Source organism: Carex rostrata, chromosome 21 (assembly GCF_964058835.1).
Source record: "Carex rostrata chromosome 21, lpCarRost1.2, whole genome shotgun sequence".
NCBI lineage: Eukaryota > Viridiplantae > Streptophyta > Magnoliopsida > Poales > Cyperaceae > Carex > Carex rostrata.
Genome location: NC_135938.1, coordinates 3,704,716 through 3,993,073, shown reverse-complemented (window position 1 = coordinate 3,993,073; position 288,358 = coordinate 3,704,716). Strand labels below are relative to the sequence as shown.

General features: G+C 33.0%; 16 protein-coding genes, 1 long non-coding RNA gene, 2 other non-coding genes and 5 pseudogenes across 29 annotated transcripts in view; 11 read left to right on the top strand and 13 right to left on the bottom strand.

The window, feature by feature from the left end:
- The first annotated feature begins 7,776 nt into the window (after positions 1-7,776).
- WRKY49 (WRKY DNA-binding protein 49) lies at positions 7,777-11,301 on the top strand. Its single transcript, XM_078323295.1, has 3 exons — positions 7,777-8,139; positions 8,287-8,430; positions 10,586-11,301. The coding sequence occupies exons 1-3, from the start codon at positions 7,877-7,879 to the stop codon at positions 11,133-11,135; spliced, it is 957 nt and encodes a 318-aa protein (XP_078179421.1). The 5' UTR covers positions 7,777-7,876; the 3' UTR covers positions 11,136-11,301.
- A 506-nt stretch (positions 11,302-11,807) lies between these two features.
- Positions 11,808-15,461, top strand: LOC144573207 (protein FIZZY-RELATED 3-like). Its single transcript, XM_078322919.1, has 10 exons — positions 11,808-12,389; positions 12,605-12,727; positions 12,822-12,926; positions 13,363-13,542; positions 13,811-13,873; positions 13,974-14,171; positions 14,731-14,832; positions 14,919-14,981; positions 15,072-15,140; positions 15,241-15,461. The coding sequence occupies exons 1-10, from the start codon at positions 11,943-11,945 to the stop codon at positions 15,292-15,294; spliced, it is 1,404 nt and encodes a 467-aa protein (XP_078179045.1). The 5' UTR covers positions 11,808-11,942; the 3' UTR covers positions 15,295-15,461.
- A 30,386-nt stretch (positions 15,462-45,847) lies between these two features.
- LOC144573414 (uncharacterized protein C24B11.05-like) lies at positions 45,848-47,898 on the top strand. The gene is made up of 9 exons (XM_078323202.1): positions 45,848-46,003; positions 46,102-46,178; positions 46,296-46,361; positions 46,451-46,548; positions 46,664-46,701; positions 46,795-46,882; positions 46,985-47,260; positions 47,398-47,463; positions 47,547-47,898. Exons 2-9 carry the CDS (start codon positions 46,118-46,120, stop codon positions 47,709-47,711), a joined length of 858 nt encoding a protein of 285 aa, XP_078179328.1. The 5' UTR covers positions 45,848-46,003; positions 46,102-46,117; the 3' UTR covers positions 47,712-47,898.
- Positions 47,899-58,921: 11,023 nt separating this feature from the next.
- On the top strand, positions 58,922-61,586 carry LOC144573140 (NAD(P)-binding Rossmann-fold superfamily protein). The gene is made up of 6 exons (XM_078322840.1): positions 58,922-59,120; positions 59,991-60,262; positions 60,433-60,469; positions 60,559-60,718; positions 61,067-61,190; positions 61,288-61,586. The coding sequence occupies exons 1-6, from the start codon at positions 58,949-58,951 to the stop codon at positions 61,405-61,407; spliced, it is 885 nt and encodes a 294-aa protein (XP_078178966.1). The 5' UTR covers positions 58,922-58,948; the 3' UTR covers positions 61,408-61,586.
- Positions 59,990-61,138, bottom strand: LOC144573141 (uncharacterized). Its single transcript, XR_013517886.1, has 2 exons — positions 61,023-61,138; positions 59,990-60,750 (listed from the first exon to the last, which is right to left on the bottom strand). It is a non-coding gene; the product is annotated as an uncharacterized LOC144573141 (long non-coding RNA).
- Positions 61,587-62,838: 1,252 nt separating the features above from the next.
- Positions 62,839-65,211, top strand: LOC144573659 (uncharacterized). Its single transcript, XM_078323432.1, has 6 exons — positions 62,839-63,314; positions 63,906-64,054; positions 64,389-64,490; positions 64,606-64,911; positions 65,026-65,115; positions 65,206-65,211. The coding sequence occupies exons 2-6, from the start codon at positions 63,995-63,997 to the stop codon at positions 65,209-65,211; spliced, it is 564 nt and encodes a 187-aa protein (XP_078179558.1). The 5' UTR covers positions 62,839-63,314; positions 63,906-63,994.
- Positions 65,212-70,958: 5,747 nt separating this feature from the next.
- LOC144573436 (F-box/FBD/LRR-repeat protein At1g13570-like) lies at positions 70,959-74,407 on the bottom strand. The gene is made up of 4 exons (XM_078323222.1): positions 74,332-74,407; positions 71,664-72,510; positions 71,378-71,533; positions 70,959-71,272 (listed from the first exon to the last, which is right to left on the bottom strand). Exons 2-4 carry the CDS (start codon positions 72,489-72,491, stop codon positions 70,976-70,978), a joined length of 1,281 nt encoding a protein of 426 aa, XP_078179348.1. The 5' UTR covers positions 72,492-72,510; positions 74,332-74,407; the 3' UTR covers positions 70,959-70,975.
- Positions 74,408-77,275: 2,868 nt separating this feature from the next.
- On the top strand, positions 77,276-80,310 carry LOC144573425 (uncharacterized). The gene is made up of 2 exons (XM_078323214.1): positions 77,276-79,802; positions 79,911-80,310. Exons 1-2 carry the CDS (start codon positions 77,339-77,341, stop codon positions 80,189-80,191), a joined length of 2,745 nt encoding a protein of 914 aa, XP_078179340.1. The 5' UTR covers positions 77,276-77,338; the 3' UTR covers positions 80,192-80,310.
- An 8,284-nt stretch (positions 80,311-88,594) lies between these two features.
- Positions 88,595-93,586, bottom strand: LOC144573449 (uncharacterized). The gene is made up of 6 exons (XM_078323236.1): positions 93,410-93,586; positions 93,009-93,195; positions 92,764-92,901; positions 92,159-92,275; positions 90,096-90,744; positions 88,595-89,857 (listed from the first exon to the last, which is right to left on the bottom strand). Exons 2-6 carry the CDS (start codon positions 93,186-93,188, stop codon positions 88,749-88,751), a joined length of 2,193 nt encoding a protein of 730 aa, XP_078179362.1. The 5' UTR covers positions 93,189-93,195; positions 93,410-93,586; the 3' UTR covers positions 88,595-88,748.
- A 4,256-nt stretch (positions 93,587-97,842) lies between these two features.
- On the top strand, positions 97,843-98,061 carry LOC144573697 (small nucleolar RNA U3). Its single transcript, XR_013518068.1, has one exon. It is a non-coding gene; the product is annotated as a small nucleolar RNA U3 (small nucleolar RNA).
- Positions 98,062-98,084: 23 nt separating this feature from the next.
- On the top strand, positions 98,085-98,274 carry LOC144573698 (small nucleolar RNA U3). Its single transcript, XR_013518069.1, has one exon. It is a non-coding gene; the product is annotated as a small nucleolar RNA U3 (small nucleolar RNA).
- A 4,324-nt stretch (positions 98,275-102,598) lies between these two features.
- Positions 102,599-105,441, bottom strand: LOC144573311 (scarecrow-like protein 34 pseudogene; annotated as a pseudogene). The gene is made up of 2 exons (XR_013517925.1): positions 105,258-105,441; positions 102,599-104,907 (listed from the first exon to the last, which is right to left on the bottom strand). The product of XR_013517925.1 is annotated as a scarecrow-like protein 34 pseudogene (transcript).
- Positions 105,442-117,175: 11,734 nt separating this feature from the next.
- LOC144573163 (scarecrow-like protein 9 pseudogene) lies at positions 117,176-121,286 on the top strand (annotated as a pseudogene). The gene is made up of 2 exons (XR_013517887.1): positions 117,176-117,284; positions 119,002-121,286. The product of XR_013517887.1 is annotated as a scarecrow-like protein 9 pseudogene (transcript).
- A 3,607-nt stretch (positions 121,287-124,893) lies between these two features.
- On the top strand, positions 124,894-127,862 carry LOC144573164 (scarecrow-like protein 14). The gene is made up of 2 exons (XM_078322870.1): positions 124,894-124,984; positions 125,555-127,862. Exon 2 carries the CDS (start codon positions 125,590-125,592, stop codon positions 127,552-127,554), a length of 1,965 nt encoding a protein of 654 aa, XP_078178996.1. The 5' UTR covers positions 124,894-124,984; positions 125,555-125,589; the 3' UTR covers positions 127,555-127,862.
- A 13,579-nt stretch (positions 127,863-141,441) lies between these two features.
- LOC144573658 (scarecrow-like protein 33) lies at positions 141,442-143,995 on the top strand. Its single transcript, XM_078323431.1, has 3 exons — positions 141,442-143,260; positions 143,670-143,794; positions 143,942-143,995. The coding sequence occupies exons 1-3, from the start codon at positions 141,442-141,444 to the stop codon at positions 143,993-143,995; spliced, it is 1,998 nt and encodes a 665-aa protein (XP_078179557.1).
- Positions 143,996-153,831: 9,836 nt separating this feature from the next.
- On the bottom strand, positions 153,832-192,531 carry LOC144573561 (scarecrow-like protein 9). Its single transcript, XM_078323344.1, has 4 exons — positions 192,465-192,531; positions 179,051-179,992; positions 162,193-163,358; positions 153,832-153,863 (listed from the first exon to the last, which is right to left on the bottom strand). The coding sequence occupies exons 2-3, from the start codon at positions 179,937-179,939 to the stop codon at positions 162,196-162,198; spliced, it is 2,052 nt and encodes a 683-aa protein (XP_078179470.1). The 5' UTR covers positions 179,940-179,992; positions 192,465-192,531; the 3' UTR covers positions 153,832-153,863; positions 162,193-162,195.
- Positions 153,865-155,934, bottom strand: LOC144573657 (scarecrow-like protein 34). The gene has a single exon (XM_078323430.1). The coding sequence runs from the start codon at positions 155,932-155,934 to the stop codon at positions 153,865-153,867; it is 2,070 nt and encodes a 689-aa protein (XP_078179556.1).
- Positions 184,451-206,323, bottom strand: LOC144573563 (scarecrow-like protein 9 pseudogene; annotated as a pseudogene). The gene is made up of 2 exons (XR_013518034.1): positions 206,254-206,323; positions 184,451-186,743 (listed from the first exon to the last, which is right to left on the bottom strand). The product of XR_013518034.1 is annotated as a scarecrow-like protein 9 pseudogene (transcript).
- Positions 206,324-211,538: 5,215 nt separating this feature from the next.
- Positions 211,539-232,238, bottom strand: LOC144573562 (scarecrow-like protein 14 pseudogene; annotated as a pseudogene). The gene is made up of 2 exons (XR_013518033.1): positions 232,091-232,238; positions 211,539-213,899 (listed from the first exon to the last, which is right to left on the bottom strand). The product of XR_013518033.1 is annotated as a scarecrow-like protein 14 pseudogene (transcript).
- LOC144573559 (scarecrow-like protein 9 pseudogene) lies at positions 225,531-280,486 on the bottom strand (annotated as a pseudogene). 6 transcript variants are annotated; one of them, XR_013518029.1, is made up of 3 exons: positions 280,454-280,486; positions 269,162-269,171; positions 265,873-268,118 (listed from the first exon to the last, which is right to left on the bottom strand). The product of XR_013518029.1 is annotated as a scarecrow-like protein 9 pseudogene, transcript variant X3 (transcript). The 6 variants fall into 6 exon arrangements; XR_013518027.1 differs by lacking the exon at positions 280,454-280,486 and adding an exon at positions 269,631-269,699 and having other exon boundaries at positions 269,162-269,328; XR_013518028.1 differs by lacking the exon at positions 280,454-280,486 and adding an exon at positions 268,528-268,608 and having other exon boundaries at positions 269,162-269,686.
- On the bottom strand, positions 243,003-243,782 carry LOC144573656 (scarecrow-like protein 34). Its single transcript, XM_078323429.1, has one exon. It carries the CDS (start codon positions 243,780-243,782, stop codon positions 243,003-243,005), a length of 780 nt encoding a protein of 259 aa, XP_078179555.1.
- LOC144573655 (scarecrow-like protein 14) lies at positions 243,939-245,036 on the bottom strand. Its single transcript, XM_078323427.1, has one exon. It carries the CDS (start codon positions 245,034-245,036, stop codon positions 243,939-243,941), a length of 1,098 nt encoding a protein of 365 aa, XP_078179553.1.
- On the bottom strand, positions 275,719-280,575 carry LOC144573557 (scarecrow-like protein 9). Its single transcript, XM_078323341.1, has 2 exons — positions 280,438-280,575; positions 275,719-278,214 (listed from the first exon to the last, which is right to left on the bottom strand). The coding sequence occupies exon 2, from the start codon at positions 278,148-278,150 to the stop codon at positions 276,072-276,074; it is 2,079 nt and encodes a 692-aa protein (XP_078179467.1). The 5' UTR covers positions 278,151-278,214; positions 280,438-280,575; the 3' UTR covers positions 275,719-276,071.
- A 5,796-nt stretch (positions 280,576-286,371) lies between these two features.
- The window catches only part of LOC144573558 (scarecrow-like protein 9), a 3,822-nt gene continuing 1,835 nt past the window's right edge, over positions 286,372-288,358 (bottom strand). The window contains exon 2 of the mRNA XM_078323342.1: positions 286,372-288,358. This exon is cut by the window's right edge and continues 371 nt beyond it. Coding sequence (XP_078179468.1) covers positions 286,587-288,358 — 1,772 coding nt within the window. The 3' untranslated portion in view covers positions 286,372-286,586.

The window sequence follows — 288,358 nt, the reverse complement described above, 5'->3', positions numbered from 1 at the left end:
CATAATAAGTCATATTTCAATGCATAAGTATGAATATTTACGATTTTAGATATTAATATTTTTGTTAAAAGCGTGGGCGATTGTGTGGTGGTTACGCATCTTTTTTTGTGTTGATGGTCCTCGTAGCTGTTGTTTTTTCCCGTGTGGTCCCAGCTTCTTTCGCTTTCGAGCGACATTTATGGTCCCCCATATAGGTAGTGTCCCCACCATGTAATTAATGCTTGTAGCAAGTTTGGCGATTTCTCAGGAATACTTTACAACATAAAGATTCACACTTAATTGTGCAAGTATGAATACTTGATATTAATATTTTCAGACGTCATCCAGTGTCATATGAAAAAAAATGATAAAATATGTAAGGTACAAACACTTCAGACATTAATTATTTATACTTACATTACGAGGTATGAATACTTGTACAAGGAGATATGAATACTTGCTTGACCAGATATGAATACTTACACGACAAGATATTCATGACGATGTATGAATACTTGCATGATGAGGTATTAATACTTGCGCAATGAACAACCCAAAAGTATGTCATCATTGATCTCATTTGAAAGAGAAAATTGCGTAGAAGATGTTCATGGTTTTAAATTTGCAAATTTTCTCACAGATTGTTAGAAATATTGGCGAGATTGAACGGAGAAAAAAAATTCACCTCTAAAAACGTGTAAAAGATGAGTGTGTGATGTGTTCAGTTTTTTTTTTTCGAAATACTTGATATCTTAGGTATGAATACTTGATATATTATATATTAACACTTGCGCATATAGGTATCGTTATTTGTGTGTATCAATTGTAGAATATATCAAATATTATGTGGTCCCCCAAGTAATTAATGATGTCCAATTAATGAGCAGTCTCCACAGGTAATTATTGACTGAAGGATAAATGAGAGAAATTAAATAGGGGATAATTAGTCGATCCCATAAAGTTTACATGTATGATATGATTTAAATTTGCACCTATCTCTTTTCCAACTGACATTAATGAAATAATTTATTTCCAAATGAGATGGAGATACTCTAATCTACATTTCTATAACATATTTATAAAGTATTTTATGATTTTAAAATTTTGCACAATATTATAATGACAAGTCATTCCACACAGTGGAAAAAACGTATTGTGTTGTGTCATAATCAAGTTAATTTTTCACATGTCGTGTTATGACTAAAATATTAATGGGTGGTCACGGCATGCGAATTGTCACGTCGTATCCAAACGTATCTCACATGACTTGTGACCATTTAATCATAATTTAAGTTAGTTTATTCAAGACTCACCATTTAATCAATACCTAATGGTCCTTATTATAAGTGACTCCCGTGACTACGTTCCATGTCGTGCCTAGATCTTTCCCGTGCAGTGCCGTGACGTGTCAAAGTTTCAAAAGACAGTCATGGTACGCAAATGATCACGGCACAGGACACGCGAGTCACAGCACGTAACTGACACAAGTGCTATGCCGTTCCGTAATGGAGCTAACTCCGCCATGCCATGACGTTCCGTGATGGACCACATCTATCTAAACCTGGCGGGATCTCGTGCACCGGGTATTTGTGCACCAATAATAACAAAATAGTATCCAGTTTAAGGAGAATTAATGAAGATAAGACTTCAAAGGGATTTGCAAATGTCAAATTTTTTTTTTGAGGAGAAAACCCGTGGGTGCAAATGTCAAATTTGAATGTACTCGTTGACGTGCGCACAAATTCCATACATTGGCACGATGGGATCGATTCGTCCATTGCTTATTTGCTTGTAATCTTTTCTAGCTATGAAGATACTCTAGGTTGTACCATACATGCACAGTGCACACAGATCACTGATTCATTGGTCAGCAAAATCTTTCTTTACACTATACAGTCAGAGTTCCACAATTACAGGCTTTACAGCCGTCTAGAGGTTTCGATTTGCAACAATATTTGTCGGCAATCACATATATAATTTCGGCCACCTAGAGTTATTAGTTTATTATAAACTCAAGTCTGATTTTTTTAGAAATTAAAAATTCAAACTTCAAAAAAGTGATAGATTTTTTTTATGCAGTTTCATTAATTTATTTTTTTTAAATAAAAAAGAGGATTTGAATTTTTAATTTTTAAAAAAATGATTAAGTTTTGCCTTGCCATTTTAGAATGGCGTTTTCATCTTCTTGCAATTATAACAGTGTATTTAACTAAGCGCCTATCTTATTCAAAATATTGTCAGCATTAATTAGTGCAAGTACAAGTATACATTTTTTGAAGATCACTATTTTTTTTTTCGGAAAATAAGAATGGGATCAAAGTCCTTTATCTTATATTTATATTTTATGAATAAATTAAAATACTAGACAATCAAACGAATCAAAAAAGAAATTGTTCAATAAATATTGAGCAGAAAAATGAAATAAAAGTTACATATCTCGTAATACTTGACAAACAAATTAATAAATAAAATAAAAATGGCCTCTAAATATTTGATTACATTTCCCTCTCTGTTTTTTTCTTAATCATGATTGGGACTCGATCTATCATCCTTTAGGTTACCACAAGAATGGACGAGGGATACTATCGGTATACCGTATACCGTTGCGGATACTACTGTCGCTAATAGAAAAATCACCATTATGTCAGTATTTTACCCTCGTGGATACTCTCCCACTCTTGTATATAGTTTTAGAACTTTTTCTCATAGCCAACTATGCTATCATCTCATCTCAATTACATCTCCCTCTCTCCATAATATGAAGATAACAATCATAAAAACTCTCCGTATATTACTTATTTTGAAAACCGCTAAAAATTGTTATGGACATTTTTGTTCTGTATTAATTGGTCTACCAATTGCATGTAGTCACGTTGTTTTTTACACTAACATTTAATATTGTTAATGGTTGGTTACACTTTATGAACTTCGAAATTCATAGTAATTAATTAGTAGTTTCATTTTTATTCAGAAGTACTCTACGCAAATCATGATTCACATTTGAAAAAATAATATTGTTAATGCTGATTTTGGGAGAATAGCTTTAATTTTCATAAAAGAAAAATAATATTTTTAGTTTGTTTTCGATGTCTTGATAGTGCGGAATGAGGCCCTTTATCATCAGACTTAACAGAACTGGGCCTGGCAATAATACTGCGGGTGCACTATTTGAAATATGGGCCGAAGGCCCATTTTCTACACGATAAATCCAATGGGCCTCCAGGCAAAATGCAATTATATGGGCATGGCCGAGACCTACGCTTTAAGATACTCGCGTTGCATAGCTGATCCGATTATGTACAATCATATCGACCAGCAGAATTGACATTTGGTGTTGGTAATTTTTTCATAGGTCAGCTTCTCACAAAATTTGGTTGATGGTAAAATATATAATTACTGAATTTTATTTCTCCTTAAATAAGTTGTTGATCTTAACTTTATTTAACTAAGACTTCAGCATAATTTGTTTTTTAAAAAAAAAAATTGTTGCTAAAGCTATAAAGTCGTGGGGAGAAATCAAACTCTTGATCTTTAGATACAACAGTTCTAGAATTTTTTTCTAGTCAGTTATGCTACCTCCCCTTTCTCTTCAGCATAATTTGTTAACGTGAATATTTTTTTTTGCAAAAGTGCAAAAGTCCGATGTGAACCTTTTATCCGCTTATCCGATCTATTTTTTATTTTATAAATTTTTGAAAAAAAAAATACTATAGTTTCAACTAGGGTTGCAAACGAATAGAACTTACCCTAGTTTGAGTTTGGTTTGAGTTAATTTCGAACTAAGTTTGATTTGAATTAATTTCGAATCGAATTTTTTACGAACTTTTTTACGACAAGGAAGAGTGATCGTAGTTGCCAAAAGCGAGAGATGAAAGTAATCTAGGATTTTAGAACTGAGAGTGAGAGTTACAACTTACGAGTTATGACTTATGGCTGGGCGGTCTAATGTTTTAACTTTTAAGTCATCAGGGGAAATCAACGGTTCACATTACTTTGAATTTCGAACTAGAATAATTCGCGAACCTATTTTGAACGAACCAGGTCCAGTTTGAATTTGGTTTGAATTAATTACGAACTATTTCGAATCGAATTTTTTACGAACTTTTTTCGAATCAAACTCGAATCGAATCACGAACTATGAATTTTTTGTGCAGCCCTAGTTTCAACTTTTTTTATTTTATAAAATTTTGGAAAAAATACTATAGTTTCAACCTTGATTTATCCTCATATTATTTTTTAATTGCGTCAATTGTTAATCCTTATATTATATTTTTTTACCTCAATTTAAACGTTTAATATAACACTGACCCTCCAATGAAAAATTTATGCATCTGACAACAACACCTCACTGAGAAGTTTGCCTGCTGATGGTGTAAACAGTAATATTAGCATTTATAAGCACAGAGGTGCATTGCTCACACAACTCAGATACCTCTTGTATATAATTACCCCTTCAAATGGGGCCATTAGATCAGAGCGCTCCATCTCTGGGCCAGAATAAGGGCCCCACAAATTGTCAGGAAATATGCTCTCAATTATTTTTTTTCTCCATTTTCCCATCTTTGACCTTGTTAACACTAGTCAATGCTGACTCAATTCTTTCTTATCTCCATGTTTGACTAGAAATAAAAAGTATGATTAATTAATTAATAAATAACTCTTCCACCTATCTAGAAAATAAAAATTAAAAATTAAATACCTAACAACATTTGATATTAGCTATATATCAACTCCCATGAAATAAAAATATGTAAGTATACTTTACCATAAGTGGAGTAGGATTAATTAGTTAGAAGTCAAGTTGTTAAAAAACAAGAAATATTGGAAGTTTCTTGTATGGTGGGGTAATGAAGCCACACAAAAACACATACATGATGCATGCTTGATTAGAACATGATCATGCATCATGCGGTTTCATGAGATCTATGCATGTGACATGAATGGACAAACTTCTCATGCAAGTGCCACCTAAGGTTCTATAGCACGCTCTGCCCCACCCAAAGGTTGACCTTTTTAATTTATGTGTCTTATTATTTGTCATATCAGCATTTCTTTATGTAAATTGCCCCCCATGCTACAGCTAATTTTTATTATTTCGGTTCTGAACAGGGGAAATGGGCCTACCTAAATATGCAAATTGGAGATGATTTTACAGTTTCTCCACACCGCTTTGTGGTATCTGTGGCACTAATTGTGTGGCCAATCATACGATGGATTTTAAAATAAATTTGAGATTACGACTCGCATCTTCTTAATTAAAAAAAAAAAAAAACAGATTTATTTAAATTTTTTATTTTGGATGATATATAAAACATATATTTCCTTCGAAGCTAAAATAAGTATTTATTTCTAACAAACGATCAAAGAAACTTATTCCCAGTATATTTAGAATAAAGTAGAGATAAATATTTTTTTATAAGAACTAACATTTAAAAATTAACATTACAAAGTTAAAGGTACATTGCATAATCTGTATACTAATATTTTTGAGAAAATATGTATATTAACATTAATGTTCTCTTGCTGGGTCATGAGAACATAATTCAAAAAATCAGGTTAGTTATCAATTTTTTTTTAAATAATATCAAAATCAATCTTAGAAAATATTTTTTTTAAAGCTTGGGGGTTCCTTTTTTTAAATAAATGCGGTTTTTGTTTAAAATATATGAAATAGGGGGTATATTTGTAGAATTCTAGAATAAAATGAGGATCAACTAAACTCGATCTATTCTTGGGCATAGCGAACATTCTTGTTCATACATTATATATATATGCTGCTTCAATTGAGATTCGTTATAATTCAAATTTTAAAAATGGTTAAAAGTAAAAATTGCTTATTACATGCATAGTGACAAATGAATTATTCAAGTTCGGTTCGGCAATGTCAAAAATTCGTAATTCGAAAATAATTCGGGTATAATTCATAAATCTTGTGACTACAGCGAACATTCTTGTTCATACACACACACACATACTGTTTCAATTGAGATTCATTATAATTCAAATTTGAAAAATGGTTAAAAAGTAATAATTGCTTATATATTACATGTATTTATGTGCTGCTGCACATTATATCTGACAGATTTTTCCACATAAGAACCAGACTTGTCCATCCCCACACTCTCTCTGTCGGTCAACATTTTGTCACATTATATCCCTCCTAGCTTTAATTATTTCTTGTTCTCTTTCTAAATTTCTTTTTTACTTTAACCATTCTTAGTTACCCTGATTGTATTTCTCTCCAAAGTCAACTTCACAAAAAACATGAAAATATTGTAGCATTCTATGCTTTCGTCACGCCTATGCAATACCGTTTGGTTGTATGTTGAAGAAGATAGGATTCAGAAGGATAAACCTCAGCACCTCATTGTAGCAAAAATCAAAATGACTAAAATGCCCTCGGGTAATGCTTAACCTACTCCAAATCTTTAGTTGAACCCTTTTGGTTGTGTCTTTTAGTTAGAGAAAGAAATTTTGGGACTAGCTAGGGCTTGTAGTGGTATATTGAAATAGGTAGAGAAACTGTCTTCATGCTTTCATTATTTAGGGTTTTAATAGGAGCATTCCAGGATCTTCTTAGTAGAATAGGGTTCTGATTAGGTACGTAGGAAGGCTAAATTAAACAATAAGGCCAATTTTTCTGTTTTACCCTATTAAAATCTTGTAGGAACAGAAATATCATGCGCATAACCCCAATAATTAAATGAAATATTATATGGAAAACAATCTCTATACTAGAGACATATATATGTTGAAAGGATCCGAGTAGCTGGGAGGAGTTCGATGGGCATCGGATTAAATTCAGTCCGATGTATATACAGTCGGAGTCGTTCGATTAGTATAATGATTCGAACAGACAACTTTAAGATTTTGGTCTGATATCTAGTCAGTGCCGTATGATAGAAATCAAAATTCGTGCACACTTGATCCGCACGACTCTTGAAGTTGTCCACCCGAATCTTATGCTAATTGAACAACTCTGATCGTACATCAAAATGAATTTAATCTCTAATATGCACATCGATCATACCACTTCTGCGATTCCATGTTGAAAACAATTATAGATAGGCATAAAATTACTTTTTTCATATTGTGATTTCATATATGAGATGTAGATACTCTCATTTTTAATCAAACGGGTTTATATATATATATATATATATTTGCACGTATATATTATACAAAAATTTTATAGGGGCCTTGCAGAAAATTCATTAAATATATATATTCTATGTGATTGAGACCCTTTCTAGTTTGTACCTATGTTAGTGTGGTGGTTGATTAGAAAGAGACCCACATCCATTGCCTTAATCAATACTGTAGCTAAGGGAATGTTCCTTCAAATGGAACTTATCACTTAACCACACAACAATTTTTTTGTATTTTATGCCCTTCAATGTTTATTAAATTTGGTTGATAAGATGGGATTCTCAAACCATTAATAATCAAACAACACATTAAAAGCCCCATGCTTAAAAAGCTGCAAGTATTAGTTGAGAGAGGGTCCATCCAAATTATACTTTAGTTGTTGACAATTGCATTAGTTGAAATAATTTTGAATACCTTGGGATAGCTATACTGATATGGGTCAGGTGCTCTTAGTTCAACTTAAAAGGTAACATACATAGGGTTTTAGAAACCCTAGCTCAATAAAGAAAGTTAGAAACTGCAAGATTAATTTTCTTCAGTAGGGGAAAAACAATTTGCAATGAGGGGCATTTTGGTCTTTAAAAATGGTAAAAGTTATATTAGCCTTCAGCGCCCCCTTTAAAAGGGCATATAGTGCACAAGTCACATAGGCAATCTCCAAAAGCTTTCATCATAAGCAAATTCTATCTTCATATCCTATAATACCTTCTACTTCTAACGTAAACATTTTTTCTTTCGAAATCTCATCATGACCGCCGAATTGGACGGGAGAGATTCTAATTGGCATCAATACTTTGGGGAGGATCTCCTAAAGGAATTGCTAGAGAAATCACAACCAAAGTTCTTCCCTTCTCATTGTACAGATTCCGACCTAAACTCTCGCCAAGAATCAATGGTGAACAAGCTTATCTCAACTGTGTATTCAGGCCCGACAATCGGTGACATAGAGAGTGCTTTATCATTAACCGGTCGGATTAACGAAAATGAGAGATGGAACAATTCTAGACCAATGTACGTAGTTGCACCGCTCGTATATATCTTTCTCTCTAAATATATATATGTTGTTAATTTTATCAGTGAATTAAAGCTTGGTATGTAGCATATATACCTAACAATTGAGAATTTACTGTAATTATTAAATTTTTTTTGTTGGTGCAGCCTTTCTTTACCAGAGAAGGGATTGGGTAAAATAGAGAACAAGTATACAATAAAAATCAAGGCTTGTGGAAATGGGCTAACAGATGATGGCTACAAATGGAGGAAGTATGGGCAAAAGGCAATAAAAAATAGCCCCAATCCAAGGTTAAATTTAATTTACATATAGTACTTGACATTTTCTTTGTTATCTATTTAGAATATTATTGTACTTTTTTCTTTAAAGTGATGAGACAAGCGATATGGGGTTGTTTAGGCCTATAAGGAATAAGGTCAGCATTAATTAAATTTGTTGTCTCAATTCATTGATGACAATTCTCAACTTAGTAAGAGAGAAGCAAACGACGAAGCTTGGTGTATATATATAATTAATTAATTGGTTGTACAACTTTAAAATGTTGAAAGTTTATCATATATTAATATATACACACGTTGGATGTATGGGTTTATATAGATAAATGTAAAAAGTACATATGTTTTACTATAACAATTAAAGCAAGGTATTGTATTGTTATTATCATCATCACTATGTATAATCAGGAGCGGAGCCAGACATTCAAACTATGAAAGTTAAACGTGAATGAAAATCAATCATATAAAATTTTCATGCGCTGCGAATAAGAATCAATTTTACATTATTCATAATTTTACTCTGAACTATACATAAATTGTCTATAAATATATAATTTTTGAAATAAAGTGAGGGTCAGATGACCCCATTCATATAGTGTAACTCCGCCTCTACATAATGATCGTTATTTATTTATTTATTTATTTTGAAAGACAATGGTTAGTTTAATTATCACTATGACTAACTGCCATTATTGTTTCCATTTTACCATGGGAAACTTTCTAGAATCTCCACGAGATTGGTTAGTTTACATACTGTACGCAAGGGTACTGTATGGATATATATATATATATATATATATATATATATATATATATATATATATATATATATATATATATATATATATATATATATATATATATATATATATATATATATATATATATATATATATATATATATATATATATATATATATATATATATATATATATATATATATATATATATATATATAGAGTACGGCTAACGCGCTTCCTCTAGCATATGGGCCGAAATGCTTCCGGTGGAAATTTGAAATTTCAAAATCCAAAAAGTCGATCTGAACCGTTCATCTCTTTCTCCATATCAATATCTGCTTGGAGACCAAATTTTACATTTTTCTGAATTTTTTTACTATTTATTAAGCCACTTTGAAAATCGCTGATCCAACGGTGGCTTAACAAAACAGTAAAACCATTGGATCAGCGATTTTCAAAGTGGCTTAATAAATAGTAAAAAATTTCAGAAAAATGTAAAATTTGGTCTCCAAGCAGATATTAATATGGAGAAGAAGATGAACGGTTCAGATCGACTTTTTGGATTTTGAAATTTCAAATTTCCACCGGAAGCATTTCGGCCCATATGCTAGAGGAAGCGCGTTAGCCGTACTCTATATATATATATATATATATATATATATATAAGCACGCAAATTAATAAACTCCAATGTTTAAAAACTATTTTTTTTTTTTCATATATTCAAATACAAGGTATGCTCCTCCCCAGCCCAATACGTTAAAAATAGAAGAAGAAGAAGAAAAAATGGCCTAGAAACAATAAATTAACATCTTCTTAATTTGGCATGTTACCGCCATTTTTTTTCTCACATTTAAGGGCTCCAAAAAAAAGGATAAAGAAGATGTGAAAAACAGCAGTACTATTCCAATAATGCAAAGATTTTTGCTTTAGTGCAAATGTATTACCAAGGTTCTATTCCAATAGTGCAAAGATTTTTGTACAAGTGCAAATTTAATAAAGGGCACGTACTATTGATTCTATTTGGAATATTGGGCCCATTTCACCTCTTTCTCTCTCTAGAAATTAAGAACCTAGTTTTTGCATGGGTCAAATAAATGCCCCCACAACCCCCTTGAAACAGACTGCTTTCTTTTCCCAATTCCACTGTACTTTCCTTCTTATTATTAATTCCTTTCTCATAATAAAAAAATTGTTGTTTTTAGCTACAATTTTAGTTCCATAGTATTTATATACTTGGAAATAAAATAAGAATCAGTGTAGAATTGTAGATCCTCTAGTCCAAGTACCAAATAATTTTTTCCCTACTCCCCTGCTGACAAAGCAGACACAAAGACTTAAGTGGTTAAATTTGTATAATTCCTGTACACAAATGTGAATCAAATCAACAGGCTATCTAATAACCAAACTTTTTTTCTTAAAAAACTGTAGGAGTTACTACAGGTGCACAAATCCAAGGTGCAACGCAAAGAAGCATGTCGAGAAATCGATAGAAGATCCCGATACGTTGATTGTGACGTATGAAGGCCTTCATCTCCACTATACATACTCACACTTCCTTCTATCACGGCCCAACGATACGCCCACATCAGCCATGAATCAATCTAAAAAGCACAAAACTAACTCCGATGACCCCGAGCCGCAAACCTTAGAAAGCCCGATGCAAAGCCCATTAGCGACATCATATGACCCTTTTGAAGGAATTACAAACAATCAAGGAATGGATATTGGCAATCAGGACCAAGCTCAAGTTGGAGTCCAAGCCCAGGCACAAAATGGGCTTGTTGGAGATGAAGATAATAATGCACATGGACTTCTCGAAGACGTTGTACCGTTTCAAGTCAGAAGGCCGTGTAGCTCGGCGACCTCATCTTCATACGACCTTTATTCACCGGAAGTATCGTCGCCTTCAGATTCTATACTTTCTTGGGCTCCTCATGATTATACTACAGATATGAGTGTTCTCTCTAGTTTAATGTGAGTTGAAGAAGAAAATAGAAATTGTAGAGAGAGAGAGAGATGTAGTGCTAGTATGGATTGAATAGTACTAAAGTATTTTAATATTGTAAGGTATTACTATATTTTTATACATAAAAAAAATTAGCTGGGTCTTGTTACACAGCAAATATATTTTACCCTTTGCAAAATCGTTGTTCTCGCTGCACATACATACAATTACAATTTTACTTTTGGGCTTCGAAAAACAAAACAAAATATAAAAAGCCCTTGAAATTTTAAGGTATTGGCCTGTTTGTTTTCAAAGCAAATTAAAAAGTACAATTCACTTAAAATAGGCTGTAAGCCTATAATAGGCCTTTTCAAGCCCAACACGGAAATTGCATGTGCGGGCCCACAATTTCAAACCACGTCAAGCCCCAACGGCTACTCTGTGTCATGCTCCTGGTTCGACCCACCCCCGTCTCCTTTCCGCTTTCTATATCAACCCGGTGCACGGATGTGAATTTGAACCTCATATTTATGGAATCCGTTCTGATGCACCATTCAGACTCCAGGTTCAGCTAGCAAATTAGATACTTTCCTCTTTCGTTTAGTTGAGTTCCTCTTAATTCTTTTCGACCGTTGGAAATTCCTACTTCCTAGAATCCCAGTGCCGCTCCCTTTCTCTCTCTCTCTCTCTCTGAACGCAAAGAGAGAAATATCAGGTCTAGGTTTATTTATCTCAATCAAGCAAGGAAAACCTAGAAGCGAGGGAACTAAAGATTGGATTTTGTCTTTCTTTCTCGATTCAAGAAAAGCGGGGGAAAAGATTGACACACCTCCGATCAAAATGGATTCCACAAAGAAGACCAAATTAAACCTCCCAGTAGGCATGCAATCCAGCCTCCGTATCGACCCGGTTCCAATTCATTTCACGCCCCCACCCAAAATCACTTCTCCATCCAAAACAACATACAGCGACCGGTTCATCCCCTGTCGATCCAGTTCACGGCTTCAAAATTTCAATTTAGTGGAGAAACCCTCTCCGAAAAAAGAGGGAAGCAATGAGGCCTACTTGAGACTGTTACGGTCAGAGATGTTTGGGACCGAAGTAGGTACGGGTTCACCCTGTTCGCCAGTTAGCCCTAGTAAGATCTTCAGGTACAAGACAGAGCACCCTTCCCCTGCCTCTCCCTTAGCTGGTCTTGGGTCGGGACAGGATTTTGGAAGCAATGGGTTGGGAGAAGTGTCGACACCAACTAAGGCTCCCAGGAAGATACCCAAATCACCTCACAAAGTAATTTCAATATTCCAATCCCTTGTTTATTATTCTTTCACAACTTAATTATTTGCCATAATCCTGTGAAAATTAACCAATTGAGACCAGCATACAGCTACATACCATACTATGGTTCTATTCCAACAGTTGAGAAGTAGTGAGAATTGACCTGGGTTTTTTATATGAAATAAAATACGAGGTAATTAATGCAGTTATTTGTTAAAAAAATGTAGGTATTGGATGCACCATCTCTACAAGACGATTTCTACCTCAATTTGGTTGATTGGTCATCTCAGAATTTACTGGCCGTTGGATTGGGCACCAGTGTCTATTTATGGTCGGCATCCACCAGCAAGGTCTCTCTCTCTCTCTCTCTATCTCTGTGACACACACACACACAAATTTGCTCCTTGTTATGTAAGTATAATAATTTGTGGTTTCCTTTCTTAGGTTACAAAATTGTGTGATCTGGGCTCAAGAGATGGTGTTTGTGCAGTACAGTGGACAAGGGAGGGGTCATACCTTGCCATTGGTACAGGTCGTGGAGAAGTGCAGGTACATTAACACATGCACAACCAATGTTTAACCAGCGAACACTATCTGTTTGTTGAAATTCCTAACTGAAGCTCATATCTGTTTGCTGAAATGCGTGTCTTTGGCTTCAAATAAGTAAAACAGCCTGGCCATTGAACATTGATTCATAAAATTTGCATTTCAAGTTTTCATAATGAGAAACACCAACTGAAGCTTACATACTGTGCAATTTGCAAATATGCTGATCTAGTGCAGTTCTAGATAAGAACACAATTACAAATATCAATTCAAATTATTTGATATGAATTTGTGTCATAGGCCTTTTGATACTCGTGATGCACTGTTTCTATTACTTACAACGGTAATTGGTGAATGCACATGATATATTTGTTAAAAGCCCAACTGAATCCTTTATTATTAATGTGTACACACAACTGGTTGTTCATATGTCTGACAGATATGGGACAGCACAAAATGTAAGAGGATTAGAAATTTCTCAGGCCATCAGACTAGAGCAGGTGTGCTTGCTTGGAGCTCATGCATCTTATCTTCTGGAAGCAGAGACAAGAACATTTTGCAACATGACATACGCGTACCGACTGATTTCATAAGCACATTTGCTGGCCACAGATCTGAGGTAGGTGAAAACATGTGATGCCAGTCAACATTATAAATTTATAAAATACTTGTGTTATAATACAACTGCAGTACCTGTATTTGGCACATCTTTGGTGATACTATAATTTTGTACTGCTGTAATTATTGGCATCTGCTGCCATTACTATGACGCGCAGCTCTTTCATTCACCATCTGGTTTTGACCGTACAGTTGTTGTAAAAAAATGGCACATCTGCAAGCCTGGATATTTTTTTTCTTCTTATGAACAATATGAATATCTTGGTTAGGTGTGTGGACTGAAGTGGTCACATGACGACCGTGAATTGGCTTCAGGTGGAAATGATAACCAGGTATAGTAAAAAGTTCTTCTAAATCCTTATATCGTTTTGCCAACTAATTAAATTTGCTGCATTCAAAGAATTTTAATCATGTTTTAACCAATTGAAACAGCTATTAGTCTGGAATCAGAGGTCAACCCAGCAGCCGATCCTGCGTCTGACAGAACACACAGCAGCAGTAAAAGCCATTGCATGGTCACCACATCAGCATGGGCTTCTTGCATCAGGAGGTGGCACAGCAGATCGATGCATCCGATTTTGGAATACAGCTAATGGAAAAATGCTCAATTCAATTGACACTGGAAGCCAGGTTTGCTTTTTCTTCAAGTACCTAAAATCAATTATTTGACTTTTTTCCAGCATGCAAGATATAATAATAGCCAATATTGTTTTATCCTTGAGACAAGAATTTTTCTTTCCATATGTACTAATACAACTAAAATATTAGACAAGTGTGTGTGTGTGTGTTTTGGAGAACCAGACCAGAGATGGTCACAATTCAGGCCCTACATGTAATAATTCTTTCTTTATAATCCCTTAAATTAAACTAAAATAAGCCCGGTAGAATTGTGCATAGTGTGCCTGCTGGTAGGTCCTACAATATGAAGTGATTTGATTGCTAGAATACAAATTCTCATTGGCAAACTTAATATATTTTCTGATGGTTTGTTTAACATTAGTTTAAAAAACTTAAAGCAACATGCTTGTTGAGATATGTGAATAAACCAGAAAAAAATGCTCTTGTTGTTTGCAAATATGAGAAAATGTTGGGTGTTATTTCCAAATACAGTAAATGTGTAACTTTTCTTTGTTTTTAACAAAAATTTTACTGAAAACTTATTCTTAAGTGAAATTTGGCACATATTTAGGTGTGCAATCTGGCTTGGTGCAAGAATGCAAATGAGCTAGTTAGTACTCATGGATACTCTCAGAACCAAATCATGGTGTGGAAGTATCCTTCTATGTCAAAGGTATAGTTCATACCAAATTCTCAGAATGATCATTAAAAAAAAAGCATTTTTATGGAGAATCTAATTTTCTTTAAAAAAAAATTTAGATAGCAACTCTGACGGGTCACAGCTATCGGGTACTCTATCTTGCCGCATCTCCAGATGGCCAGGTACTAATTCTATCTCTGAGGACCCTTTTGCAAAAAATTCTACAGATGGATAAAAAAATAATCTGACAAATGTGTTTTATTTTTTTCTAGACTATAGTAACCGGTGCAGGAGATGAAACCCTAAGATTTTGGAACATATTTCCTACTGCCAAAACTTCAGTAAGATTTTTCTTTGTTTTATTGAGGTGTTGTGAATGCAAATTATACTATTTTTCTGTTGTATTTGTACTGAGAATTTCCCCACTGTTTATATTTTCAGACTCCAGTTCGTGATACTGGTATATTTTCCATGGGGCGGACCCACATACGCTGAGATAAATCTTACGTGGAAGATTTTTATGCACTAATTAATTAATTAACTAATAATTTGTGTGAGTTGATTGTTTTATTCATTTGTTGGATTGAATAGTGTAAATGATAGAAAAATGACAGGAAATTGGGAACATGTTGTGAATGGTATTTTACTAATTAAACTTTATGCGACATTTTTAGAATAGCGTTTAAACTCTGAGAATTTTTTTTTTTAATCATTGTTTTTTTTTAATTGGTTGTGCTATAATTGAGTAAGTTAAGCTATGCATAAGGCATATTGGTCCATAATATATATCAATATTTTCATTTTTTTTATGCGACATTTGCATACTAAATTTTGTGTTTTCTTTAAAAAAAAGAAGAAGTTACTATTTGTTTTAGATAGGTAAACAATTACAATCTATTGACAATGATTTATCTTGACAACTGATGACAACAACATTCCAAACTCTATTCCACGTGTACAGTTTTTGTTTGATTTACTAAGATATTGAACAATTTAAGAGGAGATTAAGACAAGAAGAGAGAAGATTAAAAAAAAAAAAAAAAAAAAAACATTTCATATATTATCAAGAGCTTAAAGAAGAGGATGACATGCCATCTCTTCTTATAAACAGAGAAAAATTAAAAATCCAACTTAGAAACTAACAACACATAATAATAATTATTTCTTGAAAACTCTAACATAATTAAAATGACATGAAAAATATAAATAATCAAACTTAACAAATAGTAATATAATAAGTCTCATAAAAAATATAACATAATTTAATAGGACAGTGATAATTAACCCCGCAAAACCAACCACGCAATTAACCCCGCACAAAATGCAAAAAAACTCCAGCTGTCATTTTTTTTTCATAAGGTATTAATACTTACGTACAGCAGTATTTATCTCGAAGAACGAAAATATTTATCCCTAAGCACGAAAGTATTTAGGGGACCATGCACATTTTTTTCATGGAGGGTGGGGGGAATCTCAAATCACATGGGGGACCATGCACATTTTTAGATGTGGGTTTTTTTTTTATCTCATTTCAATTTCGTCCATATTTCTCACGATCTATGAGAAATTTTGCGAATCTAAAACCACGAACGTTTTTTACGTAATTTTCTCTTTCAAATGAGATCCATGATGATATACTTTCGAGCAAGTCGTTACAAAAGTATTTATCCCTCATCGTGCAAGTATTTATACTTATACTTGAAAGTATTTTTTTGCATATAATACTTATTATAATACTTGATATTAATACTTTCATATGTCAGTATAAATACTTATAATACATGATATTAATACTTTCATATATCAGTATAAATACTTATAATACTTGATATTAATACTTTCATATATCAGTATAAATACTTATAATAATTGATAGTAATACTTTCATATGTCTGTGTAGGTATAAATACTTGCACGATGAGGGATAAATACTTCTGTAATAACTTGTCTGAAAGTATGTCATCATGAATCTCATTTGAAAGAGAAAATTACGTAGAAAATGTTCGTGATTTTAGATTCGCAAAATTTCTCATATATCGTGAAATATGTGAACGAGATTGAAATGAGATAAAAATAATTTGGAATGGGGGGATGGTGAGGGGATGGAATGGGGGTAGAGTAATATAATTGTTCAATTTAATATTGTAATTATTCATCATAAAAAATGATGAATAATGTTCAAAAAACAAGTAGAGGATATGATCGATTACACATCATAATCCAAAATAAGTTCTAGGTACGACCATTATGCAATATCATTGTCTATTTTGTTATTAAATAATGTTACTTGTAGGACCAGAATTTATTTTGAAATTTGTGAACATTCTTTGGACTTATTGATGGCTTTATACTTTATAGGAAAATGATTGGGAGATTAGTGTTAGTATAATAGGTTGTAGCAAGACCAATAACATATATACAGACAATTGCTATAAAACAATAATTTTAATCCTAATAATTTCCTCTTATCCTATCCTTATCCCTTCATCAATCATAATATCATATTGTTAATTAGATGCTAATCTCTTTCAATCATTTCCCGTTACGCTCCAACAAAAAAAAAAATATATTATTGAATATCTTATTTCAATTGTATTTAAGGTTCTATGATGCACTTGTTACTATTTCCCAAGATTTGGGTACATCAACTACAGTAGGTATTATTTTAATTGGAATTGAATTATTGAAGTTAGAAAACCGTCATGATTAATTCGCAGCAACAACAGCTATGATGATTAATGACAGGAAGAAACAAGGCAGCAAAATTTGAGGAAAAAACAAATACAGTCACATCAAGAGCAAACGAGCTAGGCCCATTTTTTTTATGAAAAAATTATTCATTTAATTACTAAAAATTATGAGTAATCCAATTAAACTAGATTGTTGCAAATAAAATTAGTTCCTTTTAGATCCATATTAGCATCAATAGGAAAAATCAAAAGGCCCTCAATAAGCATTAAAAATAATTTGATGTCTATTATAAATATAGAGATATGTTTTAAAATTCGTGTCAGGTTAAAATTGATGGCTCAGATTTCATTGTACTCAGTCAAATATTGCATTGGATCTGAATTCATCAAAGTCGGTTTGATATCAACTCGAAGCCATCTGATCTATATCATGATTTGTACGGACAATTTTAAGATTCACACAGATTAAATACTCATAAATTTTGATACGAATCAGACAGATCCAATTAGACATCATATCAAATTTTGTCATCCCCTCCACTCCTGATAGAAGGGATCTGTATCCTCCCAAGTACCTGACTCAACACAATTGAAACAGACGGTCCAGATTTACTCTCAGCCGGTGTGTGTTCGGGATAATGTAGGGGGCAATATTATTTGTGCTTTGAGATTTGTGCCAAAAAGAACAATTTTGGATCGTCCGATTCAATTCTACTCAGTCCGGTAATCTGAGGGGATGTGAATTCTGATAGAAGTGCACAATAACAAACTTTCTGGTAAGTATAGAGATGTCAACAGGTACAATATGATATGGATAGGAAGTATTTTTCATATTCATATCTATTAAAAAATAATTTATTCATACATTATCCGTACTTATTAAGAATTGACTCTTAATTATGTTACTAAAGTTTGTTTATTGAGAAATAATGAATATAATATAATAGTTAGTTTTATTATACTATTCAAATAAACTATCAAATTACTATTCATGTTTATAATTGAGAAAAAAACAACAAGAATAAAGAAGAAAAGAAATAACTATAAGATATCAGAATATTAAAAGTTTAAACGAATCTAATTTATTTCACTACTAGAATCTGGGTTTGTTGCATGGATAAAAATAATTGTTGCATGGTTAAGTAGTGTCCATGCAACAAGTATTGGCATTTCTGACACAATTAAATTTGTTGCATGGACAGTCCCATGCAACTGTTACTCATGCAACAAATGTGATAGTTAACCATGCAACTGTTTCTTATTTATCCATGCAACAAATATTTGATGACCCATGACCCATCAGCAGAAATAGAAAGTATATTTTAATGAATGTCCATGCAACAACTCATTTCATATCCATGCAACAAGTCTCCAAATTTAGACTAAACTGTTGCATGGGTAACCCATGCAACAATTATTTGAGAACTATTTGTTGCATGGACTTGTCCATGCAACAAATCTCTAAATTCTAGACTAAACAATTGCATGAGTAACTCATGCAACAAGTCTGAAGGATTATTTGCGAACTATTTGTTGCATGGATTATCCATGCAACAAGTTTTGACGATTTTTTGAACTATTTGTTGCATGGGCCTACCCATGCAACAATTATTAAATTTCTGGACAGTGACTTTTCTATATATATTTGATCTCCTTTCAAATTGAATATATTCTTATAAATTACAACAATTGATACATTACAGCAGTATATTAATTTCTTCACATCCTACTTAATATTGTTCAAATTTAGAAGGAAATTTGATCTCTCCTTTTAAATTGAATATATTTTGTAAATCATAGCAAAAAGAATTAGAGCAGTATATTACAAAAATAAAAGAGATACACAAATAATTCAGAAACTTAATTTGTAGAATCTTGAAATTTTGGTCTTGAGAGTAAACATTAGAAAGTTATTGAGATACATAATAATTCACCAAATTGCAAGACAACACATTACACAAGATTAACCAATTAATAGCCATCTTCATCAGATTCATCGTCGAGGGTAAACCAACCATTCAGTATAAAGTTCCTACAAATTGAATTTGCAATCCTTACAAAATATATATGACAGTTGCTATATAAAGATCATTCGCACATGTCTATGTATGGATGAAATTTCATCATTGAATTGGTCTATCATGTGGACCATGTTTGCTACTACAACAACATTCTCATACATGTAAATTTGATCTCAATGGTAATTGTTTATACAATGCTAATTTATCAAGGCCTGTGAAAATATAGTTCTTGCTACTATATACAAAACTGGTACCAGCCTAAACAAATGATAATATAGTATAAATAAATAAAAATTTACAGTTTGCCTTACCTTCCAATTGCCAACTCAATTTGTGCATCAACAACACATAAGTATACATAAGTATGCCTCAGGCAGCATGAAAAATTTGAATGAACTTGGTACCTTTGACTCAAGCGCATCAGCTCTCGTGATTGTTTCCTTGACTTGGTCAACTTTACCCAGCCTAAGAAGCATCTCAGCCCTAAATACCAGGATCTGAAATTAAGGATGTCGATCTGTGAAATTTTAAATTAAGGGATGTAATTTCTGACTTGGGAGGACCCTTCATTGCCTTGGAAATACAAACCCACATGGAAACCACATGGTTATAATAATGAATTATTTCTCAAATCTAAAGTAATTAAATTCAAACACAAAAAAATAACAGCAATTTTGTATTTAAACCCGATCCAGATCACTGCCGAAGAGTGGTACAGGTAAAAGTTCTAAGGTCAACGATCTCATCTTGAGATGACAACGGTTTTGTACTTGATTTCTAAGGTTAATGATCTCATCTTGAGATGATTGCCTCAAGTTTTTTTCATTCTCGAGCATGTTTCTCACCTCTAATAGCTCATTTGATTTTGTTTCTGTCTAAATTTGTAGAGAAGGACCCATGTAAGAATTGTATGAGCACTTCAGATTTTTGAACCTCAAAGGCAAAACAGAAGTTAACAATTAATACTAATCTCCCGTTTAGTTCGGGTTTTCTCAATAAATTGTTGGTTTAATTGAGCTTGCAATTTGTTGCTTTAATTGAAAGCATACAAAATATGAGCTTGCAATTTGTTGCTTTAATTGAAAGCATGAAGAAGGGGGAAAAAATATCCTACAAAGTATGCATCCAGAAATACTAAGTGAGCAAATGCCAAAAATAAAACAGTAATTATAACAGTTGGTGGTCCAGATCAATCACCGCCTCCATTGTCTTTTCTTCTGGATTTACCATCAATTATAGTTGGTGGTCCAGCATGGTTAACTGCAATATCAAAAGTTTAAATAATTAAATAACTAGCACCCAAATATAACATAGCCTGCAAGTTGTTCGAGTAAATGCCTCACTGAAAATTCATCTAACAAGAAAACTTGGATTGTTAATTAGTGAGATTAACTACCTCGAGAAGCTCAGAGTTGACGGAAAGCTGAATCGCACCAGAATTGCATAGCTGCGCACGGGTCTCGCCTTGAATCGCGTTGGCCGAGCTCGTAGGACTCCACCTCTTTTTGTAACGGAGAGTGTTTCTCAGAGACGTAGGGTTTTAGGGTAGTAGAGGGAATCAAAATTTAGGAGGGAAAAGAAAACTTTCTAGAGGGAAATGAAGGAGGGAAGTGAAATTTTCGTCTTAGAGATCTTTCAAGTGAAATTTCAGAAGAAAAAAAACGCCAAAGTCCAGAGAAGAAAGATGGAAGGGAGATCTGTCCACAATATACTCTAAGGTAACATAATATTTGTGTTTAAATCAGAACTGTTGATCATCATTATGCACGACTGTTAAAGAATCTAGTGTATCACCTAGGACCAAATATAAACAGAAATATTATGTTACTGCAGAGAATATAGACTCCCTTTTCCTAGGAGGAATCCTCTCTGGATGCCATAGGGGACAAAAAATATTGGCCAAGTGCATATTTTAACAGAGCAATTTTAGCTTCAAGAAGTTTGTTAAATATATTGGACGTTCTTCAAGTTATATAGGATGTGTGTTGCATACAATTAAAACTGCTCTGTTAATAAAATCGCTCAAATGAAGACATCAGGACTTTTAATTGTTTATCGGACGGTTGAGAGCTTGATATTTACTAATTAGATGATGCATGTACAATAAATAATATGAAAATAATTAAAAAAAATTGTTTACATCTTTTATGGACGAATCATACTTTAATTGTCAATTTTAAATAATTTCATGATTATTTGTCCCTTCGAATTTAGTAAATATTTGTGAACCGTTCATTTTCACGTGAGCGATCGACTATCGATCTGAAATGAAATGATTCCAAATTTATTTTGAAATGATCAAGGGAAAACGTTGAACGTAACCAACATAAAAGTTTTGAAGTTTTATTGTGTCCGAGCTTCGATCCAACATAAATCATTTATAGCCCTTCGATTTTAAATATTCCGTCGTCTCGATGGACATGTAAATAAAAAAGAAATTTTCGTTAGACTTTGATGCAAGAAAATAAATGTAATGCTCTTTAATTCTAACGGTTCCGATCGACAAACCGATGACATATTTCCGTTCGTCTTCATTGACTCACAAACTAGAGTTTATGTCTTATGAGACATAAACTCATAAACTCTAGTTTGTGAGTCAATGAAGACGAACGGAAATATGTCATCGGTTTGTCGATCGGAACCGTTAGAATTAAAGAGCATTACATTTATTTTCTTGCATCAAAGTCTAACGAAAATTTCTTTTTTATTTACATGTCCATCGAGACGACGGAATATTTAAAATCGAAGGGCTATAAATGATTTATGTTGGATCGAAGCTCGGACACAATAAAACTTCAAAACTTTTATGTTGGTTACGTTCAACGTTTTCCCTTGATCATTTCAAAATAAATTTGGAATCATTTCATTTCAGATCGATAGTCGATCGCTCACGTGAAAATGAACGGTTCACAAATATTTACTAAATTCGAAGGGACAAATAATCATGAAATTATTTAAAATTGACAATTATAAGTGTAATATGGTCATAAAAACTGCATCAAATTTAAATATATTTTTTTGAATTTTTTTTCATATTATTTTTTGTAAATTCATTAACGATTTGTAAATATGTAAATCTGATCCGTTCGATTGAAAATGTGTTGTCCTGATGTCTTCATTTAAGAGATTGTGGGCAGGGAGTCTCTATTCTCTGTGGTAGCATAATATTTTTGTTTAGATCCGAACATAGATGATGCACATGATCCTTTAATACTCATGTGTAATTATGATCAAACGGCTCCGATCAAAACATAAATATTATATTACCTCAGTGACCATGAATTGGTGGTTAAATCTCCTAGCACAATACGAAGCCCCTTCTCCTCTCAACCTCTCTGGACTTGGCATTTTTTTTTCATATGAACGAGCCTCCAATTATTTTTTCTCTTCCCGCTAATTTACGCCAAAACCCTAACTTTCTTTTTGTTCCCTCCCATTCTACACTACTCGCCCAAATTCCCTCATCCCACTAATTACCAAAAATCTCCCCTCCTATCCTCTCTCTTGTGGTCTCTCAGACCCGCCTCTCTCTCGCCCAAATCCAATCTGAGTCGCCATGGAGTCCTCCAGCCCTTTGCTTTGTTCCAAGAGAAACCCCTTGCTACCTTGTCAGCTCAATCGCTTTCACCTCTCTGACCTTGTGTAAGCGACTGGTGGCCGTTATAGGCGGTGGCGCCTCCTAGGACCCTGATTCTAGGTTTGAGATGGTCTTTATCGATTTTGTATTGCATATCTCAATAATTTTAACTTAGATTGGATATGTGAAATCGTTTAGACTTATTAATTAAATGCATGTGATCAATTTCAGGTTTCATTCAAAGTTTAGGGACACCTCTTGAATCAAACACTCCCGGTCACGGTTTAAGAGAGTCTTTTATCGATTCTTTAAAATTTAATTTGTTATTGTAGCTCAATCTCAATCTTTGATCTTGTTTTAAGTATGCTGATTGTATATGGGTATTCAATTTAATGTCAGGTCAAGTTTGGGCATGACTTTCTGTAACACAGCAAGTTTCAATTCATTTTGGTGGGTTAATGTTTGCCTTCCATCATGATCGAATTTAGGTAATAAGCATTTCACATCCCTATTGTTGTTCTTAAGTCCATTATGAGCATTTTTGGAAAAGCATATTTCAACTTAACATATGAATCCACTGTACCCAATTAATTATATGCTTTCAATTCAAATTATTAGAAATTTTGTGATTTCTTAGGCAACAAAGAAGCACCTTTATTTTGTCAATTCAAATAAAATCTGACTGTACCTTTATTTTCAAGGTTTCTGTATTTGATTCCATCTTTCTTGTTTTCTAAATGTTTATATTTTTCTAAGGAGACTGTATTTCTAATGATGCAGGCTTTTCTATAATCAAATGACAAGATGTAATTTTTTTATTTTGATGTAATGAGCAGCTACATAAAAATAATTACTTGTAGGTGTATATATGCATGAATGAAATCATGATGCACACTAGTACAAATTTACTTGTAAGTGTAAATTTTCTGCAATGGTTAAAATAGTTAATTGAATAAACTAAATATGGATTTCTAAACTAATCTTGATGCACTCTAGTATGAATTTATGTTCATGACTTGAAAATGTTTAATGTTCTCAGGTTGCTGGCAAGTTCAGAAACAGTGGCCAAACATGTGCATGTGCAAACAAAATTTTGGCACAAGAAGGTAATTTTACCAAGATCAATGGTAAATGGTAATAATTAAATAAGAATGATGTTATAATAGAAATGATCAATTAATATACTATGACACGTACTTTAGATTTTTAGGGAAGAAAACTAGATTGGAAACTTTTTGTAAACATCTATATATTAAAAGTCAATAACATGCTTCTTTAGTTGTTGGGTCATTGTATTTTATTTTGACTTGGTAAGCAAATTAAAATCTAATTTGACTTGGTAAGCAACATAGGTTTAGGTATAGGGTAATGCCAATTGAAGTGTAAGTGCTGGGTCACTGTATTTTAAGTAATTGCCATAAGTGCTGGGTTATATAAGTAATGCCAATTGAAGTAATTGTCATGTACATATAATTATCTTAGTCTTTATCCCCATGGCTGATACTGTAACAAAATTACTTTTAGTTGAGATGCCTTTGTTTGTACTTGTCTTTGTCTTAAGATTAGCAACATTGGCTAATCCATATGAGCCAATTAAATAAATCTTTCCTTCTAAGTTTTAGAATCAGTGAGGATATTCTTAGTTATTTATTAAAGCAAACTTTTAGTTCGGACCCTTGAAAATGATTATTTTGCAATTGATGCTTACTGGTAGTAATTGCAATATATGTTGTGAAATTTTATGTACAAGAAACTAGCACAGAGAGAGGAAAGGCATAGTTGCACTTCGAGGAAATCCTAAAGAGCAATATTGCAATATATGTTGTGAGTTATTTTATATGGTTATAGTTTCAACTAAGTTATGCTTAGGTAGGAGCTATGTATAATGTACCTGACCTGGTTGGTAGAAATAAACTTTGACAAGATGACCTAATTTGCTATGGTTATAGTTTATTTCTACCAACTAGTGAAGTAAATTAGGAGCATGCATCAGTTTAGTAGAAATATGTCTACAGTTCAAAATTTTATATGGTTATAGTTTTCAATTTATTAATTCACACATGTGGTGCTGTTATTATTTTTTGTACTTTTAAATTTTCTATGTTCTTAATTGCTTAACATCAATTGAAAATTCTCTTAATGCAGAGAACTTCATGACTGACCTTCAGATTTGTTCAGTCCAGTGTTAAATCATTTATTTTGGATATATGTACAAGTTTATTATATTAATGTGATTGTAATACTTTTTGGTTTTTGCTACAATGTATGCTTGATAACATTATGTTGATTAATTCTTATTGCAATGTGTTGTTATTAATGCTTATTTAAATTGAAATGTAAATTATTAATGCCAATGGGTTGGTACCAAATCGGTACAGGTACCAAATTGGTACGGGGTGAATTATAGAATTGGGCCTGAATTTTTTTTTTGGTAATGACAATTTTTTGCATCGCAAAATCTATACAAATATGGGGACCAGACAATATCTTAGCAAATAACCTGGTGGGGCCCACCTTCTTTGTCCATGCAACTAATAGGTTAATTATCCATGCAACAAACCATGTGGGGCCCACGACATTTAACCATGCAACTACTCACTCCCCTATCGTTGCAACTAATCCATGGGACCCACACACTTTATCCATGCAACAACTAACTCCCTTATCGTTGCAACTAATCCATGGGACCCACACACTTCATCCATGCAACTACTCAATGCTATATCGTTGCAACTACTCAATGCATCTGATTTGTTGCATGAGTACTTATTGCATGGACACACCGTTGCAACAAGTATTCCAGAAGTTATTGCATGGTAAAGCCATGCAACAAGTTCGAAATTGAGTAGTTGCAACGGGGGTTGTTGCAACGGTATTTTTTTGGGCTTGTTGCATGGGTAACCCATGCAACTGACATTTTTAGGGATTGTTGCAACGGTAAGCCGATGCAACAAACCAAATTTTATTCATGCAACAAACCGAGATTCTAGTAGTGTTTGTTAGTTTGCTTGTTCTCCAGTTTCTTATCTAGTCTCTCCTTTGGTACTACAAATAGTTAATGGGAAAAAAAAAAAAGAGATGCACAATTATGAGTAGAACTAGCGTGTTCTTAAGTTCACCAAGTATTTTAGTGAACTCAAATCTAAAATCTGTCAAATCGGTTTCGAATGACTAATTCGAACCGTTAAAATCCACCTATCTTACGAGTGATGCGTCTACATGTGAAAATTTTAAACATTCGAATTAATTTAGTATAAAGTAAAGTAGTCAAAATTAGAAGGTTAATAAATTAATTTTAATGCATTCATTTTTTGAACGTTTTTTGACCGCTTGACTTTAAACTAAATTGATTTGAATGTTTAAAATTTTTACATGTAGACGCATCACTCGTAAGGTATGTGGGTTTCAACAGTTTTGATTAGTCATTCGAAACCGATTTAATGGGTTTTAAACTTGAGTTCACCAAAGAGTTTTGTGAACTTAAGAACACCCTACTTCTACTCCACAATTATATAGAGGTGAAATCGCACATGTGCAATTAAAAATTTATTACGTGCGTTCAATGTTTTATATTATCCTTAATTAAATATGCATCTATATATAATTTTATTTTATAGATTAAATTATGGTTCAAATTTTTATTAATTAGAAAATTTTGATATTGATTTTTTTTTTAGTAAAGGTTGGAGGTCAAGCTACCCAACTATTTAATATTTACAAAAGATTATTTCTTCCGGATTTCAAACATGCAGCCTTGTACACAAAGAGCACTGCCTTTGATTACCACTAGATCAAAGACTGATTATCTTTATTTATTACTTTAATTGAAAATCATTACTATTGTAAATGAAAATATCAGTCCTTTACTTAATTACATTTTTTTTCCTCCTATTTAATTGTCAACATTGAAAAACAGAGCCAACGTTGAATTTCCAAAATTTTATTTTAATAAAATGAATATTAATATGTAAATAAAGAGTAACATTTATACGGTTCCTTTAAAAATCTTGAAAGAACATTTCCTTTTAATTTTTATTCATTCTTATAATCATGCCACAGAAAATTAAAGAAATTGTATCCAAGAGAATCATAGAAAAAAAAAGAGTTAATAGGCTTTAAAGGAACTCATTTAATTTTCAGTTTTTAGTGGCATAATTATATGAATGAATAAAAATTAAAGCAATCGTAGCATTGCCACGGTTCCTTAAAATATTTTTAAAATCATACTTGTTGTTTAAAATAAATAAACAAAATGCTGTATTTGGTCGATTCTTTCTGAGAGATAAATTTTCAGCAATCTAAGCCCTGAAAATATTTAATATTAGATTACTATGCTGAGTCACATTGAAGAAATTGCTCTGTGTATATATATCACGGGTTAGTCTGTAATATGGATCAATATTTTCGTTTTTAAAATTCTAATGGTCGATCCGAACCGTTCAACATAATTCCGTATGAATATATACTTGCATATCAAATTTTAGAATTTTTAGAATTTTTTTACTATTTTTCAAGATAGGTAGAAAATTCTAGACCATTAAAAAATAATGATTTTCTATCTATCTTTAAAAATAGTAAAAAAATTCTAAAAAAATATAAAATTCGATCTGCAAGTATATATTTATATGAAAATTATGTTGAACGGTTTCAGATCAACTATTAGAATATTAAAAACAAAAATAATAATCTGTATTACGAATCAAATCGTACTGTGCATAATACCATACAGTACCATAGACTCACTCATATATCTCCTCTGGTTTTTGGTAAAAGACGGGTGTTGTATGGATGTCTCTGGTTGTTGAGTTAACAATAATTGCTCTTTTGTTTTTGTTGCAAGAGAAGAGAAGCATAACACCTAGAAATTGACCCCTCGTGAATTTCTCAAAACTAGCAATGCGTATTGCTATACAGCAAATGCACAGCTAGTTTACATTATTGCATGTATAACAATAATTGCTGGTATTATTCGCCTTTAATCATTTGTGCTACTCTCTAATCTCAACTAGTAGGCTAGCTACTAGCCTAGTAGCCGATACGTCAATTTATCCAATTAGAAACATAGTCACAAATGAATTATTCGGATTCGGTTCGGCAAAGTGAAAAATTTGTGATTTGAGAATAATTCGGATCAATGACCTCAATCCTACAACTACAAGAGAGCAAAACAAAACAAAAAATATGTTCTGGAAAAAATTCGGAAGAAATTCACGAATAATTCGGAAAATTCGGAAAAAAAATCGTCAAATTTGCAAATTATTCGAGTTTAATTCAGTTAAAGTTCGATCAACCGAATAATTCGGTGTTCGGTTTGGCATCAACAAAAAAAAAACGAATTATCCGAATTTAATTCGCGAATCATGTGACTATGATTAGAAAGGCGCCATTTTTGCTATTGTCAGAGATATTTGAACTTATATGAAAAGTAATATATCGACATCATATGAAAGTAATATATCGGCACCATTCTTCCTAAATTTTTCTTTGTTATATTGGTCCTATTTTTCCATACTATAACACATTTAGATTTTGATAATATCTTTTGTAGGCCGTTTGCCTAAATTCCGAAAGTAAATCCAACTATATCCAGATACTAAAATGAAAATTAAGTAAATATATTTTGTAAGAATTATTTATGAGATTTTTGTTTCAAACTAATTTCCATCTATTCTGTATTGAGAATTAAAATTGGCTATTTTTCTTTATCTTATTCTATAGATCAACAAATAAAATGCTAAGTATAATTTTAACTTAAAAAATAAAGATGAATATATTTCCGTATTTTATAGATGTATAAATCAATGAGTGAGGCTATGGGACTCTACATAGCACATATTGGTTCGCACTATGGATCAATAGCTTTGTTTTTAAAGTCTAAATAGTTAATCTGAACCGTTCAACATAATTTTCATATGAAAATATACTTGTAATCTAAATTTTATGCTTTTTTTAGTTATGTTTCTGTTCATTTTATATATAAATTTCTAGTATTGAATGGTCCAAAACCTTTAAATCAAATGATTTTCTACCTACTTAAAAAAATAGTAAACAAATGTAAAATTTGATTTACATATACGTTTTCATATGGAGATTATGTTGAATGGTTTAGATTGATTGTTGGGCTTTCAATATAAATATATTAATGAGTCTAGTTAGTATGACATCGGTATCATATGACACTAACTTCAAAATCGGTTGAATAGACTTCAAACAACTAATCCAAACCATTCAAACCGATTTATTTTATTAATGATGCATTTACATGCAATTTTTTTTTTATATTTTTGAGTTATTTTAGTATCAAATCAAGCGGTAAAAATATTGAAAAATGAATGTATTAAAATTAACTTAAAAACTCACACAATTGATAGCTTGACTTGATACTAAAAAAATTCGAAAAATTATAAATTTTGATGTAAATGCACAACTAATGAAGTAGATCGGTTTGAACGGTTTAGATTCACCGCTTAAAGTTGATTCGATAGGTTTTGAAGTTTGTGTTATATAAACTAAAATGACATTAATGTTATACTAGACAGACTCTATATTAATTCATAATATGAACCAATATGCACTATGCATAGTACCCTATAGCCTCACTCTAAATCAATTATGATTTCATGTAATAGGCTAGTAGCATGAAGTGGGAAAGGAAGATGGCATTTCATACTACAATTCTTCGTCCATTATTGCTCCTCACTTCAACCAAACACAATAAAAAATGCTTCATGATAATCATGATAATCAAGCAATAATTGGGCGTGCTACACTTCTACTAAAGGAAAAGAGAATGACAATCCAAACAAGTCTAATTAACATTTAACAAGCGTGTGCTTTTACCAAATTGGCTATATTCAACTATTCAAGGGTGGAGAAAGGTTGCTAGTACTTGCCTTGGTTACTTGGTATCAATCTCCAATCTGGACTCCAGCTAGCACTGCTTAAACTAGCAAAACCTCAACCAATGATACCACATCAATTATTTGATTTTTGGCATTAACTTTTGGCTTTTAGAAGGGACAGACAGAGAGAGAAGAAAAAAAGGTGCTCTACCTCTAATTATTAGGTTGTAATTTTATTGGACCAAGAAAACAGGAGAAATTAATACAGATATTTTCTGATTGAAAAAAAAACAAGTGTATCCTTTTCTTTGTTTTATTGCTTTTCTATGTATCAACTATTCAAGTAATAGGGAACAGTTCAACAGTCACCATGACCTAAAAAGCTAAAATAAACAAACAAATGTTTTGACAAGTAAAGTCTAACCAAAGAAATATAGGTTTGATGTAAAATGTCAACTCTGGAGAATACATGTGCTATTTTCAAATTCTTTACTAGCACGTAATCAAATCTTTTTAGTAAAAAATGGACACAAAATGAGATATCAAAACTCAAAGACTTGAGAAAAAAAAAAAAACTTAAATTAATTGTTATATTTATTTTTAATTACTTTTCTTAATCTTGAACACATCTTAATTAACCTATCATGACACCTGTTTGGTCGCTTTGCAAGTTTGCATTTATTATAGGCCAACAGGATTCAGGGAATCTGGTACCACGTCCACGTGTCTTTAGGTTCTTTCGAAGTACAATCCGGAAGAATGGAGATTATTATGGAGTAGTGTTAGGCTGTGATTCAGAACCGGCGTTCGTAGAGGAAGAGAAAGGGACGGAGAGAAAGAGAAATGAAGATTTTTTGTTTTTTGAACAGTAAATCTTACATTCTGAATCGGAACAGATTTCGTCAAAAATACACATTGTGCCCCTCTCTCCTCCCTTCTGCTCCCCCTCCATTTCTCCTCTTGTAGAGTGGGTGAACGACGTGAGCAGTTCGTCGTTTTTGAGTTTTTTTCTTCATTCTCTTTAATAAAGATCTTCTATCCCTCTCTGAAGCACACCCTTAAAGAAATGTAAAAAAAAAAAATAATGTTGAAGAGTTAATATTTTTTGTTTCAAGTAATTAATATAATGTTAAAAATACATAGTTATTGGTAGGGATGTAAATTTGTGTTGTGTTCTAACTAATTATGATATGATTTGGAGTCACATGTTAATATTGTGATCAAGTAAGATTTTTTTTTATGTGTCGTGTTGTGACCAAATTCAGAGAGACGTTAGTCACACTGTGATTGATCATGTTTTCTTGTTAGTCACATTTCACTATTTTTTCGTACTTTTTAAGTTAGTTTATTGAAGATTCACTATTGACCGAGATCTAACAATTATGATCACACACTCATACGACCATGTATCATGTCATGCCGTGCTAATTTTTCAAAATATAGCCAAGTCACGCGAATGAACATGCAAATTACGACCCGTGATTATCACATGTGTCATGCCGAGTTATGACGTACCTAGTCATGTCATGACTTTTTTTACATCCCTAGTTATTGGTTTTTTTTTTTGTTACCATATGTAAGAAAAAAACTTAGTGTTAAATAAAACTAACTAATTGTTTACATGTACAATATATTGTTATAAAAAATTTAATCAAATACTAAAGTAGACATTTAAATCATAGACTCAACACGTTTCTCATCAATTAATGCCTTTGTATTTAAAAACTAGGTGCTGAGAATTACCTTTTTTAAAATAAATAAATTTCAAACCTTCTAATTTTAAATATATATCCACAAGATACTTATAAGTCGAATTTTAATGCAAAATTAAGAATTGAGAAGTTTAACTCCATCTTCATCTCATGAAACTTTTTTTTTTGTACTTTACCTTAATTAAATGAAATGAAGAACACTTAAATTGCAGTTTCAATGAGTAAAAGGATGTTCTCACAGCTTCTAGCGTGTTTATTATTGGAGAAATAATTTTTTTTATCTCTGAGCTACTGTACTGTACTTATTTGAATTATAAATGATTTTTTCAGTGACGGAGCTAGCTAGACTCTTCTATGAGACCGGATTCTCTACCCCTCTGGGAGTAGGAAATTCCTGTCTCTAAAGTCACTGTTGGTGGGTTCTCAGTTCAAAAATTAACAGTGACTGAGTTCTTGCACCCCGGGGGACAGGTGATCTCCTTCCCTCTTCTATGGACATACATTTACGGCACTGTTTGTAATTTATGAGATATGATCAGGATATGATTAGCATTTTTATCAAAGACGGAAAAAAATATTTATCAACATAACTAGATATTAGCAGGTTGTGAACTGTTGTGAATTAATTAATTCAGACTGTGAACTGTTCAGAAGTAGATAAAATTTTCTCTAAAATTAGACAACAATTTAATTATACATACATTTAGTTTTCAAAATTCAGAAATAAACAATTGCTTACCACTGATTCAATGCGGCTCCTCCACTAGATATGATCAGTGTTGTAAAAAAATGTCATACCTTTAACGTGCAAATATGATATTATTACATTATTATTCAATATGCAATTTTTTTACAAAACAATTATGTTTTCTATTCAAATAAAGAATTTCACTGTGTAGGTACCATCCAATAGTTTGAACAAATTAATAATGCATATTCTTTTTATTCCAGTAGGTACCATCTATTACAATTTCACTGTGTAGAGAACAAAAGAAAACATTCGGTGGGATAAATAATTAAATTTAAAAATGTTATATTAATGAGGAAGGTTATTTTATCAAACAAAGAATGCAAGAATTAATAATTTCTTTTTTTTTTTGGTGTCAAGAATGATCCTCATTGAACAATTCTATTCTAATAACAAGTTCGTGTTATGAACAGAAGCGGATCTAAGACTTAGTCAAAAATAATTAAATCACCCCAATAATTTTAAAATTTGAATCATGGGTATTGAAATTTAATTTAATTACCATTTGTTTAAGTTTTTATATATCATAATTCTCTCATAAAAATAATAAATATTTACTTGTAGCTTAGTGGTTAGAGTTCATGTGTTGTTTGTGAGGTCTTCAATTTAATTCCCAATAATCACTTCTTCTTTTTCCTTTTCACATATTATGTATTTTATAGTTTAGTCACTCTTATTCAAATTTTCTAGTTCTGTCTGCGGTTGTGAATGTTGATATATTAATACATTTTTGTAATTTATTAACGTTTAAAAAATAGAGATATAATGAAAACATACAAAATAAAGATATTTGAACTCTCCTTTTAAAATATATATTACTTGAAAAACAATAAAATTCAAAACCTGCTCGCTTATAATTTTTATAAAAAAAAAAAAAAAATTCATCGTCACAAGTCTCTGTTGCTAATTTGGCATATTTGATTGAAAAGATTAAATTTTCAATTTTAAACCGACTGGACGGTTTTGTTTTTGGTGGTCAACTATTTTTTAAGCTTGGCATGATATATGATATTGAAGCTAGCCGAAAAAACATTTTGTCGCATGTATTTTTCTTGGCATGATTACATTATTTTCTCATTGAATAATCCAAAAAGAGTATAGGAAAGAATATAAGCATCCTACAAAATCACACGGTTCAGATTAAATCAGATACGCTCAAATTTTTTAAAAAACATACGGTTATAAGCGTACACCCACTTCAGGATCAAAATAAATTTGCATGTAATTTGTTAAGGTAATATGGACCGTCCGATATAAGGTAATAATTTACATTGATTGTGGCGAAATTTTAAATAAACAATAACCCACTACGTTTTCTGAAAAATTCGAATTTTGACACGGCCGCACCTAGGGGATGCGGCCACTTTTCTAGGGGCCACATCTAAAAGGTGCGAACCATAAATGGGGAGCTGCATCCGCTAGATGCGGCCACCCTTTTTTTTTTTTCCCTTCTCCTGCGGCAGTTCAATCTAAAGGAAAAAAAAAAAGGGTGGCCGCATCTGCGGCCCTCCATTTATGGTCTGCATTCCCTAGATGCAGCTCCCCAGAAAAGTGGCCGCACCTAGGGGATGCAGCTGTGTCAAAATTTAATTTTTTTCAAAAAACGTGATTATTTGATTTTTTTTTTTTTTTTTTTTTTTGGAATATGGTATATTTAAAAATTACGGTTGATTGTGACTACATAATAATATAAAAAGAAGTTAGGATTTGCATTTATTTTCCATATCTTGATGGCAAGATTAAATTATTTTTTTCATGGAGTCATCCAGAAAAATTAAGAATTTTATAAACAAAACGGCTCAAATTAAATCGGATAGGTTAAAATTTAAAATAATATAATTATGGTAGATAGATACAAATACCTACTTTCCTAAAGGATATTATAACGAAAATATGTAAGTGTGTATTACATTTAACACAGTTAATTTTGAACATTATTTTATGTATAGAAGACCCATTCAAATGTAATACAGGCCAATAAAAATTACTGAAAATTCATAATTTCCGTCTCATGTTAAAAAATTTATGAAAGCAAAACTTATAAGAGTAGAGTTAAATTATTTTCATTGATTATGTGCTCCAATTATACGCCAATTCTTAAATCTTTATTTTTAAAGTTCAAACAGTTAATTCAAACCTTTCAACATAGTTTTTATATTAAAATATACTTGGAAACCAAACTTTATATTTTGAAAAGATATATAATTTTTATCAATAGATAGATCACTATTTTTCATAAGATTTTGGACCATACAAAAACAGTGATTTTGTACTTGCCTAAAAAAATAATAAACAAATCCTAAAAAAATATAAAATTTAATATCCAAATACAGTTTAATATAAAGATCATGTTAAGCGTTCGAATCAACTATTTAGAATTTGAAAACAGAGATAAAGAATGTGAGAGCATGATTGTAACATAAAATTTGGTTTCCAAACGCTGTCAAATTTTGCAACCCATTTTTTTTAAGAATTCAGATCCAGTAACCCAAAAGTTAGGTTTTAGATCGGGACCGTTTGATTCGAATCTGCGATAATTTATCCGAAGTGGTGCACACAAATCTCGAGCAACGAATCCAAATTTCGAGACAGTCTCAAACGACAGATTTGAATCGGACAGTCCCATCCGAAACCCAAAAGTTTAGTTACTTTAGGGGATCCGAACCCTTTTTTTAAGGCTGTCCAGTAAAACCTATTCCTCTCTTTCTTTTTAAAATTTTTTGCAGAAGCTGCAAAGCCGTGAGAGAAAATCGAACTCTCGACCTTTGGGTACAACAACTCTAGAACTTATTTCTAACCAATTATGCTACCTCCCCTTTCTCACCTATCCCTCTCTTTCAATTAGGAATCTTTAAAGCCTGACCTAATTAAGTTACCTTAAATTTGTTTTTTGTCGGTGTAAATGTGTAGTCTGGGCCACTTGGGCGGTTTAGATTTCTCTGAATCTGATCTGAAACTTTTTAAACATTTACAAATTTTTGGAATTATTAGACAATCGAATCACAATGTATATATAAATGTACATCAGTAACATCACAAATCATGTGTTGTTTGGTTTATTTTTCTTTACTAGCATCGGTCGCCGACCGCCGACCTCCAAATTTTAATTCTTAAATTAACAGAATAGTTTATTATTGTAACTTGTTAAGGGAGCATTTCAGACCGAATTTTTTATTTGTAGCACAAAAAAAAAGATAAATCAAAAGAGTTAGATTTGGAGGATTTTCATATTTATCTGGACTATACAGCTAATCTGTGACTAATTTATGGGGGGCTACAGATTGGCTTAGAGGTCCCCCAAAAGCACAAAAAATGCATTGTAATATTGAATATATTTACGTTTTGGGGACCTCTAAGCCAATTTGCTCCCCCCCCCCCATAAATAGACCGCAGATTGGCTGTGCGGCCCGGATAAATATGGAAATCCCCCAAATCTAGAGTCTTTTAGTTTATTTTTTTTTATTATGGTATTTAAAAAAAAATTCGGCATTTCAGACCGAGGTATACAATTATATACTAATTGAATAATTTTTAGATAGCATACATAATTGTTCACTAATTTACCAAAAACAAAGAAAAAAAATCTATATAGATAATGAACGGACAAGATGTCTTTAGCAAGAGTAAAAATGGACCAAGTCTCTCGATCTATAAATTAAAATGTGCAAATTTTGTCCATTAAATTTTATAATTTTGATACATATCAATATTTTTCAGCTTTCTATAAAATAAAATTATATTATACTAAATTTATCGGTTTCCATCTCAATTTTAGAGAGTTAATTTGAAAGTCAAGTAAGTGATGTCGAAACAGAGCATGATATAGAATCTGTATCCCTTTAGATACCTGAGGTTAAAAAACGGTCTGAATTTAATCTCAGTCGGACTAAGAAAATTTCGTGCCTATCGTAACCTTTGAAGAGTGCGGATCCTCATGATATATGGTTTTGGGATTTCTTTTTTGAAAACTTGTTTAGAAGTTGTGAAGTCGCGACGAGAGAGAATCAGACTCTCGATATTTGAATAACCAATAATTTTAGAATTTTTATTCTAATCGACTGTATTACCCCTTTCTCATATGGCCAAAATTTGTTTATATATCATAATAATAATAAAAAAATTAAAAAAAAACACCTCTATTTTGAAAGAATTTCACCTTTATCCAGGCCGCAGAGCCAATATGTGGCTCCATTTTGGGGAGACCGCAGAGCCAATCTGTGGCCCCACTTAACGAGCCGCATTGAGTATTTTGAGTTGTTGTAACATGCAAAGTGGGGTCATAGATTAGCTCTGCGGTCTCCCAAAATGGGACCGCAGAGCCAATCTGCGGCCGGATAAAGTTGGAATTCCCTCCAAATGGAGGTGTTTTGGTTTACTTTTTTTTATTATGGTATTTAAAAAAAATTCGGCTCATATGGCCTTGAGATTTCAATAAGATGATAACATGAAAAACATTGAAATTGGCATCATGCATTTTTCACATAAGAGTACGAATTATATGTTGAGATGTAGTCATGTAGATGATGTCAAATATAATTGCATTACAAAAATAATTGAATGTTTAGAATTATTGCATGTGGTTTTATGAAGATCATGCACCAATTGAAATCCAAATTTAAACATAATTATTTTAAAAAGTAAACGTTGGTACAATCACTGTTAATTGCATTATTGTTAATTTATTTTGTTATTTATTATTATTATTATTATTATTATTATTACTATTACTGTTCAAAATACTGGTTACTATATCTATTTTAGTTATAAAATTACTTAATTACTTCCTTTAATCTAGTTGCGTATGATCATAGGTAAATTTACATTGTAGCAAGAGAGATCAATTTAATGAAAATATCAGTGTTCTAAATAGTGTGCTATAGCGATGCAATAGTATTTTCGGACCTTAAACGCTACACTATGGGATAAAAGTGTGTTATTTCAGCTACGACCACTATAGTGGTAATAGCGGTCCTATCTGCGCTAAACGCTATGCGCTATAGCGCACGCTATGCTACAAAAACTTTTATATAAAGGTCCAAACTGAAAACTAATTTTAAAGATCAACTTTTTCAAGGTCCAGATTAATTTTGTTTCTAAGTAGAAAAATGATAGATAGTTTATTCCATGATGTCTATGTTGTTTTTTTTTATAGAAAAAATATATAGTTTATGTAGAGGTGAAAACGGAGCGGATAATGCTGATACCATATCCGCATCCGTCGGATAATGAGTGGATATGAATACGGATACAAATAGTAAACGGATATCAAAATTCAAAACCAAATCCGTCTTAAACGGATACGGATACGGAATGGATAGTCCACGAATACGAATATAAAACAAATAATGGTCGGATAATTAAGATATATGAACTTCTAAGATGCAAATATTAATTAAAAAAATTAAATATCAATATTAATGATAACTATAAGTTAAAGGAGAGGAGGAGATAATCAGAAAATATATTGACAAAACAAAGGAATAATAATATATACAAGGTTGATGTGGTGTAGTGATTCACACCTTAGTCACTATAGCTCTCTACATAGAGGTAAAGGGTTCGAATCCTGCTGGGAGCAAATTTAATTCTCCTTTTATCTATTGGGTTCCGGATAGTCTGGATATCCGCTCTGTTTAGGTATTATCATCCCTATCCGAATCTGAATCCGGATCTTTTATGGGGTATCCAATAATTATCCGAATTCGTTTATCTGAATCCGGATTGGAATCAGATTCGGAGCGGATATCCGCCGGATGATCCGGCTCCATTTTCACCCCTAAGTTTATGTCATGATGTTTGGGTTATTTTGTATGAAAAAAAGGTAGATAGTTTATGATATTATTAGGGATACTTTAAATAGTAATTTGAACTTTGTACTGGTTCAATATGAATATTTTAATTTCTTAATTAATTTTGTGTTACTTATTGTTCTATGAGACTTTAGATAATGTTGATAATTAGTAGAAATATAAAATATAATTTTTTAAATAAAAAACGATATGTAGGATAGCTTTTAATAGGTCTTTTTTAGTCTTTTCGCTATGATGCGATAGTCGCTATTTAAAACCTTAGAAAATATGATAAAAAGTAAATAATAAACAATAAAAAAAATTGAATCATGAACCAATTGAATAAAGCAGCTGAATTAGCTTCGTTAGAAATATCGAGTACATTTGGATTGTACAAGGATTAGTGAAATAATAGCGATTTTTGGATTAGTGGTTGAGAATAGTGCTAACTCGAATGGTTTGAGAATAGCACTAACTTTGAACTATTCAGGTTAGTAAAAATGTCGTTTGAATTGTATGTTTGAAATAGCTATGGAGAGAATAAATAAAATAGTGATTAAGCTAATCTAATATTTAAACTAATATTATATTAGATTTAATATCTAAACTAATATTTCATTTCATTTAATATTTAGACTAATATTATATTACATTTAAACTAATATTTTTTAATACTAATCTAATATTTTATTTAATACTAATCTAATTAAATATGATATTGCATTTATTTAATGCTAATTTAATATTTTATCTAATACTAATCTAATATTGAACTAATATTATATTATATTACATTTAACATTTAAATTAATATTATATTATTTTTAATACTCAACTAAAATTTAAACTAATATTATACTACATTTAATATTTAAGTAATATTATATTATATTTAATATTTAAATTAATATTATATTATATTAATATTTAAAGTAATGTTATTTTATATTTTAAAAAAATATTTTATCTAATACTAATCTAATATTTAAAATAATATTATATTACATTTAATACTAATTTAATATTTAAACTAATGTTATATTACATTAAATATTTAAATTAATATTATATTATATTTAATAGTAATCAGATGTTTTATTTAATATTAATTTAATATTTAAACTAACTCTAATTGAGAGAAATCAAATATTTTATTAATATCACTAACTCTACAAACTCTATTCTTGCTAATTCATCATTTCTATGGTTAGTAGAATAGAGTTATTTTTTAAATAATCTAATCTACTAATTTATATTTGAATCAATAAGAATTGAGAATAATGAAGCTAATTCAAAATTAAAAATCTATTAGATCACTGCACGGACCGTGATATTTAACGGCAAGTAAACGTGTAACATAGCATTCCAATTATTTCTCAATAATTTATACAATAAAAATGTTTTCATGGAATAATTGTGTGACACGCGGTGAGAGAACCACTTAAGGTCGCAGACATCACATGCTCAGAGTGATTGGACCAAGACATTTAATAATTTTTTAGTATTTACAATTTTCATTTTCATATTTTAATATGTAAGATTTTTCGTACGGAAGATGTCTTCATGAGTGATTGTTGGTCGTTGGATGCGTTTGGATATAATTTTAGAAATAATAAGGATAGTTTTAGTTAAGAGTTAGTGCTATTTTATTATTTGAATGGATAAGTAAGAATAACGTTAACTTCATAAATAGCTCTATGCAACTTTAAAAATAATAAAAATAGCCCTAACATGAAGTCGTCGCTATTCCATTATTTGAGAGTGTATTAGGATGGAGAAAGAATAACACTAACTCGAAAATAACATTATTCTTTTAAGCTATATGGTGTTTGAATGAAGAGCTATCTTCTTTGTTTGTCTTTTATAGGTTAGCTCACTATTCTACTAATCCAACTAAAAGTGAGGTTAGCGACTATTTTTTATTCTTGTGTTAGTCACTATTCTCACTAGCCCACCTCTCTATCGAAACACACTCTAGGAATAAATCTATTGCTTATAGAATGATCCAAACGTATCCGTGATCCAAATTAAAGTCGAATAGTGGAGAAAAATAGTCACTAACTCAAAAACAGTGCTAACTCTATGCTATTCTTGACGATTCAAAGGCAGCTTAAATTAACAAATGATTTTATTGATTATTATAAGTTTTTTTTTACATAAATATATACTTCTTTTTTTTATTGAGGAAGCATTTACCTCCATAGTTTGTTTATGTTTTTTTTTTTATCAAGTTTCGGTAATTAGTGTTAGTCTTTTAGACGGTCGAAAATTAATTTTTGATCTAGTAAAATAATATCTTTCTTAGTTATAAAATATATTGTTATTTATTATTATTATTACTATTACTATTTAATATACTTAGTTATAAAATTACTTAATTACTTCCTTTAATCTAGTGGTATCGGATGAATATATAATTAAGAATTTGCGTATGATCAAAGGTAAATTACATTGTAGCGAGAGACACTACAAAAGACAAACACTTTTCGTGAGGATAAAAAGTGACTTTTCGCGACGGAGTCCGTCATAAATGTGTTTTTTCTATTCGCGACGGTACTTTGTGCGATGGAATCCCGTCATAAATGTGTTTTTTCTCTCGCGAAAGTAAATAATAAACAATACAAAAAAAAAATTGAATCATGAACCAATTGAATAAAGCAGCTGAATTAGCTTCGTTAGAAATATCATGAACTAAGTTTAAATATCTATTAGATCAATGCACGGACCGTGATATTTAACGGCTAGTAAACGTGTAACAACATGGATAGCACTCCAATTATTTATCAATAATTTATACAGTCAAAATGTTTTCATGGAATAATTGCGTGACACGTGGTGAGACAAAAATAAGAGAACCACTTTGGTCGAAGATATCACATGTTCAGAGTGATTGGACCAAGACATTTAATATTTTATTCATATTTTAATATGTAAGATTTTCGGCAAGGAAGATGTTCTTCATGAGTGATTGGATGCGTTTGGATGAAGAATAGCTTTAATTAGGGAATTCAAATCAGCTGAAAGTGAACAGTATTTCTGAAATTTTTGGAATTTTGAATTCAGCCATTAAACTTTTTTTGTGCACGTATTTCGGAACAGCTGGTTTTTCTGTGCACGCCTCTCGTAATAGTTCAACGGTTGGATTCAGAATTTCAGGAATTTCAGAGTTACTGTTCATGCATATGGGATTTCAGCTGGTTTGAATCCTTAATTAGGAGGTGGTGATATTTTATTGTTTGAATGGGTTAGTAAGAACAATGTTAATTTTATAAATAGTTTTATGTAATTATGAAAATAGTAAAAATAGCGTTAATTTGAAGTTAGTGTTATTTCATTATCTGAGTGTGTTTGGATGGAGAAAGAATAACACTAATTCAAAAATAACATTATTCTTTTGAGCTATTCGGTGTTTGGATGAAGAGTTATCTACTATTCTTTGTTTGTCTTTTATAAGTTAGCTCACTATTACACTAATCCAACTAAAAATTGGATTAACAACTATTTTCACTAGCCCACCTCTCTATCAAAACGCACCTCAGGAATAACTCTATTGCTTATAGAGTGATTCAAACGTAGAATAGTAGAGAAGAATAGTCACTAACCCAAAAAACAGTGCTAATCTCATGCTATTTTTGACGATTCTAACGATTATGTAATCCAAACGTTAAATCAGTGTTTTAAAATGTGGTTTTGTTCATGCATGTGGAAGGCCACTGCATATCGCATATTCGACATGCGGCTGTATATGCGGATTTGTATGCGGATGTACATATGCAGTTTTATTATGCTTTTTTAAAGAAATATAGATAAAATAAAACTAATTTATATCTACATACTTGTTTAGTCTAGTAGTTTGTGCTCTTTACTATGTTATAAAGGTTATAGATTCTGATATATCCTCCACTGCAAAATAGTTTTTAAGTTTTTTTTTTTTAAGTCCGCATGGACCGTATATGTGTCCGTATATTCAAAACTGCATGAACTTGACTGCATGAGATTTTGTATGCGGAAGACCACTGTATAAGCATATGTGGTCCATGCGGCTGTATTTTAAAACACTGCGTAAAATAGTGGAGAAAATAGTCACTAAACTCCAAAACAATGCTAACTCTATGCTATTTTTAACGATCCAAATGCAACCCTAAATTAACGAATTATTTTATTTTCAAACCGTTATTTTTATAAATTATTTTTTTACATAAATATATATTTTTTTATTGAGGAAGCATTTACCTCCATAGTTTGTTTATGTTTTATTTTATTACTAAGTTTCGGTAATGAGTTTGTCTTTTAGATGGTCGAAAATTATTTTTTGATCTAGTAAAATAATATCTTTCGTGTATGAAGTTGTATATTTAAAATTCAGAAATTAAAATAATTTTTTTATGACTATTAAACTGTCACATAGTTTGACATCTTATCTTTACTTAAAAAAATATTTTACACATTCATTAACAGTCCTTAAACAATTGATATTTAACGGCATAGTTACACGCGTATTATATCTGAAAATATAGATAAGGGTGAGATTTTTTTTCGTTATCTTAGCATGTACGGATAATTCCGTTATCTTATTCATTTTCGTATAAGATAATTTAAAAAAAAATTATATATATAAGATATATACATGATACAATAATTTTTGTATTTTATTAAATTTTCATAAACCAAATTAGTTGTATTTATTATTATTTTTTTTAGAAAAATATTTTATTGAAAGTACAAATTTAAATATCAATGATAATTTGTTATCCGTGTACTGTATTTGAAAAAATAAGTATGAGTGAGATTTTTTTTTCATTAATATATTATATATGTATGAAAATATCTCCATTCCGACACCCCGGATAGCACTCCGATTATTTCTCAATTTTTTATATAATAAAAATGTTGTCATCGAATTTTCAGATCAGAGTGATTGGGACCAAGGTATTTAATATTTTTTTAATATTTACATAATTTTTTTTTCATATTTTAATATGCGAAAGATGTTATTTTTTATAACTAAATTAACGAATGATTTTATTTTCAAACTGTTATTGTTATAAATTATTTTTTGACACAGATATATAATTTTTTTATTGATAAAGCATTGACCTCCATAGTTTGTTTATGTTTTCTTTTACCAAGTTTCGGTAATTAGTTTTAGTCTTTTAGACGGTCAAAAATTAATTTTTGATCTAGTATAATAATATCTTTCGCTTAGGAAATTACATATTCAAAACTCAGAAATTCAAATAACTTTTTTTTATAAATATTAAACTGTTGGATGGTTTGACATCTTATCTTTACTTAAAAAAATTATTTTACACAGTCATTAACAGTTCTTAAACAATTTTAGTTTGGTTGGGATTTAAGTTCACATTTCCCACTGATTTTTATTAAAAATAATAACCATATGCTTTAAACCAGAGACTGAGTACCTTTCAAGGGTTGAAAAAATAATAAAAATTGGGACATCATTTCTCATGGCAATGCATAGAAATTACTAGATTAGACCATGTCTAATGAAAGCTAATTAATTAAAAAAAATAATTAATGTAAGGAGCAGGGCTTGTTAAAAAGCAATAGCTAGCGTGAAAGGCACAAGAAAAAGTGCATCATTAATAGGAAGCTACTACACAAACCAATGACGTATTGACAAGTTGACACCTTTTCACATTAGAATTCGTCTCCAGTTTGAAAATTAATGGAGACAATTTTTCGCCACGCTTGTTATCTGATTGAAGTACTAATGGTACACAACAGTGTTGTAAAAAAACGTCCGTTTAGACCGATTAATCGGCCGATTAGTCATTGACGGTGGTCAAATCGTTATAGATTTTTCTGATTAATCGGCCGATTATAGCCGATTATTTTTTATTAATCGCTTGGCGGTACTCTATCTGTCCAATGACCGTATACCGTTATTTACAATACTGGTACACATTGGAGTAAGGAAATTTATTCATAAGTATATTATAAATTAATATAGGAAAACATAAAAAAAAATACTTTTGAATTTATTATTCTGCTCTCATATGTAATGAATAAAAATTATCTTTTTATTTGTCAATTGACATACTTTCAAATGATAGCATAAGTATGGCACAAGGTGTCAATATTGAGAGAAGAATAGGGTTTGATATCCATGGAACCTAGTTTGGTTCGATGGGTTCAATCAGGGGCGGAGTCAAACTTTCTGACTATGGGGTCAATTATGAATGGGGTTAATCATATAAAATTTTCATCCTGTGAATGAGGGTCAATTTTATAGTACCCGTAATATTTTACTCCAAATTATATAAAAAATTGTGTACAAGTACAAAATTTTTGAAAGAAAATGGGAGTCAATTGACCCCCATTAGTTCTTACTCCCTCCGCCTCTTCGTTCAATCAACGTCTGATCGGCTTTAAAATGTGTGCATTCTGCTTTAAAATCCGTTTACATTTGTTTTAATTCCGTACACACAAATTTTAATGCGGATCAGATAATATTGAAACTCATTGAACTCAAAAGTAAGTCCGATATATTCTCGTCAATATTATCATATTTATAAGAGAAATTTATCGTTTCCTTAATTATAATATATTAAATCCTACACAACTTTATGTTTTATGTTTGAATTACTCGCATCAAATAAAAAAACAAATAAAAAAATATACAACTAGTTCAGAACTTGAAATTTGGCCACCTCTCTAACACTTTTACTTGCAAAGATATTAAATTCTTACCTCCATTTCATCTATAACAAAGATATAATTATAACTTTTTTTTAGTATTAATAAAATCAAATTCTTGCCTCCATTTCATATTAAATTTAAAATCATATAAACACCATATCATTAATTCATGAACTAAAATAATATATAATATGCTACACAAAAATATATAAATAAAGTACAATATAATAAATCATTTTCGAAGAACAAATTATTAATTAAAACTCAACAAATAAATAATAATTTTGCATGTACTATTTGACTCGTACAATAAGTAAAAAGCATACAGTACCTCTTTTTTTTTTTTAATAGAATGGAAAAATAAATAGTAAACTTGCATGTATTCCTCATTAACCACTCTTTATCCTGTTTTGAAATTTTGCTAAATTTAATATGATGTAGACTTTTTTATGAGATTAATCTTAGTATGACTAATTCAGTTAATTTATTGTGGACAGCATTTTATTACACAAGAAAAAACGGACATGTCCAGTTCATCAAGAATGGAGAGATTCTAATTTCACCATCATTTTTTTATCAGTTTTTGTTACTATCAAAGGGTAATACTCAAATTGCTAATTTGCTATCATCAACTTAATAATCTTGCTTTAAGAGGTAAATACATATCTTGACGCATGAACATAACATTAAAAAGTGTTGCCAGATTTGAAACAATATATATATATATATATATATTTTTTTTTTTTTTCAAAAAAAAATCCAAATTTGTTCGTCGACAACTGTATACAGCTTTGTTTGTTTGGACTTCTTACACTGGAATTTATTTTAAATTTTTTGTTTTGACTTGGTTGTCTCTTTGGTATAATCCTTTGTTGAGCTACTTTTGTGTGGTAATTACCAGCCCCTTTCCTTCCTAATTCAGTTTAATAACCTAATTAATACATATTTAATTGCTCCTAATTAGAGATCAAGCGTCTATATAAACCTGCTTTGCTTCTCCATTTCTCTTCCCCCACCACCTCTTCTCTCCATCCCTTCCTTCCTTCCTTCCTTCCTTCTCTGTCAAATTCCTTTTCAAATTCATATTCAATTGCTTTAATTTGTATTCTGAGTTCTTTCTCTTTTGAACTCTACCACATTGCTTTGCTAAGGTCTTTTCCAGGTACATATATATGAATCAAGCTAAGGAATTGTGATATACAAAATTGATTAATTTGAAGAACCAGTTCAATGCTGAATTTGAATTGTTTTAATTTGAAGGTTCTTTGTATCAAAAATGGAATTCGAGGACCGGTACAGACAGTCTCAAAGGCAGAAATTTGATTGCCTTCTTTTTGGTACACTATTTGTTATATCATTTTTTTTTCAAACTAATACATATATTTTGCAATAACTGGCTTGAATGGAATCCTAATCTTGATTTATTTTTGTTTTATTTATTGTTTGTAACTCAGACCTTGATGATACTTTGTATCCATATAGTTCTGGCATTGCAGCTGCATGCACAAAAAATATTCAAGGTAAATTTCTTTTAATTATACTTTGCTGGTAAGAAAGAAAAAAAGAATTGATTAAATTATTTTTCTAATATCCTTGTTTTATAATTTAGATTATATGATTGAGAAGCTTGGCATTGAGGAAAGCAAAATCTTAGAACTATCTAATCTGCTTTACAAGAACTATGGCACAACAATGGCTGGTTTAAAGGTATATTTCTAGTACCAATTTCAATTAATTTATTGATCCTTAATGAAAGCAACTAATCTTAAATTCAAGCTATTTTTCTAACAATTTTCATATATATTTTTGGCAACTCAAATAGGCTGTGGGTTACCAGTTTGATTATGATGACTACCACAGGTACCTGTCACATATTAGTCTTTTACTGTCTTTTAATTTTTCTATTAGCAAATTTTTGAATTAATTATAATGCTATTTTCTTGTTCAAAACAGCTTTGTTCATGGGAGATTACCATATGGGAATATTAAACCTGACCATGTTCTTAGAAGCATCCTTCTAAGCTTGCCGATTCGCAAATTAGTAAGATCTGATTCCCAAATTTAAATTTGAATTAATGTGATATTAGTTATTTTAAAGTTGCACAGGTAATTAACATCCAATTTTCTTCATATTATATGACAGATTTTCACCAATGGAGACAAGGAGCATGCCAGAAAAGCACTAAAGAGGCTTGGATTAGAGGATTGCTTTGAAGGAATTATATGTTTTGAAACTCTCAATCAACCCTTTTCTCCTACTGAAACTTGCAAAGAAACCCAAAAAATATTTGATATCGTAGGACACTTTTCACGGCCCGAACCCGGTGTGGAGTTACCTAAAACACCGGTTCTTTGCAAACCATCTGTGGAAGCCATGGAATTTGCTCTCAAAATTGCCAATATTAACCCTCAAAGAACCGTAAGAATTCATTCCTTTTTACTATATACATTCATTAATCCATGCTTGTAAATATTATAGAAGATTGGATTACATAAATTAAACCTATTTATTACTGAAACTAAGAGCTGAAAAATATGGTTACTTATTTTTTTCAGGTATTCTTTGAGGATAGTACACGCAATATTCTGGCAGGAAAGCAAGTTGGCCTCCACACAGTACTGGTAATTTACCAGTATACCAGTTATCACATAAATTAAAATAAATATTTAAGGGTTACACCTCTGACTTGTTATTTTGTACATAGGTTGGTACATCACACAGATCAAAAGGAGCTGATTATGCATTAGAATCTATACACAATATAAGAGAAGCAGTGCCTGAGCTCTGGGCTGAGGCTGAGGCTGAGGAAAGGAGAGCTCTCCAGTACCATTCTGGCAAGGTTGCAATGGAGACCTCCGTTAGTGCTTAATTAGCTGTGGCTTATGGCTTTGTATGGGGGGTTTACTTATTATTACTTTTATTAGGGTTGTATGTTCTAAATTTCCCTTTCTATATGGGGTTTACTTATGTAGCTTATTAGGCATGATATTATATTTATGTGTATGTAGTTTTATTAGGATGAGAAATAAAAAAATTCAATTCGGAATAAATTAAAATATATTTTGCATCTGAAGAAATTTAAAGTCATAAATTCCTAATGTGTTAAACACCTAAGCATATAAAATAAAATATTATCTTCTTTTACTTTTCCCTATTTTTTTTTCTGGATGGAATATTGTCTCTCTTGTATGGGACTCCTAGAATCATACAGTCATCATATTATTGATTCCCTTTCTAATTTATTTCTTAATTGCTATTTAAAAAAAAATATGAAGGAATGGTTTGAGGGTTTTCTTTTTTACAAACTTGAGTTCAAGTTTAATTTTGAACATACATCTTCTACTTAGAAGAAAATATTTTAGTCAGCTGTATAAGACAGACAGAATTTTTGGAACTCCAAATTTTGAAGAAAATGCACCACAATAATAAAATTAACCATAAAAAAAACCTTTAGATTATTATGTTCATTTAGAAATTTTTTGTACTTGGGGTTGCTTAATTCCTGAATAATTGCGTAAATTTGCAAAAGAAACCTTTAGATTATTATGTTCATTTAGAAATGAAAGTTTTGTTGGATTTCAAAATGTAAAAAATAAATAAAATTAACCATAAAAAATAAAATAAATAAAATATATGTTGTCTTTAAAAGATTATATTTTTTTGAGTAAAGATTGGTTTCAAGTCACTATCTTTGAGGTGTAAAGCTAGGGCCGAAAATTTTTAAATATACCATTATCCTAAAAAAGATAAATCAAACCACCACTTTCTCTCAAAATTTCAAATTTTGACATGGCCGCATTCCCAAAATGCGGCCACTTTTCTACGGGCCGCATTTAGGGGATGCGGCCACCTTTTTTTTTTTTCTCTTCTTCTTCTTCTTCTTCTTCTTCTTCTTCGTGTAGTTCAATCTGAACGGAAAAAAAAAGGGTGGCCGCACCTAGGGAATGCGGCCATGTCAAAAATCGAATTTTTCAGAAAACGTGGTTGTTTCGTTTATTTTTTTTGGAAGTATGGTATATTTAAAAATTTCGGAAGCTAGGGTGTGATGTGCTCACCAAGAGAGTTTGGTGAGCACAATTCCAAAAGTTCATCGGATCGACTTCAAACGGCAAATCAAAACCGTTGAAATCCATGTGCTTCATGAGTGATGCATGTGCATGCAAAATTTTGAAAGTTTTGTGTGTGATGTGCTCACCAAGAGAGTTTGGTGAGCACAACTCCAAAAATTAATCGGATCGACTTCAAATGGCAAATCAAAATCGTTGAAATCCATGTGCTTCACGAGTGATGCATGTGCATGCAAAATTTTGAAAGTTTTGTGTGTGATGTGCTCACCAAGAGAGTTTGGTGAGCACAACTCCAAAAATTAATCGGATCGACTTCAAACGGCAAATCAAAACCGTTGAAATCCATGTGCTTCATGAGTGATGCATGTGCATGCAAAATTTTAAAAGTTTTGAGTTTATTTGCTACACGGTCAAGCGGTCAAAGAAATAATAAAAATTGACTATATAAAACAACTTATAAATTAACTTGATAAAATGTTCATTTCTTTGACTGCTTGACCGTGTAGCAAATGAACTCGAAACTTTCAAAATTTTGCATGCACATGCATCACTCATGAAGCACATGGATTTCAACGGTTTGGATTCGGCGTTTGAAGTCGATCCGATGAACTTTTGAAGTTGTGCTCACTAAACTCTCTTGATGAGCACATCAGACCCTAGCTTTACTCATCTTTGAGATAATTATGGAGTTAAACCATCAAAATTTAAATATTTCCAAGAAATTTTCTATTTAGATTTTAAACTTGTAATTGATCACACGGAGAGTATTAAGTAAGTCATTAGACCAAAAATTGATTTTTAAAAGATGTTATATTAATAACCAATCTATTCGTCAACTACCGTTAAAACTTATCAAGATCAAAACAACAATATTACATGTGGATTTTTTTTTAAATTATTAGTAATTGTGAATTGATGATTTATTTATATATGAGAATTTGGCAATATAAAAAAAAAATGTGATATGAGAATTTCAAATTAGCTATATTTGACACAAGTCTATCTCAAATCATATAGATCATACCTATAATTTTATTTTATTCATTTTTTTTTTGTGGGTGTCACAATTGACAAATAAAATTAAAATGCATCCATCCATAGTTAAATGTACTTTTGTATTACTTATTGCTAATAGAGTTGAGAAGTTTCAGAGGATATCAGACATGAAATAGAGATGAAATTGTTCTATGGGACCAGTTTCAAAAGAAAACAAAAATGATTTTATCAAAGTTCAAAATGCTAGTTCATTGGTGGATCCAACCATATACAGACATAGTTGACTTGTACTGTTGTCTTGAAGGACTCCACAGTGCAATGTACCTTAAATTAGAGGTAGGAAATTTCTGGAATGTAAAGTAATATATTCCAGTGAGGAAATTAAACCAATCAATACCTTGGGGACCTGATTGACAAGCATGGTTTATTGGACTTAATTAAACAAATATATAGTCAATCACTCAATCCCTTATTTCCCTTGATCTTATTGACAAATACTACATGATTGTTTATAATCTTATTAAAATATTTATGTCAATATCAATTATCAAAGTAGTATAATTTTTGCTATGACCATTCTAGTCTGCTATAGTCTCAATTAAAAACTAACTATTACATGAGAAGGTTCAAGACTTCAAATAATTACAATTTTGATCTTCATTATGTCTTTATTTTTTAATTATTAAAATTTGAAATTATATGTAAGAAAACCATTAGATATGTAGATGTAAAAAATTATGATATTTCGAGATTGTTTTGATTTTATTGAAAACTTACAAAAATATACTGTGAATGATTTTTGAAATTTTTTTTTTGAATAAAGTTAGAAATTAAGCCACCTAATTATTTAATACCCTTGTTTTACAATAAAGGATTTTCTCCATCTGAATTTCGAACACATTACTTCTCACATAGAGACTGTCTTTGGTACTAGACCAAATGCTAGTTCTTAGACCAAAGGCTAGTTCTTTGATTTTTGAATGTTTATTTTTCAACTTAGTGATTCACATAAAAAACAACACATTAAATTGACAATTATATATGTATTTTTAATACAAGTTATATCTGACAGTTTTATTTTGACATTCAAGATTTATAATTTTTATTATAAGAAAGTTGAAAAATAGAAATATAACAAAGGCACTTAAATAAAGCATTTTAAACCTTCTCTTGTTACAAAATTATTTAAAGCATTATCTTCAATTTGCTTTATAGATTTTTTTTTTTTTTTAATGAAATGTGTTTCACACAGACATCCAAACCAATGAAAAAGACAAGACTTGTCGCGTCAAAGATCCCCCAAACTTCACCCTCAATTTGTTGCTTATAGCAAACTCTTTCAGAACAAAATATTCTACAAATGGTTCCTTTCATTTACATTTTTTTAGTTGATAAGGTAGCAATTTTCTTTTTTTTTTTTTTTTTGCTGAGTGCCCCATGAACTCGCTTTCCTCTTGCCAATCACCTTTCTCAATTAACCCCCCCAAAAAAAATAATGACACAAAAAAAAGAGAAAGGTGAATTTTCACCAAGCAATTGTTTCCACTTGGGCAAATGTTTGCCATTCTAGTTGTCTTATTATGTGCATGAATTTATTTTTATCAATTCAGTACGGTGCTTTTTGGTCGCCTGTGTCATTCGCCACCGAAATTTTTATTTATAGGAAAAAAAAAAAAAACTTTGAATTTGAGAGAATTTTAGGAATACTTAGGCTACAGAGTCAGTCTGCAGCTTCAATTAATAGCGTCCGCACATACAATTTGCAGCCCAAGACTTGAGGTCCGTAGAGTCAATTTGCGGTCCCAATCTTTTTTTTGTTTTTGTTTTTGTGAGTGGAGTCCGCACGTCTGATATAAAAGTTTTACTTTTTTTTCTCTCTCTTGAAATTCGCGTCTAAGATATCTCAAATCAAAAACATTATATTCTAAAACATGTCATAGAAACCATTTTTTTTGTTTTTTATTAATATAAATGTTCTGGTTTATTTTTTTATGCTATAAATAAAAATTTCGGTCTCTCCACGTTTTATTTTAATTTTTCATCCATTTTCTCAATTTTTAATTTTTGTGAGTCCGCTCTAAGTTTGCCTGATTCGTGATGGCTCAGTACTCTATTTAAATCCAAACCGTCCAATTAAAATGGTAAATGTATTATTTTATGAATAGTTGTTACTAAACTATTTTTTAAAATAAAAGACCAATTGTTGAGTCTCATCTGTTCGTGTGAATGTACGTGTGCATACGAATATCATTTATATTAAGCACTGCTAAGCGATTAATTGAGAATAATTGGATATAATCAGTATATTAGTTGAAAAAATATGTGACGATTCGATCACAGCTAATGATTAATCGGTCAATTAAGCAACATAAATGATCGTTTTTTACAACACTGATTATTAAGTATATAATACGCAGTTGATACCACATTGATTTTTTTTTTAATATAATTAAGACATCAGAGAAACAAATATACAATTTTTTTTCATTCACAATCAAAAGTTATACATAATTTGATTTATTGATTGTTCAAATCGCTCTTAGACTCTTAGTTAAGTTTTTCAGCGTAGTGTTTAATTCATATTTTTCAGGGGTGTAATTAAAAATATATAAGAAAACCGCAACCCCTGCGAAGTTTTCAAAAAAGAAAAAAAAAAAAGAAAACTAGGAAAAAAAGGCTTGTTAAGGAGGTTATTTATATGGTATACGATCCATAATAATAATAAAAAAATGTACTTTGTTTCTTTGCCGAGCATTTTACATGCATTGCATTTATCAGAAGTAGGGGTGTTCAAACGGTCGGTTCGGTTGAAACCGAACTAAAATAATCAAACCAAACTTTTTTCTTTTTTAAAAAATAGAACCGAACCGAACCGAACCAATTAAACTTATAAACCGATTAGGAACCGAATCGAACAAATCAAAGTAAATTTTGATTTATTCGGTTCAAACCGAAGTAAGCCTATTGGTGCCATTATTAACGAAAATTACACATGTTATTCAATTCCATACAAAATATGTAGATGTTCTAAAATATTTAAACTAAAATGAAAGGAAGGAAGCAATGATTGAACCAAAGAAAATACAAATCATACTTGAACCATTATAATTCGGTCGGTTCGGTTTAATCGGTTTTGAAAAGTCTAAACCGAATCAATCCATTTAAACAGAAATAATTCAAAATTTCAATTGAACTGATCCATTTAAACCGAAAACCGAACCATTTAAACTGAAATTTTTCAGTTCGGTTGAAAACCGAACAAACCGAACCGTTTGAGCACCCCTAATTAGAATCAGGATGTTTTTAAGCTTGCTAAGGAGCTTGGCTCACCAAGGAGTGAGTTTTTTGGTGAGCTTACCTCTAAAATCTATCAAATTAGTTTCAAAAGTCGAATTTTAAACTGTAAAAACCAATCTACTTTACGAGTAATACATTTACTTGCAAAATTTATAGATTTTGAATTAATTTAGTATAAAATAAAATTGGAAGAAAATAATGAAAAATAAACGTATTAAAATTAATTTTAAACTTATTTTTAACTGTATGACTTTATACTAAATTAATTCAAAATTTTATGAATTTAACATGTAAACGAATAATTTGTGAAATAAATCGATTTTAACGATTTGAAATTTTCAATTCAGTAGATTATAGAAGAACAACATGATACGCATAAATATTTTATTTACACAAATCACCGCCAAGCTTTTGGATTTTTTTAAAAATAAAACTGAATTTAATATTTTCAATTAAAATAGCACCATTGAATTGTCCATTTTATAAAAAAATAGTAGATCGGTGGAGACAAATGCATTTGTTCCACCGATCCACAGGATTGGTGTAGTCATTTGCTATTATTTTTCGTGATAGATCGGTGGAGCAAATGCATTTTTGTCTCCATTAAGCTTTTGAATTTATAAAAAACAATTCAATGATACTTATTTAGTTAAAAATATTAAATTTGATTCTATTAAAAAAAAAAAATCAAGGTTTTGCAAGAAGCACCAACAAGAGATGCCAACAGCATTTTGTTTCTTTGGATCCGTCTCAGTCATACAAAAAGCTAATGTTAAAGACATAAATATAGGTTGTAGGCATGCACCGACAATATCTCCATGATTTCTCTCAGAAGATAAGAAGTAATTAATTTGTATGAAAAAGTCTGAACCAATAAACTATTTACTTGTTACTTTCTAACTTAGTGGGGTGCAACCGTCCTAAAGTCACTTTGAACTGTATTTAATTATTGGAAACCTGAAATGTTCAAAGCAGTGTTTCTAAATGCGGCCGCATATGCCTATACAGTGATCTTTTGCATACAAAATTTTATCCAATCAAGTGCATGTGATTTTGAATATGCAGACACATTTGTGGTCTATACGGACTTGAAAAAAAATCTAAAAATTATTTTTCCATGGAAAATATTAGAATTTATAACCTTTATAATATGGTAGAGAGCACAAACCACTAAACTAGACAAGTTTTTAAATATAAATTAGTTTATTTTATCTATATTTCTTTAACAAAATATAATAAAATTGTATATATATTTCTGCATACAAATCTGCATATGCGGCCGCATGCCGCATATGCAGTAGATTATATAATTCTAAGATAACCCAATAGGGAGTATGGCTAATATAACATTAGTGTTATTTCAGTCTATATAACACTAACACCAAAACCTATCAAATCGAGTTCAAATGGTGAATCCAAACCGTTCAAACCAATTTACTTTATGAGTGATGCGTTTACATGCAAACTTTTTATATTTTCGAGTTATTTTAGTATCAAATCAAGCGCCAAAAAAATTGAAAAATAAATGTATTAAAATTAAGTTAAAAACTCACACATTTGACCGCTTGACTTGATACCAAATAAACTCAAAAACTTATAAATTTTACATGTAAACGCACAACTAATGAAGTAGATCAGTTTGAATGGTTTGGATTCACCATTTGAACTCAATTTGATAGGTTTTGAATTTGGTGTTATATAGAATGAAATGACACTGATGTTATATTAGCCATACTCTCCAATAGACATATAGCTCAATGATTTTTTTTTTTTTGTACAAATAAAAATCAAACTAAGATATGAAAATATAACTTGATTTATCCCAACCGCAATACAACTGAAAAAGATTTCTCGACCGTTCAATTATAATTTGCACGATTCTTAAAGCGGTTTTGTGCATTCTATTTCGGACTGGATTGATCCGGATTCTAATCGGACGACCGTGATCCAAACAAAATTATTCTGTTACCTTACCTCAGAGGATATGGATTCACTGAAAAAGGTTTAAAATCATAAGAAAACTGATTTCTGACTTACCTGAAAACCATTTTTTTTTTTTGAAATAATTTAATTTAATATTAATTTGAACCCCCGACTTAACATCACATGAAACTGAACTCTCGTTTTCAACCACCAAAAGTAGATCTAAGTGCTATTTAGGGGTTAGCCGCCCCTATAAACTAAAAGTTAACCTTTTTATCTTTTTATACCTTTTAGTCATGTTTATAAAAGAAAAGAGGATGGTTCCGATATTTTTTTGATGTCTTCGTCAGGTCTTTATTTTTAGAATAAAGTAACTTAAATGTTAAAAAATAAAATTGTTAAATATGATCAATATCATTTTCTCTATACAAACGTAAAAAATATCATGACATTTTGTATTTTATTTCGATTAGTATTGGGAGTTTGCAAAAATATGTTGATGTGGATAAATTATGGACGTTGATTTTTCAACTTATTGATTCATATAAAATCAAAATCTAAAAATCATAATTTATTTATGTAGACGTAGAGAAAAAATAATATAGATCACATCTAAAAGTTTTATTTTAATACTATAAATTATAGTTTTTTTTTGTTATTAGAAAATTAAAAAGTGAAGACATAACAAAGACACAAAAATTGAAGACATGAACCCTCCACAAAAGAAATATATTCAGTCTCCAACCTCAATTTTATAGTTTTGCCACTAACTATGGGCAGACCCAAGAAGGAATTAAGGTAGGCACTCGGGTAGGCAAGTGCCTACCCCTGAATTTGAATTTTTATTTTTGATCAAGTACTAATTGTTCAGTGTGTCTACTCCTGAAGCGATGTAGTGCCTACTTCTAGCCTGAGCTAGTATGATTCTTGAACCGATTCCTTCTGTGCTTTGCTCGATTTTGCATATTTTATTTTTTTATGACTTTGATGCTCTATTTTGTAAATATAATGAGGGAGAAGAAGAGAACAATAAATGTCTGACGGTGAAATCTATCATTAGAATTCTAAGGAAATGGGCTGACAAAACTTTTTGAACATTTTATTATTCAATACATATATTTTGATTAAATTTTTATCTAAGTTTTAACTTCGATTTTCTAATTTGTTAAGAACAGTTCCACTTTAAGTTGCCAAACAAATTTTTAATTAGCATAGAAAAAATATTTCAGTATGGTGTCAATCGATTTCATAATTATAAAATATTTTTAATAAATATAGTTATAAGAATTGAGTTGCAATTGTGTACCCAATAAGTTAATGGGTTTGAACTCTATTAGTTATTTAAATCCGACTAGTGTCCTATCATGATAGAAATTCTGGATCCGTCCTTGCCCCTAACAATCACTCTAGGATGTACCTTATTTGGGTGACAATAATCATTTCCTTTGCAAATTGTAATTTAACCATAATAATAAATATAATGATTAGTGGTAAGCTAACAAGGTCAGAAGCTTGCAATATTGTATGAATCGTCACTATCCTCGTGCATCTCATGCAAGACATGTGGCCCTTTGAAAAATAAGAAGAAAATCAAGAATCCTGAATCCACATACCATTTAGCATGTCTCGTACTCCACGCGACAATAATTCCATAAAGACACGGTCAGAAATGTAACACTCACTAATGCAACAAGAAATTATATTAATCAACCATTAAATAATTTCTTAAATCACTTTCATAAGTGACAATGCCACTTGATTTATGTCCACCTTTTTTTTTTTTTGGAGGTGAAGCCCTTAGGCATTATGTCCACCTTTTTAAAAAGCCCTCAGGCACCCAATAGAATGGAAAAGACTTGTTGTACCATGTCATGACTAAGTGAACAGTGATACGTGCTATGCTATGTTCAAAAATGTTGAGAGGTGGTTACAGCACATGAGTCACGCCGTGACTATTCGCGTGCCGTGTTCAACCGTAACTGGTTACGTTTCTCACGTTTAGCTATTTTTTTTAATAATTTAAGTTAGTTTATTCAAAATTTACTATTTGATTAAGACCTAACGGTCCTAATTACACATGACTCGCGTGATTATGTGCTGTGTCGTGACCATATCTTTTGCATGACGTGTCGTGCCAAATTTTCAAAAGATGATCACGGCATGTGAATAGTCACAACACGAGACATGCAAGTCATGGCACGGAATAGTCACACGTTCTGTGCCGTAACCGTGCCGTTCCGTGACGGAGCCGGCTCCGCGTGCCATTTTTCCCAGTCTACCTCAGGCACCCAATACTTTATATAATTACGATTTATAAGGAAAAATAGTATTATGAACTTGTGTTATTCCTTTCTATCTAATATTTATTTGTATTTGTTGAGCTAAGATACTCAAATGGGTAATTAAAATTTTGTAAAAAAAAAATTAATACTAAAAGTACTTGAAAGAGATAAGGAGGATAGTTTCCTTTTGTCAAAAAACACAAGAAAAAACAAGTTGTTGAGGAATCTAAATTAAATAAACAACACAATCTTGCAAAATGGTATCTGGAAGATCCTCCCTCGGATCCGAGATAAGGAAAAGGAATTATTGTAATGAGTTAGGTCAGATCAAGTTATATTTTACATTTTGGAAGTCTAAACAGTTGATAATCTATTCAATATAATTTTAATATGAAAATGAACTTCAAAATAAAAAAATTTCACTATTTTAATAGGTAGAAAATAACATGATCTAAAGATTTTAAACAATTAAAAAATAGTGATTTCCAATCTATCTAAAAAATATTAAAGTTATTTAAATGTAAAATTTGTTCTTGGAATACACTTTCATATAAAAATTATATTGAATGGTTCACATGTAGATTTTAATAACTCGTGAGCCGCTCATAACTCGCTCATTAAAAGCTCATCTAAACTCGCTCATTTATCCGCTCATTTAAACTCGCTCATAACTCGCTCATTAAGAATTTGCCACACCTAATCCCTGCCACATTTAATCCTATGTAATTCTGTATAACATCAACATTGCCTCATTAAAATTGATAGATAGTGAGCATAGTTTCATATTTAATTATGTGTAATATAATGAGTACAATGTAACATTTAATCCTGTGTAATATACTAATATTCATAGTTTCATATTCATTTTTTTTGTAAATCGGCAGAATCAAAACCTCCGCCAAAAGCCCAAAACAAGTAATAGTCATAACAACTCACTCATTTAAATGAATTATAACAATTTGTTGGATTTTATTACGATGACTTTTAACAAATTTTGTTATGCGTGGACACACTATATAATTTTGTTATGAGTCATAAGTCATAACTCGTGAGCCGCTCATAACTCGCTCATTAAAAGCTCGCTCATTTATAACTCGCTCATTTATCCGCTCATTTAAACTCGCTCATTAACAACTCGCTCATTTACTTAATGAGCGAGTATGAGCATACCCTAACTCGCTCATGCTCGCTCATTAGTGCATTACAAATTACATAGCCTCACTCTTATTATAATAACCTTATTAGCCATTTAGCCTTAGGCCTGTGGGTTGCTTGTAGTACTTTGATTTGCTTCTGGAAACCAATTTCAGGCCTAAATGGGCTTCCTACTTAACAAAATTTTAGGAAAAAAAGAAGAACATGATTTTTATGTTAGGCCCATTTAGTAATACTAGGTTGTAGGCCCACTGGATACAAGGCCCAAATAAAGAGATAAGGCGATGTCAGATCGTCGGTGCCAAGTGGCAAATCAAAATTACTTCGTACAAGTGGAATACTCTCTCCATTAACAAATTTCTCTCGGTGGCATTATATACAAACAGATGTGCTCCCTCAACATTTCCTTATTCTCAACCCCTCCTAGCTCCACTAGTTTCCTCAAAAAGCGGTGTGTTAGTTTGACAAGTGGGTCCCGCCGAGGTCTCTCTATCAAAGCCATGGCTACTGACGCGTCGCCTCTTACTGTACTTGTCACTGGTGCTGGTGGTAGAACAGGTAAAGATGCTCTAGTCTCTGAGTTTTCAAGAAGTTACAGAAAGGTCCCTCTGTTTTCAAAATTTGCACAACGGAACATAGCTTGTTATGGAATTCAGTATTCAGTCCGGATTTTTATTTGGTAATTTGCCTTGTCTAGTCCAGTAGTAACGTGATTAACTGCTACCAGTATGCAGAGATTGCTTTATGAAAGAACACCATTTGACTTTGCTTTTCCAGTGATCAACTTATGATATTTAATTTACGGTCATTGATGGTGTTTCAGCTAGGGGTGAAAACGGATCGGATAGTGGTAAAACCATATTCGTATCCCTTTTTTTTTCGGATACGGATACGAATCGGATATTAGACGGATACGGATCGGATATCGGATATCTGTAGATATATACATACATATTTTCATAATATATATTAAATTATATGGTGTATATCTACTATTCGGATACGGATAATTAAAATTCAAAACCATATTTGTACCATTATCCGCACGGAGATTCAGATATCGGATATCCGTATCTAATTTTCTAATACGGATCCGGATTCAGTCGGATAATATCCGATCCGTTTTCATCCCTAGTTTCAGCTGATTCTATATGAGTGGCAGTCAGGGCTATAATTTGAAAATTGTAACAAGTAGGAAGTTTCTGTAAACATGGGAAAGTAGGACTTTTTTTTAATTTTAATTTTTGTGATTTTTTTTCGACAAATCGGGGCCTTTTGTGTATCTTTCCTTGATTAAAAATTTGACCCTGCCATCTGGGCCTTAATTATTTGTAATTTGAGAGTTTCATGCTACAGCTGTATGAATGCCACTTTGTTCATAATATAATAACATAAATTAGTAACCCTTTTATTTTGAATAATTACCAGGCCAGATAGTTTACAAGAAATTAAAAGAAAGACCAGAGAAATTCACGGCCCGGGGCCTTGTCAGAACTGATGAAAGCAAGAATAAAGTCGGTGGTGCAGATGATGTTTTTGTTGGAGATATCAGAAATATTGAAAGTATTTCTCAGGCTTTTCAAGGGATAGATGCATTGATAATTCTGACAAGTGCAGTGCCAAAGATGAAACCGGGTTTTGACCCATCAAAGGGAGGCCGACCTGAGTTTTATTTTGAGGACGGGTCGTATCCTGAGCAGGTACGGTTAGATAACATTACATAAAATTGACCTAGGGAACATATTTTTTTTTTTTGGTTAAGATTGGGAACGGCACCATTATTACCGATACAGTTATGAAATGGGTATTTTTATTATGATGCATAAAACTTTTCATATTTCATCCTTGTCATTTTCCTATTTTTTGCTAGGTTGATTGGATTGGTCAGAAGAACCAGATTGATACAGGTGAGATGGCAAGCTTATTTTTTCATGATGATTTAATTTATCATGTGTACTGCAACATGATTGTATTATTTTAGTATTTATTTGTGCAGCCAGAGAGGGTGGTGTGAAGCAAATTGTGCTTGTTGGGTCAATGGGTGGAACCGATGTCAATCACCCTCTTAATAGCATTGGAAATGGGAATATTTTAGTATGGAAACGCAAGGCTGACCAGTATTTGGCTGATTCTGGCATTCCGTATACAATCATAAGGTATAATGTTTCTCATCCCCTAATATGACGAACTTTTTTTATAAACCATAATTAAAAAAAAAAAAAATTATGAAACCAACATGATTATTATTATTTTTTTTTTACAAAAACCATAAGAATTGAAATGTCATTTTGGTCCCGAAATTTTTTTTTGGGACCGAAATGGCAATTCGGTCCCAAAAAAAAAAGGACCGAAATGGCATCTCAGTTCTTATAATTTTTGTAAAAAACAAAGCAATTAAGTTGGTTTGATAAAATTTATTTTTTTATTTATGGTTTCTAAAAAAAATTCTAATATGACCACTCTTTATTTTTAATTTGTGCTGATATATTGTGTTTAATTTGCAGGGCTGGAGGATTACAGGATAAGGAGGGCGGTGTAAGAGAACTCCTAATTGGAAAAGATGATGAGCTCCTCAAGACGGAAACCCGAACAATTGCGAGGGCTGATGTGGCAGAAGTTTGCATTCAGGTGCTTTGGCCTTTTTTTTAATCATTTTGTTGGAAAATAACTTGGTTTCCAGGAGGCATTGCCAGATGAGCTCCACTAATAATATTTTCTTGTGCAGGCTTTGCAATATGAAGAGGCAAAAGAGAGAGCATTTGATCTAGCTTCAAAGCCTGAGGGAGAAGGAACTCCTACTGCTGACTTCAGGTCTCTCTTTTCTCAAGTTACTACCCGTTTTTGAAAATAGAATAGAGGAATGGATGTTAGTCCGTTTTTTCGAGTTTCTATTGTTGAGGAATATTCTGAAATCATCCTTTGTATTTATGTTTTATATAAACCTTGCCAAGATCTAGGGAGGACACAAATTTGTTTTTGATTATACCACGCATGCTTCTGATTACCTGTTGCTATTTTGTTCAATTGATGCCTTGTGTTGAATTATTTAATTTAATGTATAATGTATTGATAGGATATTACAAGTTCCTTCGGTGTAATATTTGTCAAAATTATAGACGGGCTTCTATACTTTACACGTCTTTTATGCGATTTTCTCAAAGAAAATTACAGAGATCTCCGTAATAGAAGTATTTGGTACAACATTAATTTGCCCTTAACGGTCAAGATTTCCCCCTTTATCTCTGACGGCTATCTTTCATTTCTTCGTGTCAGAGAAAGTTTCACTAATTGCCATTAAAATAAATTAATCCTTTTATAAATTAGAGTCATTAAATTGGACTCAATGAGTCTAATCCATAAATTTTTTATTTTTTGCAAATTTATTGTGCGGTTTTTTAAATGAAAAAAAAAATCTATAAATTAAACTCATTGAGTCTGTATATTTGATATAGACGGGTATTTTTCCCTATTTTTATATGTTCAAATTTTATAATTTCTATGAATAAATTTTTTTTGTTTCTTTTGGGAGGAGTAAAATGGAATTTTTTCAGTTTAAATGAATATAATCGAAAAGTAACAAAGAAAGCCATTGAAATAAGTTACTCTTAATCCTTATTGCAAATCAAACAAATTTGAAATAAGTTAGTCTAACGATTAATTCAAACCGTTCAATCTGATTTATTTTATGAGTGATGCATTTACATGCTTTTTTTTTTGAGTTATTTTAGTATCAAGGTAAGCATTAAAAAATATTAAAAAATGAATGCATTAAAATTAATTTAAATTTTTTTTACATTTGATCGCTTGATATACTACATAAATTCGAAAAATTATAAATTTTACATGTAAATGTATAACTAATGAGATAGATTGGATTGAACGATTTGTTTAAATTCATCGTTTAAAGTCAATTCTACATATTTTAAAATTAATGTTACGTAGACTGCAATAACACTGATAACGTACTAATCCAACTCTTTGATCCTTATTCAATTTTTTTATGGTTCATTATTCTTTAAATAAAAAATTTCTACTTAGTTCCCAAATTTTCTCCAGTGGAAACATGGCATGAGTCTCCAGTTTCGTCATTGTTGGTCCCGCCAGTCAGTTTAACAGAGTTGCAACTGTGTGCCACTGACATTCCTGGTCCCACCTGTCATAGAACCATTCACATTGTTTATACCCTGGCCCCGCGACGGTCGATCACCTTGGCCCAGTCCCCAGTGGCCAGACCTCTTTCTCCTCCTCCGTTTCGGCCAAGTCAAATCAAGGCTGTTAACGGCTATCCCAAATCAGAACTCTTCCCGCCTGACAAATCTTTGTTTACCTGAGAGAAAAGAGATGGCGATTGGCGCGCTCTTTCTCCTCCCTTCTCCCGCTACTCTCTCTACCCCTCGCAAAACACGGACCAATAGAGAGAAAAAAAAGGAAGTTACTTAAATCCTCAACTGATGTTCAATGTACCTCTGCAAAGGGATGCCACGTGTCATCCCGTCGCCAGCCCATGTGGACCCCACCTTCCTTTGCGTAACGCACAGGGGGTGGGGGTACAGCTGGATTGGGTGACGTGGCAGTGGCGACAAGTGATATACAACGCCCCCCGCCCACAACATTTCCGAGTCTTCTCCCCTGCCAGATTTCCTTACAGATCAAGTCTGAATCCAGTCTCTAGGTTGGCTCAGGCGGTGAGGAATCGAAGAAGGAAAAGGTTTTTGGATCTGATTTGAAGGATACAGGATTTAAGGTTGTCAGGTATTTTATTTTATTTATTTTTAATCTTCTTCCAGGTTAATCTACTTTTGGTAGAGTTATTCGTTCTTGTTAGTAAAATGAGGGGTCGATTGAGGTGAAGTTTTGAGCTTTGAGCTATCAAGCTCCATTGATTTAGTTGTGTTGATTTTTGTTAAGGATAGAAAAGGGTTATCGACTTAAAGCCTCTTTTATTACGATTTCTCTGTAATTTGTGCTGCAGTTGGAATAATCCAGTTTCTGATCGTAAAGAGGGTTTATCCAGCTTCAATGTAGGTTGTACCAGTTGTGTGTACGTGACTTCTACAGTAAATTCTACCATAACTTCACATCAGAATTATCACCAAAACTCTATTATATCGGACATAATACAGGGCAGAAATCCCTCCCCCCCCCCCCCCCCCCCCCCCCCCCCCCAACCACACACACACACACACACACTTTATAAGATAAGATTACATTTCTAATCAGTAACAGATGTGTGGTATTCATATATTGCACATAAGAGAACAAATCACTGTACCTAATAATTTTATGTTGATTACAAAATTAACAAGTTGTTAGTGTTTAAATTATTTATTTTCCTGTTTGTAGCTCTGAATATATTAAGGAGAGCCCTTCAGGCAACAACATCATTTGGAGCAACTCCATTCTGTGAGAAGAGCATCTATTCTTCCAGCAACATGCTAAACAGAGAAACTGAGGAGTCTTCGTTCCGTGCTAGGGCAATAGGGGATGACGGGGTAAGTGCTTTGATCTACTGCATTGATGCAGTATATGTGCAGTTCATAGTAGCATATCAAATTTGTTACTGATAAGTCTTTGGGTGAGTTTTCACATGGAAGTTGGTCAAAATCTTCACTTTAAAGCTTAAATAAAACCATTACTTCAGAAATAGATCCTTTAGTTTTAACAATAGTTTAAGGAAAAGTCACTTATAATCACTTGGCTAGGACAATCTGTGTGAAACTTCTATATTAAATTAGCATTCTTTTGTTGTATCACCTAGCAAAATTTTGCATGAATGTACATTTTAAATTCTTCTTATTTTCGTATTTATGATCCTTTTGTATGCAGCACTATTACGAATGCGAAGAGTGTCACATTGGTGGGGAACTGCTATGTTGTGACAGATGTCCCTGTACATATCACTTGGAATGTCTAAACCCATCGATTGAGGTGATGATCAAAACCTTAAAATTTTGTAATATTTCTGTTCTGTTTCTGTTTAGGTACTTTTTCTTCAATCTAATATGACTTGCCTTTTGAATGGTTTGTTTTCGTTCAACAAAAGATGGTGCCGGAGGGAGAATGGCTGTGTCCAGAATGTGCTAGAGCAAAATGCTTCACCCACCCCAACCGCACAAGGTCAAAAAGGGTTGTAAAGAAGACTGTTCCCACAAAGTCAACAGCGGAGGATATACAGGATTTTGACAAAAAGAAGTCATCCAATTTAAAGCTTAAGTTGGTTTTCCGTAACAAGTGGACGATTGAACCAGCAAGTTCGACTGCAGGTTGCAGTGTGTCCCCTCTTAGGAAGAGACAAAATAATCCAAGTGAATCGTCACAGAGTTTGAAGAAACAAAATAAGAATCAAGAGGTATGGCTATCATATTTATTTATTTACTTATTATTTGTTAAATCAATTGTTAATTTTCTGCACTTTTAGATGCATTTTTTTCAATTGCTGGAAGTAATTTGGACTCTTGTTTAGATGTTTGAAAAGTTTGCACCTCCATCAACAGAAGGGCTAGAAGAGCCTGGTTTGGGGGGAAGTGGAGCATTGTTCAATGATGTAATTCAGGTACTTATGTTGTTATCAGTGCTTATAATTAATATTATAAGGTTTATTAGAAGAGCTAGGTTGTGCCACTTATTATTTTATTTTTTTTAGGAATAGAAGATAGCATCACATATTACTTATTACTGTGTTTCTTTGTTCTGACACCTGTACAAACTTATTGATAATACAGAGTGGACAAACTTCTATGATGACAGTTTTCATATATACAAGTATTCAATTATGAAAATTCTAGCATCACATATTACTTATTACTGTGTTTCTTTGTTCTGACACTTGTACAAACTTATTGATAATACAGAGTGGACAAACTTCTATGATGGTAGTTTTCATATATACAAGTATTCAATTATGAAAATTCTAGTCAATTTTGTTTCCTAAAAAAACCGAAGCACACAACATTCCCTGGTGACAATTATCGATGAGGTTACCAGCCAACTAACCTAACATTATCACTTGCCTAACAGCGGTTTGGGTTGCTTCACATGCTTTTTTTTTTTTTTTTGGAGAAAACTTGGTAGAGGCTGCCAAGGGATGTTATGTTAATATGGGCTCAGGCCATTCCAGGGTCCTGGCAATCAATATATTAGGGAATCGTTACATGTAGAGCTATGTAGCAGTTAATTGTCTATTTGTCAGGTTAAGTTGGATTCGGGTCATTTGAGGGTCAAGGTACTTAATATGTTGGCGATGCTTGGTAATCTCAGTTTCAAATCTCCTTCGGAAATTGATTGTTTTTCTATTTACTGGCGTCAACTTAATTCCGGTATGAATTGTAGTGTCAATCCAATGAATTTTCCTTTATACGTAGAAAATACTGGTCCATTGGTTCATACATATATGATCTAGATAATTGATGAGCTCTGTGGTGTGATCTGTTGTCGGATTATGGATATGTAAAGCACAATGAAATAAAATTCACCATTTCTAAGTCGTAATCCTAACAGAGAAATCCATAAAGATGCTAAAAGCTACACCCCATTCCTACGTCTTGTTCCTAAATCATAACAGAAATTTCCATAAATTGTCAAGTAATTCTTCATTTTCCGGCTGACATTGCTGTGAAGCATGTTGTTATCACAAACTTTTTTTGCGAATAATTTCCAGTTCACGTTGCTGTGAAACATATTATTTTCGCAATCATTTTTACCGGCAACACTCAAAAGTACGGAATAATCTTTTAATTTTTCCTGTAAACTGTCTATATTCAATCTGAATTATGGCAAGCCGGACTTCGTACAAGTTGATGGGATTTTCTCTTTTGATCACCGCATCGATTAGTTTTCATAGGGCAGTATTTTATAATTCTTAATGTATTATATATCCTTCTTGATCATCAACACACTTCACAGTGTTGTGTGTTTACATTATTTATTCTTTTGTGATGTTGTCTGCATCTGAATGCCTTCAAATTTAGGTCCGGGGTTTTGGTCATGTGGTTTTTACTCGGTCAGTAAGTAATAATTTGTTCTGGATTATTTATGTGTGGGTACTTTTAAGTTCAGTCAACTCATGCTCATGTGCTTATTGTTGTATAAAAATGAACATAGACAGTTTGATTTTTCCAATCATATGAACTCCATGTCAAGCTAGGATGCCATGTTGACTGGGTAGATTGTCCTTGTTAGGTGTATTATGCCAGCTTTACTAAATGATCCATCCAAGTATTTTTGTAGCTATCAAAATCATTTTATTACTTTTTTGTTAGGTTGCCAATACACATGACAGTGTGTAATGCAAAGTGGAAGGCACTAATGAGGCTCAGTTTGGAAAACTTTCTGTAGATTATATGCACAAAATAAGAAAATTTTATACTCTGGATCGATAGATTGCAACATTTAAGTCAATTTATTGTTTGCATGTATCTAGTACAATTAATGCTCCATAGAATTGCTGTGATTAGTTTGTTGTGCAGGCTGTTTATTCACACCTTAGTCAATTTATTGGGCCGGTGTGCAACTGGTGATGATAAAAGTGGTACAATAAATAAGTGCAAATGTGGCAGGGGCATTTTATATAGGAAGTATAATTCACTATACCTATTCTGACAGACAGTTATGTATAGTATCGAATTATCGATATTGATATGTAATTTCTTTTTGTATGTTTTCAGGTACCTCTCCCGCTTGCAGATCCCTCCACAACTGGTCAAGTTGAGTCTAATACAAACAAGATGCTGAGAGAAAGAGTAAAGCCAGATGCTTGGTCAGAGGAGGAGCTGGACTGTCTCTGGATTGGAGTGTGACGGCATGGGCATGGGAACTGGGATACCATGCTTCGGGATCCCAAACTTACTTTTTCAAAGTTTAGAACCCCCGAGGACTTTACTGCAAAATGGCAAGAGGAACAGCTGAAATTTTTTGATGAGTCCAGTTCTAAGCTGTCAAAACCTGCTAGTAAACCAGGTTTGTCTGATGAGATGATAGCATGTACTTTAAACAGAACTGGGGTTTCTGGTCTTGAGGTGGAACCAACACGACCATATTTGCACAAAACATTTGTGTCAGGTGGCTCCACATCATGTGATGGTGGGCCCCAGGAATTGGCGAGTTCCATTCCCAGTGCTAGTAGCAACAAGGATCCAAGTGGCAATAATGGTGTTAATTTGTCAAAGTTGAACAAGCTTCCACATTGGTTGCGAGATGTTGTCAGTGTGGCCCCACCACCTCCGCACCCTATACCTGCAGGCCCCATGTTGCCTCCAGCCACATCAGACGTGCACGTGGCATGGTCTCGTAACTAATTGAATTCTCCATCGACCTTCTGCCAGGAATCCAGTTCAAAGGAAGAGCAAGATTAGTTTCAATTTTATGAAGAACTTTTTATTTTTCTTGTTTCCTATTTATGTTTTTCTCGATCAAATTGCTGCCAAAGACTTCGGACGTGAACTTGATAGGTAACAAAGTATTCAGGTGCTTCAAGGGCTTTCTTGGTTTAAGGAAGGCAATTTTATATTGGTATTTTGGTATAGGACTGTGTTATTGATGATGAAATATTATGCCAACTAGCTCTTTAGTTAATAATTATAATTAAATCCGGGTTTCAAGAATTTTACAATAGCAAGGAGTTTTATTACGGGTTCATATTTGAATTGCGAGATGGGCTGAAGAAAAGCATACAGTGTGCAAAAAATACAAATTGTATACACTGTATAAGTTAGGGTGCAAATGGATTGGATAATGGTAAAATCATATCTGTATCAGCTTTTATTTTTCGATTACTGATACAAATTGGATATTAGACGAATACAGATACAAATATCTACTTTTTTATAATAGTGAATAGCATAATTTTTTTCATAATATATATTAAACTATATATACTATTCAGGTAAGGATAATTAAAATTTAAAATTATATCCGTATCTGTATCTGCACGAATACACATTCGGATATAGTCGGATAATATCCAACCTATTTGCACCCCTAGCATAAGTACTAATCCACACTAAACTACCATTGCTACATTAGATCTCCCATCTCTTTTACCTTAATTTAGCCACTAATTTTTGTTGAAATTTATATAGAGGGTGAATGGATGTGTCGGAGGAATTTAAGATGAAACGGAGTATGGAAAAGAAAGAGAGGTGAGAAGAAAACAGAAATCTAGCAATGATGAATTGAATCCGACAGTCAATATACAAAAGCGAAGAGATGGACGGCTTGGATGGCGGGGTATAGATAGGGGTGTTCAAACGGTTCGGTTTAATCGGTTTTGGACCGAACCGAATTAGTTCGGTTTAAACGGTTCGGTTATTTCGGTTTATTGGATCGGTTCGGTTGGCTTTTCAAAACCGAATTATAACTTCGGTTCAGTTCTGTTTGAAAATTTTCAAAACCGAAATAACCGAACCGACCGAACTTTCATATAATATGAATTTGATCGGAATCACCCCAGTTTATTTTTTAATACTCCGATTTATTTCTTAATCAATTGCTTTAAATACTTGGTTTATTTCTAAATATCTTAGTTTATTTCTTAATACTCCGGTTTATTTCTTAATATACTCCGGTTTATTATAAATCAATTGTTTTAAATAAAAAAATTAATATATTTCGGTTTGAACCGAACAAACCGAAATAAAATTTTGGTTCGGTTCGGTTGCAATGCTAATTCGGTTCGGTTCTATTTTTAAAACCGAATTATAACTTTGGTTTGCCAAGTTCGGTTCGGTTTCAACCGAACCGAACCGATGAACACCCCTAGGTATAGACAAGAGGGCGGTGTGGATTTGACGAGGACTATGATGAGAGAATGAAGATCCGATTTTTTATTAATCAAAAGTAAAGATAAAAAGTATCGCCGGGATTATTTTGCTGGAAAATTAAAATCTAGAAAAAACGGAACGATTTATTCCGTCTCCCTAATTAGCAATTTAACTAAAAGAAAAAGAATACATAGACGAGATCGACCATTCTGTTTAGCACTGTAGCAATTTTTTTTCATTCTCTTCTATGAAATTAAACCCAAAAATAAAAAAATTTGCTACAGTGCTTGACAGGATAATGGATTTTTTTTTTCTGCTTAGCGAGATTAGCGGGACATTAATCTGGACGGAAATTTTTGTAGTCTGAGGGATGGGATAATCAATCTCATTTTTTTTCCTATATGTCAATTTTCCAGCAAAATAATCCCCTTCGTGATATTTTATTTTATTTTTTATTAATAAAAAAATCGGAATGAAGATGAATTTTTTTATAAAACCAACATGATAACTTTCTTTTTACAAAAATCATAAGAAGTGAAATGTCATTTTGATCCCAATTTTTTTTTTGGACCGAAATGACAATTCGGTCCGAGGTATTTTCATAATTTTGCAACATATTTTTTTTCTTGAAATCTATGAAAATAGCTGGGACCGAACTGACATCTCGGTTCTTATGATTTTGTAAAAAAAAAAAGCAATTAAGTTGGTTTTGTAAAATCTATTTTTTTATTTATGGTTTCTAAAAAAATCGGAATGAACCTAGCTAGCCCTGGACTGAGTGACAGATGATGGGCAATAGTATCAATGGGACTTGATTTGGAGCAATAAACCTCCGATATTTTTAATCATAGCATTAATTTTTTTTTTAAATTATAACATTATTTTTGTAAAATGTTCAAAACTAACAAGACGGTAATTATTCATTGTAATTTATGTACCACAATAATTCGTTACGATAATACAACTAAAATACAACATGTCAATTAAGCATTTGCCTTAAAATATTAATACATAGTTAAAAAAAAAAAAAGTAGGTTGAATCACCGGGATGCTTTGTATCTAATAATTAATTATATTAGGCCGAGTTTTCTAAGTGATAAGATGGAAAAAGAAAATAAATACTTACGATCTGAAATTGTAAATGACAGGAATAAAATAAAAATTAATTTGTTCGTCTATGTTCATTCTTCTCAGTAAAAAGAATGTATCTAAAACCCGCCACATTAAAAGAATTCTACTGGTACGCTAGCTTTTCTTAGAAAAAAAAAGTATTTCATCCATGTATTATTAATTTTCAAATTAAACACAATAATGTATATATCTAACTAAAAAATAATACATGAAACTATTCGTAGACTCAAATTGTTTTCAAATAGTCTTAACCTGTAGAGAGAAAAAAAAATGGAGCTCACTTTTAGATACCAGTGGTATATTTTAGATCACATTGTCTTGATTAAAACTGAGTTTTAATCATATATCAAGATAGAAAGATAAAGCTCCTTAATATTTGTTTAATTAGTAGGAATTTGCTTTGGCAGGCAATGAAATGAACAAGAAAAACCATAACTTTCTCCAACAGAACATATGCCAGTACAACTGGAGCGCTAATAAAAGTAATACAAAATAAAGTAGATTTTTTTATATCATAGGAAATCACTAAACAAAGTCTCTTTTGGCCATCTTGGATAACCTTGGAAAGCTTGATAGCTTCTTCATGAATGCCTTGCCATCATTTAAATAATCAATGTTGCTTGCTTGAATAACCAGCTTCTCTAACACAGGTGCAGTGCTTAGAACGAACTTCGCAACATTTAGAATCGACTCATCGGGACATTCAAAAAAACAAGTTATGTGCACAAGTTCAAGACAATTAAACAAGTCAGAGTCTATTCCTTTCCCTTCCCAAAAAGATTGAGCAAGTGATGATGGAGGGTCATCCTCCTCTTTGTAAAGCTGAAAAAAGAAAAGATAAAAACACAATGAAAAATGAGATTGAATTTGAATAGAAAGATAAATTTATTGTAGCAAACAAGCTAGTGATAAGTTTGTTGGACGCACCAATAAAGAAAGCGCCTTTAAGTTGGGAGCACTTTTGAACAAACAAAGAGCAGCTGCAACCTCTTTCTTGGATTGACAAGAAAGGTCGATAAAAAGATCTGTCAATCGGTAGAAGGGTACCGGGAGCGCTTCTGGTATAGGCCCCTTGGCTAAATACTAACAAGTCAAAGAATAGATTATCATTAACATGTAGACCAAACAAAAGGTATAGATAACTTAAAAGGTGTGAATTAATCACCTATTAAGGTAATTGATGGGAACTTTTCCCAGAGTATGGATCTCTTACCCCTAAACAATCACTGCATAGTTCAAGTTCTTCAATCGCAGAAAGGCTACCAAGAACTCGCAAAATATTACTCTTACAATCGTTGTTTGGCAAAGTGAAATTCATATAACATCCGAGATGACCCTCGAGATTAATGTCTACAAAACTCAACTTAGGGGTTTCCAAACAGAGATCACCAAACTCCCCTGTGATACTCAGCCATATGAGGTTCGGTGCATGAATGACGAAGCGGCCATACTCAACAAAACCAGATAGCTCCAAGCTCTCAAGTAAAGGACAACTTGAAATGAGCCGTTCTATAGTAATCCCGGTTAAATCAAACTCGAACAGCCTTAGGGTGCGAAGAAACTTAAAGCCTAGGAAAAATTCAGGAGCATGTATGGTGCTGCAACTGCAAGATATAAGCACGTGTTCTAATGCAAGACAAGAGAAGAAGCTTGACGGAATCATGCATTCTTCAGCAGAATCCAAGTTTATATAAAGATTCTTGATTCCATTTTGGGACAAGATAAGCATCCATCGAGCAATTGCCTCATTGCACGCATGCCTACTGATGAGTTTAAATTGTAGAATTGGACCACTATGCACAAATAACACTAGGTCAACAAGTTTAATTAGCTCTGACTGTGCACAGTCTTCGTTGAACACCAAATTTGGAATTGACCTCCACACATATTTCCATTTGGTCGATAGAAGGCTTGTCCTGATCGCCTCTTTAATTGGAAGTTTCATAAGAACTTCCTCTTTTATATTTTTGGGCAAGTTGCTGATATAATCTCGTTCTAAATCGAGATCAACACTTCCCGTTTGGGGCTGCAAAATGTTCATGGTGTATTATCTTCTAGACCTGTAAAAAGCAATATTGGTAAATGCCTTAGCAATTATTAAAAAATAGCAAAATAATAAGTTTAAAAAATAGCAAAAGCATTTGGTTTAGGTTATAGAATTGGTATTTTTAGCTTCCAAGTTCAGTGAAGCAACTTATAGTATATTGGAATACCAAAATAATTAATTTGCATTTTATAATTAGTACAAAAATTGCAACCATACCCCCCATCTTAATAGCTACTTTCTTAAAAATTTGGCTAGCCATTAATTTATAGCTTGCTTAGTTATTTTCAGGAAAATAACAAAGGGAAAAATGGACCTTAAATTTTATGCTCAACCATCACCACTGGGTCTGAAAATCTCTTGTACCTTGATAAATATTCTTGGCTTTTTCAATAGTTAATCAACGAACAATAAAAAGAGCGATGATCTCTGTTTGTTTTGTACTTCTCTTATAGAAGCAACTACATTCACCGGTGTTTGATTATTACTTAGTTACTGTAGGGAAGTCGATCGTCTTCCAGACTATTTATACAATATGTACAGTTCAATAAAAGTAATTGTGGGACAATTCGCAATTAGTACTTGCGGAACAATTCCGAAAGTATTGCCAGACAATTCGCAATTAGTATTTGCGGGACGATACAAGCAACATAACCTTTTGAAATATATTGACAGGTGAATAAAAATAGTTTAGATGGCTTTGCGCTCTTTTTAGTTTAGTTCATTATCCTTTTTGTTACCAATAAGAACTTGTAAGGAAAGTTTGGAACTTTGGTTTGAGTTGGGGTGCTGGAGACAACAAAACTTTAGATTCAAAAGTAAAGTTCCTATTAAAATTTAGAGTAAGGAGTAATAAAATAAAAGAATATCTACTTGGGCTTTACTTATTTAGACTGCAAATATGGAAATTTTCTATGCAACAGACTGGAGGATCTTGCTAAAATAACCATTTGACTTTGGAAATATTTTCAAAAATTAGAAGGATACATTTGACACAATCCAACATTTAGACAGGGGAGAAATCAAATACCGAAATTTTTATTAATATCCATAAATTTAAAAAACTATCTAGGTTTTCAACTTTTTTCGAAAACTACCCAAACCGCAAAAGATTTTACCTGTTTTAGCCCTAGTTACCGCAATAATTTTTTGCGGTTCAAAGGGATCCAAAACCGCAAAAAAAATTGTGGTAATGCCGAACTGCAAATCTTTTTTGCGGTTTGTCCCAAAACCCAAAACATAATGTTGTTTAATCTGTTCAATAGAAATGGTGCAAGTAAAAAAAAATAAAAATTGTCAGAATCAATGAAGAATAATATCTACTCATCTGATGGACAATGAGAAAAATACCATCTCCGGTACGTCAAAAGCTTTCTAACCGGGTCAAATTAGCAAATCAGTAAATAGAAAAATTTATTATACCCCGTCACAGGGGCCAGCAAGGTGACTTCATATCCTCTGCATCATTTTTGCGGTTTATTCCCTTTGAACAGCAAAAAAATATTGCGGAAGTAGGGCTGAAACTGCAAATAATTTTTGCGGTTTAGGTAGATTTCGAAAAAAGTTGAAAAACTGGTTAGGTTTTAAAATGTTATATGTTTTTTGGATATTAATAAAAATTTTGGAATCAAATATCTGAGAAAATCGGAACCATGAGAAAAAGATGAACCGAACCGTGATAAAATTCCTGAGAAGGAGAGGGGTCTCAAAAGAATCAAATAACTCGCTCTGAGGTGAATCATGATGAAAAGTTTTAGATCATTGTCATTAACTATTTCTAGGCTGATAGAGCTACTTAGGAAAAATAAATAAAGAAGATAAGAGGAATATAGCTCACCTTTTTGGCTCTCTTCTCGTCGAATTCTTTCATGGAGAACAATTATCACTTTATTTCTTTCTGCTCTCTTCTCGTCTAACAATTCAAAGAGAATAAACGATTAATTCTCTATCTAGAAAAATCCCTAATTTAAATTCAATTAATGATAAAACTTACCACCATCAACAGCATACGATCAGAATCAGCATTGAAACCAGCTATTGATAATTCTAAAAACACCGACCAGGAGAAGGGGAGAAGGGTTTTGTAACGGGAAAGTTTTAATGAGTACAGTGAATGTGCGCCACGGGGCACAGTAAGATGACAGGTGTCAGGTAGGGATGCCAGGTCCGGATTCCCTAAAGTAACTCAAATTTTGAGTTTATATCTGAACCGTCCGATTAGAATCTGGATCAATCCGGTCTGAGATAAATTACACGGGGCCCTTTAATACTTGTGTTAGATCAGATCGGACAGTCCGTATCTAAACTCATAATTTGAGTTACTTTCGGGGATTTGAATTCGGGATGCCAGCGCCAAGGGGTCACAACTCACAACTCACAAGGGATGCGGAAGAACCGAAGAAGCGCCTCAGGGGCAGGAATTCAAGATTAAATCGGACGGTCCAAGATTAGAAATTTTGACTTGGCACGAATCTCAAAGCACAAATTATACTGCCCCTTCATCATCCGAACAGGCACTGGCTGATATTTAATCTGGGCCGTCCGTTTCAATTTTTTTGAATCAGATACCTAGGAGAATACGGATCCCCTCAGGCAGGCTGATTTGATGGAGTCCGCATCGTTTGCATTAACTCAAAAGAGCATTTTTGAGTTAACCCATCTCGGTCGTCTGATTTTAAACGGAGTCAATCCGGTCACAGCTTATAATTCAGAATCCCTGTAATATTAGTGTGGATATAGTCAGCATGGATTTTAAAATAGATCGGACAATCCAGATTCATTAACTCAAAAGAATCTATTTTGAGTTAATGTAGAGGATACGAATTCGATTTGATCGGCCGCTCGCGCGCTCGCCAGTGTATGAAAAATTACGAAGTAATTAAAATGATAGACCACAGTTATGTTATGTAAATAGTCGTGGTGGTACACGTGGCGTCACCGATTATATTTAATTATTTTTAAAATTTTAACTTAGTTTATAGAAAATAATAATACAAATAATTAAAAATAAGAAATTATTATATGACGTTATGTGATATAATCAATTAATCATATCAATTTATGTAATATGACATGGTATAATTAACATAACAAAGAAAAATCACGAATAAACACTTCATTTTGTTGATATATGTAAGTACATGCATGGAGCATGGTTAATTCATAGACGACAGTTAGGTAATACCAGTGTACTATTTATTTTATATCCATGTCCCTATTCATAAAATAGAAACTTTGGAAATCCGGGCACTATTTTTCAATTAAGCATTTTTTTTTGGAATTTCCAATTTTGAATCACCATGCATTGGTTATTTATTGGAATCGTATCTGTATTCAGAGGTAATATTTTATGGAGTAATTGGATCCGAACCGTTATTTTAACTTTGCATGAATCTTAAAGCACAAATAATACTGCTCTCTATGTGATTTCTGAATAGGCACCGTTTTTGAGTTAATCTGAACTGTAAAGTAGTGGGCTCCACCCGTGCAGTCCTGCAAAGGATACTTGTCCTCATTTATTTAGCATGATACGTTGTGACAAAATGAAAGGCTGCTAAGAATAAAATTATAAGGTGTGCTGATTTTTTATGTGTAGCATTTAAAAAAAAATGATATCATTATTGAAAAATCTTTGAGAATTCCTAGGATGTTATGAAACAACTTCTACATTCATAGCGGCACAGTACTTAATGTTATATATATATATATTTCCAGACGCTACTGTTCATTGCGTCCCATTTTCTTAATTTTACTCGGTCGATACAAAATTACGAAAAAAAGTTAAAATAATTACTTTTTAATTATAACTGAAATACCAGTCACAAATAATTCGCAAATAACATTGTGATTTTAAAGTATTTATTCCTGAATTAAAAATAATAATTCTTTATGCAATTAATTTCACTTCTATTTTGAAAAAAATGTCTAATTCAAAAGTAATTATTTCTGAATTTAAAAAAAAAATTATTTATTTGCCGCTCCAAAACCTTCAAATTGTAAAAATACTATTCCGAAATTTGAAATTGTATAAATGTTATTCCAAATTTCATTAATTTGTAATTTTATCACTTTAAATAATTAATGACTAAAATATCATCTATTTTTCTTCTCCTCTTCTTCTTCTTCTCCTTCTCCTGCCTCCTCTTACTTAAGGTAAGACTTTTACATCTGGCGACATCGATCTGACCAACACAACGGGATTTTTACTAAATTTTATTGATCCAAAATCTGTCTACTCTCTTTCCAGAATAAAGAAAACATGAGCTGACAGGAAGCTTGACTACTCCCTAACCAGAATAACCCAAACCTGAAACCATATATCCTGCCTGATACAGCACCCCATTTTGCTCTCCCAAAATAACCCGTTCCCAAAATTTACTAGCCTTGTACAGAATTAGCTGCCTATCACAAAACTCAAGTGACCTAAAACTAATTTGACCCAAAACTCTTAAACAGATTTGCAGCATTGGTTTTTTTTTAAAGGTCATGTGCATGGTTGACGTGATGAATCATAGGAACACTTGTTTTGTCTAAATATTTATTTATAGGTGTTTGTTAATATTTCACTTTCTCCGCTGGTGGGCTGCGTTTATTACACAACTACTGCACTTATTATCGCCAGTACGTAGTTACTATTATGTACGTTATTGATGGTTGAATGTACTAGGAGTTGGGAAACACAAGTATCCTCTTTCGATATCAAATCCCTAATCATTTAATATCGTTTGTTGGCTCGATCTGTTTGAACCACGGAATTGCCTCACCACTGAGTTTATAAAGAGAGCCAGCTCTGATGCCTTGATAAGTAACCACAATCTGTAAGTTGAGCTTTTAGCATTTTAGCAATGAGGATCATTCTCATGTTCCTTGCCCTCTTTCTACTCCCTCTAGTTCAATCTTCTCTCACATCTCAAGCACAAGCTCTCCTCCATTGGAAATCCACTCTCCAGACTCAAGAACCGCTTTCATCTTGGAATCTGCATGTCCACCCATGCAATTGGACCAGAATCACTTGCCGTGACACAAACAAAGGAAGGCATGTCATTACTCAAATTTATCTTTATAATAAGAGTCTAGTTGGAAGATTAGATGCCCTTAATTTATCTGCTCTTCCATCCATTACAATTTTTAATCTCAGTACTAACAAACTCAGTGGAGTAATTCCTCCATCAATAGGTCTCCTCTCAAAACTCACAGATCTTGATCTCAGTTTCAATGTTCTTAGCGGTTTAATTCCGTCTAGCATTGGAAACTTGACAAACATAAAAGGCTTGTTTCTTTGGGGTAATAAGCTCTCCGGATCAATCCCTCCTGAAATTGGTAAACTTACACATTTGTCAGATTTAGACTTATCACATAACTCTCTGAGTGGAGAAATACCTGCTCATTTGGGAAACTTAACCAATCTTGCACATCTGGTTATTTCTGATAATAAGCTCTCCGGATCAATCCATCCTGAAATTGGTAAGCTTAGTCATTTGATAGTTTTGAGCGTATCCATGAACTCTCTGAGTGGAGAAATACCTACTAATTTAGGAAACTTAACCAATCTTGTCTCTCTGTATCTTTTTCGAAATAATCTCTCCGGAACAATCCCTCCTGAAATAGCTAAACTTACAAGTTTGACAAATTTACATTTATCAGGAAACTCTCTAAGTGGACAAATACCAACTAATTTGGAAAACTTAACTAATCTTGTCATTCTGCACCTTTGGGATAATTATCTCTATGGACAGATCCCTCCTGAAATTACTAAGCTTACTTATTTGACAAGTTTAAGCCTATCAATAAACTTTCTGGATGGAGAAGTACCTACTAATTTGGATAACTTAACAAATCTTGTCTATCTGATGCTTCTTGGTAATAAGCTCTCTGGACCAATCCCTCCTGAAATTGGTAAGCTTACACATTTGATAGGTTTAACCCTTTCAACAAACTCTCTGAGCGGAGAAATTCCTACAGCTCTAGGAAACATGAGTAAAATTAACAAACTTTATCTCTCATCAAATTCTCTATCGGGGATAATACCAGCAGAGCTCGGTAGATTAGAAAGATTGTTTGAACTAGAATTAAGTCACAACAATTTCATAGGAAATGTACCAAAAGAGTTGGGATTATTATCTGCTTTAACATATGTTGATATATCATCAAACCGACTGACAAGTGTGCCAGAAGAACTGGGCAATTGTGTTGATCTTAAATTATTAAAATTCAGCAACAATAAGTTGACTGGAAAAATTCCTTCTCAATTTGGAAAATTAGAACACTTAGTGGACCTTGATTTAAGCTCAAATTTTTTAAGCGGGGAAATACCAATATCGCTAGCGAAATTAATCATGTTACAAAATCTTAATATTTCTCACAACAATCTAACCGGTCAGATTCCGTCTTCATTGGGCAACATGTTAAGTTTGAAAACCATGGATTTGTCATACAATCAATTGGAGGGTCCAGTGCCTGATATAAAGATTTTTCGTGAAGCCCCAAAACAATGGTTTATACACAACACAAATCTTTGTGGAACTATTCAAGGTTTGCCCTCATGTGATGGATTTGTTAATGATAAGAATGGCTCAACCAGAAAACGAATGGTTAGGTTGATTTCAACTCTAACTTTTTGTGCTGCATTACTAACATCTTTCTTACTCTTGATACTTTACATACTTTACTCAAAAAAGAGAAAAGCAAAACCAGAACACATTGGCAATCCTAGTAGAGGAGAAATCTTTTCAGTGTGGAATTTTGATGGAAGAGATGCATATGAGGAGATTATAAAGGCCACAGAGAATTTCGATGAGAAATATTGCATTGGAAGTGGAGGCCATGCAAGAGTTTACAAAGCGGTTTTAGCCTCAGATAACCTCATAGTAGCTGTAAAGAAAATCCACGTAGCAGGTGATGAAACCTCAATAGATTTTGAAGCATTCCATAGAGAAATTAGCACTATAATCCAGATTCGACACCGCAACATTGCTAAATTATTTGGTTATTGTTCCTCACCACAAAATAAATTTATTGTATACAAGTATTATGAGAAGAGGGATTTACATAACATTCTCAATAGTGAGGAAGCAATAGAACTGGATTGGGCAAAGAGAAAGGTTATACTGAGAGATGTTGCTTGTGCTCTCTCACACTTGCATCATGGTTGCTATCCACCAATAGTACATCGGGATATAACTTCCAAAAACATCTTGCTCGATTCCGAGTTTACAGCAAGTATCTCGGATTTTGGTACTGCAAAATTTCTCAAACCGGAGTCTTCTAATTGGAGCATGCTTGCTGGAACCTGCGGTTACATAGCACCAGGTTCTGTATACTTAAACACCCTATTATGGTATTTTAATTTCCATCACTTACATGTATAAAAAATTGAAGTGCAAATAATAGCAATCTTAATTTTGTTTCTTTATCCAGAACTAGCATATACAATGAGGATGACTGAAAAATGTGACGTGTATAGCTTTGGAGTAATCATGTTGGAACTTCTTATGGGAAAGCACCCTGGTGATATGATCAATCTATCGGCTTCTGATGAAGACGAAATCATACTCGAAGATATCCTTGACCAACGCATTAAACCACCAACTGGACAAGTTATAAATGAAATGCTCAAATTGATTAAGATTTCTTATGAGTGTTTGAATAATAACCCATCACTCTGTCCATCAATGCAAGAGGTGGTGAATAATATCTAGATGTCAATAGCCAACTGCATCATAAATTCTGGTAATACGTACCTTCTGTGTTTGAAGATTAGTTTACTTGGCAGTTATAATTCAGTTTCAGAGCATTATACCTTATTTCTTATTTTGTATTTGAACGTTGTTATGGTTTATTAATATTCACTTATTCTATATATGAACGTGTGATGCGCAATATTCATCGTGCTTATAATATTATTGTAATATCTTTTGTATGTTCTGTGAGTTTACCATCAAATATCTTTTGTATGTTCTGTGAGTTTGAATGAATATCAATATTTAGTACATGCTTGTATTTATAGAGCACTAAGCTATCCTTACCAGAATGTTAATCTTCTAACAGAATGTTCTAACTGACTTTGCTAGTCATAACAACAATGCTAATCCTAACTAACTTCCTATTACAAGTACTAATCACATTTATACATCTCCATCGTCTATTAAATATTCATCATGCAATAATGATATTTAATTGCAACCTATAGGATAAGAATAATTTCCTATTTCAGATATCATCAAATATGTTGAATCTACTAATAAAGCATGCTGTAATGAAATTTAGCTATCTGCTTAATTAGTATCCCCACTAAACAAAATTGGGAGGGAGGACAAGATCACAGGTCAAGGAAAGAAAATAAGGCCACACGCAAAACTGATAAAGAGTTTAAAAAAATATATATATAAAAATTAATTTTGAACCTTGATTTACATTAAATTAATTACAAAATTTATATATTTGACATGTAAACACATTACTTGTAAAGTATAATAGTTTCAACAATTTGGATTCGTCGTTTGATGTCAATTATGTAGTTATTGGAGTTAAACTCACCAAAGGACTTGGTGAGCTTAGAATTTTTAATAAACCCGAAATTCTGCTTTTAAAATTTTTAATCAATAGGGTGACATAACCGAAATGTAGAATTTAATTGCATTTTAAAAGAATAAAAGTCGGCTAGCTTATTACGAGGGCATACTATTTCAAATTTGACTCGAGAACATAATAAATAGAAACCCATAAAAATGGCAAACAACAAGTTTAGAAAATGATCTTCATGAAACTTGTCAATAGAAAAAGTTGTGTTGCAATCTCAACCCAACCCCTTCATACAGATTAAGAATTGTGTTGCTGTCCACAGTCCAATGACGGTTTTAATTTCTTCTCTAGATACTGCAAGTAGGCTAGCTTAATTAATTTCACTAAGTAGACTTCAATTTTAATCTTAGATGGATACTGGTATTAAGCGGGGAAATTGTCAGAAAGAAGGGATGAGTTATTTTATTTTACTGTAATTGTAAAACTATTATTTTCAGTTAATGAAATATACCTAAACATTGTAAAGTGGAACGGGGGCATGGTTAATTCAAAGATGACAGCTAAGTAGCTGATAAAATTCAACCTTTTTTGACATCCAAATCCCTATTTATGTACTATGTTGCAGTCAATTTTAATTGGCAGGCAAAGCATGTCTGCCGGCTCTCTGTCTCAACTACAGTGTACAGAATTGATAAGTCCACTGTACATGTTCAGTAATTCGGGTATGTAATTGGCAGTCCAGCACATCTCTTGTCTGAGTTGGCTCAATGTGAATCAAAGGGATCCGGATGTGCTGAAATTCTAAAGAGAATTTCAGGTCCTGCAATTTCGAACTCTTCCTATCTCTCTCCTCTCTCTTCGTTCTCTCTCATCAAAGAGTTAATGAGAGAGAAAGAGGAGAGACAGAGAGAGTTTGGAATTGCAGGGACCCTGAAATTCTTTTTGGAATTTCAGCTGATCTGAATTCGAATCAAAGATACATAAGTCGAATTCGTCGCAATTTTTATTCATAAGATATAAAATAAATAAAATATTAAAAATAAGAAAAGTTGACTGGGAATTCTAAAAATAAGAAGGCGGTGCTACCATTTGGGACGCCAAATAATCCTGAATCCCCTGCCAAAACAAAAACAAAGAAAAAAAATATAAATGGGACTCCAAATGAGAACAAAATGCTAAAAAAAGTTTCCAAAAGTGGAACTCCAAATAAGACAAACAATAAAAAAATATAAATTTTTTTTAAAGTGGGACTCCAAATCTTATCAACGATCCGAATTTTCTTTTTTAAACTCGCATCGCTATCTCTATTTCTTTACTCGCTGCTCATTTTTATTCTTTACACGGCTGCTTCTCAAAAAATTCGGATTGTTGGTAGCATTTAGAGTCCCACTTTAGAATTTTATTGTTTATCTATTTGGTTATTTGTCTTATTTGGAGTCCCACTTTTAGAATTTTTTTTTGGATTTTGTTCTCGTTTGGAGTCCCACTTATTTTTTTTTTGGCAGGGGATTCGGGATTATTTGGCGTCTCGTAGGGACTCCAAATGGTAGCACTGTCTTCTTATTTTTAGAATTCCCAGCTAACATTTCTTATTTTTAATATTTTATTTATTTTACTTCTTATGAATAAAAATTGCGGTCGAATTTGTATCCGCTGCGCTAACTCAAAAATGAATCTTTTGAGTTAATACATCTAGACCGTCCGATCAGCTTTAAGATTCATGCGAATTAAATCTGCACTAATATTAAAGACCCCCCCATATTTTAGATGGAGGCTGAATAAGCTATGTTTACAATCAGACGACCAATATCTATTAGCTCAAATGATGCTCTTTTGAGTTAATGCAGACTTCTCATAAAAAAAATGGTTAATTTCTTAATTCAGACGATGCGGACTCCGATAAGTCCGCTGGACTTTGCCTCACTGGAGTCATTACTCATTACACTAACTACTTTTGTTACCCACACAAGTATACTCTTTTTTATATAAAAATTCCTATTCATTAAATGTTATAGATCTAGCGTTTTGGGGCAGCAGCCAACAAGAGAGGAAAATAGTTTGGGGTAATTTTCTGTGTATTCTCTTTCTAAAAAGTTTGAGTACAAAATGTGTATAAAAGAAAACTTAGAAATATAATCCTATAAAAATAGGAAATAATAAATGGTGAGATAAGAGACATTTACAACAATTTCTACTTTGGATCGAAATCTCACGTAAAAGAGAAAAACAAATAGACAACAAAACTAACAACCAACAAAAATTAAATTTGAACAATAGTTGCGCTTCATGGTCGGAATAGGCTTGGTCAGCATATCGGCTGGATTGTCGGTGGTGCCAATATTCTTTATCTCTACTATGTCCTTCGAGATAACCTACTGAACAAAATGATACTTGACATCAATGTGTTTGCTTCTTTCGTGATACACATGGTTCTTCGCCAAATGAATGACACTTTGACTATCACAAAAGATGGTAGTTGGACCACCATGTGGTGAAATCTCTTCAAGCAAGCCCTTAAGCCATATTGCCTCCTGAACGCTTTTAGTAATCCTCATGTACTTAGCTTTTGTGGTTGATAAGGTCATGGTGGATTGCAAATTAGCATTCCAACTAATTGCACATCCACCCAAAGTGAAAACATAATCGGTCAAAGACCGTCTCTCGGATGGTCACAGAACCGTGTGCGACTGCTAAGTTATCCAGAACCTAGATTAAACGAGTTTGAATGATAAAATGCCTGAATCTCTAGAAGCCTCATCTTCTAAACACTTAATCAACTACCACTTCACTGTTGTAACTGAACATTACAACTAAACAACCAAACCAACCTAAAAAAACCGATAATCTAGACTTGATTTGCAATTAGATTTCTTAATACACCATCTTTGCGGATTGACACCCCGATTTATACTATATGATATGATCATGCGCTTGTGAATCGATTGTAGAGTAGACAATTAGAGTTATAAATATTATTAGCTCTGATTTTGACCCATCAGGTTATGCCAAGGGGATCCACTATCGCCCATGCTCTTCAATTTAGCAGCCGATCCATTCTAAAGAATGATCTCAGCAACCAATTGTATCATCCAAGTCGGCATTACGAGAAAGGTTAAAGACTCATTGCTAGCGTTCCAATATGCGGATGATACGGCTGTCATTGCAGTGGCCAATGTCTCTTCACTAATTTCACTAAAACTTGTAACTCGAATCTTCGCTTCCATTCCGGATCTCAAGGTAAACTATGATAAGAGCTTGTTTATCCCGATAAATGTCCAGGAATTAGATTTGGCTTGGATAGGTGCAATTTTGGGCTACGCTAAAGGTCAATTCCGAACCCCTTACCTTGGGTTGCCTCTGACAATTCTCAACCCGTCTAAAGAACAGTTCATGACACTAGTGGAGCGCATAGAAAAGAAGTTGGGGGGTTGGAAATGAAAGTTTATTTCGAAAGGTGGTAGACTACAGTTGGTCAAGTCGGTTCTCTCTTCTATACCGATATACAACATGATGTGTTTTTGATTGCCCCAATGGATCATTATGAGGATAGACAAGGTGAGGCGCCAATTCTTATGGGGTAAACCGACTAATTTGTAATGTGGAATATTGCTCACAAACTGGACGTTGGTTTGCACTCCAAAAGTCTAGGGGTGGGGGGGGGGGGGGGGGGGGGGGGGGGGCTTTCCAATTTAAACATTGTTAACATAGCTCTTATGCTATGGTGATGGTGAAAGGGATATCATGAACCACTGTGTCTTTGGTCAATGACAGTCGAGATGTTACGACGAAAGGGAGCCACAACAGAGGACCCAAAATTTTGGTTAATTACAGGTTCTTTCTTTTGGGGTCAGCTGCGAAAAATGAAACAAGTGTTTGATTGGAACACATCCTGGACGATAGGTGATGGGACTTCAATTTCGTATTAGTTTGATACATGGCTAAGTAGGTCCCGTGTGATAGAATTGGGGCAGGTACATGCTGATGAACGAATCTCGCTTCGGGATGTGTATCAAGCATTGCCTACGATAGATCCTACCATAAATTTACAAACTGCAATCAGGTTTACAAATAGTAAGGATGCTATTTACTGGCTTTGGGAAAGTTCAGGGGTTTATTCTGCTAAATCGGCCTATGAAATGTTGTCAGGAGGAGGGATGATTAAATGCCAATTTTACTTTATATGGGTTTTAAAATTCCCTCCCCCTGTCAAATTATTTGCATATTTTTTGTTACAAGGCAAACTCCTAACAAGGGATAAATTGGCAAGGTGAGGAATGTTTTTCGGGTTACAATGCCCTCTGTGTCTAAACTGTCCTAGAGAATCAATTGTGCATATCATCTTCTTATGCTCATAGCAGTAGAGGTATGGTTTCACACTCAACTCCTGATGGGATACAAAATTTTTAAGCCATGTGGGGCAAGCCTCTTGGTCGCTAGCAAAAACAAGCTCCACCATATCAAAACAGGAATGGGCAATACGATTCACCTGTGTGGCGTGGCAGATCTGGAAGTTGCACAACTCGGTAATTTTCAGAGAAGAGAGGAGGCCTAGTAGAGTAATTGCTGAGTTTGCGATGCATGGGATGTCGATGTGGCTACAACATTGTCAGTTAAGTAGTTTTAAGTAGTTAAGTGCTTAAATAGTTAAGTTCTGTGTTTTGTATTTTAAATTTGAGATGTGGCGTTTTCTAGTACTGAAACGCTGTAACTATTTTTGTTTTAATCAATCACTGGCATCTGCTCCCAGCTTATCAAATAAAAAAACATTGGACTAGATTTGTAGATGTAATTAAATTTGCTAACCAATTATCTAATAAACATAGAATTGATTTTCTCTTAGTTTGCAGTGCAATATGCTGGACTATTTGGAAGCATCAGAACTTTGCTTTGAAGAAGGTAAACAGAAATCAATCAGACAACTAACTTTTCTAATCACCTCTCTTGTGCACTATTGGACAGGTTGGGTGACACAGCAGGTGGCTGCTTCTACAACACTTTGGCTACCCTCTGACATTGATGTTCTTCCACTAGCAAGCTGGCATCCAGATGATGCGGCTGACTTCTCCACAGTTGATGAAGACCTAGGGAATCAGATGGCGCTTTATGAAGAGTAAATGTCTCAGCATGACTCTGGCTTTCATGCCAAAATTTGTAGTTTAATTTACTTTCCTCAGCCCATTGGAGTGGGTTAGTTATATCCTTCTTTTGTGCTCTGGCTTTGGACCACAATCTAGCATAGTTATTAGACAGTTGCTGTCTGTTTTTAGTTCTCTATAATGCAGTGTTATCAGAACCGGACCGGACCGGTGGTTTAACTGAAAAAAAACGGAACCGGTCACATGTCCGGTTCGATTTTGCAATCAGATCGTTTCAGCTAATGAACCGGTCAAAAAAGATTAAACCGTCCGTTTTTATTAAAAATCGCTGATTTAAACCGTCCGCTTCAAAACAGGTTTTTTAGATCTCCTCCTCCGATATCATATGCTCCTTTCCTTTCTCAATCAAATCTCTCCATCCTCCGATTTCTTGACTTTTTGAAATAGATTTTTTTTAAATCTCCTTCAAATCTCTTCTCTGTAAAGATGGAAACCATTTTTTTTTAAATCTCCTTTTATTTCAATCTCCTCTCTGATAAATTGGCTGTGGATCAATTTCGTTTTCAACACTTTGTTTGAAAGATAATCACAAAAGAAGCTACTAAGATTAAGAACTGTAAGTAATTTTATGAATATTTTGTGTTAATTTTATTGAATAGACTCATGCATACAAGATGTTTGATGAAATGCTCAAATCAAAGAGCATGTTGGTTATGTCCCTGCCAAAGCTAGCTGGTACTAAGATAATCAGAAACTCAAACTGTTTTTGAAGTTACTTTGAAGTTCTAATATGTGTACTTGATCATGAGGAACAATTGCTGGTACATTTTTTTCTTTTATTTGAATTAATATTGAATTTATTTGATTTTCAGAAACTGTACTGGTACATCCTATTGCAATTTAGGGATCTTTATGCAAATTTCTAAACTAAAAGTGTTTATTATGTAAAACATGCGATCAAGGCTCTGTAGAATAATATTTTCAACTATTTTTCGAATGCCAGAAAGCATTACAGGTGTGGTCTAGGATGGTTTTTAAGCTGGGGGTGCAAATCATGCAAGCAGGTGAGACAGTGCAGCAAATCTTTATCAATTCAAGGCAACATGCATTAAGAAAGGGTATGAATAACAATGAATGGAGTGTATATATATTCTTCTCATCGACATGTTGGAGTTTGTGGAAGCAAAGGAGTAAGATCTTGTTTGAAGGGAAGATAGTTCCTGCTAATGTGCTAGAGAAATTAACAATTCAAGAGGCGTTTCTTTGGGAGAGATTTTGTTAAATAATTAATTTTTGCAAGGCCTACATCTTTGTGGTCTTTTGGATGTATTTTTTTATATTTTATTTTCTAGTAATCAACTTGACATCCACTGTCAATATTTTTAAAAATAATGTTTATTTTGTTAAATATGGCATTCTTTCTTGTAAGGACTTGGACGAATAATTTAAATAACTTGCTAGTATTTCAGGTGATTAGTTGTAATTGTATTAAAAAACCAGCAGTTGAACCGATTGATCCGCTGGTCCGACCAGTGAACCAATGACCCGAAGTTCTACCGGGTTGATGTCCGGTTCGGTTCTGATAACATTGCTATAATGGTTATGATTGTCTTGCAGTAGTATTACTACTTTTTGTGTTTTATAAGGGATTAATGTTGTGGAACTAGTTGCATGAAACTACTGTTGAAGGGTGTAAGTTAACTATTTTCTTCGTAGAAATGGGCTTCGGCCTTTTTAATCAAAAATATGTTATGTCGAAAATACTGATTTCAGAATTGGTGTAAAGATTTCAATAAAGACAATTGCAAAATTTTGTTTTTCACTGCTTGCAATGAATCTCAATAAATCGTAGACCGTGCCGGGGAGGGTGGTTTTCATTGTATGAGTCAGGTGACAAGTCAGATCTGGGTCCCATGCGTCAGAGATCGGATTGAGATAAGAACTCAGTATTACTATTATGACTCGCATAAGTGTGCGCTAACGTGATAAAAAGGGAGCACAGCACACTGGCACAGACAGACGCGCATGTGGGCGCCACATATTTCTTTTGTCTCAGTAGAATTCATTTGGACTTAGCTGTGTAGCTACTACATGGCATTCAAAACAAAAAAAAAAGAATTCATTTGTACTAACCTGTTATATTGGTTCAAAAAAATTACGATTTTGATATCCAAAAAAAAAGCATTTTCGTTTGATTTTACTAATCTACCAAAACATCAAAATGTTAATTAATTGAATGCAAGCCCAATGTGTGTTTGGACTTTGGATTTCGTTGAGCCCACGTAACAGATCTCAAGTCCGTAATATCAACTCCTTGTACCTGATCTGATCTGATCTGAACCCATATTTCACAGTGTGATGGATTCCAGCTTTCGAAATTAAGCATACACAGCAAACATACGCACCAAAAACAGCATAACTTGCATTGGTAATTAACACTTCGTGTACTACATACTTAATACTAGAGCATGGAGCAACGAAATAGAACAAGTTAACAAAATCATGACTATTACCACTAAGTCAACTTGTCCCATTTCCCACAAGTCCCTAAGCCAAAAGTACAAAAACGAGAGAGAGTGAGGATTCACTATATCTCTGTTGAAGCTAGTCTTCAAGTGCGATTAAAACCAATACCAACCTATTCAAGCGGTATAAAATCCTGGCCTGTTATCTCCATATGTTCAACTGTTTCTTTACTATTTTCATCATGTGACTCGAGAGCAATGTAGTCTTCAATTGTTTTGCTCTTTTGGCAAAACCAAGATGGATCCATTTCCAACTTATCAGCAACTAGGTTACTCTTTTCATTATGCAAACACAGGTTGTTATCTTGGATTTCAATTACAGGCTCCGTGTCAATAGGTTCTGGGTTGGATACGGATTTTTTTTCGTCAGTCTTCTCACCAAGTACTGGTAACTCTGGCTGACCTACAGAAAAGTTTGCAATTTGTAGAACCTTTTCTCCTTTATGATTACCTTGAAACCCCTCAAGTGGGGTATCCACTAATTCTACCTCAGTTTGAGTTTTTTCCCTGGACTTGCAAATGGAGCCCTGCACAAGTTCAGAATTTTTTTTACTATCCACTCTAGCATCTACATCCATGGTGGTATCAGTTATTACCATACTATCTCCATCTAAAGCAGATGCAGTACTAACCAAGGAAGGCCTGATTAACCTCCTTTTCTTCGCATCTCCTTTATTAGCTTCAACGCTTAACTTGTTACCCCCATTTCTCCTATTGAAATTCACAAAAGGTATTTGGGTTTCATCAGGCCCCAAAGTCGAATTTGATACTGAGGCAGCGGGGATCACCTCCTCCATTGTATCCACCACATCAAAATATGAGCCTGCCTCAGTGTCCGTATTTGTATTCATGGACTGGCTCGTGACTAACCTCCTTTTCTTTTTATCTCCTTTCAGTTCGATGCTCGATTTGCTACCCCGATTTCTTCTTTTGATATTTACAATACATATTTGCGTTTCACGTTCACCAGGACCCAGTGTTGAAACTGGTGCAGTAGGGCCCAACTCAACTCCATCCACCACCACAGCTGTATCTATATGGACAAACTCTTGACCTTGAACATCCTGTTTGTTGTAAACGGGTCTGGGCTGTCTGGCTTCTCTACTATGACCTGGCTGATTCTTGGCAGGGTACACACCTATCTGACAAGGTTCTGTCTCCCGTGCTGTTCTCTGCGGGTTTCGTGCTAGGCGCAAGAACACACTTTTTCTCCGTTGTACATCTGAAAAGAGACCAGGTTTAGGATTTGTGTTTCAGTTCAGGGACAGATTTGGATTCAGGCGAAGGTTTCGACTAAGGGTATAGTAGAAATTTCTTGGAGCTAGTTTCCCAATTTAAGAAAGAATGTTGACCATACTAAGGTTTTGATATGAAACAATTAACTGATTTCATGTCTAACAATAAGACCTGCTTTCTGACTTGTATTTAAATTATTGGAGAGACTTAATTGTAAATCTGACCTTCTAATTGTGATCTGCTATTGTAGACTTGATCACTTAATAGTGATCCACCATAAAAACCGGAACATGCGCAAGGAGGGTCTGGATCATAAAGTTGTGCACCTTGAGGAGAAGAAAGGTTCGGATGATTATAAGCCGACAGAGTAACTTGTTGGTTGTCTGGGTTAACCTGTAATCCACATCGGCTTTGTTGTAGTAAACTTGAATTGTAAGCCATATCTGGTACCAACTTCTCAGTGCACACCTCACAATTACCCATACTAGTACAATACCTAAACCATCCCTGCTGTTGGGCTGGTTCATATGTGGGCTGGCACAAATTAGCATTACCAGTATGGCAAATTTGGGTTTGGGTTCTTAACACATCTGTGTCAATTCGGTGATGCGGATTAATGTTTCTTGGAGTCGCTAAATTCATGTCCGAGTTCATGAAATGCATAGCCACTTCAGCACTAGGATTAGGGTTTCTGACGTGTCTATGTATGGTCTGGCTTAGGGTATTTGTATTAGACATGTCATCGTGCTGTTGATGTACATAATATCTTTTCAAAGGTGAGTCTGTCGTGGAGCTCAGATCCCATCTGTTAGTGATTAATTGAGGTAATCCCCTAACTTCCTTTTCTTCAAATAGAACTAGAAGCCTTTGAACCTGAAATTTAAATAGAGAGTTTAAAAAAAATTATAGTAAAATCTTAGTATGGTAAGAACTTGCCTTTGGTCTAGTGGCTAGGGGTATACAAAAATACTGTCGACCCACCCGACCCGTCTAACCCGTCCGACCCGACCCATATTTTACCGGGTTGAGATGTTACTGGGTCGGGTACGGGTTGAATTTTGACAAACCCGTTACTCTGGGTCGGGTCATGGGTTTGTTCTTAATAACCCGTTTATACCCGGACCCGGCCTCAAATAAATATTTTGTCTAGGTTTCTACCCAATCTGAGGTGGTCTCCTCGACGCCTTGATCTCCTAGACGGGAAAATCGGTACTAACATTAATTAGTCTTTAACTCTCTTCAAAACCCCAACATACTATCTCTGTTTCACCAGTATCCTTCTTTGTTCAACATACTCTCCCTGTTAAGTCTCCCTTCTATCTCCTCTCCAGTTGACAGGTTTAAGCTATTTCCAGTTTCTCTTAAGGTGCCTTGTTTAATTTCTTTTTTTGAAGGTTGCTAGCTATATTGACTAGTACAAATATATTTGTTCCAATTGGAAGGATAGCTCAGGATTCATTACGGGCAACTAAATATTGATCCCAACGTTTCAACTACCGCATTTATTTATTCTCTGCATTGAAACAGAAGAAAATTTGATTAATTAAATTATTTTCAATTTTTTATCTTTTCAACTTTCGCATTTACTCTTCTACGGTCAAATCAAGTCATTTTTGGCTCTCTGCATTCGAGTACCAGTGTACCACACAGCTTTGCTTTACTTTATATTTTCTTTTGTTAAACAACCTCTAATAACCTTGCTGTAGTCAGTTACCACTATATGAGAAACAGAGAGAAACCACCATGAATTCTATCCGATTTGGGAGATCTAAATATTTGAACACATCGTCTCTGGAGCAAAGGTCATGATATGAATGGCCACTTTTACAAAATTAACCCGTCTAACCCGCATAACCCGTAATAACCCGTATATAAAAAAATAGATGGGTTGGGTTGGATTATGGGTGGGTCAAGTAAAATTTTTTTTTAACCCGGTGTAATCGGGTTGGATTCAAATTTTAATAAAATATCATCGACCCGCCCGTTGTACACCCCTACTAGTGGCAAAGGCACATGGCTCCCATGTGGGACGTTATGGGTTCGAAACCCACAAGTGGGGAAATCTTCTATAATAATACATAGGAGTTTGAAAATGTGTTGGGTGGCTTGACTCCCAACCCATGATTTCAAAAAAAATCTTAGTATGATAATTCAGTGTCCATGTCAGGGAGGGTTTCCATACAACTGAGTATGCGCCAGCACTTCAATGTACTAGGCAAGCAATGTAGTCACAAAAAATGTTAAGAAAAATGGAGTATTACAGAAGGAATGGGTATAGTGGGGGAACCTGATCGAAGTTGAGATCAAATTTGAACTTTACTTTGGTAAAGTACTTCTCCAGGATTGCAGGCTTGAACTCAGGTTCTGTCAGTGGCTTGCACTTTCTTATAATTTCGAATGGCACCTGCAGAGGAGTGCTATTAAGGTCATATTTAGCTGGGACTAAAAGTTTGATTCAGGACCATCCGAAAACAGTGATTTTGTAGTAAAAAAAATTTCAAAAAATATTAAATTTGGTATCCAAGCACCTTTTAATTCCTAGATTCCAAATACGAAGAATCCAACAATAGAATCAAAAGTGGTGAGATAAACCAGGGCATAAAAGGTAACCATGAAGTTCCTCTAATTGGATCCACATCATACACACATAAGTTGTTCATCACCAAGCTTAGATTAATTCATATAAGGAAAAAAACCCACAGTGGTTACACTGTTAGAAAATATAAATAAAACATCCTTTGGATGAGAAATACAACGTTCACAACATGTCATTTTGTTAGAAAAAAAATTATATATATATATATGATTTACTAAGGCAGTTCAAATTAATACCCAAATGTAATGATGTTAAAAACATATAAAATAAATTGTTCCAGCTTTAATTTGTTGTACCTGAGCAGGATAGGTGGTGCCAGTGGAAGTGAATGCCTGAGGCGCAATGTTCATGGCACCATTAGAAGCAGCCTTGAAGACACCATACATCCTTCTATCATCAGTATCAAATAGAAAAAGAAGCATCTTGTCTGTTACCTGTTAAATTGCATGGTATTGATGGGGGTATGGTTGCAATAAATAAATCGAAGAGCTAAAAGCAAAATGTACTTACGAGTTTAGACATTTTTTTTTTGTAAAACTACCTGTCTCACAAAACGCTCTCTGCAAGCCGGAAGGCCAAATATTCTGCGACTGAAGCATTCTTTTCTAGTGTCATTGTTGCACATGAAGATAGCACCAGCTAGTTCTGGAATGAGTTTGTCTTGGCGCGGTTCTTGATCATGGCAGTGATAGTGTCGGCTGCCATGGTAACTGTTCCTCATTTTGCCCCTGTAAAGTGTATACCATGTATTATACATAGAGCTAGGATTAGTAAAATAAAATCAGATTGAATGAAATATATTTTTTTCTCCTAAGATTCTCACAAGATCAACAATAAAAACTAAACAAATTCAAGAAACCTGAAATTGCAATAACTAGTATATTAACACCAGAAGCTTCCCCCAAAACTAATGGATATAAGCTACAGAGAAAGAGTGGCAACCTTGAAAGGAAGTAGGAAGGGCGAAAGCGGATTTGCCTCCTTGCGTTCTAATCGAGTCAGTTGGTGTTCTTGATCGATCGAGGGGATTGCGATTTCGAATTACGATGTGGGGGGGGGGGGGGGGGACGAAAAGACGGGGGTGGGGGCGGGTTTTTTTAATCAAGGGTTTTGTGGAAGGAATTCGCATCCTCTGAGATATCTCATATTTTCCTTGACTTTTTGGAAAATCTTAACCGTTCAAAGACGTTCTACGCGAATCTCAAAGCTCAAACAATACTGGCCCCTGCGCTATCCCCGAATAGGCACCGGACACGTAGGTTACGCAAAATTTGAGATATCTCAGAGGATACGCACTCTTGTGGAAGATGGATCTAGAAGAAGGGGAAAAAAATACAAACGAGTTAGCGGCTGTGGATTTGGCGCGCTAAACCGTGTCATAGATAATTATTTCCAATCTTAATTTTTTTTTGTTAAGGTATCATTTTAAAATGAATTGAGGTGAGATATGTCTACTCATCAAAAAGCGGTTTGCGCAATTAATATCTCTGTATAGTGTATACACAGAGAAAGGTGAGACAGGCAGACAGCAAAAAGATCCGCAGCACTTTGATCAAAATATGAGGGATCCACTTCTAGGTTACAGTACCATATAATAATTTGATTTTATAATTTTTAAATATTTGATCCAACTTATTCAACATAATATTTATATTAAAACATATTTAAAGATCAAATTTCCTTTTTTTAAATATTTTATAAAATTATTGTTTTTTTAGTAGTTTAAAATTGTCTAAAAAAACAATTTTGTAAAATACTTAATAAATAATAAAAAATTCAAAAAGTGTAAAATTTAATCTCCAAAAACATTTTAATATAGATATCATGTGAACAGTTTGAACTTTGAAAATCACAAATCAAATTGTTGTAAGATGTTGTAACTTACAATTATTGCAAGTGGATCCCTACTCTCAAAATATTTACCAATTAAAATTTTATATTTTATATTAAAATATTTATTTAAACAACTCTGATTTTTATAATTTTTATAATTTTTCAAAATTCATTTTATTATTAGCTTAAAAAATTTATTATTTTTCAAAAATCCTTCGTGTGAAGTTAAGGTGATGCGGTAAAAATTGATTGAATGTAAAAATTATAAATGCATTACTCATAAGATAAATTGATTTGAACAATGTAGATTCGTTGATTCAGAATTTTCACCTTTTAAACAGAGCGCCACTGGGGAGAATTTTTAGTGATTCTAAAATCCTAGCGTAGGTGTCCAAGGCGAAACGCTATTCTCGCTATTCTCGCTATCCTCTATGGAGCTGTGCGGAGCTTTTAATCTGGTCCGTTCGTTTTGATTAGACGGACCAAATCAAATCTCAAAATTTGAGCCCCCTCTGATCTGGTCCGTCCGATCAAAACGAACAGACCAAATTAAAAGCTCCGCAGAGAATACTCTCGCGCCAACCCACACCCCCCCCCGCCCCCCCCCCCCCCCCCCCCCCCCCCCCCCCCACCCCCCCCCCCGCTCCTATCTGCTGCTCCTATCCTTGTAGGCCTCGTCCCGAAGAGAACAGTACCCTCCCTCTTTCTCGGCTCTACCTCTTTAATTTAATAAATATTTTAAATTATGTGTTTAAAGATTCATAACGAAAAATATCAATTATTAATAGGAATTTTTATGTTTGTAACAAGTGATTATTAATTAAAAATTAACGGACTTGCCGGTTTAGGGTTTAGTACGAAATAGATACTAGTAAAGTGTAAAGTGAAGAGATTATAAAAAGCCAATAGTTTATTTACTCAGCATTAAAATTAATTTCAAAAATATAATAATCGATGGACATAAATGGCAATGATAATTAAAACTGCCAAGCTCGATTATAATTTGTTTAACCAAAAATTTGATGTACAAACTTCTTCTTCTTTTTCTTTTTTTTACCTTGCATTTTTGTTGCAACCGGCAGTCTCCATATTTCAAGTGCTTATAAATTTTACATAAATAATTTGGTTTAAAAGCCAATAATAAAAATTAACTCGTGAAGTTGAATCGCAATGGTCGGGCTCGTAAGACTCCCTCCCTTCTTCCTTCTTCCTTCTTTCTGCAATCGTATAAACTAGTAGAAGGAAAGAGAACACTCAACAGAGAATGAAAGGTTGCAAGTGTATCGCTGAAATTAAAAAAAGATCGTCAGCTTTTTACGGAATAAATTCTCACCAAATCTCAACTATTTTCACGAGAAAATTTGGAGGCGAAAATTTCTCTTCAAATCGTCCAAAGTGAAGTCGATTTCTTTCCTCAAAAAAGGAAAGAAGCCGTTTTCTTTTCTATTGCTAATTGTGTTCCGATCATAGAATTTGAAACGACATCAATTCTATTTCGCGTTTTAATTAAGAAATTGATGATCCGAGCAGATCAGGGGCAGAAGCAGACATACAAACTATGGAGGTCAACCATAAATATGAGTCAATCATAAGAAAATTTTGTTCTATAAATGAGAGTCAATTTTACAGTATTCATAATATTTTACCTTAAAATGTATAGAAAATCACATATAAATATAAAAATTTAAAGATAAATGAAAATCAATTCACCTCTTTCCTCATGTGGCTCCGTCACTGAATCTGGCCCTTAAATCTTAGAAGAACTTTTTTTTTGAAAATTTGGTAGTAGCTACCAAGGTTCATGAGGAGGAATCGAACTCTCGACCTTTGTGCTACCTCCCCTTTCTCAAATCTTAGAAGAACTTTTAGGCCAAGTGATTGTGAAGTAGCGACAAATGAAATTCCCAAACATAACATAGGTCATGTTTGGTTTGGTTGTGGAGTAAGGGGTGGATTAAATTCCGTACTCCACACTTAATCCACCAAACAAGGAGTAAAATTGATGGAGTAAGTAAGAATAGGATTTGAATTAATCCGGTTTAGCTTACTCCACCAAACATAATTAACTTACTCCACCTTAACTTGGAATAAGTAATTTACTCCGGATTAAAATTACTCAACAAACCAAACATGACCATAGTCTTTATTCTAACAATATGAAAAAAATACTAACTTTGAGGGAAAAAGAAAAAACAAACTGGAGGAACACCATTTTGCTTGTCCTTGCAAATTGTATCCTCATTGTGTAGCAATCCATTCTGTTTTTTTCATTTTTTTTTATGAGCCTACAAGTACACACCAATACCAGACTTGTCAAATTCGTACTATTCCATTCAGAATTCCAGTTCTGTTTTATTCCAAAGGAAAAAAAAAAAGAGGGGGGGGGGGGGTGGGGGGGGGGGGGGGGGAACACAGATTATCCAATTCTGTATCATGTCAAATTTAAATCAATGAACAGAATGGACAAAACAATCTAAAATTCATGACATTTTATATTGGTATAATATGTTCTGACCTACTTTTTTAGCGTTAGTTATATTCTTGCTATATACCATATCCAAAATGATATTCATATTATAAAATAATATTCATGCTTGTTGGTTTAATTGTTAACTTGAAATTGGTTAGTTTTTATGATGTTTGTTGGTAGGTATTTTCTTAATATCTGTATGTGTCTTTGGTTGAAATTGATACTGGTACCATAGGTGATACCGGTTACAACTTTGTAATGCATATTTTGGTTTTCATATTAATGTAAATCGGTGGCATGGCCACTTATTTAAAAAAAAATGTTAACATGAAATATCTCCCAAAATATATATTACGCTGTTGGCCCATAATACTTTTTTCTTGTTCTTACATTAGCGGTTTTGCATGAAACACTTAAACATGCAAATTTTGATAATCTGAACTAAGTTGAATGGCATTACAGTTCATAGAGAATTTTCTTTTATAAACCATAATTAGAAAAAAAAAAAAAAAAAAGATTTTTATGAAACTAGCATGATTACTTTTTTTTTTTTACAAAAACTATAAAGACCAAAATTGCCATTTCAGCTCCCAAATTTTATTTTTTTTGGGACTGAAATGACAATTCGATTCCAGTTTTTACAATTTTTCAACGTATTTTTTTCTCAAAATATGTGAAAATGTCATTTTTGTCCCAAAAAAACACATTTTTTGTAAAAAAAAAAAAGTAATCGTGTTGGTTTCATAAAAATCTTTTTTTTCTAATTATGGTTTATAAAAGAAATTCGTTCATAGAGCCACAATAGACAGTCTAGATAATTGCGAGTTTACATGTAGGACAGTTTTTCTCTTTTATAAGAAAAAAAGGGGCTCAATTGATTAGATCTCTCTATTGGGCCGGGCTTTGAAACTCTTCCAATCAAACAAGACCTAAAACCGGTTCATCCGGCCCAGATGTTACAATCACAAATGAGTCACTCCGGTTTACTCCTAACGGTTTACATGTTAGTCCCACCATCAAAACTTAAATGAATAATGAAGCGTTAATATAGCGACGGTAGCACAAGATAATCACGACCTTACTTGAACAGGATCTGTTCTATAGGATCGTACTACTGTCTCCTTGAGAGTAAAGAAGACAGGCACCAAAGTCTGGTTGATGAACCACGATCACTGGATCAGAGCGTGATTAACGGTCCTGATTCTTCTGACTGAGGGATCCTGTGGCTGTAGATGATCGTTTCCAGCTGGCCTTGGTCTGTTGGGATGGTCCAGTGGTTGTCTGACAGACTCTTCCCATCCAATTTTTTTCTTTTCGATTGGAACCCGCTTCTTCTCGAGATTTATTACAACAGGCACCAAAGTCTGGTTGATGAACCACGATCACTGGATCAGAGCGTGATTAACGGTCCTGATTCTTCTGACTGAGGGATCCTGTGGCTGTAGATGATCGTTTCCAGCTGGCCTTGGTCTGTTGGGATGGTCCAGTGGTTGTCTGACAGACTCTTCCCATCCAATTTTTTTCTTTTCGATTGGAACCCGCTTCTTCTCGAGATTTATTACAAAATCAGGGTATGCATTGCTTAGCTAACAAGATATATTTATTATTCTTTAGTAATTATGGTCATCAGATAAGAGCTTTATACTATATGGAGATGATGAACCCATTCTTAGGCTTAGCTTTTTGGTATCTTTTCTTATTCGCAACTGTCAACTGTGCATATCCAACAAAAATTTTCACATTGCAAACGAACTGTTTGACGAAATGCCTGACAGAAGTCAGATATATTATTCGTTACTAACTATGGTCATCAGATAAGAGCTTCATACTAGATGATGAACCCATTCTTAGGTTTAGTCTTTTGGTATATTTTCCTGTTCACAACTGTGCATATCCTACCAATATTTTTCACATTGCAAACGAACTGTTTGACGAAATGCCTGACAGAAGTCAGATGTCCCTGTCTGTCATGGCTTGCAGCCTTCGATCTGATGATATACTAATTAAGTAATTAAATTTGGAAACCATGCCAGCACTATCATCCTATTCATTCTAGTATATGTTAAAGTGTGATAAATCCAAAATGAAGTACCTGTTTTTTTTTTTTTTTTTTGGTTCTTTCATGGCCCTGGAGCAGAAAATTCATGTCTCCATCAAATTCCACATTTTCAACCCCTGGAGCAGAAAATGGACAAGGTTGGGGAGACAGATTGAATAAATTCAATACCCACAACTCGAGAGGGTTTCAGAGACTCAGAAGAAATCGCAATTCTGAATTATCAAAGCTCTTGAGGATGGGGCACCCTGACAAAAGTAAAATTTGCACCAGACAACTCCAGCTTCATTGCACCATTCTAGGTTCGATCGTCGCCATATTGACATTTTAAACAGACCCAACTTCTCGATCTAATGATTGGCAAGTGAAAACAGTCAGGTAGGTTAGCAAGATGATTTTCAGACATACACAGAGTATAAGGATTGTGATGACTGCGTATATGATCGCATCCCTAGTGAAAGAAGACATTCAGCGGAGCGAAAAATTGGTAATAAAATTCTTGAATTTCTCATGGCCATCTCTACATGTTATTTTCTCTGATCCTGTGCCAAGCAAAATGCCAGCAATTAGGGATTTGATATAGAAGGTGCTACTGATTCTGGTATTAATTTAGCGCAAATTTCAGGACCATATTTTGAGAAACAATTCGTGCTTGGTTTACTGATTCTGGCTTAAAAGAATTAAATTCAGCAATTTATTTTTTTCTGACAGATTGTGATATTCAAGATGACATAATTACTCACATACTCGATGTTAATTTGCGAATTGTGACTACTCCAACTGTTAGGCTTGTATAACAGAAGTTGTAGAAAATTCTAAAAAATAATATTTGGACCATAAATAAATACCTTGGAATGGTTGATTATTTCATCGGATAATAACGGAAATTTTTATTTATAGAAATTATTAAATTCAAATGTACGACAATAGAAAGAGTGTCTCGTTTTCAATAAATATAGAAATATATAATTCATTGAGTCTAATCCAACAATGATCCATATCCAAATATTATGCTTTTCTGGGTTATGTGCAGATTAGAGGTTGATTCTTCTCTAATCGAACGATCCGAATCCAAACTAAAAAATGAAACATGGATTTGAATCATCAAGTCCAATTCATAATATTTTGATCGGACTCAATGAACCAGATTTTTCTATATTTATTGAAAAAAAAAGCACTCCTTCCCCTTTTATTTCTGTACTCTGATTTTATTTATTTCTACTGATAAAAAAAAAAAAAAAAAAAAACACTCCTTCCCCTTCTATTTCTATATTTGGATTGGAACAAGGCTCGGCTGGTCCATCATTCATGTGTCTTACTCTGAGAATTTCATGGCTGCTGCAACGCCATATGTTTTGCTGAGCAGTAGAGCGCAAAACCTTTTTACCGTTATAACTATGAAATTATATATAACAGAAAATTTAGTTGCGTCAATGCGTGTAGTTAGGTAGTAATAGTCCAAATTAAATCCCAAACATTTTTTTTTTTTTCCGAAAGACATTTTCCCGAAATTTTTGTTAATAGCATAACAAAAAAATAAATAAACCAAAACACTCTAGATTTGAGAGATTTTCATATTTACCCGGACCACACAGTCAATCTGCAGCTCATTTATGAGGGACCACATATTAGCTTAGAGGCCTCCAAAACTTAAATATATTCAATATTACAGTGCATTTTTTTTGTGTTTTTTGGGGACCTCTAAACTAATTTGTGGCTTCTCATAAATGAGTTGCAGATTAGCTGTGTGGCCCGAATAAATATGGAAATCTTCCAAATCTAGAGTATTTTTGTTTATTTTTATTTTTTTTTGTGCTAAAAAAAAATTTCGGGATATTTTTATATTGCATATATCGATGCAAATAAGTTCAATAATTAGAAGCTTATGACGCTACAAAATATAAAGAACTAACAATAGTAAATTACTAATTATGTTATGCTAAAAAATTTCCAGTACAAAATGATATAAAAAAACATTTTTAATAATATTGTTGACAAGACATTTGTTGAATGACCTTAGCATGCTATGACTTGAATTTCTTGACCCACCTCACTTCATCCCAGCCGACTATCATATAATATTGGAACACTCAACCCACAGGAATCAAACAGATTTTTTTATTTCTATTAAAAAAAATATATAAATTTAAAAAACTAACCCGATTGCCTGTTAATTTTCAAATCTACCCAAACCGGAAAAATTTTTTCCGATTTCAATACCAATTTCCGGAAATTGGATCCTAAATCCAGAATAATTTTTTCCGGATTTAGGATTTCTTTTTTTTTTTTTCCTAAATCCGAAATAATTTTTTCCAGAATTAGAATTTTTTTTTTTTAGGAAATTTTTTTTTAGGAAATTTTTTTTTTCATTTTTTAGTTTTTATTTATAATTTATTTATTTATTGTATTGAAGTATTACAAATATTTAATATATTTTTTAAAAAATAGATGGAATACTATATAATTTGATTTATTCGAAAGACTGCTACAAATAATCCGGATCAACATTTTTCATGCCGGATTTTTTATGGCCGTAAGAAAAAATAATATAATATAATATATGTATATGTATATGTAATATAATATATGTATATATATGTATATATAATATAAGAGGAGGGTTCCAATGCCTCATTTTTTTTCATAACTCATCATACCTCATATTTTATATTTTCGTTTTCAAAGTCCAAATTGTCGATCCGAACCGTTCAATAAAATATTTATACTAAAATATGTATGGAGATGAAATTTTATATTTTTTGGATTTTTTTTTGCTATTTTTTAAGATAGGTACAAAATCACTCTTTTTGAACCGTTCATAAAACAGTGATTTTCTACCCATCTTAAAAAATATATTATATTATATATACATATACATATATTATATGTATATTTTAAAATATGCATATTTTAGTATAAATATTTTAAAATAGCAAAAAAAAATCCAAAAAATATAAAATTTCATCTCCATGCATATTTTAGTATAAATATTTTATTGAACGGTTCGGATCGACAATTTGAACTTTGAAAACGAAAATATAAAATATGAGGTATGATGAGGTATGAAAAAAATGAGGCATTGGAACCCTCCTCTTATATTATATATACATATATATACATATATTATATTATATTATTTTTTCTTACGGCCGTAAAAAATCCGGCATGAAAAATATTGATCCGAATTATTTGTAGCAGTCGTTCGAATAAATCAAATTATATAGTTTTTCATCTAATTTTTAAAAAATATATTAAATATTTGTAATACTTCAATACAATAAATAAATAAATTATAAATAAAAACTGAAAAATGAAAAAAAAATTTCCTAAAAAAAAAAAATCCTAATTCCGGAAAAAATTATTCCGGATTTAGGAAAAAAAAAATCCTAAATCCGGAAAAAATTATTCCGAATTTAGGATCCAATTTCCGAAAAAAAAATTTCCGGTTTGGATAGATTTGGAAATTAACAGGCAGTTGGGTTAGTTTTTTAAATTTATATATTTTTTTTGATATAAATAAAAAAAATCGGGGAATCAAATGTCTACATTTCATGATAGCGAAAGCTAACAATCATGTGATGAATCACCAAAATATAAATTTACAACATGGCCAGTTGCAAATTTATAAACCAGATAAGAGATATCCAAAGTAGCTAGTACAGAATAATTAAGGCAAAAATTTTACATTCTAAATGCTACATAACACAAATTGAAAACACATTCTGAAAGAAAACAAATAGTTCAATAAATGAATAATTGCTGCATTTACACCTTTTCATGAATTGCTAGGTTTCCATGTAGACATGGCGTACACTATTCTTCCCTTCCAGCCTTGCAATAGCCATTTAGAATCCTCATCTATCACAAAATCTTTATGATGCAATACTTTCACCCTTTTCTTCACAAAATTAAACATTTCAGAGTCCAATGGTAATTGCTCAAATCCAGCTCGAAGGTTTCTAATCTGCCATTGCCTATAAGTTTCAGGTCTCTCCACCCGGTCTGCCCCTTCACATGCAATCACATTTATTATATCTCTTCCAAACATGCCCCTCTCTATCAACCCCCTCTGTTCATTGTCCCTCGGTACTGTTGTATCAAGCATGTCAAATAAAGATGAGTAGTGAAACAAGGCCTCCCGAAACCGAGTCACGAAGAAGGGGGCACCATAAGACCCGTTAATAATTGCGTGTATGAAGACACGTGGGTTAATTTGCCTGATGGTTTTTAAAACCCGATCCCTAGGGCTATCCATTGTCACGGTCTCATCAACAAGATTACGAAACCGGTACAAACAATTTACAATGACAACCTCATCCTGCCTTATTCTAAGATCTTCGACCCGAATCATGTCCCATTTTAAAGCAATGCCACGGTACTCAAACGGTACATTGAAGCTATTCGCATATTCTTTCAACCGTCGGCCTGTCTCGTCAACCTGCTCAGTTGGCCGAAACCCAGGTTTGGGCACATCTATACCAGTGATCCTTAGCCTAGGAGTGGGGCCCGGTCTCTTAGCCAAATGCTCAATCAGCGAAGGCCACTGAAACCCGAAATATATCCCAAAATCAACTATGTGTATCCTCGAAGCCCCCTTTATAGAGTTAAGAATTGTCTTATTAGAGAAGTAATAAGTTGCTCTCTTGAAAGGGCAAGCTAAAAGGTAAAGTCGGTATGCCTTGAGGTAATCAGTGGCAGTGGTCCTTCTCGCCATGAGCCGGTGGTACAACTGGCTTCCAGTTCCTGCCAGACGGGCCTCAAGCCCATCAGCTAAACAACTTGCCAGTCGTTGGGACCCATCACCATCAGGTGAAGCATGCTTTCGAATGCTCTTTAGGAGCTCATGTGCTTGACGCCAGTTGTCAGATGAAATTGCCTGAGCACAATTGATCAGGAGGGATCTCAAATCAACCTCACCTCCTTTGCTTTGTTTCTTGCTTCGTATCTTCCTTTTCTCTTGGTTGTCCTTGGAGCTCTTACTACCTTCGAGCTCCATTATTTCTCGTAAATGATTGATCTCATCATTGCAATGACTACCGTCGGAAAGAAGCACCTTGTCGAAATTGGCGTCTCTGACCGGCTCGTCAGAGCTGACAGCCGAGTGCTTAGAGAACCTCCCTTCAGAAAGTTCCAAATTTTCGTCAAACGGATTCTTCCTACCAACTGTACCAAATTTTGCAATTTGCCTCTCTTGATCTTGCAACTCTGATTTGACAATTCCAACCTGCTGAGCTTCCTTTTTTGGTTCAGAGCGTGCTGAAATCTGATTCACTTCCAAATTAATCACAAGATTGTTGATATTTGGAAGAAATTTCTTTGCCTCTTCAATGCCCTTTTCAAAATGCCAGAATGGTGACTCTTCAACTGTCAAACCTACTGTCGGACCTGCATTTACAGCAGTTTCTTCTGGAAAAGTTTTGACATTTACAGAGAAGTCTGAGGCGTTGAATTGGGTCCAGTTACTATCTGCCACCCCACTACTGTTATTGGTACTGCTACTGCTAACAGAGTTGCTGGTACTGCTATCACAAGGACTATTGAAGCTCTGATGGATGACAGGATCAGATCCACCGGGGGAAACACGGCCACTGGAGGAATGAGGGTATTCTTGTCCAAGAATATCATAAAATGGTTTTTCGGTTTCTCTGATCGCTGCCTCCTCACAGTATGAATGGATCTTCTCGTCTATGCCTTCTTCCAGAAGCATCTTGCTTATGTAGTCCAGAGATATGTTTGATGTAATCTCACAATATTCAGGACTCTCACCTCTTTTATCTACAGTAAAGTCTAAATTGATTTCTTTGAAGTCGGTGGTCAAGTCTGCTTGGGGCAAGTTGGAATGGAGATCTCCAGTTGGGTTGGTAACAGGGATTGTGCTAACAGTTGTGTTTGCTTGGGGCAAATTGCTGCTAAGGCCTTGGTCTAAAAAAGGCTGTGATTGGTTGAATGAATTGTACAAGGGATTATCGGGATTATCATCAAAGAAGAATGAATCATATGTTAATTCATTCATTGTACCAGAGGAATCTTGGTTACCAGAGCCAAAAACCATTGAATCATTAGCTTAAGAGAGAGATCAGCCTGTACAATTTACAAACAAACAAGAATAATTTCAGCATAAAAGACTCAGATTTGAATAAAGTGCTCAAATCAAACTAGGGGTAACTGGACCATGTGGGGCCCAATGTGAAGTGATCAAACACATACATATTTAACTCAAAATTTAGCAATTCTACAGCATGCAAGCATCCAAACTCTTCTAATCAATTCCACAAACAACATGTGGGCATTTTCAAATTACCAGAATAGAACTGAACTATTTAGGCTAGCAAATACACTCCTAAGTCCTAAGCATCAGAAGCAATTAACTGTCTAATAGTTGAGATAAAAAAGAAACAAATTGGGATCAGACGGGAGAAAAGAATTGGTACCTTTCCGAAACCCTAGCGCAAAAGAAGAAAGGATGCAGGAGCAAGAGAGCGAGAGAAGCAGCGATAGCAATCGTTTAGTACTATTTATGTTAATATTTCGGGATTTAATAACACGTGGGTAGAGTAAGGACTATTCTCTTGCTGGCTTCTGAAATTAAGAGGCATAAATGCAGAATCTTTTGAGAATTTGGTTTAGGGCCATGTTGAGGAGATTGCGATTCTCTATCTAACCGCATTTAATTTACGTTATTTTATTTTTTATATCGATTCCATGTATACATTTATGTACCAAGCCTTATAAAATTATGAATATGACCGGCTATAATTTAGAGGTGGCAAAAAAGCTCGTAGCTTGTGGCGATCATAACTCGTACCTGATTCGTTCACTCGTTATTGGACCGAGCTGTTATTGAGCTAGTTCGTCACTTGTTCGGTCCAGAATTAACGAGTTCAAGCTAGGCCTAGCTTGCTCGCTAGCTCGGCTAAGCATCAATTTGTGAATTTGCATGAATTTGTGTGCATTTTATACTGTCTAGTTCGGTGTAACTCAGTTCAGCTCGATCAAAAAAATTTGTATAATTTATTTTCTTCTTAAAACAAGATCTAACCAGACCCAGCGAGCCAACTCGTCATCTCGCGGGTTAGCTGGAGCTAACTTGTCATGAGTTCAAGCTTAAGTTTTAGCTCGGATGACTTAGGTTCGTCTCACTTGGCTATAGCTCGGTCCATAATTAACAAATCGAAATAGAGCTTAGCTCGAACCGAACCAGCTAGTTGCCGCCTAGCTCGAACCGAACCAGCTGGTTGCCGCCTAGCTATAAATAAACATATTAAAAAAATGGAACGACAGAACTATTTTGTCGGGTAGTTTGTATTTTTGTTGTGGGACAGGTACCCGAGAAATATGGCGTTGGATAGACCAGGTTCTCTGCTCTGCAAAGATGCCGCCGCCATCTTTTAATATTATGGATAATGTACCAGTAATTGTACTTTAATAGGATAATAAAATCAAGTGCTAATCAAGTTGTTGACTATCGGTATCAAATTGACTATCGGTATCAAATTCTTAATATATCTCCACTAATACCGTGTAGAGGGGCCTTGTAGCTCAAGTTACCTCATAAGAGTCATTCAGAAAATGAACCATTTGACGAAACTGGTCCTGATAGATAATATATGTATAGTAAATGAGTTTATAAAAAAAAATAAAAAATTTCATTTTCGGAAAAGAAAATTTTCGGTTTTGAAATAAAAAATCGGAAAAAAAAAATCTGGAATTGGAAATTGGAAATTTTTTTTCTAGTTTTGGGATTGAATTTCCAGAAAAAAAAAATTCGGTTCTTGATGTTGAAACTGGAAATTTTTTTTCCGGTTTCAATAGTTTTGGAAATACGGTCGGAGTTTGAATATTTTTTAAATTTTATTTATATTTTGGATATAAATAAAAAAATCGGTCTGAGATATCTCAGAGGATACGCACTCGATAGATAATTCATATCATCTGCATTAACTCAAAAAAGAATCTTTTGAGTTAATGCATCTGAACCATCTAATTAGCTTTAAGATTTATGCAAATTAAATTCCTACTAATATTAAAGATCCCTATATTTTAGACGAGGGTCGAATGAGCTTCATTTATAATCGGACGGCCAATATGTATTAACTCAAAAGATACTCTTTTGAGTTAATGCAGATGATTAAATTCCTACTAATATTAAAGATCCCTATATTTTAGACGGAGGTCGAATGAGCTTCATTTATAATCGGACGGCCGATATATATTAACTCAAAAGATACTCTTTTGAGTTAATGCAGACGATACGGACTCCCTGGTAGATTATTACTTGCATATCCCTACGTAGTTGTGAAAAATATTTAGAAATTTCTTGGATTCGTTAATAAATAATAAAGTCAAAATTGGAAGTTAGAGTAAAATAATGTCAAATTTAATTAAAATATGAAATGGCAATTTAATTAAAATAAGAAATTTCTTGAATTCACAAACATTTTAGTTATTGTAATAGCTTAATGACTCATAATTATTAAACAGAAAATTAATTACTAAATGAACTAACAAATACGTCAATATTATAACAACATATCGAACACGGTCAATAAATGCCATATTTTCTTGTCTACAGATCATAAACATTTATTCTATTGGTTTTGGAAACATATAATAACGTCTTTATATTTGGATAATATATGAGATTGCATTCTTAAATTGGAGATTTTTATTTATTTTTATTAGAAGAGGATTTAGAAAAAATTTCAAAAAAAAAAAATAGAAAAATCAAGACATTTATATGTTTGAAAAATCAAGAAATTTCGAGTAAATATCTAGATAAATTTAGACTTTTATACATAAAATAACATAAAAAAGATGTATATTTATAAAAGCCAATGACAATCAAATGTCATTAATTTTATAAATTTGATTTAAACACACCAAATTTAATTTATAGAATAGTGTTTTATTTATTTATTTATTTATTCTTGTAAGTAGATCACGTCTACCATTCTCTCAATGACAATTGGCTGTCGTAGTCAATAATTGCAGTAAATATGAATTCATATTTATCACTGACAACTTTATATTTCTTTTAAAATACAATATATGAATTGTCACAATTTATCATAACAAAACATCTAAAATTTATAGCACTTTAAGAGTTAAAAAAAATATATAAATTTAATATAAGACAAACACATCAAATATCTAAAAATTTCAAAACTCACTAGCTTTACGTCCTTTTCAAAATAGAAATAAACTGTTGTCTCGTATTCATATTCATTTTCAGAGGTGGAACTAGAAAATCTCGATAGGAGGAGCTAAACATAAAAATACAGAAATCATAACTAATGAGAATTGTACTCAAGCTTTCTGTAATCACTACATAAGCTTTTACCACTAGACTACAAGTAAACATGTGATAATTTACGAGAAGAGACTGAATTATATAAAATGTCTCAAAAGATAAAATTTAATTAAATTTTAGTATATATAATTAAAATTTTAAAATTATAAAAATAACTTAACCTCTAAATGACTTTAGATCCGCTCCTATCCATTTCTACTCATCATACAATAGAATAATTCCTAGGGCAATAATAGTATGGATGACAATGATAACACTTAATAAACTGTAAACCACCAACGCCGCGGAATATAATAATCTCACCATATCACGGTGCACGTAGAATAGGTCCATGGACATATTCATCATTGATCGCAATGTGAGAATATTTCCCAGGCTATTTTTTATTCCTTTATAATTGTTTTCTTTTTTTACTTCAATCCTTGTAATTATTATATTCGGACTTCCAGGCTTAGAACAATGTCACATCATAATTGTATAGGAACTAAACACCTCAATTGTACTTAAATAATTTATTTAGCCCGTTTCGTCGAATTTCACCATCTTAGATTTCTTATTTTTTGCTGCTATATATATATATATATATATATATAGAGAGAGAGAGTAAAACTAGGGTGTGATGTGCTCACCAAGAGAGATTGGTGAGTACACCTCCAAATGACTATCGGATTGATTCCGAACTACAAATCTAAACTGTTAAAATCCAAGTACTTCGTGAGTGATGCATGTACATAAAATATTATAAAGTTTTGAATTCATTAAGTACATGGTTAAGCAGTCAAAACAATGATGAAAAATTAATATATAAAACATTTAAAAAAAATAATTTATAAAATGTTTATTGTTTTTACCACTTGACCATGTGCTAAATGAATTCGAAACTTTAAAAATTTTGTATGTACATGCATCACTCACGAAGTACTTGGATTTCAACGGTTTAGATTCGTAGTTCGGAGTCAATCAAATAGTCATTTAGAGGTGTGCTCACCAACCCCTCTTGGTGAGCACATCACACCCTAGTTTTGCTCATAGAGAGAGTAGAACTAGGGTGTTCTTAAGTTCACCAAAGTGTTTGGTGAGCTTAACTTCAAAATCCATCAAATCGGTTTCAAATGACAAATCTGAACCGTTGGAACCCGCCTACCTTACGAGTGATGCGTCTATATATGAAAATTTTAAACATTTGAATTAATTTATCATAAAGTCAATCGGTCAAAATTAGAAGGTTAATAAATTAATTTTAGTGCATTCATTTTTTGAACGTTTTTTGACCGCTTGACTTTATACTAAATTAATTCAAATGTTTAAAATTCTCATATGTAAACACATCACCCGTAAGATAGGCGGGTTTCAACGGTTCGGATTCGTCATTTGAAACCGATTTGATGGCTTTTGGAGTTAAGCTCACCAAACACTTTGATGAGCTTAAGAACACCCTAGTTCTACTCTCTCTCTATATATATATATATTTTAATGTTAGTGGCAACTAACAATTTCATTGATAAGAAACGTATTTACAATGACTCAAATGATTGCAATTTTTAAATTTACTATTTTATATAAAATCTAATTTAGTATTCTAATCCTCAACTCACTCTACACGACTAGATCCGCTTCTTCGACTGTCACCGCGCTCCGACGACAACTAGATCTACTTGCCGTCGCACTCCAATCAAAATGTTGATCACCGTAATACTTTAATTGCAATCTCACTCCACGACCGGATTCGCTTCTTCGACCGCTGCTGCACTCCGATAATGACTGGATCTACTCATCGTCGCGCTTCAATCGAGATGTTGATCACCCGAACGCTATCTCGCTCCACAACAGGATCCGCTTCTTCGACGATTGCCACGCTCCGACGACAACCGAATTTATTCACCGTCGTGTTTCTATGGAGATATGAACACTACATACGCTCCGAGCTCTGATGATACTGCACTTTCGGCTCCGATTGGTTTGCTCGTCTTCGGTTCCTCTTCTCTCTCATTTTTCTCTCCGCTCGAGAAGATAGAATCGAGAGAGAAAAAATATTGTGTCAAAAATAAAGACTACAAGAAGTGGTGAAGTCATAAAGAGAGAAAAAAAAAAAAAAAAAGGAGATAATGAGGTGAGGCGGCTGTTTTCAAACCCTAGTAGATCGGCAAAATTCGTCTTATTTTGCTTTTCAGCGAAAGATCCAACAACCTCAAATTTAAGTTCACTTTCCGCATATGAAGCTCACTTTATCAACTTAAGATAATCATCATGCATGTCATGAAAGTACACTATCTCACGAAAATAATAATAATAATAAATTCTTAATTTTTTTCGGATTAAGCCTTTTGGAATTTGAAAATAAATAAATTTATTAATTGTTAAATTCATAAAAAAATATTATTTCGAGCATTGAACAAACAATAACTAATTACTTTTTCATTTTTAAATCTTTTGTACTATTTTTTTTTCACAAAATATATTTTCTAAAAGCTTATGAGAATCAATAAAACCGATTTATAGTTCTGATAATTAAAAAATACTGTGTTAATTTTTTTTTTTTAAACTCTTCAATGACTCAACTCGCATTGTAAATTAATTGAAGCTGATCCAAACAATAACTTGATTTATTATAAGTCTAATTAATCGAAATTACTGAGTTCATAGTAATTCGAATTTGAACTCAACACGCGCTAAAATGTTAGCTTTTTTTTGTTACGCTGACTTTTATATTATCATAAAACTATACTGTAAAATGTTCATGGTATATATTGTCTTTAAGAAAAAATTATGTAATTACCAGCTGTATCATAAAAATTACTGTGGTATGCAGTCACTGTCCTTAAGAAAATTTTATATAATTGTATCTTGATCTTAAAACAAGATCCGAAAGGGCACACTGGTCCGTACTATAGTTTAATATCTCTGTTTTTAAAGTTTAAACAGTCGATTCAAATTATTCAACATGATTTTAACATAAAAATGTATTAAGAACTCAAATTTTATATTTTTTAGAATTCTTTTACTATTTTTTTAAGATAGGTAGAAAGTTGGTTGGTCTAAAATTTTGGACCATTTGAAATTAGTAATTTTTTATCCATCTTAAAAAATAATAAAAATGTTCTAAAAAATATAAAATTTAGTTAAATTGTACATTTTTTATATAAAATTCATGTTGAACGGTTCTAATTGACCATTTGATCATTCAAAACAGAAGTTGTAATACAGACGGATCTGTGTTATGCACATAGTAACGTGATTCTAGAGGTTACCGAACCGAACACTGAATAAAAGATTGACCGAATTTTTACTGATTTATTCGCGAATAAAACGTGTATAATACATTTTTTTTACGAATTATTCGCGTTTTATTCTGAAAGTTCGTCGCGTCTTAGAAAGAGGCTGTCGCATTTTATTCTGAAAGTTAGTCGCGTTTTAGCGATTTCACACGACAAAACAACACGTGGGTTAAGCTGCTGTGGCACAGTTTGTTTTTTTTCTGAGGAACTGTGGCACAGTTTGTTGAGAGGAGTACGCATCGTCTGCATCAACTCAAAAGAGCATCTTTTGAGTTAATAGATATGAACCGTCCGATTGTAAACGTAGGGTCATCAATATTAGTGCGGTTTTAATTCGCACGAATCATAAAGCTAATCTGACGGTCCAGATGGATTAACTCAAAAGATTCTTTTTGAGTTAATGCAGAGGATACGAATTCTGTTTAGTGGTACAATTTTGAAGTTTGAAACTTGAAAGGACTAAGTGGGCCCTCCCCCCCACGTGACCACCATTCTTACATCAAAAGTTTAATTTATGCAGCTGATTTTGAATGTCAAATAAAGAGGCACAGCCTTTTTTTTTTTTCCTCCATTTTTTTTTAAATGTTGAAAATTAAAAAAATTAAAGTATATATACATTTCTTTTGGATTTTTTTTCTTCCTTATAAAACCAAATTATTTTTGAATTATATCCGAATCATGAACTTTTAACTCCGCCGAATCAAACCTGAATAATTAATTTGTCACTATAGTTATGCATAGTATCATAGCCTTACTTTTGTATGATATACTAAGAGTAAGGCTTAGGTGCTATGGATAACATAAGACCTTCCATGCAATAGCCTAAAAAATCTATCATAGAAACTTTAAACTTTGATCTAAGTAGCTCACTAAATTGATTATACAATGAAGTTGTAGAATACTAACTTTTACTATTTTTGAATTTTTATTTTTTATGATTTATGAAAGATAATAAAAAATAGTTTTAAAAAAATTTGCCAATATTTTAATCCATTTTTTACCATATTTCATAAATCATAAAAATAGTAAAAAAAATTTAAAAATAGTAAAAATTGATATTCTATAAGTCTACAACTTCATTATATTGTCAATTTACTGAGCTATTTCGATCGAATTTTAAAGTTTATATAATAAGTTTTTGATACCGTAACACAAATGACCTTATGCTATTCATAGCACCTAAGTCTTACCCATATACTAATTGTTAGATACTACATAACATAATCATACATGAAGCTATTTCATCTAATTTTTTAAATTATAATAACCTACCAAAATTTTAATTAAACGAGCTTAATTAGTTTGAAATAAAGTCGAATCAAATTATATATTTAACCAAATTTTTATTTTTTTTTATCTGTGACGCTATTTTTCATCTTTTTTGGAAGTATTGTGAGAATTAGTGGCGGTTTTGTTTATTATCCTAATACTACTTTTGAGATTTTTTTTTTTTTAGAAACCATAAATAAAAAAATAAATTTTATCAAACCAACTACATTACTTTGTATTTTACAAAAACCATAAAAACCGAGATGCCATTTTGGTCCCATCCATTTTCACATATTTCGAGAAAAAAATACGTTGAAAAATTGCGAAAATACCTGGGACCGAATTGCCATTTCGGTCCAAAAAAAAAAATTCGGGACCGAAATAGCATTTAAGTTCTTATGATTTTTATTTTAAAAAAATAATCATGTTAGTTTCATAAAAATATTTTTTTTAATTATGGTCTATAAAAAAAAAATTCTACTTTTGATCCCCGTTAAAAAAAAAAAAATCAATCTTGAACAAACTGTAAAAACATAACTTAACGCCCAAGTCTGGACCTCTTTGCCGGGTCCAAAGGGGACTGATGATAACGATGTGCTGCTATTAATTAGTCCTATTATTATTATTATTATTATTATTATTTTTTTTTTTTGAAAAAGGAATACGTCCCGTTTCATATAGCGACTCTTAGTATTAAATTAAACGGCTAATTTATTTAAAAATAAATAACCGTCTCCCTCTGGTTTTCTCTAAAAAATTAGTCATCATATTCATCTACATCATCTCATTGGAATATTTAATTGTTAATCAATAATTTACAGGTAATTAAGTTGACAGAGTGACAGAAACCTGTTATTATGTAAAATATTGGATCTCAATATTTAACCGTTCCTAAGGAATAACAGAAACCTGTTATTCTTAAATTAACCGTTTAGTTTTTTTTTTCATACACGAATCTGAGAGAAATATTTTTTTCATACACGAATTTCGATAAAATTAATTATTGAGATCGAAATAATAGGTTTATTTTATTCCTTGAAATAACAACATATTTATTTCCAATTAATACTATTTTGTCCATGTTCTTTCTTTAAGTTTGTCCGTGCTTTTATGGTTTTTTTTTTTTTTTTTAAAATTTTGAATAAAGTTGAGATCAAATTACCTGTTTTTATATCCAAAAAAAAATATTCAAATTTTAAACTTATAATTTTGAAAAAAAAAACATTATACTATTATACTAAAAACTATTTTTTTTCCCCATGTTTTATTGCTTGTCTGGTGAAGTCGTGAAGCCCGTAACTAGGGGTGTCAACAGGTTACGGGTACGATACGGGGTCAAGCAGAAGCATTTTCATACACGTACCTATCATGATAAAGAAAAATATATATATATATATATATACCCTTACATGTACACAATAAGTTATTGAAAAAAAAAATTACCTTTATCTATCTTTTCGAATACGGTACGGATCGGATAAATGAATAAAAAAATGTCCTTAACATCTCGATTTGTGATTTCAGTAAAATATTTTTTAATGCAAGAAAAAAGAAGAAAAAAAAAGTTAATAATGAATATAACTAATTTGTACTATGAAAATTTAGTAATGTACAAAACTTTATCGTATATCTATATATAATTTTTTTTTACAAAATTATCTTATATAATAACAGATAAGAAATAATCATTACTTGTATCCTTATTATTATGATAATGAAAAAAAAGTCTTTACTCTTATCCATATCATATAAGCTAATGAAAACATAATCTTATCTTATCTGTGACACCCCCACTCATAACGAGTCCGTGTCCCACCAGGTACCTGTGCAATTGAAACAAATAGATGACCCATATTACTTCCAGTCAAATCAAATTCAATCCGGTGTCTGTTGGGACTGTAGGGGCTGCTTTAAGATTCGTGCCAAGTAAAATGAACCGGCCGAATTAATCACTTGCTCATGTACCTGGGGTTAGTGGATTGATTTTACCCCAGTCGGGTATACCCGCCCGTACCCGCCGCCCGGGGTACCCGTGCCCGAGCTCGGGTATGGGTCGGGTACTCGGGTACGCGGGTACGGGCAAAAACCGGACCGGACCCGTTATTTTGGACCAATACCCGACCATACCCTACCCGAGTTTACCCGTACCCGACTACCCGAGTACCCGTACCCGTATACCCGACCACTGTTCATCCCATTTCAAAATACAAAAAATCTGATTTTTTCCCCCCCAAACCAACAAAAAAAACCAGAAAAAAATAGGAAAAAACCAGAAAAAAAACCAACAAAAAAAAAAACAAAAAAACAAGAAAAAAAAACAGCAAAAAAAAAAAAGCAAAAAAAAAAAAAAAAAAAAATACCCGTATCCGTCAAGGGTACACGGGTAAGGGTATAGGACGGGTAGGGTATGGGTTTTGAAAATTATACCCGCCATACCAGTACCCGAATATCCTTGTACCCGAGTATACCCGTACCCGAGACGGGTATACCCGGGGTACCCGTACCCGCCCGAGTTGCAAACCACTGCCTGGGGTGATACGGATTCACCCATAACCCTCAGCAATTCCTTGTTAAATGATGAATCAACCTCTGTCTAGTTTCACAAAAAAGGAAAAAAAAAGTATCAACATTTATGGCTTCTTGGTGTACATTTTAATTTTGACAAATCCTGAACTGGAAAATTTGTTTTTTTTTTTTTTTTTTTGGGAAAAGAAAAGCAAAAGCAAATTTAGAAGTTGAGAATTGAAATTGAAACTTTTTTAAAATAAGGTCAAGGTTTGAAGGTCCGATTTTTATTTCTGGGCTATGTATTTGCTTTGAACTTGTACCTATAGTTAAACTGGGCTGAAAAAAATTATGAACTGGACTTTAATAGGTTGGCTCAGAAATGTAGGCTGGATTTTAAGTTTTGTCCTCATTGTTTTCGATTTTTGTTGATTCAATCCTCTGCTAATTTTGGTATTGTTTTCTTTCCAAACACACAAATTTTCCTCATTGTTGTAAATAATGGCATGCAGTCGTCGGACGGATAGGCTATCACCAAGTTATTAATTAGGAATAATCGGAAATAATCAGTCGATTAGTGGAAAAAACCATGACGGTTTGATCACCGCCAACGACTAATCAGCCGATTAATCAGTCTAAACGAACGTTTTTTACAACACTAATTTTCCTCTAATTGGTGAACGCAATTGATTAAGCCTTTTCAAGCTGAGTATAAGTCTTTTCAAATTTTGTAGCTATGATAGATTATTTATATTTCCGTGTATTCAATTATATTTTTCTTTCTTCATTTACTCATGTATAATATTCATTTGCCGATGATGTATCTAAAAAATAATAAAACTCTTTGAATATTATTTGATCTACAGAAATAATGAACGTCAGAATTCATATCGCTCGCTGTGCTAAGAAAGTAGTACAAATCGATCTGACGACATGTCAGCAAAAGTCTAACCCTGCTCCACCATTATACAGTGGCTCACAAAATTACCGCCACAAAAGATCCTCACTTTAATAAGCGTCAGCAATAACCCATAATTATAATAAAATGCAATTTTTATAAGATATGCGGAATATCATTGCATATTGCATATATAGTATGTGGTTGCATATACGGATTCTAATAATGATATATATATGCAGATTTTAAAATAAAAACATGCAACAGTAATAGCTCATTTAACAAATTATGCGGCCATATATAAATATTTAATATGAAAAATTGCATATTAAATAAATTTAACATAGAAGCCCAACATCTATTCACATGAAGCCCATATTAAACCTCCCACCTTCTAAAATTACACAATCCTAGAGCTATTCCCTGGTGCTTTAAATTAATAATAAAATAATGTAAAAGATGAAACACGTGAATCGCTTGGCATCCGTCCGGTTTACTTGCTTAACTTAAGTCCCAACTCCAAAAATCAAAAGAAAGAAGACTTTTGAGGGCCTATAAAGGAAGTCTTATGGACTAGAGAAAATTATACTTGATTGGCCAAGTCCGGATGAGTATATAAGGGGTTTAAGATGTTGCTGCATATCGGATCCCCTTTATATTTTGAATTTTGAATTAATATTTAATTAATAAATATAAATAAATATTTGAGTGGTTGTATATGCAAACTACATATATAATTACATATTGATTTTCTATACAAAAATTAACTGCAAATGCATATGCGGTCATATAGACAGCATTTTATTATCATGATTACATCGAATCCGCATAGTCTGAGATATCTCATATTTTGCGTGACTTTGGAAAATCTTAACCGTTTAAATATGTTTTGCACGAATCTCAAAGCTAAAAATTATACTGGCCCCTGCGCTATCGGAGGACACAATTACATCACAATTAGTAACTGCTACTCTAACAAAAGTTTTTACTGAACTGACAGGTGGCAGTTGATCGAAAATTAATTTTGGAAAGACGAGTCCAATTTGGATACTGGATTGAGGAAAGATTTAATTGAAATTGAAACTTTACAAAGAACAAATACCAGATTTATTCGAAGCTGCGGAGCTGCCAGAGGCATATCTGTCTTCTTTTACCCCATCCAAATTCCAAACTAAGAAAGATCTCTTCTATATCTTTCGAGGTATGATACTTCTCCTGTTTTCTTTTGGTCTGAGTCTCTTTGATCGATCGAGTAGGTTTCTCTAAACAATAAACAACTTTCTTTTCCCATAATTAGCTGCTATCAGTTTTTTAGATAATCTCCCTTTTGTAAAAGGAGAGGCTTGAAAGGAGTTAGTAATATTTTTTTTTAGGAAAAATGAAGTTAAACACAATAATTCTGCAATTTCAATTTTTTTAGGTACAAGCCTACTGGTCCTACTATTAGTGTTTTAAATAATTAAATTTGAGGGAGTGTTTGAATAAACTTATTATTTGTCTAAATAACAAGAATTCCAGGTCTTGGACCATTACCATTTTGTCAACCATTTTTGAAAGTCATAAATTTGTTTGGCTGAACGATTATATGTAGAAAAATGCGCCAAAAGGTCAAATTATTTGAAAATTTGGTAATTATAGTCTTCTTTTGGGACTTATTATCTTCAATGAGTGAATTTGTCAAGAAATTCATTCTTCTAAAATATTAATTACCATAACAAAGCATCTATAACATCAGTTTTTTAATAAGGGGCAAATTTCATGTATACCCCTCAAAAACTTCAAAATTACGTGTTTCTCCACTGTAAAGTTCATAAGATCATATTTACCCTTCTAAATTTCATAAACTTACAAATTTACCCATTTTATTGCTTTTTTATTAATACTCATTTTAAATTTATAAAATTACCATTTTACCCTTTATTGAAGGAATTTTCCCCAGCAAGAATACCAGTTTCCATTCATCAAAAGCTAGCTTTAGTTGCCAGTACCAGTTTTATCCAGTAAAGGACCCTAAACAGTTAGCTTTAACACCAAAAGATCACTAAATCAATCTTATCCAGTAAAGGACCCTAACAGTGCAGCAACTAACTGGATTATTACAATTAAAACCACCTTAAATCCCCATAATTACAAAGGAGCCTTCCAAATTTTGACATATGTGACATGTGAGTGAGGAAACTATGATGTTAGTCGAAATATCCTCATACCTCTCTTGATTTTAATCCAAACCAACTTGGGAAGATAAGAAAGTAGAATAATTAGAACCAATTTGCTCAATACTGAACGAAGACATAACATTGGAACCGGACATCACCATTATTTAATCACATCAATACCAGCCCTGACCAAAACTTCAAATCTAAACCTGACCTAGACTTAAATGAGTTATACCCCAACCTATCCAAGGAAGCTAGAGAAAACCATTAATGTATCAGTTCAGGTTCTTTTGTACACTACAAATGTATACTGACATGAAAAATCATGCAAATAGTCCAGAAGACAAACACAAACATAACTGGTATAAATCTCAAGGAAATTTTACCGACCAGAAATTAATGTAATCCTGATCCATTATTTATTTGAGGCTGCGATTCCAGTTTGCAATTCAAAATCATATAGATAATGTTAAATATAAATGACTGCACAATTCAACATTTCCTTTTCCCTCAAAACAACTTGTCAAGCAGCTCAGAATTAGGGTAAAGAAGTTTCTTAGAGACGTTATTCTCGTACTATTTTTGTTACAATTAAAAGATAAAAAAAAAGTACTTTGCAATTTCTTTTTATAGCAAATTCACCCACCTCATATTTTGGCTATAAAACTTTGGGTATTTATCCTTTTACATTCTACTATTACCTTTGCAACTAACTGTTTTCTGCAATAAGAAATTAAGCAGTCAATTTGGTGTAAATTGCAGTTACTTGGCAGTTTGCAACTTGGAAAACACAAATTCTACTATCATAGCTTCATATGGCTTCAAAAGGGCTTTGGCATGCAAATTTCCAAGAAGAAGGGGATAATGTCCTAGATACACTGAGTGAACCACAAGCCATTTTTGAATGTTACGAGACAATACCACCAACTTTTTCGAGTGACGACCTAAACCAGAATGCCACACCTAATCCTTTGGTAGGCAATGGTACAGATAGCCAAGAGGTTTGTGATCTCACGTCCAATGCAGTAATCAACTACATAGGCCAAATTTTGTTAGAAGAAGATATAGATGATGACATAAGCATTTGTCAAGAAGAGGAAGCTATTCGAGAAACAGAGAAATCCTTCTATGATACCCTTGGAAAAGAGTACCCTCCTGCACCTACTTTGGTCCAATTCCATCCACCTCAAAACAGCAATGCTACAAATAGTGGTTCCAGTAATGCTATAAAAAGTGTTTCGGTGAATGATGAGCTACCATACAGTAAGTTGGAACCCGTCTTGATCAGTGATGACAGTATATCTACTTTAGTTATGGAGAACCTTCCGGTCACACCAGCACAAAAGGGTGCTGAAGAAGCAACGAAGTTTCTTCCAACCCTTGAAAAGTTGTTTGTTGGTTTAGAGCCAAATAGAATTGAGTTTCATGAGAAAACCAAGGAAAATGATATCAGTGAGAACAAAACAATATGTTACGAGATCTGTACTAAAAAGTGTGCAAGTAATGATAGAGAACCAGATCTATCAGAGGGGCAAGCTCGCAAGCAACGAGCAATTTCCTCAGATGAGCCGGCAAGAAATGAGAACTTAGATCAATTTCTCCTTTACCGTGGTAGAGAGTATGTGAAAGAGGTTATCTCAGTACGTGAAAGTATAAAACAAGATATGAAAAATGAGTTACTGGAGCATCAGGTGGATACAAGGAGTAAGAAGGCATTAGAAAAGAAGGAAACTGGAGATAGCTTAGCAAATGTTCATTCTCTTCTAATTAGTTGTTCTGAAGCAGTTTCTGCTGGCACGTACAGCAGGGCCTATGAACTAATCAAGCAAATAAGGAAACACGCATGCCCTATGGGAGATGGCGACCAGCGTTTGGCATATTATTTGGTGGATGCACTCGAAGCACGCTTGGCTGGTACGGGAAGTGACATCTACCATAAACTACTGTCAAGGCAAGGAACTGTGACCGACTTTTTGAAAGCATTCCGTGTTTATCATGCAATTTGCCCATTTCTGAAGGTGCAATATTACTTCTCAGTCCAAACAATCCTAAACATTGCAAAAAATGCCACAAAGGTTCATATAATTGACTTTGGAATCCACATGGGATTCTTGTGGCCATCATTCTTTGAACGTCTGTCAAACTTAGGAAGTACACCGCCTAAAATCCGTATAACTGGCATAGAATTTCCACAAAAGGGTTTCCGTCCAGGCAGACTAGTTGAAGAGACAGGAAGGCGGTTGTCAGAATATGCTCAGAGATTTAATATACCTCTCAAGTATCAAGGTATAGCATCAAAATGGGAAAACATTACGATAGAAGATCTTAAGATTGAAGAAGATGAGATTTTGGTAGTAAATTTCTTGAATCGATTTCAAAAACTTGCCGATGAGACAATTGCTATGAGCTGCCCTCGTGATAAAGTTCTAAGGATGATAAGGGAGATCAAACCACGTGTCTTTATTCATGGAATTCTGAATGGCTCATATAGTACGCCGTTCTATACAACCCGATTTAAGGAAGTTTTATCCAAATTCTCTTCAATTTTTGATATTTTCGAGTCAAATATGCCTCGAGAGAGTGAGGCGAGGTTCCATATAGAAAGGACCATTGTAAGTCCAATAGTAATTAATGCAATAGCTTGTGAGGGTTCAGAGAGAGTGGAAAGGCCTGAGACGTATAGGCAGTGGCAAGCCAGGAATCTTAGGGCCGGTTTTGTGCAGTTGCCCATGGATTCACAGATCAAGAAAAAGATAATGAGAACAGTGAGAGGACTTTACCACAAAGAGTTTGTAGTTGATGAAGATGACAAATGGCTTCTTTTGGGATGGAAAGGAACCATCTTATTTGGGTTGTCCACATGGAAACCGAATGAGCATGCATGAGAGTGCTAATTTCAAGACTAAATAGTAATAGGCCTGATAAACCTAGGTATATTTTGTGAATGTTTTCTATACATCATTTTTGTCATTTTCTTTATTTTTCGAATGGAGCTTGTATAAGTTTACATGAATTGTTACAAAGTTTCTGTATTGGTTTACTTTTAATTGATATCCATATTTTATTTAGTACTTTTTATATGGTCGTACAGGCATTACATCAAACAGCTTATGCGAACAACAAAAGGTAAACAAATTTTCAGATTAAAAGAAATGCAACGCAACATTTTTGTTTACGTAACCGAGGTTTCACTGTACCACCGCCATAATTCTGGATTGGTCAGGAGAAGAATATATAAGAGGATCTAAAAAAAAAAAAGGATACACAGCAAGGTTCGAACAACAAGATCATACTATTATCATGTCAAAAGCTCCAAAAGGAAATTTGGATGCGACAGTTGCTGCGATTGATTTTGACTTGGTTAGAATCGAAGAGGGTAGAAAGGACACGGAAAGTTTACTAAGAACATATGGGCTCAACGAATTTTTTTTAATCACTTACTTTTTTAACCGAAATCTTAGCATCTATTTATGAAAAAATATCCGAACTTACCATTCAAGCACTCTAAAGTTGCTCAGAGCTAAGGAGCTCCACGCAGCCTTACTGCACGGCTGCGCAAAGAGATTGCCTACTTGGCTCTGCGTAATTTTAGGGTGTTCATAGTTTTTTTTTTTTTTTTTAAAAGGGTTAGTTTTAGGTAGGGGTGGTAAAACAGCTCGTAGCTCATGGCTCTATTATGATTCGTATCTGATTTGCTCGCTAATATTTTGTTTGTTAATGGACCGAGTTGTTAACGAGCTAGCTCGCAAAATGAATTAACGAGTTCAAGCTGGAGCCTAGCTTGCTCGGCTAGGCATCAATTTGTGAATCTGTATGAATTTGTGTGCAATTTATACTATTTAACTCGGTCCAACTTGATTCAGTTCGATCTAAAAAAGTTTGAAATAATTTACTTTCTTCTTAAAACAAAGATTCAGTCAAACCCTCTGGTTGGCTTGTCATGATTTTAAGCTGAGGTTTTAGCTTGGATGCTCTAAATTTAGCTCGCTTGATTGTAACTCGGTCCAAAATTAACAAGCTGAGCTAGGACCTAACTCGAACCAAGCCAGCTCGTTGCCACTCTAGTTTTAGAGCAAAGTCAGTACACGACTACACAGTATAAAATATTAGCGTCGATCACATTCATATTCTGTATTGAAACATCGATATATCACTGCCAAGATTAATCATGATATAAAATATTGATGCATTATCGGTGTTTTGCAATAAACATGGATTCATTGTTTCCATCCTTTAAACGATAATAACTACTAATTGATAGGAAATACCAATTTGAACTTATAACTCCAATTATAAGACATAGCCCATAAAAGACAATGGAATTAGAATTGCAAAAATAAAAAAAAATAAATGCCAATTAATGTCTCAAAACTTCAGATGAAGTTTCTAATTATTCAGTAACAAATTTAATTTGACAATAATCAAAATTATAAAATTAAATACTAATATTTGGAGTTTTTTTTTTCTAATTTTTTCTGTCATTCTATACGGTGCCTTAGAATTAACTATTTTTTTTTTTTTTTAAATGGCCTCCCATTTTCTAAAAAAAAAAAAAAAACTCCACGCAGTCTAGACAGCGTAGATGGTAAGATCGGGGTTTTTCATAACACTACTAATTTTTTTTTTTTTGCCATTGGCTCTTTATCATCGGATGTGCTTCCTCATAGATGGTGTACGTCACGAGTGGTAGCGCTGTAATTACTTTAAACTTTTTACCAACTGTTGGGTTTAACTAACCGATGGTGTTGATAGCCCCCCTCCTTTGCCATCGGTTCATTTTGTTCAACATCATGCACTACACCATCGGTTGAGATAACCAACCGATGGTGTTGATGGATCCACCTTTGCCAACTGTTGATTATATGAGCAGTTAGTGTTGGATATATCAACACCAATCGTTTTATTGTATTGAACAGATAGTGGTGTTCTAAATTTCGAAATTTTTTGAATTTTAACCTAAGTCCTGACTTTTTATTTGCCTTGCTCCCTCTCTTCACTGCCCTCTCCTTGCGTCGCCCCAAATTTTTCAGATCTCCTCTCTCTCACTCTACTTGTTGCTTTTCTCTCTCTCTCACTCAATCTGCCACTCTAAATTTATAGGTCAACACTGCTCAATCCTCTCTTTTCCCAAGTGGTCACTTGGTCTCAGATCTCTCCCCTATCACCATTACTAGGTTTCAGTGTTGAGGTTTTTGCCTCGATTGGCCACAAAGGCTTCATTTTATGACATATCCTTGGTCGAATCTTATTCAGGATTCAGGATTTGCCTTATTGTCTTTTTCTTTGCAGGGAGGTACATACTCTGAGCTTGTTTTTTATTCATCATTTACCCTTATCTTTCTGTTTCTTCTTCACAGGGAGGTACAAAATCTGAGCTTTTTCTTTACATATTTTGTTGCAAACTGCTGATTTTTTAGTTGCTGAAAATTTGAGAGCAAAATTTTTATCTATTCTGTCCTCGTAAAATTATTGAACCATTCCAATATGGACTGATTTTTATATTGGTAAAAATTATTTTCTATATTGGTAAAATTATTTTCTTTCCCTATTCGGTTGAAAATGTTACTGATTTAACAAAGACTACTTATTTAAATGACACAATATGATTTTTTTTATCAACTATGGGTTAAAAAATTGATTTCAATTTTGCTAAAATTGTGATCTTGGTTAATCAATTTACACTATAGAACTCAAATTCTCTGATTGTTGTACTGAAATTATTTGTATGTTAATTATAGGAACAACAATCAAGTTCAAGTACACAAAATCATTTGATTAAATTTATGGGTGATGATGTTGTGGTGAATGTGGAGACCCCGAAAAGCCCTAAACCGGACGAACCAAAAAGAGATGCTGAGAAATCTGATCGAGGAAAAGAGAGTTTAGTTGCTCCAGTTGTAAAATCATCTGGGAACGAATCAGAGCCACTTATCGGCACCGCTGCGGAGTGCCGTATCTGTAAAGAGGAGGATCTGATAAAGAATTTTGGAGACACCTTGTTCATGCAATGGAAGTTTGAAGGTTTCATATTTTTTTAAATCAGAAAATTTATATTTTTAGCAACACATTTTATCTGATAAAGTATATATGATTGTTTTGATAATGTTTGATTTTTTTTTATAATATTTGATCTACAGAAATAATGAACGTCTGAATTCATATCGCTCGCCGTGCTCCACCATTATACAGTGGCTCACAAAATCACCGCCACAAAAGATCTCATTTTAATAAACGTCAGCAATACCCCGTATTCCGTTATCACATATTTTTCGTGACTTTGGAAAATCACAATCGTTCAAATATGTTCTGCAAGAATCTCAAAGCTAAAATTATACTGGCCCCTGCGCTGCCGCTATCCGATGACACAATTAATTTTGGAAAGACGGGTCCAATTTGGATTCTGGATTGAGGGAATTCGTATTCTCTGCATTAACTCAAAACATAATATTTTGAGTTAATGAATCGCAACCGTCCGATCTGTTTTAAGATTCGCGAGAATAGATCCGCACTATTATTAAAGTACCTCTATATTATAGACAGGCGCCGGATTGATTCCGTTTAAAATCAGACGGTTGTGATTCATTAGAATCTTTTGAGTAGATGCAGAGGATACGCATTCGGATTGAGGAAATATTTATTGAAATTTACAAAGAACAAATACCAGATTTATTCGAAGCTGCCAGAGGCATATCTGTCTTCTTTTACCCCATCCAAACTCAGAAATATCTCTTCTATATCTTTCGAGGTATGATACTTCTCCTGTTTCCTTTTTGTCTCAGTCTCTTTGATCGATCGAGTAGGTTTCTCTAAAGAATAAACAACTTTCTTTTCCCATAATTAGCGGCTATCAGTTTTTTAGATAATCTCCCTTTTGTAAAAGGAGAGGCTTGAAAGTAGTTAGTAATTTTTTTTTTTTTTTAGGAAATGAAGTTAAACACAATAATTCTGCAATTTCAATTTTTTTAGGGACAAGCCTACTGGTCCGACTACTAGTGTTTAAATAATTAAATTTGAGGGAGTGTTTGAATAAACTAATTTTTCTAAATAACTAGAATTCCAGGTCTTGGACCATTACCATTTTGTCAGCCATTTTGAAAGTCATAAATTTGTTTAGCTGAACGATTATATATAGAAAAATGCGCCAAAAGATCAAATTATTTGAAAATTTGGTAATTCTAGTCTTCTTTTGGCAAATACAGACCTACAATCCAACCATTTCGCTATAAGCTTTTGAGACCCCATTTTGTTAAGAGACCTTCTAAGTGATGCAGGGGTACAAATTCTGCACTAATTGATTCATTTATTATATTTATAGGTCAAATAGTTACTAAAAATTCAGAATTATTCATTATGGCCTTGCCCACAGAGAACTCACGATTAGAAGATACTGGTAGTCTTCTGAATGCTTCAGACAGTATGCCAGAACAAAACCCAAATTCTAATCTTATTTTGAACTCACATGAGAATTCTGAGATAATTTCAGATCCAATACTGTACAACATAAGCCAGCATCTATTGGAAGAAGATATAGATGAAAATATTGGTGAGTATCAAAAGGAGACGGATTTATTGGAAATGGAGAAACTGTTTTATGATGTCCTTGGGGAAAAATATCCAAAATTACCAGAAAACCAATTAATTCCGAGTCAACCGAAAGTAGACCGTAAGTCCAGTACTTATCTTTTGGAAGATCAAGCAACAGAGAAGATTTCAGCACAAAACTCTAGGATTGATGAGAATTTACTGGCCAGTGAATACCAGAGAGGGCTAAAAGAGGGAATGAAGTTCCTTCCAACAATCCACAAACTCACTGTAGATTTTCAACAGAGTAGGCTTTCAGATTCAGAGCAGAGAGCTAATAGAAGGATGGTAGAATTTAGGCCAGAAGAAGAAGAAGAAGAAGAAAATTTCAGATTTATAATTAGGTCCAAGGGTAACAAGAACAAAAGTAGCACGGACTTTGATTGGGAGGGGGTAAATCACAAAAAGCCAACGATTTATTACGAGGAAACAATAAGAGATGACATGTACGATAAAGTGCTCCTTAATAATGGAGAAAATTGTGAGAAAGAAGAAATTTCTGCTCTACGAGAAATCATGCAACAGAAGGCAAGCTCACATGTCAATAAGAAAATTCAAGAGCACATTGATCTCAATACGCTCCTTATCCACTGTTCAGAGGCGGTATATATCAATAATCGGCCGCTAGCTGAAGAACTTCTAATGAAGATAAGACAGGAATCTTCTAAAACCGGTGATGCAACTCAGAGACTTGCATATATCCTTGCTGATGGACTTGATGCTCGCTTGGCTGGTTCTGGTAGCGAGCTTTACCGCAAACTTGTAGCAAAAAGAATAAACAGCGCTGATATTTTAAGTAGTTATCATTTGTGTATCACGGCAGACCCTAATCATAGGGTTTCATACTGTTTTGCTAACAACAGTATTCTTAGGGAAATTAAGAATGCGCTGGAAGTTCATATAATTGATCTGGGTATTTGTTTCGGGTTCCAGTGGCCACCTCTCATCCAATCCCTGGCCACTAGAGAAGGTGGGCCCCCGAAACTTCGTATCACTGGAGTTGATTTTCCGCAGGGGGGTTTTCGTCCTGCAGAGAAATTAGAAGAGATAGGAAAAAGGTTGGAAGACTATGCCAGAAGCTTTAATGTTTCTTTCGAGTACCAGGGAATAGCATCAGAATGGGAGTCAATTTGTATAGAGGATCTAAATGTGAGAGAGGATGAAGTTTGCATTGTTAATTCGACCTCGATGTTTAAATTCAGCCGAGTGCGGGATGAAGCCTGTAACATGGACAGCCCAAGGAATCAAGTTCTCAATCTTATCCGGCAGATCAAACCACAGCTTTTCATCCAAGGGATATATAATGCAACATTTAGTTCCTTTTTCACATTGCGGTTTCAGCAGGTTTTGTTGCAATACTCCACGGAATTTGATATACGCCACTCGTTAATGCCACAAGACAGCGAGCAAAGGAAGTTGGCAGAAAGAGAAGCAATAGCCCCTATTATCATTAATCTTATAGCGTGTGAAGGCTCCGATTGGTTGGAGAGACCAGAAACCTACAAGAACTGGCAACGAAGAAATGTAAGAGCCGGTTTTGAACAACTGCCACTGGATCCAGACGTACTGAGCGAATGCAGGAAGAAGCTAAGAAATGGGTATGACAAGAGGTTCTTTATTGAAGAAGATAGTAACTGGATGCTTCAGGGGTGGAAGGGAAAAATAAGATATGCTTTTTCAACATGGAAACCAAAAGAAGTGATGGGAAATGATTGTGCTCATAAAAATTTGTAGATTTTAGTATGAAAATGGTTATGTAGATTAAATTTGTGTCAGAATCACTGTTTTACAACAATTTGTAACTTCAGAATTTTTTTAACTTAATTTGAATAAAGCCATTACTCCGGAATGGGATAGGGGTAGCAGCATGGCTTATTTGTAAAAGACAAGGGTTATATGCTCTGTATGTGTACACACACACACACACACACACACACACACATATTTACTTTTATATATGCTATATGTATTTACAATTCTAAAAAGTTTGTAATTTACTTTTATATATGCTATATTAACAAGCCATCGGCCATAGTTCTTCACTTCTTCTTAATGTTTATTTCAGTCATGTTTGTGAACTTACAGTCAAATTGAAAGGTGCAAAATGATTTGATAATCAAACTAGGAATATGATGTGTATAAATTCAGTTTAACAGCATGATTTAATTGAATTGATCAACCAATTACAATCAACTACTGCGCTCTATCCAAAAAAAAAAAAAAAAAACTATTGTGAGTCAGGTTATTTGTGCTTGGATGTAACATTCCAGAAATAGAAATTTGAATTTTGGTTTCTTAAAACGAACTTGCATTGGCTACTTGCAGTAATTTTTTTTTAGCAATGATGTTTGTCACAATTTCACAAGTTCACACGAATGAGCCTCAATTAAATTTTGTGAACAGTACAGCTGTGAAAAATTTAGGATTCTCAACACGGTCAGATGCGAGAATCAAATTTAAGTTTTGAGACGATCAGGATCTCAATCAACCTTGTGAAATTGTCAAATTGACTGAACTTGTTATTGGTTGGGAAGTTTTTTTGAGAAACTTTTTTTTTTTCTTTTTGTGAGGAAAAGTGGTTGAGAAGTTAAAATAGGAATATGTCTTCTGTTAACTTTTTGAAGCAACAGGACTGAAGTAACAAACTGTTGACGAGGGATATCTTGAGGAGAAGGGGATGTAATGTGATAGAGGGATGTGTGATGTGTGACAATAGTGAAATTAGAGAGACGGCATCACATCTGTTCTGGAATTGCAAATACACAAAAGAATTTTGGGAATAGTATGTTACCAGAATAAATGTGGGAGTGAGCATAGGGGGAGCAAGAAATCATATACAGCTATGGAAACAGCAACTGAGGGCATTAGATGCGGCTAACAAAAAAACATGGGAGATTGCATGGTCAGCAGAACTATGGGCATTATGGAGAGAAAAAAAATAAAAGAATCTTTAATGACAAGTCAAAGCCGGTACTTACCCTCACCAACGAGACAATAATGGATGTCAAACGGTGAGAGAATCACTGTTAGAAGATCAGTTAGGATAGCCACTTTGTAAAATACACAATGTATACTGTAGATAAATTAAACCTTATACAAGACCACTTGGGCGGCTGTAATTAAGATTTTTATTAATGAAAATGTAGGATGGCAAGTTGCCCCCTACCCTAAAAAAAAAATTATTTTTGCGGTCTTATCCCGATGAAAAAATATCAATTTATTTTTGGGCTTCTACGCGTCAAGTGTGAATTTTTTATCAACGAAACAATTCAAAGTCAACACCACTGAAATTCCAATCACATGAGTTCGGATCTTGTGAAGTAATTCAAAGACTCATTAAAAATTACTACTGTGTTAAAAGAATGTACTATTAAGACTGTAGTGAGTCGTTATGCTATCTCCAATACAACTCGTTACATAAACGTTAAGTTTCATCAAACTCAGAAAATAAGAAAATTCTGAGGTTATGTTATGCTACCTTGGAAATGAAGACTTGGAGTTGGGACTTGGGAGAAAGGCAAAACAGAGGAAAGATTAATTCATCAGCTCCATATTCAAGCCTCCTTATATACCTCTATGATCTCAAAATTTCCTCAGTTCCTCTCTGTGTCAATCCAACAAAGAACGATCTCTTCCCCCATCCTTTGAGGTATATTTATATATATATTTTTTGTTTCTTTTCATGTGATGAGTCTGTTTATTACGCTTGTATTTTTCTTCTCAAAAGATCTCTTCACAAATTTACTTTTGTGTCTCCTTGTGAACTTTTTGAATGTAATAATTAAAGGTTGATATTCCAGTACCAATATTTATTTTTTTAAAATACTTGGAAAAGGAAAAGATAATTTGTACTAATTTCTTTAATTAAGTCAGTCATCGAACAATTTGTTTGTCAAATATTCTAATTTATAAAACAAAATAAACGAAAAGTCATGGGAAGGTATACTTTTATTTTTCAAACTAATTACATGTCTAAAATCATTAGCTTCTAATTAGCTCTAGCATGTTAGCATGTGTTAAATTCAACAAGTTTCTATTTCGTTTGTCATTTTGCTGACTTTAATCAAGGAGGATGTCATTATCATAGAGCCGTTTTGTATGAAAATATTAATTCTCATCTTCCACCCTCATTTTTATCTTTAATTTTTCAATTCTTTAAAAGGAATTAATGTACGTATCTTTATCTCTATTCTATTATTAAGCACGTTGGGTGTCCGATTCCCCAACGGCTACGATTGAGAGATGAAACTTCGGATTTGATCTCAGCTCTCCAATTACATATTTTGTCTTTTTTTGATTAAATGCATCTGTTTTATGTATAGAAGTCTAAATTTAGTTAAAAACATACCCACCACATATGCTGCCACACGATACGTTACAATTAAAATTGAATAAATTCTGAAATTCAGCGATATATTTATCCATTTCCTTATTTTTTTTTGTTTCCATATTTCTCCTCTTCAATTGAGAAGACTCCACCTTCCATTTTTTTTATTTATTGTTTCCTTACTTCTTCGTTTCTATACAGATCACAATGGAAATCATTTTTTTTTTATTTCCTTATTTCTCTTTCTTTGTTTCTATACATATTGGTGTGAGCAATTTAGAATATATTTCCGATAAAATATATCAATATGTGTGTGTGTGTGTGTGTGTTCTAAATTGAAAACAAAGAAGAATATAAATTGGAACATGTGTGAATATATATTTTTCTTATAATATGTGTGTGTATATATATCCTACACATACACACGATAACACTTTTTATTTATGTTTTTTGATATCATATTATATGTTTATATTAAATTGTTGTATGATATTTGATATTATATTCGAATCAAGCTATTATTTGATATCATTGGTACTTAAAAATAAAAATTCATCACATCATCAAATTGTTATCAGAGATCACGATTAAAGTTAATTAAAAATACAGAATCATATAAATTTTCTATTAACATGTGTTTTAATTTTTAGATAATTATTATTTTCATTGATATATTTGTTTCTTATAATATGTCCCCGTTGCAACGCACGGGTATGATACTAGTATTTTTCTATGAGTGATGCGACGGTACTTTGCAAAGCACGGAGTCCGTGGTTAATGTCTTCGTTTTAAAATCCAAACAGTTGACCGTAATGCTCAACATAATTTATATAAAAATGTACTTTAGAAACCAAATTTTACATTTTTTATAATTTTTTATTATTTTTCTGCATAGGTAGAAAAACACTATTTTCGGATGACCCATAATTTATAGATCAAGTGATTTTCAATCTATTTAGAAAAATAGTAAAATTTCATCCACAATTATATATTTTTTTAAAAACATAATTAACGGTTCGAATCAATTATTTGAACATTATAAACGATTATATTGATCCATTCCATGGACCTTTACAAAGTACTGTAGCCTTGTACTTTTGTCATAACCTTGACCGTTTTATAAGCATGTAGTTGGGGGCAGGGTGGAGTCAAAAATTCATGGAATGGGGATAATTTTTTTTTTAATAAGAATGGTAAGTGGGCGAGATAATATAAAATAAGAAGTGTCATATCTGAGGTTTTAATTTTTTTTTAATTAAAAAAAGTTCTAAAATGCTACAAATCTCTCAAATTATATACAAATTATATTTTTTAAAGAATGGGGGTCAATAGTATAAAATTTTGAAAAAAATATGGGAGTCAATTTCTTGTACCTAACATTTTACTATAAATTATATAAAAGAATTATATTTTTAGTATTTATTTTTTGAAAAGTATATTTTTTAGCATTTTACTATAATTCAGGTCCACCAGGCCGCCCCTGTTTGGGAGCCTACTTTATAATTCTATGGTCAACAAAAACTTGCTTGTATTATTATTAATAATTCTATATATGGTCAGCAAAAGCTTGCTTGTATTATGGATTTGTGTTGGATACAATAGATTCTAACTTCATCCTCCGAGATATCTCAAGTTTTCAGTTCGGTGGCTATTCTGAATGCACGGAACCATTATTATTGTGCTTTGAGATTCGTGCAAAAATTGAACGGCTCAAATTTTCCTAAGGCTAGGTGATATGTCCAAAGGGTATGGTAAAAAGTTTCAGTACAATTAGATGTACCTTTTATACCTAAATACATTTTTTGGTTCAGATTGCAAGTATACAATCCTACCGTATAGTATATTGTCGGGTATCGATCCACAGAGAGTGTGCTTAATTACTATGGTTAAACTTTAGTAATAAATTTTAGAAAATAAAATAAAGTAAAGTGCAATAAAAGTAAATTGGGGGGTTTAGTTCTAAGTAAATCCGAAGTTGGGTTCAATACCCGAAGAAAGGAGTTTTAAAACAATAAAAGTAAATGAATGAAAGAAAAATTGGTTTGCTTTCAAGTAAAGGAGATCTAGGGGTATTCGGCCTACAATCACTTGCTAACTCTATCTATTCGGTATTTGTTTAAGTTCATGTATGATTTAATGAGGTTTCTAACCTAATATGTTATTAAGGGCCATTTTCGTAAATTAATAACGTGTCTAAGTAATTCGAACTTCACGATTAAGTCCTTCATCCTAGCTACCTAGACCATACGCTCTTGTTAGTCTCTCCTCTCCTCAAATATTGATATTTCACGATTAAGTCCATCATACCAATACCCGATTTGATTTGAAATGTCCTAATTAGGGTTTGGCTTCACGGTTAGGTCCTTCACCAAGTTCCTAATCTTAATTTCTATAGTTCCGGCTTAGATTACAAATTGGTTAGATCCTAATCCAAACCTAGGGTATTTGCATTCATAATTTGGTACTCTCCTCTCATCCTAACTTCTTTGGATCTTTTGCATAACAAAGAGATACCAAAGCGGGACTACTTCGATTTTAAGTACTAAACTATGTAATTAACACAAATGATAAATCATAGAAATTAACATCAAATCTCATAAAACAATCATAACAAAAACAAATAGCCAAATAAGATATAATTAAACAAATTCATGCATTGACCTAAACCCCTAGAGAGATATCTACTCCATCATGGAGAGATCCATTACAAAAAATTGGCAAAGTAAGAAGAAATGAAATAAAGAAATGATTACACCCTTTATTGAATCAAGAACCTCTATCTTGCCGAATCTTGCTCAGGAAACCCTTCTTCTCCTTGCTTGAAAACTTTTCTTACTTCAGAATTTATCGTTAAGTATTGTGTGTGTGGAGAGAGAGAATGAGATTGGATGATCTTTGCGAAGAGATGCCTTCAATGGATAATAAACCCCATTTTTTATAACTAAAGACCATGTCCAATTTAGAGGCTAGGAAGTGGAGTTAGTGGGTGCTATATTTGGATTGTTTTCCAGGATAGCTTGTCCAAGTTTAGCTGTAAAAATGTGTCTTTGGTGTGCCAAAAATAGAAACCGTGTTGAAAACGTGTAATTTTGGCTGTCTGCGAGTTTAGTGCGTCTGAATGACTCCAAATTTCCTTTTTTAGTTTTTCATGTTGTAGATCTTCTTTCTAGCTTTCCAAAAAGTTGTCGTATGTCCAAAACGGAGTTACAAGTCAAAAGTTATGGCTATTTTAAGTTGAGGTTGCAGTTATGCGTTCTGCTACAGTGCGGCCAGGCCACCCGCACTGGGCTGGGATTTTGCCTGTGCGTCCAGATTTCATCCGCATCAATATCCGTGCGTCCGCACGAATTTTGACGAACAGCTTATTATACCTTTTTAAAATTGGCGCGCATTCAGAAATCTAAGGACTTAGTGCGGCCGTATCGTAAAACGTGCGTCCGCACTAGACATTTTTCTTCGGTTTTTCTTCATTTTCTGCAAATTAAAACCAACCTAATTTTTTTTAAATTGGCGCGCGTTTAGAAATCCATCTAATCATGACCCCAACTTAATTTTTTTTATTCCGTGTCTGGCGTTGAAAAATATATGTGAGCATTTCAAAATCCGACCTTTCTATTTTTCAAAATTATACATCAGATTTTCTAAAAAGTTAGTTTGAGAATTAATTTTAACCAAGTAAATTATCGGGTTTTATTTTTATTAGAGTTAATAAGTTCTTCAAAATCTGCTCTGGTATTACTTAATGTAATATGATATATCTACCTAATTTGTTGGCAGATTAAACTGGTATTTACCTGACTATAAATGAGGATAACATCACAGAAGCAAACCTTAGATAACTCTTGTGATATTACATTGGATGCAACCTTGAGTTATATAAGCCAGATACTGTTGGAAGAAGATCTAGAGGGAAAGGATGCATTGTACCATGAAGAGTCGTCAGCTCTGTCTGAAATGGAAAAATCTTTTTATGATATCCTAGGCCAGAAATACCCATATACAGAGAATAAGGCAGAGATTCTGAATCCGCCTCGAACATATCCAACTTCCATAGATCAGGGATATCCACATCCACAAAATTCTGATAATTTCTTTACCGTACCAGTTTCTGAGTTCAACAAAGGAGTGGAAGAAGGCATGAAATTTCTCCCGAGTATTGATAAGTTGGTTCTGAATTTCCAAGCTAACAAGCTCTCATCTGCTTCGGCATTTGAGCAAGATGATGATTTATTTAGATTTGATTTCAATGGAGATGAGGAGGACAAAGATGAGGGTTTTAAGAGATTTGGGTCAAAGGGTAAGAAGAAATCAAATATTGCTTTGGATCAATTGGAGGGCCGAAACCGTAAAATATCCATGCCTTATTCCGAAGAAACAGCTCAAAGAAATGAAACTTTTGACAAAGTTCTTCTTGCGCATGATAACGACATGCAAGAAGTTCCCAATTTACGGGAAATCACTCTGAGTAATACAAGCAAATGCTCTGAAAATGATAAAGTGGAAGTTGTAGATGTTGAAAATCTTCTAATCCAATGTTCCCATGCGGTATATGCTAACGACCATCAATTGGCTGAACGTCTTATAATAGAGATAAGGAATCAATCTTCCCTCGATGGAGATGGGACCCAAAGGATGGCTTTTGCATTTGCTGATGCACTTGAAGCACGTTTGGCAGGAACCGGGAGTGAGGTTTGGCGCCAAATTGTGGAAAGACGGATTTCCACCTTTGAAGTTTTAAGAATCGCGCATTTGCACATTTCTGTTTGCCCCTTTGCTAGAATTTCATTATACTATGCTAACCAAACTATCCTGAATATGGCAAAGAAAGCATCAGTGCTGCATATAGTTGATTTAGGCATTGGATTTGGATTTCAGTGGCCATCTCTAATCCAAGACTTGTCTAATCAGAATATGAAGACCATAAAGCTTCGAATCACAGGGGTAGATTTCCCTCGCCCAGGATTTCGCCCGGCGGAACTAGTAGAAGAAACTGGTCGGAGGTTGGAAGATTACGCAAGAAGTTTTAATGTACCATTCGAATACCTTGGGATAACATCTAAAAACTGGGCTATTTCTCTGGATGATCTGAAAATTAAAAAAGACGAGGTGTTAATAGTAAATTGCTTGTATCGGCTCAGGGAGGTTGGTGATGAGGCAGTTTCCTTGGATTGTCCAAGGGACCGAGTTCTCAATCTGATATACAAAATGAGACCACATATTTTTATTGAAGGAGTTTTGAATATCAGGACTTTCAGTCCTTTTTTTATCACACGTTTTAGGCAGTGTTTGCCATTGTACTCGGCTTTGTTCAAACTACTCGACATTTTGATCCCGCGGGACAACAGATTGAGGCAAGTCATCGAAAGAGATTTCCTTGCCAGAGACATCCTCAATATTTTAGCATGTGAGGGTTCAGAGTGGACAATGAAACCAGAGTCCTACAGGCAGTGGCACCAAAGAAATTTGCGTGCTGGGTTTGAACAAATACCATTGAATCGTGATATCGTGGAAAAATGCCGTGAAATATTGAGCAAAAGTTACAAAAACAAGATATTCTTTGTCGAGGAAGACAGAAACTGGATGCTTCAAGGATGGAGTGGGAGGGCATTTGGTGCTCTGTCCATATGGAAACCGAAGATGGTTTGACCCGTCAAATTTCATTGACCCGCATTGTGCTTGAAACCTATGTCAATCATGTTTTTTCTTTAAAATATAATATGAAATTAAACAATCTCCGTTTTTTTGGTATGTATGAATTTAAGCTATGAGCATTTATTGTTTCATTTGCTTGCCTGAATGATCTGTGGATCTTAAAAATGCTATTTCTTGTCTGATTTCATGAATTTTGATTTAATAATTCTCCAGTGTTTAAGGATACTTGCTTTCATACAGCTTCATTACCTGGCGTATTAAGTATAAATGATATCAAATAAATGCTGCAGTGTTGTAATTATGTTGATTAGTGATTTTCATAAATGCAAATATTGGATTTGTTTTTGTTGTAATCCATGACATGAAAAGCATAAGCACTGCTATTTAGATCCAATTATGACGCGAAACAGACAGGTCAGATTCATATCACTGATGTCAAGAGATAGACAACCTATTCAGAGTATTCCCCACCACAGGAAAGAAAGACATTGTTGAAGTTTTCATTTCTTTGCAGTTCACCTTATAAAACTGTCTGTTGGTTGATAGATTTGGCTCTTTATTAAGAGAGTTCCTTTTTCAAGAAATATAAAATCTAGATTGGCATTTTTAGAATACCTGGATGAATTCAGCTAATGCGACCAAGCTACACAAGTTGGCTTTCTCTTAATTTACTGGTACAAAAGCAAGAAGTCAACGATCATATCTCACCCTCTGTTTCCTCTGCTTTCTCTCTCTTTTGCTGACAGTGTTTCTCTGTATGAGAAGACTTCTTTGATTCTCTAATCAATGGTATTTTGTACATAAGTCATTTCCTTTCAAGACTAATCATTTGATATCAAACAGCTAGTTACCTATTATATTTCTTTAGAAATCACAAATTCTGAAATAAAATGCATACATAGATGACTTATTTAAAGAAAGATAAATAAACTTATCTATAAAGTTTCAGACACAGTGCATCCCGGAGCAGAGGCAGAATTTTGAGTAATGAGATAAAAAATATACAAAACAAATGTTTTGATAACATAATTTCGTTTAACAAAGTAAATATTAATGATTTAAACATTTATATACTTGAAGTATAAAAGTTTGATAGTCCAAAATCATGTTTAATTTGATCTAAAATCACTTTATAAAATGCAAATCTAATTAACTGTTTTATTAATATGCATCATAATTTCCTATCTTCTTTGAAATCCGTATATAACAACATAAAAAAAAAAAAATCTAAGTCTACTATTTGAGTTCATCTTGATCCAAAAAAGTCTAATTCGATGTATTAATCCTCAAGTATTTTAGGATATATTCAAATCCCTTTTGTTACTCATTCGTAGAAAATGCAATAATTGAAATCAATAGGGACCTAATTGCAGTTTATGTGTACTTTTATGTTCTGACAGCCAACCCTCTTATAAATCTTAATCACCGTTCCCCAAATATCAGTCCGGTTGAATGATCATGCCCCTCTAAATGAAAGTCCAAGTTAGAGAATGAAGAAATTACCTCTCTTTCCTTGGCCCTTCAGAGATGAGAGTATTCTTCTTTAAAAAATTTCATTGCAAATTGGAGAAGGTCAAGAGAATTGAAATTATTTGGATTTGGGGCAATTTTCGGTGGGAGTTGATACTGTGTTGGATGAGAGAGAGAGAGAGAGAGAGAGAGAGAGAGAGTCAGAGAGACATGAGAATGTTGGATGATGTGGAAGCAGCGTAATGCAAGAATATTTTCAGATGAACGGATGCAGCCACAAATGCTAGCGGATAGAATTTGGCATGAATCTGTCTTATGGATGCAACACTGCTGATGGCCACCTTAAGGGCTGTAACAACAAAAGTTTCTTTTCTTATCTGATGTTTAGGTGCACTTTGATGTTTTTTCTCTTATTATTATAGCTGTTTACAAGGATATGAATGCAGTGGATGTAAATGCATCACGTAGTGCGATGCTGTAATATGTAAGATCTTTATATTAATAATATAATCACCTTGGCAGCCGCTGCCAAGTTTTTCAAAAAAAAAGAGAGACATGAGAAAAGAGTGGTGAACTTCTCAACTTTTGGAAAGAAAAAATCTATATAAAAATGTTACAAGTTTTCAAGTTGTACACACTGTAAAATTGTCAATTGTTTTCAAACCCTAGCTAAAAGAAAACAGAAAAATTACGTTTTGCACTGTCCTGTACGCGCTTTCTAAAAGTGTAAACTTAAATTCCTTCCCAATCAATAATTTGGTTACATGACTGCAATTCGATATTGTTCTTGTTGATCATTTTAAAATTCTCATTCTCAGTCAGTTCATATAATTTCATTCTAAACTGATCTAAACTTGACACAATATATATCCAAGTCAATGTGAAACCTACATCGATCTGAAACCAGGCTTGATCGAACCAAAAATCAGAAACCAGTGTTGATCGAAAGCCGAACAATCTCAAAATTGAACTTAATCAGCATACCAAATAGTTTTGAATTTAAATGCAGTGAATAAAATTTTGTATTTGTGACTAGAACTCATTTGTAGAAGTCATATTAATCTGAATCCCAAACAATCTAATACATGTGTAGATATTAAAATTGAATGATGGAAACTCAGTTCAGTCGGAATTCAAATTTGTTCTAACACAACTAATATCTTCTGAAGTATCAAATGATTCATCAATTTCTTAGTGCATAAGGATTTTAATATTTACGAGAGAAATATTTTCTTGCAAAACCTCGCCATCAAAAGCTACAAAAGTCATCTGATCTCTTGTATTATATATATATATAGTTACGTCTAAGAGCGCTCTGTTATTCAACCTTTTTGTCTATAAAAATTAAAATTTGTTATGGAATTCACACGTCATACAAGTATATAAAATTCACAAGAAGCAATTAATGACACTTCATATATGTCTATACATTTTCGTCTCTTTTCAATTCCTTTTTCTTTGTTTGCTGAATGGCCCTCAGAGGCGGATGTAGGATTTTTGCTAGAGAGGGGCAGGAATCGGATTCAAATATTTTATCGGATTCAAACCCATTAACTTATCGGATCGATTCAATGCTTTAAAATCTAATTTTTTAAAATTCACAAAAATAAGATTTGGATTTATTAATTGAAATAAAATCCATAGTAATGTTCTACGCGTTAAACCGAGAATTTCAATATGAAACACGCGAAAAACCTTCAAACGGTTGATTTTATATGGAATTTACAAGATTTAACGCAAATTTGGATGTAATTTGGATGTGTTAGATGGCAATCCGACCAGTGGGGCCCACTGTCATAGAGCCACCATTTGAATTAATTTGAACTCCTCATTTAATGAGACTTGTTCATTTTGAGTGCACCTATACCACATAAATCAAAACATGAAAAACATGAAAAAAATCATAGGCTCATTATAAATCAAGTCTATCCAAAAATTAAAATATAATAAGAGGCATTTTATTGGATCAATGACATGTGGACTACTTTGTAAGATTCTTCTCCCTTCTTTGAAATATGAAAATTGGTCTAAAGAAAATGAATTTTAGAACTACAAAATTCAAGAGAAAAAGTGACTTATTTTCACGGAGCACTCAAGAGAAAGAACTTGATCCGTTTTTTTTCATAGAGGAATAACCTAATTTTTAAGGAGGAGCAAAACTGAAATCAACCTATTTTTTCCGCTACTTTTGAAAATCCAAAGAAAGCAGCTGCCCCTGGACTCTGGGTCCGCCCCTGATGACCACCCTCGTTTTAAATTATATTTGCGCTCTTATCCCGACAAAAAAAATATCAATTTTTTTTTTGGCTTCTACGCGTAAAGTGTGAAATGCTCCAATTTTTGTCAACGAAACAATTCAAATTAAGCCAACACCACGTTGAAATCCTCCTTCAAAGTTCCCATCACATGAGTTCGAATCTTGTGAAGTAATTCAAAGTCTCATTAAAAATTACTACTGTGTTAAAAGAATGTACTATTAAGACTGTAGCGAGTCGTTATGCTATCACCAATACAACTCGTTACATAATCATTAAGAAAATTCTGAGGTTATGCTACCTTGAAGACTTAGAGTTGGACATGGGAGAAAGGCAAACAGAGGAAAGATTTATTCATCTCCTCCATATTCAAGCCTCCTTATATACCTCTATGATCTCAAAATTTCCTCAGCTCCTCTCTGTGTCAATCCAACAAAGAACGATCTCTTCCCCCATCCTTTGAGGTATATTTATATATATATATTCTTTCTGTTTCTTTTGATGCGATGAGTCTGTTTATTACGCTAGTATTTTTCTTCTCAAAAGATCTCTTCACTAATTTACTTTTGTGTCTCCTTGTGAACTTTTTGAATGTAATAATTAAAGGTTGATATTTCAGTACCAATATTTTTTTTTTTAAATACTTGGAAAAGGAAAAGATATTTTGTACTAATTTCTTTAATTAAGTCAGTCATCGACAATTTGTTTGTCAAATATTCTAATTTATAAACAAAATAAACGAAAAGTCATGGGAAAGGTATACTTTTATTTTTCTGACTTTAATCAAGGAGGATATCATTATCATAGAGCCGTTTTGTATGAAAATATTAATTCTCATCTTCAACCCTCATTTTTATCTTTAATTTTTCAATTCTTTAAAAGGAATGTATATTTTTATATGAGTGATGCTACGTTACTTTGCGAAGCACAGAGTCAGTGGTTAATGTCTTCGTTTTAAAGTCCAAACAGTCGATCTGTAACACTCAACATAATTTATATAAAAATGTACTTGTGAACCAAATTTTATAGTTTCCAAATTTTTTTTATTATTTTTTTAAATAGATAGAAAATCACTATTTTCGAATGACCCAGAATTTATAGATAAATCGAAAAGTAGTAAAAAAGATTTTAAAAATTGTTAAATTTGACCCAAAAGTATATTTTTTATGAAAAACATGATGAACATTATAAACGATTATATTGATCCATTCCACGGACCTTTACAAAGTACCGTAGCCTACTTTATAATTCTATGGTCAACAAAAACTTGCTTGTATTATGTATTAATAATTCTATGGTCAACAAAAGCTTGCTTGTATTATGGATTTGTATTGGATACAATAGAATATTCTAACTTCATCCTCCGAGATATCTCAAATTTTGGATTCAAGCATCCTCCTATTCTTCCATCCGAACTATTCAAAATCATCAATGACACAGCTGCAATTACATCTCATTCATTTTAATAGATTATATTGATGTAAAAGAAAAAAGTAATTAAAACCATGTGATTGATTTTGAACGGTTCGGATGGAAGAATAGTAAGGTGCTCATTAGATTTGAATCCTCAAATTTTCAGTTCGGTGGCTAATCCGAATGCACGGAACCATTATTATTGTGCTTTGAGATTTGTGCAGAAAAAATTGAATGGCTCGAATTTTCCCAAGGCTAGGACTTGTTAATCATGACCCCAACTTATTTTTTTTAATTTATTCCGTGTCTGGCGTTAAAAAATATATGCGAGCATTTCAAAATCTGACCTTTCGATCTATTTTTCAAAATTACACATCAGATTTTTTTAAAAGTTAGTTTGAGAATTAATTTTAACTAAGTAAATTATCGGGTTTTATTTTTATTAGAGTTAATATGTTCTACCTAATTTGTTGGCAGATTAAACTGGTATTTGCCTGACTATAAATGAAGATAACATCACAGAAACAAACCTTACTGAAGAAAAATACCCAATTAAACCTTGTCTCAGATGGCTCTTGTGATATTACATTGGATGCAACCTTGAGTTATATAAGCCAGATACTGTTGGAAGAAGATCTAGAGGGAAATGATGCATTGTACCATGAAGAGTCGTCAGCTCTGTCTGAAATGGAAAAACCTTTTTATGATATCCTAGGCCAGAAATACCCATATACAGAGAATAAGGCAGAGATTCTGAATCCGCCTCGAACATATCCAACTTCCATAGATCAGGGATATCCACATCCACAAAATTCTGATAATTTCTTTACCGTACCAGTTTCTGAGTTCAACAAAGGAGTGGAAGAAGGCATGAAATTTCTCCCGAGTATTGATAAGTTGGTTCTGAATTTCCAAGCTAACAAGCTCTCATCTGCTTCGGCATTTGAGCAAGATGATGATTTATTTAGATTTGATTTCAATGGAGATGAGGAGGACAAAGATGAGGGTTTTAAGAGATTTGGGTCAAAGGGTAAGAAGAAATCAAATATTGCTTTGGATCAATTGGAGGGCCGAAACCGGAAAATATCCATGCCTTATTCCGAAGAAACAGCTCAAAGAAATGAAACTTTTGACAAAGTTCTTCTTGCGCATGATAACGACATGCAAGAAGTTCCCAATTTACGGGAAATCACTCTGAGTAATACAAGCAAATGCTCTGAAAATGATAAAGTGGAAGTTGTAGATGTTGAAAATCTTCTAATCCAATGTTCCCATGCGGTATATGCTAACGACCATCAATTGGCTGAACGTCTTATAATAGAGATAAGGAATCAATCTTCCCTCGATGGAGATGGGACCCAAAGGATGGCTTTTGCATTTGCTGATGCACTTGAAGCACGTTTGGCAGGAACCGGGAGTGAGGTTTGGCGCCAAATTGAGAAAAAACGGATTTCCACCTTTGAAGTTTTAAGAATCGTGCATTTGCACATTTCCGCTTGCCCCTTTGCTAGAATTTCATTATACTATGCTAACCAAACTATCCTGAATATGGCAAAGAAAGCATCAGTGCTGCATATAGTTGATTTTGGCATTGGATTTGGATTTCAATGGCCATCTCTAATCCAAGCCTTGTCTAATCAGAATATGAAGACCATAAAGCTTCGAATCACAGGGGTAGATTTCCCTCGCCCAGGATTTCGCCCGGAGGAACTAGTAGAAGAAACTGGCCGGAGGTTGGAAGATTACGCAAGAAGTTTTAATGTGCCATTCGAATACCTTGGGATAACATCTAAAAACTGGGCTATTTCTCTGGATGATCTGAAAATTAAAAAAGAGGAGGTGTTAATAGTAAATTGCTTGTATCGGCTCAGGGAGGTTGGTGATGAGGCAGTTTCCTTGGATTGTCCAAGGGACCGAGTTCTCAATCTGATATACAAAATGAGACCACATATTTTTATTGAAGGAGTTTTGAATATCAGGACTTTCAGTCCTTTTTTTATCACACGCTTTAGGCAGTCTTTGCTATTGTACTCGGCTTTGTTCAATCTACTCGACATTTTGATCCCGCGGGACAACAGATTGAGGCAAGTCATCGAAAGAGATTTCCTTGCCAGAGACATCCTTAATATTTTAGCATGTGAGGGTTCAGAGTGGACAATGAAACCAGAGTCCTACAGGCAGTGGCACCAAAGAAACTTGCGTGCTGGTTTTGAACAAATACCATTGGATCGTTCTATCTTGAAAAAATGCCATGAAATGTTGAGCAAAAGTTACAAAAACAAGATATTCTTTGTCGAGGAAGATAGAAACTGGATGGTTCAAGGTTGGAGCGGGAGGGCAATTGATGCTCTGTCCATATGGAAACCGAAGATGGTTTGACCCGTCAAATTTCATTGACCGACATTGTGCTTGAAACCGATGTCAATCATGTTTTTTCTTTAAAATAGAATATGAAATTAAACAATCTCAGTTTTTTTTGTATGTATGAATTTAACCTATGAGCATTTATTGTTTCATTTGCTTGCCTGCATGATGTGGATCTTAAAATGCTATTTCTTGTCTGATTTCATTAATTTTGATTTAATAATTCTCCAGTGTTTAATGGATACTTGCTTGCATATATCTTCATTACCTAGCGTATTCAGTATAAATGATATGAAATAAATGCCCCAGTGTTGTAATTATTGTCAATTAGTGATTTTCATATCATTAAGAAAACAATGCAAATATAGTTCTACCAGACTCGGACTCACATGACAGATTCAGTTCTCTGTTGGATTTAGACGTGGACCCTTCTCTTGGTTTCGAAGGGTCGTCCCTTATGAGTGACAGGGCAGTATTTGATGCCATTGATGCGGTAGCTGGTTTACTCTCCTGTTTTGCCCTCTTCTTCTAGTATTAGTGATATTAGTGGCATTTGGTGGATTTTCTTGTGTTCTTTGCTCTTATGTTAGTATTGTATCTCGGGGATTTCTTTTATGTTCTTATGTTTTGTGGATGGTAGTTACTAGTGGTTGATGTTCCACCAGTGAGGTCTATATTTGATGCTTTGCACTAATTTTGTATGAACTATGTTGTCTCGTCATAATGAAATAGGTAGAATATTTTCACTTTTACCAAAAAAAAAAAAAAAAACAATGCAAAAATTGGATTTGTTTTTGTTGTCATTCATGACATGAAAAGCATAAACATTGATTGCTATTTAGATCCAATTATGGCGCGAAACAGACAGGTTAGATTCATATCACTGATGTCAAGAGATAGACAACCTATTCGGAGTATTCCCCACCACAGGAAAGAAAGACATTGTCAAAGTTCTCATTTCTTTACAGTTCACCTTATAAAACTGTCTGTTGCTTGTGAGCTAATCCTCTTAATAGATTTGGCTCTCTATTAAGAGAGTTCCATTTTTAAGAAAAAATAAAACTAGATTGGCATTTTTAGAATACCTGGATGAATTCAGCTAATGCGACCAAGCTACAAAAGTTGGCTTTCTCTTAATTTACTGGTACAAAAGGAAGAAGTCAACGATCATATCTCACCCTCTGTTTCCTCTGCTTTCTCTGCTTTCTCTCTCTTTTGCTAACAGTGTTTCTCTGTATGAGAAGACTTCTTTGATTCTCTAATCAACGGTAATTTGTACATAAGTCATTTCATTTCAAGAATAATCATTTGATATCAAACAGCTAGTTACCTATTACATTTGTTTAAAAATCACAAATTGTAAAATAAAATGCATACATAGACGACTTTTGTTAAGAAAGATAAATAAACTTATCTACAAAGTTTCAGACACAGTGCATCCCGGAGCGGAGGCAGAATTTTGAGTAATGAAGTAAAAAAATATACAAAAAAATGTTTTGATAACATAATTTTGTTTAACAAAGTAAATATTAATGATTTCAACATTTACATACTTGAAGTATAAAGGTTTGATAGTCCAAAAGCATGTTTAATTTGATCTAAAATCACTTTATAAAATGAAATGTAACTGTTTTATTAATATGCATCATAATTTCCTATCTTCTTTGAAATCCGTATATAACAACATAAAAAAAGAAAAATCTAAATCTACTATTTGAGTTCATCTTGATTTAGAAAAAAGACTAATTGGAAGTATTAATCCTCAAGTATTTTAAAATATTCAAATCCCTTTTGTTACTCATTCGTAGAAAATGCAATAATTGAAATCAATAGGGACCTAATTGCAGTTTTTGTGTGCTTTTATGTTGTGACAGCCAACCCTCTTATAAATCTTAATCACCGTGAATCAGTCCCCAATATGATCATACCACTCTAAATGAAAGTCCAAGTTAAAGAATGAAGAAAGTACCTCTCTTTCCATTGCCCTTCAGAGATGAGAGTTTACTTCTTTAAAATTTCCATTGCAAATTGGAGAAGGGCAAGAGAATTGAAATTATTTGGATTTGGGGCAATTTTCGGTGGGAGTTGAGAGTGTGTTGGATGAGAGAGAGAGAGAGTCAGAGAGACATGAAAAAGTGGTGAACTTCTCATCTTTTGAAAAGAAAAAAATATACATATATAAAATGTTATAAGTTTTCAAGTTGTACACATTATAAAATTATTTATTTTTTCTCTTGAAAATAAATAGAGAGGTCAACCAAAAAAAAATTTGCAAAAATTATGAGATAATTTTTTAAGATAGATATAACATTTTACTAAAAATATATAGTACAAAATACAAAAACATATATAATAATCACTTTTTGAAAAATGAATGGAGTTCAATTGACTCCATTTGATCTATGTCCATCCGTCATCGAGTGCATCAATATCAACGTATTATTGCAAAAAATTTAATGATATGTCAATGTTTGTATCATGGTGAATTCTAGCAACGGTGCATTGATGTTTCATTGCAAAAGCATTGATGATGTGCATACAAGGGCGAATCGAAAACTTAGTCAAAGACGGCCAAGCCACCTCTATGATTTTATTTTTTTAATTATGTATATTGAAATCTAATTAAAATTTATTTTTTGTTAAGCATTTATATAGCCAAGTCCTTCTCATAAAATATTAAATGTTCACTTGTAATCTAGAGGTTAGATCTCTATTTAGCAAGGTACTAAATAGTGATTATAGCGGCATAGTGGGGAGACAAAAAAGAACTATTGTGAATAGCGTAGCTATAGTGGAAGCTATTGTACATAACATTTTTTTATTTTTAAAATTTATATTCTATATTTCTACTAATTATCAATCATGTAAATAAGAAGAAAAAGAGATATATAAGGTAACATTATTTAATAGTTTATATTTCATAGTATTACATATTATAATAGACAAAAAAATAATTAATTATACAAGTGAAATGAAGTTAGTATGGTGTCAAAAAGAAGAAGAAATGTAGTCAGTATACCTATTTGACCATTTTATATATTATAATAATCAAAATCAAGTTTCAATGAAACAAACGACAATAATTTTACAAGTGAATACTAGACAAAGAGCAAGCAAAAAGAAGAACTAATATTTGAATATTTTCTGATATAGAATGAGAGACTAAATCACAAATAGGAACATAAGCACATAGTTCAGTTTAGCATACTTATCATAGCAGACCATATAGCATCAAAAATAGAAACAAAAGAACAGAAGCACAGAAGCCCATGTAAATCACAAAAAAAAAAAAAAACTCATGTAGCATAGCAGTAGCAATAGCGCATAGTGGTAATAGCGGACAACTATTACAGCTATAGTGGTTATAATTGAATTAGTATACTTTTATATATCTCATAGCTTAATTGTTATGGTTCGAAAAAACTATAATTAGCTATTTAGAATACTGCTATTTAGTGATAGTGGAGTCTTTGATTCAAATTCCACCAATCACATATTTTGTATACAAAATTTCAACTCATATCAAGATTTATAATTCCGCCCCTAGCGAACATGCTTAATTTCATAGAGAAGGACATCATGCAGGTGTTTTCTACGTGTCGGGTAACATTGAAATTTTCTCCAATTCGCTGAGAACTGTGTAATTTTAATAAGATGGTAAAAAAAAAGGTTAGAAAAAAATGATAGATCATTTGTTTATAACTACCACAAGCTTGGAATCTCAATTATATATCATGGATTCAAAATCTGCTGTTATTCTAAAGAAATAATTAGAATTAATCTGTTATTCCAATTCTAATTATTGATTTTTGTTGAGATTTGCAAATAAAAAAGTATTTTCTGTTAAGATTTGAAAACGAAAAAGTTCTTTCGTTGAGATTCACGCATAAAAATATTTGAACAGTAGGAATCGGAATAACAAATTCATGTTAATAACAGGTTCATGTTATTCCTTTATATTATTCCTTTAGAATAATAGCAGATTTTGATTCTATATTATGACCTTGATGAAGATCCTAACAAGAATCAGTGTAATTTGGAAAGAAATTTCTTAATTTTATGATTTAAGTGAAGCTCAAGAATAAATTTATGTAGTAAAATTGCAAGAACGAATGAAATTGAAATGTTGGTTTATAAAAACTGTCTTTACAATGGTTTCCGAACATATTTATAAGGAGTCTCGCTAGTATAATATCAGTGTCATTTTAGTCTATATAACACCAACTTCAAAACCTATTGGATCAACTTCAAACGGTAAATCCAAAGCGTTCAAACCGATCTACTTTATTAGTTGTGCGTTTCATGCAAAATTTATAATTTTTCGATATTTTTTAGTATCAAGTCAAGCGGTCAAATGTGTGAGTTTTTAAATTAATTTTAATACATTCATTTTTCAATATTTTTACTGATTGATTTGACACTAAAATAACTCAAAAATATAAAATATTACATGTAAACGCATCACTTATAAAGTAAATTAGGTTGAACGGTTTGGATTAGTTGTTTGAAGTCTATTCAATAAATTTTGAAGTAAGTGTAATATGACACCAATGTTATACTAGCTGGACTTATTTAGAGTCTGGCTAATATAACATCAGTGTCATTTGTCTATATAGCACCAACTTCAAAACCTATTGGATCGACTTCAAACGGTGAATCCAAACCGTTCAAACCAATTTACTTTATAAGCTCTTCACTACTATTATTGACTTTCGAATTTTCTGATATTTTACAAAGAGATAAATAAAAATCTGTCAAAATTAGTTTCAACAACCTAATTCATCTCCATTTGGTTTTGTGCCCTTTCCTTCATTTCACTCTGTTGGGGTCCCGCAGATCAGCAAACGAACTGTTTCACTGCCGTGAACACTAGATAGGGTCTGTCAAACGGGCCCCATTCATTAGTTCGATCCCCATTTAGATTCTGACCAGATCAAAATCGATCAGAGCAGTGGTCGCGCTCAAATTTGCGATTTGATTGTTCGAACTCGCTGTGCAAGAGACCCTCCTACATTCTTCTCGTAAACAATCTAGAAATCTCGGTAAGGCCAACACAACTGTTATACCTTGTTTCATTTCTTTTAACCGGAAGTTTGTTTAATTTATTTTGTGCACATAAGCTGTTTGATGTAATGTTTATGTGACCAAATAAAAATTACTAAATGAAAATATCGATATAAATTAAAGGGAGAGGGGGTGTCCGATAGGACCGAATCACCTGCCCCCTTATGGGCAGGAAAATCCTGCCCACACATAGATTTAACCATTGGATATGCTTTGAGATCCGTGCTGTGATGAACCGCTTGATGAAACAGAAAATTGAAATGCTCCTCCGTTAGCTCCTTTTCCTTCCAATACTCTCTCTCTCGTCTTGGCCTTCCGCCTCTGTGTTTCTCCTCTCCATCTCGCTCGCGCATCGCTTCTCGCTCTCCATCTTACTCTCCATCTTGCTTCCCGCTTGCCTAACATGTTTGGGTCTGTTATTTTAGTTTGGTCAAAGGTGTGTATCAATCCTTTGAAGAAGATTGGATCTGTTATTTTAGTTTCAATTTCATGGTTTTAGTTTACTTGTTTGTATTTCAACCCTGACATTTGTTTATGTCTTCTATCAATGTTTATAAATTTTCATGTATTTATTTTGATTTATTTTCAGTTCTATGTTCGGGGGTTGACGAAGTTTGACTTTGCTCTGATTTTTAGTGAACTGAGATAGAATAATTCATTTTGTTAACCCAAAATTATAAAATTTTATGCAATCATGCTTGTCCAACCATGCTTTATATATGCTATGAATTTCATGAATTATTTTTAACATAAACTTGACTTTACTAGTATGTAAGTTTAAAAAAATTTTACTGCTGCCATTGAAAAAAGAAATACATTGGTGAAACTACAAATAACAATGATTATAAGCTGGTTTACTACTCTCCTCTGAATCTGCTGGCTCCTCTTCTCATAATAACAATGATTAGTCTGTTTAGTGTATTCTATTCCTTAGCTTGACTGTTTTGTCATATTCAGTCTTTGATCCTTTTACTATCTATATCTTGCTTAGATATATCTGTTATACTAGGATTGTTTTCCTAGTTTAGTAAATCTTTTATATTATTGCAGGTTAATTTTTTGCTTAGAATTAGTGATCTGTATTGATTCACTATTTGTTTTGTAATCAGGCTATTCCAGTTTCATAATGAAACAGGTGGGTTCATCCACTTTTGTCAAAAAAAAAAAAAAAAGATTGATTATAAGCAAGTCCAATAGGATTCTCTTCTCCATTGGCTTGATTAATTATTTAAGTTGGATTAAGTGTCTCCATTCTCCAAATATGATCTTCTCAATGTCTGCATAAAAATAAAGTCAAATTAGAAACGTAGATTTATCGTTGAGAATAAGAAAAATATATATACGAAGTACCTTTGTTCCTCCAGTATACAAGTACTTCCCATCTTTAGGAAAAGAACCGGACAATTCAAAACATCAACAAGTCTAGTGCAAACGTATTGCTCTAAGCGTAAGCAGGAGCAAAGCAGATTGATGACACAGTGCGCCATACCATACTGGTACAGTGGTACCATTACCATACCATACTGGTACAGAGGTACCATCACCATTCCATACTGCGTAAAACTTCGAAATGCACACTTAAATTTTGAAAAATGCAAATTTTCAATTCTAGTCCAGACTTTATCCGAATTTCCAGATCAATCATACAAACAAACATGTTTATTCCAAGCATACCAAGTAGATGAAAAGCAAACAGTAAAACAAATATAACTTAATAAGCAAACATGTTTATTCTAAGTCTGTAAAAGTTACAAAAGAAAAAATAAGATAAACATCTAAAAACAAAAGTTACTAGTCTGTCCAACCTTAGATTAAATTGATGGTTGTGCAGGCCACTAATTGGTTGGATGCTAATTGAATCACAACGCCATTTAATGCTCTAGGAATAGAAAGATAAGACTCCAATTTATAATTTGTTTAGATAGCAAGAGAATTTCTAATCTCTTAACAAGAATCAGCACATGAAATTGACATAATAGTTATTTCTCAATCCAAGACTAAACACCACCATCCAGTCCAACAAAGCAAAAATGTATATCAAAGTTTTAGCAAAAATGACAAAGATTGACAAAAAATTCAAAAAATTGAGATAAAATAGAAATTTTTAGACTGAAAGAGTACTGCATACTTGAGGGGCACCAAGAAGAGTGTGAGGAGACAACTTGAGCGGAAAGAGGGTAAATTTGGTAAATTCATCGACTGTGCTAAGCCACGGCGAGGCAAGGCACGACTGGGAGAGCGCAGCGCGTCTGAGCGAGAAGCGGCACGAGTGGGAGAGAGAGAAGCGATGCGCGAGCGAGATGGAGAGGAGAAACGCAGAGGCGGAAGGCCAAGACGAGAGAGAGAGAATCGGAAGGAAAAGGAGCTAATGGAGGAGCTTTTCAATTTTCTGTTTCATCAAGCGGTTCATCACAGCGCGGATCTCAAAGCATATCCAACGGTTAAATCTATGTGTGGGCAGGTGATTCGGTCCCGTGTCCGATGCGCATCGGACCAGACTTGGTTCGATGACCTGTCTCTACCGTTCAATTCCATTCGATCTCTACCGTTCAATTCCATTTCTCAGACCCGCTTCGTTCTGTCTCTTTTCTTTCCTCGTATCTTCCTTCTCTCTTTCCCCCATTTTGCTTTTCTCCCGCCGAAAACAAAGTAGAATCGCACATCCGCACCGATCCTCCTCGATCCCACTGGCCGCGTCCTCCTCTCCGGGGTCTCCCTTCTCGACCTACTTCCGGCGTCATCTCTGTGCTCCCCCTCCTCAACCCCATCATCGTCAGCTCAAAGATGCCCATCACACCTCCCCCATTTTTCTCTATCTAACGCCCGTGCTTACTCTCACTGGCCTTGTATGACTCCCGTCAAGTGCTTTTTTGATTTTACAGCTTCACACTTGTCAATTTGGCTCATTTGTTGTCAATTCTACTTGATTACTTATTTCTTCTCTGGGTGCCACCAAAGCAAAACGACACTAACCCCTTTAAGATAACCATCACATACTGTGCACACATATAGAGATATAGACAGAGAGAGGTGTTAAGGCACATAAATTGGAATAATTTCATAAAATGCAGACTTTAATATGCAGCATGTTGGCTATGGTCTGTTATTAAAGTATAATAAAAAATAGTCTGTTACTACATATGAGGTTCATGCTCTTGCATGTGCTCCTTGTACTGCATATGTATAGGTGGCCACATATGTAGTCAATTTGGATGCGTTTTAAACACTGATTGGAGAAATGATCAATAAGAGGATGATAGTATGATGTCTATTTTGACAACATAAATTATTTTTCTGGTCTTGGTAAACTTGGATTAGCAGGAAATAGAATCCTACTTGATTCTTTAATTGGGCAAAAATTTATGAGCAGAGAAAAGCAATTTTATGAGCAGCACCTTTTCTGGTCCTAACAAACTTCAATACAGTTGCTTTACGTTTCTGTTCTTAATTTTTTTTTTGTTTGATAAAAAGGAAAAACTAATCCATTACTATACTCTTGTAATAGCAATTTGCCAAACATGCCCCAATTACTCTACGATTTGGAATGAATTATATCATAATACAAAATGAGCTACAAAATGATGAGGATGTTTTTTTGGGACCAAGAAGAAGATCTACGAGAATGGGAGGCGAGAAAGATGAAGATTCAACAGACGTCCATTTAGGAGACATGTTACAAACAACTATCAAAGATGCGTTGTGGGAAACATGCAAAACAGAAGAAGCCATAGGAATTAAAATTGTAATTTTTATTGTTCATTGCATTGTAAAAAAAGTTGATTATGCTTGTTGTATTTGTATGTTGAGCTTATTGTTAAGCATATAATATTATGTTTTGATTTAACAACTGAGCTACTGGCAGGCAAAGAAAAGTTGCAATATTATTACATAATTTTTCCAACCTAGTCTAACACTATAAAATTACCGAAAGCAGTTTTGTCATGACATAATTATTATCATATATCACAATAAGTATATACAAACAACACTGTCTCAGTAATGTATATACATCAAACAAAATAGAAAGCTGGAATTCAGTTCTGTGCAATACTGCAATTGATCCCTTCGGTAGAGCTGGTACCTTGGCCAAGTTAATTCCACAGCTGCAGACATTATTTCAGGTCTAAACAATAAACCGAATTGGCGAATATAATAAAGCAACCATATAAATATATCCTCTCCCAAATCCATTATGTACCGGGAATATATTGATATCATAAGCACCACTTGAATCAAAGATGAGACTAGTATCTAAAGCATCAGTAGCCAGTAGGTAACAAATCCACTTCCCATGTCAAAAAGAGTTGCTAGTAATAAAAGGATGGTGTAGCAGTGTTAAAAAAATTACTAGCAGTGATAAAAAATTAATTCATCAAAAAACAACAAATGGATGGTGTAGCAGTGATAAAATACCAGCCTATACTAGCAATAAAAAAAAATGATTGAAAGCTCTTAGACACAAAATTCATTAATCAAGAATATGCATCTCTTACAGCTAACAGATTAGAATTTGTAACTACTACTACCTAAAATATCTAACATGATAAATTTGCATGAAAAGAAAAACCTAACTACTATTACTGGAATTACTGGTACATGAGTACTACTATTACTGGTACATAAGTAAAAAGTTGAATTTAAAGCTTGCTGCTCGTTCCTTTGCTCCTTGTCAGCTTGAATCAGCAACTAAATTTAAAAGAAGTAAAAAAAATCTAACTACCCACCCTCTTCCCGTTTGCAAAAAGTGAAAAGGTGGATGGCCTATTTGTAACTTCACCTCAACTCTTCTGAAAACTCCATAGCCATTTACCAGTAAGCGAGAACGCCCCTGATTTCGTCACAGTGCTCCTGAATTTTTACCAGCAATTTTCTCTCCTTGCAATTTACCAACAATTATGCACTTATCATATACATAAAAAATGTTACAATAATCTCAGATAAAGACTAACATCAAAGAAGCAAGACTAACCAATACTTAATCAAGCGATGGATTGGAGTTGGTGTTTCCGGTCTATAAGATTGGGGTTGAGCGCACGAAGAGGGCGCGGCGCCAGCAGTGGGCCGAGGAGGGAGAGCATGATGAGATGGCGTGGCCGGAGGTCGAGGAGGGCCGGTGCTGTCTTTCGTTTCTCCTTTCGCGTGAAGAGAAAATTGGGGAGACGGAAAGACGAAATTAGATTTAGCGGGTTTAATTGGATTTTCATTAATGGATCCGTTAATCAAGCGATAGATCAGAAATTTCCAATCGACGTTAGAAACCGCCTATCGAACAGGATTTGGTCCGATGCCCATCGGACACCCCCCTCTCCCTAAATTAAAAGTAAACTCACACAGAAATTTTCTAACAATTTAGGTAGACTTATACAATAATATAAACTCAATTCTTCTTCAAATTATTAGTGAAAAGAAAGAAAATGCTCTAAAAGATGCATCAAAACCATTTACAAAATATAGCTAAGTTTATAATGCTCTTACTATTTAGTCTTGTAATTAACACTCTCATGCATGCTCATTCGGTTTCCACGTGGACAACCCAACTAAGATCGTTCCTTTCCATCCCAATAGAAGCCAATTGTTGTCTTCATCAACTAAAAAATCCTTGTGGTGGAGCTCTCTCACCCAATTCAGTATCTTTTTCTTGATCAGTGATTCCACTGGTAACTGCACAAAACCAGCCCGAAGATTCCTGGCCTGCCACTGCCTATACGTCTCAGGCCTTTCCACTCTCTCTGAACCCTCACATGCTATTGCATTAATTGCTATTGGACTTAGAATGTTCCTTTCCATATGGAACCTCGCCTCACTCTCTCGAGGCATATTTGACTGTAACATATCAAAAAATGAAGAGAACTTGGATAAAACTTCCTTAAATCGGGTTGTATAGAACGGCGTACTATATGAACCATTCAAAATTCCATGAATAAAGACATGTGGTTTGATCTCCCTTATCATGCTTAGAGCTTTATCACGGGGGCAGCTCATAGCAATTGTCTCATCGGCAAGCCTTCCAAGGTAATAGAAGCAATTTACTACTAAAATCTCATCTTTTTCAATATTAAGATCTTCTATTCTAATCTTCTCCCATTTAGATGCTATACCTTGATACTTGAGACGGATATTAAATCTCTGAGCATATTCTGACAACCGCCTTCCTGTCTCTTCAACTAGTCTGCCTGGATGGAAACCCTTTTGTGGAAATTCTATGCCAGTTATACGGATATTAGGCGGTGTACTTCTCAAGCTCGAGAGACGCTCAAAGAAAGATGGCCACGTGAATCCCATATGGATTCCAAAGTCAATTATATGGACCTTTTGGGCATTTTTTGAGACGTTAAGGATTGTTTGGTTAGCAAAATAATGTTGTGCCCTCCAAAATGGGCAAATTGCATCATAAACACGGAATGCCTTCAAAAATTCAGTCACATTTCCTTGACTTGACACTAGTTCGTGGTAGATGTCACTTCCCGCACCAACCAAGCGTGCCTCGAGTGCATTCACTAGATAATATGCCAAACGTTGGTCGCTGTCTCCCTTAGGGGATGAGTGTTTCCTTATTTGCTTGATGAGTTCAGATGCCCTGCAGTAGTTGTTGGCAGAAACTGCTTCAGAACAGTGAATTAGGAGAGAACGAAGATTCACCATGCCATCTTCAGTTTCCTTCTCTTCTAATGCCTTCTTACTCCTTGTGTCCACCTGATACTGCTGTGACTCATTTTTCATTTCTTGTTTTACAATTTCACGTATGGAGATAACCTCTTTCACATATTCCCTACCACGGAAAAGGAGATGCTGATCTAAGTTCTCATTTTTTGCCGGCTCATCTGAGGAAACTGCTTGTTGCTTGCGAGCTCGCCCCTCTAATAGATCTGGTTCTCTATCATTACAAGCAAACTTTTTAGCACTGGCCTTGTAACATATTGCCTTGTCCTCACCGGCGGCATAGTTTTTTTTGGGTTTTTCATCAAACTCAATTCTATTTGGCTCCAAGCCAACAAAAAACTTTTCAACAGCTGGAAGAAACTTCATTGCTTCTTCAGCACCCTTTTGGACTTGTGTGACCGGAAGATTCTTCATAAATAAAGAAGAAATCAGATCTGTACTGATCAAAAGGGGTTCAGAATTACTGTTTAATGGCACGTCGTTTTCTGAAACACTTTTAATAGTATTAGTGGAACCACTATTTGTAGTGTTATCGTTTTGAGGCTGTTGGATTTCAATCAAGGTAGGTGAAATAGGGTATTCTTTTTCAAGGATATCATAGAAGGATTTCTCAGTTTCTCGAATAGCTGCTTCTTCGTGATAAATGCTTATATCATCATCTATATCTTCTTCTAACATAATTTGGCCTATGTAGTTTATTACTGCATTGGACATGAGATCACAAACCTCTTGGTTATTTGTACCATTGCTTCTGAAAGGATTAGGTGTGGCATTCTGGTTTAGGTTGTCACTCGACAAAGTTGGGGAAATTGTCTGGTAACATTCAAAAATGGCTTGTGGTGCACTCGGTGTATCTAGGGCATTATTCCCTTCTTGGAGATTTCCAAGCCAAAGCCCTTTTGAAGCCATATGAAGCTATGTAGTTGAATGTGTGCTTTCCAAGTTGCAAACTACCCGTTAACTGTAATTTGCACCAAATTGACTTTTTAATTATGTTTAATTCCTTATTGCCGAAAAGACAGTTACAAAGGAAATAGTAAAATAAAAAGGAATATTTACCCAAAGTTTTCCTCTTTTACTTGTTACAAAAGAAAATAACAATAACAACCTCTAAGCAACTTACTGAATCGTGCAATCTTTTCTATTTTACAGTATCAATATCATTTGGCAGTTCAAACTGGCATGGCAGCCTCTAATAAATTTTTGGATAAGTATTACCTTCATTTCAGTTCAGTAAAATTTCCTTTAGATTTGTACCAGTTGGGTTCGGGTTGGGATCCTATGCTGTTTGCATGTTTTTTCTCATCAATTCACGTCATATGCTCGTAGTGTATACAAGAAACTGAATTTATACATTATGAAAAAAGAACGAAGAAGGAAACATGTTGTAGAGTTTTCTCTAGCTTCCTTGGATAAGTGAGGTTATAACTCATTCAGGTCTGTTTCAGGTTTAGATTTGAAGTTTTGGTCAGGGCTGGTATTGGTGTGACTAAACAATGTGGCTGTCAGATTTCAATGTTATTGGATTAATTTGTTTCTAATTATTGGATTCTCTTGCCATCCCAAGCCGATTCAGATTAAAAAATCAAGAGAGGCCAAGAGGATATTTCGACTCACATCAAAATTTAATCACTCAGGAACACAATAAATTTTACTAGGTTTTAGGGAATGTAATTATGACATTACAAGTCACATGTGCCAAAATTTGGAAGTTTCCATTCTATCTTTGAGGTTTAAGGCGGTCTGAATTGTAATAAATTAGTTAATTTCTGCACTGGTACTGTTTATGCCTTTTGGGTATTAAAGCTGACTGTTTTGTGGTGACTAGTACCGGTATTGGACCTAATAAGACTGGTACTGGGGAAAAAGGCTTTTGTGTGTATTGATGAGGGATACTTTACAAAGACCTCATTAGCAATAGTCTTTGGGAGAATGTTTCGTTTCTATTGCTTTCATAATTGTTTTGGTTGATGCATATGTATCTAATTGTATAAACTTGTTTCTACGAATGAATGGGAACATGTATCCTTGTTTAATTAACATCTTTTAATGTTAGTTGGCAAGGGGCCTATTAACAAATATATTAAAATCAGAAAAAGTTCAGTACATCACCACCACCTATTTACAAAGAATAGTGTTGAAAAGTGTTGAAATCCATACTAAAAAAGCTGATGCAAAATTCAACAAGCCTCCCAGTACCCACCCCCCTCTATAATATGGACTTAATTAACCTCTTTACAAAGAAAATCCATGTTATATATGCTTTGTTATGATAATTAATATGTCAGAAGAATTAATTTCTTGACAAATTTACCCTTGAAAATAATAATCTCCATGGACAAAGATTCTTTCAAATATACCAGGAAATTCATTAGATGAAGTGTAGAGACGAGGTTCATATATAAGGCACATACCTAACCGTTAGTCTCTGCTTGCTCTGCTTTCTCTGTTGTGAATACAGATAACACTTTCCTGTGGCTGTATGGAAAGACCTTTCTTCTTCTTCTTCTTCTTCTATCTACCTCTCTGCTATCTCTTTGCAAATGGTGGGAATGAAGTGTAGAAAATTCAACTCAGACACAAGGAGCTTTATAAAGGTAGTCATCATTTAATTACATTGACAACTCGGAAAAAAGGGGGAATTTCAGGTCTACCCCTCAAAAACTTTGAAATTACATATTTCCTCTAATATTCATAATATAAGATTTACCTTCTAAACTTCAAAACTCACAAATGTACCTATTTTATTGTCTTTTCTATTAAAATTCATTTTAAATTTATAAAATGTCCATTTTACCCTTTGTTAAAAAAAATGTAGTATGTTTGAAAAAAATGGTAGTCTTGTAATTGATATTGAATCAGTCTTCTACTTCCGACACTTACACAAATATGTACCTAAAATGTCAGTGGGTATGCGTTAGAAGTAGCGAAATGATCCATTTATACTAAAAAATCGACCAAACATTTTTATACAACACACTACATATCTATTTATTTTTTAATAAAGGGTAAAATGGGCTAAATGCGTTAGAAGTATGCATTAGCAGCCGCCCCCTCGGGATTTTGAGTTTTAGTAGTGATCTATCGGTACTGACCGACTTTGACCCCCTTTAGATGTTTGATTTGTAATTCGGGTTAAATTTAGTATTAAAATCAAAATAAATTTCTTGAATTATGAGTGATAATTAGAATTGTAAGTTAAAATATCAGAAATTATAAGTTAGTATTGGAAAATATAAGTCAAAGCATTGTTTTTTTATCGAGTATCAAATTAGTTAATGGATTTAAATCCAATTAGCTATTTAAACCCAATTCGTCCCGCACGAAAATTTTGGATCCGCCTATGTTTCTGAGCAGGATTTTTTCACCTCTCCGCCTTTAGAACCATCCAAAAACTTTCTAAGGACGTGTCTAAGGAGTGGATACACTTGTCTACTGCTAGAATTATTATAAAAAAGGGGTAGATTTTAAAGATTATTTTATATTTCTGCCACGATCTCTCAAAATAAAAACTCTGGGGTTTACACTTTCTTCTTACTCTTTATTTTTATACTATATTTTGTTTTAATTACCAGTTTTATTATGTCTATTAGAGGCTTAGTAGCTTTTTCTTAGAGTTTCAACTTTTAACTCGATGCTTTGTTGTTGTTTAATTGATTTATTTGGATTAAATTTTCACACGTCGTAGGAGGCATCACTTGACTTTCCAATGCGATATGTGGCATAGGATTGGCCAAAGGGACATTTTTTTGTCGTCTTATCAGGTTATTGGATGTCATCAGGAGATTGCTCCAGCCGTTTCTATTATTACATTTCACATACACTACAAATTAACGGATACCCATCTCATAGAATAAATAATAGCCATAAAATCTCCATCATCACAAAAATTATTTGATTAATATCTTTCGACTCACTCGTAACTTTTATATAACAGGGTTTATTTGATTTTATGATTTCCTATCAACAAAAAAATCGGAAATAGTTGGCTATCAATAAAACGAATTATTTAGGTTTAATTCGGGTTTAATTCACAAATCTTGTGACTATGATGCATGGTATCCATCCCTTCAAGGCATGAATTAATTTATATTCTTAAATGATTGGAGGGGATCTTAACGAAATAAAGTAAGGACTTTCAAGGCCAAATTCTTTATTTTCAGAAACTAGAGAAATTAAATATTGTGTTTTGTTGCAAGATATTTTGCGATAATCCAGAGATATGATTATTTTGTGAGAAATGGTGAAAATTGAATCTTGTATTATTCCGCTTCTAGATAATAATTGTTGAAAAAAAAAAACCCACATCAGGCAACTTACTTTGATTCTTGACTAGTGAATTTTGATGGTGATGTGATACTTTTATCAAGCTTGTGTTGGATTACCGTGATAAATAGAGGTGTCAACTGGTATTGTATGGGCCACACAGACACTTTCATACTCATGCTCTCTTAAAATTAGTCTTATCCATACTTTTGTATTTTATCCTTATCCATTAAGATAACAGGTAGGAAAATGAATAAATATAATTCATGAGTAAATGAATAGCATATATAATATAATATAATATAAAATGAGTGAGTCTATGGTACTATATATGCACATCACGGGTTGGTCCGTGCTACGGCTTAATATTCGAGTTTTCAAAATCCTAATGGTCGATCCGAACCGTTCATCTTGTTCTCCATATTAATATATGTTTGGAGACCAAATTTTACATTTTTTGAATTTTTTTACTATTTTTTTAGATATTTAGAAAATCACTTGATCTGAAAATTCTGGACCATCCAAAAACAGTGATTTTTAATAAATCTAAAAAATAGTAAAAAAATTTCAAAAAATGTAAAATTTGGTCTCCAAACACATATTAATATGGAGAACAAGATGAACGGTTCGGATCCACCGTTAGGATTTTGAAAAGTCAAATATTGAGCCGTATTACGGGCCAATCGTAATATGCATAGTACCATAGATTCACTCATATAAAATTATAACAAATAAATAAAAATATTAAATATTAAATGTACATAATATCACAAAATATAAATAAAAATTAGTCCGTAATTTATTTTGGATCCTATTATTTAAAAAAAAAATACAAATTATTAATTAAAGGAAAATGATAAAATATTATATAAATAATTTTGTCAAAAATTACTAAAATGTTAAATAAATAAATTTTATCATAAATTACAAAATAAAAATTATAGAAAATATAATATAAATCAATCTAATTATAATAATAAAATTATGCCATTTATGTATAAATAAAAAAAACTTATCATATGTAAATAGAGTAACGGTATGAAATAGCTCTTACCTATATCTTTACTAAAATAGCTAATGAATAATTTTTCTTATACTCATATCCATACCGGATAAGCTAACGAAAAAAATATAAAATAGCTCTTACCCATATCTTTATTAAAATAGCTCAAAATAATTTTTCTTATACTCATATGCATACTGGATAAGCTAACTAAAAAAAATCTTACACATATCCGTCTTATCAATTATGATATAGATATAGATCGGATAAATGGTTAATAAAGGATATCATTGACACCCAATGCCAAAGCAGGACCTGTACATTGTATGTCCAAACCCTATTCATTTAACTCAATAAATTAAACTTGTGAATTGTGATACAGGAGGTGGATACAAACTTTGAAAAGTAGAAACCAACTTGTAAATTTGAAAAATAAAAAGAAGTAAAAGGAATTCCTACATGTTCAGATGGTAGCATGTCCAATGATTATTACCAGAGAGATATTTTTTGTTAGCTGTGATTAATTATACTGTCAGTACAGTTTCCTCTTCGAATTGGATAATCAAAATGCATAAATTAAAATAAAGAGAGCTGACATAAATTTTTTTTTTCAGATGTTTAGCAGACCGCCCCCACAGTGGGGCGGCGGTTTGCTATAAATTTTGTGAAAACCGCCCCACTGTGGGGTGGTTAGGGTATTTGTGAATTTTTTTTCTTTTTTTTGGAGGATATTAATAAAAATCACGGTTTTCCAAAGAAGGTATTTTTTTTTTAACTCCTAAGTTTTTTATAGAGAGATTTTCACATATACCTCTCAACAACTCAAAATTATATAATTTATCTCTAAACTTTGAGCTTACGTATTTCTCTCTCGAAACTTACAAAATTCACATATTTACCCATTTTATTTTTGTATCAACAACAACAACAACAAACTGCTTGTAATCTCAATTGTACTTCATCACAAATATTAAAATGTACGCTATATAATTTTAGAGATTTATATAGATTTACACCTAATTTTTTTTTTTAAATATGACCTCATTGATTCAAAACAATAAAATTGTAATCAACATATATAACAAAACAAACTGTAACTTTTACACAAATAAAATAAAATGGTAGTTACCTACTTATTTTTCTGAAGAAATCACAAATCGTAAAGTAATATTCATACACAGACGACGTTTTTGTAAATTGTAATAAGCATTAAATAAACTTATCACTGTTTCACTTATTTGTACGAATCTCCAAACTGCGGATTTGCGCTTCAGAATCAACGGGCAGAATTGCGCATCTATATTCTTTTTACCGGAAACCGCAAAATTCTCCTTTCCATTCTCTTTGTTAGGATCTCGCAGATCAGCTTACACATTGTTTCACTGCCGTAGACCATAATTTTCAGTTCCCATGCCTTTGCTAAACAATTGAGAGAGATAGGTCAGTCAAACAGGCCCTTTCGTCAGTTCTCCCCTTCTTAGATTCTGACCAAGTCAAAAATCAATTGCAACACTGGTGGCGCCCAAATTTCTTTGACATGGTATGATGTAATCAGCAGGTTGTTTAAACCTTGCAATGTATTTTTTTTATCTTTTGTGAGACCTCATGTAATCTTCTCATAACCAATCCAGAATAATGGTAGTGCCAATTAGTGCACGTAAGCTGTTTGATTTAATGCTTGTGCGACCAAATAAAATTACTAAATGAAATATTGATATCAACTAAAAGTAAACCCAAGAAGAAACATTGTAACAATTCAGGTAGGTTTATACAATAATATAAGCTCCATTTTTCAAATTATTAGTGAAAACAAAATAAAGTGCTTAAAATGATACATTAAACCATTCAAAAAATATAACTATGTTTATCTCCCCTTACTATTTAGTCTTGCAATCAACACTCTAATGCTCATTCGGTTTCCAAGTTGACAACCCAAATAAGGTCTTTCCTTTCCATCCCAATAGAAGCCAATTGTTATCTTCATCAACTACAAACTCCTTGTGGTAAAGCTGTCTCACTGTTTGCTTTATCTTTTCCTTCATCAGTGAATTCACCGGCAACTGCACAAAGCCGGCCCGAAGATTCCTCGCCTGCCACTGCCTATACGTCTCAGGCCTCTCCACTCTCTCTGAACCCTCACAAGCTATTTCATTAATTGCTTTGGGAATTACAAAATACTTTTCTATATAGAGCCTCGCCTCACACTCTCGAGGCATAGTTGACTCAAAAATATCCAACTGTGTAGATAACTTGGACACAACTTCCTTAAATCGGGTTGTATAGAATGACGTACTATACGCACCATTAAGAATTCCATTAATAAAGACACGTGGTTTGATCTCCCTTATCAAGCATAGAACTTTATCTCGAGGGCAGCTCATGGCAATTGTCTCATCAGCAAGGTTATGAAGTCGATACAAGCAATTTACTACTACAATCTCATCTTTTTCAATCTTAAGATCTTCTAACCTAATGTTCTCCCATTTGGATGCTAAACCTTGATACTTGAAACGGATATTAAATCTCTTAGCATATTCTGACAACCGCCTTCCTGTCTCTTCAACTAGTTTGCATGGACGAAAACCCTTTTCCGGAAATTCTATTCCAGTTATGCGGATTTTAGGTGGTGTGCTACCTAAGCTAGAGAGACGTTCAAAGAAAGATGACCATAGGAATCCCATGTGGATTCCAAAGTCAATTATATGAACCTTTGCGGCACCTTTTGAGACGTAAAGGATTGTTTGGTTAGAGAAGTGATATGATGCCCTAAAAAATGGGACGGTTGCATGATAAACGCGGAATGCCTTTAAATAATCGGCTGCTGTTCCTCGACTTGACAGTAGTTCATGGTAAATGTCACTTCCCGTACCAGCCAAGCGTGCTTCAAGCGCATCCACCAAATAATATGCCATACGTTGGTCGCAATCTCCCTCAGGGGATGAGTGTTTTCTTATTTGCTTGATGAGTTCAAAGGCCCTGCTGTAGTTGTCAGCAGAAATTGCTTCAGAACAACTAATTAGGAGAGAATGGAGATTGACCACGCCATCTCCAATTTCCTTCTTTCCTGATGCCTTTATACCACTTATTTCCACCTGATGCCCCGGTGACTCACTGCTCATTTCTTCTTTTAAAATTTTACGTATGGAGGTAACCTCTTTTACATATTCGCTACCACGGGAAAGGAGAAATTGATCCAAGTTCTCATTTCTTGCCGGCTCATCTGAGGAAATTGCTTGTTGCTTGCGAGCTTGCCTCTCTGATAGATCTGGTTCTCTATCATTACGAGTAGCCTTTTTAGCTCTAGCCTCGTAACATATTGCTTTGTTCCCACTGGCATAGTTTTTTTTGGGTTTTTCATGAAACTCAATTCTATTTGGCTCTAAACCAACAAACAACTTCTCAATGGTTGGAAGAAACTTCATTGCGTCTTCAGCACCCTTTTGGACTTGTGTGGCAGGAAGGCTCTCCATAGATAAAGAAGATATACAGTCAGCACTGATCAAGAGGGGTTCATAATTACTGTGTAATGGCACATCATTTTCCAAAACACTTTCAATAGTATTACTGGAACCACTACCTGTAGTGTTATAATTTTGGGTTGGATGGAATTCGATCAAGTTAGGTGAAAAAGGGTACTCTTTTCCAAGGAGATCAGAGAATGATTTCTCAGTTTCTCGAATAGCTGCTTCTTCTTGATATATGTTTATATCATCATTTATATCTTCTTCTAACAGAATTTGGCTTATGTAGTTGATTACGGCATTGGACGTGAGATCACAAACCTCTTGGCTATTTGTACCATTGCTTATGAATGGATTGGGTGTGGCATTCTGGTGTAGTTTGTCACTCGACATAGTTGAGGAAATTGTCTGGTAAAATTAAAAAATGGCTTTTGGTGCACTCAGTGTATCTAGGACGTTATTCCCTTGTTGGAAATTTCCAAGCCAAAGTCCTTTTGAAGCTGTATGAAGCTATGTAGTAGAATTTGTGCTTTCCAAGTTGCAAAGTGCCCAGTAACTGCAATTTGCACCAAATTGACTCTTTAATTCTTTATTGCAGAAAAGACAGTTACAAACAAAATAGTAGAATAAAAAGGAATATATACCCAAAGTTTCAAGGTAAAATTATGAGATGATTGAATTGGTTATAAAAAAACTTGTACGGATTTTTCCTCTTTTACTTGTAACAAAAAAATATATATATATATATCGAGAATGACCACCTTTCCAAGCAGCTTACTACTTTATCCTAACCCCGACAGGTAATTTTAAGGGAAAATGAAATGATGAATTGTGCAGTATTTTCTATTTTAAAGTATCTATTTGACTATATAATTTGGAAATGCAAATAGGCACGGCAGCCTCCAATAAATTATGGATCAGGATTACGTTCATTCCAGGTCAGTAAAATTTCCTTTATATTTGTACCAAACTGGGTTTGGTTTGAGATCCTATGCTTCTTGCATGATTTTTCTCATCAATTAACGTTGCAGTGCATACAAGAAACTTAATTGACCCATTATGTAAAAAAAAGGAGGAAAAAAACTAGTTTAGAAGTTTTGTCTAGCTTACTTGGACAAGTGAGGGTATAACTCACTCAGGTCTGGTTCAAGTTTGGATTTGATGATTTGGTCAGTGCTGGTATTTGTGTGACTAAAGAATGTGGCTTTCAGATTCCAATGTTACATCATTCAGTATTGAGCAATTTGGTTCTGATTATTCTATTTCTTTACGTCCAAAGCTCATTCAGATTAAAATTATCAAGAGAGACCATGAGGATATTTCGACTCACATAAAAATTTAATCACTCAGGAACACAATAAATTTTACTAGGTTTTAGGGAATGTAATTATGACATTACAAGTCACGTGTGCCAAAATTTGGAAGGTTCCAATCTATCTTTGTGGTTTAAGGCAGTCTGAATTGTAATAAATTAGTTAATTTCTGCACTGGTACAGTTTATGCCTTTTGGGTGTTAAAGCTGACTGTTTTGTGGTGACTAGTACCAGTATTGGATCTCATAAGACTGGTACTGGAAAATAAGGCTTGTGTGGATTGATGTGGAATACTTTACAAAGGACCTCAGTAGCAACAGTCTTTGGGAGAACATTTCGTTTCTGCTGCTTTCATAATTGTTTTGGTTGATGCATGAGTATCTAATTGTATAAACTTGTTTCTACGAATATATGGGAACATGTATCCATGTTTAATAATCCTCTTTACAAAGAAAACCATGTTACATATGTTTTGTAATTGTAATTAATATGTCACAAATTAATTTCTTGACAAATTTACCCTTGAAAATAATGTTGTCTGTGGACAAAGGTTCTTTGAAATATATCAGGAGATTAATTAGAAGAAAAAAAGTTGAGCGAGGTCCATGTATAAAGCACGTACCTATCAGTAATCTCTGATTGCTCTGCTTTCTCTGTTCTGAATACAGAGAACACTTCCTTGTATGGAAGGACCTCTCTGCTTCTTCTATTGACCTCTCTGCTATTACCCTGCAAATGGTGGGAATGAACTGTAGTAAGATCAACTCAGACGTAAGGAGCTTTAATGCTTTATAAAGGTTGTCATCATTTAGTTACATTGACAACTTGGAGAAAATATCCTAGACTAGACATACCCAAAGAGTCAAAGATAATATGTGCTTGAATGCTCTACCGTCGTAGGATCTAAACGCATGGTACCGATCTCTCGGAGCATATTTTCTGTTTTCTTTAATTATTGGAGAGGATCTGAACCAAATAAACTGGGGAATTTCAAGGGAAACTTCTTTATTTATCTCTCGGAGTATATTCTCTTTTTTCTTTAATGAATGGAGAGGATCCGAACCAAATAAACTGGGGAATTTCTAACCAAAACATCATATATGTTTTTTTTATTGCAAGATAATTTGGGATAATCATGATATACGGTTCTGTGAGAAATGGTGATAATTTTAGCTTGTTTTATTCTTTATTCTTTTTTAAACCAGATATCACCTGAAAGAGATAATTGTTGAAAACCACATCAGGCCGCTAGTTTTGACTCTTGACTTGTGACTTTCTAGATGGGTGTGAGCAAACTTTATTCACGTAACTCGGTGAATTTTCTGACCCCATGGATACAAACTTTCAATAGTAGAAATTCACTTGTATTTTTTTTGCATTGAAAAGCCTTTGGGCTGTTACATTATCTTTCGTTCCTTACAAAAATCTGATAAAATCTCGTACCAGAAACTGGAAAAAAAAATGATATATAGTACAAAGAGTTTAATCCCTATCTGGGTACATGATAGGATATGTGTATCCTGTCCAGTTCCATTGCTCTGTTGCGCCTCTCTTCACAAGATATGCCAAGTCGTTTTGGCACATCAATATCCCCTATTTTCCTTGAAACTTTGCCACACCATATATATTTCATCAAATGCTCGCCAATTTGTCTGCATAGGAGACTGCTGGTCATTGCAAAATGTTGCCAGGTCATGATTATCTGTATAGAACACATAACTACTAATCCCTCTCTTCAGCATGTATTCCACCGCTTGCATCAACGCACTAGCCTCTGCCTGCATAGCACAACACATAACTACTAATACCTGATGTTTTATAGGACTAAGTACAATTGAATTGGACGGTCCAAAATTGGACAATTTAACTTGGCACAAATAATACTCCTGCGCCATCCCAAGCAGGCATCAGCTGAGATTAAATCTGAGCCGTCTGTTTCAATTGTGTTGAGTTAGGTACCTAGGAGGATACGGATCCCCTATCCATTCCCGTATCTAGCTAGGGGATCCGTATCCTCCCAGGTACCTGACTCAACACAATTGAAATGGACGGCCCAGATTGACTTTCAGCCCGTGGGTGATTGGAATGGCAAGAGGGGGCAGTATTATTTGTGCTTTGATATGCGTGCCAAGTTAAAAATTCTTTTTTCAGACCGTTCGATTCAATTCTACTCAGTCAAGTAACTTGAGGGGATACGAATTCGTATCCAGGACCCATCCAACCCTCCAAGTAGTTCGCTGAGACTAAAATTTGAAAAAATAAAATAAAAATAAAGGAGTAAATGGAAGTCCTGCATTTCCAGATGTAACTAATACCGGAAAATCCTTTTTCTAAGCTGTAATTAATTATACTGTAACAGATCCCTCTTTGAATCGGTGAATTATTATAGTCAAACACGACTAAAAACAAACGATAACTCTAGATGAGTAAAATAATTCTAGGAGTGTCACTTTATTGGAAGAAATTACACACTAATGTTTGAATAATTTAGTTGAGAAAGTCTAGAAACGATTACGGGGTTAGGTGGTATATAGAGTTACACTATTGAATGCACTAATATTGGCAATTCCTTTATTAGCTAAAGTAAACATGATTGTTCATTTTTTTTTTAAACAATCAAACATGACTAAAAAATAAATTCAAGAAATATAAAATTTGATTTCCAAACACATTTTAATACGAAAATCATGTTGAGATGTTCGAATCGACTGTTTGGATTCTTTTTTTAAGGTTAGAGTGTGACAATCTGCTAACGATTGTATTAAACAAAAAAAAATGTATTTACAAGAGACTATTTGGTATTTGGAATTTTGAAAATAGAGATAAAAATTTGAGACAAAAACGAAAATAAGAATGTGATTAATAAATAAAACACAAAAACAACTAGTCATTTTAACCGTCTTTGAATATTTATATTTTCCTTGTCAGATGTGCCAAGCAACAACGAAATCATAAGCATATGGTAAAAAAAATAAAAAGAGAGTAAAGCAACATGTTATTTGTCGCCTGCTTAATATTACTTATTATTCTCAGGACCTGAACCCATAAAGAGCAAAACATATAATTTAATTAGGCAAAGGCTTCTATGGACATAAGGACCTATTTGTAAAATGAACATATTTTTATTTCAAAGTTCAAACAGTCGATCCGAACCGTTCATCTTGTTCTCCATATTAATATGTGCTTGGAGACCAAATTTTACATTTTTCTGAATTTTTTTACCAAATTTTACAAAATTCAATGGTCTGAATTTGATATTTTTTGTACCCATCTTAATAAATAGTAAACAAATTCAAAAAAATGTAAAATTTGGTCTCCAAGCACATATTAATATGGAGAACAAGATGAACGGTTTGGATCGACTGTTTGAACTTTGAAAATAAAAAGAGTATTCATTTTACAAATAGGTCCTTATGTCCATATAAGCATCACTCATTTAATTAACCTACAAAAAGCTTGTTATATCCACTGCTCTCTTATCATTATGATGATTGGTGTGGTGGGTTTAACCGAATTAGTCGTAAGCATAGTGACAATTGAATTATTTGGGTTTGGTTCAACGAGGTCAAAAATTCATGATTCGGGAATAATTCGGATATAATTCCAGAATGATTCGCAATTATCCGGACCAATGATCTCATTCCTACATGAGAGCAAAAAAAAAATGTTCTGAGAAAAATTCGGAAAAAATTCGCAAATAATTCGGAAAAATTTTAAAATTTGAAAAAAATCATAAAATTCGAGAATTATTTGGATTTAATTCGGTTAAAGTTCGGTTACCTGGATAATTCGGCGTTCGATTCAGCATCACGAAAAATGAATTATTTGGATTTAATTCCCGAATCTTGTGACTATGGTCATAAGCCCATCATGGAATGGGAGAAGATTTCGTGACATGACTATTTAGCGTCAGAAACAAGTAAACAAAATCAGACGAAAAATAAATTTACCAAAATTTGTGGGCTTATATTTGTTTTTCATTAGATGCAAAATGCACTCCCATTTGGATATTTCACAGATTATAAATAACATTCAAAATTAACATAAACGCATTTTGAATTATATATATGTTGTCTCATAAATATTCAATACAGATCGACTGATTGTGGCAGAGTCATATTGAATCATGATAGACAGTTTGCACACTTTTTAATTTGAAAAACCGAATATAAATTTATATTTATATATATATATATATATATATAGAGAGAGAGAGAGAGAGATAGGCTAATGTGCTTCCATAAGCACTTGGCCTGAAGTGCTGCCACCCCATTTTCGATTTTTCAAAATCCAAACAGTCGATCCGAACCGTTCATCTTGTTCTCCATATTAATATATGCTTGGAGACCAAATTTTACATTTTTTGGAATTTTTTTTCTATTTATTAAGCCACTTTGAAAATCGCTGATCCAACGGTGGCTTGCCAAACAGTAAAATCAGGGGTTCACCGTTGGATCAGCGATTTTCAAAGTGGCTTAATAAATAGCAAAAAAATTCCAAAAAATGTAAAATTTGGTCTCCAAGCAGATATTAATATGGAGAACAAGATGAACGGTTCGGATCGACTGTTTGGATTTTGAAAAATTGAAAATGGGGTGGCAGCACTTCGGGCCAAGTGCTTATGGAAGCACATTAGCCTATCTCTATATATATATATATGAGGAGGGTTCAAATGCCTCCATTTTTTGTGCCTCCATCATGCTTCCATTTTTTAAAACTTTAATAACTCAAGATTTAAAACTTAAAAGTCAAAATAAAACCGTTAGATGTGATCTATGTTATTTTCTCTATGTGCTCATAAAAAATTATCACATTTCAATTTTGTTTTTATGTGAATCAATAAGTTCAAAAATCAACGTCTAGAAATCATCTAAATTAGTGCATTTTTTACAAGCTCTTGATGACAATCAAAATAAAATTGAAATGTCATAATTTTTTACATGTGCATAGATAAAATGATGTAGATCATATCCAACGGTTTTATTTTGATTTTTAAGTTTTAAATTTTGAATTATTAAAGTTTTAAAAAATGGAGACATGGTGGAGGCACAAAAAATGGAGGCATTTGAACTCTCCTCTATATATATATATAGAGATAGGCTAACGTGCTTCCATAAGCACTTGGCCCGAAGTGCTGCCACCCCATTTTTGATTTTTCAAAATCCAAACAGTCGATCCGAACCGTTCATCTTGTTCTCCATATTAATATCTGCTTGGAGACCAAATTTTACATTTTTTGGAATTTTTTTGCTATTTATTAAGCCACTTTGAAAATCGCTGATCCAACGGTGAACCCCTGATTTTACTGTTTGTCAAGCCACCGTTGGATCAACGATTTTCAAAGTGGCTTAATAAATAGCAAAAAAATTCCAAAAAATGTAAAATTTGGTCTCCAAGCAGATATTAATATAGAGAACAAGATGAACGGTTCGGATCGACTGTTTGGATTTTGAAAAATCGAAAATGGGGTGGCAGCACTTCGGGTCAAGTGCTTATGGAAGCACATTAGCCTATCTCTATATATATATATATATATATATATGAGGAGGGTTCAAATGCACCCAAATGCACCCTATCTTTCAAATCCTTTTTCTTCGTTTTCAAAGTCTAAATAGTCAATCCGAACCGTTAGATGCGATCTATATATTAAGATGTGCTTGGAGACCAAATTTTACATTTTTTGGAATTTTTTTACTATTTATTAAACCACTTTGAAAATCGCTGATCCAATGGTCCAAAAAATGTAAAATCAGCGATTTTCAAAGTGGCTTAATAAATAGTAAAAAAATTTCAAAAAATGTAAAATTTGGTCTCCAAGCACATCTTAATATATAGATCCAATCTAACGGTTCAGATTGACTATTCGGACTTTGAAAACGGAGAAAAAGGATTTGAAAGATAGGGTGCATTTGGGTGCACAAAATTTTGGGTGCATTTGAACCCTCCTCTCTCTCTCTCTCTATATATATATATATATATATATATATATAGAGGTAGTCTACGGTGAGTTGCGAAGTAAAACGTGTTTCTACTTCACGCTGTATTTTTATTTTGAAAGTCCAAATTGCCGATCCGAACCGTTAGATATTTAATCCATATTGAAATGTACTTGGAGACCAAATTTTACATTTTTTGGAATTTTTTTACTATTTATTAAGCATTTTTTAAAATTGATGTTTTGCTGTGAACAGTAAAAAACAGTAAAATTTTCTGGACCATCAGATCAGCGACTTTCAAAATTGCTTAATAAATAGTAAACAAATTCCAAAAAATGTAAAATTTGGTCTCCAAGAACATTTCAATATGAAGAACAAGATGAACGGTTCGGATCGATGTTTTGAACTTTAAAATCGCAAAATATGAGCGTGAAGTAAAATAGTCGCTTTACTTCGCAACTCACCGTAGCCTAGCTCTATATATATATATATATATATATATATATATATATGAAGTGGGTTCAAATGCATCATCATTTTGGTGCTCCAATATGCTCCACATGGACTACATCCTTTATCTCCATTTTCAAAGTCCGACCAGTCGATCCAAATTTTATATTTTTTAGAATTTTTTTACTATTTTTTAAGATAGACACAAAATCATTTTTTAAGGAGATTCTAGACCATCCGATCAAGTCATATTGTACCTATCTCAAAAAATAGTAAAAAAATTCTAAAAAATATAAAATTTGGTCTCCAACCTTATTTTATTATGAAGATCATGTTGAGCGGTTCAGATCGATTGTTCGGACTTTAAAAATGGAGATAAAGTACATGGAGCATATTGGAGCACCAAAATGACGATGCATTTGAACCCTCCTCTCTCTCTCTCTCTCTCTCTCTATATATATATATATATATATATATATATGAGATGAGCTACGTTGAGCCATGGAGTAAAACACGTTTGTACTCCACGTCATATTTTCATTTTGAAAATGCAAACAACCAATTCGAACCTTCCAACATGTTCTCCATATTGAAATGTGCTTGGAAACTAAATTTTACATTTTTTGGAATTTTTTTTACTATTTATTAAGCAATTTTGAAAATTGTTGTTTTGCTGTGAACAATAAAAACAGTAAAAATTAACCTTCAAAAAAAATAAAAACAGTAAAAATTTCTGGACCATCGGATCAGCGATTTTCAAAGTGGCTTAATAAATAGTAACAAAATTAAAAAAAAATGTAAAATTTGATCTCCAAGCACATTTTAATACAGAGATCGTGTTGAGCGTTTCGAATCGGTTGTTTGGATTTTCAAAATAAAAATATAGTGCCATGGAGTAAAAACTAGTTTTACTCCATGGCTCATTTTAGCCCATCTCTCTCTCTCTCTCTCTCTATATATATATATATATATATATATAGAGAAGGGATCAAGTTACAATAATTTTTGAGTTACAACAAGTTACAACAATCATTTTTTACATTTTCAAAGTCCAAATCGTCGATCCAAACTGTTAGATGTGATCTCTACAATAAAATGTGCTTGGAGACCAAATTTTACATTTTTTTGAATTGTTTTACTATTTATTAAGATGGGTACAAAAACTAGTCAAATTCAAACCATTGAATTTTGTACCCATCTTAATAAATAGTAAAAAAATTTCAAAAAATGTAAAATTTGGTATGGAAGCACATTTTATTGTGGAGATCACATCTAACGGTTTAGATCGACGATTTGGACTTTGAAAATGTAGAAAATGGTTGTTGTAACTTGATCCCTCCTCATATATATATATATATAGAGAGAGAGAGAATGGCTAAGCTCAAATCGTTTGTTCCTGGGCTCAGGAACAAACGATCGGGTTCTCCAATTTCCGAAGCTCAAACGGCCGATCCAAACCGTTAGATGTTTAATCTATATTAAAATGTGCTTGGAGACAAAATTTCATTTTTTTTGGAATTTTTTTACTATTTATTAAGAGGGTTTGAAAGTTGCTGTTTTTATTAAAATTCTGCACAATAAAAAAACAGCGACTTTCAAACCCTCTTAATAAATAGTAAAAAAATTTCAAAAAATATAAAATTTTATCTCCAAGCACATTTTAATATAGATTAAACATCTAACAGTTTGGATCGGCCGTTTGAATTTCGGAAATTGGAGAACCCAATCGTTTGTTCCTGAGCCCAGGAACGAACGATTTGAGCTTAGCCACTCTATATATATATATATATATATAGAGATGGGCTATGGTGCATTGCAATGCATAGGCCATGGTGTGCATTGGACCATAAATCACCGATTCAAAGTCCAAATGACCGATCCAAACCGTTCATCTTGTTCTCCATATTAATATGTGCTTGGAGATCAAATTTTACATTTTTTGGAATTTTTTTACTATTTATTAAGTCACTTTGAAAATCGCTGATCCAACGGTGGCTTCTGATTTTACTGTTCCAAACAGTCACCGTTGGATCAGCGATTTTCAAAGTGGCTTAATAAATAGTAAAAAAATTCCAAAAAATGTAAAATTTGGTCTCCAAGCACATATTAATATGGAGAACAAGATGAACGGTTTGGATCGGTCATTTGAACTTTGAATCGGTGATTTATGGTCCAATGCACACCATGGCCTATGCATTGCAATGCACCATAGCCCATCTCTCTCTCTCTCTCTCTCTATATATATATATATATATAGAGTTAGGCTGGGGTGCTATGGATAGCATAGTGGCCTCTATACTACGGCTCAATATTCGAGTTTTCAAAATCCAAACGGTCGATCCGAACCGTTCATCTTATTCTCCATATTAATATCTGCTTAGAGACCAAATTTTACATTTTTCTGAATTTTTTTACTATTTATTAAGTATTTTACAAAATTGTTGATCCAACGGTGGCTGCACAAAACAGTAAAATCGTTGGATTAGCGATTTTCAAAGTGGCTTAATAAATAGTAAAAAAATTCAGAAAATTATAAAATTTGGTCTCCAAGCAGATATTAATATGGAGAATAAGATGAACGGTTCGGATCGACCGTTTGGATTTTGAAAACTCGAATATTGAGCCGTAGCATAGAGGCCACTATGCTATCCATAGCACCCCAGCCTAACTCTATATATATATATATATAATTGGATTGTTGTCTACCTTTAGAAAAAAAATTGTTTACTTATGAATAAATTATAGTTTTAATTAGTTAATTCACAATAATTTACAACTCGCTAGTTCGTACTAATAAATTTTTTTTTTTACTGCTGCGCTCTGACAATGACCGGATTTACTCACCGTCGCGCTTCAATTGAAATGTTGATCACCCTAACACTATCTCGCTCCGTAACCGGATCCGCTTCTTCGACTACCACCACAGACTGCCTTATAATTGGAGTTATATGTTCAAATCGGTATTTCCTACCAATTAGTAGTTATTATCGTTTAAAGGATAGAAACAATGCATCAATGTTCATTGCAAACACATCGATAATGCATCAATATTTTATATCTTGAATAATCTCGGCAGCAATCTATCGATGTTTCAATACAAAATATAAATGTGACGCCAATATTTTATATTGTGTAGTCATGTATCCAGGGGCGGAACCAAGATTTGAGCATAGGGTGTGCTAAACAATATCTTTAAAAAAATACATTGGACAATCACGATGGAGAATGAAGGGACCTTGGACTTATATGGAGGTCGGATCGCAAGTGCCGCTCGGGTTAGGAGTTCATGTATTTTTGTTTTTTTAGGAAAAATCCGTAGGCATACATTACATGAGTTTTTCTAAGTTAAAGAAAACAAAAAGCAAAGTACTGCCATATAAAACATTTGGTACATAGCTGGTACCACTAAACAGTGATGTAAAATAAAAATAAAAGCTAAGCTAAATAAAATAAAACTACACTAATCTACTCTATTTGAAGTTGTCTGGGATTTGTGCTTGTTCCCTTTTTGCAGTTAGCTGAGCCTACACTTATCAGTCTTTACCTTGTTTTGGTAAATGGAAAAACGCCCTGTTAATTATTATTTTATTCCTTTTGCAGTTAGCTTTTTCGTTTTTATTGGATGGGGCACTATTTTATTCTTTCTTAGTATGAGCTTTCCAATCTGGAAAGGTTTCATTTCGTTTTTCACTGTGAACACACGGAAATCAAAGCGCCCAAATAGGCATGAAAGCCTAGTCCGTGATTTTGAGTTTTTAAGTTTACGTTCAAGCCCCTTTAAATTTATTAAATTATAATGGGGGGTGCTAATACACATAAAATAAAGAATTCAGTGAGACTTCCTATATACTTGATAATAAATTTTGAAAATCTTGGGGTGGCTTAGCACCCCCAGCTTCCACTATGATCCGCCCCTGCATGTACCGACTTTACCCTAAAACTAGGAGTGGCAACGAGCTGCCTCGGTCCGAGCTAGGCCCTAGCTCTATAGCCAAGCGAGCTAGATCTAGGGTATCCGAGTTAAAACCTCTGCTTGAAACCGTGACAAGCCAACCCAAGCCAACCCGAGCTAGATCTAGGGCCCTGGCTGAATCTTGTTTTAAGAAAAAAGTAAATTCTACAAACTTTTTTGGATCGAGCTGAACCAAGCTATACCGAGTTAAACAATATAAATTGCACACAAATTCATACAAATTAACAAATTGATGCCTAGCTGAGCTCAAGCTAGCTGGTGAGCAAGCTAAACCCCAGCTTGAACTTGTTAATTCTGAACTGAGCTAGTGATGAGCTGGCTCATTAACAACTCCGTCTAGTGACGATCGAGTAAGGTGCGAATCACGATCAGGTACGAGCTTTTTTGCCATCCCTACCTAAAAGTAACCATTTAAAAAAAAAAAATTGTAAACACCCTAAAATTACGCAGAGGCAAGTGGGCAATCTCTTTGCGCACCCGTGCAGTAAGGCTGCGTGGAGCTTCTTGGCTCTGCACAACTTTAGAGTGCGTTGCAATGATTGGAGGTCGATTTGGGGATGACCGTTAGCAAACGGGATTTAAATGAAGAAGAAGGAGAAATGGGGCAAACGGACAACAGCTGTGGGCAGATTTTGTTTAAGTTCCGTGACTCTGCTGATGGGTCCTCGGTTAAAGGAAGGGCAAGAGGGCTAGAGGCAGTGGCGTAGCTAGGATTTTCATTAGGGGTAGGCAAATTTAATTATTATTATATTAATAATTATTATTATTTTATTTAAATAATTAAATTATAAAATATTATTAAATAATTTTCATTGGAAGCAGAATCGGTAATTAACCATGAATTAAAATTGAGAAAATCGGTAGAAATCCATCGAATTAGATCGAAAACTCGATTTTTTTTTAAAGTTTACTTTGAAGCATAGTTCACAAGACTCTTCTATTAAAATTCAGCTCATTTTGAATAGTTAAACATAATAAAAATATTTTAATGCATTACATTAAATTTCAGTATATTACTTTATAAAACATTTTAGTCTATTCCTTTCACAAAAAATAACAAATTTATTGTGGTCCTACTATCATACCATTCTTATTAACCTTCTTCTTGTCGGAATATTTCAAAATAGATTAATGAAAGGCTATCAAAATTGTAACGACTCAGCCAGTTTCACTAATCAAGTGTTTTGACTTAGTCAGAAGTAGACAAAACTCAAATCTAGAGGTAGATAAAACCTAAATCCAAACCAACTATATACGAACTTGGTACCGTATTTCAAAATCCAGGGGTAGGCGGCTGCCTACCCCTGGATACAGGTGGCTCCGCCACTGGCTAGAGGCCTCTGACAAACAGGGACATGGATGATAGAACTGGAGACAAACTGGAATAAAGGAATGGAGGGAAAGGCTCAACCGTTCTCTGACATTTTTTAGGAGTTTGTTAGCGGGCTGTTATTCCAGTTCAGCTTTCTTTGCTGACCTGGCAATCTGAGATTTATTCTCTGTATTTCTACAATCAATTCATTTACTATCTTTTACAAATGTCATCGCCTATATAAGGCCAACTCTTATGTGGAGAGTTTTTCATGCTTGTAGTAAGAATTTAGGCGAATTGCTGTTGCAATCGACCTTGGCTGTGTTTAGCTATTTTCTGGTTTTCTATTAAAATTATCTCAAATTACTTGTCACTCTTTCTTCTTCTCTCTTGTTTCTATCTCTACTCTATCTCAACGATCTAAGATCGTTGCATGCGTGAATGGTAAGTTTGGATTTTTTTTTCATAAATAGATGCTAAGATGAAAATTATGAAATTTGAGAGCGGTAAGTAGAAAATTTTCGGTTGAAAAAATTTCGCTGACCCCATATGTTCTTACTTCTTAGTAAACTTTCCGTGTCCTTTCTACCCTCTTCCATTCTGAAACCAAGTTAAAATCAATCGCAGCCACGGTCGCGTCCAAATTCCCTCTTGGAGCTTTTGACATGATATAGTATGATCTTGTTGTTCGAACCTTGCTGTGTATCCTTTTTTTTTATTAGATTCTCTTATATATTCTTCTCCTGACGAATCCAGAATTATGGCGGTGGCAATAATTAGTACAGCGATCTTTTCTCGAGTAATGATAGCAAGAGGCACAGTGAAACCTCGGTTAGGTAAACAAAAATTTTGCGTTGCATTTCTTTTAATCTTAAAATTTGTTTTCCTTTTGTTGTGCGCATGAGTTGTTTGATGTAAAGCCTGTTCGACCATATAAAAGGTACTAAATAAAATATGGATATCAATTAAAAGTAAACCAACACAGAAACTTTGTAACAATTCATGTAAACTTATACAAGCTCCATTCGAAAAAGAAAGAAAATGACAAAAATGATATATAGAAAACATTCACAAAATATAGCTAGGTTTTAGGTTTATCATGCCTATTACTATTTAGTCTCATAATCAACACTCTCATTCCCATTTGGTTTCCACGTGGACAACCCAAATAAGATGGTTCCTTTCCATCCCAAAAGAAGCCATTTGTTATCTTCATCAACTACAAACTCTTTGTGGTAAAGTCCTCTCACTGTTCTCATTATCTTTTTCTTGATCTGTGAATCCACGGGCAACTGCACAAAACCGGCCCGAAGATTCCTGGCTTGCCACTGCCTATACGTCTCAGGCCTTTCCACTCTCTCTGAACCCTCACAAGCTATTGCATTAATTGCTATTGGACTTACAACGGTCCTTTCTATATGGAACCTCGCCTCACTCTCTCGAGGCATATTTGACTCGAAAACATCAAAAATTGAAGAGAACTTGGATAAAACTTCCTTAAATCGGGTTGTATAGAACGGTGTACTATATGAGCCATTCAGAATTCCATGAATGAAGACACGTGGTTTGATCTCCCTTATCATACTTAGAACTTTATCTCGAGGACAACTCATAGCAATTGTCTCATCGGCAAGTTCTTTAAGTCGATTCAAGCAATTTACGACTAAAATCTCATCTTCTTCAATCTTAAGATCTTCTATTGTAATGTTTTCCCATTTTGATGCTATACCTTGATACTTGAGACGGATATTAAATCTCTGAGCATATTCTGACAACCGCCTTCCTGTCTCTTCAACTAGTCTGCTTGGACGGAAACCCTTTTGTGGAAATTCTATGCCAGTTATACGGATTTTAGGCGGTGTGCTTCCTAAGTTTGAAAGACGTTCAAAGAAAGATGGCCACAAGAATCCCATGTGGATTCCAAAGTCAATTATATGAATCTTTGTGGCATTTTTTGCGATGTTTAGGATAGTTTGGACTGAGAAGTAATATCGCACCTTCAGAAATGGCGAAATTGCATGATAAACACGGAATGCTTTCAAAAAGTCAGTCACAGTTCCTTGCCTCAATAGTAGTTTATGGTAGATGTCACTTCCCGTACCAGCCAAGCGTGCCTCGAGTGCATCCACCAAATAATATGCCAAACGCTGGTTGCCATCTCCCATAGGGCATGCGTGTTTCCTTATTTGCTTGATTAGTTCATAGGCCCTGCTGTACATACCAGCAGAAACTGCTTCAGAACAACTAATTAGAAGAGAATGAAGATTTGCTAAGCTATCTCCAGTTTCCTTCTTTTCTAATGCCTTCTTACTCCTTGTATCCACCTGATGCTCCAGTGACTCATTTTTCATATCTTGTTTGATACTTTCACGTACTGAGATAACCTCTTTCACATACTCTCTACCACGGTAAAGGAGAAATTGATCTAAGTTCTCATTTCTTTCCGGCTCATCTGAGGAAATTGCTCGTTGCTTACGAGCTTGCCCCTCTGATAGATCTGGTTCTCTATCATTACTTGCACACTTTTTAGTACAGATCCCGTAACATATTGCTTTGTTCTCACTGATATCGTTTTCCTTGGGTTTCTCCTGAAACTCAATTCTATTTGGATCTAAACCAACAAACAACTTTTCAAGGGTTGGAAGAAACTTCATTGCATCTTTGGCACCCTTTTGCGTTGGTGTGACCGGAAGGTTCTCCATTGATAAAGCAGGTATATGGTCAGCACTAATCAAGGCGGGTTCCAACTTACTGTATGGTAGCACATCATTCACCGAAACACTTTTTATAGAATTACTGGAACCACTACTTGTCGCATTGCTGTTTTGAGGTGGACGGAATTGGACCAAGGTAGGTGCAAGAGGGTACTCTTTTCCAAGGGTATCATAGAAGGATTTCTCTGTTTCTCGAATAGCTTCCTCTTCTTGACAAATGCTTATGTCATCATCTATATCTTCTTCTAACAAAATTTGGCATATGTAGTTGATTACTGCATTGGACGTGAGATCACAAACCTCTTGGCTATCTGTCCCATTGCTTACCAAAGGATTAGGTGTGGCATTCTGGTTTAGGTTGTCACTCGAAAAAGTTGGTGGTATTTTCTGGTAACATTCAAAAATGGCTTGTGGTTCACTCAGTGTATCTAGGACATTATCCCCTTCTTCTTGAAAATTTGCATGCCAAAGACCTTTTGAAGCCATACGAAGCTATGATAGTAGAATTTGTGTTTTCCAAGTTGCAAATTGACAACTAACTGCAATTTACACCAAATTGACTGCTTAATTTCTTATTGCAGAAAACAGTTAGTTGCAAAGGTAATAGTAGAATGAAAAAAGGATAAATATCCAAAGTTTTATAGCCAAAATATGAGGTGAGTGAATTTGCTATAAAAAGAAATTGCATAGTACTTATTTTTTCTCCTTTAATTGTAACAAAAATAGTACGAGAATAACAAGTCTCTAAGAATCTTACGTCTCTAAGAAACTAATTTCTTTACCCTAATTCTGAGCTGCTTGGCAAGTAGTTTTGAGGGAAAAAGGAAATGTTGAATTGTGCAGTCATTTATATTTAAAATTATCTATATAATTTTGAATTGCAAACTGGCATCGCAGCCTCAAATAAATAATGGATCAGGATTACATTAATTTTAGGTCGGTAAAATTTGCTTGAGATTCATACCAGTTATGTTTGTGTTTGTCTTTTGGATTATTTGCATGATTTTTCATGTCAGTATACGTTGTAGTGTACAAAAGAAACTGAACTGATACATTAATGGTTTTCTCTAGCTTCCTTTAATAGGTTGGGGTATAACTCATTTAAGTCTAGGTCAGGTTTAGATTTGAACTTTTGGTCAGGGCTGGTATTGCTGTGATTAAATAAGGGTGATGTCCGGTTCCAATGTTATGTCTTTGTTCAGTATTGAGCAAATTGGTTCTGATTATTCGATTTTCTTCCCATCCCAAGTTGGTTCAGATTAAAATCAAAAGAGGTATGAGGATATTTCAACTAACATCATAGTTTCGTCCCTCACATATGCCAAAATCTGGAAAGCTACTTTGTAATTATGGGGATTTAAGGTGGTTTGAATTGTAATAACCCAGTTAGTTGTTGCACTGTTAGTCTCAGTGTATGGGATAATACTGGATAAGATTGATTTAGTGACCTTTTGGTGTTAAACCTAACTGTTTAGTGTCCTTTATTGGATAAGACTGGTACTGGCAACTAAGGCTAGCTTTTGATGAATGGAAGCTGTTGTTGGGGAAAACTCCTTCAATAAAGGGTAAAATGGGAATTCTATAAATTTAAAATGAGTATTAATAAAAAAACAATAAAATGGATAAATTTGTAAGTCTATGAACTTTAGAAGGGTAAATATGATTTTATGAACTTAAGAGGGGACAAATACGTAATTTTGAAGTTTTTAGGGGTATACATGAAATTTGCCCCTTATTAAAAAATTGATGTTATAGATGCTAGAAGAATGAATTTCTTGACAAAATTCACTCATTGAAGATAATAATTTTCCGTGGATAAAAGGCTCTTTCAAATATACCAGGAAATTCATTGGAAGAACAAAAGCCTAGGGATTAGGTCTATATGGAAATTAAGCCCGTACCTGCCCGTCGTCCTGCTGCAGATCTGCTTGCTCTGCTTTCTTTTTATGTTGTGAGTAGGGAAGATCTCTCTTCTTCTTCTACCTACCTACTAAAGCTACTCTGCTTTGTAATAGTAGGAATGAAGTGTGGAAAAATTAACACTGACCGAAGGGAATTCTTATATACATATATATATCTTAAGGAAATCTCAACCGTTGAAATGCGTTCTGCGCGAATCTCAAATCGCAAATAATACTGGCCCAGCGCAGTGGGACTGAAGTTTGGAAAAATCGACTCAGACACGGAGCTTGATGAAGGTAGTCATCATTTAGAATATGTAAAAAAAGGGGCAATTTCACGTGTACCCTCAAATACTTTAAAATTACATATTTTCCCCTCTAAAGTTCATAATATAATATTTACCTTCTAAACTTAAAAACTCACAAATATACCGTTGTCTTTTATATTAAAATTCATTTTAAATTTATAAAATGTCCATTTTTTACCCTTTGTTAAAAAAAAATGTAGTATGTTTGAAAAAAAAATATTAGTCTTGTAATTGATATTGAGTCATTTCTCTACTTCCGACACTTGCACAAATATGTACCTAAAATGTTAGTGGGTATGCATTAGAAGTAGCGAAATGACCCATTTATACTAAAAAAATTGACCAAACATTTTTAAACAACACACTACATATCCATGCCCGGTCCTGGGGTAGGGCACCCAGGGCGATGGCCCCGAGCTCCAGGATCCAGAGGGCCTCAAAAAAAATTTTAGTATGTATATATTACAAAAAAATTATTTGTATATATTAAAAATAAATAAAATATTAGAAATCAAATTTTGTATATATAAAAGCTCTAAATTTTTCTATAAATAGGAATGATCTATTGGCATATTAATAAAATAATATATGTATATAAAGGTAAGTGTATAAACGGTCGGATACAGATCGAATAGTGATCAAACCGTATCTTTATCCGTTATAATTTTTTGAATACGGATGCAAATATGGATAGTTTGGGATACGGATACGGATCAGATATTAAATGTATACGAATACGGATGAGATATCGGATGGATATGAATATAATTCGGATAATTAAAAAAAATACTAATATACATTCTAGTAAAGTATAATATCTAAATATAGTTTTTTTTTCATTCATTAATTAGATCTAATATTTTTCATAATAAATTTGTTGGATACAAAACATATATCATATTACCAAAATATTAGTCACTATTCATCTCCTAATATTATATTGTTAATCAAAAATATCAATTCAAAATCAATAATGTTTTTTTTTCTAAGCATACAGGACAAAAAAAAAACAAAGAGAGTCTTGAACCAGCTACATTAACGGTCATATATCAATACCATGCAACTAAAATATAAGTAATAAATCATTGGTATTTAACAAATCATTTCTTGTGGAGTAGAGGTGTAAATGGTCAGATAAAGATAGTTATGGATAGTTAATTATTAAACCGTATCCTTATCCGTTGTAACTTTTCGGATACGAATATGGATGCAGATACAATAGTTAATTATTAAACAGTATCCTTATCCGTTATAACTTTTCGGATATGGATAACAATATCGATAGCTTAAGATACGAATACAGATAAGATAATTTAAGTAATTTTCTTGATTCAGATCCGAATGAAATCGGATAATATCTGATTTATTTACACCCCTATATAAAGGACTCAAATTTTTATCCTGCCCCGGGCCCCAAAATCTTCAGGACTGGCCCTGTACATATCTATTAAAATTGACCAAACATTTTTAAACAACACACTACATATCTATTAAAATTGACCAAGCATTTTTTAATAAAGGGTAAAATTGGTACTTTATAATTAATTTTTTTTAATATAAAAGATAATAAAATGAATTTATTAGTGAGTTTTTGAATTTTAGAAGGGAAAATACATAATTTTAAATTTTTGAGGGGTATACATGAAATTCTTCCCGGAAAAAATATCCTAGACTAGATATACCAAAAGAGTCAAAGATTGTATGCGCTTGAATACTCTACATCTTAATGCATGGTACTTTAATGGATTGGATTGTATGGGTCACACATAAACACTTTCATACTCATGCTCTCTTAAAATTAGTCTTATTCATACTTTAGTGCTACTCATTAAACAACAATTTACTTATACTTTACCCTTACCCATTAAGGTAACGGCCAGCGAAACAAATAAATATAATTAATGAGTAAATTAATAGCATACATAATTTAACATAAAATTATAACAAATAAATATAATATTAAATATAAAATGTACCTAATATCACAAAATATAAAAAAATTATATTTTTTATTCCGTAATTTATTTTGGATCCTATTATTTAAAAAAAAATATAAATTATTAATTAAATGAAGTGATAAAATATTATATAAATAAATTTTGTCAAAATTTACAAAAATGTTAACTAAATTAATTTTATCAAAAATTATAGAAAATATAATATAAATCAATCTAATTATAATAATAAAATTATGCCGTTCGTGTATAAATAAAAAACTTATCATGTGTAATTTTATATTTATTAATTACACTATAGAGTAACGGTATGAAATAGCTCTTACATATATCTTTACTAAAATAGCTAATTAATAATTTTTCTTATACTCATATTCATACCGGATAAGCTAGCGAAAAATATAAAATAGCTCTTACCTGTATCTTTACTAAAATAGCTCAAAAATAATTTTCCTTATACTCATATCGATACCGGATAAGCTAACTAAAAAAAAAAATTATACAGACCCATCTTATAAATTATGATATAAATCGGATAAATGGTTAATAATTAAAGGATATCATTGACACCCAATGCCAAAGCAGGACCTGTACGTTGTATGCCCGAACCCTATTCATTTAACTCAGTAAATTAAACTTGTGAATTGTGATCCGAGACGTGCATACAAACTTTCAAAAGTAGAAACCAACTTGTAAATTTGAAAAATAAAAAAGAAGTAAATGGAATTCCTACATTTTCAGATGGTAGCATGTACAATGATTATTACCAAAAAGATATTTTTTGTTAGCTGTGGTTAATTATACTGTGAGTACAGTTTTCTCTTCGAATTGAATAATTAAAATCAAATAGGACTAATAAAGAAGAAACATTGTAACAATTCAGGTAGGTTTATACAATAATATAAGCTCCATTTTCCAAATTATTACTGAAAACAAAATAAAGTGGTTAAAATGACACATTGAAACCATTCAAAAAATATAGCTAAGTTTATCTCTCCTTACTATTTAGTCTTGCAATCAACACTCTAATGCTCATTCGGTTTCCAAGTTGACAACCCAAATAAGGTCTTTCCTTTCCATCCCAATAGAAGCCAATTGTTATCTTCATCAACTACAAACTCCTTGTGGTAAAGCTGTCTCACTGTTTGCTTTATATTTTCCTTGATCAGTGAATTCAACGGCAACTGCACAAAGCCGGCCCGAAGATACCTCGCGTGCCACTGCTTATACGTCTCAAGCCTCTCCACTCTCTCTGAACCCTCACAAGCTATTGCATTAATTGCTTCGGGAACTACAAGATACTTTTCTAAATAGAGCCTCGCCTCGCTCTCTCGAGGCATAGTTGACTCAAAAATATCCAAAAGTGTAGAGAACTTGGATACAACTTCCTTAAATCGGGTTGTATAGACGGGCGTACTAGACAAACCATTACGAATTCTATTAATAAAAACACATGGTTTGATCTCCTTTATCAAGCATAGAACTTTATCCCGAGGGCAGCTCATGGCAATTGTCTCATCGGCAAGGCTTTGAAGTCGATACATGCAATTTACTACTACAATCTCATCTTTTTCTAACCTAATGTTCTCCCATTTGGATGCTATACCTTGATACTTGAAACGGATATTAAATCTCTGAGCATATTCTGACAACCGCCTTCCTGTCTCTTCAACTAGTTTGCATGGACGAAAACCCTTTTCTGGAAAGTCTATTCCAGTTATGCGGATTTTAGGTGGTGTGCTACCTAAGCTCGAGAGACGTTCAAAGAAAGATGGCCATAGGAATCCCATTTGGATTCCAAAGTCAATTATATGAACCTTTGCGGCACCTTTTGAGACGTTAAGGATTGTTTGGTTAGAGAAGTGATATGATGCCCTCATAAATGGGCAACTTGCATGATGAACGTGGAATGCCTTCAAATAATCGGTCACTGTTCCTTGACTTGACAGTAGTTTATGGTAAATGTCACTTCCCGTACCAACCAAGCGTGCTTCAAGCGCATCCACCAAATAATATGCCATACGTTGGTCGCAGTCTCCCTTAGGGGATGAGTGTTTTCTTATTTGCTTGATGAGTTCAAAGGCCCTGCTGTAGTCGTCAACAGAAATTGCTTCAGAACAGCTAATTAGGACAGAACGAAGATTCACCACGCCATCTCCAGTTTCCTTCTTTCCTGAAGCCTTTATACCACTTATTTCCACCTGATGCCCCCGTGAGTCATTGGTCATTTCTTCTTTTACAATTTCACGTACGGAGATAACCTCTTTTACATATTCGCTACCACGGGAAAGGAGAAATTGATCCAAGTTCTCATTTGTTGCCGGCTCATCTGAGGAAACTGCTTGTTGCTTGCAAGCTCGCTCCTCTGATAGATCTGGTTCTCTATCATTACGAGCAGACTTTTTAGCACAAGCCTCATAACATATTGCTTTGTTCTCACTGGCATAGTTTTTTTTGGGTTTTTCATGAAACTCAATTCTATTTGGCTCTAAACCAACAAACAACTTTTCAATGGCTGGAAGAAACTTCATTGCTTCTTCAGCACCCTTTTGGACTTGTGTGGCAGGAAGGCTCTCCATAGATGAAGAAGCTATACAGTCAGCACTGATCACGAGGGGTTCATAATTACTGTACAATGGCACATCATTTTCCGAAACACTTTCAATAGTATTACTGGAACCACTACTTGTAGTGTTATAATTTTGGGTTGGATGGAATTCGATCAAGCTAGGTGAAAAAGGGTACTCTTTTCCAAGGAGATCAGAGAATGATTTTTCAGTTTCTCGAATAGCTTCTTCTTCTTGATATATATTTATATCATCATTTATATCTTCTTCTAACAGAATTTGGCTGATGTAGTTGATTACTGCATTGGACGTGAGATCACAAACCTCTTGGCTATTTGTACCATTGCTTATGAATGGATTGGGTGTGGCATTCTGGTGTAGTTTGTCACTCGACATAGTTGGGGAAATTGTCTGGTAAAATTTAAAAATGGCTATTGGTGCACTCAGTGTATCTAGGACGTTATTCCCTTGTTGGAAATTTCCAAGCCAAAGTCCTTTTGAAGCTGTATGAAGCTATGTAGTAGAATTTGTGCTTTCCAAGTTGCAAAGTGCCCAGTAACTGCAATTTGCACCAAATTGACTCTTTAATTCCTTATTGCAGAAAAGACAGTTACAAACAAAATAGTAGAATAAAAAGGAATATATACCCGAAGTTTCAAGGTAAAATTATGAGATGATTGAATTGGTTATAAAAAAACTGGCAAGTTACATATTTTTCCTCTTTTACTTGTATATATCATGGTTCTGAAACTCGGAATCGGAATCAGAATCGGATTTTTGATCGCCGAGTCAGAATCGGATGAATCGGCCGGAATCGGAAAAATCGGATTGGTAACTCGGATTTTTTTGGTAGAAGCCTTGTTTTGTAGCCAAAAAATACAAAAAAAATTGATAAAAATAATTTGTAAAAAAACTATGTTAATTAAGACAATATTACACTCAAATAATCCACTAATTATATAATTTGTGAATTTCAGGATATTAGTAAGCTAGATTACAGTGGCGTAGTCAGGATTTTAATCAGAGATAGACAAAAAAATATTATTAATTAATTATTATTTTATTATTTATATTTTTCTTATTAAATACTAAAATTGCTGACACACTCTTTCTTTAAAATGAAGATTCCTTTTATTTCCAAACAATTCGATGAAAGGTCAAGATAAAATCATGGTTTTAAAATCGGAATCACAAGTAGAATCGATAAGTTGACCATGAAATAGAAATCAAAATCTGATGAATTTTCACACATAATAGAAAAACAAATGAAAAAAATTATTGTATTAAAATTATAGGAAAAAATAGAAAAAAATAATTTGTTCAAATATATTGAGACAAAAGAATGTCACCTATGTAATCCACTAGTATAATTAAATACAAGCGTACAAAATATTATACTAATTAGTCGATAAGTAATATATAGCATATACATAATATTCTAAATTAAAGAAAAATTATAGGAAATAAAGAAGTCAGTGGACATATGTAAGAATCCACTAGTTTGTATTTTGTTTTGTATGGTGTGTTTTTATGACCACTAATGTGGCAGTTCTTGAAAATATATGAAATTGACCCGCTACGTTGGGAGCAGCTAAGCACCGTAGTTTAGAAATAGAATAGGAAAACAAATGTAGTCAGTTTATACAACCGAACCTGGTCTATTGTGAACCATGCAGCATATTTAGAAGTGTTGGAATAATAATATAGTGAAACAAGTCTACTCAAAAATCAAATGAACTATACCCATTTCCCAACAGCACGCCTTCTTCTTCTCCAAAAACACTTCGCTATTTTGTCCCAAATGGCTAAATTGTAAACCAACGATCTTCTAACTCGCACAGGTTAGTGAGAATCGGACAAAACTCAGCTGACTCGGCACTGTTCATCCGAGTTTTGCCGAAAAACTCGCACGGGCGCGAGAATCGGGTAAAACTCGGTCCGGACACCGCCGATTCCGAGTTGACTCGGCCGAGTCGACTCGGAATCGGCCGATTTTCGGAACCATGGTATATATATTGAGAATGACCACCTCTCCAAGCAACTTACTGTTGGTATAAATTTTCATAATATTCGGATAGTTAGAAATTAATTAAAATAAATCAAATTGAAATAGAGTTACCTGGATCGTGTACGAAACACTTTCCTTAGATGTATTCCATCTCATCATGCAAGATGGAACCGCAATCGAGATAATCCGCGATTGTTGCTCTTTAGACACGTCATAGAAGCAACTGATGATAACTTCGCAATATCTAACATAGATCAGATTTTGATTAATTGGAATAAAATGAAAATGGAGAGTAAATTCAAGATACTTCTGTGGGAGGAAATCAAAGAAAAGTTTTAAATTCCTTTTATTTTATTTTTTCTAATCCTGCCAACATAGAGTAAAAAAGAGAATGGGTTGCGCATATATATATATTCAAAGGTCAGAGAGAGAGAATTCAGGGTGCGCTAATTAAGAGATTTAATTAGAAGTAATGAAAGATTAAGGTGTGACTAAAGAATGTGGCTGTCAGATTCCAATGTTACGTCATTCAGTGCTGAGCAATTTGGTTCTGATTATACGATTTCTTTACATCCCAAGCTCATTCAGATTAAAAATATCAAGAAAGACCATGAGGATATCTCGACTCAGATCAAAGTTTTATCACTCAGGCTGTGCTCCAGACAGAGGGATGCGGAGGGAAGGAACGACAGCAAAGGTGAAAATTCTCAAAATCTGGTTAGCCCAGACCAACTCACCTGCTCCAGAAGAGGAGAATCGGAGAGGGAGCGCGCACTGTTTGGAGTGGAGAGACAAGGCAGATTAAAGAATGGTGATGTCCGGTTTGAATGTTATGTCTTCATTTAGTATTGAGAAAATTGGTTCTGATTATTCGACTTTCTTACCATCCCAAGTTGGTTCAGATTAAAATCAAGAGGGGTATGAGGAAATTTCGACTAACATCATAGTTTCCTCACTCACATATGCCAAAATTTTGAAGGCTCCTTTGTAATTATGGGGATTTACGGTGGTTTGAATTGTAATAACCCAGTTAGTTGCTACACTGTTAGTCGCGGTGTATGGGATAATACTGGATAAGATGAGCAGAACTAGGGTGCTCTTAAGCTTAACTCTAAAACTTATTAAATTAATTTCAAATGACGAATCCGAACCATTGAAACCCGCCTACCTTACGTGTGATACATCTACATGTGAAATTTTTAAACATTCGAATTAATTTAGTATAAAGTCAAGTGGTCAAAATTAGAAGTTTAATAAATTAATTTTAGTGCATTCATTTTTTGAACGTTTTTTATGAGCACCCTAGTTTTACTCGGATAAGATTGATTTAATAAATTAATTAGAAAGTTAATAAATTAATTTTAATGCATTCAAAATTAGAAGGTTAATAAATTAATTTTGGTGAGCTTAAGAGCACCCTAGTTTTACTCGGATAAGATTGATTTAATAAATTAATTAGAAAGTTAATAAATTAATTTTAATGCATTCAAAATTAGAAGGTTAATAAATTAATTTTGGTGAGCTTAAGAGCACCCTAGTTTTACTCGGATAAGATTGATTTAGTGACCTTTTGGTTTTAGAGTTACTCTTTTAGGGCCCTTTACTGGATAAAACTGGTACTGGCAACTAAGGCTAGCTTTTGATGAATGGAAACTGGTATTCTTGTTTGGAAAACTCCTTCAATAAAGGGTGAAATGGGAATGTTAAAAATTTAAAATGAGTATTAATTAAAAAAAAAGCAATAAAATGGGTAAATTTATAAGTTTTTGAAATTTAGAAGGGTAAATATGATCTTATAAATTTAAGAGGGGAGAAATACATAATTTTGAAGTTTTTTAGGGGTACACATGATAATTAATATATGCTCTGTTATGGTAATTAATATTTTAGAAGAATGAATTTCTTGACAAATTCACTCATTAAAGATAATAATTTCTGTGGATAAAAGGTTCTTTCAAATATACCGGGAAACTCATTGGGAAAACAAAAGCCTAGGGATAAGGTCTATATGGAAATTAAGCCCGTACCTATCCGTGGTTCCACTGCAGATCTGCTTGCTCTGCTTTCTTTATGTTGCGAGTACACAGTATGCTTCCTTGTATGGGAAAATCTCTCTTCTTCTTCTTCTTCTTCTTCTTCTTCTTCTTCTATCTACCTACTAAAGCTACTCTGCTTTGTAATGGTAGGAATGAAGTGTGGAAAATTAACACCCACGGAAGGAAATTCACATATAAATATATATTTCAAACTATCGACGAATACTCGAATAGGGCGCCCCTGACAATTCGGAGAAAAAAATACCAAAAGAGTCAAATATTGTATGCGACAGGTGTTTCCCACTACTAACTTTCTCAGCTCAATGCATGATAGGGTCAAGCTGTTGTCCATTGTAGAGGTGATATGTGGTTTCCACTAAATTTTTTGGAAACTTTAAAATGAAACGGTATTGATGTTTAAACTATGAGTGAGTCTATGGTACTATGCATATCACGGGTTGTTACCGTGCTACGGCTCTATATTCGAGTTTTCAAATCTTAACGGTCGATCCGAACCGTTCATCTTGTTCTCCATATTAATATGTGTTTGGAGACCAAATTTTACATTTTTTGAAATTTTTTTACTATCTATTTAGATATTTAGAAAATCACTTGATCTGAAAATTCTGGACCATCCAAAAACAGTGATTTTCAATAAACCTAAAAAAATAGTAAAAAAATTTTAAAAAATGTAAAATTTGGTCTCCAAACACATATTAATATGGAGAACAAGATGAACGATTCGGATCGACCGTTAGAATTTGAAAACTCGAATATAGAGCCGTAGCACGGTGCCAAATCGTAATATGCATATTACCATAGACTCACTCTTAAACTATTATGTATTGATCCAAAGTTTCAAACTCAAATGGCCCTAGAGCATTCACGTGGCAGCCTATGGTTGATACTAGTTTGAAATCTGGATCCCTAAAGTAACTCAAATTTTGAGTTTGGATCTGAATTTTTTTGTTATGTTGATGTCCGGTTGGAATGTTATGTCTTCGTTCAGTATTGAGCAAATTGGTTCTGATTATTCGACTTTCTTACCATCCCAAGTTGGTTCAGATTAAAATCAAGAGAGGTTTGAGGAAATTTCGACTAACATCATAGTTTCCTCACTCACATATGCCAAAATTTTGAAGGCTCCTTTGTAATTATGGGGATTTAAGGTGGTTTGAATTGTAATAACCCAGTTAGTTGCTGCACTGTTAGTTGCAGTGTATGGGATAATACTGGATAAGATTGATTTAGTGACCTTTTTGTGTTAAAGCTAACTGTTTAGTGTCCTTTACTGGATAAAACTGGTACTGGCAACTAAGGCTAGCTTTTGATGAATGGAAACTGGTATTCTTGTTGGGGAAAAAGCAATAAAATGGGTAAATACTCATAGTAGGAATTATCGGTCGACACCGATCCGATACTGACAGATTTTCTGTTTTTCGTCCAATTTCTGCTATTTTGGTCCGATTCTGTTCTGAAAACTTGAACCCGTGATTGATTTAATAGAGTATAAACTATGCACATGCTGAAAACTCATCACATTGATTAAATTGAGTATCAAGTATCAACTATGCTGAAATAGAGAAATATGAATCCATAATTAAAGTTGTTAATAATCTTTCATTTGGTTCTACAATATCTTTTTTTTTTTGTTCTGGACAACAATATCCCCATTTTTATCATAATACAGACGACGATGAAGTAATCCAGCTAGCACGACATAGTTTCTGGCAGTGAAAGAGTGTGTTTATAGTTTTAATGCTTGTATTATATTGTATTAGTGGATTATTTGATTGTAATAATTTATCTAAATATAAATTATTGACAAATTATTTTTTTATCAATTTTTTTCTATTTTTTTAGTGTAAAACAAGCTTCTGGCAAAAAAAGTTTGATACTCCGATCTGTATCGCCGGGACCGATCCCGATCCCGATACCGATAATTCCTACTATGGGTAAATTTGTATGTTTTTGAAATTTAGAAGGGTAAAAATGATCTTATGAACTTTAGACAGAAGAAAAATGTAATTTTGATGTTTTTTAGGGGTATAGATAAAATTTGCCCCTTATTAAAAATTTGATGTTATAGATGCTTTGTAATGGTAATTAATATTTTAGAAGAATGAATTTCTTGACAAATTCATTCATCGAAGATAATAATTTCTGTGGATAAAAGGTTCTTTCAAATGTACCAGGAAATTCATTGGAAGAACAAAAGCATATGGAAAGCCGGTACCTATCCGTGGTTCCGCTGCAGATCTGCTTGCTCTGCTTTCTTTATGTTGCGAGTACACAGAATGCTTCCTTGTATGCGAAGATCTCTCTTCTTCTTCTACCTACTACTGCTACTCTGCTTTCAAATGGTAGGAATGAAGTGTGGAAAAATTAACACACACGGAAGGGAATTCGCATATAAATATATATTTCAAAGTATCGACGAATACTCGAATAGGCACCGTACACGTTGTTCACCCAAAAATGGAGATATCAGGATTTCTTGACGGAAGGGGATTGATATAGGTGGTCATCATTTAGAGTCAAAAATTGTATGCGCTAGGACTTGGATGCTCTACGAAGGATCTAAACGCACGCTACAGCGCTACCCATCCCTTCTGGATTTCTGGGGATGAATTAACTTAAATATTCTTTTTTTCAGAAATTTATTTACATTTTACCGGGGTACCCGGCTTGCCCATGATTAACTTAAATATTCTTAAATGATTGGAGGGGATCTTAACGAAATAAAGTAAGGATCGACTTTCAATGCCAAATTCTTTATTTTCAGAACCTAGAGAAATTACATATTGTGTTTTGTTGCAAGATAATTTGGGATAATCCAGAGATATGATTATTTTGTGAGAAATGGTGAAAATTGAATCTTGTGTTATTCTGCTCTCAGATAATAATAGTTGTTCAAAAAAAAAAAAAAAAAAAAAACCACATCAGGCAACTGGCTTTGATTCTTGACTAGTGAATTTTGATGCTGATAATGTGATGCTTTTATCAAGCTTGTTTTGGGTTACCATGACAAATAGGGGTATCAACTGGTATTGTATCTGTATGTAGGGGTGTTCAAACAGTTCGGTTTGTTTGGTTTTCATATGAACCGAAATTTGTGGATCAAACAGTTTGGTTTTTCTGCTTAAATGGATCGGTTCGGTTGAATTTTTGAATTATGTCGATTTAAATGGTTCAGTTCGGTTTAGACTTTTCAAAACTGACTAATCCGAACTGACCAAATTATATTGGTTCAAGTATGGTTTATATTTTGTTTGATTCAATCATTACTTCATTTCTTTCATTAGTTTAAATATTTAAAAACATCTACATATTTTGTATGTAATTAAACAACTTAGGTATGAACATGTTTAATAATCATTAATAATGACACCAATAGGTTTACTTCGGTTTGAACTAAACAAACTGAAATTTACTTTGGTTTGTTTGGTTCGGTTTTTAATCGGTTCGGTTCGGTTCTATTTTTGAAAACTGAAGAAACACTTGGTTTGGTTATTTTAGTTTGGTTTCAACCGAACCGACCATTTGAAGACCCCTAATTGTATGGGTCACACATAAACACTTTCATACTCATACTCTCTTAAAATTAGTCGTACCCGTACTTTAGTGATACTCATTAAATATTAGCTTACTTATACTTTATCCTTGCCCATTCAGATAGCGGGTAGCAAAACGAATAAATATAATTAATGAGTAAATTAATAGCATATATAATTTAATATAAAATTATAACAAATAAATAAAAATATTAAATATAAAATGTACCTAATATCACAAAATATAAAAAAAAAATATTTTGTATTCCGTAATTTATTTTGGATCCTATTATTTTAAAAAATATAAATGATTAATTAAATGAAATGATAAAATATTATGTAAATAATTTTGTCAAAAATTACTAAAATATTAAATAAATTAATTTTATCATAAAGTACTAAACAAAAAAATTATAGAAAATCTAAAATAAATCATTCTAATTATAATAATAAAATTATGTTGTTTATGTATAAATAAAAAATATTATATGTAATTTTATATTTATTAATTACACTATAAAAGTATAAAGTAACGGTATGAAATAATTCTTACTCATATCTTTATTATTAAAATAGCTAACTAATAATTTTTCTTATGCTTATCCATATTAAATAAGCTAACAAAGAAAAAGGAATCTTATATATACCGGTCTTATTAATTACGATATGGATTGGATAAATTACGGATAAATGGTTAATAAAGGATATCATTGACACCCAATGCAAAAGGGGTTTGGATCCTCTAAAGTAATCTAATTTTTTGGTTTTGAATCTAGACCGGCCGATTCGAATCCATCGTTTGATATTATTGCTTTGCGATTCAAATTCATCTTTTGAAATAGATTATCACAGATTCGAATCGAACGGTCCTGATTCAAAATTCAAAGATTGGATTACTTCACTGTTTCTGAACTCATGCCAAAGTATGACCAGTATACCTAAACCCTATTCATTTAACTCAGTAAATTGAAATTGTGAATTGTGAATTGTGATCCATGACGTGCATACAAACTTTCAAAAGTAGAAACCAACTTGTAAATTTGATAAATAAAAAGAAGTAAAAGGAATTCCTACATTTTCAGATGGTAGCGTGTCCAATGATTTTTACCAGAAAGATATTTTTTGTTAGCTGTGGTTAATTATACTGTTAGTACAGTTTCCTCTTCGAATTGGATAATTATAATAGGGGAAATTTCATGTATACCCCTCCAAAACTTCGAAATTACGTATTTCCCCCTCTAAAATTCATAATTTCACATTTACCCTTCTAAATTTTCAAAACTCACAAATTTACCCAATTAATAAATAACTAAAACAAATTATGATTAATAAGCCCTTCATCCTTCATTCAGGCTTGATAGGCTTTAAGATTTGTGCTGATAGCTAAGATGTGCACTGGCCTCTTCAAAAGTCAACAATATGGAGGCGGCTATTCTCTTCGTCACTGTTGCTTGCCATTGATTTGTCTCTCTCTTTTCTTTGTCACTGTTTATTATTCTGATACGTAGCTTGCAATTCTCTTTTCTTTCCTTCATTAAATCCGTATTCTATTTGGGTTTTATATTTTCTTCGTTTCTAATTCTTCTTCTTCTTCTTTTTCTGTGGTCTCTAACTTCGACGGTCTTTTGAAAATTTATATATGAGAAGACCCTCTGATTGGTGCCCTTGTTGGCCATCAGAGGCTCGCCCAAGGTGCTGGAACAGGGTCACCCTGTTCGGTTGACCTGGGAACTGTTCTGACAATCGTTTTTAGTTGATTTTAAATTGTTTTATGTAAATTTGTTTGATTCCTTTCACATGGAGCATCGTAGTACTATTTAAAGTTGATTATTGGGATTAATTTTGGATTGATTACTGGGCACATGAAATCCACCTAGCGGTTCGTAAACCAATTGTTCATTAGATTGGTGTTTGTCAAAGAGAAAGGTGATGTTTTGATGAAATTAATATCAAGTGATGCAGTTAATGAGATGAGAACGCGAGAGAGAGAAAGAGACCTGTTTCATCGATCATGGCCACAGGAGCGATTCAATGGAAGGGGAGGATTAAGTGATTAATTATATTTTAGAGAATAATAAACATAATTAATTTTAGTTATTGATTAATTGAGTAAATTTGTGAGTTTTGATAATTTAGAAGGATAAATATGATATTATCAAATTTAGAGGGGGAAATACGTAATTTCAAAATAGGACTAATAAAGAAAGCTGTCCGCTCTATTCATTAATTACTGAACAGGTAAAGTAATATGTGCATTTATATATTTTTGACATCTTCAATTTACATCTAAAATGGAAATTCCACTATTACTTCTTCAAATTAATTTTGTGTACTAATTAATAAACTAGATAAATCAATTTTATCATAAATTTTTAAATGATAATATATTATATAAATCAATTTCATCATGATAATAAAAATTTATATAATTATATATACAGATACAATATTATAAGAGTGGGTTTAAAATGTTATTGGTTTTGTACCCAATCATACTCTACATCTTTTATTTCCGTTTTTGAAGTTTGCACAATCGATCCGAACCACTCAACATGATATTCATACTAAAATGTGCTTAAAGAACAAATTTTACATTTATTGAATTTTTTTCTTACTATATTTTTTAGGAAAGGTACAAAATCAGTGCTTCTGGACCATCCAAAATTAGTGATTTTGTATCTATCTAAAATAATTGCAAAAAAAACTCTAAAAAATATATATATAATTTGATCTCTAAATGCATTTTAATATAGATATTATGTTAAACGGTTCAGATCGACTATTTAAACTTTAAAAATGAAATAAAGATATGGAGTATAATGATGCACAAAATCAATAATACATTTTAACTCTACTCATATTATAATATATAATTTTATATTTATCAGTTATTCTACAAATAATAGATACAAAATAACTCTTATTCTTATTCGTACTCTTATTTCATAAGTTCTTATTAGATAAGTTAATGAAAATATTTTTTTTTACTCCTAGATAAGTGACTTATCGAAATTTGAAAACACTAGGAATCGGTTTAAACAATATCATTGATAACCTACTTATGTTGTCTATAGTCTTGAACGTTCCGTCAGGTCCATTCTTTTTATCTTTTTTAGGATTAGTGAAAAATTCCACAAAAATATATTGATAAAAAAAAAATATGTACAGAGATGCTACATGAATGCGTATCCTCTGTATTCACTTAAAATAATTATTTCTGAGTTAATAAACTTCAATCGTCTGATTTTAAACGGAGTCAATTCAGCTCCTGCCTAAAACATAGGAAGTTCTTTAACATTAGTGTGGATCTAATTTACACAAATTTTAAAACAGATCGGATGATCGAGATGCATTAATTAAAAAAAAAAAATTGAGTTAAAGCAGAGGATTCGAATTCGTGCTACAAGGACCAACTTATCCATGTGACAATTAGAAAAGATTAAACCGGATCTCAAATACTAACAAACTCAGCTAGTAAAACTGAAAATGAGTTCCAATAATAGCCAGACCACTTCTTTCCTCGTCGAAATCAATCGCAGCAACGGTCCCATCCAAATTTCCTTCTTACATGATACGGTGTGATCGATCTTGTCTTTCGAACCTTGCTTTTTTTTTTTTTTTTTTTTTTTTTCTATTAGATCCTCCTATATTCTTCTTATAACTTATCAAGAATTATGGTGGTGGCAATTAGTTCGGCGATCTTTCCTTGGGTGATGGTAAGAGGGACATTCGAACCTCGGTTAGGTAAACAAATATGTTGCGTTGTTACAATTCATTTAATCCGTAATTTTGTTTATTTTGTTTTGTGCGTTTAAGATGTTTATTTTATTTTATTTTTTTATTATTATTATAATAATAATAATTGAGTGAGGCTACTATTTATAACACATATCACACATATCGATATGTATTATGAATTCATATTTTTATTTTTAAAATTCAAATAGTCAATCTCAATCAAAATCACTTAATATGATCTCCATATGAAAATGTACATGAAGACCAAATATCATTTTTTTTTTTAGAATTTCTTTTACAATATTTAAATAAATAATTAACACACTTGATTTAAAGATTCTACACTATATTCTAAAATAAATAAAAATTTATTTGATTCAAAAATTCTACTTCTACCGATCTAAATAATTAGTACAAAATTATAAAAAATGCAAATGTGGCCACCAAGTATATTTTCATATATAGATCATGTACAACGGTTTGATATGAATGTTCGGAATTTGAAAATAGATCCATATTACGAACTGATGTGTACTATGCATAGTATCATAAAGTCACTCATAAAAATGATATACTTACTCTTACAAATAATTTTTTTATATATAAATTATCCATTATTTTGTATGATAATGAATACGAAATAGATTTTATCCATATTTTTGTCTGATAAGTTGAGAATTTTTTTTTTTCTTCTATGTACACTTATATATTAAATAAAGAAAAGAATTCTTATCGATATTTGCCTAAGCTGTTTGATTTAATGCTTGTGCGACCAAATAAAATTACAAAATGAAATATTGATATCAATTAAACGTAAACCCAAGCAGAAACCTTGTAACAATTAAGGTAGGTTTATACAATAATATAAGCTCCATTAATTCTTCTAATTATTAGTGAAAACAAAATAAAGTGCTTAAAAATGATACATTGAAACCATTCAAAAAATATAGCAAAGTTTATCTCTCCTTTCTATTTAGTCTTACAATCAATACTTAATGCTCATTCGGTTTCCACGTGGACAACCCAAATAAGATTGTTCCTTTCCATCCTAATAGAAGCCAATTGTTATCTTCATCAACTACAAACTCCTTGTGGTAAAGCTGTCTCACTGTTTGCTTTATATTTTCCTTGATCAGTGAATTCACCGGCAACTGCACAAGGCCGGCCCGAAGATTCCTCGCCTGCCACTGCCTATACGTCTCAGGCCTCTCCACTCTCTCTAAACCCTCACAAGCTATTGCATTAATTGCTCTGGGAAATGCGTAATACTTTTCTATATAGAGCCTCGCCTCACTCTCTCGAGGCATAGTTGACTCAAAAATATCCAAATATGTAGATAACTTGGACACAACTTCCTTAACTCGGGCTGTATAGAATGGTGTACTATATGCACCATTAATAATTCCATTAATAAAGACACGTGGTTTGATCTCCCTTATCAAGCATAGAACTTTATCTCGAGGGCAGCTCATGGCAATTGTCTCGTCGGCAAGGTAATGAAGTCGATACAAGCAATTTACTACTACAATCTCATCTTTTTCAATCTTAAGATCTTCTAACCTAATGTTCTCCCATTTGGATGCTATACCTTGATACTTGAAACGGATATTAAATCTCTGAGCATATTCTGACAACCGCCTTCCTGTCTCTTCAACTAGTTTACATGGACGAAAACCCTTTTCTGGAAATTCTATTCCAGTTATGCGGATTTTAGGTGGTGTGCTACCTAAGCTCGAGAGACGTTCAAAGAAAGATGACCATAGGAATCCCATTTGGATTCCAAAGTCAATTATATGAACCTTTGCGGCACCTTTTGAAACGTTAAGGATTGTTTGGTTAGAGAAGTGCATTGATGCCCTAAAAAACGGGGCGATTGCATGATAAAAGCGGAATGCTTTTAAATAATTGGCCACTGTTCCTCGACTTGACAGTAATTTATGGTAAATGTCACTTCCCGTACCAGCCAAGCGTGCTTCAAGCCCATCCACCAAATAATATGCCATACGTTGGTCGCAATCTCCCTCAGCGGATGAGTGTTTTCTTATTTGCTTGATGAGTTCAAAGGCCCTGCTGTAGTCGTCAGCAGAAATTGCTTCAGAACAACTAATTAGGAGAGAACGAAGATTCACCAAGCCATCTCCAGTTTCCTTCTTTCCTGATGCTTGTATATCACTTATTTCCACCTGATGCCCCGGTGACTCATTGCTCATTTCTTCTTTTAAAATTTTACGTATGGAGGTAACCTCTTTTACATATTCGCTACCACGGGAAAGGAGAAATTGATCCAAGTTCTCATTTCTTGCCGGCTCATCTGAGGAAACTGCTTGTTGCTTGCGAGCTTGCCTCTCTGATAGATCTGGTTCTCTATCATTACGAGTAGCCTTTTTAGCTCTAGCCTCGTAACATATTGCTTTGTTCCCACTGGCATAGTTTTTTTTGGGTTTTTCCTGAAACTCAATTCTATTTGGCTCTAAACCAACAAACAACTTCTCAATGGTTGGAAGAAACTTCATTGCTTCTTCAGCACCCTTTTGGACTTGTGTGGCAGGAAGGCTCTCCATAGATAAAGAAGATATACAGTCAGCACTGATCAAGAGGGGTTCATAATTACTGTATAATGGCACATCATTTTCTGAAACACTTTTAATAGTATTACTGGAACCACTTCTTGTAGTGTTATAATTTTGGGTTGGATGGAATTCGATCAAGCTAGGTGAAAAAGGGTACTCTTTTCTAAGGAGATCAGAGAATGATTTCTCAGTTTCTCGAATAGCTGCTTCTTCTTGATATATGTTTATATCATCATTTATATCTTCTTCTAACAGAATTTGGCTTATGTAGTTGATTACTGCATTGGAAGTGAGATCACAAACCTCTTGGTTATTTGTACCATTGCTTGTGAATGGATTGGGTGTGGCATTCTGGTGTAGTTTGTCACTCGACATAGTTGGGGAAATTGTCTGGTAAAATTTAAAATGGCTTTGGGTGCACTCAGTGTATCTAGGACATTATTCCCTCGTTGGAAATTTCCAAGCAAAGTCCTTTTGAAGCTGTATGAAGCTATGTAGTAGAATTTGTGCTTTCCAAGTTGCAAAGTGCCCAGTAACTGCAATTTGCACCAAATTGACTCTTTAATTTCTTATTGCAGAAAAAACAGTTACAAACAAAATAGTAGAATAAAAAGGAATATATACCCAAAGTTTCAAGGTAAAATTATGAGATGATTGAGTTGGTTATAAAAAAAACTTGCAAGTTACGTATTTTTCCTCTTTTACTTGTAACAAAAAAAAAATATATATATATGACCACCTCTCCAAGCAGCGCTAGCTTACTACTTTATCCTAACCCCGACAGGTAATTTTAAGGGAAAATGACATGATAAATTGTGCAGTACTTTCTATTCTACAGTATCAATTTGACTATATAATTTGGAAATGCAAACATGCACGGCAACCTCCAATAAATTATGGATCAGGATTACATTCATTTTAGGTCAGTAAAATTTCCTTTACATTTGTTATAACCCCAATTTATATAGCGAAAATCACTACTTGTTAGTATGAAAAATTATGGAAAAGCGTATGCAAAGTATCCATTTTTCTAAATTATTCACCGCAAACGTGCTTTTAGGCTATTTTGGCAGGTTTTTGAGAAAGTTGCGAATTTAGGCCAAAAACGGAGAAAAAATGTTATATTTAGGTAAATTATGAAGGAAACATCAAAATAGGACATCACATGGAGTATGTAAATACTTCACACGAAGTGCATAACATACAACATGGTGAAATTCACTGAAATTCGGTTAAGTATAGTGCCATGCGGTATAACTTATACTGTATACGGTATAAAACTAGTATCGCACGGGCACACAGATTGAATCCATGAACTGTCTAATTTGGATGAAATCTCAGTCGTTCAGCAACTTTCTAGAAGGACGAATCTACAGATGTGGCAAGCTTTGCTATGATTACAAGTCTATGTTTAGCGCTCCATTTTGGAAAGAATCTATGTTTAGAACCTCGAAATATGACATGGGAGGCTATAATTAGCACTCATGTTCTCTATGACTACACGCCTTAGGAATACTATATAAACCCCTCATGTAATAGGAATTAGTGTGCATGTTTTAGATGTGTAAGTACATAGTTTAGAGTAGAATATTGTGTGTAATTTCTGGAGTTGGAGAAGAAGAAGTGCTCAAAGTCTAAGGCAGAAGATGAAGGCATCATCTAAGGAAGAGGTTTTCTAAATTTTAGGTTATTTTGTCATGGCTTTCAGTAGCTAAGTTTCTCCTCTCTAGGGTTGGATGTAATGAATTATATATTATCTCTTTATTATATATATATATATATATATATATATATATATATATATATATATAGGACTTGGCTAATATGCTATGGGTAGCTAAGAGGCCTCCCGTGCTACGGCTCAATATTCGACTTTTCAAAATCCTAACGGTCGATCCGAACCGTTCATCTTGTTCTCCATATTAATATGTGCTTGGAGACCAAATTTTACATTTTTTGGAAATTGTTTACTATTTTTTTAGATTTATTGAATATCGCTGTTTTTTATGGTCCAGATTTGTCTGAAAAACAACGATTTTCAATAAATCTAAAAAAATAGTAAAAAATTTCCAAAAAATGTAAAATTTGGTCTCCAAGCACATATTAATATGGAGAACAAGATGAACAGTTCGGATCGACCGTTAGAATTTTGAAAAGTCGAATATTGAGTCGTAGCAGGGGAGGCCTCTTAGCTACCCATAGCACCGTAGCCAAGTCCATATATATATATATATATATGGACGTGGCTACGGTGCTATGGGTAGCTAAGAGGCCTCCGTGCTACGGCTCGGATTTCGAGTTTTCAAAATCCTAACGGTCGATCCGAACCGTTCATCTTGTTCTCCATATTAATATGTGCTTGGAGACCAAATTTTATATTTTTATGAATTTTTTTACTATTTATTAAGCTACTTTGAAAACCCCTGATCCAACGGTGGCTTAACCCAACAGTAAAACCAGAAACTACCGTTGGATTAGCGGTTTTCAAAGTGGCTTAATAAATAGTAAAAAAATTCATAAAAATGTAAAATTTGGTCTCCAAGCACATATTAATATGGAGAACAAGATGAACGGTTCGGATCGACCGTTAGGATTTTGAAATCTCGAAATCCGAGCCGTAGCACAGAGGCCTCTTAGCTACCCATAGCATATTAGCCAAAACCTATATATATATATATATATGAGGAGGGATCGAGTTACAACACTCTTGAGTTACAACAAAGTTACAACATCTATTTTTTTCATTTTCAAAGTCCAAATCATCGATTCAAACCGTTAGATATTCAATCTATATTAAAATGTGCTTGGAGACCAAATTTTATATTTTTTGGAATTTTTTTGCTATTTATTAAGATGGGTACAAAATTGCTGTTTTTATTAAAATTCTGCACCATTAAAAAACAGCGATTTTGTACCCATCTTAATATATAGTAAAAAAATTTCAAAAAATGTAAAATTTGGTCTCCAAGCACATTTTAATATAGATTGAATATCTAACGGTTTGGATCGATGATTTGGACTTTGAAAATGAAAAAAATAGATGTTGTAACTTTGTTGTAACTCAAGAGTGTTGTAACTCGATCCCTCCTCTATATATATATATATATATATATATATATATATATATATATATATATTTATATATAGGACTTGGCTACGGTGCTATGGGTAGCTAAGAGACCTCCTGTGCTACGGCTCAATATTCGACTTTTCAAAATTCTAACGGTCGATCCAAACCGTTCATCTTGTTCTCCATATTAATATGTGCTTGGAGACCAAATTTTACATTTTTTTGAAATTTTTTACTATTTTTTTAGATTTATTGAAAATCGCTGTTTTTCAGACAAATCTGGACCATAAAAAACAGCGATATTCAATAAATCTAAAAAAATAGTAAAAAATTTCCAAAAAATGTAAAATTTGGTCTCCAAACACATATTAATATGGAGAACAAGATGAACGGTTCGGATCGACCATTAGGATTTTGAAAAGTCGAATATTGAGCCGTAGCACGGGAGGCCTCTTAGCTACCCATAGCATATTAGCCAAATCCTATATATATATATATATATATATGAGGTAGTCTACGGTGAGTTGCGAAGTAAAACGTATTTCTACTTCATGCTGTATTTTTATTTTGAAAGTCCAAATTACCGATCCGAACCGTTAGATATTTAATCCATATTGAAATGTGCTTGGAGACCAAATTTTACATTTTTTGGAATTTTTTTACTATTTATTAAGCATTTTTAAAAATTGTTGTTTTGCTGTGAACAGTAAAAAACAGTAAAATTTTCTGGACCATCAGATCAGCAACTTTCAAAATTGCTTAATAAATAGTAAAAAACTTCCAAAAAATGTAAAATTTGGTCTCCAAGCACATTTCAATATGAAGAACAAGATGAACGGTTCGGATTGACGTTTTGAACTTTAAAATCGTAAAATATGAGCATGAAGTAAAATAGTCGTTTTACTTCGCAACTCACCGTAGCCTAGCTCTATATATATATATATATATATATATTTTATGTCTATTTGAGATTTCATTATTCTTTGAATGTTATTGAAATATATCATTGCATATATAGTTTTGTCTACTATATGCCAATGTCCTCCATATACCTATAGGTGTTAAGTCATTGTACCTCGGTGTGAGAGGGGATACAAGTAAATACTATAAACACTTCGGCTAACGAGACTTGACAGCAGTTCAAAGATTAGGGTTAGAACCCAGTGGGCTCCTTTAGTAGGATATAGATTAGATTACATATCGAATTATAATTAGGAATTTATTTGTTACTTGTAATGAGTAGGTTTAGGGTTATTACTTAGCGAGTAATAGGGAGATATAATTAATTAGATTGATGTTAGTAGTTTAATTACATTATACCCTATGATAATCTAAATTGTCTCCCACAAGCCGATCTTAGAGTCGGAGAACCTTTCAAATACGCATAGAACCGAACCCTGACATCCGTACGGAATAATAGTATCAGTATGCGGCTCTGTCTGCGGGGTGGTCTATACCACATACGGTAGTGACAAAAGGCCGTATGAAGCAGTAACATAAGGCCGTATATGGGTAGACATGAGAACCATAAATATGTATTGAGATAATTAGAGAGATTTCATCTAAAACCCTAGAGGCTCCCTATTCTTGGCTTACAGCAATTAGCATCTCCACCTATCAATCTGCCGGTGTAAACTATAAAATCAACCTGCACCTATTTTATTTATTAATTATTTAAGTATACACGCTACCAAACAAATCCGAAGAAACTAAACTAGTGTTACGTTGTTAAATAACTTAGGATATATCTATCACTGTGGATCGATACCCGACACTACTACATCGTATAATTATACACTTGTAATCCAATAGAGAAATTAGTGTAACTAAGTATATATTTTATATACTAAAAGTTAGTGGTACTTATTTAGAGTCATCATTACCAAACTGGGTTTGGTTTGGGATGTTTCTCATGAATTCACGTCGCAGTGCATCATTACCAAACTTCTAAACTTGCGTGATGTTTCTCATCATGAATTCACGTCGCATTGCATTAATACAAGAAACTGAATTGATCCATTATGTAAAAAAACAGGATGAAAAAAAACTAGTTTAGAAGTTTTGTCTAGCTTACTTGGACAAGTGAGGGTATAACTCATTCAGGTCAGGTTCAGGTATGGATTTGATGATTTGGTCAGAGGGCTGGTATTGGTGTGACTAAATAATGTGGCTGTCAGATTCCAATGTTACGTCATTCAGTATTGAGCAATTTGGTTCTGATTATTCGATTTCTTTACATCCCAAGCTCATTCAGATTAAAAAAATCAAGAGAGACCATGAGGATATCTTAACTCACATTAAAGTTTTATCACTAAGGAACACGTACAATAAACTTCCTAGGTATTATGGAATGTAATTTTGACATTACAAGCCACATGTGCCAAAATTTGTTAGGTTCGATTCTATTTTTGAGGTTTAAGGCGGTCTGAATTGTAATAAACTAGTTAATTGCTGCACTGGTAAAGTTTATGCCTTTCTGGTGTTAAAGCTGACTGTTTTGTGGTGACTAGTACCGGTATTGGACCTAATAAGACTGGTACTGGCAAATAAGGCTTTTGTGTGGATTGATGAGGGATACTTTACAATGGATCTCATTAGCAATAGTCTTTGGGAGAATGTTTCGTTTCTGTTGCTTTCATAATTGTTTTGGTTGATGCATATGTATCTAATTGTATAAACTTGTTTCTACGAATGAATGGGAACATGTATCCTTGTTTAATTAACATCTTTTAATGTTAGTTGGCAAGGGGCCTATTAACGGATATATTAAAATCAGAAAAAGTTCAGTACATCACCACCACCTATTTACAAATAATAGTGTTGAAAAGTGTTGAAATCCATACTAAAAAAACTGATGCAAAATTCAACAAGCCTCCCAGTACCCACCCCCCTCTATAATATGGACTTAATTAACCTCTTTACAAAGAAAATCCATGTTATATATGCTTTGTTATGATAATTAATATGTCAGAAGAATTAATTTCTTGACAAATTTACCCTTGAAAATAATAATCTCCATGGACAAAGATTCTTTCAAATATACCAGGAAATTCATTAGATGAAGTGTAGAGACGAGGTTCATATATAAAGCACATACCTAACCGTTAGTCTCTGCTTGCTCTGCTTTCTCTGTTGTGAATACAGATAACACTTTCCTGTGGCTGTATGGAAAGACCTTTTTTCTTCTTCTATCTACCTCTCTGCTATCTCTTTGCAAATGGTGGGAATGAAGTGTAGAAAATTCAACTCAGACACAAGGAGCTTTATAAAGGTAGTCATCATTTAATTACATTGACAACTCGGAAAAAAGGAGGAATTTCACGTATACCCCTCAAAAACTTTGAAATTACGTATTTCCTTCTTTAATGTTCATAATATAATATTTACCTTCTAAACTTTAAAACTCACAAATGTACCTATTTTATTGTCTTTTCTATTAAAATTCTTTTTAAATTTATAAAATGTCCATTTTACCCTTTGTTAAAAAAAACGTAGTATGTTTGAAAAAAATGTTAGTCTTGTAATTGATATTGAATCAGTCTTCTACTTCTGACACTTACAGAAATATGTACCTAAAATGGTAGTGGGTATGCGTTAGAAGTAGCAAAATGACCCATTTATACTAAAAAATCGACCAAACATTTTTATACAACACACTACATATCTATTTATTTTTTAATAAAGGGTAAAATGGGCTAAATGCATTAGAAGTATGCATTAGCAGCCCCCTCTAGATTTTGAGTTTTATTGGTGATCTATCGGCACTGACCGACTTTGACCCTTCTCTAGATATTTAATTTGTAATTCGGGTTAAATTTAGTGTTAAAATCAAAATAAATTTCTTGAATTATGAGTGATAATTAGAATTGTAAGTTAAAATATCAGAAATTATAAGTTAGTATTGGAAAATATAAGTCAAAGCATTGTTTTTTTATCGAGTATCAAATTAGTTAATGGATTTAAATCCAATTAGCTATTTAAACCCAATTCGTCCCGCAGGAAAATTTTGGATCCGCCTATGTTTCTGAGCAGGATTTTTTCACCTCTCCACCTTTAGAACCATCCAAAAACTTCCTAAGGACGTGTCTAAGGAGTGGATACACTTTTCTACTGCTAGAATTATTATAAAAAAGGGGTATTTTAAAGATTTTTTATTTTTGTGCCACGATCTCTCAAAATAAAAACTCTGGGGTTTACACTTTCTTCTTACTCTTTATTTTTATACTATATTTTGTTTTAATTACCAGTTTTATTATGTCTATTAGAGGCTTAGTAGCTTTTTCTTAGAGTTTCAACTTTTAACTCGATACTTTGTTGTTGTTTAATTGATTTATTTGGATTAAATTTTCACACGTCGTAGGAGGCATCACTTGACTTTCCAATGCGATATGTGGCATAGGATTAGCCAAAGGGACATTTTTTTGTCGTGTTATCAGGTTATTGGATGTCATCAGGAGATTGCTCCAGCCGTTTCTATTATTACATTTCACATACACTACAAATTAACGGATACCCATCTCATAGAATAAATAATAGCCATAAAATCTCCATCATCACAAAAATTATTTGATTAATATCTTTCAACTCACTCGTAACTTTTATATAACAGGGTTTATTTGATCTCATTTTTAATTATTTCATTTTATCATTTTCTATCAATAAAAAATTCGGAAATAGTTGGCTATCAATAAAACGAATTATTTAGGTTTAATTCGGGTTTAATTTGCGAATTTTGTGACTATGATGCACGGTATCCATCCCTTCAAGGCATGAATTAATTTATATTTTTAAATGATTGGAGGGGGTCTTAACGAAATAAAGTAAGGACTTTCAAGGCCAAATTCTTTATTTTCAGAAACTAGAGAAATTAAATATTGTGTTTTCTTGCAAGATAATTTGCGATAATCCAGAGATGTGATTATTTTGTGAGAAATGGTGAAAATTGAATCTTGTATTATTCCGCTTCTAGATAATAATTGTTGAAAAAAAAAACCACATCAGGCAACTTACTTTGATTCTTGACTAGTGAATTTTGATGGTGATGTGATACTTTTATCAAGCTTGTGTTGGGTTACCGTGACAAATAGAGGTGTCAACTGGTATTGTATGGGCCACACAGACACTTTCATACTCATGCTCTCTTAAAATTAGTCTTACCCATACTTTTGTACTTTATCCTTATCCATTAAGATAACGGGTAGGGAAATGAATAAATATAATTAATGAGTAAATTAATAGCATATATAATATAATATAAAATGAGTGAGTCTATGGTACTATGCATATCACGGGTTGGTCCGTGCTACGGCTTAATATTAGAGTTTTCAAAATCCTAATGGTCGATCCGAACCGTTCATCTTGTTCTCCATATTAATATGTGTTTGGAGACCAAATTTTACATTTTTTGAAATTTTTTTACTATTTTTTTAGATATTTAGAAAATCACTTGATCTGAAAATTCTGGACCATCCAAAAACAGTGATTTTCAATAAATCTAAAAAATAGTAAAAAAATTTCAAAAAATGTAAAATTTGGTCTCCAAACACATATTAATATGGAGAACAAGATGAATGGTTCGGATCGACCGTTAGGATTTTGAAAAGTCAAATATTGAGCCGTCTTACAGGCCAAATCGTAATATGCATAGTACCATAGACTCACTCGTATAAAATTATAACAAATAAATAAAAATATTAAATATAAAATGTACCTAATATCACAAAATATAAATAAAAATTATTCCGTAATTTATTCTGGATCCTATTATTTTTAAAAATATAAATTATTAATTAAAGGAAATGATAAAATATTATATAAATAATTTTGTCAAAAATTACTAAAATGTTAAATAAATAAATTTTATCAAAAATTACAAAAAAAAAATTATAGAAAATATAATATAAATCAATCTAATTATAATAATAAAATTATGCCATTTATGTATAAATAAAAACTTATCATATGTAATTTTATATTTATTAATTACACTATAGAGTAACTGTATGAAATAGCTCTTACCTATATCTTTACTAAAATAGCTAATGAATAATTTTTCTTATACTCATATCCATACCGGATAAGCTAACGGAAAAAAATATAAAATAGCTCTTACCCATATCTTTATTAAAATAGCTCAAAATAATTTTTCTTATACTCATATGCATACTGGATAATCTAACTAAAAAAATTTTACGCATATCCGTTTTATCAATTATGATATAGATCGGATAAATGGTTAATAAAGGATATCATTGACACCCAATGCCAAAGCAGGACCTGTACATTGTATGTTCAAACCCTATTCATTTAACTCAATAAATTAAACTTGTGAATTGTGATCCAGGACGTGCATACAAACTTTGAAAAGTAGAAACCAACTTGTAAATTTGAAAAATAAAAAGAAGTAAAAGGAATTCCTACATGTTCAGATGGTAGCATGTCCAATGATTATTACCAGAGAGATATTTTTTGTTAGCTGTGATTAATTATACTGTCAGTACAGTTTCTTCTTCGAATTGGATAATCAAAATGCATAAATTAAAATAAAGAGAGCTGACATAATTTTTTTTTTTCAGATGTTTAGCAGACCGCCCCCACAGTGGGGTGGCGGTTTGCTATAAATTTTGTGAAAACCGCCCCACTGTGGGGGTGGTTAGGGTATTTGTGAATTTTTTTTTTAATTTGAAGAGTAGATCTGATTTTGTTTTTCTTTTTTTTTGGAGGATATTAATAAAAATCACGGTTTTCCAAAGAAGGTATTTTTTTTTTAACTCCTAAGTTTTTTATAGAGAGATTTTCACATATACCTTTCAACAACTCAAAATTATATAATTTATCTCTAAACTTTGAGCTTACGTATTTCTCTCTCGAAACTTACAAAATTCACATATTTACCCATTTCATTTTTGTATCAACAACAACAACAACAAACTGCTTGTAATCTCAATTGTACTTCATCACAAATATTAAAATGTATGCTATATAATTTTAGAGATTTATATAGATTTACACCTAATTTTTTTTTAAAATATGACCTCATTGATTCAAAACAATAAAATTGTAATCAACATATATAACAAAACAAACTGTAACTTTTACATAAATAAAATGGTAGTTACCTACTTATTTTTCTGAAGAAATCACAAATCGTAAAGTAATATTCATACACAGACGACGTTTTTGTAAATTGTAATAAGCATTAAATAAACTTATCACTATTTCACTTATTTGTACGAATTAGGGGTGAGTAAATCGCTCATAACTCGTGAGCCGCTCATAACTCGCTCATTAAAAGCTCGCTTAAACTCGCTCATTTATCTGCTCATTTAAACTCGCTCATTAACAACTCGCTCATTTATCTGCTCATTTAAACTCGCTCATTAACAACTCGCTCATTTACTTAATGAGCGAGCATGAGCATGACCCAACTCGCTCATAACTCGCTCATTAAGAATTTGTCACATCTAATCCCTGCCACATTTAATCATATGTAATTATGTGTAACATCAACCTTGCCTCATTAAGATTGATAGATAGTGAGCATAGTTTCATATTTAATCCTGTGTAATATAGTGAGCACAATGTAACATTTAATCTTGTGTAATATACTAATATTCATAATTTCATATTCATTTTTTTTTTGTAAATCGACAGAACTAAAACCTCCGCCTAAAGCCCAAAACAAGTAATAGTCATAACAACTCGCTCATTTAAATGAATTATGACAATTTGTTGGATTTTGTTATGCATGGGCACACCATATAATTTTGTTATGAGTCATAATTCATAACTCGTGAGCCGCTCACAACTCGCTCATTAAAAGCTCGCTCATTTACAACTCGCTCATTTATCCGCTCATTTAAACTCGCTCATTAACAACTCGCTCATTTACTTAATGAGCGAGCATGAGCATACCCTAACTCGCTCATGCTCGCTCATTAATCACCCCTAGTACGAATCTTCAAACTGCGGATTTGCGCTTCAGAATCAACGGGCAGAATTGCGCATCTATATTCTTTTTACCGGAAACCGCAAAATTCTCCTTTCCATTCTCTTTGTTAGGATCTCACAGATCAGCTTACTCATTGTTTCACTGCCGTAGACCATAATTTTCAGTTCCCATGCCTTTGCTAAACAATTGAGAGAGATAGGTCAGTCAAACGGGCCCTTTCGTCAGTTCTCCCCTTCTTAGATTCTGACCAAGTCAAAAATCAATTGCAACACTGGTGGCGCCCAAATTTCTTCTTAGAGCTTCTGACATGGTATGATGTAATCAGCAGGTTGTTTAAACCTTGCAATGTATTTTTTTTATTTTTTGTGAGACCTCATGTAATCTTCTCATAACCAATCCAGAATAATGGTAGTGCCAATTAGTGCACGTAAGCTGTTTGATTTAATGCTTGTGCGACCAAATAAAATTACTAAATGAAATATTGATATCAACTAAAAGTAAACCCAAGAAGAAACATTGTAACAATTCAGGTAGGTTTATACAATAATATAAGCTCCATTTTTCAAATTATTAGTGAAAACAAAATAAAGTGCTTAAAATGATACATTGAAACCATTCAAAAAATATAACTATGTTTATCTCCCCTTACTATTTAGTCTTGCAATCAACACTCTAATGCTCATTCGGTTTCCAAGTTGACAACCCAAATAAGGTCTTTCCTTTCCATCCCAATAGAAGCCAATTGTTATCTTCATCAACTACAAACTCCTTGTGGTAAAGCTGTCTCACTGTTTGCTTTATCTTTTCCTTCATCAGTGAATTCACCGGCAACTGCACAAAGCCGGCCCGAAGATTCCTCGCCTGCCACTGCCTATACGTCTCAGGCCTCTCCACTCTCTCTGAACCCTCACAAGCTATTGCATTAATTGCTTTGGGAATTACAAAATACTTTTCTATATAGAGCCTCGCCTCACACTCTCGAGGCATAGTTGACTCAAAAATATCCAAATGTGTAGATAACTTGGACACAACTTCCTTAAATCGGGTTGTATAGAATGACGTACTATATGCACCATTAAGAATTCCATTAATAAAGACACGTGGTTTGATCTCCCTTATCAAGCATAGAACTTTATCTCGAGGGCAGCTCATGGCAATTGTCTCATCAGCAAGGTTATGAAGTCGATACAAGCAATTTACTACTACAATCTCATCTTTTTCAATCTTAAGATCTTCTAACCTAATGTTCTCCCATTTGGATGCTAAACCTTGATACTTGAAACGGATATTAAATCTCTTAGCATATTCTGACAACCGCCTTCCTGTCTCTTCAACTAGTTTGCATGGACGAAAACCCTTTTCCGGAAATTCTATTCCAGTTATGCGGATTTTAGGTGGTGTGCTACCTAAGCTAGAGAGACGTTCAAAGAAAGATGACCATAGGAATCCCATGTGGATTCCAAAGTCAATTATATGAACCTTTGCGGCACCTTTTGAGACGTAAAGGATTGTTTGGTTAGAGAAGTGATATGATGCCCTAAAAAATGGGACGGTTGCATGATAAACGCGGAATGCCTTTAAATAATCGGCTGCTGTTCCTCGACGTGACAGTAGTTCATGGTAAATGTCACTTCCCGTACCAGCCAAGCGTGCTTCAAGCGCATCCACCAAATAATATGCCATACGTTGGTCGCAATCTCCCTCAGGGGATGAGTGTTTTCTTATTTGCTTGATGAGTTCAAAGGCCCTGCTGTAGTTGTCAGAAGAAATTGCTTCAGAACAACTAATTAGGAGAGAATGGAGATTGACCACGCCATCTCCAGTTTCCTTCTTTCCTGATGCCTTTATACCACTTATTTCCACCTGATGCCCCGGTGACTCATTGCTCATTTCTTCTTTTAAAATTTTACGTATGGAGGTAACCTCTTTTACATATTCGCTACCACGGGAAAGGAGAAATTGATCCAAGTTCTCATTTCTTGCCGGCTCATCTGAGGAAACTGCTTGTTGCTTGCGAGCTTGCCTCTCTGATAGATCTGGTTCTCTATCATTACGAGTAGCCTTTTTAGCTCTAGCCTCGTAACATATTGCTTTGCTCCCACTGGCATAGTTTTTTTTGGGTTTTTCATGAAACTCAATTCTATTTGGCTCTAAACCAACAAACAACTTCTCAATGGTTGGAAGAAACTTCATTGCTTCTTCAGCACCCTTTTGGACTTGTGTGGCAGGAAGGCTCTCCATAGATAAAGAAGATATACAGTCAGCACTGATCAAGAGGGGTTCATAATTACTGTATAATGGCACATCATTTTCCAAAACACTTTCACTAGTATTACTGGAACCACTACCTGTAGTGTTATAATTTTGGGTTGGATGGAATTCGATCAAGTTAGGTGAAAAAGGGTACTCTTTTCCAAGGAGATCAGAGAATGATTTCTCAGTTTCTCGAATAGCTGCTTCTTCTTGATATATGTTTATATCATCATTTATATCTTCTTCTAACAGAATTTGGCTTATGTAGTTGATTACGGCATTGGACGTGAGATCACAAACCTCTTGGCTATTTGTACCATTGCTTATGAATGGATTGGGTGTGGCATTCTGGTGTAGTTTTTCACTCGACATAGTTGAGGAAATTGTCTGGTAAAATTAAAAAATGGCTTTTGGTGCACTCAGTGTATCTAGGACGTTATTCCCTTGTTGGAAATTTCCAAGCCAAAGTCCTTTTGAAGCTGTATGAAGCTATGTAGTAGAATTTGTGCTTTCCAAGTTGCAAAGTGCCCAGTAACTGCAATTTGCACCAAATTGACTCTTTAATTCCTTATTGCAGAAAAGACAGTTACAAACAAAATAGTAGAATAAAAAGGAATATATACCCGAAGTTTCAAGGTAAAATTATGAGATGATTGAATTGGTTATAAAAAAACTGGCAAGTTACATATTTTTCCTCTTTTACTTGTATATATCATGGTTCTGAAACTCGGAATCGGAATCAGAATCGGATTTTTGATCGCCGAGTCAGAATCGGATGAATCGGCCGGAATCGGAAAAATCAGATTGGTAACTCGGATTTTTTTGGTAGAAGCCTTGTTTTGTAGCCAAAAAATACAAAAAAAATTGATAAAAATAATTTGTAAAAAAACTATGTTAATTAAGACAATATTACACTCAAATAATCCACTAATTATATAATTTGTGAATTTCAGGATATTAGTAAGCTAGATTACAGTGGCGTAGTCAGGATTTTAATCAGAGATAGACAAAAAAATATTATTAATTAATTATTATTTTATTATTTATATTTTTCTTATTAAATACTAAAATTGCTGACACACTCTTTCTTTAAAATGAAGATTCCTTTTATTTCCAAACAATTCGATGAAAGGTCAAGATAAAATCATGGTTTTAAAATCGGAATCACAAGTAGAATCGATAAGTTGACCATGAAATAGAAATCAAAATCTGATGAATTTTCACACATAATAGAAAAACAAATGAAAAAAATTATTGTATTAAAATTATAGGAAAAAATAGAAAAAAATAATTTGTTCAAATATATTGAGACAAAAGAATGTCACCTATGTAATCCACTAGTATAATTAAATACAAGCGTACAAAATATTATACTAATTAGTCGATAAGTAATATATAGCATATACATAATATTCTAAATTAAAGAAAAATTATAGGAAATAAAGAAGTCAGTGGACATATGTAAGAATCCACTAGTTTGTATTTTGTTTTGTATGTTTTGTTTTTATGACCACTAATGTGGCAGTTCTTGAAAATATATGAAATTGACCCGCTACGTTGGGAGCAGCTAAGCACCGTAGTTTAGAAATAGAATAGGAAAACAAATGTAGTCAGTTTATACAACCGAACCTGGTCTATTGTGAACCATGCAGCATATTTAGAAGTGTTGGAATAATAATATAGTGAAACAAGTCTACTCAAAAATCAAATGAACTATACCCATTTCCCAACAGCACGCCTTCTTCTTCTCCAAAAACACTTCGCTATTTTGTCCCAAATGGCTAAATTGTAAACCAACGATCTTCTAACTCGCACAGGTTAGTGAGAATCGGACAAAACTCGGCTGACTCGGCACTGTTCATCCGAGTTTTGCCGAAAAACTCGCACGGGCGCGAGAATCGGGTAAAACTCGGTCCGGACACCGCCGATTCCGAGTTGACTCGGCCGAGTCGACTCGGCCGAGTCGACTCGGAATCGGCCGATTTTCGGAACCATGGTATATATATTGAGAATGACCACCTCTCCAAGCAACTTACTGTTGGTATAAATTTTCATAATATTCGGATAGTTAGAAATTAATTAAAATAAATCAAATTAAAATAGAGTTACCTGAATCGTGTACGAAACACTTTCCTTAGATGTATTCCATCTCATCATGCAAGATGGAACCGCAATCGAGATAATCCGCGATTGTTGCTCTTTAGACACGTCATAGAAGCAACTGATGATAACTTCGCAATATCTAACATAGATCAGATTTTGATTAATTGGAATAAAATGAAAATGGAGAGTAAATTCAAGATACTTCTGTGGGAGGAAATCAAAGAAAAATTTTAAATTCCTTTTATTTTATTTTTTCTAATCCTGCCAACATAGAGTAAAAAAGAGAAGGGGTTGCGCATATATATATATTCAAAGGTCAGAGAGAGAGAATTCAGGGTGCGCTAATTAAGAGATTTAATTAGAAGTAATGAAAGATTAAGGTGTGACTAAAGAATGTGGCTGTCAGATTCCAATGTTACGTCATTCAGTGCTGAGCAATTTGGTTCTGATTATACGATTTCTTTACATCCCAAGCTCATTCAGATTAAAAATATCAAGAAAGACCATGAGGATATCTCGACTCAGATCAAAGTTTTATCACTCAGGCTGTGCTCCAGACAGAGGGATGCGGAGGGAAGGAACGACAGCAAAGGAGAAAATTCTCAAAATCTGGTTAGCCCAGACCAACTCACTTGCTCCAGAAGAGGAGAATCGGAGAGGGAGCGCGCACTGTTTGGAGTGGAGAGACAAGGCAGATTAAAGAATGGTGATGTCCGGTTTGAATGTTATGTCTTCATTTAGTATTGAGAAAATTGGTTCTGATTATTCGACTTTCTTACCATCCCAAGTTGGTTCAGATTAAAATCAAGAGGGGTATGAGGAAATTTCGACTAACATCATAGTTTCCTCACTCACATATGCCAAAATTTTGAAGGCTCCTTTGTAATTATGGGGATTTACGGTGGTTTGAATTGTAATAACCCAGTTAGTTGCTACACTGTTAGTCGCGGTGTATGGGATAATACTGGATAAGATGAGCAGAACTAGGGTGCTCTTAAGCTTAACTCTAAAACTTATTAAATTGATTTCAAATGACGAATCCGAACCATTGAAACCCGCCTACCTTACGTGTGATGCATCTACATGTGAAATTTTTAAACATTCGAATTAATTTAGTATAAAGTCAAGTGGTCAAAATTAGAAGTTTAATAAATTAATTTTAGTGCATTCATTTTTTGAACGTTTTTTATGAGCACCCTAGTTTTACTCGGATAAGATTGATTTAATAAATTAATTAGAAAGTTAATAAATTAATTTTAATGCATTCAAAATTAGAAGGTTAATAAATTAATTTTGGTGAGCTTAAGAGCACCCTAGTTTTACTCGGATAAGATTGATTTAATAAATTAATTAGAAAGTTAATAAATTAATTTTAATGCATTCAAAATTAGAAGGTTAATAAATTAATTTTGGTGAGCTTAAGAGCACCCTAGTTTTACTCGGATAAGATTGATTTAGTGACCTTTTGGTTTTAGAGTTACTCTTTTAGGGCCCTTTACTGGATAAAACTAGTACTGGCAACTAAGGCTAGCTTTTGATGAATGGAAACTGGTATTCTTGTTTGGAAAACTCCTTCAATAAAGGGTGAAATGGGAATGTTAAAAATTTAAAATGAGTATTAATTAAAAAAAAAGCAATAAAATGGGTAAATTTATAAGTTTTTGAAATTTAGAAGGGTAAATATGATCTTATAAATTTAAGAGGGGAGAAATACATAATTTTGAAGTTTTTTAGGGGTACACATGATAATTAATATATGCTCTGTTATGGTAATTAATATTTTAGAAGAATGAATTTCTTGACAAATTCACTCATTAAAGATAATAATTTCTGTGGATAAAAGGTTCTTTCAAATATACCGGGAAACTCATTGGGAAAACAAAAGCCTAGGGATAAGGTCTATATGGAAATTAAGCCCGTACCTATCCGTGGTTCCACTGCAGATCTGCTTGCTCTGCTTTCTTTATGTTGCGAGTACACAGTATGCTTCCTTGTATGGGAAAATCTCTCTTCTTCTTCTTCTTCTTCTTCTTCTTCTATCTACCTACTAAAGCTACTCTGCTTTGTAATGGTAGGAATGAAGTGTGAAAAATTAACACCCACGGAAGGAAATTCACATATAAATATATATTTCAAACTATCGACGAATACTCGAATAGGGCGCCCCTGACAATTCGGAGAAAAAAATACCAAAAGAGTCAAATATTGTATGCGACAGGTGTTTCCCACTACTAACTTTCTCAGCTCAATGCATGATAGGGTCAAGCTGTTGTCCATTGTAGAGGTGACATGTGGTTTCCACTAAATTTTTTGGAAACTTTAAAATGAAACGGTATTGATGTTTAAACTATTATGTATTGATTCAAAGTTTCAAACTCAAATGGCTCTAGAGCATTCACGTGGCAGCCCATGGTTGATACTAGTTTGAAATCTGGATCCCTAAAGTAACTCAAATTTTGAGTTTGGATCTGAATTTTTTTGTTATGTTGATGTCCGGTTGGAATGTTATGTCTTCGTTCAGTATTGAGCAAATTGGTTCTGATTATTCGACTTTCTTACCATCCCAAGTTGGTTCAGATTAAAATCAAGAGAGGTTTGAGGAAATTTCGACTAACATCATAGTTTCCTCACTCACATATGCCAAAATTTTGAAGGCTCCTTTGTAATTATGGGGATTTAAGGTGGTTTGAATTGTAATAACCCAGTTAGTTGCTGCACTGTTAGTTGCAGTGTATGGGATAATACTGGATAAGATTGATGAGGAGGGTTCAAATGCCTCCGTGTTTTTGTGCCTCCATCATGCCTCCATCTCTCTCCATCATTTTCAAAGTTCAAACAGTCGATCCGAACCGCTCAATCTAACATCCATACTAAAATATGTTTGGAGACCAAATTTTATATTTTTAGGAATTTTTTTACTATTTTTTTAGATAGATACAAAATCAGTAAATCTGAACCATCTAAAAACAGTATTTTTGTACCTATCTAAAAAAATAGTAAAAAAATTCCTAAAAATATAAAATTTGGTCTCCAAACATATTTTAGTATGGAGGTTAGGTTGAGCGGTTCGGATTGACTGTTTAAACTTTGAAAATGATGGAGAAAGATGGAGGCACAAAAACATGGGGGCATTTGAACCCTTCTCAAGATTGATTTAGTGACCTTTTTGTGTTAAAGCTAACTGTTTAGTGTCCTTTACTGGATAAAACTGGTACTGGCAACTAAGGCTAGCTTTTGATGAATGGAAACTGGTATTCTTGTTGGGGAAAAAGCAATAAAATGGGTAAATACTCATAGTACGAATTATCGGCCGACACTGATCCGATACTGACAGATTTTCTGTTTTTCGTCCAATTTCTGCTATTTTGGTCCAATTCTGTTCTGAAAACTTGAACCCGTGATTGATTTAATAGAGTATAAACTATGCACATACTGAAAACTCATCACATTCATTGATTAAATTGAGTATCAAGTATCAACTATGCTGAAATAGAGAAATATGAATCCGTAATTAAAGTTGTTAATAATCTTTCATTTGGTTCTACAATATCTTTTTTTTTTTCTGGACAACAATATCCCCATTTTTATCATAATACAGACGACGATGAAGTAATCCAGCTAGCACGACATAGTTTCTGGCAGTGAAAGAGTGTGTTTATAGTTTTAATGCTTGTATTATATTGTATTAGTGGATTATTTGATTGTAATAATTTATCTAAACATAAATTATTGACAAATTATTTTTTTATCAATTTTTTTCTATTTTTTTAGTGTAAAATAAGCTTCTGGCAAAAAAAGTTCGATACTCCGATCTGTATCGCCGGGACCGATCCCGATCCCGATACCGATAATTCCTACTATGGGTAAATTTGTATGTTTTTGAAATTTAGAAGGGTAAAAATGATCTTATGAACTTTAGACAGAAGAAAAATGTAATTTTGATGTTTTTTAGGGGTATACATAAAATTTGCCCCTTATTAAAAATTTGATGTTATAGATGCTTTGTAATGGTAATTAATATTTTAGAAGAATGAATTTCTTGACAAATTCATTCATCGAAGATAATAATTTCTGTGGATAAAAGGTTCTTTCAAATGTACCAGGAAATTCATTGGAAGAACAAAAACATATGGAAAGCCGGTACCTATCCGTGGTTCCGCTGCAGATCTGCTTGCTCTCCTTTCTTTATGTTGCGAGTACACAGAATGCTTCCTTGTATGCGAAGATCTCTCTTCTTCTTCTACCTACTACTGCTACTCTGCTTTCAAATGGTAGGAATGAAGTGTGGAAAAATTAACACACACGGAAGGGAATTCGCATATAAATATATATTTCAAAGTATCGCCGAATACTCGAATAGGCACCGTACACGTTGTTCACGCAAAAATGGAGATATCAGGATTTCTTGACGGAAGGGGATTGATACAGGTGGTCATCATTTAGAGTCAAAAATTGTATGCGCTAGGACTTGGATGCTCTACGAAGGATCTAAACGCACGCTACGGCGCTACCCATCCCTTCTGGATTTCTGGGGATGAATTAACTTAAATATTCTTTTTTTTAAGAAATTTATTTACATTTTACCGGGGTACCCGACTTGCCCATGATTAACTTAAATATTCTTAAATGATTGGAGGGGATCTTAACGAAATAAAGTAAGGATCGACCTTTCAATGCCAAATTCTTTATTTTCAGAAACTAGAGAAATTACATATTGTGTTTTGTTGCAAGATAATTTGGGATAATCCGGAGATACGATTATTTTGTGAGAAATGGTGAAAATTGAATCTTGTGTTATTCTGCTCTCAGATAATAATAGTTGTTCAAAAAAAAAAAAAAAAAAAAAAACCACATCAGGCAACTGGCTTTGATTCTTGACTAGTGAATTTTGATGCTGATAATGTGATGCTTTTATCAAGCTTGTTTTGGGTTACCATGACAAATAGGGGTATCAACTGGTATTGTATCTGTATGTAGGGGTGTTCAAACAGTTCGGTTTGTTTGGTTTTCATATGAACCGAAATTTGTGGATCAAACAGTTCGGTTTTTCTGCTTAAATGGATCGGTTCGGTTGAATTTTTGAATTATGTCGATTTAAATGGTTCAGTTCGGTTTAGACTTTTCAAAACTGACTAATCCGAACTGACCAAATTATATTGGTTCAAGTATGGTTTATATTTTGTTTGATTCAATCATTACTTCATTTCTTTCATTAGTTTAAATATTTAAAAACATCTACATATTTTGTATGTAATTAATCAACTTAGGTATGAACATGTTTAATAATCATTAATAATGACACCAATAGGTTTACTTCGGTTTGAACTAAACAAACTGAAATTTACTTTGGTTTGTTTGGTTCGGTTTTTAATCGGTTCGGTTCGGTTCTATTTTTGAAAACTGAAGAAACACTTGGTTTGGTTATTTTAGTTTGGTTTCAACCGAACCGACCATTTGAAGACCCCTAATTGTATGGGTCACACATAAACACTTTCATACTCATACTCTCTTAAAATTAGTCGTACCCATACTTTAGTGATACTCATTAAATATTAGCTTACTTATACTTTATCCTTGCCCATTCAGATAGCGGGTAGCAAAACGAATAAATATAATTAATGAGTAAATTAATAGCATATATAATTTAATATAAAATTATAACAAATAAATAAAAATATTAAATATAAAATGTACCTAATATCACAAAATATAAAAAAAAAATATTTTGTATTCCGTAATTTATTTTGGATCCTATTATTTTAAAAAATATAAATGATTAATTAAATGAAATGATAAAATATTATGTAAATAATTTTGTCAAAAATTACTAAAATATTAAATAAATTAATTTTATCATAAAGTACTAAACAAAAAAATTATAGAAAATCTAAAATAAATCATTCTAATTATAATAATAAAATTATGTTGTTTATGTATAAATAAAAAATATTATATGTAATTTTATATTTATTAATTACACTATAAAAGTATAAAGTAACGGTATGAAATAATTCTTACTCATATCTTTATTATTAAAATAGCTAACTAATAATTTTTCTTATGCTTATCCATATTAAATAAGCTAACAAAGAAAAAGGAATCTTATATATACCGGTCTTATTAATTACGATATGGATTGGATAAATTACGGATAAATGGTTAATAAAGGATATCATTGACACCCAATGCAAAAGGGGTTTGGATCCTCTAAAGTAATCTAATTTTTTGGTTTTGAATCTAGACCGGCCGATTCGAATCCATCGTTTGATATTATTGCTTTGCGATTCAAATTCATCTTTTGAAATAGATTATCACAGATTCGAATCGAACGGTCCTGATTCAAAATTCAAAGATTGGATTACTTCACTGTTTCTGAACTCATGCCAAAGTATGACCAGTATACCTAAACCCTATTCATTTAACTCAGTAAATTGAAATTGTGAATTGTGAATTGTGATCCATGACGTGCATACAAACTTTCAAAAGTAGAAACCAACTTGTAAATTTGATAAATAAAAAGAAGTAAAAGGAATTCCTACATTTTCAGATGGTAGCGTGTCCAATGATTTTTACCAGAAAGATATTTTTTGTTAGCTGTGGTTAATTATACTGTTAGTACAGTTTCCTCTTCGAATTGGATAATTATAATAGGGGAAATTTCATGTATACCCGTCCAAAACTTCGAAATTACGTATTTCCCCCTCTAAAATTCATAATTTCACATTTACCCTTCTAAATTTTCAAAACTCACAAATTTACCCAATTAATAAATAACTAAAACAAATTATGATTAATAAGCCCTTCATCCTTCATTCAGACTTGATAGGCTTTAAGATTTGTGCTGATAGCTAAGATGTGCACTGGCCTCTTCAAAAGTCAACAATATGGAGGCGGCAATTCTCTTCGTCACTGTTGCTTGCCATTGATTTGTCTCTCTCTTTTCTTTGTCACTGTTTATTATTCTGATACGTAGCTTGCAATTCTCTTTTCTTTCCTTCATTAAATCCGTATTCTATTTGGGTTTTATATTTTCTTCGTTTCTAATTCTTCTTCTTCTTCTTCTGTGGTCTCTAACTTCGACGGTCTTTGGAAAATTTATATCTGAGAAGACCCTCTGATTGGTGCCCTTGTTGGCCATCAGAGGCTCGCCCAAGGTGCTGGAACAGGGTCACCCTGTTCGGTTGACCTGGGAACTGTTCTGACAATCGTTTTTAGTTGATTTTAAATTGTTTTATGTAAATTTGTTTGATTCCTTTCACATGGAGCATCGTAGTACTATTTAAAGTTGATTATTGGGATTAATTTTGGATTGATTACTGGGCACATGAAATCCACCTAGCGGTTCGTAAACCAATTGTTCATTAGATTGGTGTTTGTCAAAGAGAAAGGTGATGTTTTGATGAAATTAATATCAAGTGATGCAGTTAATGAGATGAGAACGCGAGAGAGAGAAAGAGACCTGTTTCATCGATCATGGCCACAGGAGCGATTCAATGGAAGGGGAGGATTAAGTGATTAATTATATTTTAGAGAATAATAAACATAATTAATTTTAGTTATTGATTAATTGAGTAAATTTGTGAGTTTTGATAATTTAGAAGGATAAATATGATATTATCAAATTTAGATGGGGAAATACGTAATTTCAAAATAGGACTAATAAAGAAAGCTGTCCGCTCTATTCATTAATTACTGAACAGGTAAAGTAATATGTGCATTTATATATTTTTGACATCTTCAATTTACATCTAAAATGGAAATTCCACTATTACTTCTTCAAATTAATTTTGTGTACTAATTAATAAACTAGATAAATCAATTTTATCATAAATTTTTAAATGATAATATATTATATAAATCAATTTCATCATGATAATAAAAATTTATATAATTATATATACAGATACAATATTATAAGAGTGGGTTTAAAATGTTATTGGTTTTGTACCCCAATCATACTCTACATCTTTTATTTCCGTTTTTGAAGTTTGCACAATCGATCCGAACCACTCAACATGATATTCATACTAAAATGTGCTTAAAGAACAAATTTTACATTTATTGAATTTTTTTCTTACTATATTTTTTAGGAAAGGTACAAAATCAGTGCTTCTGGACCATCCAAAATTAGTGATTTTGTATCTATCTAAAATAATAGCAAAAAAAACTCTAAAAAATATATATATAATTTGATCTCTAAATGCATTTTAATATAGATATTATGTTAAACGGTTCAGATCGACTATTTAAACTTTAAAAAGGAAATAAAGATATGGAGTATAATGATGCACAAAATCAATAATACATTTTAACTCTACTCATATTATAATATATAATTTTATATTTATCAGTTATTCTACAAATAATAGATACAAAATAACTCTTATTCTTATTCGTACTCTTATTTCATAAGTTCTTATTCGATAAGTTAATGAAAATATTTTTTTTTACTCCTAGATAAGTGACTTATCGAAATTTGAAAACACTAGGAATCGGTTTAAACAATATCATTGATAACCTACTTATGTTGTCTATAGTCTTGAACGTTCCGTCAGGTCCATTCTTTTTATCTTTTTTAGGATTAGTGAAAAATTCCACAAAAATATATTGATAAAAAAAAATATGTACAGAGATGCTACATGAATGCGTATCCTCTGTATTCACTTAAAATAATTATTTCTGAGTTAATAAACTTCAATCGTCTGATTTTAAACGGAGTCAATTCAGCTCCTGCCTAAAACATAGGAAGTTCTTTAACATTAGTGTGGATCTAATTTACACAAATTTTAAAACAGATCGGATGATCGAGATGCATTAATTAAAAAAAAAAATTGAGTTAAAGCAGAGGATTCGAATTCGTGCTACAAGGACCAACTTATCCATGCGACAATTAGAAAAGATTAAACCGGATCTCAAATACTAACAAACTCAGCTAGTAAAACTGAAAATGAGTTCCAATAATAGCCAGACCACTTCTTTCCTCGTCGAAATCAATCGCAGCAACGGTCCCATCCAAATTTCCTTCTTACATGATACGGTGTGATCGATCTTGTCTTTCGAACCTTGCTTTTTTTTTTTTTTTTTTTTTTCTATTAGATCCTCCTATATTCTTCTTATAACTTATCAAGAATTATGGTGGTGGCAATTAGTTCGGCGATCTTTCCTTGGGTGATGGTAAGAGGGACATTCGAACCTCGGTTAGGTAAACAAATATGTTGCGTTGTTACAATTCATTTAATCCGTAATTTTGTTTATTTTGTTTTGTGCGTTTAAGATGTTTATTTTATTTTATTTTTTTATTATTATTATAATAATAATAATTGAGTGAGGCTACTATTTATAACACATATCACACATATCGATATGTATTATGAATTCATATTTTTATTTTTAAAATTCAAATAGTCAATCTCAATCAAAATCACTTAATATGATCTCCATATGAAAATGTACATGAAGACCAAATATCATTTTTTTTTTAGAATTTCTTTTACAATATTTAAATAAATAATTAACACACTTGATTTAAAGATTCTACACTATATTCTAAAATAAATAAAAATTTATTTGATTCAAAAATTCTACTTCTACCGATCTAAATAATTAGTACAAAATTATAAAAAATGCAAATGTGGCCACCAAGTATATTTTCATATATAGATCATGTACAACGGTTTGATATGAATGTTCGGAATTTGAAAATAGATCCATATTACGAACTGATGTGTACTATGCATAGTATCATAAAGTCACTCATAAAAATGATATACTTACTCTTACAAATAATTTTTTTATATATAAATTATCCATTATTTTGTATGATAATGAATACGAAATAGATTTTATCCATATTTTTGTCTGATAAGTTGAGAAATTTTTTTTTTTCTTCTATGTACACTTATATATTAAATAAAGAAAAGAATTCTTATCGATATTTGCCTAAGCTGTTTGATTTAATGCTTGTGCGACCAAATAAAATTACAAAATGAAATATTGATATCAATTAAACGTAAACCCAAGCAGAAACCTTGTAACAATTCAGGTAGGTTTATACAATAATATAAGCTCCATTAATTCTTCTAATTATTAGTGAAAACAAAATAAAGTGCTTAAAAATGATACATTGAAACCATTCAAAAAATATAGCAAAGTTTATCTCTCCTTTCTATTTAGTCTTACAATCAATACTTAATGCTCATTCGGTTTCCACGTGGACAACCCAAATAAGATTGTTCCTTTCCATCCTAATAGAAGCCAATTGTTATCTTCATCAACTACAAACTCCTTGTGGTAAAGCTGTCTCACTGTTTGCTTTATATTTTCCTTGATCAGTGAATTCACCGGCAACTGCACAAGGCCGGCCCGAAGATTCCTCGCCTGCCACTGCCTATACGTCTCAGGCCTCTCCACTCTCTCTAAACCCTCACAAGCTATTGCATTAATTGCTCTGGGAAATGCGTAATACTTTTCTATATAGAGCCTCGCCTCACTCTCTCGAGGCATAGTTGACTCAAAAATATCCAAATATGTAGATAACTTGGACACAACTTCCTTAACTCGGGCTGTATAGAATGGTGTACTATATGCACCATTAATAATTCCATTAATAAAGACACGTGGTTTGATCTCCCTTATCAAGCATAGAACTTTATCTCGAGGGCAGCTCATGGCAATTGTCTCGTCGGCAAGGTAATGAAGTCGATACAAGCAATTTACTACTACAATCTCATCTTTTTCAATCTTAAGATCTTCTAACCTAATGTTCTCCCATTTGGATGCTATACCTTGATACTTGAAACGGATATTAAATCTCTGAGCATATTCTGACAACCGCCTTCCTGTCTCTTCAACTAGTTTACATGGACGAAAACCCTTTTCTGGAAATTCTATTCCAGTTATGCGGATTTTAGGTGGTGTGCTACCTAAGCTCGAGAGACGTTCAAAGAAAGATGACCATAGGAATCCCATTTGGATTCCAAAGTCAATTATATGAACCTTTGCGGCACCTTTTGAAACGTTAAGGATTGTTTGGTTAGAGAAGTGCATTGATGCCCTAAAAAACGGGGCGATTGCATGATAAAAGCGGAATGCTTTTAAATAATTGGCCACTGTTCCTCGACTTGACAGTAATTTATGGTAAATGTCACTTCCCGTACCAGCCAAGCGTGCTTCAAGCCCATCCACCAAATAATATGCCATACGTTGGTCGCAATCTCCCTCAGCGGATGAGTGTTTTCTTATTTGCTTGATGAGTTCAAAGGCCCTGCTGTAGTCGTCAGCAGAAATTGCTTCAGAACAACTAATTAGGAGAGAACGAAGATTCACCAAGCCATCTCCAGTTTCCTTCTTTCCTGATGCTTGTATATCACTTATTTCCACCTGATGCCCCGGTGACTCATTGCTCATTTCTTCTTTTAAAATTTTACGTATGGAGGTAACCTCTTTTACATATTCGCTACCACGGGAAAGGAGAAATTGATCCAAGTTCTCATTTCTTGCCGGCTCATCTGAGGAAACTGCTTGTTGCTTGCGAGCTTGCCTCTCTGATAGATCTGGTTCTCTATCATTACGAGTAGCCTTTTTAGCTCTAGCCTCGTAACATATTGCTTTGTTCCCACTGGCATAGTTTTTTTTGGGTTTTTCATGAAACTCAATTCTATTTGGCTCTAAACCAACAAACAACTTCTCAATGGTTGGAAGAAACTTCATTGCTTCTTCAGCACCCTTTTGGACTTGTGTGGCAGGAAGGCTCTCCATAGATAAAGAAGATATACAGTCAGCACTGATCAAGAGGGGTTCATAATTACTGTATAATGGCACATCATTTTCTGAAACACTTTTAATAGTATTACTGGAACCACTTCTTGTAGTGTTATAATTTTGGGTTGGATGTAATTCGATCAAGCTAGGTGAAAAAGGGTACTCTTTTCTAAGGAGATCAGAGAATGATTTCTCAGTTTCTCGAATAGCTGCTTCTTCTTGATATATGTTTATATCATCATTTATATCTTCTTCTAACAGAATTTGGCTTATGTAGTTGATTACTGCATTGGAAGTGAGATCACAAACCTCTTGGTTATTTGTACCATTGCTTGTGAATGGATTGGGTGTGGCATTCTGGTGTAGTTTGTCACTCGACATAGTTGGGGAAATTGTCTGGTAAAATTTAAAATGGCTTTGGGTGCACTCAGTGTATCTAGGACATTATTCCCTCGTTGGAAATTTCCAAGCAAAGTCCTTTTGAAGCTGTATGAAGCTATGTAGTAGAATTTGTGCTTTCCAAGTTGCAAAGTGCCCAGTAACTGCAATTTGCACCAAATTGACTCTTTAATTTCTTATTGTAGAAAAAACAGTTACAAACAAAATAGTAGAATAAAAAGGAATATATACCCAAAGTTTCAAGGTAAAATTATGAGATGATTGAGTTGGTTATAAAAAAACTTGCAAGTTACGTATTTTTCCTCTTTTACTTGTAACAAAAAAATATATATATATATATCGAGAATGACCAGTTGACCACCTCTCCAAGCAGCGCTAGCTTACTACTTTATCCTAACCCCGACAGGTAATTTTAAGGGAAAATGACATGATAAATTGTGCAGTACTTTCTATTCTACAGTATCAATTTGACTATATAATTTGGAAATGCAAACATGCAAGGCAACCTCCAATAAATTATGGATCAGGATTACATTCATTTTAGGTCAGTAAAATTTCCTTTACATTTGTTATAACGCCAATTTATATAGCGAAAATCACTACTTGTTAGTATGAAAAATTATGGAAAAGCGTATGCAAAGTATCCATTTTTCTAAATTATTCACCGCAAACGTGCTTTTAGGCTATTTTGGCAGGTTTTTGAGAAAGTTGCGAATTTAGGCCAAAAACGGAGCAAAAATGTTATATTTAGGTAAATTATGAAGGAAACGTCAAAATAGGACATCACATGGAGTATGTAAATACTTCACACGAAGTGCATAACATACAACATGGTGAAATTCACTGAAATTCGGTTAAGTATAGTGCCATGCGATATAACTTATACTGTATACGGTATAAAACTAGTATCGCACGGGCACACAGATTGAATCCATGAACTGTCTAATTTGGATGAAATCTCAGTCGTTCAGCAACCTTCTAGAAGGACGAATCTACAGATGTGGCAAGCTTTGCTATGATTACAAGTCTATGTTTAGCGCTCCATTTTGGAAAGAATCTATGTTTAGAACCTCGAAATATGACATGGGAGGCTATAATTAGCACTCATGTTCTCTATGACTACACGCCTTAGGAATACTATATAAACCCCTCATGTAATAGGAATTAGTGTGCATGTTTTAGTTGTGTAAGTACATAGTTTAGAGTAGAATATTGTGTGTAATTTCTGGAGTTGGAGAAGAAGAAGTGCTCAAAGTCTAAGGCAGAAGATGAAGGCATCATCTAAGGAAGAGGTTTTCTAAATTTTAGGTTATTTTGTCATGGCTTTGAGTAGCTAAGTTTCTCCTCTCTAGGGTTGGATGTAATGAATTATATATTATCTCTTTATTATATATATATATATATATATATATAGGACTTGGCTAATATGCTATGGGTAGCTAAGAAGCCTCCCGTGCTACGGCTCAATATTCGACTTTTCAAAATCCTAACGGTCGATCCGAACCGTTCATCTTGTTCTCCATATTAATATGTGTTTGGAGACCAAATTTTATATTTTTTGGAAATTGTTTACTATTTTTTTAGATTTATTGAATATCGCTGTTTTTTATGGTCCAGATTTGTCTGAAAAACAACGATTTTCAATAAATCTAAAAAAATAGTAAAAAATTTCCAAAAAATGTAAAATTTGGTCTCCAAGCACATATTAATATGGAGAACAAGATGAACAGTTCGGATCGACCGTTAGAATTTTGAAAAGTCGAATATTGAGTCGTAGCAGGGGAGGCCTCTTAGCTACCCATAGCACCGTAGCCAAGTCCATATATATATATATATATATATATATATATATATATATGAGGTAGTCTACGGTGAGTTGCGAAGTAAAACGCGTTTCTACTTCACGCTGTATTTTTATTTTGAAAGTCCAAATTACCGATCCGAACCGTTAGATATTTAATCCATATTGAAATGTGCTTGGAGACCAAATTTTACATTTTTTGGAATTTTTTTACTATTTATTAAGCATTTTTAAAAATTGTTGTTTTGCTGTGAATAGTAAAAAACAGTAAAATTTTCTGGACCATCAGATCAGCAACTTTCAAAATTGCTTAATAAATAGTAGAAAACTTCCAAAAAATGTAAAATTTGGTCTCCAAGCACATTTCAATATGAAGAACAAGATGAACGGTTCGGATTGACGTTTTGAACTTTAAAATCGTAAAATATGAGCATGAAGTAAAATAGTCGTTTTACTTCGCAACTCACCGTAGCCTAGCTCTATATATATATATATATATATTTTATGTCTATTTGAGATTTCATTATTCTTTGAATGTTATTGAAATATATCATTGCATATATAGTTTTGTCTACTATATGCCAATGTCCTCCATATACCTATAGGTGTTAAGTCATTGTACCTCGGTGTGAGAGGGGATACAAGTAAGTACTATAAACACTTCGGCTAACGAGAGTTGACAGCAGTTCAAAGATTAGGGTTAGAACCTAGTGGGCTCCTTTAGTAGGATATAGATTAGATTACATATCGAATTATAATTAGGAATTTATTTGTTACTTGTAATGAGTAGGTTTAGGGTTATTACTTAGCGAGTAATAGGGGGATATAATCAATTAGATTGATGTTAGTAGTTTAATTACATTATACCCTATGATAATCTAAATTGTCTCCCACAAGCCGATCTTAGAGTCGGAGAACCTTTCAAATACGCATAGAACCGAACCCTGACATCCGTACGGAATAATAGTATCAGTATGCGGCTCTGTCTGTGGGGTGGTCTATACCGCATACGGTAGTGACAAAAGGCCGTATGCAGCAGTGACATAAGGCCGTATATGGGTAGACATGAGAACCATAAATATGTATTGAGATAATTAGAGAGATTTCATCTAAAACCCTAGAGGCTCCCTATTCTTGGCTTACAGGAATTAGCATCTCCACCTATCAATCTGCCAGTGTAAACTATAAAATCAACCTGCACCTATTTTATTTATTAATTATTTAAGTATACACGCTACCAAACAAATCCGAAGAAACTAAACTAGTGTTACATTGTTAAATAACTTAGGATATATCTATCACTGTGGATCGATACCCGACACTACTACATCGTATAATTATACACTTGTAATCCGATAGAGAAATTAGTGTAACTAAGTATATATTTTATATACTAAAAGTTAGTGGTACTTATTTAGAGTCATCATTACCAAACTGGGTTTGGTTTGGGATGTTTCTCATGAATTCACGTCGCAGTGGATCATTACCAAACTTCTAAACTTGCGTGATGTTTCTCATCATGAATTCACGTCGCATTGCATATATACAAGAAACTGAATTGATCCATTATGTAAAAAAACAGGATGAAAAAAAACTAGTTTAGAAGTTTTGTCTAGCTTACTTGGACAAGTGAGGGTATAACTCATTCAGGTCAGGTTCAGGTATGGATTTGATGATTTGGTCAGAGGGCTGGTATTGGTGTGACTAAATAATGTGGCTGTCAGATTCCAATGTTACGTCATTCAGTATTGAGCAATTTGGTTCTGATTATTCGATTTCTTTACATCCCAAGCTCATTCAGATGAAAAAAATCAAGAGAGACCATGAGGATATCTTAACTCACATTAAAGTTTTATCACTAAGGAACACGTACAATAAACTTCCTAGGTATTATGGAATGTAATTTTGACATTACAAGCCACATGTGCCAAAATTTGTTAGGTTCGATTCTATTTTTGAGGTTTAAGGCGGTCTGAATTGTAATAAACTAGTTAATTGCTGCACTGGTAAAGTTTATGCCTTTCTGGTGTTAAAGCTGACTGTTTTGTGGTGACTAGTACCGGTATTGGACCTAATAAGACTGGTACTGGCAAATAAGGCTTTTGTGTGGATTGATGAGGGATACTTTACAATGGACCTCATTAGCAATAGTCTTTGGGAGAATATTTCGTTTCTGTTGCTTTCATAATTGTTTTGGTTGATGCATATGTATCTAATTGTATAAACTTGTTTCTACGAATGAATGGGAACATGTATCCTTGTTTAATTAACATATTTCTTTTTTAATGTTAGTTGGCAAGGGACCTACTAACGAATATATTAAAATCAGAAAAAGTTCAGTACATCACCACCACCTAGTTGCCAGTACCAGTACCAGTTGGGTGTGTTGAAAAGTGTTGAAATCCATACACAAAAAACTGATGCAAAATTCAACAAGCCCCCCAGTACCCACCCCCGTCTATAATATGGACTTAATTAACCTCTTTACAAAGTAAACCATGTTACATATGCTTTGTTATGATAACTAAAATATCAGAAGAATTAATTTCTTGACAAATTTACCCTTGAAAATAATAATGTCCATGGACAAAGATTCTTTCAAATATACAAGGAAATTCATTAGATGAAGTAAAGTGTAGAGACGAGGTTCATATATAAAGCACATACCTAACTGTTAGTCTCTGCTTGCTCTGCTTTCTCTGTTGTGAATAAATATAACACTTTCCCGTATGGAAGGACCTTTCTTCTTCTTCTATCTACCTCTCTGCTATCTCTTTGCAAATGGTGGGAATGAAGTGTGGAAAAATCGACTCAGACAGGGAGCTTGATGGAGGTAGTCATCATTTAGAATATGTACCTAAAAAAGGGGGAATTTCACGTGTACCCTCAAAAACTTTGAAATTACATATTGTCCCCTCTAAAGTTCATAATATAATATTTACCTTCTAAACTTCAAAACTCACAAATGTACCATTGTCTTTTATATTAAAATTCATTTTAAATTTATAAAATATCCATTTTTTACCCTTTGTTAAAAAAATGTAGTATGTTTGAAAAAAAAATTTAGTCTTGTAATTGATATTGAGTCATTTCTCTACTTCCGACACTTGCAAAAATATATACCTAAAATGTCAGTGGGTATGCATTAGAAGTAGCAAAATGATCAATTTATACTAAAAAATTGACCAAACATTTTTAAACAACACACTACATATCTATTAAAATTGATCAAACATTTTTTAATAAAGGGTAAAAAATGATTTAAAATACATAATTTAAAAAAAAATTTTAATAAAGGGTAAAAATACATTATAAAATGATTTAAAATTATAATTTAAAATTTTGTTTTTAATATAAAAGATAATAAAATGAATTTATTAGTGAGTTTTTGAATTTTAGTAGGAAAAATACATAATTTTAAATTTTTGAGGGGTATACATGAAATTCTTCCCGGAAAAAATATACCAAAAGAGTCAAAGATTGTATGCGCTTGAATACTCTACATCTTAACGCATGGTACTTCTTTAATGGATTGGAGAGGGACTTCTAAATTAAACTTCTTTATTTTATGAAACCAAATAAAACATCATATATTGTGTTTTATTGCAATATAATTTGGGATAATCCCCGATTTTTTTATTAATATCCTCAATTAATTCAGATACCCTGGATATTTTTTTTTTGAAAAATGCCCTAGTGGTTCTCATTTGTTTTTTAATTCTCAAAATAAAAATACTAAACTAAAATTTTGATAAAACACTAAATTAGATCTCAACGATTATTTTTTATAGCATATCCTAGATTCGAGTATCAAAAACACTAAATTAAATTTCAAAATAAAAATATTTGAACTAAAAAATGAAAATATAACAAAAAATATATAGATCTGAGACTTCATACATTTACATAAATAATATATAAGAAAGAGTATGATAAAAGACAAGAAAATTGAAAATTAGACTGAAAAAACTTGATCATAAACTTCGATTGAAGTTTTGAGTCTCTTCCTTTTGTTTTTTTTAGAATTCTGACTGCACCAAAATACTGATGAACAATGGGTCATATGCTGAAATCAGACACTGGAGCATCGAGATATGCCCATTTGAAGTTTCTTCGTCAGATATCGTCTCTCTTGCCTTATCTCTCGCCCTAGCCTAACCTATTTTGAAGAGATATCTCATATATTTTAATTGAACTAATACAGTGTTTCTATTTTGTTCTATCATTTAGTCATGGTTTTATATTGTAAAGTTGTTATTAATCATAAAAAAATAAGAGAAAAGGTATTTGTCCACCATTTGTCCACAGAGCCTTATATATTCCCGTTTAACTAATTTTAACGGACTCTACCTTCCTTTTATAAATCAGATCTTTTTTCTCCCAAATCTCTGTCTCTCTACTTTTTTCCTCTAGCAGCTTCTCTGTCTCTGTCTCTCTCTCTCTCTCTCTCGATCTCTTCTCTTCTGCTCCGGCAGTGACAGTAGCGACGGCAGCGAGGAAAGACATGTCAACACTGCCGTGAGGAACTCAAGCGAGAAAATTGATCAGTTGATGGGAAAGTGCAGAAGAGGCAACAAGAAAACGAAGAGAGGGGAGCGATACAAAATCCTGTCCGCTGCTTTCCAATTCGCACTATTCTCCCTCCTTTATCTGAGAAAAGGTCCCCCATTCCAATTATTTCTGTTGTTTTTCGCCTTCGATTCTATTGATCTGGCTTTTGATAAGGTAAATGCTTTTAGACCTGAGATCCAATTTTGGAATTATAATCGAATGATTTTGCCATTTAGTTGTGCGATATCTTTGATTATGCATAGAAGCACTTAGGCATTTCATTGCAAAATGTTAATTTTTGTCCAACGCAATCCTTTCTGTTATGCGCAGTCAGGTCAGCGGTCATTAGATCATTTTTTTTTGCTCGCAGGTCAATCATATCATTCCAGTAACACATGAGAGTTGCGAATTTGTTCACGGGCTAGGTCGATTTGTTAGTTTTATAATATTAATGTAGTAGTGTGATATTGCTACCGCTTTTGGCAGATTATGATCCGATCTGGGAACATTTTGAGGCTGATTTGATATAATCTATAAAAAGATCTGATCTGATCCGATATGGAGTATTGATATGTTAATTTTACATTATTTTCTCTGTTAATTTTACAGTATTAATCTTGTGATTTTATAGTATTCATCTTGTGGAAATATGCAGAAAATAAATGATAGAGATGCGATATGGAGTATTGATATGTTAATTTTACAATATTTCCCTTGCTAATTTTACATTATTCATCTTGTGATTTTACAGTATTCATCTTGTGAAAATTTGGAGGAAAAAGATGATAGAGAGGTGATATGGAGTATTGATATGTTAATTTTACAGTATTTCTCCTGTTAATTTTACAGTATTCATCTTGTGATTTTACAGTATTCATCTTGTCAAAATATGGAGGAAAGAGATGATAGAGAGACGATATGGAGTATTGATATGTTAATTTTATAGTATTTCTCCCGTTAATTATATAGTATTCATCTTGTGATTTTACAGTATCCATCTTGTGAAAATCTGAAGGAAAAAGATAATAGAGAGGCGATATGGAGTATTGATCTTGTCATTTTACAGTATTCACTATGTTAATTTTACAGTATTCATCTTGTGAACAGTTACTAATGTTTAACAATGTGGTTGTGAATATTTGATGCATTGATGTTTTATAGTTTGCATCTGTTAATTTTATTTTTTACATCTTTTAAATTTATATTTTTTTAATTGTATTTTACTCGTTTTCATCTGCTAATTTTACATTGTTGTAAATTTATAGTTTTTACTTTTTATTTTCATAGTTTACGTTAACAATTTTATAATATTGAAAATTGATATTTTTTTAAGTTTTATTTGATCTGCTAATTTTACAATTTTGTAATTTTATAGTTTTTACCTTTTGATTTCACAGTTTAATTTGATAATTTTACAGTATTGAAAATAAATATTTTTTAATATTATATTTTATCGTTTTAATCTGTAAATTTTGCAATTCTGTAATTTAATAGTTTGTATATTTTATTTTTATAGGTAAAGTGGTCAATTTTACAGTATTCAATATTTTGATGATTTATTTGTGTGTTCATTAAATTGACAAAAAAAAATTAATCAGAAAATTTAATTTTGTCTTTTTATCACGTTTTTTGTCAAAATAACTACTAATAACTAACATTAACTGCCAATAACTTTCTATAATTGTAATTTCCGAAAGTATAGTTTGAAAGTACAATTTTTTTGTCCTGTAGTGCAAGTTGCAATCTGTTTTTAACTATCATGAGACCACTTCGAATAGTTGCTGGATGTTTTGTGATTAACTGATATATTTTATGTGATATATTGTATAATTATACAGCATGTAGAAGTAATTTTACAGTATTCGCGCAAGTTAAAGCTGTGAACAAATAGTGAACAAAAGTGTGTGGACAATTAGACGCTTCCAAAAAATAATTGATGAAACAATTTTACTTCTCAATTAATCCTCAATTTTCACAAAAATAAAAAATAACATAACCATCAAGATTGCTAGCGGTTTTGTGCCCTATGGACCGCCAGGATTTCTAGAGGTTCACTTCGGGATTGCTTCATGATGGTTGGAGCATTTACAAAAAAAATATATATATCAGGGATAATCCAGAGGGCATTTTTTTAAAAAAAAATCGAGGGTATTTTTGTAATTTTTTTAAATTAAGGATATTTTTAAAATAAAATCGGGGATAACCCAGAGATACGGTTAATTCTATGAGAAATGGTGAATTGGTGATGATTTTATCTCGTGTTATTCCGCTCTCAGATATACCTAAAAGAGATAATTGCTCGAAACCACGTCAGGGAAACTTTTTTTTAGAAACCATAAATAAAAAAAAAAAAATTTACCAAATCAACTTAATTGCTTTGTTTTTTACAAAAATCATAAGAATCGAAATGCCATTTTAGTGCCTTTTTTTTTGAGAGACCGAATTGTCATTTCGGTCCTAGCCATTTTCATAGATTTCGAAAAAAAATACGTTAAAAAATTGTGAAAATATATGGGACCGAATTGTCATTTTGGTTCCAAAAATAAAATAAAAAAATTTTGGAACAGAAATGACATTTTGGTTCTTATAGTTTTTGTTAAAAAAATAATAATAATAATCATGTTTGTTTCATAAAAATCTTTTTTCTAATTGTAGTTTATAAAAAAAAAAAAAATTCCACATCAGGCCGCTAGTTTTGACTTTTGATACCTGACTTTAATGTTGAGGTGAAGATGTGATATTACTTGTCAAAGCAGGACCTGCTGACTTTTATGACCTAGCCTTGCTTAATAGCTAATAACTACGAGTCTATACCGAATTCTTTTACCTATGTATAATTCATTAATTCTAGATGGGTTTGAGCAATTTTATGCCAGAACTCTATCTATGTAACTCAGTATATTTCTGATCCCGCGCATATAAACTTTGAATAGTAGAAATCAACTTGTAAAATTTGAAAAAAAAAATAAAAAAAAAATAAAAGGAAATTCTGCAGTTCCAGATAGCAGCCGGTGCAGAGAAATTTTTTTTTTTTCCAAACTGTCGTTAATTATACTGTCAAGATTATATTTCTCCCTTCGAATTGGTCATAGTCAAATGCGACTAATAAAGTCGAAATTTTTTGTATATACCATAATAAAAAAAAAAAAACACCTCAAATTTGGAAAGAATTTGAATTTTATCCGAGCTGCAGATTAAATCTGCGAACTCATTTAATGGAGACTGCAAATTCAATCTGCGGCTCCGTATTTGAAACCGTAGTTTCAATCTGTGGCCCTACATTTTTTTTTTATACAAAATATTGATTAATAAAAGATAAAAAAAAAATTCGCTCAAACTTTGAGATATCCCAGTCTCTACGAATTGTTTGATTTAAAAAAAGCTCAAATTTCTAGTTTCAATTTGATTTGTCATGCACAGTTTCCAAGTAAAAGACGAAAAAAATATTCAATATATCATTGAAGTAAAGTAGTGGTTTGCTAAAACTCTAAACGGGTTACTCGAATCCGGTCTGCCCATACCTGTTATCCGAGGTATCCGTATCTGTGCCTGGATATAGGCGGGTAAATGGATACACAGATATGGGTTTGAGATGGACCGGACACCATTATTTGAAAAAAAAAACCCGCTCAACCCGTACCCACTTTACCCATGCCCGAAACCTGCCTACCCGTACTTGCACCCGTCTATTCGAACCCGAACCCGTTGTACCCTCACCCTTTACCCGTTTAACCTGTACCCATTAACCCGTTTAATTTTGAAATTCAAATTTTTTTCAAAAACAGAAAAAAACAGAAAAAAAAACCAGAAAAAAAAGAAAAAAAAATACTTGGACCCTACCCGAGACAGGCACGGGTATGAAACGGGTAGGGTAGAGTTTTTGAAAAAAAAACCCACCTACCCGTACCCGTTCTACCCGCCTACCCGTTACCCGTCCCAGGTTTACCCGAGGTACCCGTACCCTACCCGAGAACAAATCACTAAAGTAAAGGCACGAAGTTCAAAAAAATATTTAATATACATTTTTTTAATTTGGTTCTTCTCATAGACATGAATTTAGAAAAAGAAAAAGTGGGGCTGCAGATTGAATCTGCGGACTCTAGTATGGGGCCACAAACTAGCTGTGCGGTTTCCAGTATTTGAGTCTGCAGATTCAATCTGCGATCCGGGTAAAACCCAAATTCTCTAAGTGTTTTAGTTTATTTTTTTTATTATGGTATTTAAAAAAATTTCGGCTAATAAAGAGAGCAGTCCGCTCTATTTATTAAGTTCTGAGCAGCAAAAGAATATGTGGCAGTTCTATATTTTTGCATTCTTCAATTAAAACCTAATATTGATATTCACATGTTTGAACATTTAATTTTTCTTCGTCAGTTATCGATCACAACTAACAACAACGAAGTAGAAACGGTAAAGCGACTTGTTATTTGTCGCCTGCGTAATGTCATCAATTGTCTTCAATAAAGAACAAGTCCAAAACATATTCACAAGCTACGCTGAAGTTTGGTATACACTGTTCTCCTTCTCCTATCATTATAATGGAAGAAAAATTCAACATTATTATTTAGCTCCAAACCTTTTTTTTAAACAAAATCAGACGAAAAAGAATTTTACTAAAATCTATGCGCTTATATTTATTTTTCGTGCAATATGAAACTCACTCCAAAATTAACATAGACACATTATAAAATATATGTTGCCAAACAAATAGACACAATATAAATTATATGCTGTCACGTAAATATTTAACTGAATGACAGAAACTTATTTTTTTGTAAATAAACACTTAATAATCTGCAGGTTGTCATATAATAAACAATGACTGTCACAAAAATAAAAATAGGTCATTGGTGAATATATTATCATCCAATAACTATTGAATGTTACTAGTAGCGAACATGATGTACATTATAAATTAGAAAAAATACCATACTCAGAAATTTTTAAAACTACCATACTCAGAAAAAAAAAAAAAAATAACCATTGAATTTGAGAAATTCGAAATTTGACATGGCCTCAGCTAGGCGCAGTGGACCCCCATGTAGGGAACCTTAGCCCCTAGATGCGGCTCCAAAATTGGAGCCTCATAAAGAGACGATATGGAGTATTGATCTTATCATTTTACAGTATTCACCCTTAATTTTACAGTATTCATATTGTGGAAATCTGGAGGAAAGAGATGATAGAGAGGTGGAGTATTGATCTTATCATTTTACATTATTCACCCTTAATTTTAAAATATTCATCTTGTAATTTTACAATATTCATTTTGTGAAAATCTGGAGAAAAGAGATGATAGAGAGGTCATATGGAGTATTGATCTTGTCATTTTACAATATTCATCCTTAATTTTACAGTAATCATTTTGTGAAAATCTGGAGGAAAAAGATGATAGAGAGGTGATATGGAGTATTGATCTTGTCATTTTACAATATTCATCTTTAATTTTATAGTATTAATCTTGTAATTTTACAGTATGCATCTTGTGGAAATCTGAAGGAAAGAGATAATAAAGAGGCGATATGGAGTATTAATCTTGTCATTTTATAGTATTCGCCCTTCATTTTACATTATTCATCTTGTGAAAATCTGGAGGAAAGAGGTGATAGAGAGGCGACATGGAGTATTAATCTTGTCATTTTAAAGTATTCACCCTTAATTATACAGTATTCATCTTGTGGAAATCTGAAGTAAAGAGATGATAGAGAGGCGACATAGAGTCTTGATCTTGTAATTTTACAATATTCACCATTAATTTTGCAGTATTCATCTTGTAATTTTACATTATTTATCTAGTGGAAATATGGAGGAAAGAGATGATAGAGATGCAATATGGAGTCTTGATTTTGTTATTTTAGAGTATTCACTCTTAATTTTATAGTATTCATCTTGTAATTTTACAATATTAATCTTGTGGAAATCTGGAGGAAAGAGATGATAGAGAGACGACGTGGAGTCTTGATCTTATCATTTTACTGTATTCACCCTGTTAATTTTACAGTATTCATCTTGTAATTTTATAGTATTTATCTTATGAAAATCTAGAGAAAAGGAAGAGATCCATTAACGCCATTGGTTTGTTATCCATAACAGACGGTAAAAAGTTCAATGTAATTATAGCGCTGTCACTCATGACGTACACCATCTGTGCGGAAGCACATCCAATAGTAAAGGAGCGATGAGAAAAATATTTTTTGTAGTAGTATTACGATCAATTTCTAATTTTTTAATATTTAGAGAAGATTGTGATTGCATTTTAGACAAGCAATATAAAATTTTTTAGAGTGTGCTCCACAAATAACAAATTAAAGAAAAAAGACGGAAGGGGAAATAAGGAAATTGGGAGGCGAATGCACCTCATCTGCATCCAATTCGGGCTGGGGTGAACAAAATTGAAAATTTTCTATAGAAAGTTCACCCTTTCTCCCTCATATTACCTCTGCTCCTGATAGCGATAAAACGTACGTATAGGATTTTGAACACCTTGATCTCAAAAACTAGGCCAAATTTCTCCTTTATATTATGTCTTATTTTTATATTTCTATCTATTTTTATATTAAATTATCAAGTTTCAAGTTACTGCCGCTCTGAACTTAAATGCAAATTTGGAGCAAAAATAGCGTTTCCGTTCGGCCAGAGCCCACTCTGTGCGGTCGTACGGCCCAGGAAGAAAAGCTGTGTTGAAAATACGAGTACCCGAGAGCAATTACACAACACAGAAAGAAAGAAAATTGAGAGAGAATCACAATCAGAACACACAGATTTTACGTGGGAAACCCTCTAGGGGAAGAAAACCCACGGCCGCTCGCTAAACAAAATCCACTATTTAAAGTCAGTTGCAACAAATTACAGAGAGATTTTAATCTGGACTGCACATCTTAATGGGTAATTTAAATAATCTGGACCGTCGGTTAAAAGATTTCCATGCAATTGACTTTTCTGAAAATAAAATTCTCCGGGCTAAACAGAGCCCACATACAAGCTGTGGATACTCCTAGAATCAGGCCCACATACAAGCCTCAGACACCGCTCGCAGGGGACTGCCGCCCCCCTGCCACCCCCCGCATACTCCTAGAATCAGGCCCACATATATAACAAGTTGTGGATTCAGAACTTAGAAGAAATTGAAGAACAATGATTTCGGCCGGGCAAGGAAGATTCAGTGCGGCCGCACGTCTGGAAAATCCTCCAAACAATTAAATTCGAAATTATGCAAGTTATGCTCCAAAACAAACACGAAACTCCAGTGGCTCCGTGCGGTCCAAGTCTCACTTTGTACGGCCACAGAAGCTGAAAAACTTCTCAAGACTGATTGCATACTTCCCAGGGACTCCGTGCGGCCCGAGTCTAGTTTGTGAATCAGCACACGCAATAAAGTTTTCAAGTTCACAGCTCACAAACGTTTGGTGCGGCCGAGATATGAAATACATAAAAATATAAAATTGGCCACACTTTATGTCCTTCAATCTATCCATATGCATATAGAGATCTTAAATGAAAATATATAAGGAAAGAAAATTAGGCTTAAAGAGGTACATGCATATCCCCTCCAATACATTACATTTTCCTACTATGTAGGTACCTAACGGGCTGGTTTACCCCGTGAACAATAAAATGATTACCTGGTTTCGTGCAAAGTTCACTTGGCATACCTTATTGGATTCGTGCAAAAAATGTATAGCAAACAGTGGCGAAACCACCTATATCTAGGGGTAGGCAGTCGCCTACCCCTAGATTTTGAAATACGATATCAAGTTTGTATATACTTGATTTGGATTTGAGTTTTGTCTATTCCTGATTGAGTCAAAATTTTCGATTAGTGGAATTGGCCAAGTCATTATAATTTTGGTAATTTTTCATCTATCTATTTTGAAATATTCTGACAAGACGAAAGTTAATAAGAATGGTATGATAGTGGGACTATAATAAATTTGTTATTTTTTGTGAAAGGAATAAACTAAAATGTTTTATAAAGTAATATACTGAAATTTAATGTAATGCATTAAATTATTTTTATTATGTTTAACTATTCAAAATGAGCTGAATTTTAATAGAAGAGTCTTGTGAACTATGCTTCAAAGTAAACTTTTAAAAAAATCGAGTTTTTTTTATCTAATTCAGTGGATTTCTACCGATTTTTTAAATATTATTTTTAGGATTTAGGGTTTAGGGTTTAGAGTTTAGCTTAATTTCTCTCTAAACTTTAAGCTTAAGTATTTCTTCCTCGAAACTTACAAAATTCACAAATTTACCCGTTTCATTTTCATATCACCAACAACATGCAACAATAACTGCTTCTAATCTCAATTGTACTTCGTCAAAAATATTAAATTTATGCATACATAGACGACGTTTTTGTAAATTGTAATAAGCATTAAATAAACTTATAACTGTTTTACTTATTTGAACGAATCTAAAAACCGCGGATTTGCGCATCAATATTCTTTTTACCGGAAACCGCAAAATTCTCTTTTCCATTCTCTTTGTTTCACTGCTGTAGACATAATTTTCAGTTCCCATGCCTTTGCCTAACAATTGAAAGAGATAGGTCAGTCAAACGGGCCCCGTTCGTCAGTTCTCCCCTTCTTAGATTCTGACCAAGTCAAAAATCAATTGCAACACTGGTCGCGCTGCGCCCAAATTTCTTCTTAGAGCTTCTGACATGGTATGATGTAATCAGCAGGTTGTTTAAACCTTGCAATGTATTTTTTTTTGTGAGACCCCATGTAATCTTCTCATAACCAATCCAGAATTATGGTAGTGCAATTAGTGTGCGTAAGCTGTTTGATTTAATGCTTGTGCGACCAAATAAAATTACTAAATAAAATATTGATATCAATTAAAAGTAAACCCAAGCAGCAACTTTGTAACAATTAATGCAGGTAGGTTTATACAATAATATAACCTCCATTTCCATAATTATTAGTCAAAACAAAATAAAGTGCTTAAAATGATACATTGAAACCATTCAAAAAATATAGCTAAGTTTATCTCTCATTACTATTTAGTCTTGCAATCAACACTCTAATGCTCATTCGGTTTCCAAGTTGACAACCCAAATAAGGTCTTTCCTTTCCATCCCAATAGAAGCCAATTGTTATCTTCATCAACTACAAACTCCTTGTGGTAAAGCTGTCTCACTGTTTGCTTTATCTTTTCCTTGATCAGTGAATTCAACGGCAACTGCACAAAGCCGGCCCGAAGATTCCTCGCCTGCCACTGCCTATACGTCTCAAGCCTCTCCACTCTCTCTGAACCCTCACAAGCTATTGCATTAATTGCTTTGGGAACTACATGATACTTTTCTATATAGAGCCTCGCCTCACTCTCTCGAGGCATAGTTGACTCAAAAATATCCAAAAATATAGAGAACTTGGATACAACTTCCTTAAATCGGGTTGTATAGAGTGGCGTACTAGACGCACCATTAAGAATTCCATTAATAAAAACACGTGGTTTGATCTCCCTTATCAAGCATAGAACTTTATCCCGAGGGCAGCTCATGGCAAATGTCTCATCGGCAAGGCTTTGAAGTCGACACATGGAATTTACTACTACAATCTCATCTTTTTCAATCTTAAGATCTTCTAACCTAATGTTCTCCCATTTGGATGCTATACCTTGATACTTGAAACAGATATTAGATCTCTGAGCATATTCTGACAACCGCCTTCCTGTCTCTTCAACTAGTTTGCATGGACGAAAACCCTTTTCTGGAAATTCTATTCCAGTTATGCGGATTTTAGGTGGTGTGCTACCTAAGCTCGAGATACTTTCAAAGAAAGATGACCATAGGAATCCCATTTGGATTCCAAAGTCAATTATATGAACCTTTGCGGCACCTTTTGAGACGTTAAGGATTGTTTGGTTAGAGAAGTGATATGATGCCCTCATAAACGGGCAAGTTGCATGATAAACGCGGAATGCCTTTAAATAATCGGTTACTGTTCCTTGACTTGACTATAGTTTATGGTAAATGTCACTTCCCGTACCAACCAAGCGTGCTTCAAGTGCATCCACCAAATAATATGCCATACGTTGGTCGCAATCTCCCTTAGGGGATGAGTGTTTTCTTATTTGCTTGATGAGTTCAAAGGCCCTGCTGTAGTTGTCAGCAGAAACTGCTTCAGAACAACTAATTAGGAGAGAACGAAGATTCACCAAGCCATCTCCAGTTTCCACCTGATGCCCCGGTGGCTCATTTCTCATTTCTTCTTTTACAATTTCACGTACGGAGATAACCTCTTTAACATATTCGCTACCACGGGAAAGGAGAAATTGATCCAAGTTCTCATTTCTTGCCGGCTCATCTGAGGAAACTGCTTGTTGCTTGCGAGCTCGCCCCTCTGATAGATCTGGTTCTCTACCATTACGAGCATTCTTTTTAGCACTAGCCTCGTAACATATTGCTTTGTTCACACTGGCATACTTTTTTTTGGGTTTTTCATGAAACTCAATTCTATTTGGCTCTAAACCAACAAACAACTTTTCAATGGCTGGAAGAAACTTCATTGCTTCTTCAGCACCCTTTTGGACTTGTGTGGCAGGAAGGCTCTCCATAGATAAAGAAGATATACAGTCAGCACTGATCAAGAGGGGTTCATAATTACTGTATAATGGCACATCATTTTCCAAAACACTTTCAATAGTATTACTGGAACCACTACATGTAGTGTTGTAATTTTGAGCTGCATGGAATTCGTTCAAGCTAGGTGAAAAAGGGTACTCTTCTCCAAGGAGATCATAGAATGATTTCTCAGTTTCTCGAATAGCTGCCTCTTCTTGATGTATGTTTATATCATCATTTATATCTTCTTCTAACAGAATTTGGCCTATGTAGTTGATTACTGCATTGGACGTGAGATCACAAACCTCTTGGCTATTTGTACCATTGCTTACCAAAGGATTAGGTGTGGAATTCTGGTTTAGGTTGTCACTCGAAAAAGTTGGTGGTATTGTTTGGTAACATTCAAAAATGGCTTGTGGTGCCCTCAGTGTATCTAGGACATTATCCCCTTCTTCTTGGGAATTTGCATGCCAAAGACCTTTTGAAGCCATTTGAAGCTATGATAGTAGAATTTGTGTTTTCCAAGTTGCAAACTGCCAACTAACTGCAATTTACACCAAATTGACTGCTTAATTTCTTATTGCAGAAAACAGTTAGTTGCAAAGGTAATAGTAGAATGAAAATGGATAAATACCCAAAGTTTTATAGCCAAAATTTGAGGTGAGTGAATTTCCTATAAAAAGAAATTGCAAAGTACTTATTTTTTATCTTTTAATTGTAACAAAAATAGTACAAGAATAACAACGTCTCTAGGAAACTTACTTCTTTACCCTAATTCTGAGCTGCTTGACAAGTAGTTTTGAGGGAAAAGGAAATGTTGAATTGTGCAGTCATTTATATTTAAGATTATCTATATGATTTTGAATTGCAAACTGGCATCGCAGCCTCAAACAAATAATGGATCAGGATTACATTAATTTCAGGTCGGTAAAATTTCCTTGAGATTTATACCAGTTATGTTTGTGTTTGTCTTTTGGATTATTTGCATGATTTTTCATGTCAGTATACATTGTAGTGTACAAAAGAAACTGAACTGATACAATAATGGTTTTCTCTAGCTTCCTTTGAAGGTTGGGGTATAACTCATTTAAGTCTAGCTAGGTCAGGTTTAGATTTGAAGTTTTGGCGAGGGATGGTATTGATGTGATTAAAGAATGGTGATGTCCGGTTCGAATGTTATGTCTTCGTTCAGTATCGAGCAAATTGGTTCTAATTATTAGACTTTGTTACATCCCAAGTTGGTTCGGATTAAAATCAAGAGAGGTATGAGGATATTTCGACTAACATCATAGTTTCGTCACTCACATATGCCAAAATCTGGAAAGCTCCTTTGTAATTATGGGGTTTTAAGGTGGTTTGAATTGTAATAACCCAGTTAGTTGCACTGTTAGTCGCAGTATATGGGATAATACTGGATAAGATTGATTTAGTGACCTTTTGGTGTTAAAGCTAACTGTTTAGGGTCCTATACTGGATAAAACTAGTACTGGCAACCAGTGGCAGATCCAAATGGATCGAGGGTAGGCACTTGCCTACCCTTGGATTCGATTTTTTTTTTAGATGCAGTGCTATCTGATACTTGTGCCTATCTCTGAATGGATATAGTGCCTACCCTTAGATTTAATTCACGGTCCAGTAGAAGAAAATTGTACCGAAAAGAAAGTCAGTTCAGATTGATTCGTGTAAAAAAAGAAAATAAAAAAAAAAGGTCTGCTGCTAAGGATATAAATATGTACAGTGTCATGATTAGTCGCGTTATAACTTGGATCACGTGTCTTGTTGTGTTGAGATTAAATTTGGAAAGATGTTCATAGCAAGTGAATGGTTACAACATGTTAATCACGCCATGGTCATGGCACGTCGTGACAAGACATGTTCAAACACAACCGGTCATGTTTGTCATGTTTAACTATTTTTTTCATAATTTAGATTAGTTTATTTAATATTTACCATTCAATCAAGATCTAATGGTCTTAATTACACGTGACAATGTGTCATGCCGTGACCAAATCTTTTGCGTGACGTGTCTTGTCGTGTCAAATTTTTAGAAAATTGTCACGTCATGTGGATAGTCACAGCACATAATCGACACGTGTGCCATGATTAACCGTTTTGTACTGTGACTTATCTGGTCGTACCGTGACTTTTTTAAATCTCTATTGACTACTCCATTTCAATTTGTCAGGAAAAAATATTGTACTCTTGTCAATATTTTGTGCCTACTGCTGATCAAAATTCTGGATCCGCCTCTGCTGACAACTAAGGCTAGCTTTTGATGAATGGAAATTGGTATTCTTGTTTGGGAAAACTCTTCAATAAAGGATAAAATGGGAATTTTATAAATTTAAAATGAGTATTAATAAAAAAAAACAATAAAATTGGTAAATTTGTAAGTTTATGAAATTTAGAAGGGTAAATATGATCTTATGAACTTTAGAGGGGAGAAATATGTAATTTTGAAGTTTTTGAGGGGTATACATGAAATATGCCCCTTATTAAAAAAATAAAAAATTGATGTTATAGATGCTTTGTTACGGTATTTAATATTTTAGAAGAATTAATTTCTTGACAAAATTCACTCATTGAAGATAATAATTTCCGTGGATAAAAGGTTCTTTCAATATACCAGGAAATTCACTGGAAGAACAAAAGCCTAGGGATAAGGTCTTTATGGAAATTAAGTCCGTACCTATCCGTGGTTCTGCTGCAGATCTGCTTGCTCTGCTTTCTTTTTGTTGTGAGTACACAGAATGCTTCCTTGTATGGGAAGATCTCTCTTCTTCTTCTACCTACCTACTACAGCTATGCTTTGTAATGGTAGGAATGAAGTGTGGGAAAATTAACTCCGACGGAAGGGAATTCGTGCATATATATATATATCTCTCAAGGAAATCTCAACCGTTCAAATGCGTTCTGCACGAATCTCAAATCGCAAATAATACTGGCCCCTGCGCTATTGCCGAATAGTCGAATATTAACATGACAAAAATAGAGATATCAGGATTTCTCGACTGAAGGGGATTGATACAGGTGGTCATCATTTAGTCTTATTGACATCTGACAATTCGGAGAAAAAATACCAAAAGAGTTAAATATTGTATGCGCTTGGACTAATTGGATGCTCTACAAATAGAAGGATATGCACGGTACCCATCATAGTCACAAGAATAATTCTTTTTTTTGGGAGAATTTCACGTATACCCCTCAAAAACTTCAAAATTATGTATTTCCCCCTCTAAATTTGGAAATTACGTATTTGCCCCTCTAAACTTCAAAAATTCACATATTTAACCATTTCATTATCTTTTATATTAAAACTCATTTTAAATTTATAAAATACCTATTTTTACCCTTCATTAGAGAGCATAAGACGCCCCATCTGACTCAAATTTGAATTTGAATGGTTTCTCTACTGTTCGATCCGCATTCATCGCAATAAGATTATTGCGTTTCCGCTTCAAGATTCGTACTAATCTAGCCCACACGAATCTCAAAACAATTTTGATCAGTGTGCTTTGCATTAAGATCTATGCACATTGTTTCAATTTCCGTGTTTGTTCGCTTCAAGATTCTTGGTGACCTAGCATGCATGGACCTCAAAGCAATTTGGACAGTAAATGAACCTTTTAGATTCAAATTGGAGTTAGATGGGTGTTTTTTTCTTTTTAATAAAAGGGTAAAATAGGTATTTTATAAATTTAGAATGTGTTTTAATAGAAAAGACAATGAAATGGGTAAATATGTGAGTTTTTGAAGTTTATAGGGGGGAAATACTTAATTTTGAAGTTTTTGAGGGGTATACGTGAAATTTCTCCCTTTTTTTGTGATGCCGAACCGAATGTCGAATTATTCGGTTGACTGAACTTTGACCGAATTAAACCCGAATAATTCGCAAATTTTACAAACTTTTCTCAAATTTTACGAATTATTTGCAAATTTTTCCTGGGCATTTTTTTGGGTTTTTTTTGCTCTCTTGCAGGATTGAGATCTCTGATCCGAATAATTCTGAATCATTCCCGAATTGTACGCCGAACCGAATCCGAATGATTGATTTGTTACTATGGTACCCATCCCTTTGAGAGCATGAATTAATTTATATTCTTAAATGATTGGAGGGAATCTTAACAAAATAAAGAACATTCAAGACCAAATTCTTTATTTTCAGAAACTAGAGAAATTAAACTGATTTTTTTATTTATATCCAAAAAAAATATAAATTTAAAAAACTAATCAAACCTCGTGTTCATTTCGAAAACTATCCAAACCGCAAAAAAATTTTCCTGTTTCAATACCAATTTCCGGAAAAAAAATTTCCGGTAAATGGATATTAAAACCGGAATAATTTTTTCCGGTTTTAGGATTTTTCTTTTTTTTTTAGGAATTTTTTTTCTGGATTCTTTTTTTTTTCATTTTTCAGTTTTTATAATTTATTTATTTTTTGTATTGAAGTATTACAAATATTTAATATATATTTTTTAAAATAGATGGAATACTATATAATTTGATTTATTTGAAAGACTGCTACAAATAATTCGGATCAACATTTTTCATGTCGGATTTTTTACAGCCGTAAGAAAAATTAATATAATATAATATATGTATATGTATATGTATATATAGAGATGGGCTATGGTGCATTGCAATGCATAGGCCATGGTGTGCATTGGACCATAAATCACCGATTCAAAGTCCAAATGACCGATCCAAACCGTTCATCTTGTTCTCCATATTAATATGTGCTTGGAGACCAAATTTTACATTTTTTGGAATTTTTTTACTATTTATTAAGCCACTTTGAAAATCGCTGATCCAACGGTGACTGTTTGGAACAGTAAAATCAGAAGCCACCGTTGGATCAGCGATTTTCAAAGTGGCTTAATAAATAGTAAAATAATTCCAAAAAATGTAAAATTTGATCTCCAAGCACATATTAATATGGAGAACAAGATGAACGGTTTGGATCGGTCATTTGGACTTTGAATCGGTGATTTATGGTCCAATGCACACCATGGCCTATGCATTGCAATGCACCATAGCCCATCTCTGTATATATAATATAATATATGTATATGTATATATAATATAATAGAGGAGAGATCAAGTTACAACAATTTTTTAGTTACAACAAGTTACAACAAGCATTTTTTACATTTTCAAAGTCCAAATCGTCAATCCAAACCGTTAGATATGATCTCTACAATAAAATGTGCTTGGAGACCAAATTTTACATTTTTTGGAATTTTTTTACTGTTTATTAAGATGGGTACAAAATTCAATGGTATGAATTTGACTAGTTTTTGTACCCATCTTAATAAATAGTAAAAAAATTCCAAAATATGTAAAATTTGGTCTCCAAGCACATTTTATTGTAGAGATCATATCTAACGGTTTGGATTGACGATTTGGACTTTGAAAATATAGAAAATACTTGTTGTAACTTGTTGTAACTCAAAAATTGTTGTAACTTGATCCCTCCTCAATATAATATATGTATATGTATATATAATATAATATATATGTTAAAATGTGCTTGCATATCAAATTTTATATCCATCATGTTGAACGGTTTGGATCAACTGTTTGGACTTTGAAAACTTTGAAAATATCGATCGTTGAATGCCTACCGTTGAACGAAAACTTAAACTGAATTTTTGAGGCACTAAACGAGGGTTCCAATGCCTCATTTTATAATTTTTGAAATTTTTTTATTATTTTTTAAGATGGGTAGAAAATCACTGTTTTTTGAACGGTTCAAAAACAGTGATTTTGTACCTATCTTAAAAAATAGCAAAAAAAATTCCAAAAAATATAAAATTTCATCTCCATGCATATTTTAGTATAAATATTTTGTTGAATGGTTCGGATCGACAATTTGAATTTTGAAAACGAAAATATAAAATATGAGGTATGATGAGGTATGAAAAAAATGAGGCATTGGAACCCTCCTCTATGTATATATAATATAATATATGTATATATATATATATATATATATATATATATATAGAGAGAGAGAGAGAGAGAGGTGGGCTACGGTGAGTTGCGAAGTAAAACGCGTTTCTACTTCACGCCGTATTTTTATTTTGAAAGTCCAAACGACCGATCCGAACCGTTAGATGTTTAATCCATATTGAAATGTGCTTGGAGACCAAATTTTACATTTTTTGAAATTTTTTTACTATTTATTAAGCATTTTTGAAAATTGTTGTTTTGCTGTGAACAGTGAAAAACAGTAAAAATTTCTGAACCATCAGATCAGCGACTTTCAAAATTGCTTAATAAATAGTAAAATTTTTTCAAAAAATGTAAAATTTGGTCTCCAAGCACATTTCAATATGGAGAACAAGATGAACGTTTCGGATCGAAGTTTTGAACTTTAAAATCATAAAATATGAGCGTGAAGTAAAATAGTCACTTTACTTCGCAACTCACCGTAGCCCATCTCTCTCTCTCTCTCTCTCTCTCTCTCTCTCTATATATATATATATATATATGTATGAGTGAGTCTATGGTACTATGCATATCACGAGTTGTTACTATGCTACGGCTCTATATTCGAGTTTTCAAATCCTAACGGTCGATCCGAACCGTTCATCTTGTTCTCCATATTAATATGTGTTTGGAGACCAAATTTTACATTTTTTGAAATTTTTTTACTATTTTTTTAGATATTTAGAAAATCACTTGATCTGAAAATTCTGGACCATCCAAAAACAGTGATTTTCAATAAATCTAAAAAAATAGTAAAAAAATTTCAAAAAATGTAAAATTTGGTCTCCAAACACATATTAATATGGAGAACAAGATGAACGGTTTGGATTGACCGTTAGAATTTGAAAACTCGAATATAGAGCCGTAGCACGGTGCCAAATCGTAATATGCATAGTACCATAGACTCACTCTATATGTATATATAATGAGGAGGGATCAAGTTACAACAAGTTACAACAAGCACATTATTTACATTTTTAAAGTCCAAATCGTCGATCCAAATTGTTAGATGTGATCTCTACAATAAAATGTGCTTGGAGACCAAATTTTACATTTTTTGGAATTTTTTTACTATTTATTAAGATGGGTACAAAATTCAATGGTATGAATTTGACTAGTTTTTGTACCCATCTTAATAAATAGTAAAAAAATTTCAAAAAATATAAAATTTGGTCTCCAAGCACATTTTATTGTAGAGATCACATCTAACGGTTTGGATCGACGATTTGGACTTTTAAAATGTAAATAATGCTTGTTGTAACTTGTTGTAACTCAAAAATTGTTGTAACTTGATCCCTCCTCATATATAATATAATATATGTATATATATATGTATATATAATATAAAATATGTATATATAATATAATATATGTATATATATGTATATATAATATATTTTTATCATATGTGTATATATATCAAATTTGACATCTGCTGGTAAATCAGAAAATCTGGACTAATACAAGGATCAAACTGCAAAAGTGATTACACCAGCATGTAGATCATTCAAAAAAACGTCGTTTAGTGCCTCAAAAATTCAGTTTAAGTTTTCATTCAACGGTAGGCATTCAACGATCGGTATTTTCAAATTATTTTCAAATCCGGCATGAAAAATGTTGATCCGGATTATTTGTAGTAGTCTTTCGAATAAATGAAATTATATAGTATTTCATCTATTTAAAAAAAATATATTAAATATTTGTAATACTTCAATACAAAAAATAAATAAATTATAAAAACTGAAAAATGAAAAAAATAAAATCTGAAAAATAAAATTTCCTAAAATTTTTTTTTTCGGAAAAATATCCTAAAACCGGAAAAAATTATTTCGGTTATAATATTCATTTACCGGAATTGTTTTTACCAGAAATTGGTATTGAAAACGGAAATTTTTTTTCCGGTTTGGGTAGTGGAGAAATAAACAAGAGGTTTGGTTAGTTTTTTTAATTTATATTTTTTTTGGATATAAATAAAAAAATCGGGAAATTAAATATCGTGTTTTGTTGCAAGATAATTTGGGATAATGCAGATATATGATTATTCTGTGAGAAGTGGTGAAAATTGAATCTTGTGTTATTCCGCTCCCAGATAATAATTGTTGAAAAAAAAAATCACATCAGGCAACTAGCTTTGATTCTTGACCATAGTGACAAACGAAAAGTTCGGATTCGGTTTGGCGAGTTAAAAAATTTATGATTCGGGTATAATTTGAGAACGATTCAGTACAACAAGGAAAAAGAATTCCCAAAAAAAACCTCAGCAAAAACAAATATATATATTTCCAAAAAAAATTTAAAATTTTCTTTGGCGCTTTTTTGGTGTTTTTATCGCGAATAATACATGACTTGCATTTTATATGCGTTTTATTCGAAGTTCGGTTCGAAAATGTCAAAAAAACATTTAATACACAAATATCTTGCATACTATATATGTCACTATGTTTATGACTAGTGAATTTTGATGCTGATGTGATACTTTCATGGAGGGTGTTCGGCAAGGGGTTTCTTGAGAGTTCAAGATTAAAATTTTTAATCCTAGCTATGACTTAGTATGAATAAAATATACATAGAAGTATGTAAAGATTTACATACCCTTACATTTTTCTTACTAACTATTGTACTCTCCTAACATATTTATTATAATTTGACATAAATATTTAATCTCAGCTATAGTTAATGGATAATTATATTGAGAAAAATAAATAGTAAACCTTTTTAATGTCACTGCTTTATATAAAAGTATGCAAAGTTATTTTAATGAGAAAAAGAGCCTTTTATCGTCTCTTTTTAAAGCTCAGAAAGAAAATTCCTCTCCTATTATTTATTAATCTTTCATTTTTTTAAATCTTTTTAGTGCAACGAACATTGCTTTCAAAATGAATTGTTGTATTATTATACTTGCTTGAATTGTTAGATTATTAATCAATACATTTAAAGTCATGAATAAAAAAATTGATACAGACTTGGGCTGTCCCATAGCATTAGTTGGTAAGAAAGGAGTGTAGAAGTATTTAGAAATTAACTGAAGTTATATGTAATTAACTAATTATTGCTATTTTGAAATAAGACTGAGATCAAATTCCTAACAAATGTATCCATGTAGGTTTACCAGTGTTTTTATATCAGTTGACATGGGTCCAGACTGATATTGATGTACCAATTGATACTTGTTCTAACAAACACCAGATGGTCTGTACCAGCAATATCATTTTACAAATATAACCTCGTAAACATTCGAGATGAGCTGATATTAGACCTAAAGTTTGTCATAGCCAAAATTGAAGGCTTAGTATTGCAAGCACATGCCTACAGGGAAGATTAACTTCTTTCTCTGATACAGAAGATGAATACCAGTATAATTCATTTTTATGAGATTCTCTATCATTTGACAAATAGATAACAATAATTCAATTCAATATCTGATATTGCATTTATCCTTGTTGTCTTTTCTTTAACTCGTTCTTTACATGCAATAAAATATATTTACTTCTACATTATTGTTGTAGCACAAAAAGAAACTAAAAAGAATATAAAATTGAATGATCAGTAAAAAAGAACACCAAACGAATCAAAATTAGAGAGAAAAGGATAGCAAACGAAACTAAAAAATAAAGAGATTCTTGTAGCTGAATCTAAAATTCATGGATGGTACCACCTAGGTCGAGTCTGGACCCAGAGGAGTTGAGAAATACCGGCCAAGGTGTTGAGAGAAGAGACGGAGCGATGGATACCCAAAGGCTAAGTTCGACTAATTTCAAGCGTTTTGGACTCTTTTGTGCTAGATATTTTTTTTCTCTTTAGGTTTTTTGAGTAAAGTTGGAGGTCAAGCCACCCAAGGCTTGAGATTAGTCAAACTTTGAATCAAACTTGCATTAAATTATTCCTGCTCAATTGATGATGCGGAGAATTACATTTAATTTGAAATTCTGAAATAACAATAGAATTACATTTATTTAAAAATTAATGAATTTTTTAGATTCTGAAATACGCAAATCCTGCAAAAAAAAAAAAAAAAAACGCACTTCTATATCTGCTTTTCTTTTTTCAGACTAGCCCATCAATTTAAAATGGAAAAACTTTAATCATAAAGATTAATTTTTTTTTTATATATTGACGTTTTTCGGTTTTTGTCCTTCTTCTTGTCATGGCAGAGTCAAAGGAGTACCATGAGAACTTTTTTGGAAATTATTATGAGCTTGAAGGCTGAGAACAATATCATCCGTATAATGTCTCGAGGAGAGATCCAAAACAGTGAAGAGGATTCAGATTGACATTCTCTAATTTTGGTTTTACTGTTTCTATGTTCTCAGTATGTTTTGTAGTTTGTATTCAGTTGTTTCTGTTGAACTGGTAGCAGTTCAGATTAAAGCTCGTTTCTTTGATTTGATATTACTGCTTTATGTAGGGACTTAGTGGCAAGTTGTGCAGTTTGGAAGTTCAAACTGGTATGATGTATTTAGGTACTATTTTCATGTCCCACTCAGTATGAGATTTCTTTTCATTTTTTTATTTTTTTTAAACTCTAATAGTGGCTATCAGCACTCAGTATGGAATTTCCATGACAAATGGATGGCTATGTTCCTTTTCTTCAAAAATATATTGACGTTTTGTTTGACCAATCAATTAATATCAATATCATGGCATAAATTATCTATCTTTTTCTATTTAAAAGAAAAAACAATCCGGACCTCGAAAATAATGGATCCTTAAAAAAATTTCAGTTTGGACTTTTAAATACGCGCTATGGCGCAAATAGCGAACCGCTATTATTGCTATAGCGTTTGTACCTGAAATAGCGCATTTTATCCCATAGCTTAGCGTTTAAGGTCCGAAACACTATATAGTGCGCTATTTAGGACACTGGAAACAATGAAGAGCTTTTTTATTCAAATAAACATTTATTTTCCAAAGAAGGCAATGTTTCCTTTGAACTCCTATTTATTTATTTTTTATTTTTTTTGTTATTTTGGAGGAATTTCACGTATACTTCTCAAAAACTTCAAAATTACATAATTTCTCTCTAAACTTCGAGCCTACGTATTTCCCTCTCAAAAACTTACAAAACTCACAAATTTATCCATTTCATTTTCATATCAACAACAACAACAAAAAACTGGTGCTAATCTCAATTGTACTTCGTAACAAATATTAAAATGTATGCTATACAATTTTAGAGATTTATATAAATTTACACCTAATTTTTTTAAATATGACCTCATTGATTCAAAACAATAAAATTGTAATCAACATATTTAATAAATGTAACTTTTACACAAAATAAATGGTAGTTACCTATTTCTTTTTCTTAAGAAATCACAAATCGTAAAGTAATATACTAATATGCATACATATATAGACGACGTTTTTGTAAATTGTAATAAGCATTAAATAAACTTATCACTGTTTCACTTATTTGTACGAATCTCCAAACCGCAGATTTGCGCTTCAAAATCAACGGACAGGATTTGCGCATCTATATTCTTTTTACCAGAAAACCGCGGATTTACATTGTTGGTTTTCTTTTAGAGTAATCCAGAAGTTTGTTTGTTTGATTTAAAATGCCTGTGCGACCAAATAAAATTACTAAATGAAATATTGATATCAATTAAAAGTAAACCCAAAAAGAAATTAACTTTGTAACAATTCAGGTAGGCTTATACAATAATATAAGCTCCGTGTTTCAAATTATTAGTGAAAACAAAATAAAGTGCTTAAAATGATACATTGAAACCATTCAAAAAATATAGCTAAGTTTATCTCTCCTTGCTATTTAGTCTTGCAATCAACACTCTAATGCTCATTCGGTTTCCAAGTCGACAACCCAAATAAGGTCTTTCCTTTCCATCCCAATAGAAGCCAATTGTTATCTTCATCAACTACAAACTCCTTGTGGTAAAGCTGTCTCACTGTTTGCTTTATATTTTGCTTGATCAGTGAATTCACCGGCAACTGCACAAGGCCGGCCCGAAGATTCCTCGCTTGCCACTGCCTATACGTCTCAGGCCTCTCCACTCTCTCTGAACCCTCACAAGCTATTGCATTAATTGCTTTGGGAATTACAAGATACTTTTCTATATAGAGCCTCGCCTCACTCTTTCGAGGCATAGTTGACTCAAAAATATCCAAAAATGAAGAGAACTTGGATACAACTTCCTTAAATCGGGTTGTATAGAATGGCGTACCATACGCACCATTAAGAATTCCATTAACAAAGACAAGTGGTTTGATCTCCCTTATCAAGCATAGAACTTTATCTCGAGGGCAGCTCATGGCAATTGTCTCATCGGCAAGGCTTTGAAGTCGATACAAGCAATTTACTACTACAACCTCATCTTTTTCAATCTTAAGATCTTCTAACCTAATGTTCTCCCATTTGGATGCTATACCTTGATACTTGAAACGGATATTAAATCTCTGAGCATATTCTGACAACCGCCTTCCTGTCTCTTCAACTAGTTTGCATGGACGAAAACCCTTTTCTGGAAATTCTATTCCAGTTATGCGGATTTTAGGTGTACTACCTAAGCTCGAGAAACGTTCAAAGAAAGATGACCATAGGAATCCCATTTGGATTCCAAAGTCAATTATATGAATCTTTGCGGCACCTTTTGAGACGTTAAGGATTGTTTGGTTAGAGAAGTGATATGATGCCCTCATAAACGGGCAAGTTGCATGATAAACACGGAATGCCTTTAAATAATCGGTCACTGTTCCTTGACTTGACAGTAGTTTATGGTAAATGTCGCTTCCTGTACCAACCAAGCGTGCTTCAAGCGCATCCACCAAATAATATGCCATACGTTGGTCACAGTCTCCCTTAGGGGATGAGTGTTTTCTTATTTGCTTGATGAAGTCAAAGGCCCTGCTGTAGTCATCAGCATAAACTGCTTCAGAACAACTAATTAGGAGAGAACGAAGATTCACCATGCCATCTCCAGTTTCCTTCTTTCCTAAAGCCTTTATAACACTTATTTCCACCTCATGCCCCGGTGACTCATTGTTCATTTCTTCTTTTACAATTTCACGTACGGAGATAACCTCTTTTACATTTTCTCTACCATGGGAAAGGAGAAATTGATCCAAGTTCTCATTTCTTGCCGGCTCATCTGAGGAAACTGCTTGTTGCTTGCGAGCTCGCCCCTCTGATAGATCTGGTTCTCTATCATTACGAGAAGACTTTTTAGCACTAGCCTCGTAACATATTGCTTTGTTCTCACTGGCATAGTTTTTATTGGGTTTTTCATGAAACCCAATTCTATTTGGCTCTAAACCAACAAACAACTTTTCAATGGCTGGAAGAAACTTCATTGCTTCTTCAGCACCCTTTTGGACTTGTGTGGCAGGAAGGCTCTCCATAGATAAAGAAGATATACAGTCAGCACTGATCAAAGGGGGTTCATAGTTACTGTATAATGGCACATCATTTTCCGAAACACTTTCAATAGTATTACTGGAACCACTACTTGGAGTGTTATAATTTTGGGTTGGATGGAATTCGATCAAGCTAGGTGAAAAAGGGTACTCTTTTCCAAGGAGATCAGAGAATGATTTCTCAGTTTGTCGAATAGCTGCTTCTTCTTGATATATGTTGATATCATCATTTATATCTTCTTCTAACAGAATTTGGCTTATGTAGTTGATTACTGCATTGGACGTGAGATCAGAAACCTCTTGGCTATTTGTACCATTGCTTGTGAATGGATTGGGTGTGGCATTCTGGTGTAATTTGTCACTCGACATAGTTGGGGAAATTGTATGGTAACAGTTAAAAATGGCTTTTGTTGCACTCAGTGTATCTAGGACATTATTCCCTTGTTGGAAATTTCCAAGCCAAAGTCCTTTTGAAGCCGTATGAAGCTAGTTGAATTTGTGCTTTCCAAGTTGCAAAGTGCCCAGTAACTGCAATTTGCACAAAATTGACACTTTAATTCCTTATTGCAGAAAAGACAGTTATAAACAAAATAGTAGAACAAAAAGGAATATATACCCAAAGTTCAAAGGTAAAATTATGAGATGATTGAATTGGTTATAAAAATACTTGCAAGTTATGTAATTTTCCTCTTTTACTTATAACAAAAAAAAATATATATATCGAGAATGGCCATCTCTCCAAGCAACTTACTACTTTATCCTAACCCCGACAGGTAATTTTAAGGGAAAATGAAATGATGAATTGTGCAGTATTTTCTATTTACAGTATCTATTTTACTATATAATTTGGAAATGCAAACAGGCATGGCAGCCTCCAATAAATTATGGATCAGGATTACATTCATTCCAGGTCAGTAAAATTTCCTTTATATTTGTACCAAAATGGGTTTGGTTTGGAATCCTATGCTTGTTGCATGATTTTTCTCATCAATTAATGTCACAGTGCATACAAGAAACTGAATTGATCCATTATATAAAAAAAAGGAAGAAAAAAACTAGTTTAGAAGTTTTGTCTAGCTTACTTGGACAAGTGAGGGTATAACTCATTCAGGTCTGGTTCAGGTTTGGATTTAATGATTTGGTCAGTGCTGGTATTGGTGTGACTACAGAATGTGGCTGTCAGATTCCAATGTTACGTCATTCAGAATTGAGGAATTTGGTTTTGATTATTCGATTTCTTTACATCCCAAGCTCATTCAGATTAAAAAATCAAGAGAGACCATGAGGATATCTCGACTCAAATTAAAGTTTTATAACTAAGGAACACAATAAACTTCCTAGGTATTATGGCATGTAATTTTGACATTACAAGTCACATGTGCCAAAATTTGTAAGGTTTGATTCTATTTTTGAGGTTTAAGGCGGTCTGAATTGTAATAAACTAGTTAATTGCTGCACTGGTACAGTTTATGCCTTTTGGTGTTAAAGCTGACTGTTTTGTGGTGACTAGTATCGGTATTGGAACCTAATAAGACTGGTACTGGCAAATAAGGGTTTTGTGTGGATTGATGAGGGATACTTCACAAAGGACCTCATTAGCTATAGGCTTTGGGAGAATATTTCGTTTCTGTTGCTTTCATAATTATTTTGGTTGATGCACATGTATGATTTTTTTTAAAACTGGTTTGGATTTTTTTAAAAACGGATTCGGATTCAAATCGTCTCCATAACTCCCTTTCCCGCCTTTAATACCGGTAATTCACGACTTAATCAGTTGTTTAATCTGTTAACTGTCATATATATGTGTCAGCTTTTTTACTAATATGATTATTTTATAGGTGCATCCGCGCATGCAAGGAACATGTATTAATATAAATTATTTAATAAATTAATTAGTCAATTGCTCCACTACAGTAACAAAACATTCGATAGTCTGAGACTCTGAGTTCATTGTATCTGACAATAGAATTTATTTCAAAAGTTTGTCATTGGAAACAAGGGGTAAAAATGTAAAATTGTTCTACAGACTATAGGCAATATAGAATTTTCAAGATATCAATATGGGAAATTAACGGAATATAAAATTTAGGTGGGCCCAGTAACTCATAAAATAATATTCGGCCAAACTTGGTCCACTATGAATCAATCAATATTTTGAAAACAACACGGTAGATCACATGTACACCATGTTCATTTAATATTTACAATGCCTTGAGGCTTCTTCTCCCTCTTTGTGACTGGCACCTACCTTTCTCCCCCAAATTCTTTCGATTCACCATGAAATTAGAAGACTGAATCAGTCCAGACAGAAGATAATCGCCTCTAATCATGACTTAATTAGTAGTGGGTCAGGGGTAGGCAAACCCGTTCTTTAGAGGTAGGCAAGCCCGTTATTACAACCGGATCTTAAAAAAAAGAAAAATTCCAGGGGTAGGCATTTGCCTACCCCTGTATAATACTGGCTCCTCCTCTGCATGTATCCTTGTTTAATTAATATCTTTTTTTTTAATGTTAGTTGGCAAGGGGCCTACTAACGAATATATTAAAATCAGAAAAATTTCAGTACATCATCACCACCTATTTGCCAGTACCAGTAACAGTTGGGTGTGTTGAAAAGTGTTGAAATCCATACACAAAAAACTGATGCAAAATTCAACAAGCCCCCCAGTACCCTGCAGCGTGGCCCAGTTGATTTGGGGGTAGCCATTGGGTTGTCAGAAATTGAATTGAGGAAGAAAGAAGGAGATGACAAGGGCAGGAGTGAGGGGCAGCCCGTGTTAATTGAAAGGGGCACTGACAAGGGGGCCAACACAGAGGGAGACGCTGGAATAAGCGTTGAGTCTGACAAAGGGGTCCAAAACAGTGGTAATGGAGAGAATGAGAAGAAAGCAACTGGAGGAGTTCTGTCCGACTACAATGTCAGGCCGTTAGAATTTAGTTGAAGGTCACGCTACTGAGAGGCAACCGTACAGCGGTTAGAAGTAAAAAAAAAAGATTGTTTTTACCTTAATTTCTTTTTTACTCTAGCTTCTCCTATATAAGGCTTTTACTTCTGTGATTTCTTTTTATCGAAAACATTATAGAATTGGGAATTTCTCATGTTTGAGCTTCCTGTATCATTTGTAAGCTGAGTTGCCATTTCCAATAAAATTGTTCTCGTTTCAGTTGAAATTGCTTGTTGTGTCAAATTGATTGATTGTGTGAGTAAGATCGCTGCATACCCACCCCCATCTATAATATGGACTTAATTAACCTCTTTACAAAGAAAACCGATAGAATTGTAAAGGTAAATGAAGAACAGAGAATTGAGAATGAATCTTTTATTTCTTGCTTGATTACATCTCTGTTACATGGCCTTTATATAGGCATATGTTTTCCTCCTAATACAACAGTAGTTAGTCTAACTATATTAACCAATTCTGTTACAAAGAAGTTTACTAATCCTAATTGACTAACTTCTAACTGCAATATGTTATTAAAAACCATGTTACAATTGGCTTAAAACCATGTTACATATGCTTTTGAAATTTACCCTTGAAAATGATAATGTCCATGGACAAAGATTCTTTCAAATATACCAGGAAATTCATTAGATGAAGTAAAGTGTAGAGACGAGGTCCATATATAAAGCACATACCTAATCGTAATCTCTGCTTGCTCTGCTATCTCTGTTGTGAATACAGATAACACTTTCCTGTATGGAAGGACCTTTCTTCTTCTTCTATCTACCTCTCTGCTATCTCTTTGCAAATGGGGGGAATGAAATGTGGAAAAGTCGACTCAGACACAAGGAGCTTGATGAACCTAAAAGAGATAATTGTTGGAAATCACATCAGGCCGCTAGTTTTGACACTTGATTTTAATGTTGATATGAATATGTGATATTGCTTATCAAAGTTTTTAACTCGATACTTTGTTGTTGTTTAATTGATTTATTTGGATTAAATTTTCACACGTTGTAGGAGAGGTATCACTTGACTTTCCAATGCGATGTGTGGCAGAGGACTGACGAAAGGGACATTTTTTCCCGTGTTATCAGGTTATTGGATATCAGGAGATTGCTCCAGCTGTTTCTATTATTACATTTCACATATATTACAGACGGATAGAAATACATGCCTCCCATGTCACAGAATAAATAATTGCCACAAAATCTCCATCAACAAAAATTATTTGATTAAAATCTGTCAACTCAGTCGTAACTTTTATATGGCAGGGTTTATTGAAAAATTAGTTTAACAATCTCAACAACGTTAAAAGATATGGAAATTTGTCAAGTAAATTATAATTTTACTTTATGCACTTTATATACAATAAAATTTACATAAGCTTCACCAATTAATATTAATTATTTAATGATCTTTGATGGAATATCGAATAATTTTAAAATTACGTGAAAATTGATACACAATTAATTTATAAGAAAAATATTATATATATCTATAATTGTTTATTTTTATAACTTTTTGACATAAGTTGAAAAATTATTGTTGAAATTGTCAACATAAACATAAAAATCCTATTTCTTTTTATTACATCAACTATCAACGCTGCAGTCCATTGAACAGCGTGTAAAAAAGAACATAAACAAGTTGAAGGTCTCAATGGGACACCTAGTATAAGAATAAATGATCCTAGAAACCTTGGTTGGCTATCATATGCACTACGTGGTGTGTCCACCTTCACACAAATTGGGATTTGAATATTTGATGATCGATTGTGGCCCAATTTGTGGGTACTCCATTCTTTTCACCGATCGAGACCACTGGCTGATTTGTATGTTTTGTGTTCTATTTTACAAGTTGAAAAAATAACTTTAACTTAACTCATGAGTTACTTGAGTTAGCTCGTGCTGAGTTAATTCATAAAAGAAAATTTTAATTAATAGACAACTCCAAAAAAATGAAAAAAATAACAATTCATAAATTAAAAACTCATAAAAACAATTAACAAATTACTAAAACAATCCACAATACATAATAATAAAGTCTACTAATTACCAAATTATCAAAACCATCAATTATTTAAAACCGAGCCAATTAATTCGAGTTGGTGATAAGCGAGTTGGAAGCAAGTCGAACTCAACTCGTGAGTCAACCGAGTCAGTCACTTAAGCTAGTCCTAACTCGAGCAAGTTTCACTTCGTGCTCTTGGGTGAGTTAAATCCGAACTTATTGTGAACGAGTCACGAGCCACAAACATTTCAGACAAACAATATAATTCTTTAGGGTGTGCTTCACAAATAGCGAATTAAAGGAAAAGAACAGAAGACTAGAATAACTTTCCCTCAAAAGCGCTCACTTTTTATCCTTCCAACTACCAAGTTGCATAGGCCCCATGGTCACCACGTGTTAATCCGTGCCATTTTGCTGCTGCCTGCAAGCACGGACTTTGGGAAATTCAGTATAAGTTCATGGCAAACTGGGAGGCAAATGCACCTCCTCTGAAAATCGGAAAATTTCTATAAGAAGTTCACCCTTTCTCCCTCCTGTTACCCTCTGCTCTCTCTCAAAATTTCCTCTTCTGGAGCTACCCCCTTCAGTCAGGACAGGTCACCACACTATTTCGTTCCGCTCCTCTTGAAAATGCGTATCAACACGTGAAGCCGACAAGTTTATGTCCCAAGCAAAAGTTCTGTTCGAAAATAAATTTTTTTTTTAAAGTACCTAATTTATTTTTTATTTAAAAAGTTAAAAATATGTAGTATGTATAAGAAAATATTTAATTTTTTAATTGATCAATTCAATGATAAATTGTTCATTTCTCTATTTGTGACACCTACACAGTAGCATTTAGAGATATACTTGTGTGTCACAAGAAAATGAGTAATTTACTCTCACAATCGACCAATAAAAGATCAAATATTTCTCTTAAATATGCTAAATATTTTTTATTTTTTAAATAAATGTTAATATGGATACTTTATATATTTTAAATTAGTTTTAATAGAAAAGTCAATAAATTAGAAAATTTTGTGAGATTTTGAAATTTGAAAGGGAAAATAGGATATTATGCATTTAAAAGGGGGAATACGTAATTTTGAGGTTTTTGAGGAGTATACATGAAATCCTCCTTTAAAAAAAAAAAACTAGTCAAAAAGAACTAAGTGCAATATGCAAATTGTAATTTTTACCTTACAATAGGATGAATTAAGTAGTAGTGCAATCAAAGTTCAAAGAATGAAGAACTTGTATTTGGTTTAGTGGCAAAGCCACATAGGGGTGAGTAAATTGCTCATAACTCGTGAGCTGCTCATAACTCACTCATTTACTTAATGAGCGAGCATAAGCATGCCCCAACTTGCTCATAACTCGCTCATTAAGAATTTGCCACATTTAATCCCTGCCACATTCAATCTCAAATAAATTTTTATAGCACTAAATTTCTGTAGCACTAAATTTCTGTAGCATTAAATCAATGAACTAAATTTATGCAACATTAAATCATCCTTGTGGCCTTGCCTCATTAAACTCCTATGCCATATTCATACATTCATATTCATATATTCTATTTTATTTAATTGAATTATGATAATTTGTTAAATTTTGGTACTCATAACTCATGAGCCGCTCATAACTCGCTCATTAAAAACTCACTTATTTTCAACTCGCTCATTTAGTAACTCACTTAAACTTGGTCATTAACAACTCGCACATTTACTTAATGAGCCGAGCATGAGCATACCCTAACTTGCTCATTAATCACCCCTAAAGCCACATGACTCTCATGTGGGAGGCCATGGGTTCGAAATCTATATAGTGGGTTACAATATATATAGGAGTTTGAAAGTGTGTTGTGGGTGGCTTGACTTCAAACTCATAATTAAAAAAAAAAAAAAAAAAAAAAGAAGTTCAAAGAAGATAAGATATAAGATAAAGATATAGGTAGACTGAAGGAGAAAAGGTGCTGACTTCTAGATGCTTGAGATTATTACCTTAGTGATGATATGCTATGATATTGATTAAAATCGTACAAAGAATCAGGGTAATTTTGGAAGGAATTTTTTAGTTATGATTTGAGCGATGCTCCGAAATAAATTTGTAAATTAGATAAGTTGAAAGAAAGAAATGAAATTGATATTTTGATCTTTAATAAATGTATTTATAATTTTTCTGAGCCTACTTATAAGCTCATCAATCTTAATATATTATTTTACTTTCGGATTTCCTTATATTTTACAAGTAAAAAAAGTAACAATTGTTTTTTCCAATTAGTTACTAACAAACTGTCTAATTTTTCTCTCCATTTGGTTTTGTACCTTCTCCTCTATTTCTCTTTGTTGGAGCTTATATATCAATGTCACAAATATAAAACATACGCGTCACATTTATATTTTGCAATGAAACATCGATACACCGCTCCTGAGAATAAATATGATATAAAATATCCGTGCGTCATCAATATTTTTGTACAAGTATGTCAAAATATGTATTGTTTTCAAGATTTAAAGAGTCATATCTTTTGATAGGAAACTTTGATTTGAACTGACGGAGTCCGAATTGAAAAAAAATGTTGTTTAGTGACTCAAAATTTCTGTTGAAATTTGTCTCACTAGTTATGTAATTTCATATATTTCAAGGTCCTCTATTAATCCAGAAATTTAATTTGATAATAACCAACCTCCTAAAATGGAGTGCAAATATTTCAATTTTTTTTCTAATTTTTTGTAACGGTCATAATTTTATGTACAAACTCTGCCTAAGAATTTATTATTTCTAAACTGGAAACAAAAAACTCCCCACAAACAATGTTTGCGCAGTCTTTGTCTGCACAGAGCCCCTGAGCTCGCCGACGAAGTCTATATGGTCGGGAAGAATTGACTTTTTCAGAAATCGATGGTAAAGTTAATAAAATTTGTGAAATATTAAGAAGGCAACTAAAAAAATTCGGTTTGATGTAATGCTAATGCGACCAATTAAAAATTATTAAATAAACTATGTATAATATTGATACAAAACCAACACAAACTTTGTAACAAAATATATTCAAATAGACTTATACTATAAATACAAGCACCATTCTAGTGAAAAAGGTAGAAAAAGCTTAAAATGATAGATCAAATCCATTCACAAAATATATTCAAGTTTATCATGCCCTTAATTACTATCAACACTCTAATATTCATTTGGTTTCCACGTTGACAACCCAAATAAGATGATTCCTTTCCATCCCAATAGAAGCCATTTGTTATTTTCATCAACAACGAACTCCTTGTGATAAAGCTCTCTCACTATTCTTTTAATATATTTCTTGATCATGGAATCCAATGGTAACTGAACAAAACCAGCCCGAAAATTCCTTGCCTGCCACTGCCGATATGTCTCAGGTCTCTCCACTCTCTCAGGACCCTCAAAAGCAATTGCATTAATTGCTATTGGACTTAGATAATTCCTTTCCATATATCTCCTCGCCTCACTGTCTCGTGGCATATTTGACTCAAAAATATCAAAAAATGAAGATAACTTGGATAAAACTTCCTTAAATCGGCTTGTATATAATGGCGTACTGTATGCGCCATTAAGGATTCCTTGAATAAATACACGTGGTTTAATCTCCCTTATCATTCTTAGAAATTTGTCCCGAGCGCAATTTATGGAAATTGTCTCATCCGCAAGCTTTTCAAGTCGATACAAGCAATTTACTACCAAAATCTCATCGTTTTCAATCTTAAGATCTTCTATTCTAATGTTCTCCCAATTGGTTGCTATACCTTGATATTTGAGACGGATGTTAAATCTCTGAGCATATTCTAACAACCGCCTTCCTGTATCTTCAACTTGTTTGCTTGGGCGGAGACCCTTTTGTGGAAATTCAATGCCAGTTATACGGATTTTGGGCGGTGAACTTCTTAAGCTCGAGAGGCTCTCAAAGAAAGATGGCCATAAGAATCCCATGTTGATTCCAAAATCAATTATATGAACCTTTGTGGCATCTTTTGAGATGTTAAGGATTGTTTGGTTAGAAAAGTAATATGATGCCCTAATAAATGGGCAAATTGTATGATAAATGCGGAATACCTTCAAAAAGTCACTCAATGATACTTGAGTTGATAATAGTTCATCATGGTAGATGTCACTTCCGGTACCAGCCAAGCGTGCCTGGAGTGCATCCACCAAATAATATGCCAAACGTTGCTCGTGGTCTCCCTCAGGGGATGAGTGTTTCTTTATTTGCTTGATGAGTTCAGAAGCCCTTCTGTAGTCATTAACAGAAATTGCTTCGGAACAATGAACTAGGAGGGAACAAACATTTACCAAGCCATCTCCGGCTTCCTTCTTTCCTAATGCTTTCTTACTCCTTATGTCTACCTGACGGTCCGGTGGCTGCTTTTTCATTTCTTGTTTCACAATTTCACGTGCAGAGATAACCTCTTTATCATATTCACTTCCACAGGAAAAGAGAAATTGATCCAAGTTCTCATTTCTTGCCGGCTCATCTGAGGAAACTGCTTGTTGCTTGCGAGCTCGCCCCTCTGATAGATCTGGTTCTCTATCATTACGAGCAGACTTTTTAGCACTAGCCTCGTAACATATTGCTTTGTTCTCACTGGCATACTTTTTTTTGGTTTTTTCATGAAACTCAATTCTATTTGGCTCTAAACCAACAAACAACTTTTCAATGGCTGGAAGAAACTTCATTGCTTCTTCAGCACCCTTTTGGACTAGTGTGGCAGGAAGGCTCTCCATAGATAAAGAAGATATACAGTCAGCACTGATCAAGAGGGATTCATAATTACTGTATAATGGCACATTATTTCCCGAAACACTTTCAATAGTATTACTGGAACCACTACTTGTACTGTTATAATTTTGAGTCGGATGGGATTCAAGCAAGGTAGGTGAAAGAGGGTTCTCTTTTCCAAGGAGATCATAGAACGATTTCTCAGTTTCTCGAATAGCTTCCTCTTCTTGATATACGTTTATATCATCATTTATATCTTCTTCTAACAAAATTTGGCCTATGTAATTGATTACTGCATTGGACGTGAGAGCACAAACCTCACGACATTCTGGTGTGGTATTCTGGTTTAGGTTGTCACTCGGAAAAGTTGGTGGTATTGTCTGGTAACATTCAAAAACAGCTTGTGGCACTTTCGGTGTATCTGGAACATAATTCCCTTCTTGCTGGGAATTTCCATGACAAAGCCCTTTTGAAACCATAGGAAACATGTAGTAGAATTTGTGTTTTCCAAGTTGCAAACTACTAAGTACCTGCAATTTGCACCAAATTAACTGTTCAATTTCTTATTACAGAAAAGACATTTACAAAGAAAATAGTAGAATAAAAAATTATTTAAATCCAAAGTTAAGGTAAAAATGGGAGATAAGTGAATTACTGAATTGGCCATAAAAAGAACATACAAATTACTTGTTTTTTCTCTTTTACTTGTAGCAAAAAAGGGATGAGAATAACCACCTTTCTAAGCAACATACTAATTTATCCTAGCCTTGAACTGCTTGGTAAGTAGCTCTAAAGGAAACAGAAATGTTGAATCGTGTACACTTATATTTAATATTTTCTATATGACTTGGAATCGCAAACAGGCACAGCCGCCTCCAATAAATTATGAATCAGGATTACATTCATTTCAGTTCCATATAAGTTCACAGAGATTTGTACCAGTTGGGTTTGGGTTGGAATCTTAGGCTGTTTGCATGACTTTTCACATCAATTCACATCATAGTGTATCACAGAACTGAACTGAAACATTAAAATGAAAAATAAAGAGGAAGAAGAAAATCCATTTAATGCTTTTTCTCTAGATTCACATTATAGTGGGAATGTACCACATCAATTCAAGTCTGGGTCAGGTCTAGATTTGAAGTTTTGGTCAGGGCCAGTATTGGTGTGAATTAAGAATGTGGCTGTTACGACTTCCTTCAGTATTGCAAAAATTGATTCTGGTTATTTTATTTTTTTACCATCCCAACTTGGTTCAGTACATCACCACCGCCTATATATTTACAAAGAATAGTTACATGTTGAAATCCATACACAAAAAGCTGATGCAAAATTCAACAAGCCCCCCAGTACCCACCCACCTCTATAATATGGATTTAATCAACCTCTTTACAAAGAAAACCATGTTACATATGCTTTGTTATGATATTTAAAATGTCAGAAGAATTAATTTCTCTTCAAATTTACCATTGAAAATAATAATGTCCATGAACAAAGATTCTTTCAAATATACCAGGAAATTCATTAAGATGAAGTAAAGTGTGGAGACGAGGTCCATATGTGAAGCACATACCTAACCGTAGTCTCTGCTTGCTCTGCTTTCTCTGTTGTGAATACAAATAACACTTTCCTGTATGGAAGGACCTTTCTTTTTCTTCTATCTACCTCTGTGCTATCTCTTTGCAGATGGTGGGAATGAAATGTGGAAAAATCGACTTAGACACAAGGAGCTTGATGAACCTAAAAGAGAATAGTTGGAAACCACACATCAGGCCGCTAGTTTTGAAACTGACTTTAATGTTGATGTGAATGAGTCTATGCTGAATTCTTTTATCTATGTATAATTCTAGATGGGTTTGAGCAACTTTATGCCAGAATTCTATTCATGTGACTAGGGGTGCAAACCGATCGGATAATATCCAACCGCAGGGGCAGATCTATGAAGGCTCAGGGGTAGGCACTTGCCTACCCCTGGATTTGAATTTTTTTTAGAATTAGTACTAATTTTTTGATGTGCCTACCCTGATTGATAGAGTACCTACCCCTAACTCAAAAATATCTTTGTTTTGATCTGTTTTGGCTCAGTCCCTATTCTAAAAGAAGAAAATATGGTTTAAATAAATTTGAGATTTGAGCAGCGGAGAAGATAAATCATCAAGGAAAGAAGGAGAAAATGAAGAAGATGTTTATCAGAGTGGGACCCATTAAATTTATTAAACATGGCATTTAACTTTAGACAATTTCAGCCCAATTAGACTCACCAAAGCCCACAAGTGTTTTCTAGACCAAACGTTACATGTGGCTGTTAATTAATGTTGAAGATATTGAAGATTACCAAAGCAACCCGATCCAATAACAGCTAACCAGCTTTAATTATCACACTGTTTAGGAATATACACCTGTCTCAAGTCTTCCTTGTAAGTGTAATCTGTTTATTATGGAAATAACAACCATAGGAAATTTTTATCTTTTGTATGATTTTATTTTATTATAAAAGTGGATCATACGAATATAGTATTGTACCCAATAAGTTAATGGATTTAAACCCAATTAGTTATTTGAACCCGATTAGTGCTCTACCTTGACGGAAATCTTGGATCCGCCCCTGTCCGACCGTATCTGGATCCTTATCCGAAAATTAATTAGATGCAGATATCCGATATTGAAATATCCATGCGAATACATATAATAATATGGTTTTAGATTTTAATTATCCGTATCCGAATAGTAGATATATATATTATATAGTTTAATATATATTATGAAAATATTTATGTATAATACAGATATCCGATATCTGATCCGTATCCATATATATCTGTCTAATATCCGATCCGTATCTAAAAAAAATAAAAGCGGATACGAATTGGTTTTACCACTATCCGATCCGTTTGCACCCCTACATGTAACTCAGTAAATTTCTGATCCCGGTCATATAAACTTTGAAAAGTAGAAATCAAGTCGTAAAATTTGAAAATAAATAATAAATAAAAGGAAATTCTGCATTTCCAGATAGCAGCCGGTCCAAATTATACTGTCAAAATTATATTTGCCTTTTCGAATTGGTCATATTAGTCAAACGCAACTAATAAAGAGAGCAGTCCGCTCTATTTATTAAGTTCTGAACAGCAAAAGAATATGTGACATTTATATATTTATGCATTCTTCAACTAAAACCTAATATTAATATTTACACGTTTGAGCATTTAAATTTCCCTTGTCAGTTGTCACAACTAACAACAACGAATTGTAGAAACAGGAAAGCGACATGTTATAATTTGTGGTTAAAACCGAAGACCGCATGGCGGTGTATATGTGCAGAAATAGCACACGCAAACGCAATTAGTTTGACAAATTGTGCGCACCACATTGTAGGGCCCCACCACTTGACTTGCTTATTCGATAGTTGGCAGAGGATTGGTCGAATGGCAGAGGTTGGATAGATGAGAGGAGAGATGGTTCCAACCGTTCTACACTATTATTTCACGTCACCATAATCCATTTAATCAAATGATACTAATATAAAATTTTGGAGCCTTATAATTGTATCTCAAACAAAATCTCCGAGCATGTTCCTCAAGTAATTTAAGAGAAAAAAAAAATTTAATGTTATCTAACTTCCATTTTCAATACTAATATCCAAAAATTTAAAATTCTATTTATAACATTTTACAATGCTACTCGCAAGCATTTAAACCTCTGTCTGCAAGCATTAAGATTCTAAATCTATATAGTTTTAACTTCTAACTACTTTTGTTTTCAAGCCAAAAATAGAAGGATTCTTTTCACTCACTTTTTTTAATTTTTTCTTTCATCATTCTCATAAATTTTCTCGACGATCCGTAACGAATTTTGCAAATTTTGCGAATCTAAAAATATGATTTATCCAATTTTCTCTTTCAAATGAGATCCATGAAGAATAACTTTCGAATTATATTTGTGTCGCAATTTTTTTTACCACTTTAAATCTTTGTGACTTTCAGTTTTTTTTTTTAATTTTACTTTAAAATAATTTAAACCTATGTTTACAAGTATATAAACCTCATGCACAAGCACATAAATCTCATTAATAACACTTTAAATCTCTAGAATAAAACATATAAACCTCATATACAAAGAATTAAAACCTCAACAGTAACATTTCAAAACATATAAACCTCAATAATAACACTGCATTTACAAAGCATATAAATCTCATGTAGAAAGAATTAAAACCTTAACAATAACATTTCAAAGCGTATAAACTCAACAATAACACTGCATTTACAAAGCTCATTTACAAAGCATATAAACCTCATGTACAAAGAATTAAAACCTCAACAATAACATTTCAAAGCACATAAACCTCAACAATAACACTGTATTTACAAAGCATATAAACCTCATGTACAAAGAATTAAAACCTCAACAATAACATTTCAAAGCATATAAATCTCAACAATAACACTTCATTTACAAAGTATATAAACCTCATGTACAAAGCCTTGAAAATTTTAATTGTTGCAGACTGAGATTTCAAACCTTGAAAATTTAAAGTGCTCATGAGTTTTACTTAAAAAAAAATAAATGACTTTAAAATTACTCAAAAGTATTTCTTCATGAATCTTATTTGAAAGATAAAATCGAATAAAAAATATTCGTATTTTTAGATTCGTAAAATTCATCACGGATCATCGGAAAAATAAATTATAATGATTAGAGAAAAAATAAAAAAAGAGTGAGGGAAAGGAATCTTTCCGTTTTTGGCTTGAAGACAAAAGTAATTAGGAGTTAAAATTATACAGATTTATAATTTTAATGCTTTCAGACAAAGATTTACATGCTTTTGAGTAGCATTATAAAATGTTATAAACATAGCTTTAAATGTTTTGATATTAGTGTTGAAAATGGAAATTAGACAACATTGGAAGTTTTTTCTGTTAAACTACTTGGGGGACGTACTCGGGTATGATGGCTCGGGGTATCGGAACATTTTTCTAAAATTTTATGTCGTTTGATAAGGGATTGTGTGTGATAAAATTTGATGGGATGGGAATTCATATTTGAAAAAGTGGGAATTTATGGTTATGGATATGTACATGATTAATTATGAAAATATGTTGAAATTAATGTTTGGTTGTACCGTGAAATTAGTAGTGGGAAATTCTATTTCCCTTCCTAAAATGCTTGATATTATACAATTATTTTTATTGATAAAATTATTAATAATGTAATTAAATAATAGCATAAGTGCATAACATAACATTACTTATTAATTATTACTTATTGCTTATCACTTTCTAAAATATATATTTTCATAAACATTTATAAACATTTAAAATTTGTGATTAAAAACAAAGATATGCCTGGATCCTTCAGTTATACCATGAGATTATTTGTGAAAATCTTGATTTATTTTTTAAAATATATATTTCTATTTAAATTTCTCACTTATTTAAAATAAAAAATATGTATTTTATAATTATGTAATTTGTAATTTCTCACCTATTAGTAAAAGATAATATGTATTCCAATTTTTCACCTATTTATGTTATTTGTAATTATGTAATTTAAAATGATCATGTATTTAAACATCTCACCAGTTTATGTAATTTGTAAAAAGAAAAAAGAAAAAAGACTGTTCGGATCCGAACCATGATTAGCCTCACAATGAAAAATCAAATTGACGGACTGACTTTTTGTACAAATGATTATTTTTATTTTTCTTAATGTTATTTTGCATCAATAATTTCTATTAAATTTAAATGATATTATAAACTAATTTGGTAATTTACCTAGAATGAAAATTCAAACTATATTGAAACAAGATTTGATATAAAATATGATGATAATTACATGTGGACCGTAACTCTTTGACCATCTATAATAAAAAGCACATATATTGTCGTTGGTACCTGCGTGGGAGGAAAAAAGATTAGCTCGAAGGTAATGTAAGAATTCCCATCATTTTTTCTAATTTTTTGACATTTTTATAGATTTGATCTAAAGGTTTAAAATGCATTTATCGCGTTATAGGAATGGTTAAAAACAAAATACTATGTCCAAATAGCTCCGTTATAGTGCGAAATAGCACGCTATAGTGCTGACAACGTCATAGCTTTTGTGGTCCGAAAACACTATAGCACCGCTATAGTACACTATTTAGAACCTTTTTATCTATCACCAAATTAGACAGCCGAATGGACTAGAGAACAAAATTCCCATTTTTAATGATAATTAATATTGTGATCAGAGCATTAATTGTTAGTAGTAATTTTTCTCAATAAATAAATAATATTATATTATTTTTTAAGAAAAAGGTGGAGGTCAAGCCTCCATATTTTATTAATTTATTTATTAGTAAAGTTGGAGAATAAACCTCTCAACTGATTTATTATTCACTAGAGATTTCATCTGATTAATTTTGAATATGTGATCTTCTATACAGATAGGATTGTCTTTATCACTAAACTAAAGCTAGTTCTTCATTCTCCATAATTTATTTATGATGACACAAGCAATGTTTAGGTTACATGAAAAAAATAATATTATTTCTTGGATTACTAATTTGTTACTGTGATTAATTAAAAGGCCGATTTTTTTTAATATACCATAATAAAAAATAAACCAAAACATCTCCGTTTTGAGGGAATTCCATATCTACCCAGGCTGCAAATTGGGTGGGCCGTAGAGCCAGTCTGCGGCCCTAGCTAGTTAGGGACCACCCAGTCAATCTGCAACCCATATTTGCCTATATATTTGATTCAGAGGCAAAATTTTCATTTCACATTCTTCATATTCTCTCCTGACAACCTTCTGAACTATAAGTGTTCTTTCTCTCTTCTTTTTATTTTTTTAATTTTTATTTAGGTAAATAATTAATTTAGTTAATTTTTAATGTTAGGTATTATTGCGTATTCAATTCAAAATGGCTCTTATGATATATATTTACACTGGTGTGGTGATGTTTTAACAGACTCTAATGAGATTTATTATAGTATCGGACCTATTACTGTGATTCTAGTACGTACAACAAGAATGAGATACTTTTTGCGAGGATAAAAAAGTGACTTTTCGCGACGGGCTATTCTCATTGTTCAGCTTTTTCTTTTTGCGACGGTACTTTTTGTGATGGATGACCGTCATAAATGCGTTTTTTTCTCTCACAAAAAGTGTCTACTTTGTTGTGAGTACTGATTTGATAGGGATTAAATCAGTTATTTGTCAGAACTTGGGTTTGGATCAGGATCAGTATGACCTTAATATTCAGGTCAAAATTAGCATGCCCACTAATTCATCACAAACTTGGTTCCAACTTTTTCCTGTTCAGAATGATAGAGTCTGACAGGTATTGTACAACCAAATTAAACCATAAGTTGGGTTGGTACAAGGTAATTGAGTTATTTGTAGAGGTTACTCGAACCCGGCGTACCAACCCAATTATGAGATTAATTCAGGGTGGTAGTCAGGGTAACTCTAATTCTTCAAGTCTGACCCCTTTCCAAATTGACCAGTCATCTCGGCATTACCTGGCATTACTGTTATTACCGACATTACTGTTATTTGATAGCCATCTAGTAGTCCGACCCCTTTATTTTTTTTTAGGAGGTAAATTTATGTTTTTGTTTATTGGATATTTCAAGAAAATGTGAATAACGTGATGTTCTATTGCTAACTAGTGGTTCTTAATACTTAATATCATGTTATGTTTAGTCTATAATTTTGGATTGCTGGATAGTGGATGATCAACTTTATCTTGGAAGGCATATTTAATTTTGTATGTACACCAGACTACTATATATGCGCTTTGTTTTTGCCACATGAGAAGCACTGGATGTTCTATTGCAAAAACTTAGATTTCGACTTTTAAAAAATTCACAACAAAGCGCATATTCCTTACTCTAGTTTTTCATTAAAATAAAATGAAAACAAAAATTCCACATGTACAGCAAAATGGAATTATAAGAAAAGATACTATGTGGAACAACTGGAGAACAAATAACAAATACTTCTCTTTTCGAAATTGAAATGAAATTCTCAATTTAATTTGCAATCAACTCTCATCGTTGCATTCTTCATTCAAATTTCATATTGACATTAACTAAAATTAACTAAATTAAAGTTGTATAAAGAGAAAGAAAACAGAACAAGTAAAATGTAATTAACCTATATATTTCATACAATTCATCACGAAGAAACTAGCATAAGGAAATTAATATCACATTTTTTTTTTCACATTGAGTGTAGTGTTTGACAACTTACAGAATATTTCAAGAGAGAAGATATTAGAATAAATTGTCTGCTCAATATGAGGTTCAGACCATTCTTTTGTAGATCTCCTATATAATCTGTAAATTAAATCTCACTTATTATAATCCCTAGCCAATAATCTAGGAAGTAAATCTCATTTATTCTAATCCCTATAATCTAGGAAGTAAATCATATCTCAAAATATATTCTACAGCTAAAACTACTAAATATACAGTATTGACAGTGTTTGCATGCTACACTTCAATAGACTTCCATGTAGTCAGACCATACAAAACTCTTCCCTTCAAGCTCAGTAGAAGCCATCCATTGTCATCATCTATAGAAAACTCCTTGTCATAGTATCTTCGCATAAAATCCTTCAAATTTTTCTTAATCATTAAATCTACTGACAGAGGCACTAATCCAGCTCGGAGTTTTCTCGCATGCCACTGCTTATAAGTCTCTGGCCTCTCCAGCCTCTCAGAACCCTCACATGCTATTACATTAGTTGCTTCTGGGATGATCACATCTCTCTCAATAATTAGCCTTTCTGGGCTATCTCGAGGAAAGGTAGAATCGAGCATTTCAAACAAGGAAGAATAGTGCAATAAAGCAGATCTAAATCGATGAGGGAATAAGGGGGAATTGTATGCACCATTTTTAGTTCCATGAATAAAGACGCATGGTTTAATCTTTCTAATGGTGTTTAGAAAAATATCTCTAGGACTATCCGAACCATTACCCTCGTCAGATAATTTTTGAGAATTCACAGCACAGTTCACTATAACAACTTCATCATCGGCTATTTTAAGATCTTCAACTTTGACATTTTCCCACTTGGATGCTATACCTTCATACTCAAAAGGTACATTAAAGCTCTTTGCATAATCTGCTAACCTCTTCCCTATTAATTCAACTCGCTTTCTGGGACGAAAACCTGGCTCTGGAACTTCTATCATGGTGATCCGGATTGTTGGAGGTGTGCTTCCCCAGTTAGAGAAATGCTCGAAAAATGGCGGCCATTGGATCCCGTGTATGATGCCGTAATTAATTATATGGGCCTTCCTTACATTTCTTGAAATGTTATTGAGTATTGTCTGGTTGGTAAAATAGATTAATACCCTCAAGTAAGGAGAAGCCACGAGGTACGTATGGTAACCCTTCAAAATGTCGATGATGCCTGGTTTATTTGAAAGCATTTTATGATAGATCTCACTTCCAGTGCCAGCCAAACGAGCTTCAAGTCCATTTACAAAACAGTATGCCAAACGCTGGGACCAGTCTCCATTTGGGGATGAGTGTTTCCTTATTTTACATATCAATTCACTTGCCAAGGAATGATCATTTGCTGAGATCGCTTCAGAACAATAGATAAGAAGAGATCTAAGATCCACTGGTTCTTCTATTGTTTGGTCCTTACCTTTTTCCGTTGAATACTTGGATGTTTTGGTCCGAGTTCGCCGAGATTTATCTTTCAATTCATTTTGCATGATTTCACCTAACATGGGATCATCTTTGATATACTTCAGGCCCCCAGGTAGAAGAACCTTATCAAAAATTTCGTTTCTAATTGGCTCATCAGAGTAAACAACACCTTGTTTAGGTGCCCTGCCCACTAGTTCATCCAAATCACTAAAGCTAAGGTTCTTTTTAGTCTTGCTTGTGCGATCACTGCCACTAATTGATCCACTTGACTCCCCATTAATAAAGAACTCACTGATGTTTGGGAGAAACTTCATTGCTTCTTCAGTTCCTTTCTGGATTTGCTGGGCTGTGAGGCTCTCTATGGTTAAGGCCACTGTCAGATCATCACTCAACAAAGGTGGTTTACAAGAGATGACATCATGCCCCGAAACATTTTTTATCAATTCCTTTTCCCCGTCAGGGTTTGATTTTTCGTTGTTCGTACAATCGACAGAGCTCATTTCGTTTGTCGGGTCTTGTAACAATGGTTCATCGGGCGCCGAATAGTACTTTTCTCTAAGAATATCATGAAAAACCTTCTCAGTGGCAAGGAGAGCTAACTCTTCACCATATGTGCTTATTTTTGTGTCTGTGCCTTCTTCAAGTAGCATCTGGCTTATGTATCGGATTACGGTATTTGAGTTGAGATCACTAACTTCTTCACTGGTTTTAGTAGTATCTATCTGAGGTTCCCGTGCAATGTTGCAATCTATACTTCCCCCGGATGGCACCTTATTGGCGTTCGCACAATAGGGCTCTGATTCAACTTCTGTTGCAGAGCATAAGGCATTCTGTTTTCTGTTAGAATCATCCTGCAGCACCTTATCTATTGTGTCAGAAAGTTTAACAAGGTTGAAACGGGAATCCATATCAAATTATTCACAAGCTACTAAAGAGAAGTGTTCTACAGTTCCGATTTGCCCAAAAGCATACCTGTTTAGAAATAAAGAAGATGGAATTATCCACTTATTGCAACTATTGTTCCAAAAATATCTTCTATGGGAACCAATGTCTTTGCCGAAAGTATAAAAAAGAACAAACAAAATCAAAGAGACCAAAGGAAAAATACACTTCATAGTGTCAAATTTTTCACAATGTAATATTATATATTTGGCCAACACAAAAAAAATAATGATCCAGTTAGATTCGGTTCATATGTATGTTTTACTCTTTTGCTTGCCCAAAATCTATGGTCTAGAAATTATGTTTTCAAATAAAACACAATAAGGGGACCTGAAGTTGAGTCTTAAAATTAAGAAATTTCATCTTATATGATGAACAAAAATATCACCCCAGATACTCCTAAAAATCTCTGCATGATTAAAAAGTATAAAAATTGACCAGGACCCATGAATGGTGTAACACCACAAATCTTCCACCTTCGATTCAGTATGAATTAATTTGCTATTTATTACAAGAACATCCACCCACCTGCCCAACAGCCCAAGTAATATCAACAAAGTTCATTGAAATTGACATTGCCAAGTCATGAACATAGTGAAATTATGCAAGGAGGCACTTCAAAAATATAAAATAGTATTAAGTTTGATAAATATAACTTTCGTGTTACCTATTTTCACCATATGTATGTTATTTTTAGTTATTTTATTCATATTTTAAATTTATTTATGCATAGTTACATAACAAACAGTTGTTGTTTGAGTTCCCTCATGATGTGCTGTTATATGCTTGTCTACATTATTACTTGTAATTTCTAGGTTATTTCTGTTTTAAGATAATTTAAATCCAAAATGAAGGTAAAAATGGGAGATGAGTGAATTGGCCATAAAAAGAACATACAAATTACTTGTAGCAAAAAATGTATCAGAATAACAACCTTTCTAAGCAATATACTAATTTAACCTAGCCTTGAATTGCTTGGTTAGTCCTAAATGAAACAGAAATGTTGAATCGTGCACACTTATATTTAATATTTTCTATATGACTTGGAATCGTAAACAGGCACAGCCACCTCCAATAAATTATGAATCAGGTTTATATTCATTTCAGTTTCATATAAGTTCACAGATATTTGTACCAGTTGGGTTTGGGATGGAAATCTTAGGCTGTTTGCATGATTTTTCACATCAATTCACGTCATAGTGTACCACAGAAACTGAACTGAAACATTAAAATGAAAAACAAAGAGGAAGAAGAAAATCCATTTAATGCTTTTCTCTAGATTCACATTACAGTGTACAACATCAATTCAGGTATAGATTTGAAGTTTTGGTCAGGGACAGTATTGGTGTGAATAAAGAATGTGGCTGTTAAGTCTTCATTCAGTATTTTGAAAATTGATTCTGGTTATTTTATTTTCTTACCATCCCAACCTGGTTCAGATTATCAAAGTTCTATGAACAGAACAAACTTACTAGGAATTAGGGCATGTAATTATGACATCAAATGTCACATATGCCAAAATTTGAAATGCTCCATTCTAATATTGCGGTTTAAGGGGTCTGAATTGTAATAAACTAGTTAGTTATTGCACAGGTTCAGTTTAGTGCTTTTTGGTGTTAAAGCTGATTTTTTTTGTGGTGACTAATACTGGTATTGGACCTAATAAGACTGGTACTGGCAAATAAGCCTTGATGAGGGATACTTTACAAAGGACCTCATTAGCAATAGTCTTTGGGAGAATATTTCGTTTTGTTGCTTTCATAATTGTTTTGGTTGATGCATGAGTTTCTAATTCTAATTGTATAAACTTGTTTCTACGAATGAATGGGAACATGTATCCTTGTTTAATTAACATCTTTTTTTTTAATGTTAGTTGGCATGGGGCCTATTAACGAATATATAGAAATCAGAAAGAGTTCAGTACATCACCACCACCTATTAACAAAGAATAGTTACAGTAACCCTAACTATTGAACATTGTTGAAATCCATACACAAAAAGCTGATGCAAAATTCAACAAGGCCCCCAGTACCCACCCCCCCTCTATAATATGGACTTAATTAACCTCTTTACAAAGAAAATCCATGTTATATATGCTTTGTTATGATAATTAATATGTCAGAAGAATTAATTTCTTGACAAATTTACCCTTGAAAATAATAATCTCCATGGACAAAGATTCTTTCAAATATACCAGGAAATTCATTAGATGAAGTAAAGTGTAGAGACGAGGTTCATATATAAAGCACATACCTAACCGTTAGTCTCTGCTTGCTCTGCTTTCTCTGTTGTGAATACAGAACACTTTCCTGTACGGAAGGACCTTTCTTCTTCTTCTATCTACCTCTCTGCTATCTCTTTGCAAATGGTGGGAATGAAGTGTGGAAAAATCGCCTCAGACACAGGGAGCTTGATGAAACTAAAAGAGATAGGAAACCACATCAGGCCGCTAGTTTTGACACTTGACTTTAATTTTGATGTAAATATGTGATATTGCTTGTCAAAGCAGGACCTGTGCCGGCTTTTATGACCTAGTTTTGCTTAATAGCTAATAACTATATACGAGTCTATACCGAATTCTTTTACCTATGTATAATTCTAGATGTGTTTGAGCAATTTTATGCCAGAACTCTATTCATGTAACTCAGTAAATTTCTGATCCCGGTAATATAAACTTTGAAAAGTAGAAATCAAGTTGTAAAATTTGAAAATAAATAAATAAATAAAAGGATATTCGGCATTTCCAGATAGCAGCCAGTCCAAAGATTAATTATACTGTCAAAATTATATTTCCCTTTTCGAATTGGTCATATATAGTCAAACGCATCTAATAAAGAGAGCAGTCCGCTCTATTTATTAAGTTCTGAATATGTGGCATTTATATATTTTTGCATTCTTAATTAAAACCTAATATTAATATTTACACGTTTGTGCATTTAAATTTCCCTTGTCAGTTGTCACAACTAACAACAACGAATTGTAGAAACGGTAAAGCGACATGTTATTTGTCGTCTGCATAATGTCACCAATTATCTTCAATAAAGAGCAGCCACAAGTTAAAAACCCAAAAAAAATTGTAGTTAGCACCTCAAAAAATCAGAATTAAACAACTATCATCCAAAACTTCAAATTTGAGTTTTTACTACAAACGCATATTCAGTCCGCGTACCGAATTTTTTGGTGTGTGGACTGGATAGGAGTACCAAAATTGATTTTTTTTTAATTTTTCGGTGCACACCCTTAGTATGGACACCTATATTTTTTAGTTTTGTTCTAAATTATTTGAAATTTTGGGCCTAATTTGTTTTTTTTGTTCTATCATATTTCGTTCTATGGTATTAATTTAGAATTATATGTACACATAAAATTTGACGGTGAAATTGTAGAAAATAAAACACACTTATTTAACAAATAAATTTCTGGACTAAATTTGAACTAAAAATAACTACAACAAATTATACACACAATCTGATCAGCATTTTGTACTAATTGGTGCACAAATTGCTACGAATTATACGCACAATTCGATAAATGTTTTATACTACAAATTATATGCAGAACAGAAAAAAAATTTAGTCAAAAAATTTCAAACAATTCAGAACTTAACTAACAAAAAAAATTGGTGCGCATACTGAGGGTGCACACTGAAAAATAAAAAATAATAAAAAATTAATTTTGGTACTCATACCTAGTTCGCACACCAAAAAACTGAGTATGCGTTCGTGGTAAAAACTCAAATTTGAGATTTTGGATGGTAGTTGTTTAATTCTGATTTATTAAAGTGATAACTAAAACAATTTCGGGTCCAAAACATATTCAAGCTACATAAAGTTTGGTATACACTGTTCTCCTATCATTATGATGATTGGTGTGGCGGGTTTGACAGAATTAGTCTTCAGCCCGTTATGGTCCTTATGGAATGGAAGAAAATTTTGTGACATTATTATTTAGCTCCAAAAAAAATTTAAACAAAATCAGACGAAAAAGATTTTTATGAAAATTTGTGCGCTTATATTTATTTTCCGTGAGTGTGAATCGAACCCCAAAATTAACATATATATAGACATTATAAATTATATGTAGCCACATAAATAACTAAGAACATATAAAAAAAATTCTAAATAAAATTTAATAATCTGCAGGTTGTCATATAACTATTGAATAATTTATTACACAATAACTATTGAATGTTACATACTAGCGAACGTGTTGTACATTATAAATTAAAAACTAAAAATAAAGATTCAACAATAATCACTTATTTAATGCTGGTAAGACAATCATGCAATAATTAATAAGTTACAGTAATTGACATATGATAAACCTACAAAAAAAAAAAAATTGAATATGTAATAACAACAACACAGATGAACTCAATCACTAAACCTTAGTTTACTAGTTGTCATTGATAAGTGCTAATTAGATACATATTTTAATAGGGTTCTCCCCTGAAATTTGGTCATTTACCTTGTTTTTAAGTTAGTTTAGATATATACAAAGATTGAGTTATTGCGGATGGTTTGAATTTTAATTTGTAGGAATGAAGGAATAGGAAGAAACCAAGCAAAATTGTGGAAGAAAATAAGCTCAAAAGCCAAACTCACTGATTAGGCTGGAGGTTTTTTTCACCTCTCCACCTTTAGAACCATTCAAAAACTTTCTAAGAACGTGTCTAAGGAGTGAATATACTTGTTTATTGCCAGAATTATTATAAAAAAGGGGTAGATTTTAAAGATTTTTTATTTTTCTGCCACGATCTCTCAAAAAAAAGAAAAACTCTGAGGTTTACACTTTCTTCCTACTCTTTATTTTTATGCTATATTTTTTTTTAAGAATAATTATATAAATCCCCCCCACCCCCATCCCCTCATTTCTTGAACACATTTTAGAGGTTTTTTTTTTTTTTTTTTTTCTTCAATATCATTAACATTTCTCACGATCTATGAAAAATTTTATGAATCTAAAACCACGAATGTATTCTACGCAATTTTATATTTCAAATGAGATCCATGATGACATACTTTCGGACTCATCGTCACACAAGTATTTATACCTATACTTGTAAGTATTTATCCCCAATTGTACTGAACCCCGCATCTCCCCATCATCTTCCCATCTTTTACATAGATTTTAACTTCTATAAACTAACTTAACCAACTAGTTTAATTAAATTTATTCAAAACACTGTGGTATAAATACTTGAAAAATAATAAATTAATACTTGCATGTCTAACTTGATATGACTATATGGGGGAACCACTCAAACTACATGGGGAGAAGAATCATACATGTTTTTAGAGGTGAGTTTTTCATTTTCTTTTTTCAATGTCATCCATATTTATCACGATCTATGAGGAATTTTACAAATCTAAAACCATGAACGTATTCTACAAAATTTTATCTTTCAAATGAGATTGATGATGATATACTTTTGGGCTCATCGTCACACAAGTATTTATACCTCATCGTGCAAGTATTTACACCTATACTTGTAAGTATTTATTTCCAATCGTGGACCCCCCCATCTCCGCATCAACCTTCCCTAATCGTTCATGCGTCAACATTTCTCTAACAAAAATAGTTAACCAAATAGGTATAAATACTTCAGTGCATAGATATAAATACTTGTAATACTTGATATTAATACTTTTAAATGTCAGCAGTGTCATATGTGAAAAATATTAGGTATAAATACTTAGATGACGCGGTATAAATATTTGTGTAATGACGAGCTCGAAAGTATGTCATAATGGATCTTATTTGAAAGATAAAATTGCGTAGAAGACGTTCATGGTTTTAGATTCACAAAATTTTTTTGTAGATTGTGAGAAATGTGAATGATATTGAATAAATAAAATTAGAAAGATAATGAGAGAATGAGAATGTGGGGACAATTATCATGACTCTTTTTTAATTACTTGTTTTATTATGTCTATTAGAGGCTTAGTAGTTTTTTCTTAGAGTTTCAACTTTTAACTCGATACTTTGTTGTTGTTTAATTGATTTATTTGGATTAAATTTTCACACGTCGTAGGAGGCATCACTTGACTTTCCAATGCGATATGTGGCATAGGACTGGCGAAAGGGACATTTTTTGTCGTGTTATCAGGTTATTGGATGTCATCAGGAGATTGCTCCAGCCGTTTCTATTATTACATTTCACATACACTACAAATTAACGGATAGAAATACAGACCTCCCATTTCACAGAATAAATAATTGCCACAAAATCTCCATCAAAAAAAATTATTCGATTAAAATCTATCAGCAAATGGTCTGGTGGTTAAAACCGAAGACAATGTGGCGGTGTATATGTGCAGAGAAATAGCACACGCAAACGCAATTCAGTTTGACAAATTGTGAGCGCCACATTCTACGGCCCCACCACTTGACTTGCTTATGTGACAGGTGGCAGAGGTTGGATAGATGAGACGAGAGATGGTTCCAACAGTCTACACTATTATTTCACGTCCGTACAATCCATAATCAAATGATACTAATATAAAATTTTATGTCGTTTGATAAGGGATCGTGTGTGATAAAATTTGATGGGATGAGAATTCATATTTGAAAAAGTGAAAATTTACTGGTACGGATATGTACAAGATTGGTTATGGAAATATATTGAAATTAATGTTTGGTTGTACTGTGAAATTAGTAGTGAAAAATTATATTTTTCTTCTTAAAATGCTTGATATTATACAATTATTTTTATTGATAAAATTATTAATAATGCAATTAAATAATAGCGTAACATAACATTACTTATTAATTGTTATTTTATAAAATATAAGCATTCCTTATTAATTATTACTTATTATTTTGTAAAATATATATTTTGATAAGCATTTATAAACAATTAAAATATGTGATTAAAAATAAAGATATGCCTGGAACCTTCAGTTATACCATGAGATAATTTGTGAAAAATCTTGATTTGTTTTTAAAAATATATATTTCTATTTAAGTTTCTCACTTATTTAAAATAAAAAAATGTATTTAAAATAATTATGTATTTTATAATTATGTAATTTAAAATTACCATGTATTTAAATTTCTCACCAGTTTATGTAATTTGTGAAAAGAAAAAGAAAAAGACTGTTTGGATCCGAACCATTTGATTAGCCTCACAATGAAAAATCAAATTGAGGGACCGAATTTTTGTACAAATGATTATTTTTTTTTCTTATTGTTATTTTGCATCAATAAATTCTATTAAATTTAAATTATATTATAAACTAATTTGGTAATTTACCTAGAATGAAAATTCAAACTATATTGAAACAAGATTTGATATAAAATATGATGATAATTACATGTGGGTTTTACCTATCACCAAATTACACAGCCAAACGGACTAGAGAACAAAGTTCCCATTTTTAATGATAATTAATAATGTGATCAGAACATTAATTGTTAGCTTAACATTAGTAATTTTTCTCAATAAATAAATAATATTATATCATTTTTTACGAGAAAGGTGGAGGTCAAGCCCCCATATTTTATTAATTTATTTATTAGTAAAGTTGGAGAATAAGCCTCTCAACTGATTTATTATTCATGAGAGATTTAATCTGAATTTTGAATATGTGAACTTCTATACAGAGAGTATTGTCTTTATCACTAAACTAAAGTTGGTTCTTTCATTCCCCATAACGACACAATAAGCAGTTTTTGGGATACATGAAAAAATAATATTATATCTTGGATTACTAATTTGTTACTATGATTAACTAAAAGGTGATACAGAAGTACTAAATATATAAGAATGATTCAAGTAGATTCCTCAAATTGCAACATACTTGGGGGGTTATTGGCAAAAACAATTTTAATAGTAGAAGCTTTCTAACAATATATAGATCTCGACTTCTAAAAAATCCACAACAAAGCGCATATATATTCCTTACCCTAGTTTTACATTAAAATAAAATGAAAACAAAAATTGCACATGTACAGAAAAATGGAATTATAAGAAAAGATGCTATGTGGAACAACTGGAGAACAAATAACAAATACTTCTCTTTTCGAAATTGAAATGAAATTCTCAATTTAATTTGCTATCAACTCTCATCGTTGCATTCTTCATTCAAATTTCATATTGACATTAACTAAAATTAACTAAATTAAAGTTGTATAAAGAGAAAAAAAAAACAGAAAAAATAAATGTAATTAACCTATAAATTTATAAATTTGCTGTCAACTCTCCTCGTTGCATTGTTCATTCAAATTTCATATTGACATCAACTAAAATTAACTAAATTAAAGTTGTATAAAGAGAAAGAAAACAGAAAAAACTAAAACGTAATTAACCTATAAATTTCATACAATTCATCCCGAAGAAACTAGCATAAAAAATTAATATCACATTTTTTTTTCCCCCATTTGAGTGTAGTGTTTGCATGCTACACTTCAATAGACTTCCATGTAGTCAGACCATACAAAACTCTTCCCTTCCAGCTCAGTAGAAGCCATCCATTGTCTTCATCTGTAGCAAACTCCTTGACGTAGTATCTTCGGATAAAATCCTTCAAATTTTTCTTAATCATTAAATCTACTGACAGAGGCACCAATCCAGCTCGGAGTTTTCTCACATGCCACTGCTTATAAGTCTCTGGCCTCTCCAGCCTCTCAGAACCCTCACATGCTATTACATTAGTTGCTTCTGGGATGATCACATCTCTCTCAATAATTAGCCTTTCTGGGCTATCTCGAGGCAAGTTAGAATCGAGCATCTCAAACAAGGAAGAATAGTGCAATAAAGCAGATCTAAATCGATGAAGGAATAAGGCGGAATTGTATGCACCATTTTTAGTTCCATGAATAAAGACGCGTGGTTTAATCTTTCTAATGGTGTTTAGAAAAATATCTCTAGGACTATCCGAACCATTACCCTCGTCAGACAATTTTTCAGAATTCACAGCACAGTTCACTATAACAACTTCATCATCGGCTATTTTCAGATCTTCAACTTTGACATTTTCCCACTTGGATGCTATACCTTCATACTCAAAAGGTACATTAAAGCTCTTCGCATAATCTGCTAACCTCTTCCCTATTAATTCAACTCGCTTTCTGGGACGAAAACCTGGCTCTGGAACTTCTATCATGGTGATCCGGATTGTTGGGGGTGTGCTTCCCCAGTTAGAGAAATGCTCGAAAAATGGTGGCCATTGGAACCCATGTACGATGCCGTAATTTATTATATGGGCCTTCCTTACATGTCTTGAAATGTTATTGAGTATTGTCTGGTTGGTAAAATAGATTAATACTCTCATGTAAGGAGAAGACACGAGGTACTTACGGTAAGCCTTCAAAATGTCGATGATGCCTGGTTTATTTGAAAGCATTTTATGATAGATCTCACTTCCAGTGCCAGCCGAACGAGCTTCAAGTCCATTTACAAAACAGTATGCCAAACGCTGGGACCAGTCTCCATTTGGGGATGAGTGTTTCCTTATTTTACATATCAATTCACTTTCCAAGGAATGATCATTTGCTGAGATCGCTTCAGAACAATAGATAAGAAGAGATCTAAGATCCACTGGTTCTTCTATTGTTTGGTCCTTATTTTGTTTCGTTGAATAGTTAGATGTTTTGGTCCGAGTTCGCCGAGATTTATCTTTCGATTCATTTTGCAGGATTTCACCCAACATGGGATCATCTTTGATATACTTCAGGCCCCCAGGTAGAAGAACCTGATCAAAAATTTCATTTCTAATTGGCTCATCAGAGTAAACAACAATTCGCTTAGGTGTCCTGCCCACCGGTTGATCCAAATCACTAAAGCTAAGGTTCTTTTTGGTCTTGGTTGCGCAATCACTGCCACTAATTGATCCACTTGACTCCCCATTAGTAAAGAACTCACCGATGTTTGGGAGAAACTTCATTGCTTCTTCAGTTCCTTTCTGGATTTGCTGGGCTGCGAGGCTCTCTATGGTTAAGGCCACTGTCAGATCATCGCTCAATAAAGGTGGTTTACAAGAGATGACATCATGCCCAGAAACATTTTTTATTAACTCCTTTTCCCCATCAGGATTTGATTTTTCGTTGTTCGTACAATCGACAGAGCTCATTTGGTTTGTCAGGTCTTGTAGCAATGGTTCATTAGGCGCCGGATAGTACTCTTGTCTAAGAATATCATGAAAGACCTTCTCAGTGGCAAGGAGAGCTAACT

Bases quoted from the DNA above. Each gene is read 5' to 3' on its own strand.
- LOC144573658 (XM_078323431.1), top strand. From the start codon at position 141,442: ATGAAGATAACATCACAGAAACAAACCTTACTGAAGAAAAATACCCAA. The intron at 143,261-143,669 runs GTTGGAGCGGGA...ATGCAAATATAG, and splicing joins TAGAAACTGGATGGTTCAAG to TTCTACCAGACTCGGACTCA. The intron at 143,795-143,941 runs GTAGCTGGTTTA...TGTGGATGGTAG, and splicing joins TATTTGATGCCATTGATGCG to TTACTAGTGGTTGATGTTCC.
- LOC144573659 (XM_078323432.1), top strand. From the start codon at position 63,995: ATGCTAAACAGAGAAACTGAGGAGTCTTCGTTCCGTGCTAGGGCAATA. The intron at 64,491-64,605 runs GTGATGATCAAA...GTTCAACAAAAG, and splicing joins GTCTAAACCCATCGATTGAG to ATGGTGCCGGAGGGAGAATG. The intron at 64,912-65,025 runs GTATGGCTATCA...ACTCTTGTTTAG, and splicing joins AACAAAATAAGAATCAAGAG to ATGTTTGAAAAGTTTGCACC.
- WRKY49 (XM_078323295.1), top strand. From the start codon at position 7,877: ATGACCGCCGAATTGGACGGGAGAGATTCTAATTGGCATCAATACTTT. The intron at 8,140-8,286 runs GTACGTAGTTGC...TTGTTGGTGCAG, and splicing joins TGGAACAATTCTAGACCAAT to CCTTTCTTTACCAGAGAAGG. The intron at 8,431-10,585 runs GTTAAATTTAAT...AAAAAACTGTAG, and splicing joins AAAAATAGCCCCAATCCAAG to GAGTTACTACAGGTGCACAA.
- LOC144573436 (XM_078323222.1), bottom strand. From the start codon at position 72,491: ATGAACATTTTGCAGCCCCAAACGGGAAGTGTTGATCTCGATTTAGAA. The intron at 71,534-71,663 runs GTAAGAGATCCA...TTGACTTGTTAG, and splicing joins TATGCAGTGATTGTTTAGGG to TATTTAGCCAAGGGGCCTAT. The intron at 71,273-71,377 runs GTGCGTCCAACA...TTCTTTTTTCAG, and splicing joins TAAAGGCGCTTTCTTTATTG to CTTTACAAAGAGGAGGATGA.
- LOC144573425 (XM_078323214.1), top strand. From the start codon at position 77,339: ATGAGGATCATTCTCATGTTCCTTGCCCTCTTTCTACTCCCTCTAGTT. The intron at 79,803-79,910 runs GTTCTGTATACT...TTCTTTATCCAG, and splicing joins CTGCGGTTACATAGCACCAG to AACTAGCATATACAATGAGG.
- LOC144573207 (XM_078322919.1), top strand. From the start codon at position 11,943: ATGGATTCCACAAAGAAGACCAAATTAAACCTCCCAGTAGGCATGCAA. The intron at 12,390-12,604 runs GTAATTTCAATA...AAAAAAATGTAG, and splicing joins TACCCAAATCACCTCACAAA to GTATTGGATGCACCATCTCT. The intron at 14,833-14,918 runs GTATAGTTCATA...AAAAAAATTTAG, and splicing joins AGTATCCTTCTATGTCAAAG to ATAGCAACTCTGACGGGTCA.
- LOC144573164 (XM_078322870.1), top strand. From the start codon at position 125,590: ATGGCCTTGCCCACAGAGAACTCACGATTAGAAGATACTGGTAGTCTT.
- LOC144573655 (XM_078323427.1), bottom strand. From the start codon at position 245,036: ATGGCTTCAAAAGGTCTTTGGCATGCAAATTCCCAAGAAGAAGGGGAT.
- LOC144573557 (XM_078323341.1), bottom strand. From the start codon at position 278,150: ATGGATTCCCGTTTCAACCTTGTTAAACTTTCTGACACAATAGATAAG.
- LOC144573414 (XM_078323202.1), top strand. From the start codon at position 46,118: ATGGAATTCGAGGACCGGTACAGACAGTCTCAAAGGCAGAAATTTGAT. The intron at 46,549-46,663 runs GTATATTTCTAG...CAACTCAAATAG, and splicing joins CAACAATGGCTGGTTTAAAG to GCTGTGGGTTACCAGTTTGA. The intron at 46,883-46,984 runs GTAAGATCTGAT...ATTATATGACAG, and splicing joins GCTTGCCGATTCGCAAATTA to ATTTTCACCAATGGAGACAA.
- LOC144573561 (XM_078323344.1), bottom strand. From the start codon at position 179,939: ATGGCTTCAAAAGGTCTTTGGCATGCAAATTTTCAAGAAGAAGGGGAT. The intron at 163,359-179,050 runs GTAAGAAGGCAT...TAAAGGCATCAG, and splicing joins GCATCAGGTGGATACAAGGA to GAAAGAAGGAAATTGGAGAT.
- LOC144573140 (XM_078322840.1), top strand. From the start codon at position 58,949: ATGTGCTCCCTCAACATTTCCTTATTCTCAACCCCTCCTAGCTCCACT. The intron at 59,121-59,990 runs GTAAAGATGCTC...AATAATTACCAG, and splicing joins TGGTGCTGGTGGTAGAACAG to GCCAGATAGTTTACAAGAAA. The intron at 61,191-61,287 runs GTGCTTTGGCCT...TTTCTTGTGCAG, and splicing joins TGGCAGAAGTTTGCATTCAG to GCTTTGCAATATGAAGAGGC.
- LOC144573449 (XM_078323236.1), bottom strand. From the start codon at position 93,188: ATGAGGAACAGTTACCATGGCAGCCGACACTATCACTGCCATGATCAA. The intron at 92,276-92,763 runs GTACAACAAATT...ACTCCTCTGCAG, and splicing joins GCACCACCTATCCTGCTCAG to GTGCCATTCGAAATTATAAG. The intron at 89,858-90,095 runs GTCAGATTTACA...GTCTCTTTTCAG, and splicing joins TAGCAGATCACAATTAGAAG to ATGTACAACGGAGAAAAAGT.
- LOC144573657 (XM_078323430.1), bottom strand. From the start codon at position 155,934: ATGGCTTCAAAAGGGCTTTGGCTTGGAAATCTCCAAGAAGGGAATAAT.
- LOC144573656 (XM_078323429.1), bottom strand. From the start codon at position 243,782: ATGGGATTCCTATGGTCATCTTTCTTTGAAAGTATCTCGAGCTTAGGT.